This window comes from Moschus berezovskii, chromosome 13, assembly GCF_049115385.1.
Source record: "Moschus berezovskii isolate FMDL1 chromosome 13, NW_MosBer_1.0, whole genome shotgun sequence".
Taxonomy (NCBI): domain Eukaryota; kingdom Metazoa; phylum Chordata; class Mammalia; order Artiodactyla; family Moschidae; genus Moschus; species Moschus berezovskii.
Window position 1 is genome coordinate 8,057,638 of NC_142472.1, and position 287,461 is coordinate 8,345,098.

At 43.3% G+C, this 287,461-nt stretch overlaps 7 protein-coding genes, 1 long non-coding RNA gene and 1 pseudogene across 22 annotated transcripts; 4 read left to right on the forward strand and 5 right to left on the reverse strand.

The window, feature by feature from the left end:
- Positions 1-1,619: 1,619 nt before the first annotated feature.
- Positions 1,620-43,454, reverse strand: LOC129556494 (uncharacterized). The gene is made up of 4 exons (XR_008686018.2): positions 43,322-43,454; positions 42,802-42,912; positions 33,895-33,984; positions 1,620-2,889 (listed from the first exon to the last, which is right to left on the reverse strand). It is a non-coding gene; the product is annotated as an uncharacterized LOC129556494 (long non-coding RNA).
- A 31,467-nt stretch (positions 43,455-74,921) lies between these two features.
- Positions 74,922-94,017, reverse strand: LOC129556492 (protein-lysine methyltransferase METTL21E). Of its 3 annotated transcripts, none has more exons than XM_088842613.1 (5): positions 92,899-94,017; positions 91,830-91,901; positions 81,287-81,453; positions 80,015-80,132; positions 74,922-76,971 (listed from the first exon to the last, which is right to left on the reverse strand). In XM_088842613.1, exons 2-5 carry the CDS (start codon positions 91,897-91,899, stop codon positions 76,511-76,513), a joined length of 816 nt encoding a protein of 271 aa, XP_088698739.1. In that variant the 5' UTR covers positions 91,900-91,901; positions 92,899-94,017; the 3' UTR covers positions 74,922-76,510. The 3 variants fall into 3 exon arrangements, with proteins under 3 accessions (XP_088698739.1, XP_088698740.1, XP_088698741.1); XM_088842614.1 differs by lacking the exon at positions 92,899-94,017 and adding an exon at positions 92,301-92,672; XM_088842615.1 differs by lacking the exons at positions 91,830-91,901; positions 92,899-94,017 and adding exons at positions 82,597-82,802; positions 83,462-83,703.
- A 3,777-nt stretch (positions 94,018-97,794) lies between these two features.
- On the reverse strand, positions 97,795-127,568 carry ERCC5 (ERCC excision repair 5, endonuclease). 2 transcript variants are annotated; one of them, XM_055426650.2, is made up of 15 exons: positions 127,059-127,566; positions 119,631-119,806; positions 118,611-118,726; positions 118,130-118,216; positions 117,026-117,086; positions 113,268-113,411; positions 110,734-110,941; positions 109,289-110,407; positions 107,009-107,256; positions 106,536-106,655; positions 106,155-106,368; positions 103,958-104,102; positions 101,280-101,480; positions 100,121-100,205; positions 97,795-98,476 (listed from the first exon to the last, which is right to left on the reverse strand). In XM_055426650.2, exons 1-15 carry the CDS (start codon positions 127,144-127,146, stop codon positions 97,886-97,888), a joined length of 3,603 nt encoding a protein of 1,200 aa, XP_055282625.2. In that variant the 5' UTR covers positions 127,147-127,566; the 3' UTR covers positions 97,795-97,885. The 2 variants fall into 2 exon arrangements, with proteins under 2 accessions (XP_055282625.2, XP_055282626.2); XM_055426651.2 differs by having other exon boundaries at positions 98,340-98,476; positions 100,121-100,195; positions 127,059-127,568.
- Positions 127,569-132,046: 4,478 nt separating this feature from the next.
- On the reverse strand, positions 132,047-167,279 carry BIVM (basic, immunoglobulin-like variable motif containing). Of its 7 annotated transcripts, XR_016038853.1 has the most exons (11): positions 166,880-167,278; positions 157,252-157,850; positions 153,268-153,394; positions 149,856-149,951; positions 149,258-149,362; positions 148,945-149,039; positions 140,218-140,350; positions 139,513-139,599; positions 138,221-138,317; positions 133,723-134,081; positions 132,047-132,470 (listed from the first exon to the last, which is right to left on the reverse strand). XR_016038853.1 is itself a non-coding variant. In XM_088842618.1 (10 exons), the coding sequence occupies exons 2-10, from the start codon at positions 157,727-157,729 to the stop codon at positions 133,788-133,790; spliced, it is 1,509 nt and encodes a 502-aa protein (XP_088698744.1). In that variant the 5' UTR covers positions 157,730-157,850; positions 166,880-167,279; the 3' UTR covers positions 132,681-133,787. The 7 variants fall into 7 exon arrangements, 6 of the variants coding, with proteins under 6 accessions (XP_088698744.1, XP_088698743.1, XP_088698745.1 ...); XM_088842618.1 differs by lacking the exon at positions 132,047-132,470 and having other exon boundaries at positions 132,681-134,081; positions 139,513-139,596; positions 166,880-167,279; XM_088842617.1 differs by lacking the exon at positions 132,047-132,470 and having other exon boundaries at positions 132,681-134,081.
- On the reverse strand, positions 134,973-137,751 carry LOC129556493 (insulin-induced gene 2 protein pseudogene; annotated as a pseudogene).
- Positions 167,280-167,429: 150 nt separating the features above from the next.
- On the forward strand, positions 167,430-181,263 carry POGLUT2 (protein O-glucosyltransferase 2). Of its 2 annotated transcripts, none has more exons than XM_055426654.2 (10): positions 167,430-167,942; positions 169,756-169,961; positions 172,259-172,464; positions 172,635-172,712; positions 173,069-173,241; positions 173,363-173,600; positions 176,222-176,431; positions 177,108-177,197; positions 178,599-178,706; positions 181,036-181,263. In XM_055426654.2, exons 1-10 carry the CDS (start codon positions 167,761-167,763, stop codon positions 181,051-181,053), a joined length of 1,509 nt encoding a protein of 502 aa, XP_055282629.2. In that variant the 5' UTR covers positions 167,430-167,760; the 3' UTR covers positions 181,054-181,263. The 2 variants fall into 2 exon arrangements, with proteins under 2 accessions (XP_055282629.2, XP_055282630.2); XM_055426655.2 differs by lacking the exon at positions 167,430-167,942 and adding an exon at positions 167,998-168,215.
- Positions 181,264-182,885: 1,622 nt separating this feature from the next.
- TEX30 (testis expressed 30) lies at positions 182,886-190,527 on the forward strand. Of its 2 annotated transcripts, XM_055426648.2 has the most exons (6): positions 182,886-183,000; positions 185,986-186,059; positions 186,800-187,030; positions 187,803-187,854; positions 188,348-188,553; positions 189,325-190,526. In XM_055426648.2, the coding sequence occupies exons 2-6, from the start codon at positions 186,045-186,047 to the stop codon at positions 189,496-189,498; spliced, it is 678 nt and encodes a 225-aa protein (XP_055282623.1). In that variant the 5' UTR covers positions 182,886-183,000; positions 185,986-186,044; the 3' UTR covers positions 189,499-190,526. The 2 variants fall into 2 exon arrangements, with proteins under 2 accessions (XP_055282623.1, XP_055282624.1); XM_055426649.2 differs by lacking the exon at positions 185,986-186,059 and having other exon boundaries at positions 182,891-183,000; positions 189,325-190,527.
- Positions 190,528-195,957: 5,430 nt separating this feature from the next.
- Positions 195,958-231,964, forward strand: LRTM3 (leucine rich repeat transmembrane protein 3). The gene is made up of 4 exons (XM_088842624.1): positions 195,958-196,227; positions 196,396-196,435; positions 196,556-196,589; positions 206,135-231,964. The coding sequence occupies exons 1-4, from the start codon at positions 195,958-195,960 to the stop codon at positions 231,312-231,314; spliced, it is 25,524 nt and encodes an 8,507-aa protein (XP_088698750.1). The 3' UTR covers positions 231,315-231,964.
- Positions 231,965-274,988: 43,024 nt separating this feature from the next.
- Positions 274,989-286,027, forward strand: METTL21C (methyltransferase 21C, AARS1 lysine). Of its 4 annotated transcripts, XM_055426647.2 has the most exons (6): positions 275,052-275,066; positions 275,564-275,725; positions 277,358-277,569; positions 281,472-281,623; positions 283,787-283,904; positions 285,368-286,027. In XM_055426647.2, the coding sequence occupies exons 3-6, from the start codon at positions 277,458-277,460 to the stop codon at positions 285,760-285,762; spliced, it is 777 nt and encodes a 258-aa protein (XP_055282622.1). In that variant the 5' UTR covers positions 275,052-275,066; positions 275,564-275,725; positions 277,358-277,457; the 3' UTR covers positions 285,763-286,027. The 4 variants fall into 4 exon arrangements, with proteins under 4 accessions (XP_055282619.1, XP_055282620.1, XP_055282621.1 ...); XM_055426644.2 differs by lacking the exon at positions 275,564-275,725 and having other exon boundaries at positions 274,989-275,066; positions 277,279-277,569; XM_055426645.2 differs by lacking the exon at positions 275,564-275,725 and having other exon boundaries at positions 274,996-275,066; positions 277,361-277,569.
- The last annotated feature ends 1,434 nt before the right edge of the window (positions 286,028-287,461 follow it).

The window sequence follows — 287,461 nt, forward strand, 5'->3', positions numbered from 1 at the left end:
TCGCTCAGTTGTGCCTGACTCTTTGTGACCCCATGGACTATAGCACGCCAGGCTTCCCTGTCTATCACCAGCTCCCAGAGCTTGCTCAAATTCATGTCCATCGAGTCAGTGATGCCATCCAGTCATCTCATCCTCTGACGTCGCCTTCTCCTCCCGCCTTCAATCTTTCCCAGCATCAGGGTCTTTTCCAGTGAGTCAGTTCTTCACATCAGGTGGCCAAAGTATTAGAGTTTCAGCTTCAGCATCAGTCCTTCCAATGAATATTCAGGACTGATTTCCTTTAGGATGGACTGGACTGGATTAGCATTTAGAGGGAAAGGAAAATGACATCATAAATACACGGATACTCTTAAAATTATCTCATCTACCTTCTTCATTCAGATATTCCTCCGTCTCAGTGAGAGTAACCAGGAAGAAACCAACCTTCAGTCTGAACTTTTCAATCCAACTGAAACACACAACACACACACACACACACTCAGCATTGTGATGTTGCCTTTAAGTATTTGCCCAAATCATCCCCAAACAAGACTCAGCTCTTATTTGCCAACCAATGCGTCACTCATCCTTGACACCAAGGTGAAGACTCACTCGCTTACTTGATCTTACTGATCCCCACTTCATTCCACCTGGTTGGAGGCAGATCCTGGAGGTAAAATTACATTATTTCATGCTTATTACATTGATTTGCTCAGAAATAGCTGTCACTTGGATGGAATAGAGATGAACAGTGGCAGCACACACCGCCCAAACCCTGGTCTGCTTGAGAACATGCTGGCTGCCGGCCTGTGGCTTCATTGCGCTCGGTCACGGAGGCTTAGACAGCACCTTCATCTGGGGGCACTCACAACACCCCCACCCCTCTGCTTGAAGGACTCTATGCTAGGCACTGTCAAGTCACAGAGAAGATCCCTTGACCTCGTTTTTCTCATCTGTTTCTAATTTCTACTCTTTTCCTGTAAACTCCTGAAAGCCTTCTTAAATCCTTCTCCCACCACGGGGGAAACACCCGAATAACCAAAGACGGTTCTTGCCTGCACAGATCTTAAAATGTAGCTCTGCCATAGAAGTGCGGCACAGAATAGGATGCAACACACACCATGAAACAGAACAAAGTGCTATTAAGGTTCGAAAGAAGGAAGGAGTCATTTCCATGGAGCGGAGGAGGACGGATAGTAAGACGGAAGAATGGGCACCGGAGAGCAGATCCTGCTGAAACTGGTTATCTGCTGAGACTGGATAACGGCAGAGATACGGTGGTGGAGCGGCGGGCCGTCCAGGTGAGAACAGCACAGGTGGAGGAACAGGAGTGGCAAGTGCAGAGGAAGACTGGGATTAAGCAGCCATCCAGGTCGGCAGGACGACTACTGGGGGCTAAGACTCGTCCTCTCTAAAAACAGTGCAGTTTCTGCTTGCTTGTTTGTGGGGATTTTGGGGGGGCTGGGGGGGCGGCGTGGGTTGAAGACACTCACATTTATTTTTTTCTTATACGCTGCAGTTTTATCTAGGGCCAGCTCTGCGTATAGATCTAGCTATTATTTTAAGAATTTGTTTCTTTTTTCATTTATTTATTTTTAACTTTTTCTTTCACACTGGGGAATAGCCTATTAACAAACAATGTTGTGATAGTTTCAGGTGAAGAGCAAAGGGACTCAGCCATATATATACGTGGATCTGTTCTCCCCCAAACTCCCCTCCCATCCAGGCTGCCACATAACACGGAGCAGAGTTCCCTGTGCTGTACAGTAGGTCCTTGTTGGTTATCCATTCCAAATAGATCAGAGTGTACATGTCCATCCCAAACTCCCCAACTATAAGAGGGTAGAGCTTTGATATGCCTGTTATATCTGGTGGGTTCAAATTAAGAAAGGAAGGTATGTGTGTTCCTAGTACGTCTGTGTGAGTGTACTTATATTGTTATTTAAAAGGTATTAGATGCTCAGGTCTTTAGAGTCAAAGCTATGGTTTTTCCATTAGTCAGGTGCAGATGTGAGAGTTGGACCATAAAGAAGGCTGAGAGACAAAGAACTGATGCTTTCAAACTGCGGTGCTGGAGAAGACTCTTGAGAGATCCAACCAGTCAATCCTAAAGGAAATCAACCCGGAATATTCATAGGAAGGACTGAAGCTGAAGCTGAAGCTCCAGTACTTTGGCCACGTGATGCGAAGAGCCAGTTCATTAGAAAAGACCCTGATGCTGGAAAGACTGAAGGCAGGAGGAGAAGGGGACGACAGAGGATGAGATGCTTGGATGGCATCACCAGCTCAATGGACATGACTTTGAGGAAGCTGGGGAGATGGCGACTGTCAGGGAAGCCCGGTGCGCTGCAGTCCACGGGGTCGCAGAGTCGGACACGACTGAGCAAGTGAACAAAATGACATTGACAGGAGGCAGGGACTGAAGCACGTGCTACTGTGTGCGTGCACAACGGCTGCTGTCTGCTCAGAGAGAAATCAGGCAGCGGCTCCACAGACACCTGCTCTCCATCAAAGAGTCAAATTCCACGTCAGTCTGGGGACGGAACAGATCCTGTAGAACTTCATGTTCAAGTTTGGTAGCTCTGATCTGGGATCACACCTCCTCGCTCAAATCAGGCTACGTTCACAGACCAAACACTGGTGGGAAGGGGAGAACCAGAGAAGCAATTACTGCGGCGAAGTCGGTGAAGCGGACGTACCGCGGCGTCTTCTGGATTTGATGACGGGGTCTTGGTGACAGGTTCCCCCACTCCAAAGTCTCAATCAGTTTGATTGACACCCCAGAACTGTTCATCTGGCTCCTCTCCAGGGAGGGAGATGAGGATCGAGTGCAATACTGTAGTGCAAAGAGTGGTTTCAGACACATCATCGTCATTTTCAGTGATGGAGCGAGAAGAAAAAGCGAGAATTCTAAGGAGCAGAGAAAGGTTCAAGGTTAATTTGATTGGCAAGGTATGAAATGCCACTTACCTCAGGCCATTTCAAATTGCCCCTCATTCTCTCCACAGTAAATGAAAAGACTCTTTCCAAAGACGGGACATCGACTGATAATGACTGCTATTACATATTCATACACCACTTGACATTCGCTGGCTTACTTGGCAGGAATTCTTACAAAGCTCTCTACACAGATGCTGTGTTAGAAAGGTAAGGTCGGGATGGAGCGTCGCGCAGTCACTTTTTAGTGGACAGAGCAGCAGAGACGAGACAGGACGTGGGGACAGAGACCACACCTGTGCTGCCCACACTGCCTGCTCTTTCAGCACATTCTGGGAGTTTCCAAAGACCATAGGGTATATGTTATCTAAGGGCTATTTGCCTAATCCACAGTTTTAACAACAAGGAACACAACGCTGGGAGGAAAATGGAAAGAAAAATCATTTGCATCTTAAAAAAATAACATGAGACAATTCTCTTTCTATGTAGGGATGATTTCCTCATCCTAGAGAAACTGAGGAAGAAATTGGTTTTTAAGGATTTAGAAGAAGATCAGGGAAAATCATGAGTTTTCACATACAGTCGGGTTCCTGGGAGGTGATGCAACCAGCTTCTGGAGCATAGCCTCAGAGACATTAGCGTTGGGCCAATCCAACACCCGTTTGCTGTCTGCTATGTTTCAGGCACAGTGCTGGCAAGTTTCACCCCCATTTAAGCCAGTTTACATCACACAACAAAGATACGGCCGCAGAGTTCCTATTAATAAATGCAGCCCAGAGAGAGCTGGAAAGAATATAGATGGTTCAGTGCACACCGTCCCACCTTAGAAAGAAATGGGATGCACCGAGATAACTGATGCAGGGTAGTTAATTTCGCACTTTTAAACGCTGGTCTCTCTGTCTGTCCCTCTGTGCATCCCTCCCCCTCTGTCTTCTCCCTCTCCTCGGTTATTTAGTGACAAGGCCAATTGCTGAATTGCTTTTCATGATTAACTCTTCTTTCAAGGTCAGTGACTGCCCTTCACATGATGACAGCACTCAAGGATTCAGATAAACCTTGAAATGTTGACCTACCCTAAGTTCAGTGTAATTAAAAGGTGTGCCTATGCCTGAGCCAACTGTTTGAAACACATTTTCTAGAAACCTCATAATGTCTCCGTGCTTACCCTGAACATCTGTTCGTGAATTGCCTTCACAGGCCTGTAGTTCAGGACAATTTTCATAAAGCTCTAAAAATCTGCATGAAATTAATGACAGCAAATAAGCTTGAGCTGATTTTTTAAAATTAACTCCAAATAACAATTTCTGATTTAAAATTAGCAGGGAGAAGACGATCTATCTATATACTGCTGGAGAATGTAAGGTAGATTCAAATACTTCAGGAGTAAACTAACTAACCATCCCATTGGCAGAGCCTGTGTTTTGACGAGCACAGGCATTTCTTGAGATATTGTTCCTGAGAGTTATTCTGACCATGACTGTTTACAAGCCGATCGATTTTTTTCTTTATTACTAATGGCATTGGTGCTCCCAAAGAAACAATATAGAGAGAAGAGAGACAGCAAGCGACATTCCCACTGAAACTATTCTAGAATAGTCTTGCCTTCCCACCTCTAAATATCATTGCAGGACACTGGAAGGCATTTTGAATGCTTTTATGTCCAGCAGCGCACCCAAGGGCGTTGCTTAAAGAACAAGAGGCAAAATTCTTACTCCAGGAAAACAGTTGACTCACTCAAGTTCAACAATAAATCAGCTAGAAATGGTTAATCTTGAAGAAGGAAATATGCTAAGATACGAGAGTGTATCTCAGTAAACTAAATTCACTTTGCAAAAAAAAAAAAAAACTAGGGGTTTGTGATTTAAAATATAGAAATGTCTAAAATAATTCAGGTCACCCAGAGTGGGAAGACAGTGGACAAATGTTCTGAGACAAAACCTTGGCCAGGTAGTGACCATGGTGGTCCGTTCTCCATCCAACAGACCCCGGGGCAAGGAGGAAGCTGAACAACACTGAACAAATCACTGTAATCTCTCCATCACTCAGGCTCGACTGCAACAATAATGTTATCTTTCTGGATATTCTCCAGACTTTAAAACACTATTATTCGTCTTAAAATGAAGACCAGAATACCTACCTGCTAGGGTTGTGGGGATTACATGAATATAAAGCTTAGCATCATCCTTGCCTTGCAATCAACTCTCTACAAATTAATGCTGTTATAATTACGGCCATGTGTATTATCTTCAGAATTTAGACATGTGCTCAGTCATGTCTGACTCTTTGCAGCTCCATGGATTGCAGCTCGCCAGGCTCTTCTGTCCATGGGGTTTCCCAGGCAAGAATACTGGAGTGGGTTGCCATTCCCTTCTCCAACTTAGCCATGAATTGACTTTATGGGGGGAAAAATATGACATCCATCCTATTTTGTTTTGTTTTTTTCCATTCATCCAAAGAGTATATACGGAGTTCCTTCTGTGTTCTAGGCAGCGGGCAACACACAGGGGCTGAAATCCCAGGAGATCAGAGTCAGGCAGGTGTATAACTGGCTGCAGCTCATGGAGTTGAGATTGCAGACCAGACTTGTTCAGTCGCTAAGTCATGCCCAACTCTCTGTGACCCCGTGGATTGCAGCATGCCAGGCTTTCCTGTCCTTCACTATCCTGCTGCTGCTGTTGCTGCTAAGTCACTTCAATCGGATCTGACTCTGTGCGACCCCATAGACAGCAGCCCACCAGGCTCCCTCGTCCCTGGGATTCTCCAGGCACTATCCTAGGCAGTGCCAATTTACGCCTTCTGAGATCTTGACTGCCCAACTTCTAGACAAACCTGGGTTACTGTGGCTGAAAGTAAAGAAATAAAACTTTTATTTTAGCAAACCTAAGTAAGGTCTCTTTCATAAGTATCCAGGTGTACTCCAAGTAAAGATGAGCCAAACAGGAATGTAAAAGGCCCATTTGAGAGTACCCATAAGCATCTGAAAGTCAGGAAAATAAAAACATAAATTCACTTAATGGAAAGAGAGTCTCAGGCAACACTAAGCCATTAGGACCAATGGTTATTCTCTTGCCAAGGATCTCAAAAGATGAGAACAGCATCTCTGAGGTGTGTCCTGTGTTTAATCACATAGACCCTCACCCACACACCCCCTTTCACACTCCTTCAACTCTGGGCTGTCCTGAAAAGCACATTTGGCTCCAATACACACATATCAGCAGCCTTGCCAAGGCATTCAAGTACATGCGGATGCTCTCAATGATAAGCAAGGGCTTGTGTTAGCTCTAGATAACACACTAAGCTTTAAAGCAAAAAGACAGAGAACTCATGTCTAGCTTTGGGGTCTTCAATACTGACGGTGTTGTTCCCTACCTTCAAAGCGTTCAGTTTACTGTCACTCCCTGAAACAGCCCAATTTTATTCACACTAACAATTTGCTGTGTGCAATGCCAATGTCTCCTTATAATTATTCATCACATTTTGGGATAACTTTTGCTGCTTTAAAACGACACTAGCCTTCCCAACCTCTAATTTTTACATTTTGAACATTGGTACAGATTTTAAATCTATTGACCACCCACAGCTAAGCACAGAATTGCATTAAAAATCTTGCACTTAAAAAAAAAAAAAATCTTGCACTTTCCTTTTACATCAATTTACAACAATTCCTCATTTTAATTATCATTTGAACATATCCCATACCTTTTTACATTTCATCCTTCATCTACATTTTTTTTGCTAATTTTCCATTTAGATTCTGCTTTTTAGGCACTCAAAAAAGAAAATCCATCTTTGCACACCAAAGTAGGAGCTACTTATGAAATGGAAATGTACCCAATAATGTGGATGAAGAGTGAAATTTAATAGTAAATTGTAGGACTTTGTAAGGGCTTCCCAGATGGTTCAGTGGTAAAGAATCCACCTGCCAAGCAGGAGATACAAGTTCAATACTTGAGTCAGAAAGATCTGCTAGAGAAGGAAATGGCAACCTGCTCCAGTATTCTTGCCTGGAGAATCCCATGGACATTGGAGCCTCATGGGCTACAGTCCACAGGGTCTCAAAGAGTCAGACATGGTTTATGACTAAACAGCAGCAGCAGCAGGAATTTGTGCCAGGCAGAAAGCAAAGCACTTTATATGTATCATCTCATTTAATCTTCAGGACAATCTTATAAGGTGCTGGTATCATCACACCCATATTACAGATGAAAAACTGAGGCTGGAAGACATTAAGCCATTTGACAAAACGTCACACAGCTAAAAGACAAAACTCCGAACCCCCATCTGCCTAACTCCAGGAACGAGATTCAAGCATTACACCATGTGCAGGACATTTTATATGCTTTCTTATGCATGTGCTTTTTGTGCAAAATAATTTTCAGCGTTGAAGCAGCCAAAGGAAATCCACACGCAATGGAATAAAGGCTTCGGCCCTTTTAAGCCTCTTTAAACCCTTCTTTTTCCTTTCTAATATACCCCGTGCCACTGTATTCAGTCACACTGAGCACGACATAAAAGAGGTAAGAACACAAATGACACAGAAATAACCTGGGCAGCCGTAGCAAGACCCCCCAGGCAAAACAGGACAACAAGAAAACAAAGTCTAAAGGCCTCGCCTTGTGGCGGCGACTGCCGGCCCAGCTTCCTGGCTTCGCCGCAATCAGCCACACACCGCACGACAAAAGTCTCCATCTCTGAGATGTGATTAGAGGCCTCGTAGAACAATCCGTGTAAGGTCGTATTTGCATAAGTCAAGTGTTCCACAGTCTGTACGGCGTCTTTACCTAATGCTGGATTCAATCACTGGTGTGGACCACAATCAACCCACCAGATGGCCCGAAATGCCAGCCAGCTTCCACTTAGACAAGAGTGGCAGGGATATGCAAGGAGTGAGGCAGGGGACTGAACTTCCAGAAGCTCTGGCTTCCTGCCCCAGAGCTGCTGTAGGAGGGAGCGGGGAAGGCCAGTTAGAGGGCCGACAGGTCTTCAGTCCTTCTCTTTACCATACCAGCATGACTTCTCTTCTATCTGGCAAGTATGCTGGAGTTTCATGCATGATTTGATTCAAAAGAGTATCTGATGTTTAGGTTGGAATATCACGAATTCAAGGCAGCTCTTACCCTATGCTTCCACGTGGATGGGACTGGCCCAAGATTTAGTATCTTGTGGCTCAGTGGTAAAGAACTCACCTGCTAATACAGGAGACCCAATGCAGGATCGATCCCTGGGTCGGGAAGATGGAGAAGCAAATAGCAACTCACTCCAGTATTCTTAGCTGGGAAATCCCATGGACAGAAGAGCCTGGTGGGCTACAGTTCACAGGGTCACAAAGAGTTGGACACCACTTAGTGACTAAACAGTAACAAGCAACCAATGAGTCAAGGCTGGAAAGTGTCAAACTGGAACCCCAGTGTTTCAGTTCCTGGTCTAGTGCTTAACTCAACACAGCATGAACCTTATCCATTACTTCTGCTTCTTTCTACTCCTACTCTGGGACATCCATCTTATTTTTTTCCAATTTTGGTAAATGCATGTGAGAGATCATTCCTTGATGGTCTCTCATCATCTCTCTGTCACAGGATATTCCTTCATCCAACCTTTAAAAGGTGGGTAGATCTAGGAGTCATATGAGGCCCCTGGTCTTTGGAGAAGAGGTACATCTGATGAGCTGTGCGTGCATGAGTGCATGCATGCTGTTGTTCAATCACTAAGTTGTGTCTGACTCTTGGTAGACCCATGGACTGCAGCACGCCAGGCTTCCCTGTCCTTCACCATCTCCTGAAGCTTGCTCAAACTCATGTCCACTGAGTCAGTGATACTATCCAACCATCTCATCCTCTGTCGTCCCCTTCTCCGCCTGCCCTCAATCTTCTCTAGAATCAGGATCTTTTCCAGTGAGTCAGCTCTTCCCATCAGATGACCAAAGTTTTGGAGCTTCAGCTACAACATCAGTCCTTCCAGTGGAATGTTCAGGGTTGATTTCCTTTAGGCTTGATGGGTTTGATCTCCGTGCTGTCCAAGAAACTCTCAAGAGTCTTCTCCAGCACCACAGTTAGAAAGCATCAATTCTTCAGTGCTCAGCCTTCTTCATGGTCCAACTCTCACATCCATACATGACTACTGGAAAAACCATAGCTTTGACTAAATGGACCTTTATCAGCAAAATAACATATCTGCTTTTTGATATGGTATCTAGATTTGTCATAGCTCTCCTTCCAAAGAGTAAGCATCTTTTAATCTCATGGCTGCAATCACTGTCTGCAGTGATTTTGGAGCCCAAGAAAATAAAATCTGTCACTGTCATTTCTGACTCTGTGATTCCATGGACCATAGCCTTCCAGGCTCCTCTGTCCATGGGATTCTCCAGAACACTGGCATGGGTTGCCATTCCCTGCTCCAGGGGACCTTCCTGACCCAGGAATTGAACCTGGGTCTCCTGCACTGCAGGCAGATTCTCTACTGTCTGAGCCACCAGGGAAACCCAGGTCAGCCATACATATACATATAGCCCCTCTTTTTTGGATTTCCTCCCCATTCAGGTCAGCACAGAGCACTGGGTAGAGTTCCCTGAGCTAGACATACATATGCTATCGATATACATGTTAGTTATATTGTGCTGTCTATCTACCTATAGATATATATATATGCTTTTAAGTTAGATGTTCTGGATGTAAAACAGACAACTAATGGGAACCTACTGTAGAGTTTAAGATTATTGATTTTAAGTTTCATTACCAGCATTCTCCTGGTAACCAACAGCTTAAGAAGTGAAACTGACAGCAAAGCAGACGGGACAGAGACACTGAACGCTGTGACAATTCCACGTCCTCAGCTGAGGGGGTGGGCGGAGGCACCTCCCCAACCCCAAGGGCACAGACGCATCAAAATGAGTCAGCGTGGTGTCCATGCTCATCTAACATCTCTGAGTCATCACAGGGAGGTAGACTTGTGCTCTGTCTCCTCTGGGAACCAAGGCAACACACGGATACACCACCCTAAGATTCCCATCAATGCCTTCAAGACGTGTCCAACTACCCTCTTAAAGGCCACAACCCAGGAATATCCCTCACAGACTAGAGTGACACGTGGAGATGAAGACCTAGAACATCTGACCTGAGTGAAACCACAAGTTGGTGACAAAACCAAAGCCAGAATCCAGGCTCTGTTGTCTGAGTGGGATGTGAGAGGGGATGACAGAGCCTGAGAACTCCAGATCCGGAACCAGATTTTCATCACAAGCTTCGGGTCTTGCAGGTGAAACTGTTGAGCTCGAGAGAGAGAAATGACTTGCTCCAGGTCACAATTCGGGGACGCACAGCATGGTGTCAAGAACACAGGTCTCATGGATTCTAGTATTCTATAGTCTTTCCATCAAGATCCGCTCTTAGCCTGATAGAACTTACATCCCACTGGCTAAACACTGTCATTCAGTCTCTATTTTGTGATAGGTGTACTATCTGCAGTAGCTACTGCTCTTCTGGCCTTCATCAAAGTCACTAGAATAAGGAAATTGGCTGGATGGACTCACTTTCAACCCCTGTAGTGGATTTTTTAAGCCACTCTTGCTGTATATGTTTCAACTTGAGAGATTTAGTGAGGAGAAATGACGTCCTGCCCCCATTGGAGACAACAAGAAGAAAGAAAATAGACAGACAGCACACAGACATCCTCTTTGTCAAGTTTCCAAACGGGGATTAAAAACCTACTATGTGTGCAGAGTCTGCTCCGTTCTTACACGTAAGTGGCTCAGAGTCTCCAAAAGGGTGACCTCGAGTCTCCTAACAGTGCCTGTGAAATTTAATCATTGGGAGGTTCACACCAAACCTCCGTTATGACTCCTTTAAATGAAATAGATCACAGTTAATAAAGAGCCTGCAAATTAAAGTAACCCAGCAGTCTTAACTAGCAATTAAAATGACTTTTTTTTTTCCCTATCCAAGGTGAAACCATATGCTGGAGCAGATTTTTGTCACGTCCAAGAGAAATGAGAAGTTCGGCTCAGTGGGGAATAATTCCAATTCACATTGAAAGATCAGCCTCAGTATCAAAATCTCGTTCTCTCAATGTCAAGGTCCTGCCACAGATTACCTGAAGACACCTGAGCTCAAAGGCCTTCCTGGGAGGACACAGGGCAAGGGGTGGGTCCACCTCATTCCTACCCACATCCTCAGGAAGTTGCACGCAGCACCTGAATGCCCACAGAAGTCTAAACTGACTCTCCTCTTCCTTAAATGTATTTATGGGATCTTCACATACTACAGCAGAAGTAGCCAGGGAATGGGAACAGACTGGGAGAGGAGTGTTGTTGTTGCTGCTGTTGTTGTGGTTTATTCCCAAGTCATGTCTGACTCTTTGTGACCCTATGGACTGTAGCCCGGCAGGCTCCTCTGTCCATGGGATTTCCCAGGCAAGAATACTAGAGTGAGTTGCCATTTCCTTCTCTAGAGAATCTTCCCAACCCAGGGATCAAACCTGAGTCTCCTGTTCAGTTCAGTTCAGTCGCTCAGTCGTGTCCGACTCTTTGCGACCCCATGAATCACAGCACGCCAGGCCTCCCTGTCCATCACCAACTCCCGGAGTTCACTCAAACTCATGTCCATCGAGTCGGTGATGCCATCCAACCATCTCATTCTCTGTCATCCCCTTCTCCTCCCGCCCCCAATCCTTCCCAGCATCAGAGTCTTTTCCAGTGAGTCAACTCATCGCATGAGGAGGCCAAAGTATTGGAGTTTAAGCTTTAGCATCAGTCCTTCCAATGAACACCCAGGTTTGATCTCCTTTAGAATGGACTGGTTGGATCTCCTCGCAGTCCAAGGGACTCTCAAGAGTCTTCTCCAGCACCACAGTTCAAAAGCATCAGTTCTTCGGCAATCAGCTTTCTTCACAGTCCAACTCTCACATCCATACATGACCATGGGAAAAACCATAGCCTTGACTAGATGGACCTTTGTTGGCAAAGTAATGTCTCTGCTTTTTAATATACTATCTAGGTTGGTTATAACTTTCCCTCCAAGGAGTAAGCGTCTTTTAATTTCATGGCTGCAATCAGCATCTGCAGTGATCTTGGAGCCCAAAAACATAAAGTCTGACACTGTTTCCACTGTTTCCCCATCTATTTTCCATGAAGTGATGGGACCAGATGCCATGATCTTTGTTTTCTGAATGTTGAGCTTCAAGCCAACCTTTTCACTCTCCTCTTTCACTTTCATCAAGAGGCTTTTGAGTTCCTCTTCACTTTCTGCCATAAGGGTGGTGTCATCTGCATATCTGAGGTTACTGATATTTCTCCCGGCAATCTTGATTCCAGCTTGTGCTTCTTCCAGCCCAGCGTTCCTCATGATGTACTCTGCATATAAGTTAAATAAGCAAGGTGACAATATACAACCTTGACGTACTCCTTTTCCTGTTTGGAACCAGTCTGTTGTTCCATGTCCAGTTCTAACTGTTGCTTCCTGACCTGCATACAGGTTTCTCAAGAGGCAGGTCAGGTGGTCTGGTATTCCCATCTCTTTCAGAATTTTTCACAGTTTATTGTGATCGACACAGTCAAAGGCTTTGGCATAGTCAATGAAGTAGAAATAGATGTTTTTCTGGAACTCTCTTGCTTTCTCCATGATCCAGCAGATGTTGGCAATTTGATCTCTGGTGCCTCTGCCTTTTCTAAAACCTACTTGAACATCTGGGAGTTCACGGTTCACATATTGCTGAAGCCTGGCTTGGAGAATTTTGAGCATGACTTTACTGGTGTGTGAGATGAGTGCAATTGTGCAGTAGTTTGAGCATTATTTGGCATTGCCTTTCTTTGGGATTGGAATGAAGACTGACCTCCTGTACTGGCAGGCTAATTCTTTACCACTGAGCAAGCAGGAAAGCCCAAGAAAAATGTTCATGGCAATATTTAATCCAGAATGAAACCCATCTCAGTTGGCCAGCAGATCCCTAAGGACACATTGAAAGGAATTCCAGGCTCTGGGAAATGCCCATCATCATCTAAGGAAAAGGAAAGCAGTAGTCCAGGAAGCAGGATGTAACTGACACACAATGTTGATACAATAGCCATCAATAATGTTCAAGTTCAGCTGTTTGGAACACCTCTTCCCAAGGACCTGACTTGCCTCCATGTCTTCACTTGCCATGATGGGAAAGGAAGTGGAGACGGTGGAGGTGGCATGCCAGGTAGAACGATAGGACCTTGATGCCTGGCATCAGAAGAGAGAAGGAAAAGACAAGTATAAAGAAAGGAACAAGTATACATAAACAGACAGTAGACAGATGGATGGTTGGATGGGTAGATGAACAGACAGATAGATTTGTATTTTTAGATGGCATCAGAGACTCAGTGGACACGAGTCTGAGCAAACTCTGGGAGGTGGTGAAAGACACAGAAACCCGGCCTGCTGCAGCCCATGGGTTCAGAAAGAGCCAGACACAACTGAGCAAGTGAACAAGAACAGTGAATCAATGAATGATCTGCAGAGAAGAAAAGCAGGGACATGAGTGTCAGATATCTACTTGGCTCTGGCCACTAAGCTTCCAACTTCCTAGGCATCAGCTCATGTAATCTATCAGTGACCGCATTGCTATTCTGCCTACTTTACACAGAAAGAAACCATAGACACGATTAACAATATCAGAGTCGGGATTAAAACCTAGTTCTGGGTAGCCACAAAACCCTTAGGTTTTCCACTGTCCACCCTGCTTCTCATTCAAGGTCATGCTAAAGTTTGGAAGACATTACGTCAGAAGATGGAATGCAGGCCATACAGATTTGCTCCATGAGTGCATAATTATAAACCACACCCTCACACTACTCAACCATTTAACACATGCATCCTGCTCAACACAAACATAAAGAAAGCACAAACCCAAACCCTCCAGGACTTGCCAACGAGCAGACGAGAAGCACAGTTCCATTCAATCATGTCTTTCACCGCCTCTGTCCTTCACACTCCACGGTCCCCACAGCCCCACCTCCCAGACATTGTTTTACTCTAGCAATTCCCACCTTCTAATGTACAAACAAACTGCCTAGGATTTTGTTCAAATGCAAATTCTGATTCAGAAGATCCGAAATCTGAGAGTCAGCCATTCTAACAAGTAGTGTTAGAACCTGAGTGATAACGCTTCCGGTCTGAGGATCACGCTTTAGGTAACTAACCTTTGCTCTATACTCCATGCAGAAATCAACATGCTAACCATAAAAGAATATTTAGCATCATTTCCTGGACATTAAGAGCATTTAATACATGCAACAATAAGAAATGTGATGTGGACGTGGGGATTTGGGTTCTACATATTAATATATTTAAAGGCAGAGCATCTGTAAGTCACGGAGTCCCCCAAGCCCTTCCCAAATTACCCAGATGCAGTTTTCTATGACTAAAACCAAGAGTTGCACAGTAAAGAATAATAGAATAATGCCATCTTGATGCTATTTAAATATATATTTACTTCTTATTCATGATCTTTCACCCATTTTTCTCTGAGAAATTATTCAGGTCACTTTTTAAATGGGTTTCAATGTTTCCAGGGCTGCAGCTCATTATAAAATTGCTCACAGCAGACAGAATCTTTGCTTCAGCACATCACTGGAGCTGGCAGACACAGAAATCGGTATGCAGATATTGTACCATAAACATTAATTTAATATTATGCACAAGGTTGATTGATTAATAAATATATAAGCCAGGAAGCTAGTTGAACTCTTAATTCACTTTTTTTTTTATTTCACAGAGAGGGAAAAATTAATCTAGAAGTGTTGATTGATTGAGAGCTTCAGTCTCGTCTAGACAGCAATGGAAAATGACTATGAACCTGGGACTCTGCAAACTGCATCATTTGCAAAATAAACCCAATCAACAAATTTCATCACACAGTGATGGATGGTCAGCAAGAAAAGGCTGTAGAGATCATGCAGGAGAAGAATGTGTAATTGTCCAAGGAAGCAGCTCACCATGCAGAGTGGAGAAACCAGGAAGAACTAGCAAATATTTCCAACTCAGGGGTGGATACAAATGAAAATTAAAAAAAAAAAAAATACACTTGAAACTTTAAAAGTTAATGAGCATCAGAGCACTCTGGCAGACTAGCAAATTAGAATTAGTACATTGCATTCTTAAGAACGTACAGAACATAAACATATTGTGCAGTTGTGGTCCCAGTGCATGATGTGAAGAACTGACCGACACTAGTGCCCTGATTAAAAGGTCACATTTAGAACCAAAAATTCGTCCAGATTTAAATAGTGCTGAATTTTGTTCTAAAAACAAGGGAAGCATCGTCATTGTTCTCTGCTTTGAAGAGTAGCAATTAAGCTGAGCAGGGCAATTACTTTTAAATTAAACCTACATCTCCTTCTTGTGATTCTGTTTTTCCCTTCCAGCTCATATTTACACAATGACAATCAAGGTCAAGTTCCAAGCCCTAAGCCTCAGAAAGCTGACATCAGAATCATCAACAATTGTTTGCATTCAGTGTGTCCAGGGAAGGAAATGAAAGGAAGCAAAGAAGGTAACATTTGAGGATTACGATAATAAGAACTGTGAAATATTCCACCAGAGGTTCCGACCAAAGTTCTCACATCAACACTTTGTTTTATTAACTCCACTTTACAAAGGGGAAAACGAAAGATTAGGGATGTTAGGGAGATTGAAACAGCTGTTAAGTGGCAGAATCCCATTTATGTTGGGTTTTGTGCATGTTTTAGAGAGTAATCTTTCCACAACCTGCAAGAATGACTGCAGAACTTATTAAAGCACATTGTCAGACTCCCCTACTCTGAGTCTGATTCAGTGAGTGTGTTCATTTCCTACAGCTGCTGTAACAAATTACCACAAACTGGGCAGCTTCAGAACACAATGTTGTTATCTCACAGTTCTGTGGGTCAGACATTCAGATACAGCACAACTCTAGTGTATCCTCTGCTTAGAGTCTCACTGGGCTGAAATCAAAGGTGTTGACAGGGCTGCCTTCCCTCCTAGAGCCTCTGGGGAAGAATCTGCTTCTGCTCTCATTCAGCTTGTTGACCAAACTTAGCTCCTTGTGGTTGGAGGACTGATGTCCCCTTGAACTTGCTGGCTCTCATCAAAGGCCAAGCTTGACCTGTAGGGGCTTCCTGCACTCCTATCATGCTTTCCGAGTAGCCCCTTCCAGCAAGGCCAGAATCTTTGAATCTCTTTAAGTTTCTCTTCTGCTGCATCTCTCTGACTCCAACCAGAGAAAGTTCTCAGTTTTAAGGACTCATCATAATTAGACTGGCCCCTTGATAATCCAGCAAGATCTCCCGATCTTAAAGGTCCAGAAACCTTAATTACATCTGCAAATTTCCCTTTGTATGTAGTATAGTCACAGGATCCATGGATAAGAGAGCATGTATCTTTTTTCAGAAGTGGGTGCATTCTACCCACTTTTATCAATCTGGGGCCCCAGAATTTCTGATCTAACAGGTTTCTAGGTGATGCTGCTGGTCAAGGGACCACACTTTGTGAACTCCTGCTCTAGCTTTTACTCCAAGTGTGGCCCATGGTGTCAGCATCACCTAGAAGCTTGTTTGGAGAAGGCAATGGCAACCCACTCCAGTACTCTTGCCTGGAAAATCCTGTGGGTGGAGGAGCCTGGTCGGCCTGGTAGGCTGCAGTCCATGGGGTCGCTAGGAGTCAGACACGACTGAGTGCCTTCACTTTTACTTTTCACTTTCATGCATCGGAGAAGGAAATGGCAACCCACTCCAGTGTTCTTGCCTGGAGAATCCCAGGGATGGCAGGGCCTGGTGGGCTGCTGTCTCTGAGGTCACACAGAGTCGGACACGATTGAAGCGACTTAGCAGCAGCAGCAGCAGAAGCTTATTAGAAATGCAGAATCTCAGGCTTCATCCCAGACTTAGTAAATAAGAACCTGTGGTTTAACAACATCCCCATGGAATTTCTATGCTCATAAAAGTTTGAGAAGCATTGCTCCAGGGCAATAAAAAATGGGATAAAGGGATAAAGTGTGTGGGCTTGCTGTCACTTCAGTCGTGTCCAATTCTGTGCAACCCCACGGACTGTAGCCTGCCAGGCTCCTCTGTCCAGGGGATTCTCTGGGTAAGAATACTGGAGTGGGTTGCCATGTCCTTCTCCAGGGGATCTTCCCAACCCAGGGATCAAACTCGTGTCTCTTATGCTTCCAGCCTTGGCAGGTGGGTTCTTTACCACTAGCACCACCTGGGAAGCCCAAAGGAACAACGTGTATGCTTTAATTTATTCTCAAAACCTTTTGGAAAGTTACTGCTCCTCCTTTGTCGGGGTATTGCCTCCCCTTTTTTTCTCTTGGCAGGAATGGAGGGAGGTATCTTACCTATAAATCTGTACCTGTAAAGGATTCCTGTTCTGTCTCTCTCTCCAGTTTTATTTGCCCACCCCTACTCCTCATTTTCTTTCAAAAGGAAGGAAATCTCCCCATGACTCAACCAAAGAAATGTTTAACAACCTGAACAGAAGCGGGTTGGATCTGATGATTCACTGGGCAGCCTTGCCCAGGACACCCCTCCTTTGGTCAAATCCGAGGTCTGATGGGAACAGATTTCAAATGGTGCTCAGATGGATTCCAGGAGGAAATACGGTACTCACCATCACCCATGACCAGAGATAGGGTGAGTGCAACAAAATCTGCTTTTACTTTGACATTAATAGGATTTCCTCAGTCCTGGAAAGAGATTCAGCAGAATCTAAGGGCCCCAGAGGAGAAGAAAATGTCATTAACCCTTTTATTGAGGATGTTATTGGTTTTCTGTGAGTTCCCATTAGAGGAAACTGGCTGTAGTTAGAATCTATGGAAGAAGACTGAAAAGTGATGCAGACAGACAGCCTGCAGCCAAACACACAGCTCGCTACTCTCTCCAGCTCAGCAATGCCTGAATGCAGTTATTGAAACCTAATCATTAGACAGCCAGAGAAAAGTGGAATATGTTTCAAGATGTACACATTAACTGAGCATTAATTATCCCAAATTCTCTTGCTTTCTTTTAATTTAAGGCAAGATAAAGAGAACACATCAAAAATGGAAAGATGTTTGGTAGTGAAAATAAGAATATATGAGTACAATGAAGTTCTATTAAGCATGCTCTACTGGTGAAAGACAAACTGATAAACTAATCCTCTCTCTCCCCCCAACCTCTTTCTCTCTCTCTCTCTCTCTCACACACACACACACACTCATTATGCTGTTTCTTTTTTAGTGCACTAAGTTCCAGGCAATAAAGACCCATATTGTCAGCTAAAATCAACCGGTTATTCCAGAATCTACACGAAGAATCAAATAAACCAACTCCCATTCCCAGCACATTCTCCTGATTCTTGGGCTTCTCTCTTACTTGCATAAGGAGACCATGAGAGCATTTGCAGTACTAAACCCAATCCTCTAAAACATTTCCAAATTATCTGTGGGTACTCAATAATACAAGTGTGCATCGGCAAAGGATGTTAGCCACTCAGAAATGTTTAATGAGGCACCTGACAATGTATGCAGATGACACCAGCAAGGAGTCAATAGGCAATGACCAGTTAAGGCCAGATACGAGACAAAAGCCAAAGAGATGATAAGCACTCCAGAAGTCTTGAAGGGAAAAACAATTCCTGCCTCTCCGATCAATGCCATTCACCCACCTCCATTTCTGGAAACTATTTACCTTGAGAAGCATTTACAAAGAGAAAAAAAATTTCTTGAAATCTGCAAAGTGCTTACTTTTGAAAATCACCTAGCAAAATAGCTTGGCTTTCAATCCATCACCGATGAACCAGTGCTCTCTTAGATCCGTGTTTATTGGGAGTGGAGGGAGAAATAAGAGAGAGCCTAGATCAAACCTGGGACCACTCTGGGGTCACTGGGGGACACAAGACAATCCTTCATTGGATGCTTGACCTGATGGGCAATAGTCTGGTCGAATCTCCTCCAAACTCTTCATCTTTTCATATACATAAATTTATGATATATATATAAATTTACTATATATATATATACATACAATTATTATCCATTGAAAGTATATATAATAACCTGGGTGCTCCCCCCCAATATACTGTTTTTGTCTCTATTCTTTCTCACGTGCTATTTCATCTCCCCTTCCCGTTTCTGTGACCCGAAACCACCTAAACATCTTTTAAGATCCTGTTCAGATGTTGCAAGCCCTGCGTATCTACCGTTGGAGGCTGCAGCTGTCCCTGACATGTGGTTGACGGCCACCACTGTCCCAGCACGCTCGCTGCTTGGCCACCAGCACTCCACTTGCTCTGGTGCTTCTCCATCTTCACAGCTATCAATTGCTGAGTCCTACCACCTTCACAAAGCTGCTGCAGCCCCAGTATTGTTCCCTGGGAAATCCCATGGATAGAGGAGTCTGGTGGGCTGCAGTCCCTGGGGTCACTAAGCAACTGAACAACATTAAAGGAACACTTCCCCCGAGTGACTAAAATCGTTTGAAACCTTCTGTTCCTTCTTCCAGGGTAGTTGGGCCAATAAACTTGAAAACCCATCCAGGAAACATTTAAAGGACACCCACCTGTATCTCACAGACTTTGCCAATGTCTGCTCTGTCCCTGGTACCCAGCTGGATGCAGTGAATGTGGCGGGAAGGACACTGCCTCCCCAGACACGTGCGCTGCTCTCCAGAGCAGCTCAAGAAACGCTGTGTGCGACTTCCCTGGTGTCCAGTGGTTCAGAATCTGCCTTCCAATGCAGGGGGTACAGGTTTGTGCCCTGGGAGAGGAACTAAAACCCCACATGCCACTGGGCACCTAAACCCTCAGGCTGCAACTAGAGAAAGCCCTCATGCCGCAATGAAGACCCAGTGCAGGCAAGATTTTAAAAATATATAAAAAAAGAAAAAAGAAGTACTATGGTGACAGAGCAGAAAGGTGGTTACAGGAATTCAAGGAACAGCACACAACTGGAGACACAGATTTTAGTGCCAGAAGGTTACATTGCTGGAGTCGTTCTCATTTTCATACATCTTTTGCATAAAGGTACTGACCGCCTTTTCTTTCAAGAATGGTTTGTACAGCGCACAGCCTGGGAAGATAGAAACAGTGTCTCCTTCCAGAGCATGGGGAAGAAATGTTTATTGTGCAGTACAATAAAAATCTCATCGCCCTCCTGGGCAAAAATCAGGCAAGTTTCCTTGCAGCCCATTGTTAAGAAAAGATTGAGGTTTCCTAAGCTTGGGGTTCCTCTGCTGTGAAGAAAACCCAGTCCAGGAGCAGCATCCAGGACACTCTCTGCCACCCACATGACTTTGGGGACAAAAGAAGCTGACACACACATGAGACACGAGGTGCTTGCTCTGCAGAGAATAGTAAAGTCCTTCATCTCTCACCCAGCAGGGCTGTGTCTTCTCCAAGCACCCTTGATACAGTGCTGGGCTGCAATGTTAGCTTGAAAGGATAAAGCCTAGGAATCTTCACGGTTCTTGACATTTAGATGAGGTCAGAGAATTATTTGGTGGGTCCTGACAACCACTTGAGCCAAGACAGGCTGGCTTTGTATAAGTCAGCCACGGGACATCCAAGAAGACAAGGAGAGGAACACACACAAAGCCAGAAAGCATGACCACACGATGCATTTAGAAAACCTCAGTTTAGAACAGGTTGGCCCGATTATCATCAAGAATTTTACACACAGTCATGAAACTAAATCAATGGACTCAGTTTCACCTTAGGGTTCATTTCGAGTTAAAATTTTTATTTATAATAATATTAGCCATAGTCTTAGTTAACGCAGTTCTTCCCAAACTGAGGTTGAAAGAAACACTGTTCTGTACAGTGTTAACAGGTGTTCCAAGAAAAATCGACTTTCCTTGCACAGTTAAGTTAGTTTGTTAACTGCAGATGAAGTTCAATAGGTTTTTCCCCCCCCCACTGAAGTCTCCTCAGTACTTTAACATGGTTATGCATATTTTTTAATAACAATTAGCACTCTGCCTAGCCCAAGTTAATCTGATCAGATATCCTTTGTTTAGGGAACCCTGATCAACATTTCCTGGAATCATTGATCTGTTCCTGCTGATGTGAGTAATGTCTGTCTAAATCCATTTAAAAATCACTATAGGGTTGGGACGGTCCCCTGGAGGAGGAAATGGCAACCCACTCCAGTATTCTTGCCTGGAGAATCCCATGGACAAAGGAACCTGGTGAGCTACAGTCCATGGGGTTGCAAAGAGCTGGATATGACTTAGTGACTGAGCAAGCACTGCAGCCTTATAAGTAAACACAAAATAATTATAATTGATAAAATTAATCTTTGGCTGAATTTGCTTTTTAAATGTATCCATAGGGCTAGGAGTCTGTGGTCCTAAACCTTCATGACCTAAAAAAAGTAAAATTTCGTAAACACTCATCTGCCTCTCTTCTCTGCTCCAGTGATCTACAAATTAACAAATCATTCCATTCGCCGCACAGAAACATTTAAGCATTTGGGCCATGCAGCCTCATCTCTGGTTGAATAGCCTGTTCCAAGGGCAATTCACGTGGTATTAAATATATTTTGTTGCTGTTGTTGTTTAGTCACTACGTCGTGTCTGACTCTTTGTGACCCTGCGGTCCATAGCCCACAAGTCTCCCCTGTCCATGGGATTCTCCAGGAAAGAATATCAAGCGGGTTATCATTTCCTTCTCCAGGGGATCTTCGCCACCCAGAGATCAAATCCAGGCCTCCTGCATTGACAGGCAGATTCTTTACCATCTGAGCCACATGGGAAGGCCAGTATGTGTTACTATATCACAATCAAACACAGCACGTCTGTGATCTACCCTGTACAATTCAGGTGTTATACATTCTTTGTCAAAGAATGCACTTAGGTCATTGAAAATAGAGCATGGTATCCTTATATTATTTTAATGTGAAAAATATATAATGTATATAAGGTACTGTATTACATGTGTGCATATGTATCACATTTTGAAAATACCTATGCAAGTTCTTTCAACTCTAAAACTAAAAGAATTAGAGAGTGAAGTAAGTCAGAAAGAGAAATATATATTCACACATGTGTGTGGAATCTAGAAAAATGGTACAGATGAACGTACTCCAGGGCAGGAATAAAGATTCAGACTTAGAGAACAGACCTACGGACACAGTGGGGGAAAGAGGGTGGGATGAGTTGAGAGAGAAGCATTGACATATATACTCTTCCATGTGTACAGCAGATAGCTAGTGGGAAAATGCTCTGCAGCACAGGCGGTTCTGCTTGGGGCTCTGGGATGACCTAGAGGGGAGAGATGGGGCGGGGGGGAGAGAGGTCCAGGAGGGAGGGGATGTGTGTGTACATATGTGGATTCACTCCGTAGTGTAGCAGAAACGAACACAACATTGCAAAGCAATTATACTTCAATTTTTAAAAAAAGATTACGGAAACCACATACGACAAAGTTGATAGCCCTCTGATTGTTAGACATTTTATAGCTGAAATAATGGTTTAATCATTGCTCCAAGCACATATTACAATACAAATGTAAACATACTTTCCTTAAAGTTGTAGGGAAAATTGGTATTTCCCACATTGAAAAGCTCTCTTGACCAAAAGTATTTTGTCATAATCTGCTTCAGTCTATTAAAGGGCAAAGATTCAATTAGATGGTTTTCTGCTGTCTGTAAATCTATCCTGAATCCCTCACCCCTAGCACAGAGCCATCATATACAAGACATCAATCACTATTTATTGAATCAATAAGCAAACTTTTCACCTGGAAATTGATATAACTATACCATACAATTTTAAGTACATTTGCTATCTGCGAACTTCTCTACCACCAATCCATTTAATTCAAATGGGTATAAAAGGCGAAAGAAGAGAGTGAAAATGCTGACTTAAAACTCAACATTTAATAAACTAACATCATGGCATCCAGTCCCATCACTTCATGGCAAATAGATGGGGGGAAAGTGGCAGATTTTATTTCCTTGGGCTCCAAAATCACTGTAGGTGGTAACCGCAACCATGAAATCAAAAGACACTTGCTCCTTGGAAGAAAAGCTATGACAAACCTAGACAGCATATTAAAAATCAGAGACAACACTTCCCACAAAGGTGTGTAAAGTCAAAGCTACGGTTTTTCCAGTAGTCAGGTATGGATGTGAAAGTTGGACTATAAAGAAAGCTGAGTGCCGAACGATTGATACTTTCAAACTGTGGTGTTGGAGAAGACTCTTGAGAGTCCTTTGGACTGCAAGGAAATCAAACCAGTCAAACCTAAAGGAAATCAACTCTGAATATACATTGGAAGGACAGAGGTTGAAGCTGAAACTCCAGTATTTTGGTCACCTGATGCAAAGAGCTAACTCACTGGAAAAAAACCCTGATGCTGGGAAAGATTGAGGGCAGGAGGAGAAGGGGATGACAGAGGATGAGATGGTTGGATGGCATCACTCACTCAGTGGACATGAGTTTGAGCAAATTCTGAGAGATAGTGAAGGACAGGAAAGCCTGGCGTGCTGCAGTCCACGGGGTCACGAAGAGTTGGACACAACTAAGCAACTGAACAACAAATGAAAGTTCACTTAAAAAAAAAGAAAAGAAATGTAAAAGAAGTGTTTAAATGGTTTATATGTTTAAATGAAGGAATGGTTAAATTACTAAAATCCTAAGGATTATATTTAAAAAATTAGAGTTAAAACCATGTAGTAAACGTAGACAGTATTTTGGTTATATAGATGCTTCACTTAAATTGAAAAGCAAACACATTTGTCACCAAAGTTTTTCTTTGTAAATTATTTGACAGAGTTTTACAATATTCATTTGAGATCTTTAGCCTTCTTAAAACAAGTAGCATTTATTTTATAAATCCTCCGGATTTTAGCAGAGCAGTATTTTTGTTATTTTAAACAAAAGTCATGCAGAGGAGTCAGAAATTCATGTTGAAATCAATAAAAGATTTGAAACCACAACTTAAATATTCCTGTGTCTGAGTTAGACTGGGCTCAGTGTGATGTCTCTTGGGCCCGTGAAATTTGTTTGTCTGTGTTTGTTAGACTTGGTGAAGCCAGGATAATCCTCAGCTTCAAAGCTGCTTTACCAATCTCGTGCATGAGGACTCACTACCACACACATCCCTTGGTTATTTGTACTTATTAGACCCACATGAAGACCTTTCCTACAGAAAGCTGAAAAGCTGAAAGGATCCCCAACCCCTGTGAATTTATCACCTATGTGAGAAGACAGTCATACACAGAACTAACTGTCCTATAGAATGGAGTTCACTTACTCATCCATTCATAGAGTCCTTACTGATTTCTGCAATGTTTATTGAACACATTATGGCGCAGGTTCTGTGGAAGATGCTACAGGGACAAGGACTCACAAAATACCGTAGTCCACTGGCAGGCTTATGGTACATTACATTTACTCACTTCCATGACCTCTACCCTGGCCCGAGTCCAGGCCCTGTGGCTCCTCAACAACCCAAAAAGGCTATTGTCTACCATTTTCCCAGAATCTCCAGCCAATAGACAGTGCTTCAGTCTTCCTAATGCACAAACTTAAGTAACTCCCCTCTTCAAAGGAGACCTTTGGCTCAGACAGTAAAGCATCTGCCTGCAATGCAGGAGACCCGAGTTCAATCCCTGGGTCAGGAAGAACCCCTGAAGAAGGAAATGGCAATCTACTCCAGTACTTTTGCCTGGAAAATCCCACTTCCACCCTATAACCTGTAGGAGTAAACTATAAATTCCTTAACTGGCAATAATTTGGGGACCTCAACATCTTGGCCCCAATCTATCTTTCCAGTCTTAAAAAACTAATATACCAAGGAATGATTTAAATGATCCCAGTTCTTTTGCATATAGTATTCCATATATATCGCCCTAGCCTTTTCATAAACACTACCTCAACAACAATGGAGATTATCTGAGCAATGTTGTGTGTCCCCCTAAAACATTTCATTTCTCCCCTTGGCTCACCAGAGACTTGGTTTCTAAGCTCCAGACATCTAGGTGGAGCCATGTGACTAGTTCCAGTCAATAGAATGTGAACAGATTTGGATTTTTTAATAGGCCCGTTTTCCCAAGAGATCTCTCACATGCTCTTCCTCTCTCTTCCATTCTGTGGCAAACTTGGGGGGTCACATGTTAAGAACAATGGCATTCCAGGAAGGAATTCCTGAAAGTCATGTTCCCCCCAACACTGCTTCACCACCTCCCCCCAAAACCAAATGGACTGGGATGTTAGGAGACCTTTGATCTTCATTGCATTAAGTGACTGAGATTTCCATTTATTCTGGTAATGCAGGAAGAAATTAATTTGATATCCTTTTAGAAATGAGAAGACTAAGATTCTGAATGATAAGTGACATCCACATTCTTATGGTTAGGGATTTCCCTGGTAGTCCAGTGGCTAAGACTCCATACTTCCACTGCAGGGGGCTGGGGTTCAGTCCCTGGTCGGGAAACTAAGATCTCACATGCCAAATAGTGAGGTCAAAAAAAAAAAATAAATCTGGAAAGATTTTTTTGAAGTTTGTATTGACTTAAGTTCATTTTTATAAGCTTGTATTAATTATTTTAAACTATCCCATTCCCCGAGACATAACATACAAAATATAATAATTCTTTTTAAAGTGCTACCTTAGTAGTTGTATTTTAAAGACAGCAGAATCACTAGGGGGTGGGATGTGGTAGGAGGGAGGTTCAAGAGGCAGAGACATATGTATACCTATGGCTGATTTATGTGGATGTATGGCAGAAACCAACGCAATATTGTAAAGCAACTATCCTCCAATTAAAAATAAGTGTGTGTATATATATGAATACATATACATATATATGACAACAGAATCAAAAAAGACATCATAGGCAGCACAGACTTTACATCACCTTGCACATAAGTCACTCAATAATCATGTTGAATGAATAAAGGTGGCGGTTTAACCGTTTAATCTGTCATGAGTAGATGCATGGATTTACAGTGAGTGTCAGCGAAAGTCACTTCTGATACTAACACAGATGAGTAAGGTCTGTAAAGGATCTTCTGGACATGGCGTCCACTTTGATCTCCTCTTTAACTACAGGACGTTAGTTCTGGTTTTTAAAGTGTACTTTGAAACCCTCTGATCCTCTCTAATGAGCCACTTGATTATATAAGCTCTGCTTCATGTTTCAGAAATGAACCCGCAGTGTCTATATTTCTCAGAGATGAACTTAGAGTATTTGAAGAGTGGAGCAGACTAATAACAAGCTGTTATTCTTGTTTTATGTTTGTTACCACAAACCAATTCACTTCAGCAGTTTTTACCTACTAAAAAAAAAATTACACAAATTAGAACGTGTCTTAAAAAATGAATCGCTTCTAAATAAACCTTAGATGCAATTAGAATGACGATACTTATTATGAAGGGCCGAGTCTCCTTTCATTTGGCACTAGTGACAAAGGTTAAAAATGTCCTCCTATAAAATACCGCATAATTAAACAAAGCAATTTTGTAATTACCCACTACAGAACTGGATGAATTCCAAGTTTCATAATTATTTCAACCTATAGATGACCCACTTGTACAGAAAAAAAAAGTCCAAAGGACTTTCTCTTCAGTGCAGTTTATTTCCTTCCCATTTCTCTCAATTTGTTCAGCTATTCCTCAAAAAAAAAAAAATTTCAAATAACAAAAAACAAATAGTTGTCCACTCCTTGAATGTCCCTCCTCCAGTAATGATGCATAGTTACGGGTATAGAATGTCAGGCTTTCTGTTTTAGAATTGCTAAAACTCCACACCAGAAATGAGACATACAAGTGGTACCTGGTCTACCCCACCATCATCGGGTGCGAGAGTAATGCCTAAGGAGAAGTTGTGGGAACTCACTATAGTAATCTGATAGAGACAAAACTCTGTGGAAGTCAAATTCCTGTTTCCCAATAGGATCAAATTACACAAAAGACAGTCAAATTCCCACCATACCAGCTTCCTCGTGCTAAACTTCTGGAAGTTTCCATCTAAACCACACACTATCCCCTCAACTTCTCACCATGCCCAGGAGACAGGCTCTTTCCCCAAACTTCAGGTTAATGTCCAGCTAGCTAAGGGTCCAGCCCCACTTCCCTATCAATGGAGGACATTGCCTGTGGGTAATTCTGTAGAAGGAATCCATTATGCACAATCCAACATACTCTGAGATGATCAAAAAAAAAATTTTTTTTTTAGAAACCTTCAGAATTTCCAGGTCACTGGATGAATTTTAAAATACCAGAGATGACCTAGTCCTTTCATCAAATATCCATGATACACCTTAGGCATTTTGCAAGTACCAATTCTAATACCTTGGCCAAATTTCACCTTTAAGAAGGTATCCTGGTTAATTATTCAGTCATTTTACTTTGAAAGTAGTATTCTTGCTTTAGGCTCAGACCACTTTCCCCTAGCACAATGAACAAATGTCCCCGGATGCCCGGAGACTGGGTAGAGTTTCTCTAAGTGAAAAAAATATTTAAAAATGATGAAGTTGCAATCAGATCTCACTATTAGAGCATGACTAACTTTTCCAGAAGGTCACATTTGCCTTCTGAAAAAGTGAAAACCAGAGTACGTTTACCAATGATTCACAGAGTCCAAGTTCAGTGTCCTCTGGGGACTCACCTCCTAGTCTGAGCATTCAGAACCAGGGAGAACAAGGGTCATTACAAGAATCCGTGGTCCAGGCTAAATGGCTTGGCTTTGCCTTTCAGGCTCTTCTCTTTCTGAGTTTTAATGTAAAAATAGAAGACTAAGTTACCTGACCTCTAGGCAAATGAAACACCCTGAATAAACTTCCACTGAAAATCACTTAGAGCAATTTTATATTTATATGCTGTCCTTACGAGAGCATACATTTATGTATCCCTTATTATGCCAGACACCTTTCTAGGTGTTTTATAAAAAAAATATCATTTTCAATCCTTATGATAAGCCTTTTTTTTTTTTTTTGCATGAAACAACAGGTTCTGAGAATATAAGTGACTTGGTCAAGGTCACCCAATACGGAAGCTGAACATCTGTCTCCCCAGCCCGTGGTCTTTCTACAAAAGTTACTCTGCATGTACAGGTATCGATTCTCCATCAACTCTGCCAACTCCTGTGCTGTTCCCCTTTTTCAACACTCATTTCTCCCTTAAACACCTTATCTGGAGCCTAAAAACCCTCTACCAAAACTTTTTTCTTCATCTAGTAGTGCATTTCTCACTCCATGTCAACTTCCCACTATTCTTAGAATTCTCTCTGCCTTGGTTTCCTCCGTTAATCCATGTGGCTTCTGAGGTGTCCCAACCAAACAGACTAATCATCCTTCCTTCCCTCCTCAACCATGCTGATATCAACTCCTTCTTCATTCCACCCTGTTGGAACATCCACTTTGCCTGCCACCAAGAACACAAAAATGCATAATATAATCTCATTCCCCTAAGGCATCTCAAAGTCTACTTGGGAGACAGACAAGGAAAGAAACCATTCGAAGGCAATGGAACAGGTGCTATAAGACAGATCATGCTTAGAAAACTACAGGAACACATTTATTGAATACCTGCTGTTATCTCCTTGCATCTGGTCTTATTATCGTCAGATCATCTGAACTTTAAAGATGAGGAAGCTGAGGCTTGGAGAGTTAAGATAATTTGCCCGAAGTCCAACATCTTGGAAGTGAGAAAGTAGAATGACCAGTTCAAGACTGTCTGATAACGAACTCACCCTCTTTCCCGTCCACAAGCACTAATGCAGTTCTACTCTACACTCGAACGCAAGCTCTTTTCTTCAGATGGTTTCCAGTTCGGCCCCTTCCTCTTGTCCACAAGCACCCAGTTCCAACAGGGCCCTCATCGTGCCCTTTACTGCAATGTCCTGCCATGCTCTTTGCCTCGGGAGGACACCTCTCACTCTGGAGAGTCTACAGCACAGAGAAGGAAAACCTGTGTTTGCTGGGGTGCCAGTTAGGCTTGCTGCAAACTACCCCACAACTCTATGGGTTGAAACAATAATGTTCTACTGTCTCTCATGCTTCTGAGGGTTGCCTGGGCTCAGCTGGAAGTTTCTTGCTCAGAGTCTCTCATGCAATTGCAGTCAGGTGCTGGCTGGGACGGGAATCATTAGAAGGCCTCCCCTCACTCACATTTCTGGTGTCTGGACTCAGACGGCTGGAACAAGTGGGAATTGGTCCGACCTGTCCATGGGTTCGCTCTGGCCACCTCTCAGCATGGTAGACTCGGAGAAGTGTCGGGCTTCTCACGTGACAACTGGCTGCCCCCAAAACATATATCCTAAGAGGCTGGGGAGAAAGCTTTAGACTTCTTTTGATCTAGCCATGGGCTTCCCAGGCAACACTAGTGGCAAAGAACACACCTAGCAAGGCAGGTAGACTTAAGAGACGCAGTTTGATTCCTGGGTCAGAGAGATTCTCTGGAGGAGGGGGCATGGCAACCCACTCCAGTATTCTTGCCTGGGAAATCCAATGGACAGAGGAGCCTAGCAGGCTGTAGTCCACAGGGTTGCAAAAAATAGGACACAACTGAAGCAACTTAGTGAAATCTAACCTTGTAAATTCTAGAATGTTATGTCTGCTCACCTGAGATAAGTCTAAGTCAAAAGCATCAGTCCAGATTCCAAGAGAGGCAAATTAGACTCTACTTTTCAATGAAAGAAGTGGCAAAAAAAATTGATGACTTGATCTGGGTTCAGATCCCAGCTTTGCCACTTACTAGCCGGGTGGCCTTAAGCCAGTGGATTAACCTCTCTGAAACAGTGTTCTTATTTTTTAATATTGTAAATAGTAATTGTCTCATTGGGTTGCTGTGAGAATCAAATGAAATCCAGTGTGTAAAGTGCCAAGTACCAGGCAGGTAGGTGTTCTGTAAATGTTAATCTCTCTGGCTTGGTGGGAGCAGTGTGTATGGGCTCCACAATTGGACATCAAATCTCCATCCCAAAACCAACCCACTTCCTTCCTTTTATTCAAGGCACAAACATCTCCCAGCTTCCTAACAAGACTTCAGAGTCAGTCTCTCCCTTTTGGTCCCATTTTCTAAGCCCCGGTGTTTCTAATTCATCATTTTATCTCAAATCCACTACGTCGACTCAACCCCAGGGTCTCGTTCAGTCCTCAGCATCTCTCATCCACACACCTTTCTAATTCTCCCTGCCCCCCGCCTCTCTCCCATTTCGACCTGTCCTCCAAGGTCACCGGAGTTAGGTATTTGATGACCCAACCCTGTTTACAAGTCTCCCACTCCTTTCAGATAGAATGCACAACTCCTAGCACTCATAGAAGATTCTTTTACCCTCTGACCTCTGACCCCAAGCCACGCGTCCACTTCCCTTCCCACCTCTCCCTCTGAGACCCCTTACACTGAAGTCACACCGGTGTGCCACCGCGCTTGACACACACATTCTGGATTCACGTGACTTTGTGCCTTTGCAGGTCCTTGGGGCTCCGACGGGAATGCTCACGCAGAAGACGCCTCTTCTCACATCAGAGATTCCCCCTGAAAGCACCACCCGCATGACGATACTGATTTCCGCAGGGAGAATCTCACCCGTGGGGACCACCTGCCCGCCCACCAACATCCCCCACGCCTACCGCAATGCCTTTCCGCGATGGGGACCCCGTTCGTGGGTGCCCCCTGCTTCCTCCCCGCCACTCCTCACAGCCCCCTCTGGCCAGCCTCCAGCTCCCACCCCTCAGAACCTGGTTTCTGAGGTGACTGTGGCCCTGGCCATTTGGCTGAGGGTCAGTCAGGATGGTCTGCAGTCGGATTAGAAGAGAGTTGGCACCTTGAACTTAACCAGAGGCAGAAATACGGGAGGCAGCCCAACTGGAGACTCTCTCTCCTCTTCGTAGAACGTATTTCCTTGTGGCACTGTTGTGTTGGGTTGAATAGAGACGAGCAGCAGCCCTCAAGGGGATGAGGGAAACCATTTGCTTTTCCTCACAACTGTATCATCCCAGTGCTTCCTCTTCAGCTAATCAGTGACACAACCAACAGAGCACAGCAGTGGCCCCTGCCCGGCCCCAGACCTAGAGGCTGGAGTCCCAGCAGCCTGGCTAGTGTGTCCACATCTCTTTCTAGCCCTCAGAGTCAATGGAACACTCCCCCAAAGCAGAGATAGCATCAGATCACAGGTCCAAGAAGGGAGTCATGAATTGCTCAGAAACCAAAACTATAAAAGAGGAAATTATAAGATAAAGTGCCCCAAATAAGTCGCACAGAAACTCAAGCTTGTTCACACAAATTAGTGTTAAAAAACAAGCTTAAAAATTGACCCCCTGACTACTGAGTACCAAGTCAATATCAAAGGCTGCATTCACAGACTGTTTTCCAAAGTTCTTTTTAAAGAACTCTACGTTTTATTATAGTAAAGCCCTTTGTTTTTGTACAAGTTGTTTAATAATTTGAATTATAAAATATGTGAGTCAAAGAGGGAGGGGATATGTGTACATGAACTGAACTGAACTGACAGCTGATTCACTTCTTTGTACAGCAGAAACTAACACACTGTAAAGCAACTACACCTCAATAAGCAGAGCACATCATCCGAAATGCTGGGCTGGATGAGTCACAAGCTGGAATCAAGATTGCAGGAAGAAATATCAACAACCCCAGATATGCAGATGATACTACTCCAATGGCAGGAAGCAAAGAGGAACTAAAGAGCCTCTTGATGAGGGTGAAAGAGGAGAATAAAACCACTGGCTTAAAACTCAACATTCAAAAAAAGAAGATCATGGCATCCAGTCCCATCACTTCATGGCAAATAGATGGAGAAACAATGGAAACAGTGATAAGACTTTATTTTGGGGGCTCCAAAATCACTGCAGATGGTGACTGCAGCCACAAAATTAAAAGACACTTACTCCTTGGAAGAAAAGCTATGACAAACCTAGACAGCATATTCAAAAGCAGAGACATCACTTTGTCGACAAAGATGTGTGTAGTCAAAGCCATGGTGTTTCCAGTGGTCATGTATGGATGTGAAAGTTGGACCATAAAGAAAGATGAGCACTAAAGAATTGATGCTTTTGAACTGTGATGCTGGAGAAGAACCTTAAGAGTCCCTTGGACAGCAAGGAGATCCAACCAGTCCATCCTAAAGAAAATCAACAGTGAACATTCACTGGAAGGACCGATGCTGAAGCTGAAGCTCCAATACTTTGACCACCTGATGGGAAGAGCTGACTCACTGGAAAAGCCCCTGATGCTGGGGAAGATTGAAGGCGGGAGGAGAAGGGGACGACAGAGGATGAGATGGTTGGAGAGCATCACTGACTTGATGGACATGCGTTTGAGCAAACTCTGTGAAAGACAGGGAGGCCTGGTGTGCCGCAGTTCTTTGGGTGGGAAAGAGTCAGACACAACTTAGTGAATGAACAACAAGAGCAAAGAAGAAAAAAATAAAGCATATGAGTCTTTTCCTCTAGTTCTAGTTGTTTGTTTGTTTTCTATGTATATTATCTCTTCTCCTAAAGTTTTCTTATTCTTCAAAACTAATAAGGCCAGCGATGGTGGGTGGAGGGGCAGAGTTTGGCACAAAATTTCTACAGACCAGTGCTTACACATGGGGCCCAAATCTACTGCATGTCAGCAAAATTCCTCCCTTGTTGACAAGCACAAAATTTTTTCCACTGGGACTTAAACCTGTTCCCCACGATCCTGATAACGCCTGATGTGGTTCTATACCCAAAGCAGAAATTCAGTGAATAGTAAACCCTAGCATTGTTTTGGGGCCTCCCTGGTGGCTCAGAGGGCTTCCCTGATAGCTCAGTTGGTAAAGAATCAGCCTGCAATGCAACAGACCCTGGTTTGATTCCAGGGTTGGGAAGATACGCTGGAGAAGGGATAGGCTACCCACTCCAGTATGCTTGGGCTTCCCTTGTGGCTCAGCAGGTAAAGAAACCACCTGCAATGTGGGAGACCCGGGTTCGATCCCTGGGTTGGGAAGATCCACTGGAGAAGGGAAAGGCTACGCACTCCAGTATTCTGGCCTGGAGAATTCCATGGACTGTATAGACCATGGGGACACAAAGAGTTGGACACGATTGAGAACTGATGGCTCAGAACATAAAGAATCTGCCTGCAAAGCAGGAGACCAGGGTTCAATTCCTGGGTCTGGAAGATGCCCTTGAGAAAGGAATGGCTACTCGCTCCAGCATTCTTGCCTGGGAAATTCCATGGACAGAGGAGCCTGCCCGGCTTTTAGGCTACAGTTTTCTTAAAGTTTTTTAAATCAAATTTTATAAGCATGCCAATGTCAAAAGCAACTAATATTAAGAACCAAAATCACAAATACCAGGTTTTTTTTATTTCAACATGTTCTACATTTGCTCTTTAGAGAACAGTAATGTAAAGTTTCCCTTTTTTTGTTGTCATTCTCCAACAACAACAACAACAAAAAAAAACTTGATATTTGCATCAGAGTTAGCAGCTGATAACAGAGAGATTATGAAAATTCTGGCTAAAATTAAAATGCCAAAACTGGATCTTCTGAATAATGAGAAACTGATTGCCTCTATTACCGAAGAGGAAATAAAAACAGCAATAGAGAAATTTGCAAGTAGCAAGCCTCCCGTGGTGATGAGTACCAATTGGAAGAGGATAAAGCGTTTTAGGGAGAATCAAAAAATCTGTTATGCAGGATTTATAAGCACTGTCTACTTATGAGACTCATGAAAGCCCCAATGCAAGAGCCTTTGTTCTTGTAATCTGTCAAAAGTACCAACATTGCTCCTGTTTGCTTAATTAATTGCGCTGGAAAAAAAAAGCCCTCCAGGTAGAAACTGTATGAAATAATTCAGCTTGAGATGGGTGGTGGTTTCTTGCATGGTTGCACATACTGTACAATCAAACTTTCTAATTTGCAAGTGCCAGCAAAGAGATCAGACCTCACTTCTATAGCAGCTTATGAATTTGCACAGAAGCCCTTATCATGTAGAAGAGAGGTATTTACAAAGGCTTTTAAACAAATTTCATTTTCAAGAACTTTAGTAAATGAAATATAAAACCTGAATACCTTTGTGACTCCATCAGTTCCCAGTAAGAGTGCTTCTTTCTCTCTGGGAAGAAACATGTGGAACCTAGATGTCTTTTCACTTCATTTCATCTGTTGACAAAAGAAGTTCATGTTCAATTCAACAGTGAAGTGATTCAAGGTAAAAGTTAAAAGTCAACCATCCTTGGTAGCTGTGTACTTCATTTCACAGTAATGTGTTCATTCCACTTTTCAAATTACCTTTAAAACCTGGTCTCATCAAAACCACCAGAATCTGCCAGTAAACACTTTAAAAAAAAGAAAGAAAAAGTCAAAGACAAAAAGTAACTTTGCTTAACAGCACTTAACAAGCAGTAAAGACTAAAATCCAAATCTGTTCAGCTAAAGGCAACTTTTTTTGACAGACAGCATTTAAGTAATCCTTAAAACTTTCGGGACTGATCATTTATTTATTCCCTTTGTGTTTCCTCAGATGACAGCCCCACATCCTCTGTTGAGTGAAGGAAAGAGGTATTTTCGTTCTATTTCAGTTGCTTCTGAAATCATCCCATAAGACAACACAAGCACACTTCATCTTGCCCAGCCCCCATTCTCAGCACCTTTTGTTTCTGCTTGGCCTGAAAGGCCCTCAATGCAAGTCAATGACTCAGAGTGCAGATTGTACTTAAGGCAAGATTTTCCATACTGGGGGTTTATTTGACTCAAGATGTTTATTTCCTTTCTTTTTTGTACAATTATAAGGAAACTGTACTTCCCAATGAAGTAGGGTAACTATAGTATATGAGAGAGTGAGGAATTATACCCCGATGTTCATCGCAGCATTACTTACAGAGCCAAGACATCGAATCTCAGCGTCCGCTGACGGATGGATGGATAAAGAAAACGTAGCACACGTTGCATATTGTTGTTCAGAGGCTCAGTCAGGTCCAACTCTTTGAGACCCCGTGGACTGCAGCGCCAGGCTTCCCTGTCCTCCACCATCTCGCAGTGTGCTCAAACTCATGTCCATTGAGTCAGTGATGCCACCCAACCATCTCATCCTCTGTCGTCCCCTTCTCCTCTTGCCCTCAATCTTTCCTAACATCACGGTCTTTTCCAATGAATCAGCTCTTCATATCAGGTGGCCAAAGCATTAGAGCTTCAGCATCAGTCTTTCCAATGAATATTCAGAGTTGATTTCCTTTCGGATTGACTGGTTTGATCTCTTTGGAGTACAAGGGACTCTCAAGAGTCTTCTCCAGCACCCCAATTCAAAAAGCATCAATTCTTTGGCACTAAGCCTTCTCTGTCCAACTCTCACGTCTGTATATGACTACTGGAAAAACCAGAGCTCTGACTATACAGACCTGTGTCGACAAAGTGATGTCTCTGCTTTTTAATACACTGTCTAGATTTGTCATATATATATTAAAAAAGATGATTGTGCCATTTGTGACAGCTTGGATGTACGTGCATGTACCTTAAGGCCAATATGTTAAATTAAGTCAGTCAGATAGAGAAAGACAAGTGATTTCACTTATATGTGGAATCTAGAAACAAACAAGCCAAAGTTTATAGATATAGAAAACAGATGGGCAGTTGCCAAAGGCACGGAGTGGGGGTGAATGAAAAGGAAATCAAAAGGTACAAACTTCTAGTTAAAAAGTAAATAAACATGGTGACTACATTTAATAATATTGTGCTGTATATCTGAAAGTTGCTAAGAGAGTAAATCTTAAAAGTTCTCATCACAAGAAAAAAAAATGTGTAACTCCGTGTGGGGATGGATGCTAACTAGCCTCAATTGTGGTCATTTTGCAAAATATACATACATTGAATCATTATGTTGGACACCTGAAACTAATATAATGTTACACATCAATTATATCTCAATAAAAAAAAAGTCAGGAATTAGTAAACCTAGGTATACCTAAGGGAACTTACTGAAAGAATCTTTTAAAATCTTAACAACTTTATTACAATACATATTTGACTCATAAACTGATTTCTTTGACATTTTCTTATCCTCTGTTTGCATGTGAAATTAATATCTCTATTTTTCAAATATGAAAACCAGGCTAACTAAAGAATATTGTAGATTTTTTTATGATTATAAGAATATGTTGTTATTGCATTTTGCCAAAACTATTGCACATTACTGGAGAAGTCATAAGAAGAAGCAAATTGCTGAGGAAGCTATTAACAATTTAGCATTTCCAGCCCATATGGAAATACCAGTATTATGTATTCATGAGGATATGATAGGTATATTTAGTATGAAATTAATATTCTCTCAGTTGCATGGTTGGGGATTTTTTGTTTTGCTTTTGTTTTTAGCATTTTGACCAAATTCGCATAAGTATCAGTGTCTCTCAGATTTAGCACAGGTAGGTCTTTCTCATGACACATCTGTATTGAGGAGACTGCACTCCAGAACAACTTATTATGCTCATGACAGAGATTTCAACAGCTTGTCTGACCCATCTAATAAGGAGTATGCCAGGCTCTGAATGGTAAGGAGGCATTGCTCAAGGGGTGGGTGGTTCAGTTCACTTCAGTTCAGTCACTCACTCATGTCTAACTCTCCGCGACCCCATGGACTGCAGCACGCCAGGCCTCCCTGTCCATCACCAACTCCCAGAGTTCACTCAAATTCATTTCCATTGTGTTAGTAATGCCATCCATCCACCTCATCCTCTGTTGTCCCCTTCTCCCACCTTCAGTCTTTCCCAGCATCAGGGTCTTTTCAAATGAGTCAGCTCTTCACATCAGGTGGCCAAAGTATTGAAGTTTCAGCTTCAACATCAGCCCTTCCAATGAACAGTCAGAACTGATTTCCTTTAGGATGGACTGGTTGGATCTCCTTGCCGTCAAGGGATTCTCAAGAGTCTTCTCCAACACCACAGTTCAAAAGCATCAATTCTTCGGTGCTCAGCTTTCTTTATAGTCCAACTCTCACATCCATACATAACTCCTGGAAAAACATAGCTTTGACCACACGGACCTTTGTTGGTAAAGTAATGTCTCTGCTTTTTAATATGCTATCTAGGTTGGTCATAACTTTTCTTCCAAGGAGCAAGTGTCTTAATTTCATGGCTGCAGTCCCCATCTGCAGTGATTTTGGAGCCCCCCAAAAAATGAAGTCTGTCACTGTTTCCATTGTTTCCCCATCTATTTGCCATGAAGTGATGGGACCAGATGCCGTGATCTTAGTTTTCTGAATGTTGTGGTTTAAGCCAACTTCACTCTCCTCTTTCACTTTCATCAAGAGGCTCTTTAGTTCTTCTTCACTTTCTGCTATAAGGGTGGTGTTATCTGCATATCTGAGGTTATTGACATTTCTCCCAGCAATCTTGATTCCAGATTGTGCTTCATCCAGCCCAGCGTTCCTTATGATGTACTCTGCATCTAAGTTAAATAAGCAGGGTGACAATTCACAGCCTTGACGCACTCCTTTTCCTATTTGGAACCAGTCTATTATTCCATGTCCAATTCTAACTGTTGCTTCCTGACCTGCATACAAATTTCTCAAGAGGCAGGTCAGGTGGTCTGGGATTCCCATCTCTTTCAGAATTTTCCACAGTTTATTGTGATCCACACAATCAAAGGCTTTGGCTTAGCCAATAAAGCAGAAATAGATGTTTTTCTGGAACTCTCTTGCTTTTTCCATGATCCAGCGGATGTTGGCAATTTGATCTTTGGTTCCTCTGTCTTTTCTAAATCCAGCTTGAACATCTGGAAGTTCACGGTTCATGTATTGTTGAAGCCTGGCTTCGAGAATTTTAAGCATTACTTTACTAGCATGTGAGATGAGCACAATTGTGCAGTAGTTTGAGTATTGTTGGCATTGCCTTTCTTTGGGATTGGAATGAAGACTGACCTTTTCCAGTCCTGTGGCCACTGCTGAGTTTCCCAAATATGCTGGCATATTGAGTGCAGCACTTTCACAGCATCCTCTTTCAGGATTTGAAATAGCTCAACTGGAATTCCATCACCTCCACTAGCTGTGTTCGTAGTGATGCTTCCTAAGGCCCACTTGACTTCACATTCCAGGATGTCTGGCTGTAGGTGAGTGATCACACCATTGTGATTATATGGGTTGTGAAGATCTTTTTTGTACAGTTCTTCTGTGTATTCTTGCCACCTCTTTTTAATATCTTCTGTTTCTGCTAGGTCCATACCATTTCTGTCCTTTATTGAGCCCATCTTTGCATGAAAAGTTTCCTTGGTATCCCTAATTTTCTTGAAGAAATCTTACCCATTCTATTGCTTTCCTCTATTTCTTTGCACTAATCACTGAGGAAGGCTTTCTTATCTCTCCTTGCTATTCTTTGGAACTCTGCATTCAAATGGGTATATCTCTCCTTTTCTCCTTTGCTTTTTGCTTCTCTTCTTTTCACAGGTATTTGTAAGGTGAGTGGCTAGCTTTCTAAAATTTCCCTAGGGTTTCGTTAGGGGCTCCACACTTACCACCCAGAATTATCAGATTCCAGGGCCTATTGGGCCAGTTCCCAAACCTAAATTCAGTCTACAATAACTCAAAGCAAGCTAAAAGCAGACATAAGAGGGCCACGATGGAATGGGAAGTGCTGGTGTGTGGGTGTGCATACACAGCATCTATGCCAACATCCAGCAGATGGTGGAAAGGGTCAGAGGAGGAGCCAAGTGAGCTTCATCTTGAAAAGTGATTCAGAAGATGTCTTACGAACAAGCCATCCCATAACAGAGGGAAAAGTCATCCCATGAGAGGGGTATGGGGCTTCTCTGGTGGTTCAGATGGTAAAGATTCTGCCTGCAGTATGGGAGACTTGGGTTCCACTCCTGAGTTGGGAAGATCCCCTGGAGAAGGAAATGGCAACCCACTCAGTATTCTTGCCTGGGAAATCCCATGGATTCAGGAGCCTGGCAGGCTATGGGGTCACAAACAGTTGAACAAGACTGAACGACTAACACACACACACACGAGAGGAGTGAGCAGCACCTAAGGCACTGGGGTCTGAGGGACCCCCCCCTAAGTTCAGGAGCAGTGAGATGTTCCCTGTGGCCCGAGTGTACGGAGAAAGGGAAAGTGCGGTGTGATGTCACCTTCCCCCGGGGAAGCCGGTGATTCTCGATAAGCCTCCTCCAGGACTGGCTTAGAGACACCAGCCAGGGCACGTGACCATTTAGGATAAAGAAGGATGGCCTTGGAGGAGCAAAATGCTGTCAGGTCAGCAGACAGTGTGGTCCAGTTTCCAGAGCAGATTGCCTGGCTCTGCCCCTTTCCAGCTTTGTGACCATAGGCATATTACTTACTCATCTGTAAAATGGGCATAGTCACGGTATTTATCTCCATATCTTAGCGTCATTATGAGGGATTATGAGTTCATTATTTGTAACGCATCTTGCAGGCATCAGGCAAAGAGTGAGCCTTACTTAAGTGCTTGGTAAATAAAATAGTGCTTGCAGCAATTGAAACATCAAGGTTTGCTGTTGTTTGTTTGTTTTTAACCAGGAGTACTTGCTCTGGATTTCAGGCTTGATAGAGCCACTAATTTTTAATGCAAAAGGGTACTTAAACCATCGCAGAGGCCTCTTATGTCTAGAACCCTAACCCAATAAGTTGCTCAAGGAGGAATTCCAGTCTTGCCCCATGTATTAGTCAAACTGTTGCTGTTCAGTCACTAAGCCATGTCAGACTCTGTGACCCCATGGACTGCCGCACACCAGTTTTCCCTTCCTTCACTATCTCCCTGAGTTTGCGCAAACCCATGTCCACTGATTCAGTGATGCCATCCAACTGTTGAACTGAGCCTTGTGCAAGAAATTATGGGGTCTGTCTTAAAGGTGGTAAATACTAAACTCCCCAACAGAAATTGAATGTGAGTCTCTTGGTTTGCATTAGGAGACAGGTGAGAAAAAACACAGCAGATGGAAGAGTCCCAAGCAGAGCCCAGAGACAAGCTTTTTCCCCTCAGAGCTCTCTGATTATTCTTTTCTTCTCTGAAAAGCAATCATTCCTTTTTATAGTTTCTTCAGGAAGAAATACAAGGTTATTAAGAACATTTTTTAATTCACATAGCCCAGATATTTGGGGGTAGCTGTATCATGTTACTGAGTTATGTGGCCAGATTATATATAAAATGAATTGCTGTGTATATATACAAGCAAATGAAAAATGAACCACTGTGTTCCTTTTAATTGCAGCTACGATCTCCTAAATGGAGCATTAAAACTTTTTATAGAAACCTCTGGGTGGCACTTTGTCTTCAACTTACTTCCCTGGTGGCTCAGACGGTAAAGAATCCGCCTGCAGTGCAGGAGACCTGGGTTCGATCCCTGGGTTGGGAAGAGCCCCTGGAGGAGGGCATGGTAACCCACTCCAGTATTCTCGCCTGGAGAATCCCATAGATGGAGGAGCCTGGTGGGCTACAGTCCATAGGGTCACAAAGAGTCGGACACGACTGAGCACAGACAGCACACACCTGTGTGGCGTGAGAGTCGACAAGCCTCATCCAGACAAACAGAAATGAGGGGCAGTTAGTTCGCTAAATTCTTATAGATTGATATTGCAAACTACTGTCCTCCCCTTCAAAACAATGAAAAAGACAATAAGCTAATTTCTTCATAATAAAAGAAAGGCATATATACACGTATGTGACCCAAAAAAGTGCTGTCTTTGAAATTCAATCATCCTCATGAACAGTGTGTTAGGACCAGCATCTATTAAAGATTAATTATTGCAGTTAACCATTTTAAAATAAAAATCTCTTCCCAATGTTTACAACTTAGAGATTTAAAATATTTCTTTAAAATACAAATTAATTTGAATGTTTCAGCCTAACTGCCCCCTATCTTGCTCAGTCTGACTGTGACCCCATGGACTGTAGCCCACCAGGCTCCTCTGTCCACGGGATTCCCCAGGAAAGGATACTGGAGTCGGTTGCCATGCCCTCCTCCAGGGATCTACCAGACCCAGGGATCGAACTCATATCGAACTGTGTCTCCTGCATTGGCAGGTGGATTCTTTACCACTGAGTCACCTGGGAAGCCTCACCACACCATCATACATCCCTAAATAAAACTTTACTTGTAAAAATGAGTGAGAAAAATCTGGAAAAAAGATCATTTATATGTAACTGGGCCTGGATGGAAACTATGATGGAGCTTTTTATGTGATTTCTGGGAAAAAAACAAATGCATCCAAAGATGCTCCATTTAATAAAGTAATAAAGTCTCTTAAAAAAAAAAGAGGAAGAAAGTGAAGTCAGGAAAATAAAAAGAAGAATGTCTTCTAAAAGAGACTAACAAAAGACTTCTGATGTCACAAATTATATTACCTTTCAATATAATTGTGCTCCCTAGTGGGGACTTCTAAAAGGCTTCGCTTAAATTTTTTAGAAGTTTGTTTCATGTAAGCATCCACCACATATGCCAAACGATCCATTAAGGACACTCCATTATAGCTTAAAGAGTTTTGAGTTAACACACAGGGTATCGTGGCCTAAGATGCAAAGAAAATACACAGCTCTATTTCCATCTGATGTAGCTCTGTGGGAAGATATTAGCCACAGAACATTGGCTGCATTTAGGCAAGCATTTAGACAAGGCCCTGGGACCATTTTTGAAGCTCTGACCTCACTAGACCAAAGTCTGTCTGTCTTAAGATTTTAGTCAAGTCTCATTATTTACACATGAGATGTGCATATACAGAGGGTGTATTGCAAACAGGCCTGGAGATCTAAACTATATCCTGTGTTTTCTCGAGGACTTTCTGCCACCAAGCCAACCCATTCTCCTGGCCCACACCTCCCAAGACCCTCTGTTTTCTCGGGCCTTCCTCAAGCTGGCAACATCAGAGGTTAGAGCACAGACTGTTTGGACTTCTCTCTGAGTTATCCTGTGCTCATATGCGCCATCTCGCTGACAGTTAAGTGTCCTGAAAACACCTTTTGAGCCCAGATTACATAAGGCCTGAATGCGTGTTTAGAGTGAAAACTGATATCTGCAAATCACTGAGAACGTCCTAGACTCTGGACACCAAGCCTGTCCTGAGAATGTCCCGCCACATGAGCCCCTGGAGTCCGTTCAGAGTCAGTGGTGCAAAAATATCCCCACTGGGTCTTCAACAAGCACCACATTGAGATCCAAGAGGGCAGAGCAAAAGGCACAAAGGGAAGTTAGCTTCTTTCCAGAAAGCACAGCTCTCCCCACCTCATCCTTGCTATTTTGCTTTCTTTCCACTCACTCTTTCTTGCCATAAATCACCAAACTCAGTTAGGAAAGGAGGAAAGAAAGCCAAGCACCCACCTGATCTGAAAACTCAGGATTGAGACGTGAAGGCTGAAAGGAACAGGTAGGACGTGAAGCCTTGTCTTCAGGATTTTGTGTAAAAGTCGGGGGAGGGTTAGAGCTAGTGGGAAGCTGCTGAAGAACGCAGGGAACTCAGCCCAGTGATCTGTGACAACCCATGGGATGGGGGTGGGGGGGTAGATATTCTAGAAGAAGGGGATTTATGTACACTTATGAGTTTGAGTGGACTCCGGGAGTTGGTGATGGCCAGGGAGGCCTGGGGTGAGGCAATTTATGGGGTCGTAAAGAGTCGGACACGACTGAGCGACCGAACTGAACTGAACTGATTCATGTTGATGTGTGGTAGAAACCATCACAACAGTGTAAAGTGATGACCGTCCGATGAAAAATAAATTTAAAAAGACACGATGAGAATAAAAATGCTTGCAATATAACAACATGAGATTTACTTGTAGAATAAGATGTAATAATCTTATACTCCATCCTTAGGGTATTCTGCAAAGCTGAGAGATGCATATAAATATAATGACAAATTAAAAATTGATTTATAAATTTTAAAAAGGAAGAATGGAAGTGAGAAAAAGAAGTGGAAGAAGGGAAGGAAGGTGTTCTAAGTGGGTGACAGCAGAATAAACAAAGCCCAAAGACAGGACTCACCACGGAGAATTGAAAGAACAGTGAGCACACCCGCTCCACCAGGTGGAAGGTCTGTGCTGAGGATCATTAGGGCAGTGGGGTCCCAGGTAGCAAAGGTTCTCGAATGTCAGCCTGGGGGAGTAGAAATTTAACACACAGAAAAGAGAAGTCATTAGAGGCTTTTGAGCTCATGAAACCGCCTTCCAGGAAGGCTTATCTCACAAGTGCAGAAGAGATTTGGGGGGACAGGGTTGATTGAGGAAAACTAGGAAATATGAATCACTCACATGCCCTCAGCCAAACCTCTGCCTTTAGCTCCATGTGGTGGCTCAGCCTCAGAGGGAGAGAGCCAAGCAGAGGAGAAATGAAGAACTTTCCTCCTCCATCTCCCCTTCTCTCCACTCCCCAGGGCTAATCCCATCCCATCCCCTGGAACAAGCACCCCTGGGAGCCTCCCACGTCCAGCTCTGAGCTCCTCCTCCCAGATTCACTTGCTGGACAGCTTCCCAGGTGGCACTAGTGGTAAAAAGAACCCACCTACCAATGCTGGAGACTAAAGAGATGCAGGTTCAATCCCTGGGTTGGGCAGAGCCCCGGAGGAGGGCATGGCAACCCACTCCAGTATCCTTGCCTGGAGAATCCCCATGGGCAGAGCTTGGCGGGCTACAGTCCATGCGGTCGCAAAGAGTCGGACATGACTGAGCGATTTAGCACACAGCACTCACAGAGAAAAGCGTCTCCTTTTAAGGGAACTGGGTTCTGCTTAGCTGGTAAGGACCCTTTAAGACTAGTAAGACTCCACCTGGGGTAGGACCAACTGAAATAGACCTGAATTGCCCCACATAAAAGGCCTCAGTCTACAGAGGCTCCTGATCAAAGCCACTCATCTTCCTGAGTATTCTTCAGGCTGTACTCAGTCCTACTGAGGTTTTCTCCCACCTGCTTGTCAAGTCTTTGGTACAGAATGCTGCCTAATGCCGGTCAGATTGCCAGTCTCATTCCAAGGAGAGCTCCCTTTACTCTCTTCCCAGTGAGACCTGTTGTGACCTCAGCTTGCTTGACCTTAACTAATCTCCCTGCGGGTGTCCAGTGACCGTGACCGACCTGACCCCATTTCCCGTAGGAACGCAGTCACCTAAGGAAGCTGCAGCCGTCCGGTCACAGGTGGGACGATCTGACACACTGAGAGTCGTGCAAGGGAAAAGGAAGCGTCAGTCACAGCATCTCAGATTCCTCCTGTGACATCACAGTGAAAGGGCTGCAGTCAAGTCATTCGAGAAGGTATCGGGCGGGCCAAAAGTTCATTTAGGTTTGCTGTACGATGCTACAGAAAAATCCGAATGACCTTTTTTGGCCAACCCAATACAATGTACAGGCCATTTCCACGGGGACTTGTGAAAGTCAGAATCATGTCAATGAATTCAATAGGAAACTGCCTTTGTGGCGCTGGTATTATGTATAAGGCCTAGAGATGCATAGTGGATACGTACATGGGCAAAAAAAGGGACTTTCTGTCTTTCTTCTTTCAAAGAGATAGAAATTTGGATCATTGTGGAAAAACTCAGAATGCTGGCTCTCCAGGATTCTTCATCATTAAATTCAGGTTAATTCAGCCTGGGGCTCTATGACAACCTGGAGGGGTGGGATAGGGTGGGAGGGGGGAGGGAGGTTCAAGAGGGAGGGGATATATGTATACCTGTGGCTGACTCATGCTGGTGTATGGCAGAAACCAGCACAATATTGTAAAGCACGATTATCCTTCAATTAACAGTAAGTAATTTTTTTAAAAAAATTCAGGCTGACTCAACTTTTCCCATAATACAAATTTGGAATTCTTTTATAAAATATTTACATCCTCAACAAAGATGAGAGAAGGCAAAGAACAGAAAAAATAGAATTGTCCATGGAAGATAAAGGAAGACAACATAGGTTCTGAGGGGCTTTGTTCTGTTCAGCCACTTACATAAAATACTACCACATAAAAATAAGATTTCTGTAAGTAAACCCAACCCAAAGTCCTCAAAATGAAGATGGGCCTGACAGCGATACCCAGGATGTATGATGGAAGGTCTGAGTTTGTTCTTTCATTAAAGTTATACCTTTAATAACGGGAACTTATTAAAGTTTAAGGAGAGATCATTGAGATCAGTCTTGAGGATGAGAACGCATTAGGCAAGTGGAGTAAGAGAAGAGAACATTTCCAATAGAGAGAAGAGAAAAAATTAAGGCCGAGAAGCTGAAAGGGGCAGGAAGCCACTTGCAAGTGCTCTTAGCCTCCTGCCTGTGTTCTTTCCAGTGGAGGCAAATGACCTTTTTGTTTGTTTTTTAATGGTGGTAAAAGTCATGTACTATAAAACATGCTATTTTAACCATATTTAACTGTGCGGTTTAGTGGCACTAAGTACATTCACACCGATGTGCGGTTCTCACCATCATCCATCTCCCTAAGTTTTTACCTTTCTAAACTGAAACTGTGCTCCCAATAAACACTGAGTCCCCATTCTCCCTCCCCACCCCCGCCCCCCGTGTCTGGCATCTACCACTGTACTTTCTGACTCTCTGAGTTTAACTATTCTAGGGAACTCATATAAGTGGAATCAAACAGTATTTGTCTGCACCTAACGTATACTGGAATGCATTTATGACCTGGCCTTCCCAGGTGGCTCAGAGGTTAAAGTGTCTGCCTCCAATACGGGAGACCCGGGTTCGATCCCTGGGTCGGGAAGATCCCCTGGAGAAGGAAATGGCAACCCACTCCAGTGTTCTTGCCTGGAAATCCCGTGGACAGAGGAGCCTGGCGAGTTACCATCCATAGGGACACACAGGGTCGTACATACTGGAGCCACTCAGCACACTATATGTCCCACGGTTTCACCTGTGCTATACAGTAGACGCTCGTTAGTTATCTACTGAGGTACATGACTCTTAAAAATATAAAGAAATGAAGAACTGTGAGGAACTTTATCATCGCTTTCATCCTTTGCAGACCTGAATTTGTGCAATCTGTGTTTCATTCTAGAGATATCAAAATAGTACAGGATGTATGTGAAATAAGCCAAACAGAGAAAGACAAATACTGTATATCACTTATATGTGAAATCTAAAAAGGTAATACAAATGATCCTACAGGCAAAACGGAAACAAACTCAGATACAGAAACCAAACTAGTGGTTACCAGAAGGGAGGGGGAGGGGGAGGCGCTAACGAGGGTATGAGACTAACAGGTACAAACTATCACGTATAACATAGATCGTCACCAAGGGTAGACTGCGCAGCACAGGGAGTTATAGCCGTTATGTTGTAACACCTGCTAATGGAGTATGATCTGTAAAATACCAAATCACTATGCTGTACACCTGAAGCTAACATAATATTAGAAGTCAGTTATACTTTAATAAAAAAATATTGGGCATATTGAAGGCATTTTCCCTTTGGTAGACCATAGAAAAACTTAGCAATGTATTTGCTCCTGAATGAGAAGAAAAAAAAACATTGAAAAATTTTCCCTTCTTCTGCTGTTTCACCAAGTCATAAACTACTTCTTAACTGACAGCACGGTCTCTACAGAGAAAAGTGGAGAGGGACAGAGGAAGAGTGGAAATGTGAAAGAGAAATCTTACAATTTCTGGGAACATTTTTTCTGTTACTATCCTCTTCCCTTTGAACAGTGGTTCTTAATATTGCTAGGTTCTGGACCCTGAATTGTAAAACCAACAGGAGGATACAATCATGTTACTTGATTTTCAGTTTCTGCATCTGCAAAATGGGTACAGTAATAAATCCTACCCTATCTACCGGCGGGTGTGGCTGTGAAAGTCACCATAGAGAACATATGTGGAAGAATTTATAAGCCCTCCAGTGGCTATTATTATTATGTCTGATCCAAGATATAGACCACCTTTAAGGAATCGATAGGCCCTTCTATAGCCCGCTTGAAAGGAAAGGCTATTATCTACTGAAGTGCTCTAACGAATTGATGGTAAATAGTGTATACTAAAATTAGCTGCTTCAACATCAGTCCCCTAAATATTACCTGATTGAGCAAGTAGCATTTCCACTAACAAATATTTATGAAACACTGGATCAATAGCAATGTTATTATTGAACCCATATATATGGGGCAGAAGATGCTCCAGAATACTTACTCAAAGGAAACACGAACAGAAAGCTGAAGGTCAGTTTCCCACTGGAAATGCACTTTACACTCAGGAGATCCCGTGGAACTCACCACCCTCCCCTCTGCCCAGACTGCCGCCTCTCTCCTTTCCATCTCACCATTCAGAGCATCGCTTTCCACCTGAGCTTTCAGCACTTCCCACCTGCTTTCCCCCCTTTCCAACCATATCTTCAGTTAAGCAGCAAATCCCAGCACTTCAACCACCAGTTCAGCCCTTTCAATCCATCAGAACGGTTTCTGTCTAGACCGACTTCATCTCTTAAAGAAATGACAGCCGAAATCCTTCTAAATGTGAGTTCTTTATATTGGGAGAAGGTAAATTTGATCAAGCGTTTTAGCTGTGGTGCTCAAATCCACTCTAACCTAACCGGTTTTCATTTCGAACAATCTAACAGGAGTGTGTTACAAATTTCCCACAATGGTGGTGGATGTGTCAATTTTGCCTTGTAATTTTGTCAGTTTTTGCTTTTTAAATAGCAAATGCATTATGGGGTGACTTACAATTTTAGAGCAGTTATATTTTTATATTTCCTCCCTTTAATCAACCTTAATGTAGCCATTATGAATATACAGTGGAAGTGAGAAATAGATTTAAGGGACTAGATCTGATAGAGTGCCTAATGAACTATGGATGGAGGTTCATGACACTGTACAGGAGATAGGAATCAAGACCATCCCCAAGAAAAAGAAATGAAAAAAAGCAAAATGGCTGTCTGAGGAGGCTTTACAAATAGCTGTGAAAAGAAGAGAAGCGAAAAGCAAAGGAGAAAAGGAAAGATATACCCATTTGAATGCAAAGTTCCAAAGAATAGCAAGGAGAGACAAGAAAGCCCTCCTCAGTGATCAATGCAAAGAAATAGAGGAAAACAATAGAATGGGAAAGACTAGAGATCTCATCAAGAAAATTAGAGATACCAAGGGAATATTTCATGCAAAGATGGGCTCAATAAAGGACAGAAATGGTATGGACCTAACAGAAGCAGAAAATATTAAGAAGAGGTGGCAAGAATACACAGAAGAACTGTACAAAAGATCTTCATGATCTAGATAATCACGATGGTGTGATTACTCACCTAGAGTCAGACATCCTGGAATGTGAAGTCAAGTGGACCTTAGAAAGCATCACTATGAACAAAGCTAGTGGAGGTGATGGAATTCCAGTTGAGCTATTTCAAATCCTGAAAGAGGATGCTGTGAAAGTGCTGCACTCAATATGCCAGCAAATTTGGGAAACTCAGCAGTGGCCACAGGACTGGAAAAGGTCAGTCTTCATTCCAATCCCTAAGAAAGGCAATGCCAAAGAATGCTCAAACTACCGCACAATTGCGCTCATCTCACACGCTAGTAAAGTAATGCTCAAAATTCTCCAAGCCAGGCTTCAACAGTACATGAACCATGAACTTCCAGATGTTCAAGCTGGTTTTAGAAAAGGCAGAGGAACCATAGATCAAATTGCAAACATCCACTGGATCATCGAAAAAGCAAGAGAGTTCCAGAAAAGCATCTATTTCTGCTTTATTGACTATGCCAAAGGCTTTGACTATGTGGATCACAGTAAACTGGAAAATTCTGAAAGAGATGGGAATATCAAACCACCTGACCTGCCTCTTGAGAAATCTGTATGCAGGTCAGGAAGCAACAGTTAGAATTGGACATGGAATAATAGACTGGTTCCAAATAGGAAAAGGAGATCCAACCAGTTCATCCTAAAGGAGATCAGTCCTGAGTGTTCATTGTGAGGACTGATGTTGAAGCTGAAACTCCAATGTTTTGGCCACCTGATGCGAAGAGCTGACTCATTTGAAAAGACCCTGATGCTGGGAAAGATTGAGGGTAGGAGGAGAAGGGGATGACAGAGGATGAGATGGTTGGATGGTGTCACTGACTCGATGGACATAGGTTTGGATGGATTCTAGGAGTTGGTGATGGACAGGGAGGCCTGGCGTGCTGTGGTTCATGGGGTTCCAAAGAATCAGACACGACTGAGCGACTGAACTGAACTGAATGTAGCCATCCATCCCTCAGTATCCAGGATCCTCAAGGGATTTGTTCATAGGCCACCTGGTGAATACCAAAACCTGTGGATGCACAAGTCTCACATAAAAATAGCATTATATTTGCATATAACCTACGCACCTACTCCTGTATCTTTGAAATCATCTCTAGATTACTTACAAAACCTCATACAAGACAAATGCTATGTAAATGGTTGTCAGCATGCAGCATATTCAAGTTTTACTTTTTGAAATTTTTGGAATTATTTTCTGGATATTTTCAACCAGAGGTTGGTTGAACCTGCAGATGAAGAACCCACACATACAACTGCAATCTTCTTTAGCCTTAACGATGTTTTTTGACTTAAGGCCCCTGCTGCTGGTGATTAATACAGTTAAACTCACTTTCTTTTGGTTAATATTTAGCTGGTTAATCTCTCTCTCTACCCTTTAATCTCCAGCGTCATAGCCTTATATTTTAGATATGTCCCTGGTAAATACAGGGACATACATACAGCTGGCTTGGTGTTTTTATATCTGCTTCTTGGTTGTAAAAAATTTTTAATCTATTTCAATAATCTCTGCGTAACAAATGAGAATTGTAATGTAATTACATTCATTGTGCTTATTTCTGCCATCTTACTGTATGCCTTCTTTTCATCTTTTTTCTACAGTTTTTCCTCCTTGCCTGCTTTCTATTGGTTTCATCAAGTTTTATTTATCCCTTTGCTCTCCTCTGTTCATTTGGAAGTTACAAGTTCTATTTCTATTCTCTTAGTGTTCAGTGTTTTGGTATTTTGACAAGACTGTCCCCATTTCTTAGTACACAAAAACTAGGGCAGCTCAGTTGGGATGATGGGGATGGTACCAGACAAAGTATGAGGGCAGAAGTGAGGCCCTCCCCACCCAAGCCTGGCCATACTCGTCCTGTCTGACACTCCACTGGCCTCCCCTCTGTGTGTTCAGAAGCCACATGCTAAAGGCAGGGTGTCCCCAAATGAAGGAGATCTGGATTGCCGAGCCATCACTTCAAAGACAGTCACCCTGAAATTTCAGGGTTTCTTCATTACCTTAGCATAGTCAAAGGCATAGTTAAGGTTCAAAGATAATCAGTGTATCGCACCTGAGATCTTCTTAGATCCCCTTCCCCATCCTGTACGATGATGCCGCAATTGTGCTCATCCTACTTTTACCACCCTTCAGATTCAGTGCCATCACTGTTACTTTATTCAGTTCACGCTTATTTGCATTTACCCACATGCTTGTCATTCTTTCTTACATCTCATTCCTTTCTTCGGGGTTCAGTTTTCTTTTGCTGGAAGTAAATCTAGTTCAGTTCAGTTCAGTTGCTCAGTCGTGTCCGACTCTTTGTGACCCCATGACCCGCAGCACGCCAGGCCTCCCTGTCCATCACCAACTCCCATAGTCCACCCAAACCCATGTCCATTGAATCGATGATGTCATCCAACCGTCTCATCCTCTGTCGTCCCCTTCTCCTCTGCCCTCAATCTTTCCCAGCATCCGGGTCTTTTCAAATGAGTCAGCTCTTCCCATCAGGTGGCCAAAGAAACCTATATCAATGTTTTTAATCCGTTTTGTTGGTAATCAGTCTTTCGTTTTGTCTAACTGTCTTGATTTTGCCCTGCCTCTTGAGATATAGTTTAACTGCATATAGAATTTTACTATTGCTGTCCCTTGGCACTTTGAAAATATCGTGCCACTACATTCTCGCATCTATTCTTGCCAATGACAAGTCTTCTGTCGGTTTAGCAGTTATTCTTTTGTAGGTGAGCTATATCTTTTTCGTTGGTTGCTTTTAAGATCTGTTTGCCTTTGGTGTTTTGAAATTTAATCAGGATATATCTAGGTGTGGATTTATTCAGATCAGGATACACTGAATTTTCTAATGTGAAGACATAAGTCTTTAATCTGTTATTTCAAAGTTTCAGTCACTAACTCTTCCAATATTTCTCTTTCCATTCTTTCTTTTCTCTCACTCTGGAATTTCTACTAGAAATGTGTTGGACCTTTGAAATCTGTTCTCTTCTCTAAATTTCTCCTACTATATTTCTATTTCCTAATCTTTCTGTGCTACATTCTTGATAATTTTCTTAGATTGATCTTCTAGTTCATTAATTCTCTCTTCATCTCTTCACTAACTCTCTTTAGCTCAATCTGGACCCTATTTGCCTAACCCACTGGGATTTTTATTTCATTGAGCATGCTTTTTTATTTTTAGAAATTGCATTTTGTTCTTTGTCAAATACATCTGGACCAGTTTGGGAGTCTTGTTCTATTTTAATAGCTTATTTTGTGCGTTTACTCATGTTGTAGTCACTGTCGGATACTTCTATCAATTGATTTGCTTGGACCTAAGCCCATTGTTTGCCTTCTCTGCTGACTCCTTCAGGAGGAACTATTTTCTTCTAGGCTTGCTTCCCAGTTGCATAGATGAATAGGCATATTATCTTGGGTAAACTACCAAACTAAATTCAGCTTCTTAGCCTGTAAAATGGAATTATGGATTAAAGCATCTAACTGTATTGTTGCAAGTGTTAAACGAGATTATATGTACACACCCTTAGCATAGAGACTCAGCTCCAGACACACAGCTTCTGTTACTAGTGACTGGCTGTTGATTCTCTCTAATACTTAACCAGAGCACATGCCACTTTTTGTTTCTCAGTGAATATTTGATGAAAAAACAAAAGTGTATATTAAAACACTGAAAGTTAAATCATTTATGTAAATATAGCAAATTTTACTTTAAGGAATTATCCAAATACTAGTATTCCTTGGGCTGTACATGCCTAACTTGTAAGTACCTCAAACATCCATTAATTCATTCCCTATAAAAGAACAGCCACTGGGCTAGTGATGTCATAAATGACAATGAATGATATCAAGTAGCTGTTTTAATGGGGGCTGCACTCCAGCGGGGAGGATCTGGCTATAGATAGAGCATTTATTAGACATATGACAGATAGACAGACTAAAGACATTTAGGAAGGACGGGAGGTAGGGAGAAGCGGAAGAAGAAAGGAAATAGATCCTGATCAAGGCTTATTCAGAGAATTAACCCAAAGTAATGCATGGGGAAGTGGTTGGGTGAACACTTTAGATCTGAAGGGACTTATTCTATAGTGACACTGAACTGAAGTCTGGAGGACACAAGAGAACCAACCATTTGAAGACATGAATGAAAGCACCCGGGCAAATGGGACAATGAGTGCAATGGCTCTCAGGGAGCAGGTTGTGCTCTTTCAAAAATCACAGAGGCCCGTGTGTCTAGAGTGCAGCCTGATAAGAGGACGAGGGTCTGAGACAAGGCCAGAGAAGCAGTTGCTGTGTTATTCTTTAATTGCTACGTCGTGTCCCCACCAGGCTCCCTCCCCTGTCCATGGGATTTTCCAGGCAAGAATACTGGAGTGGGTCGCCCTTCCTTCTCCAGGGGACCTTCCTGGACCAGGGATCAAACCCACATCTCCTGCATTGGCAGGTGGGTTCTTCACCACTGAGCCACCTGAAGTGGGGTAGACAGGGGCCATGCTGTGCAGGGCCTTGAAAACCAGGGGAAAGAGTCTTGAGCTTATTCCACCAGTGCTGGGAAGCCACTGGAGAGTTTTGAGCAACAAAATGTCATCATCGGAGTTCCATTTCCAAAATACCACCCTGACTGATCAGTGTTTGTGATGGAGAACCTTTTGAGGAGATGCAGTTGAAAAGAGAGCCAGGCTTCTGGCATTCTTTCTGCCTGATCCCCAATCCACCCTCAAATGCTGTTGCTGCCACCACCACCAGCGTCCACACACAAAGCTCTGGTCTCAGACAGCCATCTGGCGGCCTGCATGGGAAATGCTTGATCCTGGAGCCTCTGAAAAGACCCACATCTTGCCAGAAAATCCCCCAAGATCTTCTAACTTCTCCAATCAAACTCTTTCCAGTCTTACACTGAAAGGCATCTGTTATTCAATTTAGCTATTTTCTCCCTTTTCCTAACAAATATAAGAGCAATAGGATCTTTTATTATTTTTCACTGTAAGTAAAACAAAGTCTGGACTAGACTCTAATGTTATAATCTTATGAGGCTATAATTTTATTAGTGAAATTTAGTATTAATCACAATAGGTTTCATGGGGGAAAATGAGCATAAAATTATTCCTCTCCTTATACACCACTTACAAACACTTCTAGAACATAACTAAGGGGTAAATAATATAATTTATGATGTTGCTTTACTGAAAAGGTTGACAGTCAATCTCCTGTATGTATTTTTAGTTCAGAATGTGATCCTAAATGTGTAATCATAACATCTGGAACAGCTGGTGGGCCCTGAAAGAAGCTCATGATTTTTTTTTTCTTTGCTTAAGATAGTAGCAATTTGAAAGATGAAGCTTTGTTTCAAAGAGAAAAGCTATTTATAACTGGCAGTTGGCAATTGTTAGAGCTAGTTTGGGCTGGAATATACATATATGAAACCAACTGCCTTTTTCAGTGGTGTAATGGTCAAATCAGAAAACTCTCAATTTTCTCTTGGCTAATACAAAGCAGCTCTACACTAATTTATACTGATTTTTACACTAATTTAAAAACATGACAGCCGGGCCACCAGTCTCCTATGAGGGGACTTTTTCACTTGCAGTAATGCGGCTAATTGCAATAATATAAGGAGACCTGCTTCTTCCCTACACTGATATTTTCTTGTCCATCAAATGGGACGATCTCAAAAGCCATGCTTACTCACTCAACTTCATGCAGGAAACTCTGAAACATTAGAGCAAGTCTGTTAAAAATGTATTTTCCTGGACATAAAGACCTCCTGCTGTTTTGCAAGGCAGAGCTGAAGCAGTGAATTTCTCACCCCAGACATTATTAGATTGACTTTTACTTTGGGGATTCTTTTGGGTCCTCTCACATCAAAGCAAGATCTGGAAAAGAAGTAGTAAACTTCCTCTTTGTGGAAAAAATTAATTAAAACAGATTTTCAGTATCTGTTAGCGGAGGATAAAGAGACAGGCCTGTTGAAAAGCACGGGGCTTTGGGTAATGATCTTCTTTTGCGCGGCCCAGCCTTCCTGCTATCTTATCCCAAAGCACCTCCTCTCGTGGGCATCCTCTCCATGAAACGAGTTAGGGGTCTCAGCCCCCTTCTGGGCCGAGACTTGTCGCAGAATCTTCCACCAGCATCGGCGGCAATCAGCACTAACTGGTACCCTGCGCAGCTCTGGGTCAGTGGTGGAGTGTGGAGGCAGAGTGAGCCACCCTCTGGCCTCCGGAAGTGAACGTATGGGAGCTGCTGCGCAGCTGCTCTGTCCCAGCTGCCTTGCGGGGCCTGCGAGGTGGCTGAAGGAGGAATTTATTCTCTGGGGCTGTCAAACAAGAGTATTGGGGAAGGTCAGGTCACGGAGCAGGCCAAACAAAGCTGCTGAGTTATGACCACTAAAGAGCCATCAATAGGTCTCCCCGCCTTCACCCCAAATTACCTCAGCCCTTCCCATCTCTCTCTCCTCCTTGAAGTTTCTTCCTATAATATTATAAATCCAGTCAAGGCAAGTGCCCCGTCAGCAGTTTTCTCTTCTCGCCCCGGAGCCCTCACTGTTTATACTTGCTGCCGTACAACCAGATCGGCTGCGAAGAAAGGTGCTCATTTGTCTTAGCTTTGCTGCCCTATATATTCATCCTCCTGCTTCAGCAGGCGTGGTGGGGGGATGGTGTAAAAGTCAGGACAAGACCTGTGCAATATACACCAAGGTACGTAAATGGATAGCCAATGGAAATTTGCTGTATGTCTCAGGGAATGCAGACTGGGGCTCTGTAATAACCTAGAGGGGTGGGAAAGGGTGGGAGGGAGACTCAAGAGGGAGGGGACCTATGCACCCCGATGGTTAATTCATGTTGTCGTATGACAAATCAAACCAATATTATGAAACAATCATCAGTCAATTAAAAATAAATAAGCATGATTATTTTTTTTAAAAAGACCTGTGCAAAACTTCCCCTTTGTGTAATGTTCATGCTACTCAGTGCCCTTGTGCTTAATCACCCTGATATCTCCTCCATAGCTACTCGAAGTTAGCGGTTTGAGAAATCCTTGAGAGAATTGTCAGGGAATAATTAATAATGCTTTGCTCGGCCACAAGTAGCCACCAGATGACTTGGCATCACTCACAAGACAGCAGAAGGCGAAGGAACGTTGGCACCCTGCCACCTCACAAAACTCGCTCCTCCCTCTCACTTAGCTCAGATGCCAGCACTTTGCTGAAGGCTGGGCAGACAGGAAGAGAAAAGGGAACAGGCACTTGATTAGCAAAATCACAACAAATAAACAAGAGGACCAGTGTGTAAGTCACTGCCCTTCCATCTTCCCAAAAAGAACAATACGACTGCAACTCACACACAACAATTCCCTTTCCACCTTTGGGTGCACAGAGAATACTTCTCATCTGAGGTTTTAAGCATTTGCTTGGAGACAAGAACCAAGAAGAAATGGTTGACCTAGAAATAATTCAGCCTTGCAGGGACTGGCTGAGCCCAGACGTCAGCCAAAGCCAAGAGGGACCTTTCAGGACCATTTATAACCAGATCAATATGTCAACTGGCCCTGCCCTCAACTCACTCCAGCTTTTGTTGGAATTGAAAGATTAGCCCAGAAAAGAAACTGCCAGAAGAAACACGCAGGAGACAAATTTGTTCTGCTTGCTCTTCATTTGCCTTCCTCGAAGGAATCCAAAATGAAGTTAGTGATGGATCTGGCCGAGACAACTTTTGTTCTCATTGACTGACAAAATGCCTGACGATAGAAAATGTTCCACTGTATCTGTGGTCTGAAAGAATGGGTAAATATGGGGATGGCCATTTTAAAGGCTAGTAAAGGAACACACTTTGTAGCAAAAAAAAAAAAAAATGAACTCATTCCTTCAGCCAAACTGATGTTCTTGGCCAAAGTTCAGAATTAAAGTGCCTGGAGAAAAATGAAAAATCAGCAACACTAGCTAGAGGGTGACATTATTTCATTTATTCAATCAACAAACACTTATCAGCACTGAGGGTGTGTCAGCCCCTCCACTAGGCACTTGAGCACAAAGATATAAAAAGCACAGACTCTGCCGTGGTTAGAGTTCAGTTTAGTTGAGAGGGTACAAAGAAAATGAAAGTGAAACTTGCTCGGTCGTGTCAGACTCTTTTCGACCCCATGGACTATAAAGTCCATGGAATTATCCAGGCCAGAATATTGGGAGTGTGTAGCCTTTCCCTTTTCCAGGGGTTCTTCCCAACCCAGGGATCGAACCCAGGCTTCCCGCATTGTAGGTGGATTCTGTATGAGCTGAGCCACAAGGGAAGCCCAAGAGTACTGGAGTGGGTAGCCTATCCCTTCTCCAGCGGATCTCCCCAACCCAGGAATGGAACCGGGGTCTCCTGCACTGCAGGGGGATTCTTTACCAACTGAGTTATGAGGGCAGCCCTGAGAGGGTATAAACAATAATGAAAACCCGATGAGGCAAGGGCGGGACGAATTGGGAGAGCAGGGCTGACATATATACACTACCAAGCGCAAAATAGACAGCTAGAGGGAAGCTGTTGCATAACAGAGGGAGCCAGCCCTGCGCTCTGCGATGACCTCGAGGGCTGGGGCGGGGACTGGGCTGGAGGGAGGCTCAGGAGGAAGGGGCCATATGCAGTTTATGGCTGATTCACATTTGTGTGCGGCAGAGACCAACGCAACATTGTAAAGCAACTAGTCCGCAATTTAAAATAAATGTTTTAAAAAAGCGGTGTGGAATTGCTCTCCGAGGCTACATCATCGGGAGGATCCTGGGAAAGGCGGCTACCGGCCCTGGGGAGGTAACAGAGGAAGGACACTGAAAGCTGAGCGTTTGGAGAGTGAGCAGGAAAAGAGAAGGAAAAGGGATGGTTTCCAGGCTGAGAAGACAGGCCGGAGAGAAGGAAGGGGCCCCTGGGGAAGAGGACGCAGTTGTGGCAGATTCATAAGGAAATGAGCAGAGTAGAGAAGAGGCAGAAAATGTGGAAAGAGAGGAAGAAAAGTGAGAGACTAAGAAAGCGTGTGGAGTGGGGTGTGGGGTAACCAGGGCCTGCTGCTACCGAGGAACGAGCTTGGACTTTAGTCTGCGGGCCACAAGGTACCGCGAAGAGCGAAGTAGGGGAGTTTCCTGCTCAGATGGGCTGGAGGACAATCCCCTAATTCCACCAGCTGAGTCAGTGTTCCCTTGTTCTCGTTCACTTCCTGGGTGTCCTTCTAAAGCTTTGAAGAGTCAGTGTTCACAGACAGATTCTGTTTTTTAAAAACAGCACGGTATGGGAAATAGATCGGAGTAGAAGAAAAAGTCAGAAAGACTGTTTATGGCTATTTTAAGGGCAATATTTAGGAGGTAAAATTGACAAGGGCTTCCCAGGTGGCTCAGCGGTAAAGAACCTGCCTGCCATGTAGGAGACACAGGTTCCATCCCCGGGTCGGGAAGATCCCCTGGAGGAGGGAATGGCAAAGTAGTCCCTTCATTCTTGTATCCTGGTTTGGAGAATTCCACGGACAGAGGAGCCTGGCGGGCTACAGTGCATGGGTCGCAAAAGAGTCAGACAGGACTGAGCGACAACAACAAAATCGATAGGCCTTGATGACTAAATGATCCAAGAATTAAGAGAGAAAATGGACTTGAAGATGACTCGGAGCCTTCTTGCGTGGCACCGGAATGGTTAAAGAAATGCTTATCCAAAGAAGACCAGAACCTCTATTTTTCACTTCAAAAAAGAGGCACTATGCTTTCAACACAGACTCAGAATTTTCATCGCTGTTGAACTATTACACGCTTAAAGGCATAGGCCAAGGGCAGGTTTCTTACCTCTGCCAGAAAATAGCAAGAAAGACTTTAATCCCAACAAGCCTTCCAGAGATCAAGGAAAGTATTATCTTAAACTATTGCAGTTCAGCGAAGGTAGAGCTTTTGTTTTCTGTTGCCTACGGTGCATGAGAAAGCAAAGGCGACATTTGGAATTAAGGATGAAAATGCATTTCAATGATCAAGCTGCAAATTCATTCATTCCTAACTTCCGGATTTTAAATGCAATCTCAATTTTACCTCCCCTGAGAAGAGCCCCTGCATTGGTTTTCCTTATTAACACTGGAGTTCAAAAACCTGCTCGAGGTTCAGAAACAAGAGCAGTGCTAGAAAAGTGAGCCACATTTAGTATGAATATGAGACAGACAGAGGCAGTGGCTTGTCTGGGCTGGGGTGGCCCCTCCCGCAGCCTCGGAGACCTTTCTCTCCTCCCCCGCCCCCGCCCCCGCCCCGGCCTTCAGGGACCCAGATCTGTGCATTATTCATTTTGCCTTTGGCGCCTAGAGCTCACGCTCTCAAATATGTGGACAGATGGATGGACACAGCTATGCAAATAGTCTCATCCCGGTTGCAAAATGTACGTGGAAATCACATTTTCCCCAGCTTCCCCTCAGGCATTTTAAATACTCAAAACCAGGTAAATTTTTCCATTTCCACTGAAGTTAGCAACCACTCCACTCTGCAAGTTTCACTCAACTCCAAAAGGAGTAGGTATTAGCACTTGTTTTTAAGTTATAAGCCACTTAATAGAGTTTTGCACAATAAGTTATTTCATTTGGTTTTTAATCTGTATCAAAACAACACCATAAAATTGTTACTACTTCCTAGATGGTTCTAGCCAAGGTTTTATTTTTTTTCTTCTTACTCTTTCTTTTCTCTTACAAACCCAGGAAATCAAGGCTGAAATGTGTATTAACAATGTTTATGTTACAAATGTAAACACAAGGAGGTCAGAAAATCATTTAATAGGGGTCTCAAAGTCATTATAATTCATCCAAGCTACTCTAGAGTGGGTAGTTATTCCCTTCTCCAAGGGATCTTTCCAATCCAGGGATCCAACCCAGATCTCCTGCATTGCAGGCAGATTCTTTACTGTCTGAGCCACCAGGGAAGCCCTTTTAACAATGTTTCTGCTACAAATGTAAACATAAGGAGGTCTGAAATGGTTTAATAAGGGTCTCAAAGTCACTGTAATTCACCCAAGCTGTCCTCATGTGAGATTTCACCTGTTTTCTAGCTGTGCGGTTTGCTGGGGAAAGGATGAGCGTGGGCCGACCTTCATGTTTACTTGTCCTGATTCACATGTGTGACCCAAACAAATCGAATAACTGAATCGTTTTACTCGCACTCACAGGGATGCCTTCATCTTTCTCATTGTGTTTCTTGGTAACACCTATCTAGACAGCTAATCGAATTGACTTTTCATAATCTACTCTGACACCTCAAAGCCATGTTCTTTCTCCTCCTTGATTTACTATCTGAAATATACCAAAGATGACCTGAAGCATGAATGAATTTAAATCCCATACGAATTGTGCCAGCATCTATATTTTGCCTCTACATTCAAGAAGAGCTTTTCCTGACAACTTCTCTTTTTTTAATTTTTACTGGAGCTTAGCTGCTTTACAATGTTGTATTAGCTTCTACAGAACCACAAAGTGGATCAACTACACATATATATATGGACCCCATGGTTTTGGATTTCCCTCTCGTTTAGGTCACCACAGAGCATCGAGTAGAGCTCCCTGTGCTATACACTAGGTCCTCATTAGCTATCTGCTTTATGCATGGTATCAATAGTGCGCTGCGCTGAGTTTCTCAGTCCTGTCCAACTCTTTGTGACCCCATGGACTGTAGCCCACCAGGCTTCTCTGTCCATGGGATTTTTCAGGCAAGAATACTGCAGTGGGTTGCCATGGCTTCCTCCAGGGATCTTCCCAACCCAGGGATTGAACCCGAGTCTCCTGTGTCTCCTGCATTGGTAGGTGGATTCTCTACCTGCTGAGCCATTGGGGAAGCCCTATCAATAGTGTATACATGTCAATCCCAATACTGACTGGAGAAATCCGGGACGATGTGCCAAACCCAGCCCCCTGCAGAGCGCCCTCTAGCGAAAGTCTGTGGATGGACCTTTTGACTTGGTTCCGCCCAGACAGGATCTAAGGCAAACCATCCTCTCTTCCTGGAGAAGGACATGGCAACCCACTCCATTATTCTTGCCTGGAAAATCCCATGGACAGAGGAGCCTGGCGGGCTACAGTCCATGGGGTCACAAAGAGTTGGACACAACTGAGCACACACACCTCTCCTTTTCCTGCACAAAACATTTCAAGGATCTGACATCCAGTGCAACATTTCTTGACATCTAATCACAGTTGCCTGGTTGTATTGCTGGCACTCTATTAAAATTCCAAATCAGCTTATTAGTGTATGCATTTCTTCAGTGAATAAAAACAATCATTCTTATAGAACTCACTTTAAGTCAGTAACAAAGCTGGAAATCACCCAAATGATAAGACTCTAAAACCTGGAGAATTCATCTTTAAATTGCTATCAAAGGAAAGAGAACCCAAAAAATGTGGCGGTCATTCGTGGTAGCAACAGCCTCTCCTAATAAAAACCAAAATGCCACGGGTGCAGGTATTGACCAAGACAAAGGAGCAAAGCTATGTCTAGCAAAGGTTTTTCATCTCAATGGCCATGTCCATTTGACAACCGTTAGAACTGTGAGTACTCTTGCCTGGAAAATCCCATGGATGGGGGAGCCTGGTAGGCTGCAGTCCATGGGTTCGCTAAGAGTCAGACACGACTAAGCGACTTCACTTTCACTTTTCACTTTCATGTGTTGGAGAAGAAAGTAGCGGCCCACTCCAGTGTTCTTGCGTGGAGAATCCCAGGGACGGGGGAGCCTGGTGGGCTGCCGTCTATGGGGTCGCACAGAGTCAGACACGACTGAAGTGACTTAGCAGCAGCAGCAGAACTGTGAGAAAGTTAGGTAAATTGAAAGTTTCACTCTGTATGTGCCTATTGCCACGAAAGACTTGAAGGTTTGAAGTCATTTACTTGTTGGTTTGCTTGTTTTACTACTCAGCACAGCATGCAGGATGTTAGTTTCCCAGCCAGGGATTGAATCCATTCCCCCTGTATTGGAAGGCAGAGCCTTAACCACTGGATCGCCAAGGAATTCCCTTGAAATAGTTTGAAACAAGATAGTATGGTAAGGTGATCTATCAATAGAAATCATTTCTCTAGAAGGAATTAAATTTAGAAAATAAAAGATTTTCCCCAATGACATTGGAAGGGCATATGTGCTGCATGAAAGCTACATTGTCAATAGAAATATGGCCATGAGAGAACTCTGTAAAGCACTAGACACAGAGCACAGACCTCCCCAGGTGAGGGCTTCCATGACTCCCTGGGAGATGTAGTCACTTCTGAAATCCATCAGGAGAAGCACAGCCCCGTAGATTTCCAGTAGTCATATACGGATGTAAGAGTTGGACCATAAAGGAGGCTGAGCGCTGAAGAATTGAAGCTTTTGAACTGTGGTGTTGGAGAAGACTTGAGAGTTCCTTGGACAGCAAGGAGATCAAACCAGTCAGTCCTAAAGGCAATCAATCCTGAATATTCATCGGAAGGACTGATTTTGAAGCTGAAGCTCCAACACCTTGGCCACCTGATGCAAAGAGCCAACTCATTAGAAAAAAACCCTGATGCTGGGAAAGATCGAGGGCAGGAGGAGAAGGGGCTGACAGACGATGAGATGGTTGGATGGCATCACCGACTCCATGCACATGAGTTTGAGCAAACTCCGGGAGAGAGTGAAGGACAGGGAAGCCTGGCGTGCTGCAGTCCTTGGGGTCACAAAGAGTCAGACAGGACTTAGCAACTGAACAACAGATGATGGAAAAGCACCATATGCTTCATTATAACAATATCAGCTGCCCTGGACCAAAAGCCCTTCCACTTTTTCAAGACCAAGCAAACGTCTGGAGTTCTTGAACAATCCAAAGAGTGGAGCAATCCTAAGACTAATGCAATACTCTTCTGCTAACCCTAAAGACTGGAGAATACCAACATGTTCTTAATCTTCATTAAATTAAGAAGTATAATTGTGACACCAATATTGTGGCTCATGTCAGTTTCAATAGTAAAATATAAACAGACTTAGGAAATTCAACTCCATTTAATAGTGGACTAAAATGCCAGCTCTACTGGTCAACAGAGCTGTCTTTTGCTCAATGCTATTTTGAAATGATCAGGCTGTGTTGAATGGTAAGTAGGAATTCTTTTAACGGGGAACATTCCAAAGCAGGTTTATTGTTATGATTTAACTTGAGCTTTCTGAAGAAAACATTAGTAGTTTTAAGACAATATTGAATGTGGCTTTCAAACTCCCTAAATGAGTCCACGTACATACGAAAAATGTTTAATGTCAAATACGAAAATCATATTCCTTCTTAACCCTTCAGCTGGGAGCCAAGTTCAGGTAGGTGCTTACAATTTCCCAGCTCCTCCAAGTGGATGACTGCTCCCTCTTACCTATTACCCCACCCCAGCATGCATTTGAGTAATTTCATCAGTTAGCAAAAGGGAAGCCCTGGACTCTGAACTTGCAAAGCAAACAATTCTGAGTTGATAGAGGGTACAAATTTCCACAGGAAATCCCTCGCTCTCCCTGGGTGGACCCAGACACGCACAGCAGTGCATTTCACTAGTACATTTCCTGCAGGCCTGAAGTATAAAGTTGGATTCCTAGAAGCATAACATTTTGATTCCTTCCATATCTATGAAGTACAGCCACTACCTCCATCCCAATGTCAAAGTATCACGTTCAGAAAAAGCGTTCTCCATCTAGGTCAGACCACCTCTGCAGCACGGCCTCATTTTGAAGCCCACAGTTTAAGAGGAGACATTGAGTAACTGGAATATCTCCAAGGAACGCAATCAAGATTCCCAAAGTAATGTCAAATGACATACCATTGAAAAAGAATTGGAGGTGTCTGGCTTGAAAAGGACAGACTGTTTTATACTTCTCCTGTTGCAATGTTAGATGAGGAAAGGCTTGTTTTGAGTAGACAAGGTTTATTTTCTGTTGGATCTAAGAGGCAAGCAGATTTCAGTTCCATATAAGAAAGTACTTTTTCAAAATTAGAATTTACTGCATTGTCAGAAGATGACTTCATACTAAACAAGAGGTCAGACTCCTAATCTCAAAGGTAGCTTGAAATTCCAGGTTCCTGAGTGTCTATATGGTTGTTTAGTTCTTTAAAAAACAAATTTTTTTGCACGAGAATTCTGAATTATTTCTGCAGTCAACAGTTTCTTCTAAAGCAGCTGCATCAGACAAAAATACCAGCAGGTACAATTCCCATTACCTTACAGATGGGGTAGTAGGTAAAACCAAGAAAGCATGAACTTTTATGCTTGACTTAAGTTCAAATTGTACTCCACTATTTATAGACTTCTGTGACCCTAGGTCAGACCCTAGGCAAGTCTCTTAACCTCATCTAGCTCACTATTTAACCTCCTAATCTTTAATTTCATCTGTAAAATGAGATAATACTATTTAGCTATGAGACTATCATGAAATTAAACGAGATAACGAACATAGCATGCACGCTCCATTGCTAAGTCATGTCCAACTCTTTGTGACCCCATGGACTGTAGCCCACCAGGCTCCTCTGTCCATGGGATTTCCCAGGCAAGAATACTAGCGTGGGTTGCCATTTCCTTCTCCAGGGCATCTTCCCGACTCAGGGATCAAACCCGCATCTCCTGCAGCTGGATGCTTTACCACTGGAGCCACGTGGCTTCCGAGTGAATATAGGAAGCTGAGCAAAGTCCTGGACTCAAGAAACCCTTGAAGAGGAGGGACGCTGTGATTATTAGACAGCTCAGAGTCCTTCAGTTGCAGTCTCTGCTCTGTTTGAAGGTCTTCTGTACCATCCTAGACATCCACAAGCACAGGAAGGTGGGTGGGGAAACGGAAGGACAAAACGTCTTGTGCGCATCATCTGTACACAAATAAACACATCTGAATATACGTATCTCATGTTTAAAACCTGCAGGTTCACATGCAGTCATAAGAAAGAACACAGAGACACCGATGAAATCTTTACACACGACGTGCTTTTGTGTCGTGTTATTTTCTTATGATGTTAGACATCATTGTCAGCTTTTTCTCCCTCCGTCCCACGTATTGACACGTATTGACACAAAACGTGGAAATAACAAGCGCTGCTGAAAGCGCCGACTACCTGAGTGCGCGCCCTCCTTTGGAGCCCGTGAGCCCTTCTCTGGGCTTCCCTTTCCCAGCACATCCGGCCCCTGCTGAGTCTGCCTTTTCGCTGCGTTGGGAAAGCAGCGCCCACTCCAGTGTCCTCGCCTGGAGAACCCCATGGACAGAGGAGCCTGGCGGGCTACGGTCCATGGGCTCGCAGAGAGTCGGACACGACTGAGCGACTTAGCACACACGCGTGCTGTTCTAGGAGGCAGAGCTTCTTGGGCTCCTGGAAAACGGTGATTTTTGTGGCTCATTGAGCAAAGGACTTGGTAGGTGTTAAACATGATAATATTCCAATTTCTATTGATTAATCAATTAATACTCCAGTGCCGAGATGAGGAGGTATGTTTTTGTTCCTCCCAAAACAATTAATAAATGTGAACTGACTGAGCTCTGGGAAAAATGTATTCGAGGACATATCTAGAAGTTGGTTTCAATATAGTTGGAGGCTTTCAAGTGGAAAATTCTCTATTTAGCAATTACATGCAATGAGAAAACTCAGAATTCATCAGTGAGTCAGTCACTGGCAAGTCATGAGAGTGCAAGAGAAGGCACGAAAGGATGACTCGTCACAGATGCCAAACCAGTGGCGGTGCTTTAGTCACTAAGTCATGTCTGAGTCTTGCGACCCTTGGATTGTAGCCCACCAGGCTCTTCTATCCATGGGACTTCCTCCCAAATGACTAATTAACAGGATCTTGTGGGGAGATTTTTTAAAATATATATTCCTGCACCAAAATGCACCCCACCAACCCCTGAGGGTTCTAATTCATGGGTAAAGGTAGGACCAGGGAAACCCTATTTTCTCTAAAGGTTCGGTTCATCAGCCAGGCTTGAGAACCACCGCTCTGAGTCAGTGGGTTTCAACGTGATGCTTCTGCATTCATACTAGGAAACAGCAAACAAACACTTGCCTCCAACCCCACTTTCAGAATATTCTGATTACTACTATTTGTTCATTATTTTTTACAACAAGGCTGAGGAATTCCAGTTTTTCAAATTAATTCATAGATATCATCCAGTTAAAAGTATGACTATGCCAGTTTCCTGGGAGAATGTGGCTCTGATTCATCACAAGTGTGAAAAGAGAAAAAATGCTACACCCCAGTGCCAGAAAAATTCACCTGTGGCTAAAAAAAAAGTCACCAATGCCAACATCTTCAAGCTCAGGAGTCCCCAACGTCCGGGACCTAATGCCTGATGCTCCGAGGTGGAGTTGATGTCATAATAACAAAATAAAGCGCACAATAAATGCAACGCATTTGAATCGTCTGTAAACCGTTCCCCACACCCGCCCCTACCGCAGAGAGACTTACCTCCCACAGAACTGGTCTTTGGGGCCAAAAAGGTTGGGCAATACTGTCTAATTACTGGGTAGGTGATGAAGGCGGGTGACAAATGGGGTGCTTGCCCACTGAAGGGATGCTTCTACAGTGATGAAACCAAGGACTTCCCCACTCCAAGCCTGACGAAGTCCTTTGCACCACCACAGACCCTGCCCCAAACGCTGTCACTCTTGTGTGTGTCAGAATTTCCCCTCTAAAGATGGGACAAGACTTGGGAGTTAAATCTCTAGTACTAGGAGCATCCACACATATTTTAATTAAAAGCCCATTTGAATGTGGAGCAATAAAATTAAACAGTGTCACCGTCTGTTCTTTAATAGCTTACAAGCATTTTGTATTCACATTCCCCAAGCTAGAGTTTCAAGAAATATCCCTTTAGATTTGATTATGAAATAATCTCAGGACAGTTTTTCTCTGCCCCCCCCCCTTCACTTTATAGGCTATTTATAATTAGGCTTAACAAGGCAGACTCAAGATGAACATAAATAGCACATCAACATAAAAGAACATTAAACAAGCAAAGAGGTTAGATTGTATCATTTTTGTTGCTGTTCAGTCCCAAAGCCGAGTCAGATTCCTTGGGACCCCATGGACTGCAGCACACCAGGCTCCTCTGTCCTCCACCATCCTCCAGAATTTGCTCAAATTCAAGTCCGTTGAGTCAGTGATGCTATCTAACCATGTCATCCTCTGCTGTCCCCTTCTCCTCCCGCCTTCAGTCTTTCCCAGCATCAGGGTCTTTTCCAGTGAGTTGGCTCTTCACATCAGGTAACCAAAGTATTGGAGTTTCAGCTTCAGCATCAGTCCTTCCAATGAATATTCAGGACTGATTTCCTTTAGGATGGACTGGTTTGATCTCCTTGCAGTTTAAGAGACTCTCAAGAGTCTTCTCCAACACCACAGTTCCAAAGCATCAATTCTTCGGTGCTCCGCCTTCTTTATGTTCCAACTCTCACATCTGTACATGACTACTGGAAGAACCATAGCTTTGGCTATACAGACCTTTGTTGGCCAGTAATGTCTCTGTTTTGCTAATGAAGTTGCCTTCCCAACCACTTAGAAAGGATGGAGCCTACAGGGATGTAGGTTGGGATTTCAGGGACAGTCACATGGAGGACGCGTGTTCATTGGAGGAAGAGGGTGCACTATAAGATGTGGATGTCAGTCACAGAATAGGGACACGGTGGAGCAGTTAGAAGGCGGCATCTCCTTTATTTGCCCAAATGCCCTACTTTCAAGTGATTAACTCCCAAGGTTGAAGTGTCATGGATGACAACAGCGGTTCTCAAAGTGTGATCCCCGGGCCAAGGAACCTGCTAGAAATGCAAGTTCTCAGGCCACCCAAATCTACTGAATGGGCTGGGGACCCAGCTAGTTGTATTTAACAATCTCTGCAGGTGACTCTGAGCCAGGCTCAGCTGGAGAACCACTGTGTCACAACAGTGGCTTCCCAGGTGGCGCTGGTGGTAAAGAACCCACCTGTCAATGCAGGAGATATAAGAGACGTGGGTTCAATCTCTGGGTCGGGAAGATCCCCTGGAGGAGGGCATGGCAAACCACTCCAGTATTCTTGCTTGGAGAATCCCATGGAAGAGAATGGGCTACAGTCCGTGGGGTCAAAAAGAGTCAGACACAACTGAAGCCACTTAGCGTATCACGGTGTCACAAGAAAGTATGATCAATATTTACACTTTTACACTCCTATCCCCACTCACACACGTACACAAACACACACGCAGCTGTGGACACGTGTATAGTTTTCAAAGAACTGGAAAACAGCCCTTGTTTCCCTTTTCCTGGAGAGTTTCTTTCTGTGTGCAGGGCGCTGAGGCAGGGGTGGAATTTAAACAATTCCTAATGAAGGCAGCCGGCTCCACATATTTATCACATTACACTGTGCTGTATTTACCCCTTACCACTTTGGGTGCATTTGCATATAATCTTTCATAATTCAATTCACTCGTTTAAATCATTTCTTTTATTTTCACTTATTTATTCGGATGGGAAAAGTTCATTGTACAGATCACTGGGGCCCCCCAGTGGCAGCCTTTGGTACTGCCAGCCTCGGATTTAATACCTGCAGTTTTGCGGGAATGGTACCCACTCAAATCCTTAGCTTTTCACCTGGTTGGTAGAAGCAAAAGGTAGTATCAATTCACGCCTTGTATTTGAGGTGGATTTTATCGGCATTCGAGCTGAAATGTCCCCAGATGCTCTGGCTTCCCCTTCTTGCCCCTATGAGACTCCACACTCGGGCTCTTGCGGTCTTCAGCACCTGCCGGTCAGTGCACACACCAGCCAGGAATGGATGCAATAAACAGAGCAGAAGAGAGAAACTTGTCCTGAGATTCCTCTTCCTCCATAACCTTGAGGCTTTTCTCCCTAGAGTTTCTGCACCTACCATCCCGCCTTTGAAGTTGTCACTGCCCAGAGAAGCTAAGTCCTGCTGGAAGTTCAGATACAGCCTTCTCCCTCCTCTGTTTTCTGGAACATTCTGTGTTCAGCAGCACCGGGCAGGGTCCTCGGGGCGGAGCCCTCGGGGAGAGCCCCTGACAGTTGCCCTCCGCGGGCGTCACAGAAGCAGTGCCCCCACGCCCGCCCCATCCGCATCACCCTACGTCCCATCACCAGTCCAGGCCTCCAGCCAGATGTGGGGCTCGCTTCCTCGGCAGGGTCGCCCTCCCAGAAACCGCAGGGCCTGGCATCGGGTGAACCGCAGGCCGGTGGACAACGGAGGCCGTTTCCACTTAGCCAGGCACTTTGATGTCCATCCAGTCTCCGCAGAACGGCCCCTGTGCGCTCTGCTTGGGCTGCAGAAGCCACGCTGCCTGGGAAGACTGCGAAAGGTGCTTTCCGGGAACCTGTGTGCGCGCCTCACCCCCGGCTCCGCTGGTGCTGATGCAGTGAGGCTGGATCAGCGGTGACCCCCGCCCCCATTCCGCCCCACCACCCAACCCCAGTGACAGACCGTAAACACCGGCGTCACTGACAGATCGGGTGATGCTCTAAAGTTCAACCCCGCCCCCTTGGCCTTTCCTCGCCAGAGGAGTCATCCGAGGGCACCCATTGCCTTCCCTTCAGTCTGCCTGAGCTGTTTTTGTCAGAAAGAAAAATACCAATACAGTATATTAATGCATATACATGGAATTTAGAAAGATGGTAACCATGACCACATATGCAAGATAGCAAAAGGGACGCAGATATAAAGAACAGACTTTTGGACCCTGTGGGAGAAGGTGAGGGTGGGATGATTAGAGAGAATAGCATTGAAACATGTATATTACCATATGTGAAACAGATCACCAGTTCAAGTTCGATGTGTGAAACAGGGCACTCAAGGCTGGTGCACTGGGACGACCCTGAGGGATGGCATGGGGAGGCAGGTGGGAGGGGGTTCAGGATGGCGGACACATGTCCACCCGTGGCTGATTCATGTCACTGTATGGCAAAAACCACTACAATATTGTAAAGTAATTAGCTTCCAAGTAAAATAAATAAATAAAATTTTAAACAATTAAAAAAAGAATCACTAGTATATTAAAAAGCAGAGACATTACTTTGCTAACCAAGGTCCGTCTAGTCAAGGCTATGGTTTTTCCCGTGGTCATGTATGGATGTGAGAGTTGGACTGTGAAGAAAGCTGAGCGCTAAAGAATTGATGCTTTTGAACTGTGGTGCTGGAGAAGACTCTTGAGAGTCCCTTGGACTGCAAGGAGATCCAACCAGTCCATTCTAGAGAAGATCAATCCTGGGTGTTCACTGGAAGGACTGATGCTAAAGCTGTAACTCCAATACTTTGGCCACCTCATGCAATGAGCTGACTCACTGGAAAAGAGTCTGATGCTGGGAAGGATTGGGGGCAGGAGGAGAAGGGGACGACAGAGAATGAGATGGCTGGATGGCATCACCAACTCTGTGGACATGAGTTTGAGTGAACTCCGGGAGTTGGTGATGGACAGGGAGGCCTGGCGTGCTGTGATTCATGGGGTTGCAAAGAGTCGGACACGACTGAGCGACTGAACTGAACTGAACTGAACCCATGTTTAAACTAATTGATCTCACATTTGTATGATATTCCTTGTAAAGAAAAAGCTAAGCCTTTGCTGGGTTATATACACACATTTGTAAAATCACTCTTTGTGAGGTGCTGTGAAAAGGGGTTCACAATGCAGATACGTCTCGATGGTACCTCACTTACACTAATTTGATCAGGAGGCAAATAAAGACAATATTCAATAAGCTAGATTACTCCAAACTAGCTAGATTAAAATTCAAATTCAGGATCTGTGCCCATCTCAGAATGGAACATGAGCACAGGGCAGTGCCCCAAAAGAGCACAAACTTCGGTGCCTTAGAGACCAAGGTCCCCATCCCAACCAGACACAGGTGGGTACCCTCAGAGAGCCGGCTCACCGTCAGCGAGCCTCAGTTTTCTCCTGTGTAAAATGGGCTAATACCACCAGGGTATTTATTAGAGGTAATCAATGAGAGACTCTACCTAAAACATCTAAAACCAGAGCCCAAGGCATGAGGGTGCCATAAACAGAGTTGTTTCAGCACGGGTTACTCAAAGCTACAATTTTTCCAGCAAGTAATTCACAGGGGTCACTCTCAGCTGCCCAGAAAGCCCCCCTGCCTCCAACTCCTTTCCCAGCTGCAAGTTATTCCTCCAGAAAGCCCTCCCTGATGCCCTGGTGGTCGTTTGGCTCTCCTCCTATCAGCACACTGGACACTGCTCTGAAAGCGTGTCTGTTTCCCGCCATGCGTGGACTTCGTGGCATCCGCCCGTCTGCACTGAACTTGAAGCTTCCAGGAGGGCTGGCCGCCTACCTTGTTCACTATGTCTCCAACCCCTGCTCGGCATAGTATGGGATTTCCATAGATACTGAATAAGTGAATGATTAAGTGAGTGAGTGAATGACAGCCATTAGATGGCTACCTAGAGGAGAAAAAATGCCAGGGAAGTAAAAGTTCTGCATTCTTATAATTGCCTTTAAGCCTCCTTGAATTACCTTCAAAATATATGAAATCTGAGCTTCCAAAAGCTCTAGCATTTTCCTCCCCTCACTATAAGAATGTGCATATTTTTATTATTAACATATATTTATTAGAATAATTGTATAATTATTCCAATTATAATCATATTCATTATTCCCAATTCCTCTTTTGAATACATGAGTATAAAATGTGTTTATCATGTTTGACACCTTTCTAATTCCTATATTGACTATGTATTAGTCACAGAGACTCTAAGGAAGAAGGAAATCCTTGGTAGAAAAGTGTTAATAATTTACTAGTTGCAAACTGTACTTTTACCTCTGAACACCAGGTGGGTACAAAAGACATTGCTCGTGTTTTTTAATCTACGAATTTCTTACATTTTTATGGCCTGTTCTTTGGGCTTATTTATGATGGTTTGGGACAAAGAGACAACCTTTGCCATTATGATTTATACTCTTCCAACAAAGGAAACACAGAAAGAGATAAGAAATCCAAATTAAATCATAGCACTAGATAAGAAAATCCAAATTAAATCATGACACTAAAGAAAAAAAAAACATGAAGGTAAGGGGCTGAAATTTTAAAATCAAAACAAACAGGAGTACAGACAGACTGTGGACAAAGAAAATAGGAAAATTCCAAAAACCTACGCTACAAAATCTAGCACTTATCAAATAAAAGTTTTCAGATGCCTTGTGTCCTGTATTTGTGACATTATGAACTAATGTCTACCCACTAAAATATTTTTATATGCCTTATTTTAATCTTACTCAGCTTGTGTTTTTGTTTAGAAAGCCTAACAGTATATTTTGTTATGGTAAAATGTTAGCAATTAGCAGCAGATAGCCAATATTTTCCTTTTTTATCCCCCATTAATGCCATTTATCAAAAAATTGACCTGGACATCTGTTTTCACTTTTAGTGATGCTTTTAAAGCTCCTTGATGGTTTTGCACCAATTCTAAAACTTGATTGGATTTCAAGGAAAGACAACTGCCTTAGAAACAAAGAAATTGAGAGAACTGAGAAGAAAAACTCCTGCCTTTGAGCCCTCTCGGTATAAGCACTGTTGATGACAGAGGCCAAAGGTTAGTTCAATAGCACAGGCAGTCAGTGGGGTGAGCACAGCAATCTAGCCGTAACACAGCTATAAACAGGCTGAGTGAACACTCAAGTCCAGGCCAGAACTCTTAGTAAAAGGAGTTAATGTGACCACAGAACTAAGACACACGGTCCCATTAATACGACCACAAAATCATCAGAACACTGCCTTGGATTATGTGTGAAACTCGGAAGCAGAGCACAGACTGACATTGGACTTGCAGGTAAGTATTCTAGACTTAGTTTCACATCACAAATGCAAAAAAGCCAAAACCAAGATGAGGAAAGCATTTGCGAACTATTTCTGGCCCCCATAAAGAAGGCATAGAGAACTGAGTCCACTCACAAACATACTCGTAAATATTTATGACACTTTTACATTTCGCTTTGCCCATATCCCCTACATTTTGTGAAAGCTTTTACCTGCTGCCCTCCCAGTTTTGTTCAGTATTGCTTTATAATTTACTGGAAAAAATGTACATATTTGACAATTTTTTACTTTTTCCACATACACTAAGTTAAAACGGAGTTCAGAAAAGAGGCACAGTATGATTAATTTTCTTCCGCACTTTTCATTAAGCTTACTTATCTGATCTACTTCAATTTGACTTTAATTCTTTTATATCTAGAACCCAAGGTCCCCAGACTGTTTTCAAAATTACTACATGTAAATCTTTTCTTGTATCACAATCTTACCCAGTGGACATACTTTACTACCAAAGGCTATTCAGAAATTACTTATCTGCCTTGCTTAAAGCAAGTTGGACATTGTCTCTGTAGAGGCCAGACATTCACAGAGAACACCAAACCCCTGGAATCTGAGGATTTAAAGAGGGAGAAAAAGGAACATTCCGTTCTATTGTGTTTCCTCGTCTTTTCTTTCTGCTGTGGCTCCAGCTCTGTTAGGAAGTTATCCAATGCCACAAGTCTTTATCCGCAAAAGAGAACAAAATATTAATACAAAATGAAAACCAATGTTTTAAAAATCCTGGTGGACAAAAATTAGTACAAATGAAATAAGGTGGATCCGTAAATTCTAAGACATAGATTTGAGTACAATATTTAGTTTCCTAAAGTCACCTGGTACAGTCTGGGGACAAGAATTTTTCTGGTTGCATGCCAAATAACAGAAATTTTAAGCTGCAGAGTACTACCAGCAAGTTAGCATGTCTACTGTGAAGCAGTAATGATTCTCTGACAACCTCTATTAAAACCTTGATAGCATTTTCCTCCTGTTAGAAACCAGGAAAGTTACTGCAAGCATTAGGCTAAAGGTTTTAAGTAACGGAGTTTAACATGTAAAAAAGGAGAGAAAGAGAAAAACAGAACAAAGAGAAGTAAAGGCAAAATTCACAGCAAACTCCCTGGGATTAAAATTAACAAATCAATTCCTAGACAGAAAAAAAAAAAAATACACTGTAAGATAGAAAAAAATCTACTCAAATTACATCTTTTGGAATTCAATTATTATAAAACTGAATCTAGAAAAGTGTGGAGAAACAACAGCGAAAAGATAAAAGTAGACAACACACAGAACGGAGTGAAGCAAGAAGGGCAGGGTGCGTGGGTGGGTGTTAAAATCCGCAAGGGAGGCAACAAACAGAATAAAACAAGGGATACTGAGCACTGTGCTTGACAGACTGACACTTAGAGAAAAAGAACTGCTAGGAGCCATATGGTGGGTTAGGTTCTAACAGTCTTTGAAAGGACACTTTATCTATTCTATCTAAAAGTAGCTTAGCAGTGATATACAAATATTTTTTTGAACAGAAGAACCACTTTTTTCACCTGCTACCCCAAGATTCATGCTGTGGCACCTAAAACCTTCCTCGAAGCCTCTGAGACAGCTTCTAGGAAGCTTGGAACTCTGCTGACCAGTGCAAAGGCCACAGTGGCAGCAAATTCTTTCGGAGCCAACAGATCCTAATACAATCAGGAGGAAGGAGGGCAGAACCTAAAAACACCTAGGTCAGATGCAACTGTGTCTGATTTCGGCCCAGCTGCCTCAGGGCTGGGTCCTTATTTCACCCTGGGTTCACTGTCATTCCCCGCGTGAGCATCACAAACCACCTCCCAGCCCACAGCTCGAACATTCTGTCCACCAACCCGGACCAAAAACGCCAGAGCCAGCACTGGCTCCTATCCGGTGTGGGGAGAAGGCCGGCTGGCTTCAGCCTCCAGTGTGTGCTCAGTCGCTCAGTCGTGTCTGACTCTTTGTGACCCCATGGACTGTAGCCCACCAGGCTTCTCTGTCCATGGGATTCTCCAGGCAAGAATACTGGAGTGGGTTGCCATGCCCTCCTCCAGGGGATCTTCCCAACCCAGGGATCGAACCTGTGTCTCCCGCATTGCAGGATTCTCTCCAGACTCCACCAAAAATGACCCCTCTCGCCACCTCCAGGCACAGTCCCCGCTGTGAGCAGGCGGCCACGCTCTCACGCCGGGACCCTGCTGCCTCCCCGCCGGCACCTGTGTCCTGCTCACTGATCTAGAAACTCTAGCTTCCAGTGATCACTCACACAAGTGATCAGCCAGAGTGCTCCTGACACGGAGGGCTGACTGTTCCACTCTACTCCAAACCATCCCCCAATCCTCCACTTGCCCGGGGGAGAAGCCCAGCTTCCACAGTGGCCTTCCACAGGCGGTGGCCACCCTGACATGCTGCCCGACCTCTCACAGCGACTCATCACCTCGCAGCAGCACTGCTGGCAGAGGGCCTGGGCTGGCAGCGCCCTGGGTCCTCCAGCATCGCCTAACCCCACTGTCGCCTCCCCAGACCACAGCCTTCCAGGGCCACCCACATCCAGGGACAGTCACCAGGTCCAGAGGCCCAGGGGAGTGGGGGTGGGCGCCTGGGCCTGCACAGCAGCTTGACCTCTGCTACTACCCTGCTTCCTTCTGCTCCTTCCACACGTCTTCATCCTGTCCCGAAAAATGACCTGCCCCCTTTACACTACCTCCAGGCCTGCCTCCCAAGACCCCAGCCTGCCACAAAGGCCCCATGCGATCCAGCCCCGCCAGCCTCTCCGACCCCCAATCTTCCTAGTCTCCCCAGTTGACCCCGCTCCAAGCTCACTGGCCTTGGTTCGGTATTTCCTCCTGAGGACTGGTGAGCTCCTGCACGAAGGTCTTGGCGAAGCTGTTCCTTCCTCTCCTTCCAGCTCTGCTTAAGTATTACCTTAAACACGTGCATGCATTTGCTTACCTGTCTGAGTGTTGATTTCACTTGAAAGAAATGACTTCACTTACAAAAGAGTGTGAAAGTGACTTTTTTAAATACATGAAGGCCGAGTAATGGTAAACAAAACAAAATTCAGGGGTTCTGGACTCAACCCTGAGCCCCAGTGCCCAGCACCACCCCCCTGCAGCTGTGTGGCTTTGGGGCAGGGACCACACCCTAGGCCCACTTATGGTGGGGAGACTGATTTCACAGAGACTCTTTGAATGGCCCCTGAGAGTTGATTTCTTGTACATTAACAGGCTGTGAAAACCACAAAGGGCATGTAAATACTGGTTATTTTGAAGAGATGACCCCATGAACCTCACATACCAAAAAAACCGACTAGGGGTACACTTGCATCCTGGCTTAAGGTCACAGTCTTAGGAAGTTGGCTTTTTGGCTCTACTAGCCAATTTGATGGACATGAGTTTGAGTGAACTCCAGGAGTTGGTGATGGACAGGGAGGCCTGGCGTGCTGTGATTCATGGGGTTGCAAAGAGTCGGACATGACTGAGCGACTGAACTGAACTGAACCATGAATAGTCTGAGAACTTCCAGCGAAGTAGAAAGGGCTGGGCGATAGCAGTCCCAGGGCACAGAGCTAGCCCAGCAGACATCACCGCCAGCCCAGAGGGTTACGCCCACTAGTCTTGTTATGTGGTACAAAATCCTAACATTTTGTTCTTCTTGCACTGACTTTAATTACTTCAGACTTTATTCTAATCTCTAAGGACCTGGCAGGGGGTGGGGGGTGGGAGAAAAGCACATAGGATTTCAAATATCTAGGTCTCTGTATGTTCATCAGAAAAGCTTTAAATGTTAAAAACAGCCATATGTCTGGTTATTTGAGATTACAGACTGAAATCTTTTCATGTGTATCTTCAACTCAAACTTTTTATATTTATTTCTGTTCTTGTGATACAGAGTATCTGGACTTGGCTTAAAAATAAAACAATAACTCCCCCTAAAATCTCAGCTGTTTTTATGTGTTCTTCCATTCATTTTTCATTTACTGGAGTGAAATGTCCTTGCCCATAACCTCAAATCCACAAGCTTGATTGATTTCAGGGGCTGTGTTGGAGACCCACCCTGCCGAGCAGAGAAGACAGACCACCTGTAAGCTGGCACTAACGAAGCCACAGTAAACTCACACCGAACATCACATCCTCTGTCTGCCTTTTGCGATTTATTTGTGAGCTCACTAGAGTCCATTTCTTTATTTCTGAAGAGAGAACCATGTAAGCTTATGTTAGAGATACTATTATTAAAAACCATTATTCATTAAAAACCATTGTTCAACAGCTATACCTTAACAATGACTGCTAATAATTAAAGATGGTGCCATAGAAAGATAAGGAAAGCAGACCTTGTCCTAATCAATTAGCACACAATGGCTTTGCTGGTCTCTAGATTCACATCTACAGCTGGGAACATCCCTGCCTGGGGTGAGGCACACGCGTGTGTGTGTGTGTGTGTGTGTCTGTGTCTGAGTCTGTGTCTGTGTGTGTGTCTGTGTCTGTGTCTGTGTGTGTCTGTGTGTCTGTGTGTGTCTGTGTGTGTCTGTGTGTCTGTGTGTGTCTGTGTGTGTCTGTGTGTGTCTGTGTGTGTCTGTATCTGTGTGTGTCTGTCTGTATCTGTGTGTGTCTGTCTGTGTCTGTATGTGTGTGTCTGTGTCTGTGTGTGTCTGTGTGTGTGTGTGTCTGTGTGTTTCCCCTTGGGAAAGTCAGTGCTACATCAGATTACCTAGGGTCTTTGTTAAAGCAATAATCTACCAGAAATTGCCTTTGCTTTCCACATCCTCCTTTGAGGATAACATGCACTCTTCTGATTTTTCTTCATCGCTTTATACAACTTAATATTCAGGCTAGGGAAACTAGAAATCTCCTCCAGGTCAAACAACTGCTCAAATCTATCCACGAATTTATTTTCCTTCTCCAGCCTGAATTTCATGACCCAGAGGATGACGGTGCTTTCTTTGCACAGATGGTCGAAGGTAATGAGGAGTTCTTCGAGAAATGGATGAGCGTAGACGACGTCGGCCGCCAGGATGTAGTCAAAGTTGGTGGAAGCCCTGGGGAAGTTCTTGTCTAGAGCTACACCCCAGGAGAGCTCTTTAACCTGAGGCAGATGCTTAGCTTTCATTCTGGTGTTTCGGGAGATATTATACTGCAGGTTTCCAAGTAACTCGGGTAAATCTGTGGCAGTCACGTGTGCCCCTGGGAGACAAAGGACAGCAGGGAGAGAAACCTTCATGGGACGAGGTGAAGCCGTCGGTTTGTGAGCCACCGTGCGCTTTGCAATGCGGCACGAGGGCTAGCCCCCGTCAAAGACACGGTTCGCACGGGAGGGAAATCCCTTCAGAACGGATGCTGAGGCAGCCTCGCGCCTCCCCTCACACACAGTTAGCTTTTCCGGGTATTGATGCTTTTACATCTGTTGTTGCACTTCTCTGTTCTCCTGGGGTGGTTTTTTCTTTTTTTTTTTTGGTCAGTTTTGTTTTGTTATTCTTGCTGTTATTTTCTATTTATTTACTTAAAACATCAAAAGGAAGGGAAATTCAAAGGATTTTGGTATCCTCATTGGATTGGAACAATCTGATGTCACTGTTGAAAGATAAACAGGATCTTCCCTGAAAGAAACCTGAGCTCCAGTCATGTGAGCCCAAATGAGCGGACGTAACACTGAGCACCCCATCACTGACCAGGAAGTGCGTAAGTGTGGGAACTGGAGGCAGGAGAGACAGCCTCTCCGTGTCCCTACGCTGAGAGCATCATGACTCCCAGGCTCATGCCCACGGTTTCAGCTTGACCGCATTGTAAGCCTGACCCTTACAACCTGCATTTGTGGCTTCCCAGGTAGCTCAGCAGATACAGAAACCTCCTGCCAATGCAGGACACGTGGATCCGATTCCTGGGTCAGGAAGATCCCCTGGGGGAGGAGACAGCAGCCCACCCCAGTATTCTTGCCTGGGAAATCCTATGGACAGAGGGGCCCAGCAGGCTGCACTCCATGGGGTCACAAAGAGTCGGACACAACTGAGTAACGGAGCACACATGCACACACAGCCTGCACAGACGGCTCATACAGCCAAGGACCATTCACACAGGACAGAGCGCTCAGGTGGAAAACATACAAGGAGGCCCACAGTTAAAACTGAATGCTCGTGGCCATTTTCAGGAGAAAAGTGAACACCAAAAGTCAATAAAATGTGTCCCCTGACGGGAGCTCTGAGCAGTCGGAGAACCTGAAACCAATGTGTGAATAAGTCTAAAATTGTCTGAAACCTACATCATCAGACAAGGACAGACTCAGGTAAGGGACGAGAGAACAGATCTGGAGGGGAATCCAGTTCACCCCAGGCCAGTTTAGAATCCATTTCTCACCCATGATGGCATATTTCTCTAGATATTGACTCTATTTCTGGAAACTATTAAAATGGGAGGGAAATATACATTTCATTGGCAGAATCGCAGAAATAAAAATCTCTGCATTCTAGTGTGTGTGTGTGTGTGTGTGTGTGTGTGTGTGGTAGGGTGGGAGGTCTATCAATTTAAACACATTTTTTTAAGATCCCAAGATAAGGAATGACTCCTCTCTCCACTGACCTTCACCCATAGGAATATAAACTATCTGAAGGGGTCGACAAAGGATGAGATGGTTGATGGTGTCACCAACTCAATGGACATGAGTTTGAGTAAACTCCGGGAGTTGGTGATGGACAGGGAGGCCTCGCATGCTGCAGTCCATGGGGTCACAAAGAGTAGGACATGACTGAGTGACTGAACTAAGGCACTGGGGCTGACTGTGAAGAGCTTCGTGTCTAGAGGTAAACACCACCACTGACCAAACAAAGCTTCCATCTTTTGATGTTCGTGTCAAGTCATACAAGCAGACAAAAGGACTGATTCTTTTTAATTAAAGGACAACTTCCCAAAACACAAATTCTGCTCTTAGATGAGGAAGATTTCAGGTATAAATCCAATAGGACCTCTGACACTAGCCATACTAAGTGGAATGGTGACTTTCAAAGCAATGTCAAAACAGAGCAATTAAAAAATATATAAAATATTTGGGGAGTGTTTCAAGGGTCCTATACTTCTCCAGTGTTTTAGAAAGTTGTAAACTGCTAAATCTTGAACTCCTCTCAAGATTTTAGAGTGGCAGGTATGCGCTTCTGAAGATCAAGGAAATCAAGACAGATTTGGGCCGTGCACATCAGAGAAGGCAGATAAATTAAGGCTGTGAAATAGATAAAAACAACAAAAAAGATTGAAGCAGGCTCAGATACACGTAGAGACCATCACACATTTAGTTGGAAAAGAAGATGCTGGTGAGAGAACAAGCAATCGCAAAAGAAGAATGGAAATAACTGAGAAAATAAATTCAAGGACACGTGCCTAAACTTAGAAGCAGACAAGATTTCTAACACTCTTTCTCTATTCTAACAGGTGCTTTTTCATAAAAGAAAATAACTTCAGAATCCAAAAGGAATATACCCAGTACATGGGGATGTTGAAATGGGGCTGAAATTTAAATAAAGAAGAGAGAGTCCACAGCAGTCAGCTCTGCCTATGCCTCATATTTCACACATCCTCCAGCAGCCAGAATGCCAGGATATACATGCCGGCTAGAATGCACTTGTGACCTACACCCCAGGAGAAGAACTAATCCAGCTTCCCAGAAAACTCGGAAAGAAACCAGTTAGGTGACTTTAACATTGTTAGAGTTTCTTAATGAAGCCCATTGAAAGCATGAAGAGGTTGAAAACAGGCCCTGATTCATGTTGATGAAGAGCAGAAACCAACACAGTATTGTAAAGCAATTATTATTCAATTGAAAATAAATAAAATTTTTCAAAAGAAAACTAGAAATAAATAAAAATAGGAAAAAACTAAAAGATATTCCTTAATATCAAGAATAAGAAGGCAAACAAGCCCAATAAAAAGCGGGGGGGTGGGGGGCAATATATGTACAAAAAAAAATATGTACAAAGACTCAATTATGAGAAACTGGGACCAACTTTCTATCAGGAGGATAATTTCAAAATAAACTATCATTTATATTAAAAAAAAAAAAAAAACAGGCCCAGGTTATAGTAAAATGAAAGTGAAAGTTGCTCAGTCGTGTCCAACTCTTTGCGACCTCATGGACTATACAGTCCATGGAATTCTCCAGGCATAGTAAATGGATAGCAAAAGCAACTAATGATATCAGATCATTGGATTCTCTGATCCCATTTGATCTAAAGCAGCTACTTACCAAGTAAACTCGCCACAATGGAGACGAGCCCTGTTCCAGCTCCAATTTCAATCACATTTTTGTCGACCATGTTATACTGCTTTACATTAGTTTCCAGAAAATAGCACAGAACAAGGGCCTATGAAAATGCAAAAAAAGAAAAAACAGTGCTTAGTAAGTAATCACAGAAAGCAATATTAAGCTCTAGTAGACAAATACCCCACTAATGCTATAATATGTATACATGAGTACGTGTAAGACTGGGCTTCCCAGGTGGCACAGTGGTAAAGAACCTGCCTGCCAATGCAGGAGACATAGGAGATGTGGGTTCCATCCCTGGGTGGTGAAGATCCCCTGGAGGAGGAAATGGCAACTCACTCCAGCATCTTTGCCTGAGAAATCCCATGGACAGAGGAGCCTGGAGGGTTACAGTCCACGGGGTCGCAGACAGTCAGACAGGACTGAGCGCCTGAGCACGCATGCACATGTGAGGGTGTACACATCTCTACAGAAAAGTGTCCTCAGAAGTACATTCTCCAATAGGTTCAACATTTAGGACAGAAAAAGTCTTTGGGATTGTTGGGGAAAGAAGAGAACTAAGAATATAGAGTTCAGTTACTTAGGCTTGATTATCTTTAAAGGAAGCAACTTCTAATAGGGCTTCCCTGGTGGCTCAGAGGGTACAGCGTTGCCTGCAATTCAGGAGACTCGGGTTTGATCCCTGATTCAGGAAGATCCCCTGGAGAAGGAAATGGCAACCCACTCCAGTATCCTTGCCTGGAGAATCCCATAGATGGAGGAGCCTGGTAGGCTACAGTCCACAGGGTCGCAAAGAGTCGGACACGACTGAGCGACTTCACTTTCACTTTGTAATAATAAGAGTCATTTTAAAGAAATATATGTTCAAGATTGGGGCAGCAGTAGAAGGGGCTGCACCCTTCATAGGACAATTGATAAATGAGTGTGGCCTTCTAGAATATTCTGCATATTGAGACTGATACAGATTTCATTTTAATTGTTTAACTCAAATAAAGCCCAGCTAAATGGGAAATAAAAATGTGTACATTTCTAAACTTTCCTGACCTACAGTAACCAAAAACTGAATGTGTAAACAACAGTCTGTATTAACCCTACAAGTCAGAAATAGAATTGGTGGAAGCATTTTCCCAATTTCTTGATTTCTAAATTTTACTGTTGCTTGAGATCATGAAATAGAACTATGGAACCTCTCTTCTCCTTCCAAATGATATATAATAATAAGCAAAATTGGATGAAAAATAATTGAAATTATACCGATGGCCAAACAACAGCGCCGTAACAATCCATGGCTTCATTGATCCGGATCTCGTGACCAGCGAAATGAAACCCCTCCCAGGGGATGGTTGTTACAAACGCTGGAACAAAACATCTCCGCATGATCTCTGCAACCACTGTCCTGTCATCATCGTCTTCCCCACTCTCTGAAAGGAAAAGAAAAAGGCAGTGGCTGTGGTGGTGTCAGTAAAACCATGGCAAAGGAGAAGAATCTGCTGGAAATGCAGCATTTTCACTTATTCTAAGCTGCTTCTGACCAGTCATTGACTTTAGCTGCAACGTAACGTTAGTAAGGTAAACTATTTGAAAACAGCTCTTAACAGAAGCTGACATTCCATACATTGGGACAACATCTTTCTGATTTTTACTGAGGCTGAAATCAACTGCTAGTCATTTCTGCAATGCTATGTGAAATAAACAATAACTGATAGACTTTTTTTAAAAAAAAACATATCTTAAAGGCTAGCAACCAAAAAAATAAATAAATAAAGGCTGCCAATCTATTCATCCAGAACAAAGGAAAGATTGACGATAGAATCTAAGATTTCTACTACTCATATTGGCTTCATGGTACAATTCCAGTTATTTCAATGTAGCAGATCCTTTGTGGCCTTCCTTAATCAAGACAAAAGACATGTGATACCATCCATCAATTACACGTGTATTATATTATTATTCAGTTCAGTCGCTCAGTTGTGTCCGACTCTTTTTATATTATTGTTTGGGGGCAACTCATGACATCTTAACATTGACAATATCGGATAAGTTTCACTGGTAAGAATACAAAATGTTGCTTTCTGGAGAGCAACCTTATGGTATTTTATTAATTTATATATAAATATCCTACAAGCCAGCAATCCTGCTCCCTCTTCTAAATTTTTACACATGTCCTTAGGTGGATACGTGTGAAAATATTTGTCAAAGACCTACATCAAACACACTAGAAAGGTTGCCAGGAAGGAGGTGGAGAAGGAAAGGAAGAATGAAATGGGTAAAAAGGATGAAAGAAACAAGACACAGACAGATACACACACAACAGGGGCTCCTACTGAGACGAAGCCCATGTGCCATGACATGAAGCGTATGACTCACTCACACCTCTGCCCCGAGACCCAAAAACAAGTAAGTAAACAAACAGAAAAGAAAAACATTTCCTAGAAATTTGGAAGAAGTACAAAAATTTCTCATTCTGGTCTTCATAGAGGAAGACAAGTTTCTCTTGGGAAATTTATTTCCCAAATCTCAAAAGTTAAAACCTTCACACTTTCCAACCTTGCCATCATTCATACTTTCAAAACAGACATGACACTCCAAAGTCAAATGTCATCCAATCCTTGAACGTCAGAAGGAAAACACCGTGGCCACCTCCTGGTCTCAGCTTGCACCTCATCCAGGAAACTCAAGTTCCTTTGGGGATGAACAACATGCCCAGCTTGTTCAGCCTCTTTGAATATTTCCAATGAGGGTGAAGTTGTTCCTTCACAAGTGGCCCATTCTGCAATTAGAAAATTTGGTGATTCACAGTCTCCCTAACTCTAAACCAAAATCTGACACCAGCAATTTTTTCCTAAAAGTAAAAAAGCAATTTTCCTCAAGAACGAGCAAACTTTTATCATTAAAACAAGTCCCAAAATTTTAGGAAAGGGGAAACATGCAAAGCTTTAAAAAGAAAAAAAAATGAGGAGTTTGGCACCAGTCTTAAAAATTCTGGGCTTAAGGCCCCAGGAGATTTTGCAGTTTCTCCATGGCATTGAGGCAAAAACAGGGGTGAGAGGCTGTCTTGAGTTCTTGAGTCCTAAGAGAAGATGTACTGAGTTGGCCAAAAGGTTTTTCCATAGCGTCTTATTGAAAAACTCGAAGAAACTTTCTGAACCACCCAATAGTTGCCAAACTCTGTCCTGTGAGCTCCAGTAACATCATTCTGTAGCATTCTGGGAGCACAGTGGCAAGAAGGAGATGAAGTTTGCCCTTGTTGGAAGATTCCCTCAGGGGCCACAATCCAGCAGGGACTTGAGCCAAGATGATTTCCTGTCCTAAATTCTGTGATCCCTGAACAGACCCAGACAGAACCAAGCACTCTCTGAAGGACTCTAACCTCACCACGTTCCATGGCAGGGCCACCCCCACACCCCCTCCACCAGCACTCACACTGACCTTGGCAGAGATGCAGAGAAACCAAAACGGTGAAAAACGGAGAGCCTTAAGCAAGAGACACCTCTTCTAACATATTTCACTGTATTTCTCCTGAAACAACAGCATGCTCTCACATTCAGGAAGAGCTCCAGGAACCAAGTAATATTGGTTATAACGTTGCATTTGAACTTTAACTTTCATTTTGCTAGATTCACTTGCCTTGCTAAGATGGGAGGCTAGGGGGACAGCAGAGTGCTGCGGAAGTTCTTTAGGGGAAAGCTGAGAACTTTAATTGCTTCCTTGACCTTTAGTTGAATGTGCCCGCTTGGGCCTCCTTGCAAACTCCTTATAAATGCAGCACTTCTTGGACAAGTCACCTAAGGGATCGGGGCTTAATAGACGTTAGAGAACACGAAATCCCAGGAGCACCCCCTAAGATTCCAATCTTTGATATAAAAAGTTTGCCGGTGAGTATTTACCGCTACCACACTGACGTCTCTGACTTTTCTTTTAGAGCGTAGTTGACCAGATCAGTGCTGCTGTCCTGACAACTACAGTGCAGTGACAAATGCAAATAAATAGAGCTAGTTTTTTTTTTTTCCAAGAATGACCACATTTTTACTTCTATAAGGAACTGAGATTAAAAGTATATATGTAAATATATTATGTAATTTTTAAAATGACTGACACCCCCCAAATTAAAGGATCTTCCAAGAGATTGGAATTTCATTAAATTTCCAAAAAATTTCATTAAACAACAACCACTATTAATTGCATGTTGTGGTGGTGGTGGTGGTTGTTTAGTCGTTCAGTAGTGCCTGACCCTTTGTGACCCGTGAACTATATATAGCCCACCAGGCTCCTCTGTCGACGGGATTTCCCAGGCATAAATACTGGAATGGGTTGCCATTTCCTCTCCAGGGGAGCTTCCCAACTCAGGGATCGAACCTGAGACTCCTGGGTCTCCTGCATTGCAGGCAGATTCTTTACCCAGGGATTAATTGCACATACACCCTAAAAGAACACAGTTCTATCATTGCACATGGTCATATGAAATGACTTATGCACCTAGGATGATCACATGTCCTATAGCAAACACTGTCAGGCTGAAGAAAATTTAACTGACAGTGTTTTATGTTAGTATTCTCCTTTGAATTTAAAGACTATATGAATATCAGTCATTCCATAGGAAGGGACACTCACAAAAAATAATACATAACTGATAGCAGGAAATCAAAATATACTGAATTTGGGTACTTAAAATTATTTGTCCAGATGTAATACATAGTGTTTTAAAAGCAGATACACACACACAATTACATCCAGCTTAAAACTTCAGAGACTTCCCTGGTGGTCCAGGGGTTAAGATTGTGGGCTCCTAGTGCAGGAGTTCAATCCCTAGCCTGGGTTCAATCCCTGGTCAGGGAGCTAGATCCCACAAGCAGCAACTTGGACCTAGCCTAGCCAAATAAATTTAAAAAAAAAAAAAATCTTTACTGTATTTTAGCATTAACTTCTATTTAAAGATTTTGAGGTTAAAAAAAATTTTTTTTGGCCTCGCCTCAAGACTTGCAGGGTTTTAGTTTCCTGACCAGGGATTGAACCCAGCCTGTGGCAGTGAAATCACCAAGTCTTAAACACTGGACCACCAGGGAACTCCCAGGGCTAATAATTTTAAGAACAGTTTTGTTTTTTTTTTTTCAGTTATTTATTTAAATTAAAAGACAGGAGCTTCCCAAGTGGCGCTAGTGGTAAAGAACCCACCTGAAAATGCAAGAGACACAAGAGATACAGTTTCTATCTCTGGGTCGGGAAGATCCCCTGGAGAAGGAAATGGCAACCCACTCCAGTATTCTTGCCGGGAGAATTCCATGGACAGAGGAGCCTGGCGGGCTACAGTCCATAGGGTTGCAAAGAGTTGGGTAAGACTGAATCAGTTTAGCATGAACTAGCACGTACTCAGTGTTTTAGCAATGTCACCACCCGTTTCAAGGTTGATGACAAGGGCCATTGGGCAGGAATCTAACAGAACAACTGCATTTTTTTTTTTTTTTTTTAACTAGCATTGCCTTGTTGTAATAAAAGGGGGAAATCCATGCTCCACACATAATACGCAAAGAACAGGTCCCCAAAGAGTATGTTTGGCTATTTGTTGATTATGGGATTGAATCTTGAGAAGGTCAATGAATTAGTGGATATTCTTTGGTTTTTAGGAAAGATGTGAAGAGCATTTTTCTCCCAGAGTTAATAGCCTTATCATACAACGGAATTCTAATTTACACTTCCAAAGAACAATTTTCTACACATATTCCTTCCTTGTAATCTAGCATTCAGCCCCAGGACAAATAACTAAAACCAGGAAATGTTATGCAATATGTGGAATTTTGACTTTCCTACATGAAAAGCAGAAAACTTCTGATATCTATACCTGTGTGTGTTAGTTGCTGAGTCACATCCAACTCTTTGCAACTCCATGGACTGTAGCCCAGCAGGCTACTCTGTCCATGGGATTCTCCAGGCAAGAATAGTGGAGTGGGTTGCCATTTCCTTCTCCAGGGGATCTTCCCAACCCAGGAATCGAACCCAGGTCTCCTGAATTGCAGGCAGATTCCTTACCATCTGAGCCCCCAGGGAAGTCCAATACCTGTAGATAAAGATATCTACTATAATCTTAAAGTATTATTATTAATGAATTTAATATTTAAACAAATATTAAAACAAATTGTAAATAAAACATAATCAAGAAACCATTACAATTATGTTGCAATTTTAGGCTTATCTGTCTTAATGCTTTTGATACAATAAAGGCTTAACACCATTTTCCTACTATTAAATCTTTGCTGATCGTGAATAAAATCTACCAGATGCTCTTGTCCTCTGGAGAACTAAAGTGGTTTCAATTACAAAGTAAAAATTAGCAAGATTCTGTCATGTTACAATGATGATTTTCTTAAGAGGAAAATTCAACAGCAAATTGACTTTCAAGGCTGGATTGCAACAAGCCTTCAAACACGCAGGTTCTGTCTGTATTCTTCTCTTTTATACTTTTAAGGTCAATAACAGCAATAATAGATGGAAGGGTCAGATCACAGAAATACATGAAAAAAAAAATTCTTTAACAGCTATGACAAGTGAATTTAAGCTTCCATTTGAGGGCTGTCATGAAGACTTGTCAGCAAAATTTAAAGTAAAAATCCCTCAACTAAATGAAAGAGACTGTCATTCAATAGAATCTTCTATTCAAAGATGAATGTCATGAGCTCCTTAGAAATACCTAGAGAGTTTTTTTAAAGATGTTAAAGATATTTTCAGATTAGTGAATGGTCACAGGCAAACCTGAAAACTAGAATTCTGAAAGGCTCAGCAATGTCAAGTTCTCAGGCCCTTATGTTAAAGCTGATTCCCTTACGCTGTTTTCACAAATGCTTTTTTTGTCTGGATGCCTGCTTAGTTTCAAGAATATAAAGAGGCTGTAATTTTTTTTGCCAGAGTGTATTTTTTAATTGGAGGATAATTGCTTTACAATGCTGTGTTAGTTTCTGCTGTACAACAATGTGAATCAGTTTAAGTATATATGTGTGTGTGTGTAAACCTTTATATGTGTGTGTGTGTGTGTGTGGTGGGTGGGGGAGCTTCCCAGGTGACACTAGTGGTAAAGAACCCTCCTGCCAATGCAAGAGATGTAAGAGACATGGGTTCAGTCCCTGGGTCGGGAAGATCCCCTGGAGAAGAGAATGGCAACCCACTCCAGTATTCATGACTGGAGAATCCCATGGATAGAGGAGCCTGGCAGGCTACAGTTCATAGGGTCACAAAGAGTCGGACACAACTGAGCAACTTAGCAGGCACATGTGTATACACACATATATATCCCCTCCCTCTTGAGCGTCCCTCCAACCCTACCCCCATCCCACCCAGCTGGGTCATCACAGAGCACCGGGCTGAGCTCCCTGTGTTATACAAGAGGCTGTCACTTTCATTAAGTGGCTCAAATGATAGCTATCAATACATTTGTCAAAGAAAGAAAATTCACTTTTTACTGAGACTGCTCAGGTTGCAAGTGGGAGTGGGGGAAGAACCAAATTTAGTTGTACTCAGAGCCTGCTGCTGGAATAGTAACAATCTGGGATAAAAGAAATACTTCTAACGAGCAATGGGAAGCACCGCCGCTTGGCTGGATCAGGAGAAGTGGCCTCAGGAGGAGGTATCTGAGCTGCTGCAGAGGGAAGACGAGGGCTTCCAGGCTGGGAAGGGAGGACAGGAGGTCAGAGGAGGCAGACGCAGCCCCCACCTGGGCGTGAAGACAGGATCATGGGCGACCGGGAGGACCGCGAGCTGGTGTACAGGCTGGTGTCGAAAACGAGTCAGAAGAGGCAGGCAGGGATGACCCGAGGGCAGAGCTGACCTTTCTTCTACAGGGTAAGCAGGAGCCAATGACTATCATGAGGATGAGAACTGACCCCATCGAATTTGATATTTGAGAATTTCCTTCTGGCAGCAGCAGTGGAGGCTACCTTAGAAGCGAATTGGAAGCTGTAAACATCTAGACAAAAGACTCACGAGTCTGCAGTGAGGCAGCAAGTCTTGGATCTAGGAGCCAAGTGTGACTTTGTGGGGTCGCGAGGCAGGGGTAGACTCCTCCCTGGAGGGCAATAAGTGATATTCAACTTTGACATTCAACCCTGAGTTTTGAAGATATCTGAGGCAGATTTGGAACAACAACAGACTGGTTCCAAATAGGAAAAGGTGTACGTCAAGGTTGTATATTGTCACCTTGCTTATTTAACTTATATGCAGAGTACATCATGAGGAACGCTGGGCTGGAGGAAGCACTAGTTGGAATCAAGATTACCGGGAGAAATATCAGTAACCTCAGATATGCAGATGACACCACCCTTATGGCAGAAAGTGAAGAAGAACTAAAGAGCCTCTTGATGAAAGTGAAGGAGGAGAGTGAAAAAGTTGGCTTAAAGCTCAACATTCAGAAAACTAAGATCATGGCATCCGGTCCCATCATTTCATGGCAAATAGATGGGGAAACAGTGGCAGACTTTATTTTGGGGGGCTCCAAAATTACTGCAGATGGTGACTGCAGCCATGAAATTAAAAGACGCTTACTCCTTGGAAGGAAAGTTATGACCAACCTAGACAGCATATTAAAAAGCAGAGACATTACTTTGCCAACAAAGGTCCAACTAGTCAAGGCTATGGTTTTTCCAGTAGTCACGTATGGATGTGAGAGTTGGACTATAAAGAAAGCTGAGAGCCAAAGAATTGATGGTTTTGAACTGTGGAGTTGGACAAGACTCTTGAGAGTCCCTTGGACTGCAAGGAGATCCAACCAGTTCACCCTAAAGGAGATCAGTCCTGGGTGTTCATTGGAAGGACTGATGCTGAGGCTGAAACTCCAAATTTTTGGCCACCTGATGTGAAGAGCTGACAAAGATCGAAGGCAGGAGGAGAAGGGGACAACAGAGGATGGGATGGTTGGATGGCATCACTGACTCAGTGGACATGAGTTTGAGTGGACTGCGGGAGTTGGTGATGGACAGGGAGGCCTGGCGTGCTGCGGTTCATGGGACCACAAAGAGTCGGACACGACTGAGCGACTGAACTTGAGGCAGATTACCGTGTTTAAGGGTTATTATTCAATATGTGGGACACTATTAGTCTTATCTAGCAGATATTTATCCAGGTGACTTTTTAAACACATAAAATGTGTTGATAGATGATTCTCCCATTAGTAACTGTGTGTACTCTGGTACTCCAATCAGTATATTAACATTAACTCAGACCACAGTTTGGTATGTTTCCTAAACAGCAATAGAATTACTCAAAATTTCTTTTTCCTATATTAAGGCAGTATTGCTTATGATGAGAACTGTGCTCAGTCAACGTGTCCAACTCTTTGCCACCCCATGACTATAGCCCGCCAGGTTCCTCTGTCCGTGGGATTCTCCAGGCAAGAATACTGGAGTGGGTGGCCATTTCCTTCTCCAGAGGATCTTCCCAACCTGGGGATTGAACATGCATCTCCTGTGTCTCCTGCCTTGGCAGGTGGGATTCTTTACCACCAGCGCCACCTGGGATGGGAAGGCTCTTTGCAAACATCTCCCCCTGTAAATCTCGGGCATGTTTAGTCCCATCCTGGCATCCACCTCTTGAAGGGACCGAACCAACACAAGGCAGAACAGAGGACATCAGGTAGGCAGCTGGACGGGCAGGTTTGGGAGTCTCTGTGCACAGGCATCATGGAGGCTCAGGTTAGGACGAACCATGATCCAAGGCTGCACACCTTGAGAGCACCCTTTATAACACGTGGCTACTTGTGCTAACAGCTGGAGAGCAGCTGGTGACAAGGGTAGGCAACCTGAGATTTGGCACAGTTGACGTGGATGTGGTTTTAGACGGTTTAGATTACAATGCAGCATTAGAAACCGTTCATTGTTGTTCAGTCACTAAGTCATGTCTGACTCTTGCAACCCCATGGACTGCAATTCACCAGGCTCCTCTGTCCGTGGGATTTCCCAGGCAAGAATACTGGAGTTGGTTACCATTTCTTTCTCCGGGGGATTTTCCTGACCCAGGGATTGAACCCATGTCTCCTTAGAAACCAAAGACAGAGCAATTTTCAGCATTCACTATAGTCCTAACTAAGTGCTTCCTTGGATCTTCAGGCCAGTGTTGAGTTAGAAGCACTGGGCTATGGGCTTGCTCCATCCTTTCCAAGCACAAGATAACCAAGTATAAAAGAGCTAGATCGGGAAGAGTCAATAATACCCTTCAGTACTTGAGTGTTCTACTGGTTACTGAAAGTTTTTTCAACAAAATACCATGTGACTCTGCCCGATCGGCACACTCTTAATCCCCTCAGCACCATGCCTGTGAATGTATTTTGAAAGCTTCAGTCGGCTACGTGGATGATTATTATGGGCTGTGTTTGTTCACGTTATAAAATACTTTCATACTAGTTCTGTCTGCACCTTACCTTGAACTTCTTCCATATGTTGTGTAATTCGCCAAATTACCATATGCACAGTGGAAACCAAGCTTTGTTACTGATGGTAATGATAGTGATGAGATTTTATTCCTAAACTGCAGAGAAATCGCATCTTCATTCAAATCATCTAAATGGTTGGATTCTCTAAAGTGATTATGACTTTAAGTGTTTAGATTTGCAAAAATTACTACAGTTAAACCATGCACATTTAAGCCATGTAGGCTGCCAACACTGGGCATACACCCAGCACTCTTGGCCTAACGATGCTCACCCAGGCAGAGGCCACCTGGTACGCCTAAAAAGGGGAGGAAAAAAACAGGACTATAATCGTTAGAAAATATCCAAAGTGTGTAGATAAAACAGAGAGAGAAAGGAATCTAGATAATTAAGTTTGTACAACCGTTCTACAGAAATAGGGTAGTAATTCTTCTAGTCTATGTCAAGAGAACATGTCTGCACTTTTAAATTTTTATTTATATTTGACTGCACTGGGTCTCAGTTGCTGTATGCAGGGTCTTCAATTTTCATTGCAGCATGCAGGGTCTTTAGTTGCAGAGGGCAGGAGCTTCTAGCTGTGGCATGAGCAATCTTTAGTGGCAGCATGTGGGATCTAGTTCCCTGACCAGGGATCGAACCTGGGTCCCTGCCTTGATAGTGTGGAGTCCTAGCACTGGACCACCAGGGAAGTCCCTATCTGCACTTTTTATCTCAAGGCTATGGGAACAGTTATATTACATAGTCTATGAAAAATCATTCTTGATATTTAGGATGATATTAAAAAAAAAAAACAGGGGCTCAAATCCAAATAACTCCACTGGTAGTAGAATTTGACCTTAAATTCTCCTTACCACAAGAGGTCAAAAGAGGTCAAACTACACTATGTGTTTGCCTCTAATTAATACATCAGAGGGACCATAAACATAGGCTAGAAATATTTTATAGTCTAAAATCAACTTTCATGGAAGCAATTATAAAAACCATAAGACTATTTTTATCTCTCTTGCAATCTTCCTATCTGAAAAGAAATAACTAAGAAATCACAATCATGCATTTCACAATCATGTATTTAGTATGGAACATCTGGGGAAATTTTTTATTCCATTTTGCAGATTTAAAAAAAAACTATTAATATATAGCAAGTCTATATACTTGATTTATTACCTGTCAGAATTATCTCTAACATATCATCAGGTATAGCAGGAGACAATAAACATTGTTAGAGATAGTTACAGGTTAGCAAACACAAGCACAGATATATATGCAATTGATAAAAAGTCCTAGCTCTCTTTATGACATCAGTGAACACGGTAAAGGTTAGCATTTATATTGTTAGTTGTTTTGTCTTCCTAGAATTGGTCAAATTACATAAAGAAACATAAAATAATTTACCTTTTTTAACTTCTGGATCCATTAAGTGATTAGCTAATGGATGGTGATATATTGATGCTTTCTTGATCATTTCTTGAAAACCAGACAAACAATACATTAAGATATCAAATGGTAATAATTAATTCAAAATGTGCTTTAAGTGCTCTCATAGTTACCTAATAAAATTTAACATCAAATATAGTAGAAAAAACTCTATTAAAATATCTTATTAAGAAATCATGATTTTTAAAAAGAGCATTAAAATACAATCTATCTAGTACCAACTAAAATTCAGAGTCAGAAATTTTAGAAGTTCTTGGAAGAAGAAAACACATTCTTCACCAGAGCCACCTCAGCTATCACAAAGAAAGCCGTCATCTTCATACTAACTAGTCAGTGAGCAATCCTAAAACTTAAGAGGTAATTAAAACATTGGGAGAGAAACGGTTCCACTCCGTGTAGTGAACACCACAGCATTAATCCAAAACAAACCTCACTACATAGCAACAGATGCAAAGTTGCTGTCACCCGTGGTCATCAGCCTGTACCCAAGGTCAAATAGCCCAACCACCAAACGGTTTCTTTTTTGAGTAGCTTCTTCTTTAAAAAAAAAAAAAAATCCATACCATCTCAGTAAAGATATTTAAAAGGAAAGGAATTCAAGTACTATATGCCTCTCAAACAAAGCATATCTTGTGAATGAATGAGCTTAAGTAAGCTGTAGTTCCAACTTTGGAAAACAATAATTTGACGTTTTAAGCATCAGTTTTTGAATCCTTTAATAATCACTGTACTACCAGGAATTAACATTCACTCCTTTCCTACCAGGCTCCTAAAACACATGTCACAGTCACCACATCTTTCTTTAAAATATGCCTCAGTAAATTAGGAGACAGATTGTTTTTCTTGGTTTACAAAGGAGGAAAATCAAAGGTTATAATACGCCCCTGAGGTCACAGGGCTGAACAATAGCGAAAGAGGTCACCTGGTTTGTTCCCAATTTAGTTTCTCTTCCATTAAAGGGACACGGTCTTTACGACACCTGTCCGCCAGCAGGTCAACATTTATTAAACGTGAAGTCTGGACATACCTATGTACACGAGTTAGTTGAGTTTCTAGAAGGTTAAAAAGGATCATCCACAACTTTGTCTTTGCTGCTGAGACCCTCTGATGGTGACCAAAAGGCAAGCACCCAAGCTCTGCAGTTGACTACTGTACGTGCTGGCAGCGGGTCTAAGCCTGACAGCTGCATCTGCACAGCCTCTGAGATTCAGCAGTGAGGCTGGGACGCCCATAAATAAGGGGTCGGAGAAAGTAAGTAGGCACATTCCATGTGGGCGTCTCGTGCCCAGAGCGAGAGCCAGCAGGAAGGTTTCAACTCCTCCTGCAAATGAGTGAAGGCAATTCGGGCCAAGTGATAACTTCTCACTTGGATGCCAAGAGTTATTTAAGCGTCCCCAGCTCTGACGTCCTGTGAAACGGAGACTGCATGCTTTCTGTGTCACCTTGTCCGGGTGTGAAGGCCATTTTTAGCCTCAGACAACTGCCCCAGAAGTTTGGGAGAGCGTGTGCTGCAGCGCTGTGACCGCAGCGATTAGGTTACCGCAGTTCCTTCCTACTGGGAGTGAAGAGGCAGGCAGAGGGTATTCGCAGCCTGTACACCTGCTCACGTGCATGTAGGGCTGCATCTCAGAATATGTATTAACTCCCGCAACCGCTAGAAATAGCCTGAATAAGAAGTTATTAACAGGTAATGAAACCCAGCAATATTGTAAAGTTAAACTTAGGAGAGCGGGTACAGCCTCTAAGAAATACTTCACGTATTATGATGGATGGAGCACCCGATGGTGGAAAGGACAGGACTAGTGGTCTGGGAGCCTGATTTGAATCACTCCTGTCAATAATCGGCCTGTGATTTTAGGCACTGACTTAGAGTGTTTCTTGGCTTCCCCATCTGTAAAACAGAGATATAAAAGGCACATAATACCTATGAGATAAATATGGTAGATAAAAAAAAACATTCTGGAAACCGCAAAATCTTAAATGATGAAAACAATTATCCACAGGCAGTTAATCTTGGGCAGAGGACTTGCTCTCTTTTTTTTTGGATGTTTTTAAAACAAGAATGAAGAATTATTTGGTGAATAAAAACCACCTTTTCCCACAAGTTATTTTTTAGCTTATTTTTTAACTGAGGGGTAATTACTTCACAGAATTGTTTTCTGTCAAACCTCAACATGAATCAGCCACAGGTGTACATACGTCCCCTCCCTCTTGAACCTCCCTCCCATTTCCCACCCCATCCCACCCTAGGTTGATACAGAGTGCCTGTCTGAGTTCCCTGAGACATACAGCAAATTCCCGTTGGCTGTCTTACAGGTGGGAATGTGAGTTTCCATGTTCCTCTCTTGATACCTCGCACCCTCTCCTCCCCTCTCTCTGCGTCCCTAAGTCTGTTCTCTGTCTGTTTCTCCATTGCTGCCTTGCAAATAAACTCATCAGTATCATCTAGATTCCATACGTATGTGCTAGTACACAATATTTATCTTTCTCTTTCTGACGCACTTCACGCTGTATAATAGGCTCTAGGTTCACCCACCTCATTAGAACTGACTCAAATGTGTTCCTTTTCATGGCAGGGTAATACTCCATTCCCACAAGTTATTTAAAAGATCAAGGAACCTCAGTTTAGACAGGCAGAATGTCTAAATCATCTGAACAGACACGATGACAGTGATTATTTTGATTATATTGAACTGTTTCAGAGAAAAGAAGTAGAGACTTCTGCGTCCAGCTCTAAGTAGCTTATAGCAACACAGCACTGACTCTTCACTCAAGATTATTTGCTTAGGAAGATGTTTAGGGCAAGAGGCTACTTTTCCAAGCATAATGTGGCTAAAAACAACAAAATTCAAATGAAGAAGCATCCCACTTGGTACCTGTGGAAAACTACTTTCTAGGGATGGAGGAAAACTAGGAGATGGAGTCTGACCAACTGCAAACCAGCCCTGAATCCACTGAGTCCTGGTTCAAGTAAGGTGACCTTCCCTCTGCTTCCCACCAGAATACCTTCTGGAATCCTCTCCAGAGGAGGACTCACAACATCTACAAGTCTTTATACAAAATGTCCAGCATTCACTCAAAGTTTACTAGTCATACCAAGAAACAGACAACAAACCCACAGGTAACCTAGATACCAGAATTGTTTGACACAGACTTTAAAGTAACTGTGATTAAGATATTACAAAAATCAGGCAAAAAGAATTACACCAGAGAACTTAAATCTATAAAAATGAATCAAATAGAATAAATGAAATAAAAAGCTCTATAGTGGGTTTAACAGCAAATGTAGAGAAAGCTAAAGAAAAGTTAAAATATAAATTTACAGAAAAAGTATAGGATGGTCACCACGCTAAATAAGTTACAAGTATCCCAACTTGCTTTGAAAAATGATAAATTTGCTATGCTGCTGTTTGTCTTAAATGGGTAACCTTTTTTTATACTAAAGAGCACCCTGAATTCTGAATTAGAAGATTTGGGTTCAGGTCACAATATTTTCCTATTAGATAGGTGAATTTGGTAAAGTCAGTTATAATAACATCTTGAGACTTGTTTCTTCCCTTATAAAGGATCTACCTTGGTCACAGGGTTTAGAGGGAAAAAAGGATATAATCTCAAATTGTCCAGTAAATACTGTACTTATGGCATAAGATAATAATGGTGTTTGGTTTTTAGTGTCTTTTTTTTTTCCCCAGACTTCTATCTTTATTGGTATGGGGCTTCCCAAGGGCTCAGTAGTAAAGAACCTGCCTGCCAATACAGGAGACGCAGGAGACATGGGTTCAATCCCTGGGTCGGGAAGATCCCCTGGAGAAGGAAATGGCAACCCATTCCAGTATTCTTGCTGGGAGAATCCCATGGACAGAGGAGCCTGATGGGCTACAGTCCATGGGGTCACAAACAGTCAAGTGCAAACTAAGCATGCACACATCTTAATTAGCATATGGACTGAGTCAACAGGTGTTCTATGAACATATTTTAAGTCGTCTACTAACGGTTCTGAATACCCATTTTTCCTCCTTCTAGACACACAGCCCAGGTAAAGGTTACATTTCTGAGTATGTCGAGTATACACTGAAGAATATGGTCAGTTTAATTCAACAGGATGGGAACGGGAAGTGATTTTTCTAGTCACCTTTAACATAAGACATCCTGCTCACCCAGGACTATGGTTCTTTCCTCTTTGAGGAGGTTTAACTGCAGCTACAGCCATGACCGGCATAGACAGCTGAAGCAGTACAGTACCCAGGGGATGGCTGAACCTGGACCCTGCATGAGACGGGTTCTCACCTGCCTCACCAGCCTAGACTGGCCTGGCTGCTGAGGAAGAGGTGGTGTCTCAGCTTACTTGAAAGTACAGGTGTTTGTCGCTCAGTTGTGTCCAACTCTATTGAGACCCCATGGACCGTAGCCCAGCAGGCTCCTCAGTCCATGGGATTCTCCAGGCAAGAATACTGGAGTGGGTTGCCATTTCCTTCTTCAGGGAGTCTTCCCAACCCAGGGATCGAACCTGGGTCTCCTGCATTGCAGGCAGATTCTTTTACCATCTGAGCCACCAGGGAAACAGTGGTTCACACAGTATAGGAACATGTCTTGGTTATAGCAGCTTAGCCTTCACTCCAGCTACTGCAGTGCAGGACAAATATAAGTTATCAAGGCAACAAAATTACATTTTAGCAAAACTACTGCTATTCTACCTACAAACACATATGCAGAAAGCTCTCAATTTTAAGTAGCTTGGAGAAATGAGAGAATAACGTGAAAAAGTTAACGTCCCTCTTCCCAACCCTTCCCCCAAACTGTTCTATTTAAAATATCTCCAGAGAAAAGAAGCATTAAGGAAAGATTTTATTTTGGAATCTAGAAGAATGCTTCTGAAGAATTTATTTACAGGGCAGCAGTGGAGAAGCAGACATAGAGCACAGACTTATGGACGCAGGGAGGGGGAGGAGAGGGCGGGATGTCTGGAGAGAGTAACATGGAAGCTTACATTACTGTCTGTAAAAGAGATAGGCAATGGGAATTTGCTGTATGGCTCAGGAAACTCAAATAGGGGCTCCGTGTCAACCTAGAGGGGTGGGATGGGGAGGGAGCTGGGAGGGAGGTTCAAAAGGGAGGAGATATATGTATATGGCTCAGTCACGTTGAGGTTTGCCAGAAAACAACAAAATTCTGTAAAGCAATTATCCTTTAATTAAAAAAATCACACACAAAAGAAGAAAAGATTATATTCTGTCTATGTGGAAGTCAGTGTTGATTTTAGAAGAAAGCTTTTAGAGAAGGCTGAAGCAGAAGATGTATTTCAAATTAGGAAGAAAGAAATAATGAGCAAAAAAAGGCAGCAGCTACAGTCCAAGTATTTGAGAAGCTGCACTGGAATGTAAACATAAATGAATGCAAATATAAACATAAAAATACTTATATAAGAGGTTTCCCAGGTGGTGCTAGTGGTAAAGAACCCACCTCCTAATGCAAGAGACATAAGAGACGCAGGTTCCACCCCTGGGTTGGGAAGATCCCCTGGAGGAGGGCATGGCAACACACTCCAGTATTCTTGCCTAGAGAATCCCACGGATGTGGGGGCCTGGCGGGCTACAGTCCAGGGTGGCAAACAGTCACATGACTGAGGCAAATGCTTACATAAATGAAATGGATATAACAGTAAATATATTCTATCCTCATCTAGGTTGGAAAGTCAGAGGGAACATACACTGAGGGTAAGTACCAATCAACAGAAACCCCTTCTCCCTTCCTAATGCTGGAAAGCATCGACACTGCAGAAGACTAGAAACTCGAACAGATGAGGCCTGTAGATACAAAGAAATAGTCAATGAAGTGGAAAACGCTAGAAAAAGGTAACATATTAAAGAAAATAAGTAATTGTCCAGCTTAACGTCCATATTCTTAAAAGCCACACAACAAAAGATTGTGCAAATACTTTGAATTTTAATATTTCTCCACAACAAATTCATCACAAAACGTCAGGCTGTACCCAGTTACAGAGACTGCACGGGTCCTTAGGTTTTCCACTTCCTTCCTCTCGCGCTTCTCCGTCTCCCCTTCTTCTTGCCAAACACAGGCCTGGCAGTCACCAGCACGGGCTTCGCCCTCCCTCCATCGCTGTCGTCGCTGGAGCTGCTCGTGGTCCCGCCGTCCCCCCGTGAAGCAGGCGGTGCTGTGCTCTGTGCGTGTGACGCGCGGGCTCTGGACCCCCCGGGTGCTTTCGCCCTGTGCACGCCCATCGCAGGCAAGTACTCCGCATCCTCACTTGAAGAGGCCTCGGACGACTGCGAGAGGTAGGCCTCCCCCAAAAACCCACCACTTTCCTTCGCTCCTTTAGACCCCGAAAGCCTCTTTCTTTTCGGGCTGCATGGCTCCTGCCATCTATTTGCTGTGCCTCTCTTCTGGGTTCTTCCTTTCGCCTCATCAAGGAACTCAGACTCTTTCTCCATGGCAACAGAAGCTGCTTCTATTTCACTGGCTGCTTCTTCTCTTTCTTTTCTCAGCATACATGTCACAGCTCTGTTAAGTCTCTGACTCTTAATACCCTTAGCCTCCTGTCTCTCCTGTTGGGCTAATCTAAAGAAAGAATCAATTCGGAGCTGTGTCTAAAAAAATGAAATAATAATCGATCAGACAAGGAAGTAAACTTTACAAAGCAAATCAAAGAATTCCACCTTATTATTAGTGGCACTGGATGACTCTTTCAGAAAATACTAATACATCCTTTCTCAAAAGGGTAAGCCTATGGCTGATTCATATTGATGTATGGCAAAAACCCAACATAACATTGTAAAGCAATTATCCTCCAATTAAAAATAAATAATTTTTTTTAAAGGGAAGAGAATTCTAAAACAAAAAGTTCATCTCTCCCTAAGGAATGCTGGCAGTAAATTCTACTTTCAAGATCACACTTGAAAGTATCACTTCTGTCAACTAATCCTTCTGCCGACATATCAAGTAAGAAATCCCTTTGTCAGCATTCAAAGAGAGTTAAATATTTTTCAGGGACAAAATCGTCTTCTTTTATAGCAACACGATATCATGGAGTCTGTTTCTAAATTCTACTCTTTCCTTTTAAAAACACTGTCATCACGATACCTTTAGGAAGCAACTTCACAGTATTATATATTAGGAGTCGGAAGAAATAGTCTTGACTTTTGTTCTAAAACCCCACTTTCAGGAAGTCATTCCTTAAAAACAGCTGTTTGAGAAAAGTCATATGGCTGATGTCCGTCACAGCATTACATACGAAAACCTGAAAATTCAAGGTCCACTATGGGAAGTGAACCAAGTAAGTCAAATCTCTTTGATGAAACGATGTAATCTGGTCATTTAAAATGAAAGCTATGTAAAACACACACACAAAAAAATACTTACCCTAACCAGTGAATGGGGGGGATTATTTATATCAAATTGCAATTATGTCTGGTAACAAATATATGTAGGAAGGAGGGGGAAGATAAGAGAAAACAGACCTAAATGTTAACCTCTATGTTGGAGGAAGCAAACAACAAGTAATTTTGATTCATTTTTTTCACTAATTCGGAGAAATAAACTTATATTAACTACTATAATGAAAAGGGAGAACAGTATTACAACAAAATTTATCTGAAATTAAGTGGTAATCAGTTACTAAGCCAACTAGCATTCCTTGGTGGCCATACAAGGTATCCAGTACAAAAAGTCATCAAACAAACAACATGAAACTTTCTGGAAAGGTGGTCTACTTCAGCTTTGTGTTTTCTTTTTTTCAAGATTAACCCAACCTAACTGAAAAGGATCTACTCTGAACATGTATCTTGCAGGATTTGGTCTGAATCCTGCAGAATGATTTACCTGTATGTACATTTTGTGAGGTTGTCTCTGGGGTGAGAGGAGGTTCCTGTGTGGGCAGGAACACACTCATGGATAAAACGAGATGTTGTTACCTACCCAAGGGAACTGAGGGCCATACGGAGGCCTTGTTTTACAGTCGCTTAGTCATGTCTGACTCTTTGCGACCCCATGGACTGTAGCCTGCCAGGCTCCTCTGTCCATGGCATTCTCCAGGCAAGAATGCTGGAATGGGTAACCATTCTCCTCACCAGGGGATCTTCCTGACCTAGGGATCGAACCCAGGTCCCCTGCATTGCAGGCAGATTCCTTACTATCTGAGCCACCAGGGAAGCCCCACAAAGTAAAAGTAACAGGTCTTTAACAGCTGGCCATCACAGCCTTCCTAACTTTATTCTAAGAGCTGTCACAATTACCTGATGGACATTCAGTTGCTTTAATACAGGAAACAGAGATTCATCTGTCTTCGTCCTGTTCCAGCCAAAATACCGCTGACAAAATATGCAGGCAGTTAAGACTTACACTGTTTTTAGAGATATTTACAAGTGATAAGTAAAAAGGTCCACACAACCCACCCTTGACTCCACTTCCCGTATCTCCAAAGATTTTCATATTTATAAAGATTAAAATGGTAAAAGAAGATAACAAATTACTCCAACATAATGGCAGTATGTTCTTATAAATATCCTCTAAGATAAAAGATATCCAACACTCATTTTAGGACACCCAAGACTGTGAAAAAAAGGCTAATCTAGGATAAAAACAAATTTCTGATATCACATATATTTCTTTGAGAGAAAAAGATGTAGTGAGATTAATACTATTGCAAACTTTAAAATATCTATCCAAGTGATTATTTAAATAGGCAGAAAAGAACAGTAATAAAAAGAACAAACCTAATCATCTTTTCTATTCTTTCAGACTAAACACTTAAAATATGATTGCTTATCCTCCTTAAAACTAAAGAGATGATTCACAATAACTAGAACATGGAAGGGCCCAAGTGTCCATTGATAGATAACTGGATAAGCAGAATGTGATATTACATGTGATGGAGCAGAACCAGCCTTAAAAAGGAAGGGGAGTCTGCCGCACTCTACAATTAGATGAACCTTGAGGATATTATGCTAAGTGAGATAAGCCAGTCTCGAAGAGATCTACACAGTATGGTGCAACTCGCGTGACGAACATACATGCAGTGGTCAAAGTCACAAAGAGAGAAAGCAGATGGCGGCGGCCAGGGGCGGGAGGGTGACGGGTGGGCTCGTGTTTAATAGGTGCAGAGTTTTAGTTTCAGAAGATGAGAAGAAGAATATGGGGGTGAACGGTGATGACGGTTACACAATAATGAAAGTATGTCATCATCGCTGAACACTTAAGACGGTTAAAACGGTAACGTTTTATGTTATGTGCATTTTACCACAAAAAAAAATTACGGAGAGAAAGGAATGGAAAGGAGCATCTTAGCTAAAGCAACATTAACAAAAAAGTGATCCAAGTTCATGTTTCGTAGGTGTTAAACCAACACACACATTCGCCTTGATAGTCCCTGTGTCTGAGGAAGGGAAAGGATACTCTCTGATCTTGTCGAGGTCGGGTTTGCCCCACAGAAATGACCCCCTGGACTCGTCCACCACAGGCTTGAGGTAAGCGTCCGCCACAGCCGGGTTAGGGAAGCCAGGCGTGAGTTGCAACTTGCGCAACTTTTTTTTCACTTTGGTGTCATATGGATTTGGCCTTATCTTCTTATTCTCCTGGGCTTCGTGCCACCACTCTCTACAAGGCAAAGGAAACCAGTCTTCATGAAGCAGTGAGACCTTGTAGCTGATGCACCGCTGACAAAGAGCTAAACTTAAAGTTTAGTCACAACTCCTCTGTCTCTTTACCAAGTGGTAAAATGAAATAATCTGTGTGCATGCGTGCACTATAGTGGTCGTGTCTGACTCTGCAGTCCCATGATCTGAGCCCACCAGGCTCCTCTATCCATGGAATTTTCCAGGCAGGAATACTGGAGTGGGTCACCATTTCCTTTTCCAGGGGATCTTCCCAACCCAGGGTTCAAACCTGCCTCTCTTGCATCTCCATCCTTGGCAGGCAGATTCTTTACCAGCTGAGCCACCAGGAAAGCCCAAGTTGAAGTAATGTATCTGTATTATTTACTTCAAGTCAACTACAATACGGAACCCAAAAATATTTAACAAAATGTAAAAACACCATGAAGACTGTCAAATCTTTAAAATGCAGCATACAACTCTACGTCAAATATGATCCTGATGCTGGGAAAAATACATATATGTGGAGAAACAGAGAAAAAGTACATTGGAGTATTTACAATAATAAAAACACTAACAGCTATTCTTTTATCCTGTGCTAGGCAATGTCCTAAGTGAGGATACAGCTACTAATTTTCTTTATGTTTTATTCCTTATTCAATTTTTCCACTGTGAGTACAAATCACTGTGGTGGGTTAGAGCCCATGTTGGCCCCTCCGCCTAACAAGAAGCAGGGCTCCATGTTCCTCCCCTTGAGCCAGGCGGGCTCTGTGGCCACGGAAGTGACTCTGCCGGGCCTTCAGAGACTGCAGTCTCCACTTTCTGTCTCTTAGACTGTTTGCCTTGAGAGCTGCCGACATGCTGTGAGGGGGTTCAATGGAGAGGATCTAGGCCCCCGGTCCATACTGCTGGCTGACCTCTGCTGAAAGCTCCACTTGCCAGCTAGGGGCAGGTCATCTCCAGTGGCCCCCCAGCCCAGCTCAGGCGCCCCCGACACACCTGGAACCAGGCAAGACATCCCCATGCAGCCTGATCAAACCAAGGATTCATGAGCAAAACCTGTGACTACTGCTGCGTGAAGTCACTGAGACTTAAGGTAGTTTGTAACGCAGCCAACAGCCAGAAAATTTTATATAGTTAGGATAAATAAATAGCATGAAAGTTAAAAAACGTAAATATAACCCTTTCTAATATATCCATTCAATGGAACCTAAAAAACTCACAATCACTGCTTCAATACTGAGTCCTAGGAACTGACAGACTTGGTCTCCACCAGTCCGGCCCCTCACCAAGGCAGCAGCGCCCTCTAGTGCTAAGAAAGACCAACTGCAGTCTTTGTGCAGGATCAAAACGCAAAAAGGAAAAAGAACAAAAGATCTATCTTCTTTAGTTCTGTAATACTGTCCCAAGAGGGCAATGGGAGAATACCTCTATGTCTCCCCTACTGGCCTGACAATTTTCATCTTCGACACGGTAATCATGACTGCCACTAGGAAGAGCAGCAAAGCAAACTCCTCAAACCAAATGGATCACCCCTCCTTAACGCAAGCGGCCCAGGCACTTAACACAAACATGAAAGACGGCCATGATGACCTGCCCACCAGCTGAGCTCCACGGGGACAACAGGGAGCAGCAGTGACTGTGCTATAAAACTGAAGGGTTTGTGCCCTGACCAACCCGATGGAGTGGAATTGCTCTTCTGTGTTTTGGGACTATTTGGGAATCTGGACTCAGCACTTTCAGGTCTCATTTCCCTTCCTCCAAAATTTTCTGTGAAATCTCCCCCAATTTCAATGTTGGTAGCCAACTCCAAATGAAAGAAGAACAAACTGTGTAGGTCAAACCAAACACAGCTGGGCTGAATTCAGCCTGTAGACTCGGAGTAGCTCTGCTTTAGTGGGGAGTGATTGATCAGGGTCTGGGTAGAAGGGAAAGCAGAGAAGAAAGCAAGGCGACACTCTGTCGTTCTGCTCTTCACCCTTTCCATGCCCTCTTCTATCTGCCACTGACGAGCTAAGACATATATTCCCGCTCCCTGGTCTGGCCGATCTCCCTCGGCACACTCAGACACAGAAGTACCAGTACACGCACACTTCCCTTGGCCCCAGCGTGCGGCAGCTCCTAAGCACACAGTCTGTGACTCAGCTGTCTTCCTATTCCAGCCCAGCACACAGTCTGGTACATAATGGCTACTCAAAAAATATGTGAAGGAATGAAATGGTAACTTCCACACTCCCAGGAAATCCTACAGGACTGGCCGTATCCGTTAGCTCAGATAAAAAATATAATCTAAACAGAATTTTCTCTGATTTCCTCAAACTCGAGAAAAGGGAAAACAAACTTTAGAACCTCAACTGTTACCTCCTCCTACTTTCCCAATGAAGAATGATCTGTGACAGCTCATGATGTAACTAATAGTCCTGTTTAATTTGGGTGTTTATATATAAACACCTGAACTAAAGAAATGAAGAAAGGACTTACGAGAATTTTTGGAGTGGTTCCAGGCCGTGTCCAGGGAATTCGTTGAGAATTTCCATGGCGGTAACACAACCCACGGTTGGTATTCCTTCTGTATAATCACTTCCAAGCAAATAGGCCAAATTTATTAATTTGTTCCGGTCCAATCCTATAAGAGTAAAAATTATTACGTATTTTTACATATTTTGTTTTATAAACATTTATTACATAAGATTTATAACTATTTTCTTATAACGATAATATCAGTTCAGTTCAGTCGCTCAGTCGCGTCTGACTCTCCGCGACCCCATGAATCACAGCACGCCAGGCCTCCCTGTCCATCACCAACTCCCGGAGTACACTCAAACTCATGTCCACAGAGTCGGTGATGCCATCCAGCCATCTCATTCTCTGTCGTCCCCTTCTCCTCCCGCCCCCAACCTTTCCCAGCATCAGAGTCTTTTCCAGTGAGTCAACTCATCGCATGAGGTGGCCAAAGTATTGCAGTTTCAGCTTTAGCATCAGTCCCTCCAATGAACATCCAGGATTGATCTCCTTTAGAATGGACTGGTTGGATCTCCTTGCAGTATAAGGGACTCTCAAGAGTCTTCTCCAACACCACAGTTCAAAAGCATCGATTCTTCGGCGATCAGCGTTCTTCACAGTCCAACTCTCACATCCATACATGACCACGGGAAAAACCATAGCCTTGACTAGACGGACCTTGGCGTTAATATACGTGTGTATATTCTCATCCAATGTCCAAAGATATCTGTTTCATTATTTGAAATAGGATTCTTTTTCGTAGATGACATTGAGTTAGGATTTTTAAAGTTTCATCCATCCTCACAGTTTTCAATGCCCCATAACCTGTGACCCCCAAGTGCAGCTCTCTCCCCGAGACCTCTCCTCTGAACCACAGCCACACACAATCAAGTGTCCACCAGGATGTCACAGGGGCATCTCAGAAACAACACAGTCAGGTCCCGATCTTCACTGTCTTCACTTTACCGTTCCGCCTCCTCATTCAAGGCAAGTCCACTCTATATGCATGAATTCTGGGGAGACAAAATTCAGCCCGAAACCACCTCCATGCTTCTCCAGAACACGCCAGGCAGGCTTCTTTCTGCCTCAGGGCCTTTGCACATGCCAGCCCCTCTGTCTGACATGCTCACCCCAAGGTACCTGTAGCTCCTGCTTCCTCTCTCCTTTAGCTCCAGCCACAAAGGTATGATTAGTAAAGCCTTGTTTGACCACAAAGGACACACACTTCCTGTGACTGCAGGACACGCTCGTCTCTCTTTTGTGGCTTTATTTTTCTATTTGGCTCACACCGCTGTCAAATTATGATTTATGTGTTTTTTATCATCTGTGTCTCCTCCTGGACTGTTTTATTCGCTGCTGTTTCCCCACTTCCCAATGCCAAGAACAACTAGCATATAGGAATCACTCAGTGTGTACTTGCTGAAGGAATGGAAAGATGAGGGATCACTGCCAGAAATAATACAGGACCCTGAGGCTCATGATTCCGGCAGGAGTGACTTGCACCTGCCTTCCCTCTCTGCCACCTCCGGCTTACTCTGGAGAGTGCAGGTACTAATCGAGTGTAACCAAGTCTGATGACTGAACCTGCAGAAAACATGTAAACAGGACAAGGGCTTTAATTCTCCATTCTGAATCTAAAGTCCTATCCTGGACCCCCGGCCGTATGGTGGATAAGAACCTGCCTGCCAGTGCAGGGGGCATGGGTTTGACCCCGTCTGGGAAGACCTCACACGCTGCACATACAGCCTGTGCTCAGCAGTAAGAGAAGTGGCCGCAACGAGAAGCCCATGCGCCGCAGTGAACAGCAGCCCGCCCCCGCTCCCCGCCCCAAGACCCAGTGCAACTAAAATAAAGCAATAAGATCCTATTCTACAGAAGCAAAAGACCATCATACGAAAACATGTATATGAAAGTGTTAGCCACTCAGTCGTGTCCAACTCTTTGCAAGTCCATGGACTGTAGCCCTCCAGGTTCCTCTGTTCATGGCATATTCCAGGCAAGAACACTGGAGTGGGTTGCCATTTCCTTCTCCAGGGGATCTTTCCAGCCCAGGGATCGAATCGGGTCTCCCCCTACCATTTCGATCAATACACCAACTAGTCCCTTGGAAAGAAAGAATTCATACTATAAATTCCTAAGGTAAATGTCAAAAAGCAACGGTACTCTTAAGTCTTACCTAACTGGTTGTGAAAGTCCACATACTGGTAATATTCTACAAACTTGTTTTTATTGAAGAAGTTTTTGTAGACGTGCCGTGCTCCAAACAGCCAAATATCGCTGTCGTCGGTGATGGTTCCGGAAGTCTGGTCGGTCAGATCCAGGATGGCGCACTGAGCCTCTGCTTCCATGGGAGCCTCGATGTAGGGGATGCCGAACAGGCGGAGCAGTTCCTGAAGAGACAGACGCTCCATGAACCCTGCTGAGGAGCGGGACCTGGCCTCCCCCCAGAAGTGGGGGCCGTGCTGAAACGTGTCATTCCGTGCACATTCCCTCGGGGGGTCTGATTCAGCAGAGACATGGCAGGTGTTGTTTAAGGAGGCCCCAGCTGTACACCTACCTGGCTTTCCAAGAACATCTGCCCTGTCACAGTAGCGGCCACCCGCTCTTGCTGCTGTTTTTGAGCTTTCAGTGAATTCTGCTGGGTTAAGAGGTTGCTCTCCAGAGCTTCCAGCTCATCCTGTAAAATAATTTCATTTGTAGATAATCATACTAATAACCCAGTTAAGTTCACTGGTTATAAAAAGTCTGCATTTAGTCTGACTAAAGTTACCAATAAGCAGTTTCTCCTTAGGAAGCTTTCCACTTGGGTTTCTGAGCAAGTCTGTAAAACCTTTAGAGTTCCCTCACTACCTCACACGGCGAACGGACACTATCCCAGCAGGCAACCCAGCGAGAAAGGAGCCCTCAGGAGGCGCAAGAATATGCGTATGAGCAGCTAGTTAGGATCCAACCCGCAACTCCTGGGAAACTCAAATGCTACTTAACTTGGCTTCCTTAGCAATGAGTGAAAGCACGATGTCACGTTATTACCAGATCGATGTCCTGCCACTCATTGAGCGAACCGTCTGCATCTTTCTCAGTCTCTTCGTGTCGCTCAACAGCCATGGCCTCAGTCTCAGAAATCGCTCTCGGGAGGCCCTCGGAGCCACCGGTGGATTCTTCCTTCTCAGTTCCTGTCAGTTCCTCCTCACCTTGTCCAGAGGGAGGTCTGGAAACTTCCGGTGACTCGGCTTGAAGTTCATCACTGCTATTTATACTCTGCACTTCAATGAAACTTCCTGTACCAAAATAATGAGGTCATTTTTCTACAAGTGAGACATTAAAGTTATCCTGAAACAGAGAGTTTTCCAAAGAATCCTGAAAAGTGTTTTAAGGAAAGACTTAAAAGTAACAGAAAACACATAACCATAGTATATTCTTATTAAATAGATTTAGTAATAAGTGTCTGTAACTTCAAAATAAGCCTCTTTAACTAGATATACTGGCACTGTCTTTGAAATTAGGAACTGAGCTTTCAGTACTTACACATCTGCTTTATACAAAAATGTTCTCTAAGTTTAATATTGTTTTAAAATTTAAAAAGAACTATCAGGGTATGTAAACAATTATGGAGGTTGCTGAAAACGTTTTCATGCTGTTTCACTATGAACACAGCAGAGAAAAAAGCTGTGACTTAGAAAGCTGTGACTGGAGAAAGCTAGGAGAGACAGCTCTTTGTCTTCCGCGTCCCTTCCCTCCTCTTGATGTTTCTTCTTCTCTTTAAAAAGCATTTATGGATTAATTCCCTTCCTCCACTTTAGGGGGAGGAGGCTGGGTCTGAGGACACACTCAAGACAGAGGGCCTGGGGCTCTCAGGGCTGGGGGCTGGGGCCAAGGAAGACAGCCGTCCAAGGAGGCAGCCAGGGAGGCCAGGAGGTGGTTACAAACAGAGAATAAGCCAATGTGTAAATACACTGAACATAGTGGAAGGTTCTTCACTGTCAGCCCGGGAAATTACAAAGAAGTCAGAGCGTGGAGTAAGAGCTGTGACACTGGAGAGGAAGTACAGACACGAGTGTGAGTTCAAGGGTGTTTGCACGGCCCCATGAACAGGTGCTGGGGTTGGGATTCCAGCCCCATCTGATGGCCTCAGAGCTGGAGCTTCCTGGTCTACGCTGGAGCAGTTTCCACCCTCTGGTTACCTCTGCTGGGGAGAGGAACCAAGAAGGCGGAGTGTCTCCTGCTCAACCTCAGCTGGGAACAGTGTGGTCACTCAAGTTTTTGGTCATTCTGCACGTCTGCAGATGACTACAGAGACACCACTGTGAGGACAGATTCTGAGCCAAGAAATAAATTGTAGCGAGCAGGCAATTTCGCAAATATGAAGTCTGAAAAATGAGGTTTGACTGTACATAAATGTGTATAGATATATAATATACATGTGTACATATTAGAAAGCAGAGACATTACTTTGTCAACAAAGGTCCGTCTAGTCAAGGCTATGGTTTTTCCAGTGGTCATGTATGGATGTGAGAGTTGGACTGTGAAAAAAGCTGAGCACTGAAGAATTGATGCTTTGGAACTGTGGTGCTTTTAAACTGTGGTGTTGGAGAAGACTCTTGAGAGTCCCTTGGACTGCAAGGAGATCCAACCAGTCCATTCTAGAGGAGATCAGTCCTGGATGTTCATTGGAAGGACTGATGTTGAAGCTGAAACTCCAGTACTTTGGCCACCTGATGGGAAGAGCTGACTCATTTGAAAAGACCCTGATGCTGGGAAAGATTTAGGGCAGGAGGAGAAGGGGACGACAGAGGATGAGATGGTTGGATGGCATCACCAACTCAATGGACATGGGTTTGGGTGGACTCTGAGAGTTGGTAATGGACAGGGAGGCCTGGTGTGCTGTGGTTCATGGGGTCGCAGAGTCGGACACGACTGAGCGACTGAACTGAACATATGTATAGAGAGAGATACGGAAAAACCAATGTGGTAAAATGCCAGTGATGAGGTTCTAGGTGAGGGAAATATAAGGTTTTGAAGTATTTTTTTTAACATTTTAAACTTTCCAATTATTTCAAAACAAAAAACTAAAAAATTAAAGGGAAACTCATCTTTACCTTCTCCAATTAGGGCACTTCCTCCCTAGTTTAAATACAACAAAAAGAGTAGCCACCAGGAAAGGTCAAGACTGCATTATGAGCTATGTGTCCCTGGCAAAGCCACTTGACCTTTCTGGGTCTCTAGTTCATCAGCTGAACAGTGTGGACCTGGACCACGCTCAGGTGTGAAATCCCGCTTTTCTTTATCTCTTAAGAGAGAACAAGCACCTACCGTCAGAGTCGCTGTCTTCGGAGTCTATTTCTGTTGGTCCCATGGACTCTGGCACCGAAATCAAACCCTGGCCTGCAGATTCAACGGGCTCATGTTCTTGGATGGTTTTCAAGAAATTCTCATGCTCCGTGGCACTAACAGATGCCACATTTCCTAAGTCACTTAGCGTCTCTATAGCGACACTCAGGGTCTTGCGTGATTCTTGCAAACTGGCAGTGCCGACGATGTCAGGGGCAGGATTTTTTTCAGATTCTGTTTCATCATCGCTTGAGAGAACAGAGGTGTCATGTTTACTTTCGGGCGGAAGAGCCTGCTGTGGCTCGGACACTATGGTGTACGTCCCACTCCTTGACCCAGAACTTGGACTTGTCGGAGGTGTTGGTATCTGCTCTGGGCCCCCCCGGAGCCCAGGCGCATCCCCATGTAGCACCACAGTGCTTTCTAAAGGAACTGGATCTTTTCCATCCTTAGCTGGAGACTCAGCACTGGTCTGAAAGGGTTCCTTCACTGCGTGCATAGATGGCATCTGTTCTTCTGGAAGGCTAGACTTGCTGCCTTGGCAAGAGACAGTGCGCGGTAAAGGAGCAGAGCCTGCCCGCTCTTTCTCGTCACTGCCGTTGGCCACGTGCTCCTCTGTCAGGGCCACACTGGCAGTGCGAGGCACTGCCGTCAGCAGCTCTCTGTCTGCATCTCTCACTTCAGGCTCTTCCACAGCTTCCTCATCAGAACTGCTCACCAGCGGCCTTGGTTTTCTCCTGCCCGCCCCCTCTGTCTGCACACCGGCACGCACTTTCAGATCTTCATCGTCATCATCAAGAGCTCTCTGAATGGCCAAGAGGGTCAGTGGGGACACAGAACCCTCAGGGCCGGTAGCAGATGGGCTCTTCACATGGCGCGGCCTGCGATGCTCACCCTCCAGCTCGTCTTCTGAGCTACTGCCCAGCAGGGCAGCCTGCATGGCCAGCAAGGTTCTCGGGGAGGGAGGGGGGGTGTCAGGCTCTTTCTTTGGCTTCAGTTTTTCAGGCGGAGGTGACTTCGTGTCTAAAGCCCCACTGTGCTTTTCACTGCAAGAAGGAAGAGACTCTGAATCCACTTCTGTGGCTTTCTTAGCTTGAATACCTTGAGGAAAATTGAAACAGTGTCACTAGGTAGTTCTACAGGGTGACAGCATGCTTCCAGTTAGATGAGTAAGAATATACTTATTCTCATGATGAAGTTATAAATTCTCATTTAACCAGCAAGTAGGAATTAATTAATTTTAAAGTGGGTTGGTAGAGTACTAGTTAATACGTTAATGGTTGTACAGATCATCACATTAATAATAATTATAGTTAATAAATTAAGTAGGGCTTCATTCATGTTATCTGCAGGAGGGAGTTTATAGAATTCAGAGACGCGACATACTTTTGGGTTTTAACCATCAAGTAAGTGATGGTATGTGGTACCTTTTATCAAGATGTAGTGGGAAGTGTCTTCGGAGACCACTCTCCTGGACTCCACCTCCTTCAGAAAGCCTCCTTCATCTTCATACTGCCTTTGGATTTGCCCTGAATGTTGTTGATTCATTTCCTTCTCAACGTTTTCTATGTGTTGGTTTAGATAGTTTTTTTTAAGCAAGCCTTTTAGCTGGTACTGTGAAAAGTCATTGGACTCCTAAAAGAAAATAAATAAACGGAATGATTTCATATATTAAATACAGACAGTATTCCCGTATTTCCACCCTTTTCCCCAAAGGAGATAACTGATTGTTTCCATTGGTGGTATTTTTACACTAGAAAAGTAAAATGTGAATAGTAGGGGAAAGCCATAATTGCCTTGTTAAAGAGTAATCTTTCAAACAAAAAGAAATGGGCAAAAGAAAAGAAACCATGAATCCTGTTTATGATTCAATTATTTACTAAAAAAACATTTATCAAGCATGGGATGCACACCAGGGAGTCTGAAATATTGACTGTGGCTTAGCAGACAGTTTTTTAGAATGCAAGTGAAGTGCTGGTCCCTGGTCCACAAAAGACACACGATAAATCAGATAGTCAGTTATTAATAATACTTAACATTTACAGCACATCTCCTAAGTAAGGCATTCATCTAAGTATTTTTACATACATTATCCCATTTTATACTCAGCCACCAAGGAGACAGAAGTCATTACCTCCATTCGACAAATGAAGAAACTGAGACTTAAACAGTTTAAGCAACCTCTCTAGAACTGTGTGGTAGTTATATGGTAGATCAGGGTCAAAACCAGGTTGCTAAGCCTTATACTAAATTATTACCAAGATTATTATGGTTACTTATATTCTCCCAACATTACTATTATCAATATTGCATTTGCCTAATGTACAGACAATGCAAAGGTCCAACCTGTACGACTCAGAACTTCCCTCAGCTACCAGGATGACAGATCCAACGGGCTGTGCACCATTCTACCCTGACCGACCCAGCCCAGAGGCTCTGCGGTGGCAGAAAGAGAAGAAGTGGAGCAAGGCACTGGGACTGTCTTCTTTCTCTCCCATCTGTTCCACTGTTGTTTACATAATCCACATTCTATTTCCTCAGTGACAAGCCAAAGGTCCGTTCACACTCAAGAAATAAAATGCTTGCCTAAGGGCTTCAGAGGGCTTCCCTGGTGGCTCAGGAGTCAAAAATCCACCTGCCAACGCAGGAGAGACTGGTTCAATCCCTGGTCCAGAAAGATCCCACAGCCTGTGGAACAACTAGGCCCATGCCCCACAGCTGCTGAGCCCATGCCCTAGAGCCCAGGAGCCGCAACGACTGAGCCTGCTCAGCCGAGAGCTCATGCTCCCAGCACGAGAAGCCAGCACACTGCGAAGCCCACGCACCACAATGAAGAGAAGTTCTCCACGCCCCAAGCTAGAGAAATGCCCGTGCAAAGCAACAGAGACCCAGTGCAGTCAAAAATAAATAAACAAAAATTATTTTTTAAAATGCTTGGTTGATAAACTGAGCATGGATTCCCCCCTCGCCCAAGATGAAAATAAATTTACTTCTGTCCTTTGTACATCACTTCTGTACACCTTAGCATTTTCCTACGTTCATGTGCTTCATGGAAAAGCAGAAAGGAGTGATGGGAAAAGAAACAGCTCCTGCCTTTTTCATATTTTTCTTATCAATCTAAGAAACGTTCGAAAGTCTGTAGGAAAAAAAAACAAAGCCCTACATCCATTCATTAGCAATATTACAAAATTTATAGGTAAAGTTAATGGAGAACGATGTTAGAGAGAACAGGTTATAGCAGTAGGAAGGAAAACAAGACTCATTCACCAGCTAAACACAGCAATGATGGTGCAGTAAGACCAGGGAACACACTCAGCAGAACCCGATGCCACACCCTGTCCCACTTCCCGTTTCTACAGCTGCGAAGCCACCATCGGAGGCTCCAAGTTGAGGAATTTACCACTGAATTCCCTGTTACCACCGTCCAGAAAGAGGAAGAGGGAAGACGGAAGATCCGACTACACTTCTAGCCTTCAGGGGAACTGACACCTGGAATTTCAAGTCAGAACAAACTTCTCCACTGTGACCAGGTTCCATATTACTGCTAGTATTCTACGATGTATGTGATGGATTAAAACAACTTCATGAACTAACTTAAGGACTGAACTACTGAGCACCGACTATGTGAAAAACACTGAGCTAAGTGCTGGAAGTGCAGAAGTGTACGAGGCAGGCACATCTGGGTGCTGGGAATCTAAGCAGACGCCACAGGGAGCTGTGCGAACACAGAGCAGGAGACAAGACTTGGTCCTGGCAGAACGTCAAGAGGCCTTCTGTGAGTAAGGGTCGGTAAGTTCCAACCTATACAAAATGATGTTTCACAGGATCTCAGAGACATGCAAAGGCTGTTTACTGAAAACAACAGATCGTGTAAGTAATGTTTATCAATATTCTCTTATTTTAACAAAAATTTTGCTGACATTCTTAACTTTACACATTAACATGTTATGGTATATTTCACCTCTGGCATCGCTTCAAATAATGTTCTTCTCCGCTTAGTAAATTCCTTCATATCAGTCAAGATTTCATGCTTTACTTCAAGGGGCAGGCTGTTGAAATCTTCAGACTCAATGTCAATTGCATGAGGATTGTGAAAGAACTCTTCCTGTAAAGAGTGAAACGTGACATTTACATTTTATACACTTTAACTCTACATACCATGCCAGACTTTGTGTGTGTGTGCTTGTATACAGAGTTCTACATAATCTACAGTAGGCTACACACAGTTATACATATCTGCAACAGGCATTCAAGTGAATGGACAGGTGAGGGAATACATCCATTTACTCCTGTAACAATACGTGAACCAAGAACTTCCGGATGCTCAAGCTGGATTTAGAAAAGGCAGAGGAATCAGAGATCAAACTGCCGACAACTGTTGGATTATAGAAAAAGCAAGAGAATTCCAGATACATATTTACTTCTGCTTCATTAACGCTAAAGCCTTTTACTGTGTGGATAACAACGAACTGTGGAAAATTCTTAAAGAGATGAGAGTATCACACCACCATACTTGGCTCCTGAGAAACCTGTACACAGGTCAAGAAGCATCAGTTAGAACCCTACGTGGAACAACTCACTGGTTCAAAACTGGGAAAGGAGTATGTCAAGGCTGTATATTATCACCCTGTTTATTTAACTTATATGCAGAGTACATCATGAGAAACGTCAGGGTGGATGAAGCACAAGCTGGAATCAAGATTGCCGGAACAAATATCAATAACCTCAGATATGCAGATGACACTACCCTTATGGCAAAAAGCAAAGAGGAACTAAACAGCCTCTTGATGAAGCTGAAAGAGTGAAAAACCTGGCTTTAAACTCAACATTCAAAAAACAAAGATCATGGCAGCAGGTCCCATCACTTCATGGTAAATAGATGGAGAAACAATGGAAACAATGACAGCCTATTTTCTTGGGCTCCAAAACCACTGCAGATGGTGACTGCAGCCATGAAATTAAAAGAGGTTTGCTCCTTGGAAGAAAAGCTATGACTAACCTAGACAGAATATTAAAAAGTAGAGACATTACTTTGCCGACAAAGGTCCATCTAGTCAAAGCTATTGTTTTTCCAGTAGTCATGTATGGATCTGAGAGTTGGGCCATAAAGAAGGCTGAGCGCCAAGAATTGATGCTTTTAAACTGTGGTGCTGGAGAAGACTCTTGAGAGTCCCTTGGAATGCAAGGAGATCAAACCAGTCCATCCTAAAGGAAATCAATTCAAAATATCCACTGGAGGGATTGATGCTGAGGGTGAAGCTCCAATCCTTTGGCCACCTGATGCAAAGAACGGACTCACTGGAAAAGACCCTAATGCTGGGAAAGACTAAAGGCAAGAGAAGAAGGGGACACAGAGGATGACATGGTTGGATGGTGTCACCGACTCAATGGACATGAGTTTGAGCAAGTTCTGGGAGATGGTGAAGGACAGGGAAGTCTGGCGTGCTGCAGTCCATGGGGTCGCAAAGAGTCAGACATGACTTAGTGAATGAACAACAACATTCATTAATTCAAAAAGAAAAGAAATACTTACCAGGCATCTCTAATGTACCATGCACTGTTGTAGGTGTTACAGTGCTTTAGAGATCACGCCAGAGAAACGTCTGTTCTTAGGAGCAGAGGAAGACACATGATAAACAAATAAATGAACAAGACAATGATGAGAAAACAAAGCACGTGAATCTGATAGAGCTGATTAGGAGAATGGAAAGAGGAAAGACTCCACAAAACACAACGACCTGTATTCGCCTGATACTATCACAACAATGTTAATCGGCTCTACCCCAGTGCAAAATAAAAAGCAAAAAAAATAATGATGATGACCTGTGAGCAGAGACACCAGAAATCTGCTCAGGGAAGAGCATCCGAGGCTGAAGGGACAGCAAGTGCAAAGGCCCCGAGGCAGAGATAAGCCTTATGAATTCGAATAATACTTGTAATTGCTTTGGTTAGATACATTTTGTTTTGCTCTTAACCTAGTGGCTCAGTTGGTAAAGAATCTGCCTGCAATTCTTTACCTGGGTTTGATCCCTGGGTTGGGAAGTTTCCCTGGAGAAGGAAATGGCAACCCACTCTAGTATTCTTGCCTAGAGAATTCCATGGACAGAGGAGCCAGGAAGGCTACAGTCCATGGGGTTGCAAACAGTCGGACACAACTGTGCAACTTTCACTTTCTAAAACCAAAAGTGAAATTAACTGTGAGAAATTTCACAGACACGCAAAAGTATAAAACTTTTCTAAATGTTAACTTGGTTACTGAAAGTACTTTAAAACTCTTCACTAGTAAAGAAGATAAAATAATACAGTTTGCTTTCTTGTATGTATCTGTGCTGTGTGTTTGTAGACCAGCAAGCACTTAAAATAGACCAGTCATTTTACTCAGAGCTTCCAGTGTTCTCCTCAAGAATAATCTCATCACTCCTACAGGAAGGGCATCAAATATTTAAAAAAAAAAAAAAAGCACCATGGAGAAGCTAAGTTGCCTAAGATCTAAGATCTAAGATCTCACTCTCCAAGTGAGCAATGGAGCCCAGACATAACTGCAGGTCTCTCTGCCCACAGGGTCCCTGGTCTTCATCAAGTCTGTGCTCTCTTGCTGTGTTAATAAGGTAGGATCTTCATGAGCTGAAGAACCTTGCAATTTTAGCTCAAAAGTCTTCTAACAGACATACTAAAATATTATTATAAACAGACAAGGGAATCAAAGAATGTTACCTACTATTCTGAGAAACTTGCAGGAAATTTCAGAAACTTGTATCCACAGCACAAGCTCGATTTGTAAGCATGTTATTCATTATGTGATAGAACATGTCCAGAGGTTCTCTGACTCTCTTTTCTGGATGAATTCCCCTCCCATCCAGTAGGTGCTGACCTTACCCAGAGCCAGTGAACCGCACACCGTGCACGGGAGGCTGAGCATCCCCCAAGGCCGTCAGAAAGGGCAGCACAGGCCCAGCAGTCACTTCTTCCTGGGCTCCTGCCCTGGGAACCCAGCGCCTCTGTGCCCGAGCTCAGGACACACAGGCGGGAGTTCTGACGGACTGCCAGCATCAGCAGTGGGGCGCGCAGGTGAGGAGGCCTAGAGGGGCTCCAGTCCCAGCTCCAGCCTGACTGCACCTACACTGGAGACGCTCGAGGGAACTGCCCCCTGCGCTCACCAACCCCCAGGTCAGTGAAGACGATGATAATAAAAGACTGTTGTCACAGCACTAAGTTACACAGCAATAGATAACTACAGCCTGTGCACCTGCATACAGCTTCGTAAATGTATACATACCCATGTACCCTTGAAACATATACACATGTCCAAACACACACACACACAGATATGCAACCATACAGGGTGGGAGGGGCACTGACATACAGCAAAATGCTACTAGAAGTTATTCGTGGGTGATACGCTTTCCATTATTTTTATATAAGCATTAATTATTATATTATACAAGCATGAATTATTATATTTATTTACTGGTTAGTTAAAAAAGAAAGGTGGCTTATTTTGGATATCCAGATATGCATAATTCCATATATGTTTATGAGCACGGGTATATTTTATATACGCATGCACACATATATACACAACAAAAAAGGTAGTATCTGTCTTTCTTATCAAGAACATTCCTAAGTCCATACTACCTCATTAAAATCATTCATTTTCATGTTATTCACTTCAAATACTAATAATAGAATAAATCCTGCATTCAAAAATTATTTAAATACCTGTAATGCCTGTTTCTGACTCATCCTTTCTTGCCATTCTTTTTCATCCTCCTCTTCTGAACTGAAAGTCAAACACACATTTACAATACCTATGATTTAATGATGACTTATAAAAATATTTAAGTGCAAGGCACTGCTAGTTACAGAAGCTACAGTGGTGAATAAGGTGGCAAGAACTGCGCCATCTTTGGTCTCACCGTCTGGTAGGGACACCTATAAGGGAGCAATCGTAACAAGATCTAACATCTTCCATCAGCAGCGCAGAGCAGGTTGCCAAAGGGGCAATTAGGAGTCACCTCACCCCAGGAGCTTTCTGAATTCTCTCGCAATTACACTGCTTAGAGAAAAAAGAAGAAACTAGAAAGTGTTTTAAGCAAGGACACGACAGTATCAGATTTGAGTTTTACCAGGTTCTACACTACAAATCAGAAACTGGGCCTGACAGGAGTCCCTCCAAAAGGGTAAGATCAGAGATAGAGACAGACATGCGGAAGCCAGGCCAGTAACCTCTAGACACGGTGACGGCGGCACAGGGATTCAAAAGCTGTGTGGCCTCACGGGAGCCCTGGGAAAGGAATGGGGGTGGTCGGTGGCAGGGGGGACAAACTGGCCCCCCACCTCCACTTCAACCAGAGAAGCCGCTGAGGATTATCAGCCAGCAGGAAGAAGAGCGACCACAGAGGTCCCCGGAGAGCAGGACCATATGGGCACCACATCAGCCTGAGAACTGCAAAGCAGCCACTGGATTTAACAGGGAGGACATCGTGTGTGCGGACTTCAGTGATGGAGAGAGAAAACGCCAGGCTGAGAAACAGGTTGAGACGGTAGGTTCAGCAAAGAGTCCGAAAAACCAGAATCCACGTCTCCACAAACTCTCAATGAACAGTGCTGACACAGTCCTGAGGATGAAGAAAGGAAATCACCACAAACCACTGAAACACAAAGGGAGTCAACAGATGATGTAGCCTTTAAACACCAATCTAAAAGTGTCGAGACTGGGTATTGCAGATGCTTTAATCCAACACACCTTACCATTTAAGTAAAACATAAAAATTTAAATCTGTCTGAATGCAGCAATAACATCTAGATAGTTAAAACATTTACCTGTTTTTCTCTTTCTCTTGTAAAGGTGGCAAAGCGTAGATGTCATCTGCTCTCTGAACTTGAGTAAGACTGGGAAGGGCTTCCTCCCTGAAAAGTACACAAAGACTTCACCAGAAATGACAGAAAAGAGTATTTCGAGAGTCAGTAATATTCCCCATTGTAACACACAAACCCTGATGAGAAGGGGAAACCAAGGGGATGGGTTCTGCCCTTGCTGGCCTGCCTGCCTCCAGAAAGAGGGAACCTGGTCTTGGCATAAAGAAGACTCTTAGGAGAGTAAAACACACAAGCGATGCACCCTGGCAGCTTTTCCCTCTCACTGTCAAAGCTGATTCTCAAAGAACAGAGAACTTTCACAACTTCAATTCACTAGGTCAAATGGACATTCCATTGATTGCTCTCATTAGGGAAAGGGAATCACAGAATTCAGGACAAATATAAAAAATGTTCATCGTTGAAATGAATGTAATTCTCTGCTTGCCTTTTGCTTTTTAAGGCAGTTTTGATAACCTGTCGTTTCAAAAATGTTCTCAAAAGCTTCTCTGTAGTTGTTCTGGAGTCACTGGTGGCCAGGTCCTTTTTATGCCTTCTCTTAGCCTGTGAGAAGAAAGAATATAGGATTTTATTTCGAGGTATTAGTATATTAAAAACAATTCTGTGGCTTTTTTCCCCATGGAATTTGGTTTGTCTTCTGAGTTTTCAGATTATAGCTGTTTTAGTATTTTCTCCTAATTAGTGTACAAGTGAATAGTTTCAGGTTTTTGTTGTGTAAAGGACAGCCAGAGTTTCCAAGGAAGTATTACTTAGTGAATTATTATACAATGTATTTGGGAAACCATTACTTTCTTTTAAATGTCCTTTAATATGTCCTTTAAAATGTCCAAGAAGCCTAAACTTAATACTATATAATTAAGTAAATGCTTCCCTAAAGGGATTATTACATCAATTAACTAGTCTTTAAAATGCTATTTTTAGGTCAAAACCAATTTCTGGTATTAGTTTTTATAAAAACACACTACTTATATGTAACTCTGCCCTTCCATATCCAAAATGATGTCATAAGAAATTCTGAAATGTACAGAAATACTTTGCAAGACATTTCCAAACAGGGAAAAATGAAATAGTCTCTTAGTTGAATATAAGGCAGGAATATCAAAACATTCTTTTGCTTTTTGATATAGTTGCCATACAATATTGTATAAATTTAACTGCAGAACACTTAAGAAGACAATCTAAAGGGAAAATCCTTTACTATAACTACTGTTAACTTTAATAATTTTATTAAAAGTTAAATATTATTGCACCCATGTTATACAATGTTTTCAGAGGTAAACCTCTTTGAAAAGAAATTATCTGTTCATTATAAATTTTTAAAAGTTGAATTAATAAGTCTTGGTTTCCAAAATTCTAAGAAGAACATTTTAATTTTAGGTCACTTAAAATTTGACCTAAAATTCTAAGAATGCAGAAAGAAAAATAATTATACATATATAACTCTTACCAATGTCTGTTTCTTCAGGAGCGGAGCGTCCCCATCAAACACAAAAATAGGACGAATTCGGAAAAATAAGAGCTTGCAGAGTCGGTGGAACAAAGTGAGAAGATGGGCGTTCTCTACCGCGTTGCCGTGGCGATCGCGGGCTCCTTTAAGAGCCTGGTTTAACCAGATGCTAATATCTACAAGAATTGCTCATGGAAAACACTCTGCAAATCCTTCCCTCCCCTTACAAATTCCCAATGTCTGACGGCATCGAAACACTGAGACTCAACACTCATCCCAATTCACCTGAAACTGAAAAACGTTCGGCCCTACTGGAATCTCCCTAAAGTGAGTTCACTTTAGTTGGGCTCCTGTCATCACTGTTTACATCCTGAACTGTAAAATCTTACACAGGCACATGTCTCTTTTAAAAAGTCTAATTGAAAGGAACTTCTTTAAAAGAAACCGGTGATCTATATGAAATTTTAGTAAATTAACCAACTCTTTTGGAGAACGATTTAGCAATTCATAGCAAAACACTTTAAAATCTACATTCTCTTTTATGTAAGAATTCCACTTCCACACACTTATCCTCAAGAAGTCATCACAGACTTATAATCAGAGTGACTTATAAGGTGGTTTTGTTTATAATAATGAAAATATGAAGAATGGAAGTTTTCCAACTGGTCTTTTTTTAAAATTAGATTATGATACCATGATTTGCTGCAATCCAAGTGACCCTTAAAAATGGAAGCTAAGCAAATAAAGCACTCACAAAATATTATTAAAGGAAAAAATAAAACAGGTTACAAAAGTATGGAAAGTATAAATCTATTTTGTAACATATGCAGTATGTTAAATATACTCGAAGCTCAGACCTCAAAATACTGGGTTGACGCAAACGATGGTTCGGGGTTTTCCATAAGATGTTACAGAAAAACCAGAACAAACTTTTTTGTCAATACAATGTTAAAAGAGTAGCTATCTTCTGCTGTGATTACAACTGACCGTCTTCTTCTTGGAGTCATCTTCTAGTTTTAAACTTCACTAAAGAGTGCTTTTTAACAAATTGTTTTCTATTGGTTCCTGAGAGAGGGACACAGCCCTCTGCTGGGTTCTCTGGATCTCTGCCACTCCCCTGGCCCACTATCAGAGTGCTCACTTCCACGTTGTGGCTCTCAGGCCCTCTCCTTCCCTCCTGTCTGCAGCATCCATCCAGGCTACCTCCGCAACCACGCCCCCACTGTAGCCCCCGCAGCCCCCCACTCCACGCATGCACCTCTGCCCCAGAGCTTTCCTGACCCCAGAAGGATGACAAAGTTGATGTCTATACACTTGCTTCACAGTCCCTGCAGACTTGACACAAGCAAACACTGAGATCCGTAAAAAAATTAAAATTAAAAAAAAAAAAAATGAGCTCCATGTCTTCTCACCAGGCTGCTCACGCCCCCATTTCAGCAGACATCTCTCCGATTCGCTCAAGCCAGAACCCTGAGCGCCACTCCATACCTTCCCCTTACCCAGCACTGCCAGGTCCCATCAGTTCTACCTTTCTGTCTATCTTGAAAGTGTATGTTAGATTTCACCAACATACCTATAGTGAAAACCCCTGGGAAGCTTCCCAATACCTTTAGGATATCATCTGAGGCTGATTCAGGCCTGCGAAGCCCTCAATGAGCTGCCCTCTGCTCATTTCTCCTGCTCGTGTCAAGCCACTGGGCTTCTCTCAAAGCCTGGAAGTGACTGAGCTCCTTCCTTCCTGCAGGTCTTCTCCACGCTCCTTCCCAGCCTGAAAAAGCGCCTCCCTCTCTGAGTGAGAGGCCCTCCTCTCAGGCATCGGTTTAGGTGTCAGGCCCTCAGCCGAGATTAAGACGTCCAGTGATCCACTCCTGTGTAAAAACACCTTGCTGACTTCACAGCAGAAATGCTTATAAGCGCTCGGGGATACAGAACTAGATCAAACAAAGCATTTGCCCTAATGGAGTTTACAATCTAGTTGGGGAGCAGTCCAGACTGTGAGCTCCGTGATGTGTCTAAACCACACTGCCTGGCATGGCTCTCCCTCTCAGCGCACAGAGGAGGCAACAAAGATCTGCAATTGAATGAGCTGAACTGTTAAATATTTGCATGAATGACATTACCCAACTTACCACCATAAAAGACAAGGCCCATTAACAATTAGCTGAGTAAGGCTTTGACTGTGTGGATCACAATAAACTGTGGAACATTCTGAAAGACATGGGAATACCAGACCACCTGACTTGCCTCTTGAGAAACCTGTATGCAGGTCAGGAAGCAACAGTCAGAACTGGACATGGAACAACAGACTGGTTCCAAATAGGAAAAGGAGTTCATCAAGGTTGTATACTGTCACCCTGCTTATTTAACTTATATGCAGAGTACATCATGAGGAACACTGGGCTGGAAGAAGCACAAGCTGGAATCAAGATTGCCGGGAGAAATATCAATAACCTCAGATATGCAGATGACACCACCCTTACGGCAGAAAGTGAAGAGAAACTCAAAAGCCTCTTGATGAAAGTGAAAGAGGAGAGTGAAAAGTTTGGCTTGAAGCTCAACATTCAGAAAACTAAGATCATGGCATCTGGTCCCATCACTTCATGGGAAATAGATGGAAAAACAGTGGAAACAGTGTCAGACTTTATTTTTGGGGGCTTCAAAATCACTGCAGATGCTGATTGCAGCCATGAAATTAAAAGATGCTTACTCCTTGGAAGGAAAGTTATGACCAACCTAGATAGCATATTAAAAAGCAGAGACATTACTTTGCCAACCAAGGTCCATCTAGTCAAGGCTATGGTTTTTCCCGTGGTCATGTATGGATGTGAGAGTTGGACTATGAAGAAAGCTGAGTGCTGAAGAATTGATGCTTTTGAACTGTGGTGCTGAAGAAGACTCTTGAGAGTCCCTTGGACTACAAGGGGATCCAACCAGTCCATTCTAAAGGAGATCAATCCTGGGTGTTCATTGGAAGGACTGATGCTAAAGCTGAAACTCCAATACTTTGGCCACCTCATGCAACGAGCTGACTCAATGGAAAAGAGTCTGATGCTAGGAGGGATTGGGGGCGGGAGGAAAAGGGGACGACAGAGAATGAGATGGCTGGATGGCATCATCGACTCGATGGACATGAGTTTGAGTGAACTCCCGGAGTTGGTGATGGACAGGGAGGCCTGGCGTGCTGTGATTCATGGGGTCACAGAGTCGGACACGACTGAGTGACTGAACTGAACTGAAAATAACTAGTGGACAGCAAGCCAGATTAATTTCTGTATTTGTGGGCTACCAGTCATATCCAAGATCCTAATGATAGAAGAGTGGAAAATAAAGCCATGAACAAAACAGGCAGGGTCCAGACCCCTGAGAAAGTTGCAATTCTAATGGGAAAGACAGACAATAAAAATCAAGTATAGCTATAGAATACATTAGGTTCTTGCCAAGGAAAAAACTAAGAGCAGAGTAAATGGGCAAAAATGTGACTGGGAGTCAATGGCTCTTAGGTGGGGGGAAAAGTGAAAGTTAGTTGCTCAGTCGTATCTTTCTCTTTTCGACCCTATGGACTGCAGCCCACCAGGCTCCTCTGTCCATGGAATTCTCCAGGCAAGAATACTGGGGTGGGTTGCCATTTCCTTCCCCAGGGGGATCTTTGCAACCCAGGGATCAAATCCAGGTCTCCTGCCATTGCAAACAGATTCTTTACTGTCTGCGCCAACAGAGACTACATTAGATGGGGAAGGCCTGTCTATAAAGAAGTAACACAGATCTGAGCAAATGAACAGGAGGAATGGGAGAAGACAGTGAGGCTGGAGGTACAGCGAACACAAATGCCCTGAACCAGAAGTGCATTCTGTTCAAGGACAACGTGGCAGGTGCAAGAGGAGCAGGGAGAGGACGTGCTGTATCTGCAGTCACTGGAAGGATGTCACTGAAGGCTCACCCCAGCGGACAAGTGAGGAATGAACTCTCAATACACGGAAACCTGCTTTAAGCTAGTTACAATAGCCTGAGTGAAAGCAGAATGCAGTGCTGAGGACGAGAAGACGTCAGCTAAAGGGTCCATCCTGGAAGTAGGATTTGGTGTTGGCTTAGCTCTGTATTGTACTGGGTCAACATTTCTAAGTGGCTTGTTCCGGTTGCCACACCACTGTATTAGATGGAATACATTTCTGCTTAACTCACTTTTATGAAGTGTTAAGTCACTGAGTCATGCTGGACCCTTTGCTGCCTTATGGACTGTAGCCCACCAGGCTCCTCTGTCCATAGACTTCTCCGGGCAAGAATACTGGAGTGGGTAGCCATGCCCTTCTTCAGGGGATCTTCCCGACACAGGCACTGAACTTGAGTCTCCAGCACTGCTGGCAGATTCTTTGCATCTGAGACACCAGGGAATGAGAAAATCTAACTTCAGACTGGTAGCTCTCAACTCTGAAACTAGATATGAACCTTCTGAAACACAGGCTACTAAACATGCTGTGCTCAGTCGCTCAGTCACGTCTGACCCTGTGCCACCCCATGGACTGAAGACCGCCAGGCTCCTCTGTCCACAGGGATTTTCCAGGTAAGAAGACTGGAATGGTTGCCATGCCCTCCTCCAGGGGATCTTCCCAACCCAGGAATCAAACCTAGGTCCCCTACATTGAAGGTGGGGCCTACACAGAGTGTACTATTTTGTTAATAATAGAATTGTGTATTACACAAATGCTAAGGTCCATAAAAGTTTAATTGTTAATTCTTTATTATTTGACACAAACATTTATATTGTATAAATAAACAAGACACTCAGCTGGAAATGGTAAAAAGACCAAACAATTTATTTCAGGGATTCAAGAATAAATTATGAACCTAGTATGCCAAGGGTAATTTCTTCATTAACAAAACCAAAAAACCTGAATACATTTTACCAATTATTAATTCCTCACGTGGGCTTGAATGTAAACTGATATAAATTTTTGCTGACGTTTTAAGGGTTCCTGACACTGAATACTGCTTTCATTCCATGGAGAAAACCTTCAGGAAGCAATGGTTTAAGGAACCACTAGAGGGCAGCCGCAGCACACGCACTTATTAAAAAAGAAAAAAAACCCAAACCTTTGCCACAAGGTACCAGACATAAAACTTTTAAGGCACTATTCACTAAGGATGTGTTTTAAATTACCCACATTGCAAAAAATATATAATCATCATCACTGTCTTGCTTAAAAAAAAGTTATCACTGTTCCATTACATATGAGTAGTCTCCAACCAAAGTCAATGAATGGCTCCTCCTGCTGAATCCCCACCCTCTCTGACAGTGCATTTACCACAGCAATTACTGCAGGACTGTCTTCTCCACAGAGCATGGAGCTCCTAGGCTCATACGTCCCAACTTAGGGAACTGGTGGAAGGTACCACTAGCTTCTGGAACAGAACAGACACTCAGAAAAAGAAAAGAAAGATGAAAACAGAAAGATAATGAAAACTGCCTAACAAAAAGACTAAAATTTCAGAAATGGCTTTCATTTGCTTCCGTAATGAGGAAATAACATTTAATTCTAAAGACAAAACCGGCCAAACACGCACACAAACAAGTCCATCACAGAAGCTGGGAGGAAAATAATGCATGGTACATGGAGAAAGCAAGGGAGTTCCAGAAAAATCTATTTCTGCTTCATTGACTATGCCAAAGCCTTTGACTGTGTGGATCACAATAAACTGTGGAAAATTCTGAAAGAGATGGGCATCCCAGACCACCTGACCTGCCTCTTGAGAAACCTGTATGCAGGTCAGGAAGCAACAGTTAGAACTGGACATGGAACAAAAGACTGGTTCCAAATAGGAAAAGGAGTGCATCAAGGGTGTATATTGTCACCTTGCTTATTTAACTTATATGCAGAGTACATCATGAGAACGCTGGGCTGGAAGAAGCACAAGCTGGAATCAAGATGGCCGGGAGAAATATCAACAACCTCAGATATGCAGATGACACCACCCTTATGGCAGAAAGTGAAGAGGAACTCAAAAGCCTCTTGATGAAAGTGAAAGAGGAGAGTGAAAAGGTTGGTTTGAAGCTCAACATTCAGAAAACAAAGATCATGGCATCTGGTTCCATCACTTCATGGGAAATGGATGGGAAAACAGTGGAAACAGTGTCAGACTTTATTTTTGGGGGCTCCAAAATCACTGCAGATGCTGATTGCAGTAATGAAATTAAAAGACGCTTACTCCTTGGAAGGAAAGTTATGACCAACCTAGATAGTATATTAAAAAAGCAGAGACATTACTTTGCCAACCAAGGTCCGTCTAGTCAAGGCTATGGTTTTTCCCGTGGTCATGTATGGATGTGAGAGTTGTACTATGAAGAAAGCTGATAACCAAAGAATTGATGCTTTTGAACTGTGGTGCTGGAGGGGACTCTTGAGAGTCCCTTGGATTGCAAGGAGATCCAACCAGTCCATTCTAAAGGAGATCAATCCTGGGTGTTCATTGGAAGGGCTGATGCTAAAGCTGAAACTCCAATACTCTGGCCACCTCATGCGACAAGTTGACTCACTGGAAAAAGACTCTGATACTGGGAGGGATTGGGGTCGGGAGGAGAAGGGGACGACAGAGAACGAGATAGCTGGATGGCATCACCGACTCGATGGACATGAGTTTGAGTGAACTCTGGGAGTTGGTGATGGACAGGGAGGCCTGGCGTGCTGTGATTCATGGGGTCGCAAAGAGTCAGACACGACTGAGCGACTGACCTGACCATACGAATTTCCTATTCCAAAAACAAAAAAACCACTAAAAGTTACTTGAAAAAAAAAAAAAAAGGAAAGAAAGAAAATGTAAAAACATGTCCACACACGTTTTTCTTCCTCTCACAAATATAAACGGAGCAAGACTCAGGCCGGCTTGCAAAACCATTGGTAGGAAGTCGACTTCTTTTTCTCCGGGCTGACACCCCCAGCCGGAATACCACCTTCAGGATTTACAATATTAACAGTGCCAGACACTATTTCTAAATTCCTTTCATTTAAATATTCGCTTTTTTCCTCCCACCAACTCTGTGTGTAGAGACTGTTATCACCTCCACTTCCCAGATGAAAGAGCTGCAGAGAGGCGTAGGGCGCTGCGCCTAAGACCCCAATCCAGGGAGCTGTGACTGTAAAGCGGGAGGAAAGCAGACACTTAGAAAGGAAGCGTCCTGAGGAAGATCCTATAGCTCCTCCCCCCCCCGCGGCGTGAGACCCCCGTCCCGGGCTGTGACCCTCATCCCACCAACGCCGCTCTGCGCCCCGGGAAAACTGAGAGCAAAAAGCCCTGGCGTGTCAAGTTGATGTCTGACTGAAAACAACAAAATTATGTAAAGCAGTAATCCTTCAATTAAACAAATAAATTGGGGGGAGGGGGGAGAACCCTGGCGTCCACCGAGCGTCCCCAGCGCCGACGCCGCGTAAAGGATACCCACGGCCAGGATCTTCCCCTCCAGCGTCTCCGGGCTGACCTGCCGCCCGGAGCACTCCAGCAGCTTCCAGAGCCCCTGCACTCCCATGAGGGAGCTGCGTGCTGGGCGTCGCGGGCGGCTTTGCACTCCGAGTCTTCCCCGCCCGGCTGCGCCGCCGCCCCGGGCCCAGGAAGGGCACTCTCGGCTCCTACTCGGAAAGACGGGAAATCAAGAGCCCGCAGCTGTCCAGGGAAAACCGGCCCCGGCGAAACGGGCAGTTTCCAGAAACGGGCACGGCCTCGCGGAAGAAAAGCGGGACCAGAGAAAACTGGCGACGCTGAGGGGCACGTCCTCGTCTCCTCCAGCGCTCTGGCTCAAACGTCTGCACTCTTAACGGACGACCAGGCCGAGTGGCCGGCGCAGGCAAGATGTAACAGCCAGAAAAAGTTCCTCCGAAGACTCCAGACTTCTCAAGCGCAAGCGTACACGCACCGGAAATGGGGCTCCCCGATTACCGTCTACTGCGTCGCGCAGGCCGGAAGTCCTGGCTCCCCTCGATGACGTATATCCGCCGCGCCGATGCATTCCACAAGTGAGATGGTGGTTCGGCCCCTGTGTTTACGGCTTGTTGGCCGCCTTACCTCCTCCACGGAGGCATCTTATTTCTGTTAAACGTTGGAACCATACGCAAAGCGCTTTCTTTCAGAGGTTACGGGTTTGTACGTGCTTTTCTAGCGTCGGTTTCTTCCCAGTCTGCCTCCAGTTGTGAAAACTCTTGATGCTAAGTATTGTTTTTCGCGGGAGGAAATAACAGAAAGGCGGAAGCTTTCCATTCATTTCAGTCGCTCAGTCGTGTACGATTCTTTGCGACCCCATGAATCACAGCAGGCCAGGCTTCCCTGTCCATCACCAACTCCCGGGCTTTACTCAAACTCATGTCCATTGAGTTGGTGATGCCATCCAACCATCTCATCGTCTGTCATCCCCTTCTCCTCCCACCTTCAACCTTTCCCAGTATCAGGGTCTTTTCTAGTAAGTCAGTTCTTTGCGTCAGGTGGCCAAAGAATTGAAGTTTCTGCATCAGTCCTTCTAGTGAATATTGAGGACTGATTTCCTTTAGGATGGACTGGTTGGATCTCCTTGCAGTCCAAGGGACCCTCAAGAGTTTTCTCCAACACCATAGTTCAAAAGCATCAATTCTTCTGTGTTCAGCCTTCCTAATAGTCCAACTCTCACATCCATACATGACTACTGGAAAAACCATAGCCTTGACTAGTTGGACCTTTGTTGACAAAGTAATGTCTCTGGTTTTTAATATGCTGTCTAGGTTGGTCATAATATTTCTTCTAAGAGCAATCCTCTTTTAATTTCATGGCCGCAGTCGCCAGCTGCAGTGATTCTGGAGTCCCAAAAAATAAAGTCTCACTGTTTCCATTGTTTCCCTATCTATTTGCCATGAAGTGATGGGACCAGATGCCATGATCTTAGTTTTCTGAATGTGGAGTTTTAAGCCAACTTTTTCACTCTCCTCTTTTACTTTCATCAAGAGGCTCTTTAGTTCTACACTTTCTGCCAGGCGTGTTGTGTCATCTGTATATCTGAGGTTACTGATATTTCTCCCGGCAATCTTGATTCCGGCTTGTGCTTCATCCAGTCTGGCATTTCTCATGATGTACTGTGCATATAAGTTAAATAAGCAGGGTGACAATATACAGCCCTGATGTACTCTTTTCCCAATTTGGAACCAGTCTGTTGTTCCATGTCCAGGTATAACTGTTGCTTCTTCACGTACATACATATTTCTCAGGAGGCAGGTTAGGTAGTCTGGTATTCCCATCTCTTTAAGAACTTTCCACAGTTTGTTGTGATCCACAGTCAAAGGCCTTGGCAGAGTCAAAACAGAAGTACGTGGAAGTTTTGGTTGATGTTTTTTCATTAATAAGTAGGTAGTTATCTGAAAATTTGTAGTAACCAGATAGTAATATGCTTTAAAATCTTAGCCCTTGAAGTACATTTTTCTTCAGCATTTAAGAGTTAGGCTTGTAGGTCAGAAATACCAAGAAACTCATTGCCAGAGTAGCTCCTGGAAAGACGGTAGATTGGACCCTCAGGCTAGGGTTCAAACCCCCACCGAACCACTTATGGTGTTTAGCATTGCTCAGATCAGGTTTGTTCAAAACATCTTTCTTCATCTGTAATAGGTGGGCATAGAAGCAGTCTTGCAAACTGTTTCAAACAAGGATCATAGGTAATGTCTGTGAAGTACTTAACCACTAGTAGTCAATGAATGGTAGCCTTTTCGTACATATTGGTTCAGATTTGAACTGTTGAAATTAGATTAACATCAGTGAAAAGAAATGATTGGAAAATAAGTTTTTAGCAAAACTATTTTTTTGCCCAAACAGATGGTTCCCAGAAGCCAGCGTTCCTTGGCCTGTGTACTCAGTTGCTCGGCCACCTCAGGCCCTGTGACCCCGTGGACTGTCACCCACCAGGCTCCTCTGTCCGTGGGACTTCCCAGGCAACAGTACTGGAAAAGTGAAAGGAAAGCGAAGCCGCTCAGTCATGTCTGACTCTGTGACCCCACGGACTGCAGCCTCCCAGGCTCCTCCGTCCCTGGGACTTCCCAGGCAACAGTACTGGAGTGGGATGCCATTTCCTTCTCCAGGGGATCTTCCTGAACCAGGGATTGAACCCGGGTCTCCCACATTGCCAGCGGACACTTTGGGTTGCTATTTCCTGCCTTGGAATCTTCCTGACCCGGGGATCTAATGTGCATTTCCTGTGCCACATAGATTATTTACCCCTGCAACCTGGTTGCAACTAATTTTCTCTGAGGGCTAATCCTGATAAGGTACTTATTTGCATTTCCTCCAGATGTAAAATTATATGCGGAACTTTTGTTCCTAAATGTATTTCTCGGGAATTAATATAATTACCTATTATATAATTACCCATCAGAGTAGATTGTAAAGTTCCTGGAACCAACAACTGTTTTGTTGACTGTTGTATACCGCACTCTTTATATTTAGCAGGAATTCTACAAATATTGTCTAAATGACCACTTTCCCAGCCTCAAATCTAAATCTGCAAGGCATCTTGCACCCTATTGAATTTTCTCACAAGTCTGGCAAATGTTAGTTCAGATCTCATCAGAGCCATGTAATAATCCTGAGGTATGGGCTAAATTATGTCCTCCAAAGTTCAAATGTTGAAGCGCTAACCCCCAGTATCTCAGACCGATTGGAAATTGGGCCTTTTTAAAGTTAAAATGAAGCTATTAGGTTAAGTTAATCAGTCTGACTGGTGTCCTTAGAAGAGGAAATTTGGATATCCAGACACTAAGGCTCTTTGCACAGAGGAAAAACCAAGTGAGGACACAGAGAAACAGCAGCGACCTGCAAACCGAGAAGGTTCAGGAAACCAAACTTTGGATCTTGACGTCTAGCCTCTGGAGTTACGAGAAAATAAATGTCTGCTGTGTAAGCTACCAATCTGACATTTTGTTTTGGTAGCCCCAACAGACACATCTAGGATCCTGGACACATTTGTTCAATGTTGAGAATCTGAATAAAATGGAGATGGCACTTCTTTTTTGCGGTTTCTGAGATCAGAGACTTAACATGAAACACCTAGTAGGTGATGACACTCCCATTAGTTTGTTGAGTGAATGACTGAGGGGAAAACACGATGAGAAAACTGAAATACAAAATGTGATTGAATCGTAGAGCACCTCACCCAAAACCCTCTGGTGTCTGGGGAAGGCAAGTTGGGGGGTATTATAGCGGCTGCACCAGCTTGCCCTAATGATGGGGCATTGTAGCAGGAAAAAGAACACTCAGGATTTGATCTAAATGAAGTTACCTGAGAGCTAGGTAAAAACAAGTAGTCAATGTGAGCGTTTGAGTACTGTAAGTGCTTGTAAAACCTGAGCAACATTTCTTGGATATAAAATGTATTGTTGAAGGAACATCAACTGAGGAGTGTTCACCTGATTAATAAGGAATTGGTTCCTTTGGATGCTGTTTAAAGGGCTTCCAGGCCGCACTAGCGGTGAAGAAGCTGCTGCCAATGCAGAAGACATAAGAGATGTGGGTTCAGTCCCTGGGTTGGGAAGATCCCCTGGAGGAGGGCACAGCAACCCACTCCAGTATTCTCACCTGGAGAATCCCATGGACAGAGGCGCCTGGTGGGCTACAGTCCATAGGGTCACAGTCAGACATGACTGAAGTGACCTAGCAACAGCAGCAGCAAAGGGCTCCCTATCAAGATTCTGACAGGAGAATACACATTATATAGGCTAATAATAACAAGCACTGAAATAGCAATTCCTATCTAGAAAGCACTGTGCGAAACACTTTACACGTATTAACTTACTTATTCTTCAAAACAGTTTGTAAGATAAGTACTATTATCCCCATTTTATCCAACCAGGAATTATGCACAAGAAAAACAATCTTAACTTGCCCAAGATGATAACAGCTAGTTAGTAGCGAGCCAGTAATATGAAATTTCATTGCTTCTATGGAGACCCCTAAGAAAAACTGACCAAGAAATTATGACAGGAATGTTACTAATCTTCAAAGAGCATTGTGCAGTCACTTGCTCACAGATTCTGGAAAAGCAGTCCCTATAAAGCTCAGTGTGCTCCTCATAACTGCCAAACTTGTAAACCAAGTTATTAAGTGATCATGTATATTAAGTGTTTTATAAAAGTTGGTTATAGCCAATAAGCAATATGTATAAACTCATCCTCTTTTCCTAGATGTTACTGTGTTCTCTGTTTTATGTTGCATTCATCTCCATTCTTTACCAACCTCTTCTCTGAAATATCTGGCTGAGCTATATGAAATCAACAAGATTTGACCTCCAGAAATTACAGTTTCATTTGGTTCAAGCTAAAGAATTACATTTTTATTTCCTGTTATAAAGTCTTACAAAAATCTAAAATTCCAGACATATGCCTATAGTTTCACTGATTCTAAAAGTCAGAAGATGTTTCTTTTAATACTTAGGCAGAATTGACAATTTCTGTCATGTACCTGTCATATACTTCAAATTATAAGGCCACTCCATCCTTAAAAATTCAAAACATTCACATGATTAAAAGTAGAAAACAAAACTTTATTGATGAAAACTTCTTAAAATTTCCAGTATGAAGTAACAAAATCAACAACCTACAAATCTCTTTCAGTCCTTGGCCTTTCAAGCAAAATATTCTCTTCAGAAAAATGCCCATTTCATAATATCCCCATCTGTAGGCTAGGCGTATCTGAGTGGGTACATGGATATAAAATTCAAAAGAGAAGGAAATGAAAATATTTTCAAAATAAAAATCTGAACCCTTTCCTTGAGGTGTATTGCAATATGGTTACCAACATATTCAGCACCTTGTAATAATCAAGTTACTGATTGGAGTCCTGGAACAGCCCCTGGAATGAAAGAACAAGAGATCCTAGTTGTTCATGAGTCACAGGTTGGCAGCAGAAGAAAAACTGACAGCAACTGGACAGGAACTCAAATACATGAAATCCACACGTTCCGAATGATTACACACGCACTTCAAATAGCTAAGAGTCTATATGGTTTTACAAAAGGAAAGAGCTCAGAGCCTGGAATATGGATAGTTGCCCTCTGAGTGATGGGCAGTCCTAACACATCCTTAATGCTTTTTTTTTTTATCAACACATGACTCCATATGGGGGGACCAGTCAAATATCAGATCTCATCTCAAAGGTTACTTTGGATGTAGAAACTTCAGATGCCACTTGTTATTTTGTTGTTTTAGTTGCTAAGTCATGTCCAACTCTTTTCAACCCCATGGACTGTAGCCCGCCAGGCTCCTCTGTCCATGGGATTTCCCAGGCAAGAATACTGGAGTGGGTTGCCATTTCCATCTCCAGGGGATCTTCCTGACTCAGGGATCAAACCCATGACCCTTGCATTGGCAGGCGGGTTCTTTATCACTGGGCCATCAGGGAAACCTACTTGTTCATTTACTCTATCCCTAAACCAAGGTCTATTGCAGACTTAGAGAAGTCTTTCAAGACCTAAAGTTTCTTGTCAATATATAACAACAACATAGCAAGAAAGTCCAGAATGCCTGAGTTGATGCAGGAAGTTGCCCATCTGCACCAGCAGAAAGGATCAGTGCCTGGAGTCCTTTCTCTTTTGCCTCTTTACTGAGAATCCTGAGAAAGTTAATCAGGAAAAATACGAGGCAGGCAAGATACCGCTACAAGTAAAAATGAATTTCTAGACTCACTAAATTATTTGAAATGAGCTTTAACCACAAGAGAAAAACTAGAAGTCAACAGCCCCAATTTTTTTAAAGGGCAGAGAGTGAGTATGTTAAATTTTGAGCTGAGGAATAAAACTACAACAATATCTGGGGGTCAAGTCATGAGAAATCCCTTCATGCTTAAGTATTTCAAATCATGATGCTATTGAGTGAAATTGTGTCTGATTTGTTTATATGTAATTTTATCGGACTTTGCAAAACTGTCCAGAATGTTTATATACTCTTAATTTTAAAAGGACAAAAAAAAAATCTGTGCTTATCTGTTTATATGTCTGAAATCACCCATCCTATTCATATACAAGCTTATTTACTGGAGGAACTACAAGGGTATGTTTTGCCCCACAAGATCTGTTCCTATTTAACATAGACTTAAAATCTCGTACTGCCTTAACGCAGTCCTGCATCAACCAGCTGTGTGTGTGACACCCATCGTAGGGACCCAGCGTGGTCAGTCATTCCCCTCGTAATCCCTGTAACCATGGTAGCCACTGTTCCTTCTCTCATGGATACTGGACATCTTTTTCCACGTCGAGTCCTGATGGAAACCGGTACTGAAAGACCGGCCCAGGCGCCCGTGCTGCTTCTTGGAGATATTGTCCTCACTCTCAGATTTGGCAATTCCCTGGGCATGTGTTGGAGGTTGTGATTCCTGTCTAATGGTTCCAAACGGAAAGTTCCAAAGGCCAAATCTTTGCCAGCTAAGTCTCTGGAATGCTATGATGCAATGCAAATTTCCTCCAACCTGAAAAGAAAAAAAAATGTTGGGTTCAGAAAACAAGAGGAAACTAGTTATAATATGTGGGTTCCAGTGAACGCTCTTATTTTCCCTCCTTCGTGCAGGCGTGCTCAGTTGTGCTGTCTTTGCAACCCCATGGACTGTAGCCAAGCAGGTTCCTCTGTCCATGGGATTTTTCCCCCACTGTCATCTGCATCTAAATAGTATTTATCCTTTCCAACATCATCAGATCACACTACCCAGCATCCTTCCTGACCAGCTGCCTTTAGGAAAAAATAACAATGTCCACAGGAGCCAAGACCCCTTCCCCGCCCCCATATGCCTCCCTGCCTCTCACCCACCCTTGCACTCCCACACTGCCTAATCCAAACACTGAGATCGCTCCTCTTCCTCTCCCAGCTATGTGTTCTTCACGCGTTAGTAGGATTATAGCAAATGGCTGCCTGCTCAACCCACAGAACATACCATTCCCTGAGAACTGCCCCCAGCGGCCTTGTTGGTAAACAGGGCTCCGCCCCAAGGCCACAGTTAGTGCCCCGGGAGTCAGCACCTGACTCCAGCTGGGCCAGGACGACAGAACTGGGCTGGAGGCAGACCCATCTCAGTCTAGACTGTTCTTCTGAAAGGGAGACCTACGTTGAAAGACGACGATCTTCAGGAAGCAAACAGACAGCTGAGAACAAGACAGACTAGCTCCCTGCCCCTGATAACATTTCTGCCTGGCACTCGGCTGGACTTCTTGACTTTTTTTTATTTTAATTTTGAATTAGAAGATAATTACTTTACAATATTGTGGTGGTTTCTGCCATACCTCAACATGAATCGGCCACAGGTATACATAGGTCCCCTCCCTTTTGAACGTCCCTCCCTCCTCCCACCCACGTGCCACCCCTCTAGGTTGTCACAGAGCACCGGCTTTGGGTTCCCTGCATCATACAGCAAATTCCCACTAGCTATCCATTTTACATATGGTAGTGTATGTGTTTCAGTGCTATTCTTTCAAATCATCCCACCCTCTCCTTCCTCCACTGTGTCCAAAAGTCTTTTCTTTATGTCTGTGTCTCCTTTGCAGCCTTGCATGTGGAATCATCAGTACTATCTTTCTATATTCCATATATATGTGCTCAGTTCAGTTCAGTCGCTCAGTCGTGTCCGACTCTTTGCAACCCCATGAATCACAGCACGCCAGGCCTCCCTGTCCACCACCAACTCCCGGAGTTCACTCAAACTCATGTCCATTGAGTCAGTGATGCCATCCAGCCATCTCATCCTCTGTCATCCCCTTCTCCTCCCGCCCCCAATCCCTCCCAGCATCAGAGTCTTTTCCAGTGAGTCAACTCTTCGAATCAGGTGGCCAAAGATTTGGAGTTTCAGCTTTAGTATCAGTCCTTTCAATGAACACCCAGGATTGATCTCCTTTAGAATGGACTGGTTGGATCTCCTTGCAGTCCAAGGGACTCTCAAAAGTCTTCTCCAACACCACAGTTCAAAAGCATCGATTCTTTGGCAATCAGCTTTCTTCACAGTCCAACTCTCACATCCATACATGACCACGGGAAAAACCATAGCCTTGACTAGACGGACCTTGGTTAGCAAAGTAATGTCTCTGCTTTAATATGCTATCTAGGCTGGTCATAACTTTCCTTCCAAGGAATAAGCGTCTTTTAATTTGATGGCTGCAGTCAGCATCCGCAGTGATTTTGGAGCCCAAAAAAATAAAGTCTGATACTGTTTCCACTGTTTCCCCATCCATTTCCCATTAAGTGATGGGACCAGATGCCATGATCTTTGTTTTCTGAATGTTGAGCTTCAAGCCAACTTTTCACTCTCCTCTTTCACTTTCATCAAGAGGCTTTTGAGTTCCTCTTCACTTTCTGCCATAAGGGTGGTGTCATCTGCATATCTGAGGTTATTGATATTTCTCCCGGCAATCTTGATTCCAGCTTGTGCTTCTTCCAGCCCAGCGTTCCTCATGATGTACTCTGCATATAAGTTAAATAAGCAGGGTAACTATATACAACCTTGATGTACTCCTTTTCCTATTTGGAATCAGTCTGTTGTTCCATGTCCAGTTCTAACTGTTGCTTCCTGACCTGCATACAGGTTTCTCAGGAGGTAGGTCAGATGGTCTGGTATTCCCATGTCTTTCAGAATTTTCTGCAGCTTATTTTGATCGACACAGTCAAAGGCTTTGGCCTAGTCAATAAAGCAGAAATAGATGATTTTCTGGAACTCTCTTGCTTTTTCCATGATCCAGCAGATGTTGGCAATTTTATCTCTGGTTCCTCTGCCTTTTCTAAAACCAGCTTGAACATCTAGAAGTTCACAGTTCACGGATAGTATACACTATTTGTCTTTCTCTTTCTGACATACTTATTCTGTATAATAGGCTCTAGGTTCATCTCCTTCATTAGAACTGACTCAAATCCATTTCTTTTTATAGCTGAGTAATATTCCATTGTATATATGCACCATAACTTCTTTATCCCTTCATCTGTCAATGGACATCTAAGTTGCTTCCATTTCCCAGCTATTGTAAATTTCCTTTTATTTATTTTTCTAAAATAAAAAAATAGAAGATAAACTGCCTTCTTCATTCTTGATGAGATTTTTCTGCAATAAGTTTACATTCATACATTGCCAGTTGTCGACCAATGTTTCCCATTGTTATGCCTCCAGCAAAAAATATACATGGTAACCAAGAAAGAACATAGAGAAAATCTGGAGATGTATATTGATAAACACCATTATAGACTATCAGTTGAGTGACCAGAGTTGCCAAGAAAGAAATTCCTACTCCAAGGCCAAAACCACTTCTAGATCTATCAAAAGTCCACCACAATCCAATGGATAGTGCAGCCAGTGTGACAGACAACTGTATGTTGTTATCAAAATCCACTTTAGCGCTGGCGTGATTTATTCCAACAAAGATGGCTACGCACCGCATCACACTGGACCACTCTCTTTTAAACTTACGCGGTTCTCCTAGATGCCTGTCAATGCCGGGGTATAATAATCCAATCACAGCTGATGCTGTGCCACAGCACGGCGGTACCCACCATGCTGAAGAAAAGATGCTTGCAATCACATCAGGTGCAAAGAGTGTCACATTTCTCTGAATCTTAAGTAAATTTAACACTAATGCAAGAAATACTCCAATAAAAAACAGCACTACTCCTCGAATCATCAAGTTCACACTCCGGCTAGTGACAGATGAGATATATGGACCACGCTTTTTCAGCCCAGGTGACTCTGTCTCTCCTTCTGCCATTGTTTCATAAGTTCAGTAAGTCGGCCAAAAAAAAAGAGGAAGAAGAAATGGTTTCCCAGCCGAAAAAGCTAATTGTATGAACCAAAGCAGAGGGGTATTTCAACAGTACTGCTGCTGCTGCATCACTTCAGTCATGTCCGACTCTGTGTGACCCCATAGACGGCAGCCCACCAGGCTCTCCCGTCCCTGGGATTCTCCAGGCAAGAATACTGGAGTGGGTTGCCATTTCCTTCTCCAATGCATGAAAGTGAAAAGTGAAAGTAGAAGTCGCTCAGTCGTGTCTGACTAGTAGCGACCCCACGGACTGCGGCCTACCAGGCTCCTCTGTCCATGGGATTTTCCAGGCAAGAGTACTGGAGTGGGGTGCCATTGCCTTCTCCGCAACAGTACTGCATCTCATCCTAAAACAGGACCTACCAGAAATCCCCCACCTCCACCACCTTCTGGGACCGACCCCCGCCCCCCTCCGCCTCTACCTCCTCCCCTCCCACCGTTCAGTTCAGTTCAGTCGCTCAGTCGTGTCCGACTCTTTGCGACCCCGTGAATCACAGCACGCCAGGCCTCCCTGTCCATCACCAACTCCCGGAGTTCACTCAAACTCCTGTCCATCGAGTCGGTGATGCCATCCAGCCATCTCATTCTCTGTCGTCCCCATCTCCTCCCGCCCCCAATCCCTCCCAGCATCAGACTATTTTCTAGTGAGTCAACTCGTCGCATGAGGTTAATCTCCTTTTAAAGACACGTGTCCTCAGTTGTCGCGTTTCTGTCTAAACGGTCTGAACTGGGTTTGTTTTATTTACAGCCTAGAGTGCTGAGTAAAATCACTGCCTCTTGGCCAGTCGAGAAATACTTTCACACACAGTGGTATTCTTACCTTCTTTGTCTTTCGATACTGCAGTCCCCTCTCTAAGTGCCGGATATCTAGATATTCCGGATTTTGAGTGTTTAGATCAGTAACAATATCTGCCCATCTATTGTTAAGAAAGAACAAAGCACAATTTTCTTTAAGTTCAAAATACTTTTAAAAAGTAATGGAACTTTTCACATGAGCAGTTTGCTACAACAGTGCCATGGTAATAACTCTCCCATCACAGGATTATTTCATCTGTTAGATTTCCATAAAGCCTCCGTTTAATGACAGTTCTCTTTATCCAACTAATGCCAAGGTGAAAAATGGTTACTCTCCATATGAAGTAAACATATATATCAACCTGTTAAATGAAATCCTGCAGGCTAGTGTGGAAACACTCCATATTTTCTTTTTAACTGGAGTCAAGTACATTTTCAAAAGTGTTATAAGTACGCCTTTATTCACAAACAACATGATTGACGGTGTAGAAAATCCAAAACAATTACAAATTTCTCTGTATTGCAAATCTGTTACTAGAACTAACAATGGAATTTGATAAAGGTGTACGATTTAAGACCTATATAGAAAAATCCATTGCATTTTTGTACACTACCAGAAAATACTTGGGAAATAAAATGTTTTAAAAATCAGTTTACAGGAACAATATTCAATATTGTAATAACCTATAATGGGAAATAATTTGAAATATATATATAAAACCGAATCAATTTGCTGCTACTGCTACTGCTAAGTCACTTCAGTAGTGTCCGACTCTGTGTGACCCCATAGACGGAAGCCCAACAGGCTCCCCCGTCCCTGGGATTCTCCAGGCAAGAACACTGGAGTGGGTTGCCATTTCCTTCTCCAATGTGTGAAAGTGAAAAGTGAAAGTGAAGTCGCTCAGTCGTGTCTGACCCTTAGCGACCCCACGGACTGCAGCCTACCAGGCTCCTCCATCCATGCGATTTTCTAGGCAAGAGTACTGGAGTGGCTTGCCATTGCCACTGTACACCTAAAACTCACACAACATTGTAACTCAACTAAATCAATTTACATCAAAAAATATACACACTTAGGAAAAATTTTTAACAAAATATATATAAAACTCTATGCTGAGAAATACCAATGCCAAGAGAAATTAAAGCTCTAATTAAGTGGAGATACAGTCTGTGTTTATAAAGAGAAGACTCCACATTATTCAGATGTAACTGCTCCCCAAACTAAACTATGGATTCTATGGATTCTACTCTAATTAAAATTCCAACAGGCTTTCTAGCAGAAATTGAGAAAAAGTGGAGAGGGAGGAGTTAACATACTTTTTACAGTGAATAGCAGGATGTTTTCTACTTGATTCTCCAATTAAGATCCAATATTCTACTTCCTGTGGTGTGAGGGGACCCCTGCTAGATATAAAATACATTCACAGTAAGCTTCATAAAGTCATTCACTCCCTTGAAAACATTACTTTAATTATATACTGATAAAACATACACTGAGGTTTATGCAGAAATAGCATTCATTAGCACTAGAATAGAACTGGAGTTAAGGTTTGAACAAAACTCCAGAGGCCATTAAAGAGGAAGCATAAATTAGGGTAGGGCTTGATCCCTTGTTACAAATGTTGTTGTTTACTTGCTAAGTCGTGTCTGACTCTTTTGAGACCCCATGGACTGTAGCCCACCAGATTCCTCTGTCCATGGGATTCTCCAGGCAAGAATAATAGCGTGGGTTGCCACTTCCTTCTCCAGGGGATCTTCCCGACCCAGGGATGGAACCTGCCTCTCCTCCATTTTAGGTGGATTATTTACCACAGAGCCACCAGGGAATCCTGAGAAAAGCCTAATAAACCAAACACAATTCTGCAAAAGATTAAGCTACAGTGTTTAAAAGGATAGTCTTACTTGATGTAAGGAAAGCAAATCATCAAGTCTTCCAATGTCTAATAAACCAAATACTTCATAAATGCTTTCAACAATATATTTTCCTGGTGAAGTATGCACATAAAATATAAAAATGCTTACCTATATGCTTTATTCGCCTTAACAGGAGTTGCTTCAAAGCCAATTGGACAAAAATAATGATTTTGGCAATGATAGATATAAGCTAATGATTCATCTTTCAATCCATGAGTTAACTTCGACAAGGCCCCAGATGCTACAAAAAAGCAAAAACAAACTAACTGAGGGACCATAAAGCATGGTCTATGCTTCATACAAACAATTATACAATATATATTGTATATTACATATACAATTATATATATATAATATTTATATATACATACAAGTAATTATACAAACAGTTAAGGACTCAAAGGCAGAAAAGACATTACTTGGGACAAATGGACATTGCTGGGGAAAAAATGAATAACTATTATAGATTTTTTAAAAAATTAACGGATTTCAATTTTACCCTTTAGACTGAAATTCAGATAAACTGAATAGCAAACTAAATAACTGAAATATGTCCTTGATTACCAAAACCTTCAAATAACACACACGCTTGTCTATAAAAGTTAATACTTGGTATATATAGCAAGGGTCTCAACTTCTCTGATTGTCACTAGAAATTTCTAAGTAAGCATGTCCATGATAAGCATGTTTGTTTATAAACTATGTATATTGACTACTAATATAAAAGATACACAAAAATAGGAATTTTTAATTAGAGTAAAATGTAGACATTCTAATACATTCTTCCCAGACCACAGTGATCACTCTGCAAAGCTGTCATATGCAAATATCCCAATTTGGAAACCACTGAAGTATATGGACAATTGCAAACTCCAAACAAGTTCCAAAGATGAAAACTTTCTCCCATTAACACACATTACAATCCTTTCTACAAAAATCACCCAAATTAGAGGAACAGCTTTCACAAGCCAAGTGGTAAGAACATCTTTATAGAGACTGGCTGGTGAACCACTGCATCCTCTTATTATAACTGCCTCTCCTTGTATCTTTCCGATGGCTGCCGTGTATTAGTTACAAAGTAATTTCAAAAGTATTACATAAGAAATCAGTTTTTACCACCACTCAATACTTAAAGCCATTAATTGACTTTTCATTAGCTTGCATCTCCTGGAAGATAAATTATTCATGAGCAAATAGCCCATTAAGACAGGAAATCCTAAAAATGGTTGAAGTAGAAGATTTCCAAGTTATGGCTTTTCTGGCCACTGAAATAGCTGAAGCCCAAGAACAGCTGGTCAATGGCTATAACAGAGCCAAGAAAGTGGGAGCCCACCCCCAACCCCCAGAGATACACACAATTTGTGAGTTCCATGGAGACCATAACATTTCTGTCTTAAACTCTTTCTCCTACCAAGGTTTCAGCTAGGAGATTTTTACTCATAGATTCACCATAGATTTTTACTTCATTATGTGCATTCCTGCATGCAAGGCAATCTTTTCTACTACAATCTCTATTTCATAATGATAAGTTTTTCTGCTGTTTTGGGCTGAGTTCCCCAGACAAACTAAAATGTGACACCCAAGGACAGTTGGGTGAAGAATTCTAAGAACTAAAATTAAGAAGATGCTCAGTATTTCATTTCCATAGCTGAACTTGGTTGTAGATATATTCCAGAATAGTAAGCAAATGTAAATAGATTTGGACTCTTCATAAATCCAGTAAATACTAAAGATTCTTACACACATAACTGGTTTAGGAAGAACTCTTGAAATCTTTGTCAGATTGTGAAAATGCCAAATAAAAAGTTACCCCAGATAACTAAAACTTCCTGTGAAAGAACTTTATTGTAACATTTAATGAAAATCTTTATTTCACACTTTCCTCCTTAAGTCAAATATAATCCAAAACAGCTGATTTCCTTATTGTGATTATGAATAGGAGTCACATTAATGTCTGGAATATATTCAGGGCAAATGAGATAGGAATGAAAGGTTGTCCTCATTAATATTTATACTATTTCACCTGCCACAAATACTCTTTGACGGTGTCCTAGTTTTCTAGAGGATGAGGTGGGTTTTCTTCTATGAAGTAATGATTATGCTACTTGGATATGTCTTTTGTTATTATTTCAAAGTACATGACAACGTTCTGATGCACTTAGACTGTTGCTGTTGTTCAGTCACTAAGTCTTGTACGACTCTGTGTGACTCCATGGACTGTAGCCCCCCAAGCTCCTCTGGCCATGGGATTTTCCAGGCAAGAATACTGGAGTGGGTTGCCATTTCCTTCTCCAGGGCATCTTCCTGACCCAGGGATCAAACCCAGGTCTCCAGCATCACAAGCAGATTCTTTACCATCTGTGCTACCAGGGAAGTCCTGGATCAGGGCACTACCCTTGCTACTACTCAGCTCTGTTGCTGTAGCTGAAAGCAGCCACAGACAGAAACCACCATGGGCCATGTGTAAGCAAATGAATGTGTCTATGTGCCAATAAAACTGCTGACGTCTAATTCAGATCAGTAATTTTCAGATTTATTTTGACATGGAACTCCTTCTTCAAGGACAGTTTACATGCTAGGCCAGTTCATAAAAAGGATCAAAGCTGTTACTGTGGCCAAAAGGAGGGAGGGAATCTACAGGCTCACCCCTCTCCCCTCACCAGCCCTGAGGCACCGCCATAGAATTCCCAGGACTCAACTGAGCACAGAATGGAAAATCACTGAGCTTCCTATCAATGGAAGACCACACTCCTGATCAAGAAGCGGGCTAGCACCTCTTTAGAAAGGTAACAGAGTATGTGCGTGCTAAGTCACTTCATTTGTGTCTGACTCTTTGTGACCCCCACTGACTGTAGCCCGCCAGGCTCCTCTGTCCATGGGGTTCTCCAGGCAAGAATACTGGAATAGGCTGCCATGTCCTCCTCTAGGGATCTTCCTGACCCAGGGATCAAACCCATCTCTCTTACATCTCCTGCACTGGCAGGCTTTACCACCAGCACCACCTGGGAAGTCCAGAAAGGCCACAGCAGTAGTTCTCAAACCCGAGCAGGAAGGGCTTGTTAAATAACAGATTGCTGATACCTACCCCTTTGGTGACTGAACCAGTAGGTCTGGAGTGGGGACCAATAATTCGCATGTCTAACCCGGAGAAGGCAATGGCAAGCCACTCCAGTACTCTTGCCTGGAAAATCCCATGGATGGAGGAGCCTGGTAGGCTGCAGTCCGTGGGGTCGCTAAGGGTCGGACACGACTGCGAGACTTCACTTTCACTTTTCACTTTCACATATTGGAGAAGGAAATGGCAACCCACTCCAGTGTTCTTGCCTGGAGAATCCCAGGGACAGGGGAGCCTGGTGGGCTTCCATCTATGGGGTCACACAGAGTCGGACACGACTGAAGTGACTTAGCAGCAGCAGCAGCAACACATTACCAGGTGATGTTGATTCATCCAGGGTCACATCTCAAGAGCCACTGGTCTAAGGTTAACAGGGAATTTTTCTTGCACTCAATTCAGGAAGCAAATTAATGAACAGCTACCAACAATTGAGTTAGCCAAAAAGTTCATTCAGGCCTTTCAGTAAGCTGTATCATGATGTTTTCTGTAACAGGAAAGCCTGAATTGTTTGGCCAACCCAATATATCAGGAACCATACGAAAACAAAAGACAAGGAATGCACAGAACCTCAAGCTGCCCTCATAGAGAAGATAAAAGAGGTGACTTGGATATAGGGTGGAAAAAATGCCACACACAAAAAAGGGGTGTTATTCAAAGGAGAAAGAGCACCTTGGGTTTAAGGAATCAAGAAGCGGGTGGCATTCAGAACAGAACAAAATCAAGTGGCAGGATTCTGACAACCCAGACAGAGGAAGGAGCATGTGGAGAAAATCACACTACTGCATGGGAGGGAGATAGTCAGGGAAGAGCACATCGTCTGGTCCAGAATGGAGGGCACATAGAGAGGCCTCTCGCAGGGCACCCCCAGAATTTCAGGGTAAGGCCAGAAAAAGATCACCTTCTGAAATAAAACTCACCACAGTAAACACACCACTTGGTACATTACGGCAGTCATCCAAGACAGTGATGCTACATAAGAGAAGATGAACAAATGCGTTAGAGATGGAAACTACATGCAGACTGATGTGGAGTCTAAACCAGAGGATATCAAGAATCCGAAACTTCAGCGACACAGCAGCCACTACCAAATGCAGAGCCATGATGCGGATGGTGTAGAGAAAGCAGAACAAAACTACCAGAATGTGCCGGCCCGCTGGCCCATGAGGAGCAGTGTGTGCCCTGAGCAGCAGTCAAGAAAATGCTGCTGCCTTCGATACTGTATTTCTCACTCTCAGTTAGTATACTAGCATTCTGATATTCTGTGAGCCTGCTGAGTAAGAGTCTATTCTGTGAGAACAGAACTCTATTAGAGTACTCTGAAAGAACTTATCAAAATGTATTTTTATACCTTCAGAGATAAGAATTGGATTTTGTAATCTAGCAACACAGTATCATCCTGTAAGGTTCTTAGACCCTTGAATCTTCTAAATTCAACTGGTACATGCAGGACAGTGTTGAAAGACCAATCTGCTCTCACCTGGGATGGTGCTAAGGACTTGATGCTTTCAGCAAGTTACACAGAGTCCCCAGTAGGAAAGGATATATTAGCGCCACACACGGAAAAGATTTATTTGATCTTGTGTCTAATATGAACTGGAGAAAACCAGAAGATGAGGAAAACAGAACATAAATGCACAGTCCACTCAAGATGCACTAAGATACTGTAGTTAGCTGGTAGCAAGGGCCAGGGTGAGCATACGCACGAGTTATGTCGGGATAGGACAAAGGTATCTACTAGAAGAATAAAAACAAAATACATGAATGTTAGTGTAATCTTCAAGCTAGCTGATAAAAACAAATGAATCGAGATGTTCCTGGCACAAAAGCTGGTAACCAAGGGAACCGACAGTTTGACCTTTCACTCTAATTAGTAACAATAATAGGAAGTGAATAATAATAAGTGAACCAATAGTTTGACATTAATGTTGACAACTTCTGGCACAAAATTTTGTGAGTCATTATTAAATACAGCTCTTAAAAAATGCTTCAACCCATATTCACAGTCAAATCTGTTAATTTTTGTTAAAATCCCTGGATTTTGCTTTTATTCCATGAGTGAGGGCTTCCCAGGTGGTTCAGTAGGAAAGAATCTGCCTTCCAATTCAACAGACACAGGTTCAATCCCCAGGTCCAGAAGCTCCCCTGGAGAAGGAAATGGCAACCCACTCCAGTATTCTTGACTGAGAAATCCCACGGAGTGTGAAACCTGGTGGGCCACAGTCCATGGGGTTGGAAAGAGCTGGACACGACTGAGCATGCACAAGCTCAGTTCACATTTCCTGAAGGCCCACAGGAAATGAGTAAGTCAGCCAGAAAAGAGGGAGTTCCAAAATCTAAGAAGTGTAGTCACCTGGAAAATGTAAAGCCTATTGAAGAAAACTGGCCTGAGAGCCCTTAAAAATAACCTAAGCATGGGACTTCTCTGGTGGTTCAGTGGTTAGGACTCCGAGCTGGCACTGCAGGGAGTGTGGGCTCAATCTCTGGTTGGGGAACTGGGATCCCACATGCTGTGCCACAGTGCACCCCACAAAAAAAAAAACTAAACAAACAAAAGATACATTTCAAAGTATTTTTTTTTTTAATGCACACTAACAACTGGCCACAGTTTTCACTACTGAATATCCCAGAGACAAACGAGAAAAGCTTATCTCTGCAACTCTTTCTTCTACAATGAGATGGAACAGGAACGACTTTTGCTCAACACAAGCTGACACTCTTCACTCAGAATACAATCAGAAAAGCCAAAGGTTGCATGGGTAAGGTCAGAGGGCATCATATTTAGAATCAAAGGGCTACTGAAGGAAGTCCCTATGACTGAGGAGCTGGGCAGACACATTAAAAAGATGCAACATCATATAAGGCTGCACGTCCCAAATGCCGAACAGACAAAAATGACCAGTATTACAGAAATTAAGAGGAATCCGAGTGTCAGATGTAAGGCAGGGCTTGTTAAGGACCACTGAGGCTTGAAGAGGAAGATCAAGGGGGACGTGGATCAGTTATCCTTCAGGAAAACACACGTAGAAAAAGAGACAGTGAGGAGTCAAGTCTCGTAATAGGGAAAGTGAAAACAAGAACAAAACTAGGAAAATACAGTACTGAAATTTATTTGAAGAAATTATAGCAACAATTCCTGTCCTCCCATCAAAAAAAAAAAGAGGAGGGATGGAGAGAAGAGCCTATTCCTTGAAGGAAAAATGCTGATGTGTGTTGCAAAGTCTATCCTCTCTCAGTTTTTCATTGCCTGATCAATTACTTAGAGAGGCTGTATTGACAGCCACCTTGGAAACAGAAAAATGATTAACAACATGTAAGGCTCCCCTTTTCATGGAGAAAGGAAAGTGAAGTCGCTCAGTCGTGTCTGACTCTTTTGTGACCCCATGGACTGTAGCCTACCAGGCTCCTCTGTTCATAGAATTTTCCAGGCAAGAGTACTGGAGTGGGTTGCCATGTCCTCCTCCAGGGGATCTTCCTGACCCAGGGATAGAACCTGGGTCTCCCGCATGGCAGGCAGTCTGAGCCACCAGGGAGGCTCCATGGAGAAAGGCCCCCTGCAACTGCACAGAGCTCAGTCAATAAGAATAAAATTAACATTTATTGAGTCTTTACTCTGTCAAGCAAGGGGCTAAGTATATTACAAATATATCTCCTTTTATCTTCTTGACCCTGTGGGGTAAAAATGGAGACGAGGTCCACACCGGCTCAGGAAGATAACAGTCTACACTGGCTCCGGGAGTGAGAGTTAAGCACCTTGTTCAGATCACAGAACCAGTAGGTGCAGAAACCAATCTGTGGACTCCCAGTTCGCCTGACTCACAAGCAGCTTGATACACCTGTGAACGGCAACAGAAATAGACCCTCTATTTACGGTTACTCTGTGTTCAGTCCTTGATCTTGGTAAACCAGGCACTCTCTCTGCTGACAAAGCCTTTGCTTGAGCAGACTTCAGTTTGATTTTGGACGCACGCAGCAGTAAGCGGCAGCTTGCAGCAAGCAGCAGCGAGTGCTAGCTGGAAGCAGGGGCTTAGTTTCTCAGACCCGGACTCCTAACCACTGGGCCACAGGAGCCAGCAGTTAGGGCTAAGGTTCCTAGCCTTGCCTGCCTAGTCAGAAACAAATTCAGGCGAGGAGGCAGAAGATAAAGAGTAAAGTAAAAAGTCTATTGAAAGGAAAAGTACATGCGGAAAGGCACATGGGCGAACTCAGAGAGACAGTGGTGCCTTTGAGAAGTTTAAATCCTTTATAAAGGGGTGGTTTTCCGGATCTATGTCTTCCCTCAGGCCAGTCACCTTGCTTTGTCCCCCCTGGTTAATATGTCTTAGGACGCTCCCCTGGAATGTGCACGCACACCCTAGCTAAGATAGATCTCGAAGTGAAGGCTTCTGGGAGGAGCAAGACTCATTATGGCCTGGAATTATCTTCTGACTCCAAGGAGTCTTTCTGCGCATGGGTAGTGTCTCCCTTATCAGACAGGGTTTCTTCCTTTCTCTGTCCTGGCTATGATTACACCCTTGAGGTAAGAGACAGACTGGCTATTTACCCTGTTTCTTGCTGGGTGTAAATTCCTCAGCGGGAGCCCAGCTGTCTCAGATGTCAAGAAATGCAAAGAGGAGGCTGGCTGACCGTAAATTCCTCAACTTGGAGCCCACCTATAGCCTACCTCAAGTAAGGCATCACTGAGCCTTCTTCTCAGCTAGGCCTGGACCTTGGACTTCTGTGTCCATCCTGGCTGAATCCAGTTTTAGCAAAAATTCTGCCAAAGTCAGTTGAGAGAGAATCCCCCACCCAGATACCAGATCAAGGTCCTTATCCTTCACTCGTAAAGCCCAACCCTTAGACTGCCTGAGATAAGACCTGTTAGACCACTTCAGCAAGGACCCTTGATGTCTCTTCTTAATAACGTTCCATCCATGGAACCCTCACTTTGAGAGCTGGTTTGTTGTTTCAGGTTGAGCCGATGGCTCTCCCGTGACCCAGTTCCCCGTTACGACAGTCTTCAATAGTCTTCCTCACCCTTTTGACAAGTGTCAGAAGAACATTTTCTTTAACACCGTGTTGTAGATTTCCGATCGTAAAGTCAAAAGGTGCTTGTGAAATTTTAACAATGGAAATGTTCAAATAATGCAAATTATTTAACTAGCACATAACTAACACAATCCTTAGGATTGACTGCATTATTCTCTGTAACAACCAAGACGCTTTTATAACAGAACTGTGTCACTTTCACAGTTCATTGTCCTGTTGTTATATATTATTATGCCACTCTAACATCAAATATTCTAAAATCCTTGCATTCCCTTTCAGGAAGAGGAACTGCAAATTCCATGCTGCTTCCTGAAAGGATTTTAGTAGCAGCAAGCTCTCTCTCTCTCTCTCTCTCTCTCTCTCTCACACACACACACACACACACATACCCCATGGGCCCAAAAAACACACCGTGCTAAAGTAGTGTTTATGACACGCCATAAAGTTTTAAAAGTTCTACATTCAAAGAGGAAAAGAACTAAAAAATATTAAACTGTATATTGAAAAGTACCCTATATATTACTATCAATATTATCTATTATGATTTCCTCTTAGATAGAATGATAGACTGTATTTAGAGTTTACAGCATATCCCATGAATTAAAACCAATTTTTGAGATGAATCCTAAAGCATATACCTCTGTGTGTATGTGTGTGTGTATGGCTGTGTGTAAATCTTCTATGTATTTACTTACCTGTTTCTCCAGCTGTTTTATTCTTCCCATGAGGCTTATATAGAACGTATGAGCATCCTTTTACATGGAAGTGGTCATTAATTTGTCTAAACCACCTGAAAAATAACAAGAAGGCTCACTCATAGCAACAATTCCATAACAAAGAAAGTGCTATTCCAATTTCAGTAAAATTCGGGCAGAGCCCAAGTCTGGCATATCTATCAGAAGCTGGGTTCAAACAGTCAGATACATGGTTTACGATCAATGCACACCTACAGAATTATTATTTTGCAGAACTAGAAATAAGGTCTTCCTCTAAGCACAGGCTTCATACCTCATAAGTGTCGTATTTCCAGTGAAGGGGCCGAACCTAATATCTTCAAATGGAGGCTGAAAGCCCAAAATATGTAAAGCTTCTTCTTGGGTGATGGCTGGGAGACTACGAAAGAAATATGGCCTTTCATTTGACAATTTCCATCCTATGAAATGCAACCTGTCTCCACGTTACTATGTCTGTCTCATTTGTAAACAGTTTTACTAACATTTTACATTTTTATCTTATCAAAAACAATGCATGCATATATTTTTAGCTAAAAGGTTTCAGACAAAATATGGCAGTTTTCCCCCAATTCCTAAAAATATCTGTTCTTAAAAATCTTCCATTATAGGGACTTCCCTGGCAGTCCAGTGGTTAAGAACCCACCTGCAATGCAGGGGATGTGGGTTCGGTCCCTGGTCAGGGAACTAAGATCCCACATTCTGCAGGACAACTCAGTCTGTGCATCACAACTAAGGCCCGATGCAATCAATCAATAAATACATGTTTTTAAAAGAATATTTTTTTAATCCATATTTCAAAATCTTCCATTATAGCAAAAGTAACACCAAAGAACTCCTGAATTTGGAGTTTAGAGATCACTTATCAAACTTACTTTCCAGCTCCCATTGTGCTATATAAGAAATTCCAACAAGAAACTAATGAGGAGATGCCACAAGAAGTCTTATATTGTGGTCGGCTTATGCAGTACCTGAAAAAATAAAAGACTGTTTTATTCACTTGAATAAACACAAAATACCCATATAAAAAAAGAACACTCATGGCAACTGAGCAGAATGAAAACTTTGATCATTCAAACCAATGTTAAATATTTATTCATTTAAAGTATTTTCATATTTGTTAAACATATTATAAATGCATAACTGGCTCAAATGGTAAAGAACACACCGGGCAGTGCCAAAACCCACTCCAGTATTCTTGCCTGGAAAATCCCATGGACAGAGAGGCCTGAAGGGCTTTAGTCCGTAGGGTTGCATAGAGTGGGACACGACTGAACACGCATGCATTATAAATGCATAACAATAAATCAAGCTTTTTAAGAATGATGGCTACGTATGACTAGTTAAAGTGAATGTGACCCAAATGAATGGAAAAAAATTACAGATATACAAATTTAGATGCCAACTCCTAAAATTTCAATGCAAACTCCAAGTTGAGCTACATGTATGACTATTAGCAACTTCAGCTGTAGGAATTCTTTATATTGTCTGGATACTAATCCCCTATCAGATACATGATCTGCAAACGTTTTCCCCCACCTTGTAGGCTGCCTTTTCACTTTGTTGCGTGTTTCCTTTGGTGCACAGCAATGGTTAAGTTTGATGTAGTCCCATCTGTCTATTTTCGCTTTTGCTACCTGTGCTTTTCATGTCATACTCCAGAAATCACTGCCAAATCCAATGTCATGAAGATTTCCCCCTATGTTTTCTTCTAGGATCTTACAGCTTCAGGTCTTACATTTAGGTCTTTAATCAGTTTTGAGTTAATTTTTGTGTATGATGTGAAGTAAACATGGATATCACAGCACTCTTTTCCAAAGAGACTGTCCTTTCCCCATCTTGTGGTCTCGACACCCTGCAGAAGATTATTTGCCTATTTGCATGAATGCTTACTTCTAAGCTCAGTTCTGTTCCATTGGCCTATGTCTGCCTTTATGCCGGGACCACACCATCTTGGTTATTGTAGCTCTGTAATATGCTTTGAAATCAGGAAGTGCGTGGCCTGTGTTGCCCTCCTGTAAGCACCACCTTTCCTGTAAATCCCTAGAGGCAGTGTCCTCAGCTGGCATACAGGGGGTAAGATAATCAAGTAGCAATCAGCAGTGTTTTCTCCTGCAACCCTCCCTGCATTTCTGTAGTGCTGACCTGGATCTCCTGAAAGAACTCAGATTCTTACTCTCTCACTCCACGGCTCATACTCCTAGATTTAACCAGAGTCACCAAATGGTTCGGGGATGTCACCTGAAATGCAGAGCAACCTGCATTGTTCGAGGCCAGCGGTAGTCTATGAGATCACAGTATCTTCTCTCTGTCAATACAGAATGTACGGGATCTGATGAGTATGTATTAGAGCTGATGGTTTAGGGACGTTGCTATTTCTTTGTTTCAGGGAAGATCGAGGATTTCCTGTTTTTCACTTTGTTGTTATTATTTTCATGGGTTTGAGGGAAGAAGTGGAGTAAAAAGACCTTACTCTGTCATGGTTCAATCTCCCTCCTCCATCTTACACACTTCTTCACAAATCCTTGGGATCAAGCTCAGGGACTGTTAAGATTTTTCATACTTCTTCATCAGTCCAAACGTGTTTACTGGTCTTGTTCATGACCAGCTTAAAACTTTTACTGACATTCTGTGGGTCTTTCCATTCTATCTCTAACCTGGTAACATTCCCCAGGAAATACACTTGTCTTCCAGGTAATTTTTCCCCTTAGGTTATTTCTCACATCTATCTTTCCTCATCCAAGTCTTTATGCCCTTACATGTTACACTATTAAGAATAATTACTCATACTTGTGGTTATAACAAATCCTAAGTCAAAGGGATTCAGAACAAAATGCACAAAACCTCGCTCCAAAGAAACTAAAATTAATGTTTTTGTGTCACGTCTGCAATACAGTCTACCAGTTTATCTTTATAAAATATGCTTTTGTTAAGAAATCATCAGTGGATTATCTCTACCCCAGAAAAAAAGTTCTAAATCCTTAGCCTGACATCCGAGAAACAGACTGTGGAAGGTGTTATCAAGAAAGAACATGGACTCTGGAGCTCAATTCTCTTCGGTTTCAGCGCAAGATCTATTTGCCATGTGATGTTGGGTAAGTTTCTTAGCTGCTCTGAACCTCTCTCCAGACTGGTCTACTCTTCATTACCAACCTGGCAGACACTTTCCTACCATTCATTCACAGACCTGTAGACCCTGTACCCCCTCGGTTTCCTTTCTTAAGCCCCAGCTCCTCAGTGAAGCGCTGCAGTGATCGTTACCTGCTCTCAGGTGGGTTGTTTATTCCCACCCACCATCTGACCAAGCTCCTGAGATATTTTACATTTTCCTCTCTTCTCAACTAGAGTGGAGAATAAAGTCCTGTTTTCTGCCTCTCTGTACTCAGCCCACAGCCAAGCGGCCAGTATTTATAAAATAAGAGAAAGAAGTCTGATATTTCTAAAATGCACGCAAAAGAATTTTTAAAACCTCAAATCACAGATTAGTAGTACTTAAAAACTATCATGACTTAAACATCCTTTTCTTTAGAATAGGGACTCTATGTTAAGGCCACCAAATAGCCCCAGCTGTTAAGTGGAAGACTGAAGGAATGCCGGTTAGTAAAGGCAGATGAAATGAGAGAATTTTGAAAAATCACTGTTTTATAACAGGATTCAGGCAGGGGTCATCAGTGGGTTTGGTTAAAACCACTAGGTGAGAAGTTGATGGCTGTCTAGATATTAGTTCGATGCCACATTCAACAGTGTGAGGACCTGATGGCTGCAGAGGGAAGAAAGGAACCCGACAGTGTGGCTAAGGCTGTGGCCCCCTCATTCCAGGGATCACTCTTAGAACCTCTAATCCCGAATGAGCAGACTGCACATACTTTCTGATGGGATACAGTATGAAGGACACAAGGTCACCAAGACAGTATTCTTACCCTCAAATATTCAACCAGAATCTAATCACGTCTTTACACCTAACTTCCAGTTTACAAGGACCGCTGCGTGTGCGCTCAGTAGCTCAGTCGTGTCCGACTCTTTGGGACCCCATGAACTGGAGCCCTCCAGGCTCCTCTGTCCATGGTATTTTCCAGGGAAGAATACTGGAGTGGGTTACCATTTCCTTCTCCAGGGGATCTTCCTGATCCAGGGATTGAACTCTTATCTCCTGCATTGGCATGTGGATACTTTACCACTTTACCAGGGAAGCCCAAAAATGAGATACTAAGGAAATATTTGTTAACCTCATTAGGTATGACAGTGGTACTGTGGTTAGGTAAAAAAAGGTCAATTTTTAGTGATTACCATCGTCTGAGGTCTAATACTTTCCGTTGCTTAATATCTTCAAGAGGAGAATACTGAGGCCACTCCCTTTGATGTCTTCCTTTCTTATCTGAAGTTTTTTTCTTGGAAACTTGCTTCTTTCCATTGCCTGGAACACAAGAGTATAAAAATGAGGTAAGATGAAGTAAGTTCCCAAAACAATACAATTAATTATGTAACAAATATCAAAGTAGCTAGGTCTAAAAATGCTATTCACAAACGTATTGAAAACTACGTATCTTCAAGAATACCCTCTGCCTTAAAGAAAGGGATAGAGAGTAAAAATACATTTAAACAACCATGAATGTTATTTCCTATCAGGTTCTTATATTTTAATCCCTGAGCTAGTCACTTAGCTAGCAAAACAATCAATCACAAAACGCTTAGCCACATCTAGAAAATCGAATTAGCAATGGTAAAATATTTAACGAGACCAATTTGCAGAAGATAAATCCTTTCTATAAAACAATAAAACCACATTAACGTTACTCTGCTGAGAAAGTAAAAGCAGCAGATCCAATAATCTGATGATGTGATGTTTAAAAATAGCTCCAGGCCTACAGAGACCACAAAATGAATTAAGAATGATGCATACAAATACATTATTAAAATGCAACTTTAGCACCAGGAGCCAGAATGGAAAACAAAGGCTCCTTTCTGTGCAAGTAGGTATATATCTGTGCACAGACAGACACGCAGACACCACACACATTCTCCAAAAGACACAAAAGACAACACAGTGGTTATCTATAGGGGGAGGGAAAATTGAGAGCCTCACCAAAGGGAGACAAAAGTGAATTTTTATACTCTTTGATTTTTATACTTTTTTTTCCATTCAGCGGATCACCCAGTCAAAAAATAATATAAATTAAAATATTATTAATTAACATCCAAGCCTCATTTCACTAAAACACCATGAACATTTCGGATAGCTATGTGCACTTTATATCTTTATTTTTATTTTTTAATCTCACCACATGTGGGATCTTAGTTCCCCAACCAGGTACCCAACCCTCGCCCTCTGCATTGGAAGCGCAAAGTCTTAACCGCTGGATCACCAGGGAAGTCCCAGCTGGGTGCAGTTTAAAATCTCTCACACGTTTTACATTTTAAACCAAATCAATCTGCTATAAAAATTAAATAAAAGCTAATATTTCATTTTCATGAGTCAGTCATAAATTAGAAAATTCAAGATGCTCTACAATGAAGCCATTTGGCGCCCAAAACCAGCTGGAACCATAAAGACCTACTGTATAGCACAGGGAACTATACTCAATAATGTGTAATAACTTGTAAGGGGAAAGAATCTGAAAAATATATATGTATATGTATAACCCAACCACTGAGCTGCACATCTGAAGCATGACACTGTAAATCAACTACACTTTAATAAAAATATTTAAAAAAGACTGAGGTCATATGCCCTCTGTCCACAATGGGACTAAATTAGACATTGGTATCTTTGCGACCCCATGGACTGTAGCCTACTAGGCTCCTAAGTCCATGGGATTTTCCAGGCAAGGAAACTGGAGTAGGTTGCCATTTCCTTCTCCAGGGGATCTTCCCGACCCAGGGATCGAACCCGGGTCTCCCGCATTGTAGTCAGACGCTTTACCATCTGAGCCACCAGAAAAGCCTATTTAGAAGAACCCTAAATATATGGAAGTAACATAGCATACTTCTAAATAAGGTATTTATCAAAGAAGAAATAACCAGGGAAATTGGAAAATACTTCAAATTAAATGACAGTTAAAAATAAAGTGTATTAAAATCTATGGTCTTCAGCAAAAACAGCACTCGAAGTGAAAGTGTTAATTGCTCCATGGTGTATGACTCTTTGTGACCCCAGGGACTGTAGCCCACCAGGCTCCTCTGTCCATGGGATTCTCCAGGCAAGATACTGGAGTAATATGCAATTTCCTCCCCCAGAGGATCTTCCAGACCCAGTAATCGAACCTGGGTCTTCCGCATTGCAAGCGGATTCTTTTCCATCAGAGCCACCAGGGAAGCCCCAGAACAGGACTTAGTGAGCAATTTTAGAGCATTTAACACTTACACAGAAAAGTCTTGCATCAAGAGGACAGAACATAAAGAACAAAGTAAACCCAAAATGAGAGGAACAAACAGTAAAGAGCATAAACCAGTGAAACAAAAAACAGACAATTCAGAAAACTAGTAAAACTAAACGCTGGTTATTTGAAAAGACAAACAAAGCCAATACACCCACCACTAGGAAAAGAAAGAACACAAACTACCAGCATCGGGGATGAAAAAGGAGTTATCACTAAAGACCCCACAGGTGTTAGACGGATAAAAGGAACTGTTGGGAACAACGTTATGTCAACACCCTGACAATGTACATGAAATGCACAGACTAAACTGACAGAATCCATGGGAATTAAGACAACTCCACAACTGTTTTTAGAGAGTGTTATTACCCCTCTGAAAACCCCTCAGAAAACAGGATGAGAAAACACTTCCCAATGGCACTAGTGGCAAAGAATCTGCCTGCCAATGAAGGAGATATGAGATGTGGGTGTGATCCCTGGGTCAGGCAGATCCCCTGGAGGAGGGCATGGCAACCCACTCCAGGATTCTTGCCTGGAGAATCCCACGGACAGAGGAGCCTGGTGGACTACAAGTCCATAGGGTCACAAAGAGACAGACACAAACCAAAGCAACTTACCACACACACAGCACACACAAGACAGCTCTACAGTCGTATTTAGAGATTGTTACCAGCCCTCTGAAAACCCCTCAGAAAACAGGAAGAAAGAACACTTCCCAACGTCTTAGGAGACCTGAACAGATATTAACAACAACAACAAAAAATTATAGACCAATCACCCACAAATAGAGACACAAAGTGAAATTCCAAAGACTCCCCAAGAATTACAAATTTATAAAACATTCTGTGAAACAAGTTGATTTTTGTCAATGAACAAGCAGCTGGACAGAGGTTTTACAAAATGATCCGAAAAGCCAAAAAATAATACAAACGTGACTTCTGCCTCTTGAGCTGTGCAAGTGTATCCCCAGATCTATCCCCGCTATGCCTCTATTCCTTCACCTATAAAATAAAGACAACAGGACCTACCTCATGAAATTCCAGGCTTACTGTGAGTTCCAAAGAAAGACGTGAAGGGCATTAGTATGTACTCCAGAACCACCACACTGCGATAGTGAGGACTGCACACTGCACCCCCTTACACTGTGCAGTCCACAACCTACTCGGTGGTACCTGGAGACCCTGCTGAGTGCTCAAAACTTTGTAACAACAGAAAAGTCAGAATACAGTATACAGTTATACACTTACAGTTATACAGTAACAAAGAAAACTAGATGCTTAATTGGGAAATATGAATTCACATCCCTGCTAAACGAAATACTATGCTATTCGAGCCACCTCATTACCCATTTCTAAACTACTGAGTACTTTTCTGTAATACTTCCGTTGAACAGCACTCTTAGATTTGGCCCAAGCTCTCAAAACACAAGGGTTAAGTTTGAAATTTCCAATGGCAACACATTAATGAACTAAGTGTCTTACACCCAAGGTTATTTTTTTAAACTATAATGAAATACTGACTCGATGGACATGAGTTTGAGCAAGCTCTGGGAGTTGGTGACAGGGAAGCTTGGCATGCTGCAGCCGGTGGGGCTGCAAACAGCTGGACACGACTGAGCGACTGAACTGAAAATGAAAAACAACACAAGGAAAGTGTTAGTCACTCAATTGTGTCCATCTTTTTGCGACTCCACAGACTGCAGCCCACCAGGCTCCTCTGTCCATGGGGATTCTCCAGGCAAGAATACTAGAGTGGGTTGCCATTCCATTCTCCAGGGGATTTTCCCGAAATGGGTCTCCTGTATTGCAAGAAAATGTGCCTAATTGCAAATTTAAACAAGTAATATTGCTTGTTTTCTCCTTATTTTCACTTGGGAACATCTAGGCTCCTTCCTCACCTGATTTGTGTTTCAAATTCGTGGTCACGCCATCAAATTCAGATTTATCAATTTCCCACGCGAGAGGTAGCTTGCCCAGGCTATTGGATAAGTTCTCCAAGCTGTTTTCTTCGTTGTAGATGATGTCCGATGTACTGGCTGAGATGCCAATGTACCTGGAGGAATTATTTGCCGCAGATAAAGAGGTACTATCCGAGAGGCAAGAAGAACGGGCTGGATTTGGAGTTTTATAGATTGAGGTGGCCTGGTTGAGAAAGGCATAGTCTGAACAGATGGCGTAAATCTTCTCCCGGGTGTGGGTCACTGGACAGCTCCACGGATAATGACCATCTCCTCTGAGACCCAGGGGTTCTCCGGAGGCGCGGGTGCAGAAAGATTGAACGGCACCTTGCAGGCTCTCTTCGGGAGACCTTCTCTCGGATTTGTGCTCACCATTTCCAGAATCATCTGCCCCTTCTGCTTCTGCAACGTTAGGCATTGAAGGCAACTGTGAAAGTTCTGTTGTGAGGAAGAGTGCCACGCTTTCTATTTCTTGAGAAACAGCTGTGACAATTGTTTACAGCATTCTGCAAAAATGTGAGAGCTGCAAAAATGGGCTCCTAAGGAAAGAGGGAGGAGACAGAAAAATCAACAACCCACTAGACACTGCAAAACGCAAACACATATTCTAAGTGTTCCACAGGCCTTCATTCGATAAATATTTATTTCACAACTACCGTACACTTAAGTTGTGATCACTGACCATCTGTCTGGTTAAAAATTATTTTTAAAAGATGCTTTAGGATAATAAAGGATGAGATGGTTGGATAGTATCACTGATTCAGTGGACATGAACTTGGGCAAGCTCTAGGAGACAGTAAGGGACAAGGAGGCCTGGCAGGTTGCAGTCCATGGGGTCGCAAAGAGTCGGAGACGACTTAGCGACTAAACAACAAATAGCACAATAAAAAGACCAATGACTCCATTTAAAGAAGGGCAAAATATCTGCACAGTCATTTCTCCAAAGATGATGTAGCAATGATCAATAAGCACATAAAAAGATGTGCACCACTAGCCATCATGGAAATGCAGATCAAAACCACAATAAGACAATATACCACCTCATATTGATCCAGGCAGCTTGAATCAAAAAGACAGATAATCATAAGGATCGGAGGAAGTGGAGAAACTGGAACCCTCATACAATGCTGGTGGAAATGCAAAATGCTCCAGTATCTTTGGAAAACAGCTCCTTAAACGTTATACATGAAGTTAGCATATGATCCAGCAATTTCACCCCTCGGAACATATCTAAGAGAACTGGAGGCGTCTGTCCACAAAAATGTCCAGAGCAATACTACTCGTAATAGCTAAAAAAAATTAAAAGGATTCTCATCAAATGATGATTGGATAAGTAAGATGTAGTCTATGCATACATTGCTATTGGACAATAAGAAGAAACGAAATATTGACCCATGTTACAACATGGGTGAACCTTGAAAGCATTATGCTAAGTGAAAGAAGCCAGTTACAAAGGACCAGAGAGTATGTAACTCCTTTTACATGAAATGCTCAGATTGGGAAAAGCTACACCGGCAGAAATTAGATTAGGGATTATCTAAGGGCTTGTGGAACATTCTGAAAGAGATGGGAATCCCAGACCACCTGACCTGCCTCTTGAGAAACCTGTATGCAGGTCAGGAAGCAACAGTTAGAACTGGACATGGAACCACAGACTGGTTCCAAATAGGAAAAGGAGTACGTCAAGATTGTATATTGTCACCCTGCTTATTTAACTTCTATGCAGAGTACATCATGAGGAACGCTGGGCTGGAAGAAGCACAAGCTGGAATCAAGATTGCCGGGAGAAATATCAATAACCTCACATATGCAGATGACACCACCTTTATGGCAGAAAGTGAAGAGGAACTCAAAGGCCTCTTGATGAAAGTGAAAGAGGAGAGTGAAAAGGCTGGCTTGAAGCTCAACATTCAGAAAACAAAGATCATGGCATCTGGTCCCATCACTTCATGGGAAATAGATGGGGAAACAGTGGAAATAGCGTCAGACTTTATTTTTTGGGCTCCAAAATCACTGCAGATGTTCATTGCAGCCATGAAATTAAAAGACGCTTACTCCTTGGAAGGAAAGTTATGACCAACCTGGATGACATATTGAAAAGCAGAGACATTACTTTGCCAACCAAGGTCCGTCTAGTCAAGGCTATGGTTTTTCCCATGGTCATGTATGGATGTGAGAGTTGGACTGTGAAGAAAGCTGATCACCAAAGAATTGATGCTTTTGAACTGTGGTGTTGGAGAAGACTCTTGAGAGTCCCTTGGACTGCAAGGAGATCAATCCTGGGTGTTCACTGGAAGCACTGATGCTAAAGCTGAAACTCCAATACTTTGGCCACCTCATGCAAAGAGCTGACTCAATGGAAAAGAGTCTGATGCTAGGAGGGATTGGGGGCAGGAGGAGAAGGGGACGACAGAGAATGAGATGGCTGGATGGCATCACCGACTCTGTGGACATGAGTTTGAGTGAACTCCGGGAGTTGGTGATGGACAGGGAGGCCTGGCGTGCTGTGATTCATGGGGTCGCAAAGAGTCGGACACGACTGAGTGACTGAACTGAACTGAACTGAAGGGCTTGTGAGGTGAAAGGGGATTGGCAGTGATGGGGTTTCCTCTTGGAGGAATGAAAATACTCCCTGATTGTGATGATCAATGCACAACTTTGTGAATGTAGTTAGAACCACTGAATTGTACACTTTAAATAGGTGCACAAGGCTCCTCCTCATTAGAGAAGACACTCACACCCTCTTCTCTCTGGGTGTGTATCTCTGCCTTGTTTCTGTCTTAAATAAACAAACTGTTTCTCTGTGTGCTCTACCAAAATAAGTAATAAAGAAATAAATATAGATAGATATAAATAAGTGAATTGTGTGGTATATAAGCTTCCCTGGTGGCTCAGTGGTAAAGAATCCACCTGCAAGGCAGGAGCCGTAGAAGTTTGGGGTTGGATCCCTGGGTTAGGAAGATCCCCTGGAGGAGGGCATGGCAACCCACTCCAGTATTCTTGCCTGGAGAATCCCATGGACAGAGGAGCCTGGAGGGCTGCAGTCTATAGGGTCACAAAGAGTCAGACACACGCACACACGCATGGTGTATACATAGCTCAAAACTCTGCATGCATCACCTCGATGAGTTATAGCCCATAATAACTAACTTCTGATCAGTCTCAGGAAAAACCAAGTTTCAGGTATACACCTAGCCTTTGAGGAAGAAAGCAAAGCTTAATAACAACCGAGGGTTATCTGAGGAAGTTGAAGATTTAAACAAAAGGAAGACCTTGGTAAATCAAACCATTCCAGGTGGTTTGGGAGATCCCCCGAAGCAAGTGCCCAAGCAGAGTGAGCCCACCTACCAGGGGACCACTTTATAGAAAAAACCCACCCCGTGTGGCCAGTTGGAATTTGACCAGATATTGTCTCTAACTCCTTCGCTCACTTGATAAACTAGAAATGAGACTAGTTTTCCCAGGTTCCAGGAAAATGATTATATAAAACCCATCCTCAAATACTGAATAACAAAAGCTGATGATTAAGACACTGAAATCTGTAAAGCAACTATCCTTCAATTAAAAAATAAATTAAAAATAAACATTGGAAAGGACCTGATGCCGGGAAAAATTGAAAGCAGGAGGAGAAGGGGGCAAAGGAAGAGGAGATGGTCGGATGGCATCACCGACTCGGTGGGCATGAGTTTGAGCAAACTCTGGGAGATAGTGAAGGACAGGGAAGACTGGTGTGCTGCAGTTCATGGAGTCACAAAGAACCAGACAGGACTGAGCAACTGAACAACAAAAGTGACAAGAAATCATCGAAGATGGTTCCTACAGGAGCCCTGGAGTCTGTGAGGAGAAACCAGCACAGCTGCTGCGCGTCCATAGTGGAATTTACGGAAAAGAGCCCCACACATCCCGCGCGCTGTGCTTGGTCGCTCAGTCGTGTCCGACTCTGTGCGACCCCACGGACTGCAGCCCACGAGGCTCCTCTGTCCATGGGATTCTCCAGGCAAGAATACTGGAGTGGGTTGCCATGCCCTCCTCCAGGGGATCTTCCCAACCCAGGGATGGAACCCAGGTCTCCCGCATTGCAGGTGGATTCTTTACTGTCTGAGCCACCAGGTAAGCCCCCATATATCCTAGGGAAGATTTTCTTTTCTTTCTTTTGAAGGAATGCTTCCTCCCTAGCCATACCTTCGGACAGTGACTTTTTTAGTACTTTACGCAGAGTTCAGTTATTTGCAGGAGGAGGGCTGGTTTGGCGGGAGCTTCATCGCCAAAGACGGAACCTCCATGGGTTTTTTGCTTTTTGGTCAAGAAATCCTAGGAGTAGCAGATCTCTTGACAGGAAGCTTTGCCGGTTTTTCCTGCTTCCTCATCTCCTGATGTGATGGTAGAGGAAGATTCAAAAGGAAGCTCTGGGTAGGGCTTCCCTGGTGGCTCAGCGGTAAAGAAGCTGCGTGCAGGACACATGGGTTCGACCTCTGAACCGGAGAGATCCCACAGGCCGGGAAGCAACTATGTCCATGAACCACAGCTCCTGAGCCCGCGCTCTAGAGCCCACAAGCCACAGCTCCTGAAGCCCACGCTCCAGAGCCCGCGAGCCACAGCTCCTGAAGCCTGCATACCAAAAGCCCTTGCTCCGCAACAAGAGATGCCACCGCAAGAAGGCCACGCACCACAATTGGAAAACAGCCTCTCTCTCCACAACTAGAGAAAAGCTCACGCAGCAATGAAGACCCAGCACAGTCAAAAATAAAACAAATAAATAAAATTAATGAAAAAAAGAAAGAGAGAAGCAGCTCTGTGTATCTGAGGTTGTACAGTTCAGACTTGAAGCTACTCTCTTAGCAGATACCCTAGCAAAGCATTTTCTTTTTTAAAAAATTTTGTCGAAGTACAGTTGATCTACAAAGTTGTGTTAATTTCAGCTGTACAGAAAAGTGACTTAACTATGCTCACACACACACATATATATACACATATACGTATATATATACACACACACATCCTTTTTCACGTCCTTTTCCAGTAGGTTTATCACAAGATATTGAATATAGCTCCCTGCTAGCAAAGAATTTCCTACTTCTTTTCTGTTTTTCTCATGCCTTTCACTAAAGCCACAGTGGTGATTAGAGGGAGGTCTTATTTCTGGGTTGGGGTTGTGTGGGTGGGTTGCAGGAGGGTGGGACATGAAACAGAGCATGGGGCCGTGGTGAGGGGCAGTGAACAAAGGTTCGGGGGCTGGCCGGGTGGGTCAGGGTACGCAGAAATGTTCCAGTCCCTATCCTGTTATCTCTTCATCTCAGACTTAGCTTCTGCTTTGACAGAGCTTCCTTCCTAGGATTAAATGGAATTTTGCCTATGGGACCAGCTCTCTGTGCAGCAGGGTGGGGATGTCTGAACAAAGCTAACCTGGAACATATATAATAAAATATATATGTGTGCTGCAGTCCACGAGGTCACAAAGAGTCAGACACGACAGCGGCTGAACAGCAACAGAATAGGAGAATATTCTTATCAGAAACATCAGGATGAATGGGAATAAAGTCTAAAAGGGAGAGGATATATGTCTATGTATGTGTTTCCCGGGTGGTGCTAGCAGTAAAAAATCCACCTGCCAATGCAGTAGATACAAGAGCCTTGGTTTCGATCCCTGGGTCAAGAAGACCTCCTGGAGTAGGAAATGGCATCCCACTCCAGTATTCTTGCCTGTAAAATAAATTCCACAGGCAGAGGAGCCTGGGGGGGCTACAGTCCATGGGGTCACGAAGAGTTGGACACGGCTGAGCACATATGTTTATGTATGGGTGATTCACTTTGCTGTACATAGAAACCAACACAACATTGTAAAGCAATTATACTCTAATAAAAATTTATTTAAAAACAAGAAGCATAGAAAAAGGGAAATCACTGCATTTGTGTATAAAAGGTAGAGCTGAGCTTCCTGGAAGCTAAAGACCAGAAAGAAAGTAGCACTTGATTAATAAAAGTGTAACAATCTGGTTTGGTTTGTGTTTGGAGTGTGTTTGCTTTTAAATAATGGTCACTGACAAGAATGATCTTTTTAGTTACACTTCCACCAAAAAAAAAAAAAAAACACAAAAATCATCAATCAACAAAAGGACATGTTTTTCTATCGACTGTCAACCACAGCCAAGAGTAAAAACTTGGTAGTGGTATGAAAACTTTCTCACCTGAACCACTACTGATGGAAATTTCTCTTTGAGGGACTTCCCTGGTGGTCCAGTGGCTAAGACTCCACGCTACCAAGGCAGAAGACCCAGGTTTCAGGTTCAATCCCTGGTCAGGGAGCTAGATCCCACATGCCACAACTAAGACTCGTAAGAGCCAAAATAAATATCTTTTTTTTTAAAAAAGAAAGAAATGTTTCTTTAAAAAATTGTCATATTTATAAATTTTATCACCTAAATAAAACAAATTAGAGAAAAATGTTGCAAAATACCAAAAAATATCACACCGAAGAAGAAGATTATCCAAACCCCATGACCAAAACCCTGCTGCTGTTGATTTCCTCATTATTTACCTGTGCTTGCGTGCTTAGTCACTCAGTCGTGTCTGACTCTTTGGGACCCCGTGAACTTCAGCCCACCCAGCTTCTCTGTCTGACCGGTGTCTCTTCTCCCCATGAAAGCGACAACTCCATAAAGCCCAGGGCGCTGGTGTTATTGCATCCTCAGAGTTTCTTAGACACGAACTAAACACAAATTATTATTCTAGACTCATGATGGAGGTCAATTAATATATTAGGCTGTAATCACAGCCTCAGGAAATGCCTAGGCACAGAGGGGCAGGCTGTCCCTCCACTGAATGGCCTTCACCTCTCATGATATTATCACATCTTCTTTTGCCCTGATTTTTATAAACCATTTATTTCTGCTCCTGGGTCCCTGCCCATTCCCAGGCACTGACATTGCTACCCTGACCTGTGCACAGATAATGGAAAGTAAACCGTGTACACATATGTGATCACGTAACTCCCCTGCCGAAACCCCCCTGCTCTTAGAACAAGGAGCCAACCTGGCTCTCTCTCGTTTCCTCCACCGCACTCTCCTCTCCCCGTGGACCATGCTTCCTCTCTCTGAATGCTGTCTCCTCCCTCTTCTCCTTTATTTGATAATTCCCCTCATTCTCCCTGTGCTGTGTGCTAAGTTGCTTCAGTGGTATCCACCACTTTGTGACCCCATGGACTGTAGCCCTGCAGGCTCCTCTGTCTTTGGGTTCTTCAGGCAATACTGGAGTGGGCTGCCCTTTCCTACTCCAGGAGATCTTCCCAAGCCAAGGACCAAACCTGAGTCTCTTACATCCTCTGCATTAGCAGGTGGATTCTTCACCACTAGAGCCACCTGGGAAGGTCACACTTGGATGTCAGTCAAATGTCACTTTCTGCCGGATGCTTCCTTCCTTCAGTGAGACCAGGCGACCCTGTACAAACTCAGTACCTCTCCTTCACAGGACTTTTGTTGTTTAGTTGCTAAGTTGTGTCCAACTCTGCAAACCCATGGACTGTAGCCCACAAGGTTACTCTGTCTATGGGATTCTCCAGGCAAGAATACTGGAGTGGGTTGCCATTTCCTTCTGTAGGTGATCTTCCTGGCCCAGGGATAGAATAGGAGTCTCCTGCCTTGGCAGGCAGATTTGTACTCTGAGCCTTCACAGGTCTGACCAGGGTGCAATTCTACATCGTGTGTGTTTCTATGATGAATGTCTGTCTCCTGCAAATCTGGTTTTCCTGACTACTCTCTCCCCAGGGTGATTTGTAAAAGTCTCATCAACAGATATATATTTAAGCCCCTGCACCATCCTAGGCATTATTGTAAGCCCAGGATTAGGAGCCCAGATTCCAGGAGGGCTTACCAGGAGTGGCCTTGGCAATCAGGACCTGGAGTTCTAGGCAAGGGGACTCCTTCTCCTCCCAGATTCTCATCGTGAGAACTGAGGTTCCCTCATTCAGTAAAGGAGGCCATGTTCTATGATGATTTACTAGTAAGACTGATTGCAGGGACTAAGCTTCAGGACTTAATGATTTATTCATAAAATCCTATGAGAAGCAACAGAAGTACTCTTTAGCTCTGTGTAGAAGAAATCTCATCAAACGGCCAGCTTCAAATGCACCGCTGGAGGAAAGATTTTTGTCACAGGCAGGAACTGCTAAGTAAAACAAACATTTGGAAATACACTATTCATGGCCTCAGCTCCACTCTTTTCTGGTTGTATTTTAAATCCTTGTTTTTAAGCATCAGGTTTGCTTAGAGAACGAAGTATCTTTCAAAGTCTTTCAATAAAGGCTTCCACGTAGGACCACTAATGTCATCTATATATTCTGCCCAAGGCCGCTGAGACAGGAGAAGCGAAGGACTTCAGAAGGATGTAACGAATAGACGCCGGAGGGCCGGACGCGCTAAGCCCAGGGGACCCGATCTCCTTCTCCCCTCTCCACCGCCCGCCAGCCCCCTCCCCACGCCCTCCAGGCCCTTTCCTCGCTCAGACCTGAGGCCCTGCCCAGGCAGAGGCTACCGCCTCGGAAGGATGCTGGGGGAGTCTCCGCACTCCGGCCAGCCGCGAGCCCCGGCTCCCGGGCAGGCGATCGGAGGCCCCACTGCCTTTCTCTGCGAAGCTGGCGGCGGCGCCGGGCTCGGAGGCCCCCGGGATGAAGACTACAGTGGCGCAGGCCTGCCGCTTGCAGCCGCCGCCAGCGGAGGCGGAGGCGGCGCCAGCCCGTAGGAAATAGCGCGGGGCGACCCCCGCCGGCGGCGCCGGACATCCCCGTGCACCCCCCGGCGCCGCGCGCCCCCGGGCCCGGCAGCTGGGCCTCCGCGCCCTCCTCCCGCCCTTCACCCGCGCGCGGTCGGCCTCAGCCCGCGCTGGGGCCCGGGGGCACGGGGCGGGTTGGGGCGCAAGGCAGTCCCGTCCCCGGGCTGAGAGAAAGACCCCCGACTGGCGTTTCTGAATGCACAAGTTGAAATGATTACTAATGTTCACTGCCCCCGGAAGAAAACAGTACAGAAAACCCTCGCCTTGACCCCTGCCCGGGCCCCGGCTTTGGCTGGAGGGGCCACCGGCCCATCAGAGTTTGGGGGGCAGCCGACAAGGCAGAGAGAAGTGGGAAGGGGGCGAGGAGGAGGCTCCCGGTACGAGGTCGGAGCTGGCCGGGACCCCTCCGGCGACCGCGCGGGCCGTGCGGGCTGGGGGCCCGGCCACGGCGCTCTCCGGGCCCGGGCCCAGCCGAGCGTGGCGCGAAAGCTCGCGCCGCGCCGGCCAGGGGACCATCGGTGTCCCCGCCGCCCCTCCAAACCGGGCTTTGTTCCCGAGAAGACGCGTCCTTTCTCTCCCGGACGCTTCCCTCCACCATGCGGCCCAGGTCTTTGCCCACTTCTTTCCCGGAGATCTGGTCCCCACGCAGGGGCGTCCACTCGGATGACCACCGGGCCCCGCGGAGAGCAGGTGGGCGGCGGCAGGCCCGGCCCAGCGGCGCTCAGTTGCCCCCCGCCACGGGCCCAGGGCGCAAGGCGCACGGTCATCGGCTGCCACCTCGACCCCCGCCCACCGCCCTAGGTACCTCTGGCCTGTCCGGTGGAGTCTGGCCGCGGCGGTCGCGGCGGAGCCCGGCCCCGATCCGGGATCACAGCTTCCAGCGCGCGGCCCGCGAGGCGCCTCGGGTTACCCTGGGGCTGGAGTCTCGCGTCCCATCGGAGCGCGCGGGGACAGCGCCCAGACGGCCGTGCCGGGCGACCGGTCGTCCGATGTCATGGGCAACACCTTCCTTTCATCGTGTTTCACACCTGTCCTCTGCACGTGCGGAGGATATGGTGGCAGTTTTTGGTTTGAGGTTTTGTTTTTGTTTTTAATCTTAGCTGCTCCTCCAAGACGCGCGCTCCCCTTAATTGGGCATCTACTATTTATCTGTCCCCTGAAAGCGGCTACCGCAAAGTAAATAAAGGAGCGAGACAAGGTTAAAAAAAAAAAAAACCTGGCAGGATTTCCGCTAGCCCAGCCGCGAACTACACGTCCCAGGAAGCTCCTGTGCCCGGACGCGTGGCCACTGGGCCATCCACTCGGAGAAGGCCTTACTGAGCCCCGGCCGACGCGCGGGCCAATCCCCTCGCCCTGCACCTTGGGCTGGAACCTGAGACGGGCTCACCCCCAATGATGCTACAGTTACAGAAGCAACGCCGGTTTGTCATTGTCCCCAGGAAGAGGAGCGGCGTGCTTCTTGTCCGTTTCAGCAGAACTGCTGGCATCCTTCAGCTGGACAAGCCTGCACCCCGGTTGTGACCTTCTGGAGGAGTCCCCCGCGCGCGAACAGCACAGCCAGAGGCCCCCTCCGGGAACCTCGCCTGCTGTTGCGATCGGCCGACGCGCCCCCGCCCGAGCCACGGCTGGCTGCGTCCACCTCTTTCACTTCATTTATCCGTGGATCATTTTGAGTCCAGCTTGTAAATGTTTAGCATTTTGCTGCTTTACTGCTTCTTTCTGGGGACCGTTCCAGCACTGGCCGAGAGCGGCGGAGAGAGGCAACTGAGCCCCGAGAAGAGCGAAGTATGGGGTCCCGGACTCAAGGCAGCCGTGGTCCTTCCCGCGCGCTATTTCTACATTCAGGCGGTGGACACATCTGGCAAGAAGTAAGTCCGCAATGGCTCCATGACGGTTTCGGAAGGCAGTTCAAACTTTCTGCTTCTGTCCTCGCGTTCTGTCCTCCCAGAACTCGTTTCTCCACAGCAGTTTAAAATCCAGGACACTTGGGGGCTATTCACATTCTCGGAAGTTTATCCCCCCTCCTACTCAATTTTTCTCTGTAGCTTTAGAAATCATTTCGAATTAGCTCTTCTCCTCGCCCTTTTGAAGGGGAGTCCTACGTGAATGCCGAACAAGCAAACCCCTGTACTTTGCTTCAGGTATTCTAATTTTTTTCTATTTAAATTAATTTATTATTTATTTATTTTATGGAAGTATAGTTGATTTACAGTGTGTTCATTTCTGCTGTACAACAAAGTTCAGTTAGATCTATACATTCTTTTTTATTAGTTTTTATTGGAGTATAGTTGCTTTAGGAAGTTGTGTGTTTCTGCTAGTACAGCAAAGTGAATCAGCTATACATATACTTATATCCCCTCTTTTTTGGATTTCCTTCCCATTTAGGTCACCACAGAGCACTGAATAGATTGGGATTGACATAGATAGATTCAACCCCAATGCCAATATAAATAAAATAGATAACAAATGAAAACCTAGCCCAAGGAACTCTTTTCTAATAATTTTTGCATAAACTGTTATAAGGAATTTGAACTCAGTTGTTAGAAACTAATTGGTTTCACCTTTTTCTGGTGCTGCTGTGTTTTCAGGTAGACCTCTGCACCTAAGTGTGTTTTGAAACTCAAAATGAAAAATAAAACTCTATTCATAACCTCGTGGTTGAGGCAGAAAGTATCGAAATATGAGTCTGCTGGGTGTCTGTTACAGCTTTATTTCATCCCACTGCATTCAACTATTACACTTGTAAGTGAAGTCACTCAGTCCTGTCCGACTCTTTTCAACCCCGTGAACTGAGCCTGTCTACCAGGCTCCTCTGTCCATGGGATTTTCCAGGCAATAGTACTGGAGTGGGTTGCTATTTCCTTCTCCAGGAGAGCAGATCTTCCCAACCCAGGGATCAAACCCGGGTCTCCCGCATTGTAGACAGACACTTTACCATCTGAGCCACCAGGGAAGTCCATTACACTTGTACTTGAAACTTATTTGTAGAATTCACATACCTCTGACATGATTGTCTTTATATTGAAGTTGTCTGTGTGTATCTTGTTGGCAAAAAAAATCTTGGGAATAGGTTTTCCAAAGAAAAGGAAGCTTATAAATTTTGTCACTTGGTTATAAATAGTATGGTTGGGAAACTAAGTACCAACTTAATCTTAACACCGAGAGCATGCCCTCAAAAAAAAAAACAAAAACATTTTATATCACATCACTTAGATAATATGCTAACTATTAGCTTTTTCCATAGTTGAGTACGATTTATAATAGTGATTTTTTTTAAAGAATCATTGAGAGCCATGTTTCAGAAAACCGTTAACTTTAGAGGCATCATTTGATCACATATTTCCAGATGTGATCGGCATGAAATAAATAGTAGGTTAATAGGACTATTTTTATATATGAAATGCATAAGGATGTTCTATGTTTACAGAGATTAATAGTCTTAAAATATCTCCTTGTACTTTTCTAGTGAAACAGTTTTATTTTGACCATTGTCATCCTCTTCTTTTTTTTTGTTTCTGATCCATCCTATTCATTTTGGTGCTGAAAGCATAAGGAAAAAGAAACAAGCACTTATTAGGGGGACGATATAGAGAATAGTCAGGTTCACAGACTGGAGACCATAGTCTTTGTACGTTTGTTTCTTAAAATAATCTTTATGTTTCACTGTTCTTCCCATCACAGATTCACATCTTCTCCAGGTGAAAAAGTGTTCCAGATTAAAATCTCAGCCCCAGATGAGCAGTTCACTAGAGTCGGGGTCCAGGTTTTAGACCGAAAAGATGGGTCCTACATAGTAAGATACAGAATGTACGCCAGCTACAAAAACCTGAAGATAGATGTCAAATTCCAAGGTCAACATGTGGCCAAATCTCCATATATTCTAAAAGGTAATTTGGAACATAATTTCAAAACAACAGTGTTTGAATACAATATTACCTGTCATTCAATCAATAAAAGCAGATTATCCAGATATTTTTTCACTGGAATAAAAAAAATTTTGTTCTTGTTTTTCAGTTGCTAAATCAGGTCAGACTCTTAGTGACCCTATGGACTGAAGTTGAAAGCTAAGTTGAGAATCCTGGTAGAAGAAAGAAATGCAAGATTTGAATGGAAATTATAATTCACCAAAGAGGAAAGAACTTAATATGTTCTTTAATATTAACTTAATAGTATTAAGTTATAGTAATAGTATTAATATTACTAGAGAATTTGCTTCCAAAAGATGCAACATTTTAGCAAGAACAATCAAGCTATATATATATATATGGTCACAGATGGCACTTTCTTAGTTAGGGACATATGACTTAAGTAACTGATGAGTGTCACTGAAATTTGGTCAATCACTTCAAGAAGAAAGGGCTTGATAGAGACAGTGAAAGGTGACTGACTGTAGTTTTTTGGTTTTGTTTCAATGCTGTTTTTCCAGAGAAATTCTCTGATGTTTTCTTATATAGGATAAGAGTATAGCTTTCTCACCTAAAGCCATATCATTCCATCTCAGCAGACATATATCCTAAAATATTACAGAAGCAAAGAGTATACATACGCAAATCTTTCTTGACCCACTGCTTCAAGAAAGGCAAACGTTTTTCTAGAAAGTGTCTAGGTTTGACCATATGGTACCATATAACCTGCTAAACCTTAAAAAGATGTCCCATTGTCTCCTACTGCCTGGGTCAGGTGAGAATCTGAGAATTATAGAAATAAATGACAGTGAAATCTCAATTCAGATTTTATATTATGTTAGTATTATTTCTATATACATTAATTAATTCGTTATAGTATTAGTGATATGGGTGTTTTGAGGATTACTCTGCTTCTTTATATTTTCTTTAAAAAACTACTAAACATAGTTCAGTTCAGTTCAGTCGCTCAGTCGTGTCCGACTGTTTGCGACCCCATGAATCACAGCACGCCAGGCCTCCCTGTCGATCACCAACTCCCAGAGTTTACTCAAACTCATGTCCATCGAGTCGGTGATGCCATCCAGCCATCTCATCCTCTGTCTTCCCTTCTCCTCCTGCCCCCAATCCCTCCCAGCATCAGGGTCTTTTCCAGTGAGTCAACTCTTTGCATGAGGTGGCCAAAGTATTGGAGTTTCAGCTTTAGCATCAGTCCCTCCAATGAACACCCAGGATTGATCTCCTTTAGAATGGACTGGTTGGATCTCCTTGCAGTCCAAGGGACTCTCAAGAGTCTTCTCCAGCACCACAGTTCAAAAGCATCAATTCTTCAGCGCTCAGCTTTCTTCATAGTCCAACTCTCACATCCATACATGACCACTGGAAAAACCATAACCTTGACTAGACAGACCTTGGTTGGCAAAGTAATGTCTCTGCTTTTTAATATGAGTGCTTTATTTACTTGTATTGGTTTTTTTGGCTTTTTTTTATTTTTTGGCCTCACCTCAAGGCTTGCAGTGTCTTAGTTTCCCCACCAGGGATCGAACCTAGGCCCCAGCATCAGAAGCTCAGAGTCCTAACCACTGGACCTTTAGGGAATTCCCACTTGTATTGATCCTTAGGATGATTTACCCATTGAGAAAAGTATGTTAAACATTTTAAGAACTGGTTTGTATAACAGACCATTGAAATATTAATTTCTTATCACTTTTGTCTTTCATTAAAACAGGGATATGCCTCTGATATCCTTTTACCAATGTTTGGTTATTCTTAAGTACATAAAACCTAAAGAGTAATGCTTTGCGATACAACAGAAACTAACACAACATTGTAAAGCAACTATACTCCAATGAGAATTAATTAAAAAGAGAAGAATGGACTATGGGGACTCCCTGGCAGGCCAGTGGTTAAGACTTACATGGGTTCCATCCCTGGTTGGGGAACTAAGACCCCACATGTCATGCGGGGAAAAAAAAGTAATGGACGGATTATGGAAGCCACTTAGAGCAAAATGTAGTACCACTAGCTTTCTTTTGAAGCCATGCCGAGTGGACTTTACTGTGAAAAGATCTTAAGACCTAACCATAAAGAGCGGTCAGAACAGATGTACTTGCAATACCCCAGTGTAATAGAAAGGTTTCTTTTTGTAAAATAGGTTTTCCATCAAATTGCCCTCCCCATCCAACTAGGCAGGATCTGAAGTCATTTTACAAATATCTGTTACACATTTCACATGCTGAGTGAGACTGTGACTGTACCCTTTGCTCTGTGTGTGTAATCAGGGCCGGTTTACCATGAGAACTGTGACTGTCCCTTGGAAGACAGTGCAGTCTGGCTGCGGGAGATGAACTGCCCAGAAACCTTTGCTCAGATTCACAGAGATCTGGTGCATTTCCCTACTGTTGACCCGGAAAAGATTGCAACGGAAATCCCAAAAAGATTTGGACAAAGACAGAGCTTGTGTCATTATACCTTGAAGGATAACAAGGTGCAGTTGCTTGTTTGTCTTAGTGATTTATTTTTGTTTTGGCCATGTGGCTACAACTAGCTACATAGTTTTATTAAAAATCATTCTGCCCATCATTGTGATAAGCTTGATCTCAGTGAAGTCAAAGTGTACTTTTAGACTAACAGAATAAACATGGAATTGTCTTCCAGGTTTATATCAAGACTCACGGTGAACATGTGGGTTTTAGAATTTTCATGGATGCCATACTACTTTCTTTGACTAGAAAAGTAAGTATTTCTTTTCTCTTGTGTATAATGAATGATTTAAATCCAGGTTTTACATCATAGTCTTCCCAACTAGCACAGTGGTAAAGAATCTGCCTGCCAGTGCAGGAGACCTGGGTTTGATCTCTGGGTCGGGAAGATCCCCTGGAGAAGGAAATGGCAACCCACTCCAGTATTCTTGCTTGGGAAATTCCATGGACAGAGGAGCCTGGCAGGCTGCAGTCCATGGGGTCGGAAAGAGTCAGACGTGACTGAGTGACTGAACAAGAATAACAACGGCGGAGTTTGGACAGTGATAGTGAAATGGCTGATAGGAAAATCGATACCATCATTTTAACACTTTGGCTTCCTTGTCCTAGGTGAAGATGCCTGATGTGGAGTTTTTTGTTAATTTGGGAGACTGGCCTTTGGAAAAAAAGAAATCCAGTCCCCACATCCATCCAATCTTTTCCTGGTGTGGCTCCACGGACTCCAAGGATATTGTGATGCCCACCTACGACTTGACAGACTCAGTCCTGGAAACCATGGGCCGGTGAGAGACAGGTCGCAGACGACCCAGAGCCTTGGTTTTTTTTCCTTGATGAGTTTTTTCCCAGCACCCCTTGCGAGGCGATGGTTTGGGGGAAACATCTGTTGCACTGTCTGTCTTCCAGAGTCAGTCTGGATATGATGTCTGTGCAGGCCAACACGGGTCCTCCCTGGGAAAGCAAAAACTCCACCGCTGTCTGGAGAGGGCGAGACAGCCGGAAAGAGAGACTCGAGCTGGTTAAGCTGAGCAGGAAGCACCCGGAGCTCATAGACGCTGCTTTCACCAACTTCTTCTTCTTTAAACACGACGAAAGCCTGTATGGTCCCATCGTGAAACACATTTCATTTTTCGATTTCTTCAAGGTATGACATCATCCAGAGCCAATGCTTTGTGATTTTCCAAATATCTGCATTTGCATGCTAGGTCACTTCCGTCGTGTCAGACTCTTCGTGACCCTGTGGACTGTAACCCACGAGGCTCCTCTGTCCATGAGGATTCTCCAGGCAAGAATACTGGGGTGGGTTGCCATTTCCTTCTCCAGGGAATCTTCCCGACCCAGGGATCGAAGCCAAGTCTTTTAGCCTCCTGCATTGGCAGGCAGGCTCTTTACCACTAGGTTCTTTACCACTACCACTAGGCAGGAAGTCCCACCTGCTTCTGGGGGGTGGGAAATCAAGGTAAATTACAGGAGATGAGTGTGTGAGTGAGTGATAGTCGTCGCTCAGTTGTGTCCGACTCTTTGCAACCCCATGGACTGGAGCCCAGCAGGCTCCTCTGCTTATGGAATTCTCCAGGCAAGAATACTGCAGTGGGTTGCCGTTTCCTTCTCCAGCAGAAGATGAGAGGTGAGCACAAAATTTTAGGGCCATCCAGGCATGGGGCACCAGGGATTAACCAGCCCCCAGCAGGCAACCTGGATTGTACTCAGTACCTAGAAAAGTGAAAGTGTTAGTCGCTCAGTCCTGTCCAACTCTCTGTGATATGGACCGTAGCCTGCCAGGCTCCACTGTCCTTGGGATTCTCCAGGCAAGAATACTGGAATGGGTTGCCATTCCCTTCTTCAGGAGATCTTCCTGACCCAGGGATCAAATATGGGTCTCCCAGTGCAGGCAGATTCTTCACCGTCTAAGCCACCAGAGAAGCCCTGACTCAGTATCTAGACCTGACATGAAATATGCACCAAGGGAGCTTGGGATTTGTGTAATTTTTCCTTCAACTGACCTTCAAGAGAAGCATATTTTCACTCCAAATCCCTTTTTTTCTTAAAAAATACATGTGATTTTAGAAATATTTCTCCCCTGAGCCATAGAATCACAATAGACTAAAGAAGGAATATGAAGCAAGTGTCTCTTCCCTTCTGGTAGGGAAATGACTTGGAATCCATCCAGCTGTTCTGCTCAAAAACTCTGGGGATTCTATACTCTCTCTGCGTCTAGAATGTGGGCATGCATGCTAATGTTCCTGTTTTCCGAGGGTTGATCCTTTTTCTGACAACTCCCCCTTCTCAAGCAGTGAGGTATACCACCCTGATCTCTAGACCCCCGAGGGGTTTGGACGCCGCATGTGGTGAAGGGTAGTCAGCCATCTCCTGCAGGTGGGAAGGTCAGTGATTGGTGAGCTCTGTCTGTGCTGTTAACGGCCTGATTTTCTTTTGATGGAGTACCTGGTGGTAAGAAGACCTAAGGGATTCCCAGGTGGCGCTAGTGGTAAAGAACCCACCTGCCAATGCAGGAGACATAAGAGACGCAGGTTCAATCCCTGGTTCGGGAAGATCCCCTGGAGAAGGAAATGGCAACCCACTCCAGTATCCTTGCCTGGAGAATCCCCATGGACAGAGGAGCCTGGTGGGCTACATTCCATGGGGTCGCAAAGAGTCAGCCACGACTGAAGCGACTTAATGCACAGAGCAAAGATGGCCGTAAGCTGAATAATCCGTTTTTCTTCCATATGCACATCACAGAAATTTTGGAAAGAAATGGTTATGACCAAAGACAGCTGATACCAGCCACTCCTCCTCCGAGAGTGTCCTATCAGACCTTTGCTTTCTTTCTGTTGTACCTGTTGAACTTGTTACAGCTTAAAACTACTGACTGGGACATCCCTGGTAGTTCAGTGGTTAGAGTCTGCCTTGCAACGTAGAGGATGCAGTTTCCATCCCTGATCTGGGATCCCATATGCTGTGGAGCAACTAAGCCCGTGTGTCCCAACTAGACAGCCTGCGTGAAAATCACATGTGCCTCAACTAAGACTCAGTTAAATAAACAGATAAATATTTATTGACCTCTGCCATGCTCAAAATATTTTGATTCATAGATGTTCTTGCCCCAGAGCTTGTTAATTTCTTTAAGACCTGGGTGTGGCCACCTGATGTTTCAAAGGTATGGTTAATACAGCTTAAAATGTGCCATCAGTAGGTAGTATCTTGCCATGGATAAAGCAGTCACATGTATGCTAAGTCGCTTCAATCGTGTCCAACTCTTTGTGACCCTGTGGACTGTAGCCCACCAGGTTCCTCTGTCTATGGGGATTCTCCAGGCAAGGATACTGGAGCGGGTTACCATTTCCTCCTCCAGGAGATCTCCCCAACCCAGGGATCGAATCCACATCTCTTACATCTCCTGCATTAGCAGCTGGATTCTTTACCACTACTGCCACCTGGGAAGTAGTCATAATAAATCTAATTTCCTTAGCTTATAGGCTTTGGACAACAGTTTTATAATTTTATTGGCTGCTCCAGCATTAGACTTGGGGCCCCTTCTTGAAATTTGGAGGAACATCAAAATAGGCCCTACATCTAGGTCAGTGTGTTAGGTATACATGTAAATAATTAATAGCATTACTAAGTGGCAGGGGCCAAGGACAAAATCTAGCCAGTTTGTATCTGAGGATGGTGAGGTTTGATGTGTAGAAAGAGAAGGAGAATAAAGAAGAGTGGGGAAAAGGGAGTTTAATGGAGGTTCTTCTGCTGTCCTGCTGTTCGCAGCATAAATATCAGATCAACGTTGATGGCACCGTGGCAGCCTACCGCCTGCCGTATCTGCTGGTGGGTGACAGTGTGGTGCTGAAGCAAGACTCCATCTACTATGAACACTTTTATAACGAACTGCAGCCCTGGAAACACTACATTCCAGTTAAAAGCAACCTGAGTGATCTCCTAGAAAAACTTCAGTGGGCAAAAGATCACGATGAAGAGGTAAGGTCAGCCTCTTTGTACCCCCAGGTATCACGGGGTCACTTCCATGTCTTGTGCCTGGAAAGCATTCAAGATGCTTACATGGAGACCCTTTCCTGTAAATGGGAAGCCACCTCCCCATGCATAACACAGATCCCTTCAGGGTAAAGACAGGCACAGTGGCTTAGATTAACTGCCCACCCTGCACATGACACGAAAACCTAAACCTTGGCCGTCTCATTCAGTTAGATCTGAGTTCCAAGCACTGCCTCACCTCCACTAGCAACATGAAGGTAAAGATGGTCAGCCTGGCAGGGGAAAAACTAACTGTGCCACGGATTAAAATGAAGGATTGCATGAGAGTCGCTTCAAACTGTCTGCTAAAAGTTATTAAGGCAGTGCATTAAGCTTCATCTTGCATTGACTTTGCAAAGTCATTGCTACTTCATTTTGTCTCCCTTTTCTGTCCCAAAGAGGCCCATTCTAGACGGCCCTATGTGACTTCTTAAACCATCAAGTCTTAAAAATCTCACTTTGATTTGAACACACGTCCTCTATTAAATGTTCCCTTTACACACAAGACTTCAAAGATACTGTAGCCACTATTTTCCCACCAAAATGTACTTGGAAGGTCACTTAGCATGTCTGCATGGGGAAAAATATGTTTCATTAAAGGATATTATTCTTGCTCCCATAGGCAAAGAAGATAGCTAAAACAGGACAAGAATTTGCAAGAAATAATCTCATGGGCGATGACATATTCTGTTATTATTTTAAACTTTTCCAGGTCAGTATTTTCTAAGAAAATAGAAATATTTGTAATTGTTCATGTTAGTAGCAAGTAATATTTCACTTAATAATTTCTAAAAGTATTTTCATTAAGGAGATACATATATACCTCTGTAAGTGAAAGTCAGGGATAAATATTAAATTATAGTGAAAATGAAGGATGCTAAAGAATAGCTAATGCAGAATGCTACAACCTTAAGGGACAGGTGTTAATGTTAGAACTGTGTGGCATGTGGTTAGAAAATTGGCCTCTGAGCCTACAAAGTTATTGTGCATGGATTCTTATTTGTTCTCTACAAAACTGCTACTGTGTTACTGTTCCTTTTTCTATACAGTGCAAGGTATGTTTGGACCTGTTGTGCTGACCCCATATGGGCCATAACATTTCTTGCAATTTGCCTTTATGGACCTACCCATTTAGGGATTATAGTCAAAGCCTATCTGACAATTTGAAAGGTTCTTTTTTTCAAAAAATGCAGTCATAAGCATGTAATTTGCTAATAAATAGTTCTAGATCTAAGTTAGATTGTTTTAATCTCAGAGTTGCAGAATTCTCGATACTGAGCCCTGTGTCTCAGGCTCTGCTATAGAACAAAGTCGGTCATTGCTGATCCACTCCCGCTTTGTAACCTTTCCTAAAGAGTGATATGTAAACTAAAGAAAGAACTGGGAGGATTTGCTAATCTGAATTCCTAAAGGGCCACTGGTTATTAGAGTTCATTCATTCAACTCACATGTACTAGAGCATAAGCACCTCGCCCAGACCTTAGGACAAGGAAGCCCATGATGAGTGAAGACGTGACTGAGGCTGTACCAGCTGTGGTGGGTCAGGCAGAAATAGGCTGCCCTGATTTAGGGCAGATGGGAACACAGTCATTTTTCACTATGTGGCAGAAGATGAAAATAAATACCATATAAAAGTCAAATAAATGAAGAGTAGACTTAGGAGTGGACTGTTAGAAAGGGGACAGTCACCTCTCAGAAGCTCTGTTGTGGGGTTTTAAGGAGGGCTTTGCATTTCATAACTTGACACATGTGAATTAAATGGATCGAGTTCTAGCAAACTCCAGTGTATCTAATTTGGTAAGTGCACCTTATGTGGTTGTTCAGTCACTGAATCGTGTCTGACTCTTTGGGACCCCGTGAACGCAGCATGCCAGGCTTCCCTGTCCTTCACTGTCTCCCAGAGTTTGCTCAAACTCCCGTCCACTGAGTCAGTGGTACCATCTAACCATCTCATCCTCTGTCACCCCCTTTTCCTCCTGCCCTCAATCTTTCCCAGCATCAGGGTCTTTTGCAAGGAGTCAGCTTTTTGCATCAGATGGCCAGAGTATTGGAGCTTCTGCTTCAGCATCTTAAGTGCTAAATAAAACATGCTTTCGTATTGTTGCCTATACAGGAATATGCCAGTTTACAAGTGAGTACGCCCCAGATCCGAGAGGGCATGATGAGGGTAGAGCCAGAGACCGAGGATGACCTCTTTCCTTGCACGTGCCACAGGAAGAAGGTAACCGGAACTGCCCTCCCAGCCAATGTCACAGGAAGAACTAACCGCGATCCGAGTCCTCATTCTCACCTTTACTCATTCACTCAGGCAGCAACTACCCACATTCCTCCTGGAGCCTCTAAGCAACTCATTCTAGCAGAGGCAGAAAACACAGTTATCAACAAAAGGCAAAAAAGAAAAAAAAAGAACCAGGTGCTAAGATGCAGTGAAGCGAAGAGGCATAGGAGCTCCCAGCAAAGTGGAGGGAGGCCTTTTTTACTGTGAGAATTCAGAACATGTGGCATTTGAATAGATATTTGCAGTTTGCAAAGTATTTTCACATGTATCATCATCACATGAGGCTGTTGCCTCATCTCCCTTTGAGACAGTTTCTGCAAAGTTTATCATCCTAGTTTAGAGATGGAAAAATATATAACCATGATTATTCACGTTGACAGATTATTCATTTAAAAGTGATCTCTGTTAATACCACTACATTACTGGGCTTCCCTGGTGGCTCAGATGGTAAAGTGTCTGCCTGCAATGCGGGAGACCCAGGTTCGATCCCTGGGTCGGGAAGATCCCCTGGAGAAGGAAATGGCAACCCACTCCCGTACTCTTGCCTGAAAGATTCCATGGATGGAGGAGCCTGGTAGGCTACAGTCCATGCGGTCACAAAGACTCGGACATGACTGAGCTACTTCACTTTCTCACTTTCACTGATTTCATTTATAAAAGGGAGGCTTGCGTATGGACTTGGCAGGCTAAAGAGGACCTTAGCTGTCACCCAGTAAATGCCTTCATGTTATAGTTATCAAAACCAAACCCAGAGAGGAGTTTAGCTCAGAACCATCTCTCTGGATTATAGCAAAACAAGAACCAAAAATCAGTGTACCTTCTTCAAATTGTGTGCGTGTTTGTGTGTAAAGACATTGTGGCAGGGGAGGGTTGTTTCAATTATAGTTTTTTCATCTAAAGGAATGTATATTGTATAAAAATTATTATATAATGGCTTGACATTCTTTTAAACAACATCACCATGTCTGTGAATGGACAGACTCAAAATTGTTCATTGGAACTAGAGTTGAGAAGCAGATTTTGCAGTTAACCATTTCTGCCTCCCAAGGGGGTTTAAAAAAGAATAAGGTGACTGCCAGCTCTGGTGGTGTGATGGAGCCAGCTCACACAGGCTCATGCTTGCATGATCAGTTGCTTTAGTCGTGTCCAACTCTTTTGTGACCCTATGGCTCAGGTCCAATCCATGGGATTCTCCAGGCAAGAATACTGAAGTGCGTTGCCATGCCCTCCTCCAGGGCATCTTCCCAACCCAGGGTTCAAACCTGCATCTCTTGTGTCTCCTGCATTGCAGGTGGATTCTTTACCTCTGAGCCACCAGGCAAGTCACATACAAGCTCACTGATGGTTAAATATTTCAGAATTCTGCACGGCAGTTAACCTTTGGTAGCTTGGAATACACCTGGTTGCAGTATTTATACCATGAAAACAGCACCTGCTGAAATTAGTTTTATTTTGCTTCATTTGGTTTTGTTTTAGATTTGCCTCTAACTAGCCTTTAGAAGTGGTACAGCATCAGTGGTAACCCCTCTCAGTGCTGCAAGACCACAGAATCACTGAAAACCAGTTTCAAAACAGAAATGGCCAAAATTGGAAGGTGCTCCCACATGGAGTTTCATTTGGTATCAGAATGAGTCTGTTGACTCCAAATGAAACTGGGTGGCTGCCTTACTCCACTTCTCTTTTTTTTAACTTATTTTTATCTCTCAAGTGACTTTGAGGAGTGCCAAATGATTCCCCTGATTGGAAGAACTCATGACTAGAATGATAGCTTTATTGATTTTCCCAATCCCTGTAGTCTACTCTGGCCGTTCACTGGTACCATTCAGAACACAAGCCTTTACCATGATACAGACCCCTAGACATTCAGGTTCCCACCAATGAGACTTTACCCTTGGATGATTTCAAGAAATAGTCCTAAAATCCTCCAGCGATGACTCGGCTTTGTTTATCCCTTCTTTCATCTTTGTGTGCTTGTGTGCTCAGTCGCTAAATCGTGCCCAACTCTTTGTGACCCTATGGACTGTAGCCCACCAGGCTCCTCTGTCCATGGGATTTTCCAAGCAAGAATACTGGAGTGGGTTGCCATTTCCTCATCTAGGGCATCTTCCCCACCCAGGGATCAAACCTGCATTTTCTGCATCAGCAGGCAGATCTGAGCCACCAGGGAAACCTCTTTCGTCTTTAGGGGAAAGTAATTAATAGACTAAATGTAAGCCTTCTTACTCATGGAAAACTTCTTGATGGCTCTAAATATTTTGTTTCTTAATTGCAGACCAAAGATGAACTGTGATATGCAAAATACCTTTCCTTCAAATATTGGTGCTCTGAAGATTCTTCTTAACTGAAAAGAAGAATGTCTTCTAAATACTAATTCCATGGACAGTATAAAATCTGCTCTATGATTGTCTGGATTATGAAGATCTGTTTCTTCATATGCAGTATTTTCACAACAGTCATTGGAAGCACATTTTTAGAATTTTATAATAAAATCACTTTTATTTTAGAGGCCTGTGTTGTGCTCATCATTAACTGTGTTTGGACCATGGAGCAGTAAAAAAAAAAAATGGGTGTCTGAGTCCTAAACTCAGTCTGAAGCGTGTCAAAGGCCATCACCTACCTAGATACACAGTTTACATGACAAAGCAGTAAACTTCTGACTTGTTTACACTATTATGTTAGATAATCAGTCACTCACAGCCAGACTAAATACTGATTAATACACCTTCCAAGGTTTTTTGTAATCTGGCCTCTGCCTGTATCCATCACAAATGGATTTTATTTAACAAGTATTTAGTAAGCACCTCATATGTGCCAGGCATTGTATCAGGTTCTACAGATACAACAGTGAACAGTCACTGTCTCTTCTGAAAGAAGAGTGAAATAAACAAGTAAAAATAAACAAACAGGGCAATTATGGGTTGATTAAAAAACCCAGTTATTACAGAGAGAAAGTGGGCTTGGTAGTGGCTACTTTAGATTAGAGATCAAAGATGCTACTGACTTCTCACTGTTAAGCAAAATATTTGTTACGGTTAATGATAAACAACCACTACTAAAATATAAAATTTCCAATTATAAAAAGGAAGCACATTAAAATTTTATTAAATGTTTTTCAGGCATCTATTTATATATTCATGTTTTATGGTGATTTATTCTGTTCCATTAATCCGTGATGAACTACATTAATGCTATTCTCATTTTGAAACATTATGGAACCTCCATTATAAAAACTCTAATACATCCAATTATGTATTATTTTAATCCATGGATGGAATAATCATGCTAATATTTGGCTGAATCTGGCCCACCACTTGTTTTTGTACAGCCTGCAAGTTAAGGATGATTTTAAAACTTTTAAATGAAAAAAAGAAAAGAATAATAATGACATGTAAAATGTATCTGAAATTGAAGTTTTGGTGTCCATAGTTTTGTATTAGTTTCCTATTGCTGCTGTGACAAAGTCTTAATACCACAAATTCAGTGGTTTAAAACAAGAGAAATTCAATCTTAGGGTTCTGGATTTGAGAGTCAGGAATCAGTGTTTCTGGGACAATGGCGATGTATTTGGAGGGCTGGTTTCTTCCTGAGGCTCTGAGGGCAGAATGCCTTTCTGGCTCCCAGGGGTGCGTTTCTTGTCTTGTAGCCCCTTCATTTTCCCAGCCAGCAGCTCAGCATCTTCAGATCTCTGTTTGTCATCACACTGCCTCCTCTCTCCGAATGTGGCGGCACTGTTCCTTATAACAAGTCAAACAGTGGAAACCATCCAAATAGCCATGCAGCAGTGAATGGGTAAACAAAATGTGGTTTATCCGTAAAACTGACTACTCAGCAATGAGGAGAAACGCGTTATAAGGAACAAAGTGCTATCAGATACGGTACAATATGGATGGAATCTTTCTGATCACGCGGCGCGCGGGGTCTTAGTTTCAGGGCTGGAAGGGAATGGCTGGGACGCCGAAGGATCCTGAGAGAGGAAGTCGGGGGAGAGCCGGCGAGGGGCGGCGGCCCGGCAGCGCCCCCTGGGGCTGAGCAGCAGACACCGCCGCAGCGCCGGCGGCAGGGGCGGGAGAACTCTCGCTCCCGGCGTGCCCCGCGCGCCCGGGGGCGGGGTCTGCGCGCGCCTGCGCCGTAGCGGGACGCGCTGGCGGGCGCGGCGAGGCGGTCCCTTCGAGTGTGGTAGTTCGCTCCCTGAAGGGAGTGAGGGCGGTTAGGTGCTGCCGGCCCTTTCCCGTCCCTGGTAAGTGCGGCGGCCGTGGCGGCGGCGGCGGCGGCGGTCGGGGCTGCTGCTTGGGAACGGCTTCCGAGGGCATTCCGCGGTCCCGCCAGGGGTGTTTCGGGCTCGCGGCCGTCGCCCCTCAGGGGCTGCTGGGCGGCTCCGTGAGGCGTCGGCTGGGTCCCGCGGGCCGCGGCCGCTGCGGCTTCGGCCGGCCGCTCGGGAGGCGCCGAGAGGGGACGCTGCGGGCGGGGCGGGCCGGGCGCCGGCGGCCTCCGAGCGAGGAGGGTCGCCGCGCGCCGGCCACCGCGCGGCCCCGACGGGCGGAGTCGGACGGTCCTCGGGCGCCTTCGGGAAGCGCGGCCTCGAGTTTGCCCTGGCTCCGTGGCTGCCGACGCGGCCCGGACCCGCGGCCCCCGGAGGACTTGAAGCCTGACAGTTGCCGTTGCGTTTGCCGCGCGATTTCCGACGTTCCGCCCGGACGAGGCGGGTAACGCACGAACGTTTCTTTCCAACCGAAAGTTAAGGGGCGGTGGCATCCGATCATCCGGCTTCGGATGTGGTCTCCGTCGCATCCTGAGGACAGCAGTCACACAAGTCACTCTTGAAAACGCGCACAGGCGTGGGCACGCGGGGCCAGACGGTGAACCGCCGCAGCCTTTCCGAACTTGGTGGCCTTTGCTACCTTTAAAGACACCGAGGCGGAGCCAGGCTCCAACCCCGCCGCCCCTTCTGACCCGCTAAAGCCGAGGTTTATTAGCTAGAGCAGGTCGGAATTAGATCCTGGTGCCGGCTCACTGTTGCCCCTATAGTCCAGCACGTGTTTGCAGTGTTGGCAAGGACAGACTGTCCATCGTGCAAGAGAGTGGCGTTTGCCAGAAAAAAGAACCAGGAACACCCCACTTGTTGAATAGTAGAGCATTCTAGGTTAAGAGAGTGGGTTGAGGACGTGTATCTAATTTTACTCCCTGAAATCTCACTAAAAGTACAGTAAAGGGATTTTCAAAAAGACACAAACCCACAGAGCTGAAGAAAATGGGAAAGAAACAATAGCAGTAAAATACTGGGCTCCAGAAAGCAAGTGTCGTACAATTATATATATATATAAGAAACAAAGTCTTCAAAATGTGCAGAAACTGGCTCTCGGGACACTTCGGGAGCTGGCAATGAAAGGAATGGTGCTGGGGATGGATGTGGACGGCTCAAAGACCACTTAGGTGAAGTCTGTCTGAGAAGTAATTAGATAGCAAGCTCTCCTTCCCCGTTTCACACTGATAGGATACTGCTTCTCTCCCACCAGGAGACTGCAGGCTCTTCTCTTGAGAACATAAAACGGGATCTTTGAACCTGGGGACCCCAGGCATAATTATGAGGCTACATTTATGAAAACAGACAGTGAAGGCTGAAGCCCTTCATCATCCTCCTCCAGTTTAAATCTCAGAACTTTTTGCAGCGGGTCTAATAACTTTCAGGCTCTGTATGAGAATTCTACACACACATACACGTAAAGGGAAGGATCTGTACAATAAATTAGTCACAGTGATGGCTTCTGGGAAGGGAAAGGAACTTTGTGGCTGGGGGAAAAAATGTGAAGAGACATAACTTCACACATTTTTATTCTTTTAAAATAGTGTACCATGTGCATGTATTGCCTATTCAAAAGTGAAATGTATTTCTTAAATGCAAATGAATACACCCTTTGACACAGGAATTTATAGATATGTCTACACACGTGTAAAATAATGTTAAGTATAGTGCCACTCATTGCAATATTGCTTTAGCAAAAGATTGAAAGCAGTCTCTATTTTCATTTAATAGATGGTTGGTAAAATAAATTTTGTACAGCCCTCCTTTGGAATATTTTGTAGTCATAAAAAACAATGAAATAAGCTCATTGTATAAAAAAGAGTAATCACAAAGATATATGTTGGGGAGGGGGTTCAGAAAAAAATTTATCACTAGTTTTATTAAGAGATGTGTGTTTGTATATGTGTAAATAAAATATCTGAAAGATAAGCAGAATATTGATTGCCTTTGAAGAGGAAATCTGAATGGTAAGGCAAAAGTGGAATTAGGAAGAGACTTTTCACTGTATATTTTTGTACATTTTGAACATGTTATTCAGTGAATAAATTAGTAAATGTTAATAGGAAAAAAGTTAATGATCCTGATGTTTAGCATATCCTGAACAATAAAAGATCTCTTACTACGGGAAAAAATACTGCGTAACAACCCTGAAATCTTAGTGGCTCACACCATTTGATGGTTCTTCAGTGGTTTAGATATTGATTGGATTAGGCTGGACTCCAGACTTCAGTTTTGAGTTCAGATCTGCTCTGTGTATCTTTCATTGTGGTACCCGGGCTGAAAAAGCAAAAATATGTGGAGTGTACTTTTCTTGGGGCTGAAGGTGAAAGTTTAAGAGCTCTTCTGGAAAATTTGCCATGCTTCAGCTCAGAAGTGGCACACTGAAACATCTTCTTTTGGGTAAAGCAAGTCACATAGTCAAGCCCAAAGGCAATAGTGTGGAGATTTACATTCTGTCTACTGGGAGGTTTCTGCAGTCTCAGGATAAAGAATGTGGATGTATGCTTCCATTGCAGGGTAGAAGGAAGAGTTGGGACCAGTAAAGACGAAGGAAATGTGTTAATAGAAAGATGCTGTGGAATTAGGCTGAAGATAGTTGGTTGAGAATAAAAATGCTTAGGAAAAATACATATTTATATGTACCAAGATAGAGCATCCTACTTTGAGACGAGTTTTCTTACAGAATGCATATTATGGTATCACATTGACTTTATCATAGATAACATCTGCCAGCCCCACACCTGGACCTATAACCAATTCTGGATGACCATAGGAATGAAAATAAATAATGTACATGTGAAGATATCAGTTCTTAAAGTAGTTATAAATGTCTTTATTTTAGCTACTAAATGGTTCATTCATAGTTCTTGTATCATATCCATGTCTGCCAACCCACCTTTCACAATAGAATCTTCTTTTCAGGGAGATGTCCTTTGCTTCTCAGATGTAATGCACTTAAAGTTTGTTATTCAACAGTGAAAATGAGTCATACAGAGGTAATACATATTTTCATACATTCTGCATCTTCAGGGTTCATTTTTTTTGTAGTCATATGGCTCCAGAATAATTTTCTTATTTTCAGCTTGTACTGTGAGAGACAGTATAGCATTAGTGGTTAGGAGTGAGAACTTTGGAGCAGACTGCCTTAGCTAGTGGATATATCGGAGAAGGCAATGGCAAGCCACTCCAGTACTCTTGCCTAGAAAATCGCATGGACAGAAGAGCTTGGTGGGCTGCAGTCCATGGGGTCGCTACTAGTCGGACACGACTGAGCGACTTCACTTTCACTTTTCACTTTCATACATTGGAGAAGGAAATGGCAACCCACTCCAGTGTTCTTGCCTGGAGAATCCCAGGGACGGCGGAGCCTGGTCGGCTGCTATCTATGGGGTCACACAGAGTCGGACACGACTGAAGCGACTTAGCAGCAGCAGTGGATATATAACCATGGGCACATGATGTAACGTACTGTGCCTCAGTTTTCTCATCTCTAAAATGGAAATTGTAACAGTATTTAGCACAGAATTCTTAGAAAGGTTAAATGAGTTAATACATAAAGAGCAGTTATGATAGTACCTTAAACACAATAAGTACTTAAATATAAATTATTATAAATATTGCTTTTTATTTTGAGGCTGTGACTTGAATCATTTGTATTGCAGAACAAACCTATATAGTTATTCATTTGAATAGGCAGGGAAGTAATTTTTGATCCCTTTATTCTCTTGAATTCCAGGTAAAATTAAAAGTACCTTTTGGAAATAAATTGCTAGATGCTGTTTGTTTGGTACCTAACAAGAGCTTAACATATGGAGTCATTCTTACACATGGAGCATCAGGAGATATGAATCTCCCTCATCTGACGTCACTGGCATCCCACCTTGCCTCTCATGGGTTTTTTTGCCTGAGATTTACCTGTAAAGGCCTTAATATTGTACATAGAATTAAGGCATATAAATCAGTTTTGGTAAGAAAATTTGTTTATATTTATTTAAAACTATTTTTTAAACGCACAGTAAATTGACAGATTTTATTAGTCATTTGGTTTAATTTTAAAAACCCTAATGAATATTCTTAGAAACTCAGCAGTGTATGAACCCCGGGTAGTGGTCAGATTGCTCTTTTTTTGCCATCAGTTTCTATAGGGATGAGTGCTCACATCATAGATGTTTCTCCATGATACTGACAAGGCATCTACTTATGATGTAATTTTCTTCTTGGAATTATATAACTTAACCATATACAGTTCTAGACTGTTCACTTCATATGCTGTGTGTACAAACAGCATGATCTCCATATTGGAAACTAAAATCCCTGGATGAAACCTGAAATTTCTTTTAATCCAAATTACTTCAAGCGTGCTAAGTTTTTCAGAGCTTTAAATTAGATGTTAGTTGTATTATCAGATTTTGCCTTAGTTGGAAGCTTTTAACTGGCTCTTTTTTTCCCCTCCAATTTTTTTTCTTTAGAAATGTTTTAGCACTTGAATTTTTTCGACAGTGTTTTTGTTTTTCTCACATATTTGCGTGTATCACCCAATATATGACTTGATAGTGAAGGCATGACCGGAAGAGCAAAGAACTGCTTACCTCTTCCAAGTAGAATCCCTTAAAATTTTGTGGTTGTCTTTGTAAAAGTTTTTATACACTTTAGTGTATAAAATGAGAAATATGCGTTGGTTTTTCCAGTGGACTATTTCATAGGAGAAGAATTGATGGTTTTTTGTTTGATTTTTCTAGAATTACCTAAAGACCTCAGGAGAATACAAACTTGCAGGTGTTTTCCTTGGAGGTAAGTTGCAATACTTGTGAATACTTGTTTTAAAATCTAGTCATATTAATACAGGGATAGGTAATCAGGAATTAAAATTAATGACAGGAATAGAGTTAAGGATTTTTTGTTTTGTTTTGGTAAGTCACTTCCAGGTAATCAAAGTACTTTAATATGTAAATCGAATTTAAGCCATATACATACGTATTATAACCCAAAGAGGTCTCCTTTTATTATATTCCTGAATCATCCTCTGAACTGATCCCTTCCCAAGGTTTGTCTTTACCTCTTTAAGTATTCTTTCAATAAATAATCTTTTTTTTTTAGATTTAATTTAGGGTCAGTTTTTAGCTCTTGACAAGTCTGGGTATTGCAGCTTGTTAATTGCCACCTTCTGTTAAGTATTGATAAGCAATATGATGGATGCATAGTAAATTAAATCTGCCATTATCATCACTGCTACTTTATGTGAATGTCTGTATTTCAAACTGAACTTGATTTTAATCGATTTTAGGTCGTTCAATGGGCTCAAGAGCAGCTGCTTCTGTACTGTGTCATATTGAGCCTGATGATGCTGATGATTTTGTTCGAGGTCTCATTTGTATTTCCTATCCACTGCACCATCCAAAACAGCAGCATAAACTTAGAGATGAAGATCTCTTTCGTATAAAAGATCCTGTACTGTTTGTGTCAGGCTCAGCAGATGAAATGTGTGAAAAGGTGATGATGACTTGCTGTTTGTGTGAATGAAAGAGAATGAAAGAAACATCTTGGGAACAAGATGCTACCTGCAACATTCAGTCTCTTTAAAAAGATGCTGATTTTACTATGCTCCTTTTGTGTCTTTGGTGCCCTGTTACTGAGGGGAACCTAAAACTGAGCATACTGACAATATTCAACCCCTTGTAATTAGTTGAAAAATGGATTAACTATTACTTAGCAAATGAAGGATTAATATCTGAATCTTGTGAATTTGGGATTCCGTTCCGTTCCATCGCTTAGTCGTGTCCGACTCTTTGCAACCCCGTGGACTGTAGCCTACAAGGCTTCTCCGTCCATGGGATTCTCCAGGCAAGAATACTGGAGTGGGTTACCATTTCCTTCTCCAGGGGATCATATTTGTTTTATCATTTCAACATTTAAGCAGATTCTTCCAATTTGTTATAAAATTGACTCTTGAAGAAAAGTAACTTGTACATATTACTAAATTTTAGTGTCTTTCCCAGAATATATAATTTTCTTGGGAAAAATATTTTTTAGAAGAATTTTTTTGACTTGTCAAGAATGAATGCTTGATCTGTTCTGTGGTGTTGCTGTATGTAAGAAATCTGTATTGTCACTTCTTGCACGATCCATTGCCTCAGAAGTTATCTGTAGTCGGTTTTAGTATTTAGTGAATGGATGCGAAGTATAGGTGGGGTAGGAGAGAGTAAATCTTTATGAAACACCAATAGGGCATTAGTCTGGTATCATCTTGTTTTTTCCTTTTAGAACTTGTTGGAGAAAGTGGCACAGAAAATGCAAGCTCCTCATAAAATCCACTGGATTGAGAAGGCAAATCATTCCATGGCAGTGAAAGGACGGTCAACAAATGATGTTTTCAAAGAAATAAATACACAGATTTTGTTTTGGATCCAAGAAATCACTGAAATGGACAAGAAATAATTGTCTATAAGTTAAAGGCTATATTATTTTGAATACAAATACAGTTAATTTGTTAACTCAGCATTATGAGATATATTTCAGACTAATGTTCTTTCATGTTCCCCCATTTTTAAAACACATTTTAATTGTGAAATTAATGTTCTTTATAAAATGTTTCTTGAAATTACTGTTATAGTTGTATAAAGATGATGTACAAATATTGAAGGTGGTCTAAATATAATTTATTTTCTTTAATATAGTTAAGTTTTAAAAAATTAAATGTTGAATTTTGTTACAACAGAACTTTTGTCTTATTGCTGGGCAACTCAGAAAATGCTCTTAATTGTGCAGAGCAGTGTCGTCTTTATGAAGGAAAAACAATGCTTTAGTAAATTTAGTCAGTTTTATAGAATGTATACATCTAAGTCACCTAATATTTTATTAAATCTCAAGGGATAGATGAAGATACATTTTCAAATATGGGGACTCTGAACATTGTTTTTAGAATAAAGTAACAACTTTTATTGAATAAATGTTTACTGAAGGTCTGTTACAGGCCAAGCTTCATTAGGTTTACAACAATGAGTAAACATTTGGAGTTTAATGTAGTAGGGGAACTTGATGTCTAAAACTGTCTGGTTAAGGAGAGAAGGAAATGAGTAAATAGTAGCACTAGCATCTGTGTTGTATCTGGACAGAGTTATGGCTCTTAATCTTGCTTTGAGAAGTGCAGGTATCACTTGGACTAGACTTGAATGGTACTGAGTTAGCTAGGAAAAACTTAGTTTCTGTATTTCCTATAAAGAATGCAAAAAATGTGATGAGGCTAATGATATATAGTACAAGTTTGTAGTGAGCAGTGGTTTCTCTACAGTAGGAAATTAACTCCCTGAGTTCCCTGCTGACCTCTGGTTAGGCCCTTCCAACAGCCAGGGCAGCCTCGGAAGCTTTCAGAGTTTCAGGTCCCTTGTTTGTCCTGCCCTGATGAAGTCAGTGGATTTTAATTTTCTAAATAGTGCATAAAGAACAAAAATCTAGATAACTGTCTAATGTGTATATTAGATATAATGTGTATATTAGAATCAAATGTACTATTACAAAATCAAAATTTCCATGTCACTCAGTGTATAATACTTTTTGACTGAATTTCTTGAATGATTCCTTAATTTTTAAAATAGTGTATAATACTTTTAAAACAAGACTGATCAAAATATTCACATAAAAAATACTTAACCAGAGCTGACAAATATAATAATGATCTATTACATGTAAATCAATTGGCAAGTAATATTGTAAACCAGGAGTGAAACTATAAAAAGGAAAATACAAAGGAAAACTTACTAGAATGCAGACTACAGTATAAAAGTACAATGGAGAAATAGATTTGAAATGTTACTAACGAGGCTTTGTAGTCATAATATTCAAGTTGCACACTACACTGTAGCATAAGATGGAAAACCATTCAAAGATACTACTGCAAATATAAGGATGAGATAGACGTTCATTTAAAGTTGGTTTTTCCTGAGTTGGGCTTCCCAGGTAGCTCAGCAGTAAAGGATTCACCTGCCAATGGAGGAGATGCATGTTCAATCCCTGGGTTGGGAAGATCCCCTGGAGACGGAAATGGCAACCCACTCCAGTATTCTTGACTGGAAATCCCATGGACAGAGAAGCCTGGTGGACTATGGTCCATAGGGTTGCAATGAGTCAGACATGACAGCACAACTCCGCTTTCCCTGAGTTACCCATAAGAAACTACTCGTGATTGATGAAATAGCTTGTCATTGGAGAACCGTGTACCAGGCCATGAGTGGGGACCACGTAACTGCATTTTTGGTTGTCATGACTGGGCTGGAGTACTCCTGGCACCTCACAAGAAAGGGATTCTACTAACATCCTGCCATGCACAGGACAACCAACCACTACAAAGAAGTTCTGGTCCAAAATGTCAGGAATTCCTAGGTTGAGAACTTTGTCCTTGACAAACCAGCTTTGAGATTTATCTTTAAGTCCTTTCTCGTCACCTTAGCTTTTCTACACCATCCCCTTAATCCATTTGCTTTCCTTTTAGTTAACCAAATCCTATGTTTTCAGTATAAAAGTCTGATTCTACACCCATTTGGTTTACACTGCCTGGTTTACAAGCCAGGCCCTCATCAATTCACATCTGTATAATTACAGTAGCCTAATTCATTTTACTATTGTCTCCTTGTACCAGTAAACCATTTGACACCTTTAACTCAGAAACTGTTGGTGGATCTCCAAAGGTGATTGTTAAGGTTAAAGACCTTAGTTCAAGGCCCTCCACAATAGGCTCTACCAACATTTTAACCTTATTTTCTTTCCCCCATACTCTGAACCTATACATAGTACACCAGCTAAATTCACTGCAAAGTTTTTCTGCCTTCTCTTCCTGAAACTGTTTTTGTTAGCCTTTGTCTGCTACCAATCCTTCTCATCCTTTAAGGCCCTTAAATTCTCTTTACCACTTCACAGCTTTTCTTGAATTTCCCCAACCAAGTATTTCCTTGGAAGCCACATATCTTCTCTCAAGAAGTAATGCTGAAAATTCTACAAGCAAGGCTTCAACAGTACATGAACCATGAACTTCCCAGATGCTCAAACTGGATTTAGAAAAGTCAGAGGAACCAGAGATCAAATTGCCAACATCCACTGGATCATTGAAAAAGCAAGAGAGTTCCAGAAAAACATCTGCTTTATTGACTACGCCAAAGCCTTTGTGTGGATCACAACAAACTGTGGAAAATTTTTAAAGAGATGGAAATACCAGATCACCTGACCTGCCTCCTGAGAAGTCTGCATGCAGGGCAAGAAGCAACAATTAAAACCGAACATGGAACAACAGACTGGTTCCAAATAGGGAAAGCAGTATGTCAAGGCTGTATATTGTCACCCTGCTTATTTAGCTTATATGCAGAGTACATCAGGCAAAATGCCAGGCTGGATGAAGCACAAGCTGGAATCAAGATTGCTGGGAGATTATCAATAACCTCCGATACGCAGTTGACACCACCCTTACAGCAGAAAGCGAAGAAGAACTGAAGAGCCTCTCGATGAAAGTGAAAGAGGAGAGTGAAAAAGTTGGCTTAAAACTCAACATTCAGAAAACTAAGATCATGGCATTTGGTCCAATCACTTCATGGCAAATAGATGGGGAAACAATGGAAACAGTGACAGACTTTATTTTGGGGGCTCCAAAATCACTGCAGATGGTGACTGCAGCCATGAAATTAAAAGACACTTGCTCCTTGGAAGAAAAGATGTGACCAACCTAGACAGCATATTAAAAAGCAGAGACATTACTTTGCCAACAAAGTCTGTCTAGTCAAAGCTATGATTTTTCCAGTAGTCATGTATGGATGTGAGAATTGGACTATAAAGAAAGCTGAGTGCTGAAGAATTGATGCTTTTGAACTGTGGTGTTGGAGAAGACTCTTGAGAGACCGTTGGACTCCCAGGAGATCCAACCAGTCCATCCTAAAGGAAATCAGTCCTGAATACTCATTGGAAGGACTGATGTTGAAACTGAAACTCCACTACTTCAGCCACCTGATGTGAAGAACCAACTCATTGGAAAAGACCTGATTCTGGGAAAGATTGAAGGCAGGAGGAGAAGGGGACGACAGAGGATGAGATGGTTGGATGGTATCATTGACTCAATGGACATGGGTTTGGGTGGACTCTGAGAGTTGGTGATGGACAGGGAGGCCTGGTGTGCTGCGATTCATGGGGTCGCAAAGAGTCAGACACGACTGAGCAACTGAACTGAACTGAACAACAAAGCCCTGGAAGCAGAGACTCTTCTTTACCTTTATGCAAACTTAAGCATTAGTAGGAGTGGTGGATATTAGTGGTATACTAATTAACGGGTTCAGTGTCATCACTTAAAAGATCTTAGGAACGAACTAGAGAGTTTCTTAGTGTTAAAATGTTGAATCCCCTTTAAGGTTCAGTTCAGTTCAGTCGCTCAGTTGTGTCCGACTCTTTGTGACCCCATGAATCACAGCACGCCAGGCCTCCCTGTCCATCACCAACTCCCAGAGTTCACTCAAACTCATGTCCATCGAGTTGGTGATGCTCTCCAGCTGTCTCATTCTCTGTTGTCCCCTACTCCTTCTGTCCCAATCCCTCCCAGCATCAGAGTCTTTTCCAGTGAGTCAACTCTTTGCATCAGGTGGCCAAAGTATTGGAGTTTCAGCTTTAGCATCGGTCCTTCCAATGAACACCCAGGACCGAGCTCCTTTAGAATGGACTGGTTGGATCTCCTTGCAGTCCAAGGGACTCTCAAGTCTTCTCCAACTCCACAGTTCAAAAGCATCAATTCTTCGGCGATCAGCTTTCTTCACAGTGCAACTCTCACATCCCTACATGACCACAGGAAAAACCATAGCCTTGACTAGATGGACCTTGATTGGCAAAGCAATGTCTCTGCTTTTTAATATGCTGTCTAGGTTGGTCATAACTTTCCTTCCAAGGAGTACGCATCTTTTATTTCATGGCTGCAATCAGCATTCACAGTGATTTTGGAGCCCCAAAAAATAAAGTCTGACACTGTTTCCACTGTTTCCCCATCTATTTGCCATGAAGTGATGGGACCAGATGCCATGATCTTTGTTTTCTGAATGTTGAGCTTCAAGTCAACTTTTTCAATCTCCTCTTTCACTTTCATCAAGAGGCTTTTGAGTTCCTCTTCACTTTCTGCCATAAGGGTGGTGTCATCTGCATATGTGAGGTTATTGATATTTCTCCCAGCAATCTTGATTCCAGCTGTGCTTCTTCCAGCCCAGCGTTCCTCATGATGTACTCTGCATAGAAGTTAAATAAGCAGGGTGACAATATACAACCTTGACGTACTGCTTTCCCTATTTGGAACCAGTCTGTTGTTCCATGTCCAGTTCTAACTGTTGCTTCCTGACCTGCATACAGGTTTCTCAAGAGGCAGGTCAGGTGGTCTGGGATGCCCATCTCTTTCAGAATTTTCCACAGTTTATTGTGATCCACACAGTCAAAGGCTTTGGCATAGTCAATAAAGCAGAAATAGATGTTTTTCTGGAACTCTCTTGCTTTTTCCGTAGTAAACATTAAATGAATTTACTTTCTCTTGCCATTGGTCAAGAGTAGTTGAGTATTTCGTTAGCTTCATTAACTATGGAAAAACCCAGCAGAACAAAATCACCCTGTTTGTATATATGGAAGGGGAGTCAGAGAGGAGGGTGTATTTTACCCTAGAAATGCCTAGAGGGACTGTTTCTTCTAGAACTAAGGAATTCCTATACCATGCATCCCAGGGAGACAGCTTTGCAAAGACAAACCCCAAGATCACAGTTAAACCTAAATTAAGATCATAAACTCCTAGGATGTGTCATTGATCTCCTTCTCTCTAATACTCTAGGTTAGTAAGAGCTGAAGAAATCTTTCTTGAACTCAAAGTTATGCAACAGAGAAGGCCTGAACAATTAACTCTGGTGTAAAGAGCTATACTTCTTTCTTCAGTGCAAGTGAAGACAATGGAAGTATTAATTCAGTACATCTCCCAAGGGAAAGTGCTCTAAATCCAAGGTAGTGTTAATATTTTCACTAATAGTCCAGGTCGTTTTGTATACTTAATGACTCTTAAGACTTTGGCTCTGCCCCACCCTAATTCTGACATCAGCAATCATCACAGGTAGCTGTTCCTTGGTATCACCAGAAACAGAGTAGAGGAAATTCACCAGGAGACCATTCCGGAACCCAGCAAATCTAACTTTGGTTTTCAACATTGCATTAGATTATTGAAGAGGAACATTGCTGACAGACACCTCTAACAAAAAAGAAATATAAAATGAGGTGTTCTATTTTAAGGAAACATCAGGCTGGCCCCCAAGAGACAAGCTATTATCTGTCCTGCAGAGTGACAATGAGACATACCAAAAAAAATTATTTGGTATTTATCTGAAGTTCAAATTAAACTGTGGCATCTACTTTGTGTGTGTGTGTGTGTGTTTTAATGCTAAATCTTGTCACCCTACATTCATGTCTTCCCGATCACAAGGAAGTATAAAATACACTTCCTGGTTGTAAAAGAAAATGGTTTTGTCCAATTCAAATTTGTTCTACAGTTTTAAAAAGTACAGTGTAGTTATAACCCAACTGTGCTAAGGAATTATTTATAGAATTGGGGGGGGGGTGTTTCGTGTGAAATTAATGGAGGGTTATTTTTTTATTTTAATTTAAAAAACTACAGATAGCATCATACATGTCTCACCAGTGAACTTTCATTATTGCTCAAGTAAGTTGATATGAGCTCAGTTAAATACCCACTATGACACGTACCTCACTTAGACCCAGAGCAATCACCACTGTACTTAACAAGGCACTGGGCAGCACTGGACATTTTTTCCTGCAGAACATTGCATATGGTTATGAGATGGGCATACCACCTTGTTGTCTTTTGGGGCATCCAGAATCAAGGGCTTTGGAATGAAGAGATCCATCTATTTCATATACTACATAACAATGTCAAAGCGATTTTATCTCTTTAAAAAAGTGGTTCAGGGTGGATTGGGAAATGATACATTTTTGACATTATGGGAACTTCTAGAGTTCTGGACTTCTCAAAATAATTGGATGGCAATCTTCTTTATAATTTTACTGGGAATTATTTTTGAGATCCTACTCCTAAAGATTTGTATGTCCTTTCAGAAGAAGCCTGCACTTCCTTCAGAAAAGGATAAGTCAGATGTCCACAAGGTAAGAAAAAATGGTTGATTTCCTTTTCCAAGATTTCAAAATAACACAGAAGAATAACTTGTAAAATTATGTAATTTTGATATTTGAATTACTGGGGTCGCAAAGAGTCAGACACGACTGAGCAACTGAACTGAACTGAACATTTTATTGTCTTGTCTCCCTTGACAGAAAGAAGACAATGGAAGTTACCTGAAAAGCATGAAATTTGGTAAGTATCGTACAATTTTATCAGTTCAGTTCAATACAATTTCATATTTTAATATAAAACTTGTTCAGTCTGAACTTCTCCCATTGATACTCTTTTTTTTAAATTCCTATTTCTCTCTAGATAATTGGTCAGCTCTTTCATCCTCAGAAGCAAGGTAAATGATAATATTTTGAAATTAGATGAAACAGATTGGTTTTGTTCTATTCAAAATTACATCAGAATTACAAAAAAAATAAGTTTTCCCATTTGTATAGAGTCCAACAGCAGTTCAACATCATAATTCAGTCTAACTTTGATTTTTATTTTTTAAATTGATTTGTATTGGAGTATGGTTGCTTTACAAAGTTAGTTTCTACTGTACAGCAAAGTGAATGAGTTATATATATATATATTTATCCCCTCTTTGGATTTCCCTCCCCTTTAGGTCACCACTGTGCGCTGAGTAGATCCCCTGTGCTGTACACTAGGCTCTCTTTAGTTATCTGTTTTATACATAGCAGTGTATGGGGGTCAATCCCAATCTCCCAGGTCATCCAACCCCCTTTTCCCCCTCACTATCCATAGATTTGTTCTCTACATCTGAACTTCCATTCTGTGAATAAGTTCATGTGGATCATTTTTCTAGATTCCACATATAAGTGATATATGCAGTATTTGTGTTTCACTTTTTGACTGACTTCACTCTGCATGGCAGTCTCTAGGTCCATCTACATCTCTGCAAATGTCACAATTTCATTCCTTTTAATGACTGAGTAATATTCCATTGTATACATGTACCACATCTTCTTTATCCATTGCTGTGTTGATGGACATTTAGATTGTTTCCATGTCACAGCTATTGTACACAGTGCTGCAGCGAACACTGGGGTTCAGGTATCCTTTTGAATCATGGTATTCTCTGGGTATATGCCCAGGAGTGGGATGGGTGGGTCATATGGTAGTTCTGTTTTTTAACATTGATTTTTAAATGGTTGCTCTATTCCAAACTGTATTAATATCTTTTTATATATTGTTGAAATTATCCTTCTAGGTAGGTAGTATCATTACTGTTTTTTTTTTAATTTGTTTCAGATTATGTACCAATACATATATGTATATAATGTATATATTGGGGCTTCCTGGTGGCTCAGATGGTAATGCATCCACCTGTAATGTGGGAGACCCAGGTTTGATCCCTGGGTTGGGAATCTGGAGAAGGAAATGGCTACCCACTCCAGTATTCTTACCTGGAGAAATCCCATGGACAGAGGAAACTGGTGGGTTACAGTCCAGGGTTGCAAAGAGTTACACATGACTGAAGCGACTGAGCATGTATGTAGTTGCTTTATAATGTTGTGTCAGTTTCTGCTGTACAGCAGAGTGAATCAGTGAATCATACACATAAGTATGTCCCCTCTCCTTTGGATTTCCTTCCCATTTAGGTCGCCACAGAGCATCATTCCTGTTTATACAAATGAGGAAAATAAAGCTTAGAGGTTAAGTGGCTTGCTTCTTTCTCTGTCCTAACCTCTCTCTGCAGTACAAAGAAGTAATAATGACAAGTTCTGAAAATTCAACTGAAAAAATATTCATTTAGCACCTACTGTGAACCCAGGAGACCCTGAGCTAGGTTCTTCAAGAGTGACATGAAAGGAGTTTATACAATCAGAATTCATCCTGCATCCTGAGGATTCATGAGAGCTAGAGATTAAATACTGACATTGCTACTCTTGTTGCTATCAACATCTTAATTGTTTTCATCAAAATCCATTCAGTAATCATTAGATATCCCTATACAATGGACCTTGTATTTAACACTGGTATTCAAACAATAAGCCGTGGAGGAGGTAGTAACCACCCACTCCAGTATTCTTGCTGGGAAAACCCCATGGACAGAGGAGCCCGGCAGGCTATGTAGGTGCTAAATAAATATTTTTCAACTGAATTATCAGAACTGGTGATCATTACTTCTTCATTTGTATTAAAGAGAGGTCATGGTAGGTAAACAAGCCATTTAACCTTTAAGCTTTATTTTCCTCATTTGTCCATGGGGTCACAGAGAGTTGGTCATGAGTGAATGACTGAGCATGCATGCACAAATAATAAGATAGTATCTCTTCTCAAGAAGCTTATATTCTTGTGGAGGAGACATATTCATAAAGGATGATTTTGTTTGTTTGTTTCGTTTTTATTTAATTGGAGACTAATTACAATATTGTAGTGGTTTTTGCCATACATCGACATGAATCAGCCATGAGTGTACATCTGTTCCCCTTCCTGAACTGCCCTCCCACCTCCCTCCCCAACCCATCCCTCAGGGTCATCCCAGTGCACCAGCCCTGAGCACCCTGTCTCACGCATCAAACCTGGACTGGCGATCTGTTTCACATATGATAATATACAAGTTTCAATGTTATTCTCTCAAATCATCCCACCCTCGCCTTCTCCCACAGAGTCCAAAAGACTGTTCTATACATCTGTGTCTCTTTTGCTGTCTCGCATATAGGGTCATCATTACCATCTTTCTAAATTCCATATGTATGTGTTAGTATACTATATTGGTGTTTTTCTTTCTGGCTTACTTCACCCTGTATAATAGGCTCCAGTTTCATCCACCTCATTAGAACTGATTCAAATGTATTCTTTTTAACGGCTGAGTAACACTCCATTGTGTATATGTACCACAGCTTTCTTATCCATTTGTCTGTTGATGGACATCTAGGTTGCTTCTATGTCCTCGCTATTATAAACATTGCTGCGATGAACATTCGAATACATGGGTCTCTTTCAATTCTGGTTTCCTCGGTGTGTATGCCCAGGAGTGGGATTGCTGCATCATATGACAGTTCTATTTCTAGTTTTTTAAGGAATCTCCACACTCTTCTCCATAGTGGCTGTACTAGTTTGCATTCCCACCAACAGTGTAAAAAGGGTCCCTTTTCTCCACACCCTCTCCAGCATTTATTGTCTGTAGACTTTTGGATAGCAGCCATTCTGACCGGCGTGAGATGGTACCTCATTGTGGTTTTGATTTGCATTTCTCTGATAATGAGCATCTTTTCATGTGTTTGTTAGCCATTTGTATGTCTTCTTTGGAGAAATGTCTGTTTAGTTCTTTGGCCCATTTTTTGATTGGGTCGTTTATTTTTCTGGAATTGAGCTGCAGGAGCTGCTTGTATATTTTTGAGATTAATTCTTGTCAGTTGCTTTGTTTGCTATTATTTTCTCCCATTCTGAAGGCTGTCTTTTCACCTTGCTTGTAATTTCCTTCATTGACCGAAAGCTTTTAAGTTTAATTAGGCCCCATTTGTTTATTTTTGCTTTATTTCCATTACTCTGGGAGGTGGGTCATAGAGGATCCTGCTGTGACTTATGTCAGAGAGTGTTTTGCCTATGTTTTCCTCTATGAGTTTTATAGTTTCTGGTCTTACATTTAGATCTTTAATCCGTTTTGAGTTTATTTTTGTGTATGGTGTTAGAAAGTGATCTAGTTTCATTCTTTTACAAGTAGTTGACCAGTTTTCCCAGTGCCACTTGTTAAGGAGATTGTCCTTTCTCCATTGTATATTCTTGCCTCCTTTGTCAAAGATAAGGTGTCCATCCGTTCCGTTCAGTCGCTCAGTCATGTCCGACTCTTTGCGACCCCGTGGACTGTAGCCTACCAGGCTTCTCCGTCCATGGGATTCTCCAGGCAAGAATACTGGAGTGGGTTACCATTTCCTTCTCCAGGGGATCTTCCCGACCCAGGGATCGAACCCGGGTCTCCCGCATTGGAGGCAGACGCTTTAACCTCTGAGCCACCAGGGAAGCAAGGTGTCCATAGGTGTGTGTATTTATCTCTGGGCTTTCTATTTTGTTCCATTGATCTATATGTCTGTCTTTGTGCCAGTACCATACTGTCTTGATGACTGTGGCTTTGTAGTAGAGCCTGAAGTCAGGCAGGTTGATTCCTCCAGTTCCATTCTTCTTTCTCAAGATTGCTTTGGCTAATCGAGGTTTTTTGTATTTCCATACAAATTGTGAGATTATTTGTTCTAGTTCTGTGAAAAATACCATTGGTAGCTTGATAGGAATTGCATTGAATCTATAGATTGCTTTGGATAATATACTCATTTTCACTATATTGATTCTTCTGATCCATGAACATGGTATATTTCTCCATCTATTTGTGTCATCTTTGATTTCTTTTGTTAGTGTTTTATAGTTTTCTATATATAGGTCTTTTATTTCTTTAGGTAGATTTATTCCTAAGTATTTTATTCTTTTAGTTGCAATGGTGAATGGAATTGTTTCCTTAATTTCTCTTTCTGTTTTCTCATTGTTAGTGTATAGGAATGCAAGGGATTTCTGTGTGTTGATTTTATATACTGCAAATTTACTATATTCATTGATTAGCTGTAGTAATTTTCTGGTGGAGTTTTTAGGGTTTTCTATGTAGAGGATCATGTCATCTACAAATAGTGAGAGTTTTACTTCTTCTTTTCCAATCTGGATTCCTTTTATTTCTTTTTCTTCTCTGATTGCTGTGGCTAAAACTTCCAAAACTATGTTGAATAGTAATGGTGAGAGTGGGCACCCTTATCTTGTTCCTGACTTTAGAGGAAATGCTTTCAATTTTTCACCATTGAGGATAATGTTAGCTGTGAGTTTGTCATATATAGCTTTTATTATGTTGAGGTGTGTTCCTTCTATGTCTGCTTTCTGGAGGGTTTTTTTTTATCATAAATGGATGTTGAATTTTGTCAAAGACTTTCTCTGCATCTGTTGAGATAATCATATGGTTTTATCTTTCAATTTGTTAATGTGGTATATTACATTGATTGATTTGTGTATATTGAAGAATCCTTGCATCCCTGGCATAAAGCCCACTTGGTCATGATGTATGATCCTTTTAATGTGTTATTGGATTCTGTTTGCTAGGATTTTGTTAAATATTTTTGCATCTATGTTCATCAGTGATATTGGCCTGTAGTTTCTTTTTTTGTGACATCTTTGTCTGGTTTTGGTATTAGGGTGATGGTGGCCTCATAGAATGAGTTTGGCAGTTTACCTTCCTTTGCAATTTTCTGGAAGAGTTTTGAATAGGATAGGTGTTAGCTCTTCTCTAAATTTCTGGTAGAATTCATCTGTGAAGCCGTCTGGTCCTGGGCTTTTGTTTGCTGGAAGATTTCTGATTATAGTTTCAATTTCTGTGCTTGTGATGGATCTATTAAGATTTTCTATTTCTTCCTGGTTCAGTTTTGGAAAGTTGTACTTTTCTAAGAATTTGTCCATTTCTTCTAAGTTGTCCATTTTATTGGTATATAGTTGCTGATAGTAGTCTCTTATGATCCACTGTATTTCTGTGTTGTCTGTTGTGATTTCTCCATTTTCATTTCTAATTTTGTTGATTTGATTCTTCTCCCTTTGTTTCTTGATGAGTCTGGATAATGGTTTGTCTATTTTATTTATCTTCTCAAAGAACCAGCTTTTGGCTTTGTTGATTTTTGCTATGGTCTCTTTTGTTTCTTTTGCATTTATTTCTGCCCTAATTTTTGTGATTTCTTTCCTTCTACTAACCCTGGGGTTCTTCATTTCTTCCTTTTCTAGTTGCTTTAGGTGTAGAGTTAGGTTATTTATTTGATTTTTTGTCTCTTGAGGTAAGCTTGTATTGCTATGAACCTTCCCCTTAGCACTGCTTTTACTGAGTCCCATAGGTTTTGGGTTGTTGTGTTTTCATTTTCATTCATTTTTATGCATAAAAGGATGATTTCTTGCAGTATGGTAGCACGATGATTGGAAATCTAGAACATTTTAGGAGACACCTACACCAGCTTAGGGGGTATTAAGAATGGCTTCATGGAGAAGGTTAAAAGGAGCTAAACTTTAAAGGGTAAGTGGAAATTAGTCAGAAAAAGACACTGGTTGGGAGAACAAAGAAGGCCTTATAGGCCATGAACAGAGGCAAGGAAATAAGAAACAGCAGGGTATGTACAACAAATTATGATTCTTTCAGGGTTGCTGGAATGGCGAGGATGGGCCGGGGAGTCGTGGGAGATGAATGTGAAAAAACAGGCAGGAGCCAGATCATAAAGGACTTTCTTTCATTGCTGTTGTTCAGTCGCTCCGTCATGTCCAACTCTGCAACCCCATAGACTACAGCACACCAGGCTTCCCTGTCCTTCACCATCTCCTGGAGTTTGCTCAAACTCATGTCCATTGAGTCAATGATGGCATCCAACCATCTCATCCTCTGTCTTCCACTTCTCCTCCTGCCCTCAATCTTTACCAGCATCAGGGTCTTTTCCAGTGACTCAGCTGTTCTTATCAGGTGGCCAAAGTATTGAAGCTTCAGCATCCATTCTTCCAATGAATATTCAGGGTTGATTTTCTTTAGGATTGACTGGTTTCATCACCTTGCTGTCCAAGGGACTCTCAGGAGTCTTCTCCAACACCACAGTTTGTAAGCCTCAATTCTTTGGTGCTCAGCCTTCTTTCTGGTCCAACTCTTACATCTGTATATGACTACTGGAAAGACCATAGCCTTGACTGTACAAACTCTGTATGCCATGTGAAAAGCTTGGAGTTTATTCTGTAGGTAGTTAGGACCCACTGAAGGTGGTTGAGCGTAGGAGTGACAGTTTTGTGTTTCAGCTGAATCACTAATAGCTGTGTGGAGTACAAACCTGAAGATTACTTGACTTCAGTCTGATTTCTTTTAGTTGTCAGGTGTAAAGGGGCTTTATTCATGTAGTGTGGTGGTTCTATTTGTATTTATTTATAAATATTTATTTGTTCTGGGTGTGTTGGGTCTTAGTCATGGCACATGGGGGCCTCACTGTGGTGCACAGGTTTCTCCAGTTGTGGGACATGGGCTTACTGGCCCCACAGCATGTGGGATCTTAGTTCCCCAGCCAGGGATTGAACCCGTGTCCCCTGCACTGGAAAAGTGAAAGTGAAGTCGCTCAGTCGTGTCCGACTCTTTGCGACCCCATAGACTATAGCCTACCAGGCTCCTCCGTCCGTGGGATTCTCCAGGCAAGAGTACTGGAGTGGGTTGCCATTTCCTTCTCCGGGGATCTTCCCAACCCAGGGATCGAACCTGGGTCTCCCGCATTGGAGGCAGACGCTTTAACCTCTGAGCCACCAGGCAAGCGCCCTGCACTGGAAGGTGGGTGCTTAACCACTGGCCCACCAGGGGAGCCCCTCCCTCTGCCTTTCTTGATGTTGGTTTTACCTTGAGGTAAACAGACGGCCGCCAAGAGTTTCCAAATCAGACCAACAATGTCCAGAGGATGTAAGAGGCCAATTCTTTCTGTGTCTTTCTTGGGAACACGGCAACTTTTCCCAGAAGTTGTTAAATGTCTTTGTCTTATACCGGGATTAGTTCATGCTCACTCCTTATTTAATTACTTGGAAATGAGATTACTATGTTAGATTTAGCATAATCCCTTGAGGTAGAATGGATGTTGAAGAGTCCGCATCCATGATTATTACTCCAAGCCATAATTTTGCTTTAGTCATAAGGACAGATGGTGATACCAAAGGTGACATGATAGTAAAGATGATGGGCAGGTGTATCAGTCAGGGTTCTGCAGAGAAATAGAACCGATGCAAAAGAGAGAGAGAGATAAAAGGAGTTTTATAGGAATTGGCTTGCATGGTTATAGAGGCTGAGAAGTCCCCTGATCTACCAAATAAAAACTGGAGACCCAAAAAAGCAAGTGGTATGATTCAGCCCAAGGCAGAAGTCCTGGGGTGGCAGGGAGTTGTGCAGTGCTGGATGGTCTCAGAGCCCAAAAACCCAAGAATAAGGAGCTCCGATGTCTGAGGGCAGAAGATGGACATCCCAGATCAAGAAGAGACAGGGAGTTTGCTCTTCCATCTATTTGTTCTATTTGAGCCCTCTGTGGATTAGATGATGCCCAGCCAACTGGGGAGGGCATATCTTCTGTATCTTCAGGCTGCTGATTTGAATGTGAATCTCTTCCTGAAGTATCCTCACAGGCACTCAGAACTAGTGTTTTACCAGCTGTCTGGGCATTCCTCAGCCCAGGCAAGTTGACACACAAAATTGACTACTGCACTAGGTAAAAAAAATGTATATACAGCCTGTATATTAGACATTAATAGATTCTCCTGACAGTAGATAAAACGTGAAAAGTATTTAATGTATTTTAAACATTCACCTAATAATTTTGTGTTCTCTTTGAAAAAAAGGTAATCAATAGTTCAGTCTAAAATACTCCAAATTCTGTTAATAATTAGCAGAATCCAAATCAATGAGATTTTCCTGTGTAAGGAAACATTTAGAAAAAACTATTTGTGTGATGGGGGTATGTTTATGATCTTATTTATTAGTTTCATGGCTTTGTTCGTGATAATGGATTATTTAAAACTAGGGTCATTCTTCCAGTAAAGGACAAGATAATCTGTGTTTCCTGGAAAGATAGCCACCAGAATTTCTGACTTAGCTTATATGGGTTTCAGTTTATGATTTTAGGGTACCTTACCATGAAACAAATAGTCAGACATGACTTAGCTACTGAACAATAACAACTGTGAAACGAAACTTAAGGGGCATCAGAATCACCTGGAGAGCTTGCTAAATTTCAGATTTCCAGGCCCCACTCCTAGGGCATCTGAGTCAGGAAGTCTAGGGTGGGACCTGAGATTTTGCATTTCTGGTCATTTTGAATTTCTGATCATTTAGCATTTCTGATCAAAATGATGCTGATGTTGTTGGTCTGAACATTGTTAGACCAAGCCTAATCGTTTAAGGTAGAAAGGATACTGGAGGGTCCACTTCCATGATCATTTGCTGCTGCTCTTTAGTCACTAAGTCATGTCCAACTCTTTGCAACCCCATGGACTGTAGCCCACCAGGCTCCTCTGTTCATGGAATTCTCCAGGCAAGAATCCTGGGTTGCCATTTCCTTCTCCAGGGGCTCTTCCTGACCCAGGGATCGAACCCAAGTCTCTTGCATTTGCAGGCAGACTCTCTACCTCTGAGCCGCCTGGGAAGCCCTCTGTGACCATTGCTGTTGCTATTCAGTCACCAATTTGTGTCCAACCCTTTGTGACCCCATGGACTGCAGCACACCAGGCCTCCCTGTCCCTCACCATCTCCCAGAGTTTGCCCAAGTTCATGTCCATTGAATCGGGGATGCCATTCAACCATCTTCATCTTCTATTACCCTCTTCCATGATAATTATTTTAACCAAAATTATATTGAGAAGCATTACCCTAAAATGTAGGCTATTCTCTTGATCAAAAACAAACAGCTATTAAACAGTTAGGACTTATAGAAAGCTATAGTTTATGGCATTGGACATTGTTCTGTTGTACCTCTTAAATTTCCATAAGGATGTTTTCATTCTTGTCAAAACTGTCATACAGAGAACAGAAACTGATATTCCTTGTAAAAGGATATAATCTTAATCTGCAACTTTGTCAAAATAGACAATCAAAAGTAGACTTTTGGACAGATTTTTGTGGGAAAAAATCCCTCATTCTCCTAGATATGAAAATAACTTACTTCACTTTATCAGTGGATTGATTTGTTGAATGAATGCAACTAGGTAATGAATTATTTTGTAATGTAGATAATGCCTTCCCAACTTATCTCTACATTTAACTATGTTTTCATATACTATATTGGATTTCCTTACATTTCATAGAGAGGTCTTGTAGAAATAGGTCCTCAGTGACAGCTGACTCACTGTTTTCTTATATTTCAGAATTGATGACTTTTCAGAGAGAACAACTGCTTCACCAGTTACATCTGAAGGAAATGAAGAGTACTTTGAAGACCACCTTCCACCACCAGATGAACCGCCACGGGCAAGTAACAGTGAAAGTAGATTTCAAGTAAGTCGCTTTAGTGAGAGTCATATGATGTCTTCACATGGGACTAGCTCATCGTCTTTGTCGCTATTTCATTCAGAAGTACAGGAAATTTTGCTCAGCTGTAGCGGGTGTCCTAAAAATGAACATGAAACAATACAGTTTTCATCAAAGAAATTATTTTCCATAATGAAAAGTAACAAAAGTAAAAATAGGACATTTTCTTCTGACTTTAACTTTTCAAGAACTCCGAGAATCATTATAGAAAGTGAAGATCTAGATGTTGCACCATGCCCTCCTGCCCATCTGTTTCTTTCTAGAGACCAAGTCAGACTTCTGGAAGAAAATGTGAGAAATCAAAGCCCTTCAAAATCCAAAGCCACATTAGAGAATAAAACTACCTCTCTGTACTCAATCTCTCTAGAGCCCTTGATTCAGAATCAGCATTCTGCTACAACGGACATTTCTTCCCAAGCACAAGCTTCTTTTTCCAGACAAAAGGCTACTCAGAGTCAAGGATTTTCCAAAGTCCAATTTACTGGTCAAGCCCACCAATTTTTTAACAATCAGGCATCAGTCAACAGGCAGCCTGAGAGTGAGGCCAGATACTTTGCACTGCCTCAAGATTTGGTGAGGGAACCACTTTCTAGCAGCACCCAAGACTCCTTCCAGACCCCAGACATGGATAGGAACCAACATCTGGTCCAAGTTCCACAGTCTATTGAGACTGAAGAGTCAGTCAAGGGCCTAGGGTCTGATACAAAACACTCAGACGAGGCCCAGGATTCTGTATGGTCTGAGGATTCAAACAAGATTAAATATTGCATGCCAGGTCAAGACACTATTTTAAAGGATGCCAGACATCTAGTTTTACCTCCGAGCCCAAATTCAGTTGCTAAAGTGATGCCACAACTAGAGCATGTTAAGACTGAGGGCCAGAAACAAATTGCTTCCCCAACATTAAACCAGTCTCCTGCATACGGCTCACTGCCTCTCATGACCAGCCAGAAAAACAGAAGAAAAACATCACGCAGTAAAAGTGAACTTAGCCTCAAAGATCTGCCTCAGAAGTCAAAGAAAACACCGGCTTCACAGGTATTTCAGACCACAGCATGTCACACTTCAGAGTGCAGCCAGTTAAGATATGAGCATAAAACTAAGAAGAAAGAGTTTCATCAGAGAAAAGGTGTATCAGGTATAGCGTTGCATTTTACGTATGCTTTCAAGCTTGTCCCTCCTTATGTTAGGAAGTATTACAGGAAAAGACAAGTGAAATTCACTTCAGGTTTAACAGAATGTAGAGATTTTCTGCCAAAGCAAGATCAGTCACTATGTGCAGAGAAAGTTAATTACACAGGATCTGTTGAGGAAAAAGGGATCGCGGGGAGTACTCAAAATGAAGAGCAGCGTGGCAGAAACAATAAAGAGCTGGAAAACATTTCACACGAAATTCCATCTCAGCTCGAACAGTCTTTCTTGGTCAATACTTATCAACAGAAAGCACCTTGTCCTTCATTAACAGAAACAAACTGGATGACTAAAGAGTCTCTTGAAGATCCAAAGGAAATGGATATTGCAGAGTCTTGTGCCCCAAACAGCGAAACATCTGACCTGCCTGTTGCAAGGCAAGAGACACCTTTCGAAGAAGCCATATCAGAACCTTTGCAGAAACGTGTTTCCTCTCCCCAGACGGAGTCGGACAGAAACATGAACACGTGGGAGGACCTACGAGGTACAGAGGCTTCAAATCCTGCCCCTTCAAGCAGAGAGGAGTTACCAACGAGCCTGTCAGAAACGCAAAGGTGCTTCTCACAGGGGAATACAGACAGAAACGATCTTCTTGAAGTTCTGGAGTCTCCTGATGTCAACTTGTTCATTCCCCTAGGAGCTGAAAAGCATGAAAGCCGTGGACAACCAGCAGGTGTCGAAATTCAGGAGAGGCCAGAAGATGTAACGGAGAAGGAAAGGGAAGCATTAAGAGTTCACGTGACGGAAGAAGAGGACATAAATGGGAGTGAGGAACTCGAATGCAACACTAGAAGCAACTTTAACAACATGCAAGATGAAAGAATATCTGCTGCGTTTCACGAAGCCACTCACACTGCCCTTTCTTTACCACCTCGTAAGAAAATGCAGAGTGGATTAAAAACCAAGATGGACACGTCAGAAATAGGGCTTAGTTCTTCAGCAGTAAAGCCAGACGAATTACCAGATGACAGGAAAATACATTCCTTTGAGAAGAACTATCTAGTTAAAAAACCACAAGAGGACAACAGAGGGGAAGAACAGCAGGCTCCACAAGAAGCAGCTTTGCAGCTAACGCCAGGTTTCAGGTTCAGCCTACAACGACAGCAGAAGCCCACGTGTGCCAAACTGGAACCAGGACACAGTAGTTCAAAAGGTCGAACCACTCAGAATAAAGAGCTTGACGTTTACCCACAAACTCTCTCTACAGAGACAACTGGGGGGACTAAGCCACACCCCATGATGGATCCATTTCAAGTTGAGGTGAAGCAAAGCACAGACAGACCTACAGGCAGGGAAACTGCAGACCCAGTGCGTCCTCTCACCGTGTTCGAGAGCTTGCCAGTTTTAAATGAATCAACAGAATGTGGTGTCCCTTTGGGTGGAAGCCCTGAGAAGTCCCTGGATGCTCAGACTGCAGATGAAAAGCAGGACTTAGAAGGAGTTTTACCTGAAGTTGCCCTGGGGTCTTTCCATAGGCATATGCCTCCTTTATCAAATTTGAAAAAGAAGGAAATCAGAAAAAAAATACCAGGAACCACAAATGTACTCGGTTTCAAATGTATAATTATGAAAGTAAAGAAGCCACCAAAATGTCACAGAAGAAGATTAAGAAGCAATTTCAAAATCATGGTTAAACACATACTGCAAGATAAAACCATGGTAAATATGCTTCTGAATGTTACTGACCCTCGTCTGTCTATTTTGCCCCATGTTAGAATGCACATCAGATTAAATGTAGGGAATCACAGTCATACCGAGCTAAAACAAGAGACTTCAGAAGCTGAAAGAGAAGAAGACTATTCAGATATCATTAATAAAGGAAGTGACTCTGGAAACACACTAGAAGCAGCTTGGTTGCAGGAGGAAGTGAGTGGGGACCCGGAAGCTTCACCAGAAGCAGTCCTAGAGGATCACTGGAACCTCAGATTGGATGAAGATCCAGAGGAAGAGCTCAAATCCATGAAAGAAATGCAACAACCAATCACATTAGCAGAAATCATGGCAGAGTCTATTCACGTGGCCACAACAGGTCCAGTTCATGTTGAGACTATGGAGAAACACCTGACAGCACCCACAGATTTAAGATGCACTGCAGATAATTCTGAGATGTCTCTTCCCACATCAGAAAACTCACTGATTGGAGACCCTTTAAACCAAACAAGAGAAAGTGATGTACCAGATGATGGAAGTGATACCAGTGAAACAGGTTACTGTTTTGCAGCAGTGAAAGCGGAACGACCCGAAGATTTACCAGCAGTTTTCCCAAAGACTTTTAATTGCCACATGCCTGTCCTATCTCTTTCTAAAGTGAAGAAAACTAGAGTAAGATTTTCACACATAGAACATAGAGTGAACTCCAAGTCTGTACCTATGAAGGCATTGAAGCCATCCATTTCACAAATGTGTGATATCACAGGTCATCAAAGAAAGAAACTGGAATCTGCCTTTAAGGCCAAGTTTGAAAAGATCGGCCAAGCTAATGGACTGGAATATGAATTTCTGAACACCCTGTACTCTCCTGTGCATAGCAGGTTACAAGGAGAGACAGAGAGCTTCTGCCATGTTCAAGCAAAGCTCCGGGGTCTAGCCGCTGAAGAGAGACCACTTTATGTTGATTTTTTTGATGAGAGTAACGCACTCTGTGACAGAGAAGAAAAAGTACAAGATGCAGAGGAAAAGGAGCAAAAGACTTTGCTAATCATGGCTCCACAGCATACCCAGCACCTCTGGGTCAATGGATGTCAAGGAAAGGAGACTCACCTTGCCGAACCAGATGCAGGCCTGCACCGTTTAACACAGGAGCAAGATACACCACACCAAACATGCTTTAAACAAGCTGCTTTGCAGACTGATGTCCCGATGGATCCTCGAGAAGCTAAGGAACTCCTAAAGACCAACAAACCAGAAGATGACCTAACAGCCCCTGCAGGTCTGGAGGTTCTACCTCCCGAGGCAGGGAACTCATCACCTGTGAAACTTTTGAACATTCCAACAGAGTGTGGCATAGCCTCTGGTGGAAACCTTACAAGGGAACTAGGTTCTTATTCTGTGGATAAAAATTCAGAGTTACCAGAAAGTTTGCAAGTGACCTTCTTACAGTCTTCTGATTCTCTTGACACCTTCGTTTGTAAATCTCAAAGAAAGAAAAACACACTAAAATTAGCAAGAAAGCAAACAACAGTGAGTCATAGATACAGAGCTGTGAGAAAACAAAACCTATGCACTCTGCGTACGCTCCCTGGCAGGCAGAGAAAGGCATTGCAATGCAATTTTAAAATGAAGAATTTACAGCAAAATAAAAACACAGGAGATGTGTGTTCACCTGTCATTCTCTCCAGGGTGCCTGTTTTGCCGAACACCAAAATGAGCATCAGATTAAATGTGGAGACGGATACACAAAGGATAACAAGACTTGATCATACACAAATGCCAGAGAAATCACCCAATGAAAGAAAAGTATGTTGCCCAGCTTCTATCGATGTGAGTAGTTTATCTAACAGTGTAAAAGACAGGAAGGAGGAGAGGGCAGGGGAACAAGATTTACCAATTCCAGAGAGTGGCCAAGGCTTCATATTCAGTACATATCAGGAGCAGGATCATGACCTTATCAAATCAGATGAGGGGCAGAAACGAACAGGAAGTATAAATATCCAGGTACAACCACAAACACATTTTACAGACAGTATTTGGAGCTCTGTTTCATGCCCAACATTGGATCCATGCCAACTGAGAAAGCTAGAGAGCAATGCCAAGTTTTTTCCTCCAACATCAGGAGAAGCAAAGTTTGATGAAAAAATATTTTCTGCAAGAGAAGGTGGTGTTCCATCTGAGGCAAACCATCAGAAGGAAAAAGCTGGTGGTACTGAAAAGGAAGAGAAAGTGACTTTAGATTTCTGCATGGCTGCTTTATCTCTATCCAAAAGCAAGAGAAACTTCAAACAATATTCAGACATGAAAATCTTGATGAATCCCAAATGTGGAATTTTAAAAGCAAAGAAACCACCCATTTCACACATGTTCAATATCAAGGGTGGTGCTAGACAAAATCGTAGGAAAGAATTGGGATATAACTTGACCACCAAAATGGGACAGGTGGGTCAGGGTACAAAAATGGCAGATGGCAGGGACTCCCTCCTGAACATCATCCCTGCCATTAATAGGTGTAGTGACCGAGAAGGGGAAAAAGACATGTTAGAAGAAAAAAGACTCAGTTCTGAACAAGTAAAGCAAAATATACCCCCACATGAAGGGAATGTGACCCCAGATGACCCCGAAGAAGGTGATCTTCAAGATGAAGAAAGTGAACAGGAGATGTTACTAAAAGTAATTCCACAGCACAGCCAACATTTCAAACTCTGTTCAGACCAGACGAAGGAGCTTGAGCTTCACAAACCAGGAAACAAAGGATGTGGGAAAACTCTGCTTTTTACCAAACAGGACATCCCCCAGTGCACACAGCCTGCAGTTCCAGTGCAGGCAACACAGCCAAAGAGAAGCCAGCAGACACAAAACGGCACAGTGTGGTCAGCGAGTTCAAACCTTCCTCTTCTAAAGTCGAACGAATCACTAACCGGTCAAGTTGTAATTGATACAATGAAATGTGGCATCCCAAGTGATGAGAGCCACACGGGAGAACTGGATGATCATGGTAAAGAGGAGAAGTCAGAGTTTAAAAAAGATCTACAAGCACCTGTCCCTGAGTCGTTAGCTACTGCCACACCTGATCCCCCTGAACCTAAACAGGGGAGAAAGACATTTACATGTAGAGCCTTAAAAAGTAAAATGAGTCCCAAGTGTGTTGTTATGAAGGCAAGAAAGGCACCAATGTCGCAGATATTTAACATCCCTGGGAATGGATGTCTGAAAACCCTCCCTTCGAAAACCCTGCGATCACAGATCATTGAGTTTTTGATTGAGATAAAATACTCTGGGGCGCTAGAAGGTGTTACTGCAGAGAGAAAGGAAGGAGGAGCCCAAGAATTGCTGGCAACAAAGCTGGAGTTCTGGGATGCAGCCACACTTGCTTTACCTGTGTCGAAAAGAGAGAGAAACCACTCAGCACTTAGAGACAAGATAAATAAAATGAGTTCCAAATGTATCACTTTGAAGGCAAAGAAGACACCGATTTCCAAGACATTTAATGTCACAAAACGTGGTGTGCCAAGCCGTGGTAGGCAATTTGAAGGCAAGTTCAAAACTGTAAGGATACAAGGTCAGCCACTGGCAGCCACCACGCTGAAGGCCACTTCCTCTTCCGTGTCGGTTTCACTGGACACGAAGGTGCAAAACAGAACGAAAGTCGAGACAAACATGCTGGGAAAGACTAGGTTCCATCCTGAGCTACAACAGCAAGGACACTGGCCACATGGAGGGGGAGCCTGGTGTCCCTATTCTAGGGCCAAGAGGGAAAACGCCAGGAAGGAACTCAAAGGCCGCGGTGGAGAAGCAGCGCCTCGGAATTTCCAGCACCTCACTTCCCATGCTCATCATAGGAAGGAGCCTTGCTTTGTGAAATCAGATCTCAAACAAAAGTATTCAGCAAGGGGAAAAATCCCGGAATCACTAACCATAGTGGAGGAGCTGCAACAACACACGTTTTTCACACAAAGTGTCTTGCGTGCTGTGTCTTCCTCTATTTTGAGTTCACTTCCATCTGAGACGGCACCAGAAAGGTCAGAAACACAGAGGTCAAGGATTTTATCTCCAGCGACAGAGAAAGCACTCGGTGAATCTTTACCTGTTAAAGCACCAAGTGATGTTCTGTCTGAAACAGACCCAACAAAGGAACCTGCTAGTTCTAGTCCAGAGGGAAAGAAAGAATCACAAACGGATTTACAAGGGAGAGCCCTACAGTCTTTCGGTATCTCCAGGCCAGATTCATCTGAAATTAAAGGGTTGAGAAATGTGTCATTGATCCCTGCGTCTCGAACTGGGGAAGCCCAGATGGCATCAGTTTTGAAGATAACTAATACCACTAGTCCCAGTGCCCCCAGCCGTGGAAAGGAACTGGTCTACACCTCTGATAACATGGCCAAAGAGTTATCTCAGAGTATGTCAAATATATTTATGAATACTTCTTTTTCACCTGCACCTGTTTCGTCTGCCACCAAAACACGTAAAAAACTGAAAGCCAAGAAAGACCCAGTCAACGCCAGTATTATACAGCTAAAACCAGAGGACAGGAAAAGACTGTGTAAAAGACGGAGTGCCTTGGGCACCACATCTGAGTCAAGATGGCGAAATGAAAGAAAGGGCAAGGATGTTGCACTCAAAACAGGTCTACAATTCCTGAGTAGGACAGAAGGTAGAAAAGATGAAAATATGCTGCTTACAGAGCAAGACGTGCAGCAACAAACACTAGCTTCAGAAAACATATTGGAGTCTACCAGCTCTCTGATAATTCCATTTCGAACTGAAGAGGTGAAGAAGAACATCCCACCATATACAAACATACTGCACAGAAAAAGTGAAAAGATTTCACGTGTAAAAAGAGGGAAAGCGATGTTCGATGGTCTGTTAATTGATGAGGCAGGGTGTAGGACTCCGTCTGCTGGGAATCCCACAAGGAGGCTGGATGCTTCCAGTCCAGCTTCCCTACAACCTGAAGAAGAGAAAGACATAAAAATTCAAAAAGTAACAAAATACACAGCTGATCAAAATATCCCAATTCCCAAGTCAGGGATCTCAGCACTTGGAGATTCATGTACTTCTGTTTTGTCTGAATCTAGAAAGCAGAAAAAAGCACTAAAATTTCCGGAAAGGAAAGATCTTATGGGTCCCAGATATATAACCACGAAGGCAAAGAGGCCTCTTTTTTCACAGGTGCCTAATATCACTGAGCATGGTCATCAGTACTGTAAAAAGAAACAGGAATGTTATTTAAAGTCTGTGATAAAAGACAGGCAACATCATAAAAGTATAGCTGATGCATTTTCATCTCTCACACCTGTTTCAAGGGATAATAAGATAGGTATTGAAATTGATAGCACATCCACAACAGATCAACCAAGAGTACAAACACACAACCACACCTGCCCAGAGCTGGAGAGATCACCAAGTGTTGGGCAAGCACAGGAGGCCAATTTGACTGATACACAAAGCAGATCCAGCAACACAGGGGGAGTGAGTGTGCCACATGAGAAGGAAGAGGAAGATGTCCCAGAAATATCAGCAGAATCAGCTCCACACGAGAGCCAACATCGCCGTTTCACTTCTCATCGTGTGAAAAATTTTGGCCCTTGCAAATCAAAACCTAAACTGGATAGTTCAGAAGGCAGAAGTCCTTGGAATCTGTCTTGTGCAGCACAAAACATGAGGCAAGAAGAACTTATAGTTAGAAAAGCTATTTTAAAGCCTGTCTCTAAAAGCGTGATGACTGTAATTCGAGTTCAAACACTGAAGAAAGGTCTTCATACTCAAGAGGAAATCCAACACATGGCAGATCTGAAGACCCCATTTCCAGAAGCTAGGAAATCAGAGACTGGTTCCTTACACTGTGATGGTGTCTGGGATGGAAATCCTAGGAGGAAACGAGATAGTCCGACTTTTAAGAAAAAGGCAGGGAGTCAGACTGACTTAGTAGGAACAGTCTTAAAGCCTTTAGATTTCTCCAGCCTTGATTCATCCGAACCCGAGAGCCAAAGTCATGCAGTAGAGGCTGTAGGCAAGAAAAGCACAATGAGTCCCAAGCAGGTAACTCTGGAGTCAGGGAAGCTACCAGTTTTACAGGAGCTTAATAGCACGAGGTGTCTTACCAGAAGCCATAGAGAGAAAAACCACAAACTTAAGACCAAGGCAAGAGAGAAGCAACGGAATGAAGGTGCGAGAAAGACATTACTCCGTGCCAGCAAGGGAGCTAAGAGTCTACCACCCACGTTAGTGACTGAAAAACTCCCATTCGATACAGCAGCGAGGGACAGTCTGGATAACCACGGAACACTTCACAAAAATCTAGGCGACTTTGTTACAGAGAAAAAGGCAGAGCTGGACAAAAACTTAGCCACAGTTCTCCTGGGGCCTTTCGATTTATCCATGCCTGTTTTATCTGACTCGGAAAACCAGATAAACAGAGTGCAAGAGAAAATCATACCGAAACGCAAATGTTCAGTGATGAAAAAAAAGGAGCCGCTCATTTCACAGCTATTTAAAATCAGTAGGCAATCTGCCACAAAACAGAGGATGAAACTTAGATCCAACATAGAAACCAAAATGAAAGAGATGCACTCAGGTAAAAATGCGACTGATATGTATACAAATGCCACTTACTTCGAAGTGGATACCTCCAACATTAGAAGGCAAAGCGGGTTCCAAACAGAGGCAGACAGGATGTCAGCGTTTAGTCCTGTACAGCCAACACATCCGCAGTTGCCAGTCGAAGACAGAGTGGTTTTACAGTCACTCAGTGCCACAGGTCCTGCTGCTTTAAGCATTAACAAAGAACAGGAGGTAGACACACAGAGAGAGGAAGCTGTGTTAAACACAGACCTAAAATCTACAGATGCTTCTCCATCTAGTCCACCACATATAAAAATGGAGCAGTCACCTAGCACCTCGGGTAACTCTGAAGAATCTTCTGAAAACAGAGGTGCCCTAAAGAAAGCAGAGGTGATGGAGGGAAAAGAGTGTGAACAACGGGTCTTATTTGGAACACCTTCGCAATATACCCAGTCATTTGAGGTTCTGCAAAAGAAACCGCAAGAACCGTGTGTCTCAGGAAACATCCAGAACTCTGCTTATGTGCATACACCTCCACACCCCCAAATCCTAAGCCATCAAGCTAATGCCAAAGTCGCGGGTGTAGAAAACACTGTGCATACGGAACAGGAAAAATCAAAGGCAAAGAAACCATTTGTTTCCCTGATGTATAACACAGCAGGGTATGGAAGCCGAAGCCACAAAAAGGAAACAAGATGTAAGATCAAGAAGCAGAAGCCAGGGTTCCAGCAAGATAAAACTGAGGTAGAATTCTCTCTGAAAGCTATTTGTGACCCTGGGTCTATGCCACCTCAAATTCAAGAGTTGATGGAAGCGGAAAGGGAGAAAGGCAAGCCACTGAGGCCGGGGAAATCGCTGAACACAAGACAAATAGCATTTTCACAGTCCCTTGCTAAGAGTGCCAAATCCAGAAATATGAAAACCCTGAGACAATGTATCAGAGAGCAAGAAGAAAATTGCCAAACTGCTTCAGCAGACATCTTCCCACAGTGTAGATACCGATTCATGATGAGACAGCAGCTGAAGAAGGGCGCCACCCATGTCAAATACACAGTAAATTTGAAAAGAGAAGCACATCCTGAAAAGCATTCACCAAAGAGAGAAAGCTGCTCCACTACGTTTGGCATCTCAAGAGTTAGATTACACACAAAACACCAACGCCTCATCGCCCTGCGAGTAGAGGAGGGAGAGAAAGACGAGGCCCAACCTCCAGTATCAGCTCCACAGAGGACGGAAGTATCTGAGAAAACAGATATTTCTTTAAGTTCAAAAGGACACAATACATGTCTTCCAGAGTCAGACGCTTCTCAGGAGAAGACCTGCAAGGAACAGGATCTGCTGAAAGAAGGAAGTAATTCAAGGACACTGGTGGAGCCTACTTTGTGCTCCAATACGGAAACCCCTCATTTGGAAAATACCATTCTAAATCAACTGGGAAGAGATGGCTTAAGAGAAACTGATACCTTACAAGGTTCAAAAGGACAGACGTTTCTTCATGCAAATGGAGAAGCCCAGCAATATACACCTGCAGTGGAGATCGGAGACGTGAAACCAGATCCCATTCCGGAACGTCTATTGGATTCAGCATCTTGCCCCAGTGGGGAACTTCTTCATGTGAGAGAGGCAGGAAACGCAACGTGGAAAGAAAGTGTTAGCATCCCTGTTGTTTCAGACGTCAATCTATGGGAAACCGAGATGCCAAGGTTAACGAACCTTCTATTAACATCAAATGAACAGAAAGTAAACTGTCCTGAAAAAGGGAGGACAGAGCAGCGAAACAGTTCTAACCAGAAGAAAGGAAATCTTCTGGAATTCATTTCCTCTCGCATATTGTATCAACTCCATATTGAAAGGCGAAAGAAAGAAATCTCAGCCAAAGGAATGAGTTCAGCAGTTTTGAGTCCAGTGGTCCAGAAAGCATCAAACACAGTAGCTATTCCAGTGGATCAACCTCCGTGCTCAGGAAGAAGAAAAGAACATCAACAGGAAAGTACACGCAAGGCTCTCCCAACATCTCTTTCTCACTCTATGATGGATATATTTCAGATTAAATTGCCAGGGGTAATGAAAGCAGCAAAGGAAGTCGACAGTCCAAGGCGCCACAATTCAAATACAGAAGGAATTGGCTTGCCTGTTGCAGGAACAGAAGAGCAACCAGAATGTGTGCAACGTATTTGGCCGAATCTTGCTTCTGATCCTTCAAGAGATATATCATTTCAAAGTAAGAGGCCGTATGAAAAGGCAGCATCGGAACAAGCAGTTAGCACTGTGGAGTATACTCCAAGTACAGAAGGACTTAATGCACATATTACAGGAAAAGGAGACCAGCAAGAGAAATGGACGTCGGAGACCCTTCAAAAGTCCTCCTCTCACTCCAAAGCCGGTCTCCACCAAACTAATATCTCAGTGCAAGAAGTAAAGTTTGATGACACAAGTAAGATGCATTCCGCATATTCAGCTCCACAGGCTAAGGAAGCATTAAAAGAAATTGATGTTATTGCTGGATATACGCAAAAAAGTGAAAAAGGACAAAACTTACCGAGCGTGGAACAAAAGCAGCAGCACCTACGGATTCCCTCTGAGAATTTTCCCTCCGAGCACACATCTTACCCTCAAAACAATCCCTGGCTCCTGCCGCATTCAGCGCCTCAGACAAAGGAAGCATTATCAGAAGTAGGTAATGTGTCGAGCAGGACAAAAGGATTAGACTTGATTTCTAAAGAACAACTAAATACTCACCATGAGTGTGGCCTGGAATGGACTGTACCTTCAGCTCCTCCAACGCAAATGATGAGACAGAATACAAGGCCACCTTTAGAATCACCCAGTGAAACTGCAAAATATCAGAATGTCTCGTTGCCGAAAGGAAAGAAATTATCAGATGGGGAGCAGGTAATTGGTTCAATAACAAATGTTAGCTCCCCCAAGCTAAGTGTTAGAAAGAAGGTGCACTTACGTAAAGCATGCCGAAAAAAAGTACAAAAAGAGGTGTGTCTACCTGGATTGTTTTCACATTCTCTTTCTATCCATATGCCTCCTTTGCCTGAAAATAAAAGACAGAAGAATGGCCTAAAACAAGGAGTTGAGAAAGACATGGTACACACCCAAAGGACTGTGGAGAAATTGATATTTTCAAACATATTTAATACCACTGACTTTGGTGGCCCAGGCAACAGACCAGAACTACCGAGGAAGATAAAAGAGAAAATGGTAAATTTGAAACATAGAAAGGTTAAACCTGATTTGATTGTGACAGGTGTATATGAGTCCATCCCTTCTCTCCAACTGAATATAAAGATAGCTGATGAGATTATCTCAGATAATGTAAAACAAATTAAACAATTTGTATCGCCGAGAAAGGAGAAGATTAGAATAAAAGGAGTCAATGTGAAAGAAACAGTGGATCCCAACGTTACCTTGAAGTCACGGAAACCATTGCAATCACACATGCTCAGTGAAAAGGAATTGCCAGAGCAGTTGAACGTTATCAAACAAGAGAGCAAGGGGCAGATAGGCAAAGGTATATCAGGTGTGAAACTGACAAACTTGTTTGCTTCTGTACCATCTCTGTCACCTCTTGATTTGAATTCAAGAACAAAAGAAGGAAGAGATACGTCAAGAATACCACAGAACTGCCTTCCACCACTAAAGCTCCAGGCAGCATCAAATGTCAGGAAAGCGTCATTTGCAGAGTCAATTAATAGAGAGAGTTTAAGCAACATAATAGAATCAAAACATTTCCCACAGCAAAAGAGGGAAGATGGAGACAATATAGTGTATGAGAAAGATAAAAGGGACTGCAAAAGGGCCACTTTTAAAAGAAAGAAAAAACTTTTTAAACACACGCCGCATGCAAACGAACCACAGTGGAACAAGGAAGACGAAAGCGATGGAAATGTAGTTCTGAACAAGCCGCATGCCTCCATTCCATCTTCCTCTCCCCTGGAGCAGAGTCCCAGAGTCAAAGAAGCGGCATCACAAACAGCATCGTGGTTCCGCCCTCCATCACTGACCCCCCAGGAACTGTCAGATGCAGTGATAACATGTAAGGAGCCAGCTGATGATATTTTAAGCGATATAGCAAGATCAAAATATATGTCACAGAAAAACGAAGACAAAGTGGACACGGCTTTGAAAGAGGTAAGGCATCCCCAAAGAACGCCTCTGGAGGCGAACCAGTCTCCCGTTGCCCAGGAATTGCAGTTGAACATCAAAGAAAAAGAGGAAAAGATACAGCAAGATAAAGGTAAACAAGCTGGGATTCAGAGACAGTCTTGTGTTTGCATCTCTGCTCCACCTTACTCTGAAGTGGACACAAGAAGGGAAGGAGAAGCAGCCATGCTAAGAAAAACAAGATCCTGTTTTCTACAACCCAAACTCCAGGAGTCATCCGATATGGGAAACATAGCACATGAGAAGTCTGTTTCTGGGGATGTCTCAAACAGGGTAAAAAAAGTTAAAGGACAGACAATACCGGAAGAAGAGGAGAGAGTTAACATGGAAAAAGTCCTGCTTTTGAAGAAAAAGAATTCCCCACTTTCACAGGAAATCCAGTTGGACGTCGAAGAGCAAAAGAAAAAGATACAAAGAATTCAAGGTGAACCAAGTGTGATTTTGATCTGTTCTTCCAGACCTGCCACTTCTTTTAACTTGAATACAAGAATAATAGAAGCAGATGACAGAGCTAAAGTAACAAGATACTCTTGTTCAGAACTACCCCACCAGAGATCATCAGATGGAGTGAAAAAAGCAAATCGAGAGTCACCTGAGAGAGGTATCATAAGTGATGTACAAGCAGCAAATGAGTTTATACCCCAGAAAGCAGAGGATCAAGGAGAAACAGCCAACATGAGTTATATGAGGTACTCCAAAGAGACAAGTGCCAAGGCAAAGGAGTTCCCACTTCCACACGTTCCCAGTAACCCTGGGAGCCACAGCCCCCAAACTAGAGATGAACCAGCAAACAGAAGAGAAAACCTGGGACATGCGCAGGAAAGAAAAAGTGAACTAGATCAGGTTCTGACGGGAGTTTGTCTACCTCAGTTTACATTAAACAAAGGCGAGAAAGAGAAGCAAGGAGCTCTCAAATCCTGTCTTCCACCGTTATGGCACAGGAAGTCATCAGATGCACAAGACAAATATACAGTGTCAAAATATACAGTGTCACCTCTGAGTGAGATCTCAAGCGATTCAAAAAGAACAAAATACATGACGCAGGAAGAAAACGATAAAGCAAATAATTTTGTGAGAGACCCAATGCATCCCCAGTACTTAGCTCTGAAGGAAAGGAAATCCCCGCTTTTCCATATGCTCGAAGCAAAGAAACTGCAAGTGAACATTAAGGAGCAAGTGAAAAGGGAGCAGAAGGGGAGAAGGGACACGGTTGTGATTCTGAGCAAAATCTGCCCTTTTGTCACTTCTTCAACTCATCTTAAATCTGACACAATAAAAGAAGACAAAGGTGATCCGGGAGTCCTAAGGCATTCTGTGCCACATCTCAAGATCCAAGCCTCACGGCCTTCAGTACAGAAAGTGCCTCCAAACTCAACTGATAGAAAGAAAGAAAAACACTATCCAGCAAAAGAAAGGGACAGAGCACACACAACAGTAGTGAGAGGCTCAGTGCACACCAGTGGCTCAGATTTCAAGGCAAAGACATCATCCCCTCCTCATGTGTTTGGTGTCATTGAGCTCAGTGCTCCATTTGGGGGAAAGGAAGCGTGGCCAAGCACGCAGGAGAGAGCAGAACAGGGGCAGCGGAGAACAGGAGACCCTGGTGTGACTCCAACAAAAACCCCTCCTACCTTGCCTTCTCCATCAGACCCTAGACTGGATGCGGGAATCAAAGAAGACAAACGCTTGCCTGCAGTCACAGGATTCTCTCCACCATTTCAGCTCCTTGAGTCATCAGGTGCAGGGAAAGTCAGATATGCAGACTTCAGTCAAGGTATTAGCTCATGTAGTATAACAGTAAGAGCGAACGGACGTGTGTCATATAAAGAGACAGAGATCAGAGTAAAAAGAAAAGACGAGAAAGGTAGAACACACCCCAAAGTCACAGCTGTGGAAGCCCGAACATCCCCGCTTACACATTTACTCAGTAGAAACAGACTGCCTTTGACTATCAAAGAGCAAGGGAAGGAAATGCAGGATGGCAACGGTGAGCCGGCAGTGGTTCTGAGGGAAACTCGTGCCTCCTTACCTTCTCCGTCTTACCTGAGACAGGACACGAGCAGGAATGAAAAGAAAGATACAGAAAGAATAACGCAATCCTGTTTTCCACCACTGAAGATTTTTGATCCACTCAATCTAAACACAAAAGCAGATGCTAAGTCATTTGGTGGTTATTTGTTAAAAGACAAAGCTAGACTCAAAACAGATAATGAAGACAGAGTGCTTGCAATATCTGTGCATCGGAAGGCAGAAGAATTACCACTTTCGCATACATGTGATACCAGAGAATCACAGTGCAAAGTTAAAAAGCAAAAGAAAACGGTACAGAGAGAGGACAGCGAACTAGCTACAAGACTGAAAAACATCTGTACTTCTTTACTGACTCTACCGTATCTTAAATCTGATACACCAGAAGGACAGAAGTACATGATAAGAATCACAAAACTGCCTCCCCCACAAGCAGAGTCCAAGGAACCATCACAATATGCTGCCACCAATGAGGGGGAACTTTCAAAAGAAGTAAAAACGTTAAAAGAACACACGCTGCAGAAAGAAGAGGAGAGAAAGGAACCCGTGGATCTGAATAGTAGAGTGGACCCCCATAACATGGATTCGAAAGCAAAGGAATCACGTGTTGTACTTACACACAATCTAACTGACCTTCAGGGAAAAACTAAAGGGAACGTTTGGGAAGATAAACAGGAGCCAGGTGATGCCATGCAAAATGAGACCTGTGCTTCCCTATCTTCTTCTCTTCACCTTGATGAAAACACCAGCGTAAGAGAAGAGGGCATGTCAGTGCTACCGAGATCCTCTTTTTCCCCAGTAAACTTCCAGAAATCATCAAGTTCTGAGGGAGTGATACATGTAGAGTCAACGGCAAGTGATACTGTCATCAGTCCCCCCAAAGGAAAATATTTGCCCCCAAACAAGAAAGAGGGTGGAGTAGAAAGAAGAAACTTTGTGTCTTCTTTGCAAAAGGAGACAAGACAAAAGAAACTTTGTATCTCCTTTGGAAAGGAGATGCAGGAAAGTAAAGATGAACCAGGTATGGTTCTGACAAAATCTTCTACTTCATCCCCATCTCTCTCTGCCCTCAAATTGGATAAAGAAGTACAAGTAGATGATGAAACGCTAGCACGTACAAGGTCTGTTTTGCGGAGAATATCATATGGCGGGGAATTATATACAGACACAATTAGTGGTGATACCACAGAAGATGCTCAAAACCTGACCAAATCTTATACTTCATCACCATTTCTCCCTGCCCGCAAGTTGGATAAAGAAGTACAAGTCAATGATGAAATGCTAGCATGTATAAAATATGCCCTGGGTAGAATGTCGTATGCAAGAGAAGTAGCACATACAGAGACCATTAGTGGTAATACTACAAAAGATATTCAAAACCTGACCAAATATTCTACTTTATCCCCATCTCTTCCTGCCCCCAAATTGGATAAAGAAGTTCAAGTCAATGATGAAATGCTAGCACTTAGAAGGTCTGTTTTGGGGAGAATAACATATGCAGGGGAAACAGTACACAGAGATTCAATTAGTGGTGATACCATGAAAGATGATCAAAACCTGACCAAAATTTCTGCTTCATCACCATTTCTTCCCACCCTCAAATTGGATAAAGAAGTACAAGTTGATGACGAAATGCTAGCACATAGAAGGTCTGTCTTGGGAAGACGATCATATGCAGGGGAAATGGGACATACAGATTCAATTAGTGGTGATATCACAAAAAATGATCAAAACTTGACCAAATTTTCTGCTTCATCACCGTCTCTTCCCGCCCACAAATTGGATAAAGAAGTACAAGTTGATGACAAAATGCTAGCACATGGAAGGTCTGTCTTGGGAAGACTATCATATGCAGGGAAAATAGCACATACAGATTCAATTAGCGGTGATATCACAAAAAATGATCAAAACTTGACCAAATTTTCTGCTTCATCACCGTCTCTTTCCACCCACAAATTGGATAAAGAAGTTCAAGTTGATGACAAAATGCTAGCACGTAGAAGGTCTGTCTTGGGAAGACTATCATATGCAGGGGAAATAGCACATACAGATTCAATTAGTGATGATATCACAAAAGATGGTCAAAACCTGACCAAATTTTCTGCTTCGTCACCATCTCTTTCTGCCTTTAAATTGGATAAAGAAGTTCAAGTCAATGACGAAATGCTAGCACGTAGAAGGTCTGTTTTGGGAAGAATGCCATATGTAGGAGAGATAGTACATACAGAGACAATGAGTGGTAATACCATGAACAAATTTTCTGCTTCATCACCATCTCTTCCTGCCTTCAAACTGGATAAAGAAGTACAAGTTGATGATGAAATACTAGCACGTAGAAGGTCTGCCTTGGGGAGAATTTCATATGCAGGGGAAATAGTACACAGGGGTTCAATTCATGGTGATACCACAAAAGATGGTCAAAACCTGACCAAATTTCCTGCTTCATCACCATATCTCTCTGCCCTCAAGCTGGATAAAGAAGTCCAAGTCAATGACGAAATGCTAGCACTTAGACAGCCTGTTTTGGGGAGAATAGCATATGCAGAGGAAACAGCACGTACATACTCAATTAGTGATGATATCACAAAAGATGGTCAAAACCTGACCAAATTTTCTATTTCACAACCGTCTATCCCTGCCCTCAAGTTGGATAAAGAAGTACAAGTTGATGATGAAATGCTAGCACATGGAAGGTCTGTTTTGGGGAGAATATCAAAGGCAGGGCAAATGGTACATATATATTCAATTAGTGGTGATTCCAGGAAAGATGTTCAAAATGAGAAACCTATTCCCGAGAAAGAAGAGAGGGACAGAGAAAAATCAGTAGATGGGAGAGGCGTGACGCACACCAAATATATGATTTTGAAGTCCAAGAAATCACCTTCTTCATATACGCTCCACAGATCAGAACTGTATCTGAACCTTGGAGGGACAGAGCAAAAGAAACAGGAAACTCAATGTAAACCACCTGGTAAGGCGGTAAGAAATATTTATTTTGCCACACCTCCAACTAAGCCGAAATTGGACAAAGGAACACAAGTAGATGAAGGAAAGCCTGGAATTAAAAAACCCTCTCTACTTCCACGAATGATTTCAGCATTATCAGATGCAAAGAAGAGAACAGATACAAAGGGAATTAGTGGTGATGTAATGAAAAGAAAACAATGTATGTCAGAGAAAGAAAAAAAGCTTGATGTGAAACATGTAGATATGAGGCTCTGGACCCATCACAAAAAATCAGCGATTTCACCAATTCCAGATGTCCTTAGTACAAAGAAATTTGTGTTGAATGTTATTAAAGAGCCAGGGGGAAAAGTACACAAAGATAAAGATGAACCAAGTATGGTCCTGACAAGGACTTTTCTTTCTATCCCTTCTGCACCTCTTTATTTAGATTTAGGGAGCAAAACAGACAAAGACACACCAGGAATCACAGGATCCTCTGGTCCACAGCAAAATCTTCAGGAAACATCAGATACCCAGAAAACAACAGTTAGAGAATCAGCTGCTGGTGAGAGGGAAATTGTTAAAAATGCAGAACACTCGGTGCCAGAAGACACCATGCAACAGTGGACATCAAACTTTGTGATCAGTGTACAGCAAAGGAGGGAACCTCTACAAGTCAAATCCGAAGGAGATGTGAGTCGGTTGCTTTCAAATTCACAGCAGGAGGACTTTTATGTCACAGGGTATGGTACTATAAAAAGTGGGAAAAGGCTAGAATGTTTCTTTGCAGGGTCAGAGGCTCAGCAAGAAAAATACAAACCAGAAACTTTGGCTACAATTCTTTGCTTCCCCATGATGGAGCTCACTAAAATTGAAAGTCTGAAGAAAGAAACAGAAATAATGAATAACTTAAACCATAAAATAAATCCTCACGTTCTAGTTTCACTGCCAAGGAAACTATCCAGAGAAATATATGCCACACTTGGCTCCCCTGTCAGTTCAGAAGGATTTTCTGCTTCAAAGCAAGATAACCACCAACAACAAGAAGCTTTATTACAAGCATCTCCAGCATCTACAGATCTATGTAAACTTGATAAGCCAGAAGAAGATAGACGAAACAATGGAAAAACAAGTGAAATGTCCCCTCCCAAAGTGTTAGCACCACAGATAAAGGAACCCCTTGAGGAAATGAATATCACAGAGTCAGATGCACTCCAAAATGCAGATCAAGAAATTGTCATGAAAAAGCAAGTGGTGCTGCAGTCCGGGAGTGGACAAAAGACCAGAGTGGATTCTAGTCTTTCTCTAAAAATTCCACTTCAACATGTAAAGCAAAGGACATCATTGGAAATAGATGTGCACAAGCAAACTACAGTGTGTCCTGGAATACAAATGCTACCAGGAATACAGATGGGTATGGCAGAGTTTGATTCCCAAGGAGGGAAAAAGGAGCAGACATTGCTTGTTCCAGATAAAGAGGCACACAATCTGGAATCGCTTCAGAAGTCTGTTTCCTCCTTGACTTTTCCACTTCAATCTGGAGATGTGGGCGGGGGCAATGAAACTGACACTGGCTCTACTGGAAATCTGGAGCAAAAAAAGTTAGAAATGAAAGAAGGGATATTAAAAATAGATACAAACATAGCTGTCCATCTAGAAGAGGACAAAATAGAAATGCACAAACACACCATTGTTAATCTGGAGGAGGAGACAATAAAAATGGACACAAGCAATACAGTAAACCTGAGCACTGCATCTCTAAAGGCAGAGGAACCTCAAATGAAGACTCAGGTAATCACTCCTATGGCAAACGGATGCCCAATCAAGCAAAAACATGGAAAGGAACGAGAAGTGTCCAGTGCAAAACTTAACATTCAACGACAAAAAATGCTTCCAAAACATGCTCTGGGTTCATTTTATGCCTATATTCCTCTTTCTCCCAAATTAGGAGGTCAGAAAGGCAGATTAACAACAGCAGACTTGAAAAGAGAATTGGACCCCAAATATTTAAATATGAAAATCCGAAAGCATCCAATTCTACAGATTCTAGGCAACACGGGACGAGGTACTCCAAGCAATCGAAAAAAATTAGAGTATAACTTTAACAAATCAAAGAATATAGCTTTGAGAAGAGGAGATGCCTCAGAAATATTTATCAGAAGTCTTTCTATTTCCACAGTGAGTCCATCTCAGACTAAAGAACCAGTAAAATCTCAGACAAACCGAGAAAGTGCAAAGAAAACCCGTATTTCAGAATTTCAGAAGAAATCACTAAATACTAGTGAAACTATGAAGAGGGACAGTTTAAGCATTGTGAAAGAAGGAAGCCAGAATTTAACAAACAGAATTCCACAGGATTCCCAGCCCTTCATGATGGGCAAACAACAAATGCACAAACTTCCTAACATCAAATCAGAAGCAAACCTCAGCAGTGAAATAAGTAAAAATTTAGCTTCACAAACAAACGAAAGGGTTGTTCCAGACCAGGGTATCTCAAGGATCATAAAAGAACCTGACGTGCTTACGATCAAACAAGAAAAGGCACCAAAACCCACTGAAACACCCACAGAGTGTCTAGTCATGTCTAAAGATCCAAAGGAAAATGTGGAAAGGATCATAAAAGAACCTGACATGCTTATGATCCAGCAAGAAAAGGCATCCAAACTCACTGAAACCCCTACAGGGTGTCTAATCATGTCTGAAGATCCAAAGGAAAATGTGGAAAAGATTGTAAAAGAACCTGACATGCTTATGATCCAGCAAGAAAAGGCATCCAAACTCACTGAAACTCCTACAGGGTGTCTAATCATTTCTGAAGATCCAAAGGAAAATGTGGAAAAGATCATAAAAGAACCTGATTTGCTTATGGTTGAACAAGAAAAGGTACCAAAACCCACTGAAACTGCTACAGGGTGTCTAACCATGTCTGAAGATCCAAAGGAAAATGTGGAAAAGATTGTAAAAGAAACTGACTTGATTATGGTTGAACAAGAAAAGGCACCAAAATCCATTAAAAAACCTAGAGAGTATCTAGTCATGTCTGAAGATCCAAAGGAAAGTGTGGAATGGATCATAAAAGAACCTGACTCGCTTATGGTTGAACAAGAAAAGGCACCAAAACCCACTGAAACCCCTACAGGGTGTCTAATCATGTCTAAAGATCCAAAGGAAAATGTGGAAAAGATTGTTAAAGAACCTGACATGCTTACGATCCAGCAAGAAGAGGCACCAAAACTGACTGAAACTCCTACAGGGTGTCTCATCATGTCTGAAGATCCAAAGGAAAATGTGGAAAAGATCGTAAAAGAGCCTGACTTCCTTAAGGTTGGACAAGAAAAAGCACCAAAACCCATTAAAACACCTAGAGAGTGTGTAATCATGTCTGAAGATCCAAAGGAAAATGTGGAAAAGATTGTAAAAGAACCTGACTTCCTTAAGGTTGGACAAGAGAAGTCACCAAAACCCATTAAAACATCTACAGAGTGTCTAGTCATGTCTGAAGATCCAAAGGAAAATGTGGAAAGGATCGTAAAAGAACCTGACTTGCTTATGGTTGAACAAGAAAAGGCACCAAAACCCACTGAAACTCCTATAGAATGTCTAATCATGTCTGAAGATCCAAAGGAAAATGTGGAAAAAATTGTAAAAGAACCTGACATGCTTATGATCCAGCAAGAAAAGGCACCAAACCCCTCTGAAACTCCTACAGCATGTCTAATCCTGTCTAAAGGTCCAAAGGAAAATGTTGCGAAGATCATAAAAGAACCTGACTTGATTATGATAGAGCAAGGAAAGGCACCAAAACCCACTGAAACACCTACAGGGTGTCTAAACATGTCTACAAATCCAAAGGAAAATGTGGAAACTCACATGAAAAGTACCCTAAATATGAACAGTTCTCCTCCAAGGGTAGAAGAACCGCAAGATGAGATTCAACTATTTGATACCATGGGGTGTGCCTCACCACTCAATCACAGGGATCAGAGTGACCCCGTACAGGACACAGCCATACAAAAGGTCCAGCAACAAGAAGCTTCTCTAGGAACTGTGCCTATTCAACCCCAAGTTAAAGGTAATGAAAGAAAAACAGTGGGATATAGTCCAAGTGCAGGAATTATGATTCCTCTTTGTGAAGCAATTAAAAATGTACTTGAATCCCAGATAAAAAACATGATTCAAAACAAGTTTTTTGCTAAAAACCTTGAAAAAATAAAAGACAATAAACCTGATGATTGCAAGTCACATTTCACAAGGGGTCCAAGTACAATATCCATGACAATACATCCTGAATTGCAGCCAAAACCTATTTTAGAAAATTTTACTTGCAAAGAAAAAATCAAGCTCACAAATCATTTAGAGTCAAAAGCACCTGAAATAAGACTGAATTTAATACCAGAGGTGGTAAAACAATCCTTCCAAAGGTTCAGCTTTTATCAGAAATTGTCTATTTCAAAACATAACAGTTGGAAGCTCTATCCAAGACCTAAACAAATGTTCTTTTTGCCTCTGGAAGGGATTGACACTATAGAATTTAACCTAAAACACAAATACGAAAAAGACTCACCTCCTGTCAGTTGTATGAAGTCACTGATTGTTAATGTTTCAAGAGGCAGTGAAGAGGCAGTGAACATTACAAAGTTAAAAGGGATGAAAGCGCTAGAAAGTGGAGCACCTTCATTGACTTCTGCTACAGAGAAAATATTGCCTCATATTCTCCAGAACTGCTCAGTAGGAGAGGAAAATAAACTCCTCATACACTTTTCTAAGAAAACACTGGAGATTCAAATGAAAGCCTTTCCCAGAATTGTACGGGACTCTTACACAATGGGCAATGCTCAGGATGGAAGGAAACCTTTATCTAAATGTGTTCATTCTGCAGTCAAAGTACCAAAACGAAAAAACAGAGTTTTGTTACTTTTTGAGGAAAATTCTCTTCGTCAAATAGATCTTGATTTACAATACAAATACCTTCGTTTTCTCCTGGGTTCTCCAGTTGCAAGGATGTTCCCTAAGCCAATTGCATTTCCCAAACACAGTCTTAAATTACAGACAGTTGCAATATGTAAAAAAGTAGACAGCAGTGGGGAAAGCGGTGGTCATTCCATTGATACACAACCATTAGAACATATCCCTTTCAAAAAACAAAGTTTCCATGAAAACTCATCATTAGTCAGAAATTTCTTGGCACCTACCCAGGCATGTGCCCCTGACCCTGATCAACACAGCACAGTGCAGAAAGATACCATGGCTCTTTCTACGTTAAAATCTCATGTGACTCCAGAAAAAGATAAACAATGTCATGTATGGTTTCAAGAAACAAATACATATGAATCTACTGACTCAAAGATTCAGAAAAAGGCTCAGGATGCAGATGGTTCCCATTCAATTCAGAATTTTGAAGATTTTACTGACAGTCAGACAGATGTCGAGAATTCAGATAACTTGGAGGAATGCTCAGCTCACGATGTACATGAGAGTGAAGACTGTATCTTTTTAGATGCCACCCCTTATTTAAGGCAGGAAGCAAAGAGTATTCTATTTGAATTACAGAAAGGCATACCTGTGGAAAATCTCTACAAGAAGAAGAAAGTCAAAATGGGTTTGAAACCACGTTACAGTGAAGACTTGGGTTCCCATCATATTAGAGGTCATCAGCAACATTTCTCAATTGGGACACCCCATTCTTATGAATCCCATAAAAGCAAGACATATAAGTCATCGTCCAGTATTACACCACCTTCTTACGAATCCCACAGAAGCAGGAAACATAGATCATACTCCAAAATGACACCATCATCTCATGAATACCACAAAAGCAGGAAACGTGGATGGTCCTCCAAAACGCAGCATCCTGACCTGTGTTGTCACAGCTCCTTAAATACCGTCGAGGTTCCATCTGTATCATCTTCTGTTTCTTTCAATGGGGAGATGCTTTCACAGACTACAGTAAGCGGGAAAAAATATTCTTTAGTTCCCTTAACAGAATCCAATATTAAATTACATCTTGCAAAAAGCCAAGGCAAACCTCACAGGCATTCAGAAAGCAGAGAAAGAAGGAAGGCCAAATTGGACTTCTTTAGAAAGAACAACGTGCCTTGGGAATGTGATGACAGTTATACAAAGAGTAAAGAGAAACACACAAGAAGGAAGAATGTGAGGGATTATGAATCGGAAAGACTGGATTATTTCCCAAGTAAATGCAAATCATCAGCAAAACCTTATCAAGAGGATATCAGCTTCCATTCTGAAAAAAAACAAAACCAGCCATTTTTTTATGCCTGTATACCAGCAGACTCACTGGAGATTATACCCCAAACAATTCGCTGGACTATTCCCCCCAAAACTTTAGGGAAGAGAAACTTCAGAGTTCCCCTGGTGGCCAAGATTTCAACTTCTTACAGTATATGGAGCTCATCCAAAAAGTTGTTGGGATCGCTGTTAGAGTCCTTCAGCTTACTTCATTAAAAATGATATTACCATTTCAAGATTCCTCTCGAGAGGACAGCTGGTCGCTAAGATGATATTCTTTGCAAAATAAAATCGTATTCAGTCAAATGGCTTCCTGGTGAAGTGTCTTCTAAACTGACACCCTACAGTAGATTTGTACTGCTCTGGGAGGGTGCGTTGGGAAAGCGAATGACTTTGGGTTTGGTCTAGCCATGCAGGAGAGCTCCCTTTAGGTTGTGCCACCTCCTTATAAGCCCCCAGAGGAGAAGCCCCAGGTGCCAAAGCCCCCTTCCCACCCCACCCCACCCGGTGACTGCAGGGAGAGTTGGAGGAACTGTAGCCCATAGATGAGATGGAGGGAGAACAGCGTGAAAGGCAGGGGGACGTGGATCCTAAAGGGAGCCCGTTTCAGGCAGCAGTGAGGGTTGAACAATGTCACGTGTCACAAGACACAGGAGTAAAATACTTTGCTGAGGACCCAGGTTCCTCTGATGACTTTGTCGTCGTTCCCAGTGGCGGGCAGAACCCACCGCATCTCCATGACCTGCTCACCACCTGCCATAGCTGGGGCATCAACACGCTTGAGGACCTCAGACCCCACCCCCAGGCTCTTAGAGGAGGCCCAGAAAAGCCGAGTCTGCCCAGGGGCTGCTGGGAAAACCCAGATATGTGAGGCTGAGGGTGGGCGGGTGGGGGGATTTTTAGCACCAAGGGAATTTTTTTGAATGTACTTTGTGCTGGCTTATTTCTAGTATGTTAATAAAATATTGGTCTCACTTGGGGAAAAAAATCTTTTTTTGCCTTAAAAATTCCATAATGTTGATCATTTTATTTTACTCTTATCACCATTATATTCATGCTAGGGATAACAATGCTCCTCCCTCTATTATAAATGCTACTTGAAAAAAAAATAAATGCTACTTGATCTCTTTAAAACACATTATTTGCTGTGTGTGGAATATTTGGGCATGCTTGATAGAAAATTATAAAACATTTCATTTTTTTTTTTTACCAAGGAAAGTATCTGATTTTGTACACAGAACTTTTTTAGTAATAAAAACAGTGAAATTATTTCACTTCTTGATATTTAACAATAACAAGACACTAACTCCCCAAGACACGTACCTACAGCCACAGACTAGATTCTGTCATCAGTATACTGGTCTTGGCATCTTATATGAGTCATGTCTGTTGGGTTTGACAATCAAGTCGAATATTTTCTTAGTTTTGATTGTAGAGAATTTTGAACATATGCACAAAAAGGACAACAGGATAATGGACTTCTGTGTGCCCCTCACGCAGCCCTAAAATTTTAACCTCTAGTCATAACCTGCCTCCTCTACTTCTCCATTAGTGTTTCGAAGCAAGTCACAGATATATAATTTTTATCATTTTATAAATCTCTACTAGAGAGATTATTTTAAAAAACCATCTCCTATCTAAGAAGCAACAGAAATTCAGTTCAGTTCAGTCGCTCAGTCACGTCCGACTCTCCGCGACCCCATGAATCACAGCACGCCAGGCCTCCCTGTCCATCACCAACTCCCGGAGTTCACTCAAACTCATATCCACAGAGTCGGTGATGCCATCCAGCCATCTCATACTCTGCCGTCCCCGTCTCCTCCTACCCCCAATCCCTCCTAGCATCAGAGTCTATCGGGGTCCAGCCTCGATATGGCCCAGGGTATCCTCGGGATGAACGGCGTCGGCGTCAGAGAGAGAGAGAGAGAAAGAGAGAGAGACAGGGGCTGATGATTCCTTGGTTTACGCTGGAAACCAATAAAACTCCAGCACGGGGCTTGCTCTGTTTACGTAGGCCGCAGGCGCCCTCTCGAATCACTGGAGGTACCCCACCAGGGCAGGCAGACTCGAGTAGGTCTTAGAAGCCCAGGCAGATAAGTAAACTCAGAGGGCCCAGCGCTCCAAGGATCTCAACCAGAAAAAGGAGAATAGAGAAAAGGATGGAAAAAGAGAAAGAATGACACGGGGAGACCAAGCTTCAGTGAGCAAGGTCCAAAACTTTATTTTCCAGTGTTGCTTTTATACCCTAAGTTGTGCGCATAAGAAACAGAGAAAGGGAGGTATAGAGTCACGCCAAAATCACGTGGGGTCAGCAGTCTTGACCCTTATCAGGATCAGGGCTTATTTTTGTGTGTCTTGTGATAAAAGTTTTAGGTGGTTTACATCCTCTTCTGGCCAGGGGGCCTGCTAACAGTTTATGGCCCTCTCTCCTAACAATAGGTTAGTTAGCAAGTAAAAGGCTTGTATTCTTTTAAGGTGACTTTCCTAGATTCAGGTGCTAGACACATAACAAAGTTACATTCCTATAAGGCACCGGTGTAGTGAGCTGCAAGAAAGGAATTTATTAACTTAAGATCTGATGTGGTTAAATCAAAGGCTACTACTTATATTCTCTATATGTGATTAATATATTTCCAAGGATACAATAGATAGAGGAAACTGCAGCAAGCATTGATTCAACAATGAAATCTTTTTTAGTACTACTCTAATGATTTTAACTTCTTCAACAGATTCCTGTATTTTAGAATATTAGGCTTTCTGTCCTTGCATGGCTGGGAGGCTATAAACAGTCACACTCATAGTTGTAAGAGCCCGGACAAACTTGTCATGCAAGTTAGAAAGCTATCAGAGGGGCTTGGATTGGAACACTCCTATTAAGCCGAGGAGAACTTTTAAACTACAGCTCTGAATTAATGTTTTCAGAGAAAGGTGGTTGGGGGGAAGCCCCCGTAAGTATTAGAGGACTTGGTAAGAGGCGTAAGATAGTAAAGCAGTCAGACTCCAGTTTTCTTTGGGGTAGATGCTCAGGTAAGTCCAGGGGGGTTCCTCGAGCCCTGATTAGCCTTTGCCCGTCAGGTCTCTTCCCTAGTTGACCTTTGCCATGAGTAGGATTTCCCTCGCTGGCTCCCGGCAAGAGTCTTTTCCAGTGAGTCAACTCGTCGCATGAGGTGGCCAAAGTATTGCAGTTTCAGCTTTAGCATCAGTCCTTCCAATGAACACCCAGGATTGATCTCATCAAATATGTAGTCAGATGATTTCCAACTCTCATGAATGTCATTTTCTAATGGTTCCCATTCCATTGTTGTTTTTTTTTTCTGACAATTTTTTCAAATCGAAGAAACCAGGTTGTTTGTTGTGTAGAGTTTCCCATAACTTGCATTCTGCTGATAGTGTCCCCATTTCAGACTGAAATTATTTAACTTTGAATTCCTACTTGTTCCTTAAAAGGTCTTTAAATAGATTACATAGCATGCAGCATTTAGAGTAAACTGGGTGTTCATTGGAAGGACTGATGCTAAAGCTGAAACTCCAATACTTTGGCCATCTCATGCGACGAGTTGACTCACTGGAAAAGACTCTGATGCTGGGAAAGGTTGGGGGCGGGAGGAGAAGGGGACGACGGAGAATGAGATGGCTGGATGGCATCACCGACTCTGTGGACATGAGTTTGAGTGTACTCCGGGAGTTGGTGATGGACAGGGAGGCCTGGCGTGCTGTGATTCATGGGGTGGCAGAGAGTCGGACACGACTGAGCAACTGAACTGAACTGTGTTTCAGAAGACTGTCTCGGGGTGGGAGCTGGGAGGGACGTTCAAGAGATGGGGGACGCACTTAGACCTGTGTGGCTGATTCACACTGATGTGAGGCAGGGACCAGCGCAATGTTGTAGAGTGAGCATCCTGCAATTAAAAATAAATAAAATTTTAAAAAAGAAGATTGCGTGTCACTTGTTGGCAGTGCAAACTAGAGCTGTTACTGCTATGTGCCTATTATATATTTATCTTCTATATAGAGCGGTTCTATAGTTACATGTTCTATAGGGCTGTTATGGGGCTTCCCAGATGGTGCTGGTGGTAAAGAACCTGCCTGCCAATGCAGGAGACATAAGAGATGTGGGTTCAATCCCTGGGTCAGGAAGATCCCTGGAGGAAGGCATGGCAACCCACTCCATTATTCTTGCCTGGAGAATTGCATGGACAGGGGAGCCTAGAGGGCTGCAGTCCATAGGGTCACAAAGAGTCAGACACAACTGAAGCAACTTCACACACACACACACACATACACAGGGCTGTTACACAGTTACATGTCAGATGCATGCTAAGTTGCTTCAGTCATGTCCTATTTTTTGCAACCCTATGGACTATAGCTCAGCAGTCTGCAGATGGTGACTGCAGCCATGACATTAAAAGACACTTGCTCCTTGGAAGAAAAACTACAACAAACCTAGACAGCATATTAAAAAGCAGAGACATTACTTTGCCAACAAAGGTCCATATAGTCAAAGCTATGGTTTTTCCAGTAGTCATGTATGGGTATGAGAGTTGGATCATGGAGAAGGCTGCTGCTGCTGCTGCTGCTAAGTCACTTTAGTTGTATCTGACTCTGTGCAACCCCATAGATGACAGCCCACCAGGCTCCGCTGTCCCTGGGATTCTCCAGGCAAGAACACTGGAGTGGGTTGCCATTTCCTTCTCCAATGCATGAAAGTGAAAAGTGAAAGTGAAGTCGCTCAGTTGTGTCCGACTCTTCGTGACCCCATGGACTGCAGCTGAGGGCCTAAGAATTGATGCTTTTGAACTGTGGTGTTGGAGGAGTCTTGAGAGTCCCTTGAACTGCAAGGAGATCAAACCAGTCAATCCTAAAGGAAATCAACCTTGAATATTCATTGGAATGACTGATGCTAAAGCTGAAACTCCAGTACTTGGGCCACCTGGGGCAAAGAGCCGGCTCACTTGAAAAGACCCTGATGCTGAGAAAGATTGAAGGTGGGAGGAGAAGGGGATGACAGAGGATGAGATGGTTGGATGGCATCACCGAATCAATGGACATGAGTTTGAGCAAGCTCCAGGAGATGGTGATGGACAAGGAAGCCTGATGTGCTGCAGTCCATGGGGTCGCAAAGAGTTGGACACGACTCTTTGAGCAACTGAACATCGGTCAAGAATTACCCATGTGGAGGGGGTATTGGCAATATGATGAACACCCAAGCCAAGTCTTCTGGTGACCCGAATGGCCTGCCTTCTTTTAGAAACAAGTCTCTGGGGGAGCCGAGGCACGTGTTTCCTCTTGGCTTTAAAGACCCAAGTTATAACAGATGGTGACAGTAGAGCCCATGTGACATGAAAACTGGGGATAGAGAGACTTAGGTTTGAGTTTTAAGGTAATGAGGGAACTTGGGGGAGGACAAGGCGGAGATGGTATTTGTCATAAGCAAGATGAAGACTGAGGTCTGAGGATTTCCTAGTGCTATACACACAACTACACCCCATGCAGGGTGTGATTCATTACTTGGAAGAAATAGAGAAAGCAGGAGGAATTCATCCTTGAGTCAGAGGTTCCCAAACTCTCTCAGTGCCTTCAGTGCTTCTGATTTTTTTCATTGCACCCTTCAGGCAAAATAAATAAGCCAACAATTCTGCACATTACAACAACTTATTGACCAGAGATGTATTAATATGTCTTTTGTTACCCAAACATTACTGACTGGAGTGTTTCAATATTCATTTACAGAACAAAATTGCTGGCCACAGGCATTAGTTTCTGCAAAACCTCACAATCAATAATGTGTTAAGTAGTATATGTTCAAACAACTTAATTATGATTTATATCTTAGCAACTTAGGAGCTGCTTGGAAAAACTATATAAATTCAAAGAAAAAAATGTTTTTATTTCATTCTTACATAACCACACTTATTAGTGGGATGTGTGTGCCTGCCTGTTGGGCATGCACAACGTTTTGAACTTTAGGAATCAGACTGGGCACTCCACCTTAATTGTGGTACAGTACTTGCTTTTCTTTCTGCAACAGCTAGAAACCTCAGCTTCCCAAAGAAATTAACGTAATAGGAATGTGAAGTGAAGTCTCTCAGTCGTGTCCGACTCTTTGAGAATGCATGGACTGTAGCCTACCAGGCTTCTCAGTCCACGGGATTTTCCAGGCAAGAGTACTGGAGTGGGTTGCCATATTTCGTCTCCAGAGGATCTGCCCGACTCAGGGATCGAACCCGGGCCTCCCACATCGTAGGCAGACGCTTTACCCTTAATAATCGTGAACGACCTCGAGCTAGCAGTTCACGCCGTGTCCGGCAGATGTCGCTCTATTCCCCTCACAAGTTAAACCGACTCCCCGTGGCCACAGGGCACACGTTCGGAACTGCAGAGAAACTCTAACAAAAGGAGGAGACGAAATAAAGCCCGGTGAAGTGACTGCCGTCTGCACCCAAAGGATCAGGAAAGGGGAAGCTGAGCAGGACACTCTGCTTTTGACAGTACCCGCCCTATTCCAGACACAGGCAAGAGGCGGACGGCTCTCCCCGGGGGGAACCGACGGGACAGTCACTCCCGGATGGAAACTGCAGGACGAGAGCCAGAGCGGGACCCACCCAGACTACGCAGTTCTCCTTCTCAAAGTCAGGAGACCGCCCTGACCGCACGTGCTCAGAGAAGGCTTCGTGGAGGCCGAAGGGACTTAGGTCAAGGGATGTTCCACCCAGACGCCTTTCGGGTAAAATCCATCTTGTTAGATGTGTGTGCGCATATGGGGGGATCCTGAGCTATGCAAATATGGACTGGGAACCAGGCAAATCAAAATGATTGGCCAAAGGAAACCCAGGAGAAATGCCCCATTAAAGTAATTCAAACGACTAGTCAAGGCTATGGTTTTTTCAGTAGTCATGTATGGATGTGAGAGTTGAACTATAAAGAAAGCTGAGCGCCGAAGAATTGATGCTCTTGAACTGTGGTGCTGGAGAAGACTCTTGAGAGTCCCTTGGACTGCAAGGAGGTCCAACCAGTCAATCCTAAAGGAGATCAGTCCTGAATATTCATTGGAAAGACTGATGCTAAAGCTGAAACTCCAATCCTTTGGCCACCTGATGCGAAGAGCTGACTCATTTGAAAAGACCCTGATGATGGGAAAGACTGGAGGAGAAGGGACGACAGAGGATGGGATGGGTGGATGGCATCACCGACTCGATGGACATGAGTTTGAGTAAATTTTGGGAGTTGGTGATGGACAGGGAGGCCTGGTTAGGGGTCGCAAAGAATCAGATACAACTGAGAGACTGAACTGAACTGAAACCACTAGGAGGGCAAGACTCCACAGCTCTCTCTCTGACTCCGCCCGTGTCTCGATCCACACGGACTGTACTCTCTCTTTCCTCTTAATTAATACTTGTTTCACTGCTTTCCATCTTTGGGGGAATTCTTTCCTGCAAAGCCAAAGGGCCAGGGCCCTTGTCACTGACCGCTGGACTAGTGGCTAGGATCTGGTGCTTTCTCCACAGCGACCCAGCCTCAGCCTCTGGCTGGGAACCCAAGCTCTGCTCCAAGCCGCTGCAGGCCAAGGCCACCTGAGATCAATACCACAAGTAAATCACACCCTTTCCTCTCTCCCCTGGGTCCCATGCCGGTGTGGACTATGCCCTGTCCTCTAGTAAAGAGTGGACACACCTCCCCCTCCCGACCAGCCCAGGGATAAAGTGTCCACAGACTGAGGCTGGTGCCCAGACTTTCACCAAATGGGAAACTATTAATACCAGCCAAGGTAGAAGATTTAAAGAGGAACTAGAAAAAAAGTCAAGAATATGTGAAAACATTACTCATCCCCCAAGAACCAGGAGCATGTCATCTCACTTCAGTGAGAAAAGACAAGAATCTGTGAAAGATTTTAAAGTAGCCATCATAAAAATGCTTCAGTGAACAATTAGAAGCACTCTTGAAATAAATGAAAAAATGAAGACAGAAAAGAAATAGACGATAAAAAAAATCAATTGAAAAATATTTTGCTGGAAAAATTCAATTAAAAAGCTCACTGAATGGGCTCAGTAGCAAAAAATGCAAATGACCAAAGAAAGAACAGTGAGCAATTCCCAAACAGGATATACCCAAAGAAATTCACGCCAAGATACACCATCGTAAAACTTTTGAGAACTAAAAACAAAAGAAAAATATTGAAAGCACTCTCTGCTATCCAAACCTTCCAATGAATCCCTATCTTATTCAAAGAAAGAAAAGTCCATACAACAATCTCCAAGGCCCTGCATGATCTGGCTCTCTACATCCTTCCAAGTTCATCTTATATTTCTCTTCCTTTGACTACAGTCTAGCCACACTGGCCTCCTTTCTGTCCCTTGAATGTTCCAAATATGCATTTACCTAGGGCCCTTGCTCTATTTATTCCCTTTCTCAGAAATCTCCTTCCTCAAATATTTGTTGAATTAACTGAATGACTAGAGTGATAAAATGAGAATATCCACATGACACACATTCTAAAAGCCTTCCATTCTTTCACTAAAATTTTCTATACTGGTTTCTCCAGAGCACAACAATGGAAAACCGTGTGGAGCTTCCTCAGAAACTTAAAAATAGGAATACCATACAATCCAGCATTTTCACTTCTAGGTATTTATCCAAAGAAAATGAAAACACTCATTTGAAACTATGTCTTTTGCAGTATTGTTCAGGATAGCCAAGACAGGGGAACAATCTAAATGTCCATTGATGGATAAATGGTAAAGAAATGTGAGATATTTATACATATATATATATATATATATGTATGTATATTTCAGTCTTTAAAAAAAGGAATGAAATCTTGCCATTTGCGACAACATGGATAGAACTTGAGGGTGTTGTACTCAGTGAAATAAAAAGTGAAAGGAAACTCGCTCAGTTGTGTCCGATTTTTAGCGACCCCCATTGACTGTGGCCTGCCGGGCTCCTCCGTCCATGGGATTTCCCAGGCAAGAGTACTGGAGGGGGTTGCCATTTCCTTCTCCAGGAGATCTTCCTGACCCAGGGATTGAACCCGGGTCTGCTGCATTGCAGGCAGATTCTTTACCGTCTGAGCCACCAGGAAAGACCAAGTGAAATAAGTCATATGGAAAAAGACACAAGCATATGATCTTACTTATAGGTGGAATCTAAAACCAAGCAAACAAACAAAACCCAGTCTTGGAGGCTGTCTGAAATAGGAGGTGGGGTGTGGATGAAATGCACTAAAGGGATCAAGAAAACTCCAAAAGGAGGAGGGGGGAGTTGGGGGAAAGCAATTCTGTTACTTGTAGCAAACAGTGATAACTTGGGGACTTCCCTGGTAGTCCACTGGCTAAGACTTTGAGCTCCCAATGCAGGGGGCCTGGGTTTGGTCCCTGGTCAGGGAACTGGATCCCACATGCTGCAACTAAGAGTTTGCATACTGCAACTAAAGATCCTGTGTGCCGCAGTGAAGACCCAGCACAGCCAGATCGATCAATCAAGTGCCTTTTTAAAAAGCGATAGCTTGATACAAGTTAAAGTTCCATTTCTTCTAAAATTCACAGTCCCCTTAAGGGAGAACATATTGACCACCAAATTTGGATATTTTCACTGATTTCATTTTAAAACACAAATTTCAAATATTTTGTTAGTTTAAAAAAAAAACTGTCAAGGGACTCTTTCTGATTTTTTTGCACAACATATAAACCATCCCATGGCTTTCGCAGCAACTCAGATATTCCCTCTAAATACCCAGAAAAGCACAATATTACGTCTTCGCCAGCTGATTAGTAGATTTAGAACACGCATTTCATCATAGGATTACAAGAATTATTACAAAATAAGCCATATCACTTCTCCTTGCTGACAAAAATAGACTGGAACTCTGGAAAGGAACGTGTGCCCTTCATCCAAGAATCTCAACTGATTGTGAGTGGCTGCACAGTAAATTTACCAGGACTCAGCACTGCTCTGTGTTCATCCTAAGTTAACATGTCATCAGTTCTTCAAAACTCAGCTATTGCTGCCATATCATTTTCCAAAGGGAGTAAATACATCTCAACGTACATTCTAAACACCATATAATACCATCCTGAGGTCCTGACATACAACGCAGAGCCTTGTGACCAGACCACAAATGACCATGTCTCTAGGGAACTCCTGTTCCCATGGATATGGGAGAAAGTTCATCAGCCAACACCAATCAAGCACCTGGCACGCTTGATATACATTATGTCATTTACTCTTCACGTGGACCCTAGCATTAACTGCTCCCATTTTATAGATGAGGAAACTGAGGTTCAAAATTTCGACAACTTGGCCAAAACAGAAAAAGTGAACGTGTTACTCAGTTGTGTCCAACTCTTTGGGACCCCATGGACTATAGCCTGCCAGGTTCTTCTGTCCATGGGATTCTGCCGGCAAGAATACTGGAGCGGGTAGCCATTCCCTTCTCCAGGGGATCTTCCTGACCCAGGGAATGAACTGGGGTCTCTTGCATTGCAGGCAGATTCTTTACCATCTGAGTCACCGGGAAAGCCAAAGTCATCAATCAATGGGCAGCATCTGAGTTCTACCCCCAGTCTAATTCCAAAGCTTGAGCTCTAATTTGTTGAATCTCTGATTCATTAGAGAACAGGATACACAATTCACATTAGCTTTAAAGATCAGGTATGAGATTCCACAGGCAGCTGCTTGAGGCTGTTTCCAGACAGACACAGAAGGGAGGAACCCTGGGAGCTTCAGTCTCCTCTGAGTCCCTCTTTGAACTTCCTCACGGTCTTGTTTTTCCAAAGCCACTGTTCCTTCCTAGCTGGCCAGTTGAAGCAAATGGGAAGGTGGAAAGGCACAGAACTGCCAGCCAGGGACCTTGGGGTCAGACCCAACTCTGTGACTATCTGCCGAACCTCCCTGGGTTTTTCTATCGTAAAATCAGAGCGCCGTACTAGGTTAGTGGTTTACCTTATGTGAGCCTGAATAAAAGCTACTTGACATTTTGAGCTGGCAGAACCTCAGCTGTCTCCTCCTAGCCTAAGATACCATGACCGATGTGAATTCTCACCAAGCCCTTCTTGACAGCTCACACCAGCCCACCGCGATCTCTTTCTTCTCTGAATTCATGGCTCACTATCTACCATAGACAATGCTGCCCTGACATTTACAGGGCCCAGGGCAAGAATGCAAGGCCCACATACCTTTTGTCTAAATATGTAAAAGTTATCCATCAAACTAACAAGCTGTGATACAAAACATGTTCTAACCCTCGAGGTAACAAATAAATCTTCATAAAGCCTGGGCTTAAATTTAGAATTCCCAGACTTCATGGGGATCTGCTTGGGAGACTGGTGGGGGCACTCTTGACTCATGGCCCCTCCACCCCTCCTGTCCCCACTCAGCTCTGTTCTCACAAGGAAGGACAACATCACACCTGCGAGTGTGGACACCGCACAACGCAAGCTCCATCAGCCGTCCCCAACACACACAGATACACACCGAGCCATCCTTGCCCACTGTTGGGTCCTGCCACGTGTGTTCATTCCCTGGAGAACAGACTTGGAAAAAAAACACATCCAGACCCTGAGGGTTGGCTCAGGAGCATGGGGAGGGGTATTCTGGAGTCCAGGGAATCCCCAGCACATGCAGAAGGTGGATGGGTACCTCCCCTGCCACACACAGCGGGCACCCCTTCCCTGCAAGGTGGACTCTGGGTGGAAGAAAGCCAGGCCCTCTGAGACCTGGGTGCAGAGCAGGGGACTCTCCTGCTGGAGACTTGGAGGCTTACTGGAGTTATTGATGGAGATGCCACCGATAACTTTGGGACATTGCTTTCATGCTTTCTTAATCTCCCCTTATCTTCCCCTTGTCAGATAAGATCTTTAGACAGTTTTGCTTCCTGTCGGTCCCAGCCTTTCTCTAACTACCAGGTTTAGGTAAGAGAATTGGATCTTTTACTTCCAGACTACTGACAGGGTCTCCTTTAAAGAAAGCCTCTTCTCTTGCAAGGTTCCTTACTTAACACTGGTACAGAATTCTAGAAATGGTAAAGACTCTGCCTGCAATGCTGGAGACCTAGGTTCAATCCCTAGGTCAGGAAGATCCCTGGAGAAGGGAATGGCAATCCACTCCAGTATTCTTGCCTGGAGAATTCCATGGACAGAGGAGCCTGGTGGGCTATGGTCCATGGGGTCTTAGAGAGTTGGACATGACTGAGTGACTAACAAGTTCACACTCACTTTCAGGAACCCAGTGTATCATCAGCCATTCGGATTTTCATAGTCTAAAAGTATTTCCTCTCCACTTCATCTTGGAGTTGATTTTCTAATTTACTTGTTTATTGTAAACAGATTTCTCTAGTATATTCATCACAGTCTTTGAAACGATGTATGTCCACGTAGGGCTTCCCCAGTGGCTCAGTGGTAAAGAATCCGCCTGCAATGCAGGAGACACAGGAGACACGGGTTCGATCCCTGGGTCGGGAAGATCCCCTGGAGAAGGAAAAGAGTCTGACATGACTGAGCGACTGAGCACATGTCCACGTAGGTGTTTCTGTGGCTCCCTGGATGTGTGGCTCTTCGGCCAGATATTGGATCCTTGGAGTCCAGCCTTTTCTAGCAGCAGTTCATAAATACTATCTAACTGTCTCCCAGCCTCAAGTGATAACAAAAGAGACAGTCAGCACTGCTCCGGATCTCTTTCTGTGGTAAGTTTCTTACACTTTCGCTTTTCTGATCTGTAAGGAGGGAGTCCAACAGAGGGTGAGGGGGAAATGGGCAAGGTCCTTGTACATCTGAATCCTGGCAAGTCCCCAGGAAAAATATGGAAGTCCGGTAGCCCAGCAGCTATTTTGCTCAAAAGTAGCTAAGGAAGGAAGAGAGGCACAGGGGTATTTAGGTTGCCATCTTCCCAGAAAACCCACTACATTTCCAGCACTGTTTGTTTGTTTGTTTGTTTTTTGCCTTGACGCACAGCAGGGGATCTTAGTTCCCCTACCAGGGATTGAACCCGTGACCCCTGCCTTGGAAAAGTCCTAACCACTGGACTGCCAAGGAAGTTCTACAGCACTTGTTAAAGCACCTGTTAAATCTTGAAGGATTCTGACAGATCACCACCACCACCACCCCCGCCACGGTGCCGTTCCCTACTCATACACCATAAACAATACTACTGTAGTGTTCTTTTCGACCACAACTTCACAGTTGTCAGATAACTGTCAATCTTTGAAATTTTTCCCATCTAATGAGTATGAAATGGTATCTCACTTTTGTTGTTTAGATAGCTTTATCGAGATAGCGTTGAACACAATAAGCCACATATTCTTATATTGTACCGTTTTCGAAGTTTGACACAATTTGATACCCATGAAACCATCACCACAAACAAAATAACATATCCAACAATCCTCCAAAATTTCCCTGTGCTTTTAAAACAATCTCTCCATCCTGCCTTTCCTCACCCACTGCACACCTGTTTTGCAGGAAACCACTGACCTGCTTTCTGACAAGATAGATTAATTTGCATCTTGTAGAATTATATGTAAATGAATTAATTATTTTGAGATTCATCTGTGATGTTGCATGCATCCATCGCTCATTCCATCTTACTGCTGAGTAACTGCTCTGCCGAATGAATATGCCGTGATCTATTTATTCACCTATCATTAAACGTGAGCATAATGCTTGGGGCTTCCCAGGTGGTGTGGATGGTAAACAATCCACCTGCCGATGCAGGAGATGCAAGGGACCCAGTTTCAATTCCTGGGTCAGGAAGATCCCCTGGAGGAGGAAATGGCAACCCACTCCAGGATTCTTGCCTGGATAATCGAATGGACAGAGGAGCCTGGGGGGGCTACAGTCTGTGGGGTCACAAAGAGTCAGACACAGCATAGAACAGTATCTAGTTTTGCTGCTGCTGCTGCTGCTAAGTCGCTTCAGTCATGTCCAACTCTGTGCAACCCCATAGATGGCAGCCCACCAGGCTCCCCCGTCCCTGGGATTCTCCAGGCAAGAACACTGGAGTGGGTTGCCATTTCCTTCTCCAATGTATACCTAGTTTTGGGCTACTCCAAATAAAATTGCTATGGACATGAATGTAGAAATCTTTGTATAAATGTATTCTTTCATTCCACCTATGTAAACTCCTAAGCTGGATTTGATGTCCGACCTACATCTGACATTTTAGTAAACTATCGAGCCACCAGGGCTTGCCCTGGGTTCCCCCTCCCTTCTCTATTGCCTTGATACAGATGTGGAAACTGAGGCTCGAAGTTTCAGTGTGTGTTTGTCAGTCTGTCAGTCGTCTTTGACTCTTTGCAATCCTGTGGACTGCAGCCCACCAGGCTCCTCTGTCCATGGGATCCTCCAGGCAAGAATACTGGAGCGGGTTGCCATTCCCTCCTCCAGGGGATCTTCCTGACCCAGGGATGGAACCTGGGATTCCTGCATTGCAAATGGATTCTTTACCATCTGAGCCACCAGGGGTGTCCATCAAAGTTTCAGTAACGTGGCCAAAGTCACCAATTATTGGACACATCTGAATTCTATCCCCAGTCTAATTCCAAAACCTCACTAGAGAATGGGATACACAAGTCACATTATTTTTAAAGACTGGGTATGAGATTTCAAAGGCAGCTACTTTAAATGGCAACCCACTCCAGTACTCTTGCCTGGAAAATTCCATGGATGGAGGAGTCTGGTAGGCTACAGTCCATGCGGTCACAGAGAGTCAGACACGACTGAGCGACTTCACTTTCTTTCTTTCTTTCTTTCTTTCCACACACAGAGGGAAGGCACTCTGGGAGCTTCAGTCACCTCTCGGCCCCTGTGAAATACCGCACACTCCTGTTTTTCCAAAGCTGCTGTTCCCTCCCAGATGGTCAGCTGGAGCAAACGGGAAAGCAGAAAGGCACAAAATTGCCAACCAGGGACCACGGAGTTAGACCCAGCTCTGTCACTATCTGCCGAACCTCCCTGGGTTTTTTCTATCATAAAATAAGAGCACTGTACTGAGTTAATGGTTCCCCTGCTGCTGCTGCTGCTGCTGCTGCTGCTAAGTTGCTTCAGTCGTGTCCGACTCTGTGCGACCCCATAGACGGCAGCCCGCCAGGCTGGGATTCTCCAGGCAAGAACACTGGAGTGGGTTGCCATTTCCTTCTCCAACGCATGAAAGTGAAAAGTGAAAGTGAAGTCCCTCAGCCGTGCCCGACTCTTAGCAACCCCATGGACTGCAGCCCACCAGGCTCCTCCATCCCTGGGATTTTCCAGGCAAGAGTACTGGAGTGGGGTGCCATTGCCTTCTCCGAATGGTCCCCCTATGTGAGCCTAAAGAAAAGATAGCTTTTTAGCTGGCATAGTCTCAGCTGTCTCCTCTTAGCCTAAAATACCATGGCAGTGAGTTCTCACCAACCTTTCTCAACAGCCTACACCAGCCCACCGTGATCCCTCTCTCCTCTGAATTCATGGCCCCTTGTCTGCATTGACAAGGCTGCCCTGATGTTGACCGGGTCCGAGTTAATCACAGGACTCGCTGTTCTTGTTTTCCGTTTCTCTGGGATTGCTTCTTCTGTGGCCTGATGGTCAGTGTGCCGGGAACCACTGTTTCCTGCAGGTCGCCCAGGTTTCCGTTGTTTCAGGCAGATGGGTAAATTCAATCCCCATTACTCCATCTTGACCAAGGGCAGAAAAGTACCTTTTCCAGAGCCATAAATTCGTATTTTTGTCTCTCTTTTGCACTTGATCTTAGCCAAAAAGGCCGAGAAGTGACATTTTTGTCACTCTTTTAAAAAACTAATAAATACGTTTAAGGCTACAAGTTTTTTCCATACCCTCAGATTTTTGATGCTTAGTTCCTTTTCCGCTCATTTGAATGGTTTCTAATTTCTGCTTTGTTTTGTTACTTAATCTATTGTCTAAAACAGGGGTCCCCAACCTCCAGGATCTAATGCCTGATGATCTGAGGTGGACCTGATGTAGTAATAGAAAAAAATCATCCGCAAACCAGCCCCTACTCGGTCCGTGGAAAAACTGTCTTCCACAAATCAGTCCCTGGTGCCAAAAAGGTTGGGGACCACTAGACTAAAAGACTGGAGAGGGTTGCCATTTCCTCGCTTAGGGGATCTTCCTGACCCAGGGATTGAACTGGAGTCCTTTATGTCTCCTGCATTAGCAGGCAGGTTCTTTACCACTAGCACCACCTGGGAAGTCCATTACAAAACATGCCTCAAATTTCAGAGAACAGTGCAATGAATCTCTGTGTACCATTTCCGCAGATTCAGTAGTTATCAAGATTTTTCCATATTTATTTCATCTATGCATATGTTTTCTTTTTACTGCTGTTATTTTCAAGAGAATCCTAAACAATATGTCATTTCCCTCTAGCATATTTTAGTCCCTACAATATATAAACATTTTCTTCTTTAACCACAGTGTAATTATCACACCTGATAAAATTAACAGTAATTATTCAGAAAGGTTTTATGATCAAGTTCTGATTATATCAAATTATTTATACACATTGTTTATTTAAAATAGGATCGAGGGACTTCCTTCCTCTCATAGTTGAGACTCCATGCTTCCAGAGCCTCCATTGCAGGGGCCACTGGATCGATTCCGGGTCAGGGAACTAAGATCCCACATGCCAAGCATGGAAAGGCCAAAAAAGAAAAAAAAAGTTTTTTCAAAGGATTGAATCAGGGTCCATTCCTACATTTTGTGGTTGTGATTTTTAAGGCTCTTTTGATCAAACTGACTCCCCTCTCTTCCTCCTTTTCCCCTGACATTGGCTTGTTCAATAAGCCAGTCTAGTTGTCCTGTAGAATGTCCCACATTCTGGTTTTATTTGACTTCTTTTCTATCCCCGTATGTCTTCTACTTCACTGCAGAGACGTGATTAGGTTCAGGTTTGACTTCTTTTTGGCAAGTATGTGTTACAGTTGGTGCTGTGTGCTTCATATCGCATTACATCTGGAGGCAGCTAATGTCGGGTTTCTATTTTCAGAGATGCTAAGGTTGATCAAAGGATTTGGGTGGTGACAGCCTGATCACTCCATTAGAGCTCCCCACCAATCATGGGTCAAATGACATCCTTTGCTGACTGTTGTCCGACTCAGCTATTAGGGGTGACAAAGTGTTACTTTCCTGTAATTTCTTATGTATGTATTAGCTGGAAAGTGAAAGTGTTAGTTGCTCAGTCCTGTCTGACTCTTTGCAACCCCATGGACTGTAGCCTGCCAGGCTCCTCTGTCCATGGGATTCTTCAGGCAAAAATACTGGAGTGGGCAGTCATTCCCTTCTCCAGGGGATCTTCCCAACCCAGGGATTGAACCCGGGTCACCTGCATTGCAGGCAGATTCTTTGCTATCTGAGCCACCAAGGAAATTGGAATTCTAGGATTAGCTAGACTTCCTCTGTAAATAAGAACTGTCGTTCTTCAATTAGGGCCATTTGACTATCCGAAGGGTGAGGTAGGTGTGTAATTCTTTCCTTCTCATTGCCAATTTTCAGAGTAAGAAACTGGTGCCCTCAGACAAAATCCAGATTTCAAAAACTACATGCACCCCTATGTTCACAGCAACGCTTTTCACAATACCCAGACAAGGATGCCACCTCAATGGCCACTGACAGGTAAATGGATAAAGCAGATATGGTGTACATATATATGCGTGTGTGTGCATGCACACACACACACAATGGAATATTACTCAGCCATGAAACAGGAATGAAAAATGCCATTTGTAGCAACATAGATGCGGCTAGAGGGTATCACGCTGAGTGAAGTAAGTCAGACACAGGTAAATATCATATAATATCACTTATTCGTGAAATACAAAATATGACACAAATGAACTTATCTACAAAACAGAAACAGACTCAGACAGAGAACAGACTTCTGGTTGCCAAGGGGCACAGGTGGGTTGGGAGGTTGGGCTGAGCAGATGCAAACTATTATATACAGAAGGGAAGAGCAACAAGCTCCTCCTGCACAGCACAGGGATCTCTAGTCAATATCCTGTGATAGACCAGGATGGAAAATATGGAAAAGAATACATATGTGTAACCGAGGCATTTTGCTGTACAGCAGAAATTAACACAACATGATAAACCAGCTATACTTCTATTTAACCAAAAGCAAGAAATGAAATGGGTGCCCTGGTACTTCCAATGATATGCAAGTGAGCTGGGTGTCTCATTTTCTCTCTTCCATATATCCATTCAACTGGTTGAATTAATTGAATGAATACACATTTCTTATTAATTCCCTAATTGTGCCCCTCTGTGAGTTGAGGGCCCCCTAGAGCCAACAGCTTCAGGGATGAGGTGGAGGTGGGGGGTAAAAATTCCCCCAAAGAGCCAATGACCACTTTATCTCAGAAAGCTATGATGCTGCTGGAGTGAGTCCTTCTCAAGCAACCCTTGTTGGGCTCTCCCCACCCGTAGCCACTGAGTTCCAGTTTACTGCCTTCAGATGGGAATATCAGCCTTGAGAGTCACCCGGTTTCCATGAGAGCCCAAGAGCCCAGGAGCTTCTCTTCACAAGCAGGGGTTGGCGGGGGTCACATCAAGGAGTGACAAGTTCAAAACCCCTGGGGGTGCACCCAAGTAGAGGCTCCTCTCTTTGCCCAAGACTCCATTGCCAATAATCATCAGTCACAGAGACTTATATTAATAGCTCAGACCAGTCCGAAGGCCTGGGAACTAGTCCCAAGGGAACTAGTGCTCCTCTGCGTGGTCAGAATCATTCTCTCTGACACTCATGGGACTGAAAGGGCAAGGGCCTAACATCGTCCGGATATAAAAGCGTCTATGCCAGCAAGTCATTAACTCCATACCTTATTAGAGAAACATAAACTCAATATCCTTGCTGAAAGGGACCTTTGCGGGTATCTGTTTCTGCTTGGGTCAGGTCAGAGAAAAGAAACCACACATTAATTTAACAGGGCATGTCGAACGCAGAGAATTAATAGCTGTAACAGGAGATTGGGATAACAAGGCATTGGCTATGAAGAAGAGAGCAAAAAGACTGTAGAAACAGCAAGTACAGGGAGCAGCTGCTACCCTTAGGGCTGGGACGGGACCCCCTTTTCCCCACTTACCTCAATCGATGGGGCTGAAACCCACATCTTGTTGAGAGGGCAGGGCCCCGGCAAGCCTGGTGGGAGAGAAGTTGCCGTGGTGGTTGGTGCTGGTCATATTCCTTGGAAGGCTGCCCTAGAGGGTGCCAGGGAAAGGTGTTCCCTGGGAAGGACTGAGCTACAAAACTTCAAGGATGTTGGGGGAGAGGGGGGTTCACTGCTTCCCCTGGTGATGCTGACTGCAGGGTCCCTCGCACAGAGCAGCAGAGGAGCTTTGAGCTCAGCAGAAGCTGGGAGCTGGGGAGGCCACGTGAGCGGAAGGAGCCAAACCTGGGAGGTCCTCTGGGTGGAGCCAGCACACCTGGACCAGCAGGCAGACCCTGTCCGCCTGCGCCCTCTACTGGCAAAGGGTAGCATTGTTCCCACCGGCAAAGGAAATGTATTTAAGGAACCCACAGCTATTTTCACAGAGCAGGCAAAAAAGGGTGAATTTCCCTGGTGGCTAGGATGGTGAAGCATCTGCCTGTAATGTGGGAGACCTGGGTTTGATCCCTGAGTTGGGAAGATCCCCTGGAGAAGGGGAATGGCAACCCACTCTAGTATTCTTGCCTGGAAAATTCCATGGACACAGCAGCCTAGTAGGCTACGATCCAAGGGGTTGTAGAGTCAGACATGACTGAGCAAATTCACAGGTTCATTGGATGGAGCTGAAAGGCAGGAAGCCTGTGATTGGCACAGTTCACCTATTGAAAGGAAAGGTTCCTTGTATCAATATTATGAAAAAATTCCAGAAGCAAATGCTTCCCAGGTAGTACTAGTGGTAAAGGACTCACCTGCCCATGCAGGAGATACAAGAGATACGTGTTCCATCCCTGGGTCAGGAAGATCCCCTGGAGGAGGGCATGGAACCCACTCCAGTGTTCTTGCCTGGAGAATCCCACGGACAGGGGAGCCTGGCAGGCTACAGTCCATAGGGTCGCAAAGAGTCGGACATGATTGAAGCGACTTAGCACGCATGGATGCCAGAAGCAAATACAATAAAAGGATATGTTAAAATTGTAAGTGGTGGGACTTTGGTATTTATTGTATCTGTTTTGTAACTTTCTAGATATTTTAAGCTTAGCAAAGAAAAGTCCTGTTGAGAAAAAGTGATTGATTTATTACTTCAGCTTAAGAACCCTTGAGCTGTACTGTGCTGCGCTGAGTTGCTTCAGTCGTGTTTGACTCTTTTCAACCTCATGGACTGTAACCCACCAGGCCCCTCTGTCCAAGGGACTCTCCAAGCATAATCCCTCTACATTTAAAGAAATTGACCTACATCACCTTTTTAAACACGTAGGATCCCGAATTCTGTTGAAGACACGAGAGATAATTGTTCTCATCATGTGTTCATTATGTCATTTGTGTCACTTGTGCTTAGTTGCTCAGTCACGTCCGACTCTTTGCCCCCCCATGGACTGTAGTCCACCAGGCTCCTCCGTCCATGGGGATTCTCCAGGCTAGAATACTGGAGTGGGTTGCCATGCCCTCCTCCAGGGGATCGAACCCAGGTCTCCCGCTTTGCAGGCAGATTCTTTATTGATTGAGCCACCGGGGAAGCCCATTATTTATTCCTACTTTAATTTATTCATTAAACCTTTAAGAGTATCTCTTCTATGATGATAATCATCCCAGCCCCCAGCCCTCAATTTCCTCACAGTTCAGGGGGCAAGAGACAAAATCTTGGCTAGTTAAAGTGGACCAAAATGGAAGAGAATGCAAGAGAGGTTTATACTCAAAAAGTTTTGGAAGTTCTCCTGGTACTGGGATGCCTGAGTTGTGCTGAAGGAAATAATAAGAATTATTCAGGAGAGACTATTTCAGAGAGAAAAGCAATTGTTTCAAAAAAGAAAGAATCTAGGGGGAAGGAACAAGATGGCAGAGGAATAGGACGGCGAGACCACTCTCTCCCCCACAAATTCATCAAAAGAACATTTGAACGCAGAGTAAAGTCCACAAAATAACTTCTGAATGCTGGCAGAGGACGTCAGGCACCCAGAAAAGCAGCCTATTGTCTTCGAAAGGAGATTTTTTTAAAACCCACAGATTACCCGCCAAACGGTAACTCCCAGCGGAGAAGCAGCGCAGACGCCTGCATACGCCATTAGCAAGTGGGGGCTGGGCAGGGAGGAGCCGGCTGAACTGCTTAGAGAGAGGACTGGGCTTGAATGCCGCGAGAACGATTTGAGAGAACTGGGGATGGCAAAGCAGACTGGGATAGCTTCCCCACGAAAAGGCGGAAAGCTCTAACCTAAGACTCAGCCAGCCCCACTCACAGAATAAAGGACTGAGCAGAGCGAGCCGGCTGCGGTCGGCCCATCCCCCATCCCCCGCCGAGACAGGCAGGGGTGCAGCCAGAGCCGGAGCGGGCAACTGCGGCCCCAGAAAGGCATCTGATACAAACTGCAGGCAGGCTTGTTGCTAATCAGGACTTCTTGGGCTCGGGCCGGTTGATATCCCACTGAGAAGTTGCGCCAGTTGTACACCCAGAAAACTGAGTGGCGGGGACTGGGGAGGCGATAAGTCGCAGAGACCGCGCTCGCCAAACACCTGGTCCCCTGAGCTGCTCGGACCGGGGAAGGCACAAAACGCAAGCCCAACCAAGTCTGCACCTTTGTGGAGTATCTGAGAACCTGAACTTGACCCGCTCAGACCTGGGAAGTGCATACAACCCGGCGCTGGCCTCGGACAGTTCCCGGCAGAGCAACCTAGAGCCTGTGCAGTGTAGAATGGGACAACACACGTACTGTGAGCGGGGGCAAAGCCAGTGTGGCTGAGACACTGCGAGCATTCTCCACAGACGCCAGAGATATTCGTCTGCAGCGTTCCTCCCTTCCCAGAACAGGACTGAACAACTGAGCCTTAAAAAGTGTCCACCCACCCCCTAGTATCAGGGCGGAAATTAGACACTGAAGAGACCAGCAAACAGAAGCTAAAACAGAGGGAACCACCTTGGAAATGACAGATAGAGACGTCTAGAGGCTACTCCAAGAATAAGACCAAAAACCAGAGGCAAGAGGCTTAAGCCCGAATCCTGAGAACACCAGAGAACTCCTGACTCCAGGGAACATTAATCGATAGGAGCTCATCAAATGTCTCCATACGTACACTAAAACCAAGTACCACCCAAGGGTCAACAAGTTCCAGAGCAAGACATACCACACAAATTCTCCAGTAACACAGGAAACTAGCCCTGAGCTTCAATATACAGGCTGCCCAAAGTCACTCCAAACCCACTGACATCTCATAACTCATTACTGGACACTTCATTGCACTCCAGAGAGAACAAATCCAGCTCCACCCACCAGAACACCAACACAAGCTTCCATAACCAGGGAACCTTGACAAGTCACCTGTCCAACCCCACAGAGAGGAAACTACATAATAAAGAGATCTCCACAAACGGCCAGAAGAGGGAAAGGCCACCCCAAGCAAAGCAATATAAGCAAGATGAAGAGGCAGAGAAATACCCAGCAAGTAAAGGAACAAGATAAATGCCCACCAACACAAACAAAAGAGGAAGATATAGGGAATCTACCTGATAAAGAATTTCGAATTTTGGTGGTGAAAATGATTCAAAATTTTGAAAGCAAAATGGAGTTACAGATAAACAACCTGGAGAAAAGGATTGAGAAGATGGAAGAAAGGTTTAATAAGGACTTAGAGGAAATAAAAAAGAGTCAATATACAATGAATAATGCAATAGATGAGATCAGAAACACTCTGGAGGGAACAAGCAGTAGAATAACAGAGGCAGAAGACAGGATAAGTGAGCTAGAAGATAGAATTGTAGAAATAAATGAAACAGAGAGGAAAAAAGAAAAATGAATTAAAAGAAATGAGAACAATATTAGAGACCTCTGGGACAATGTTAAACACTCCAACATTCGAGTCATAGGAATCCCAGAAGAAGAAGACATAAAGAAAGACCATGAAAGAATACTTGAGGAGATAATAGTTGAAAACTTCCCTAAAATAGGGAAAGAAATAATCACCCAAGTCCAAGAAACCCAGAGAGTCCCCAACAGGATAAACCCAAGGCGAAATACTCCAAGACACATATTAATCAAATTAACAAAGATCAAACACAAAGAACAAATATTAAAAGCAGCAAGGGAAAAACAGCAAATAACACACAAGGGGATTCCCATAAGGATAACAGCCGATCTTTCAACAGAAACTCTTCAGGCCAGGAGGGAATGGCAAGACATACTTAAAGTGATGAAAGAAAATAACCTACAGCCCAGACTACTGTACCCAGCAAGGATCTCATTCAAATATGAAGGAGAAATCAAAAGCTTTACAGACAAGCAAAAGCTGAGAGAATTCAGGATTACCAAACCAGCTCTCCAACAAATGCTAAAGGATCTTTTCTAGACAGGAAACACAGAAAGGGTGTATAAACTAGAACCCAAAGCAATAAAGAAAATGGCTATGGGATCATACTTATCAATAATTACCTTAAACATAAATGGGTTGAATCCCCCAACCAAAAGACAAAGGCAGGCTGAATGGATACAAAAACAAGACCCCCATATATGTTGTCTGCAAGAGACCCACCTCAAAACGAGGGACACATACAGACTGAAAGTGAAGGGCTGGAAAAAGATATTCCATGCAAATAGAGACCAAAAGAAAGCAGGAGTAGCAATACTCATATCAGATAAAATAGACTTTAAAACAAAGGCTGTGAAAAGAGACAAAGAAGGAAACTACATAATGATCAAAGGATCAATCCAAGATGAAGATATAACAATTATAAATATTTATGCACCCAACATAGGAGCACCACAATATGTAAGACAATTACTAACAAGTATGAAAGGGGAAATTAACAATAATGCAATAATAGTGGGAGATTTTAATACCCCACTTACATCTATGGATAGATCAACTAAACAGAAAATTAACAAGGAAACACAAACTTTAAATGATACAATAGACCAGTTAGACCTAATAGATATCTATAGGACATTTCACCCCAAAACAATGAATTTCACCTTTCTCTCAAGCACACACGGAACCTTTTCCAGGATAGATCACATCCTGGGCCATAAATCTAGCCTTGGTAAATTCAAAAAAGTTGAAATCATTCCAAGCATCTTTTCTGACCACAATGCAGTAAGATTAGATCTCAGTTACGGGAGAAAAACTATTAAAAATGCCAACATATGGAGGCTGAACAACACGCTGCTGAATAATGAACAAATCATAGAAGAAATCAAAAGAGAAATCAAAATATGCATAGAAATGAATGAAAATGAAAACACAACACCCCAAAACCTCTGGGACACTGTAAAAGCAGTGCTAAGGGGGAAGTTCATAGCAATACAGGCACATATCAAGAAACAAGAAAAAAGTCAACTAAATAACCTAACTCTACATCTAAAGCAACTAGAAAAGGAAGAAATGAAGAACCCCAGGGTCAGTAGAAGGAAAGAAATTGTAAAAATTAGGGCAGAGATAAATGCAAAAGAAACAAAAGAGACCATAGCAAAAATCAACAAAGCCAAAAGCTGGTTCTTTGAGAAGGTAAATAAAATTGACAAACCACTAGCCAGACTTATCAAGAAACAAAGGGAGAAGAACCAAATCAATAAAATTAGAAATGAAAATGGAGAGATCACAACAGACAACACAGAAATACAAAGGATTATTAGAGAATACTATCAGCAATTATATAGCAATAAAATGAATAACCTGGAAGAAATGGACAAATTCCTAGAAAAGTACAACTTTCAAAACTGAACCAGGAAGAAATAGAAAATCTGAACAGACCCATCACAAGCACGGAACTAGAGGCTGTAATCAGGAATCTTCCAGCAAACAAAAGCCCAGGTCCAGACGGCTTCACAGCTGAATTCTACCAAAAATTTAGAGAAGAGCTAACACCTATTCTACTCAAACTCTTCCAGAAAATTGCTGAGGAAGGGAAACTTCCAAACTCATTCTATGAGGCCACCATCACCCTAATCCCAAAACCTGGTAAAGACCCCACAAAAAAAGAAAACTACAGGCCAATATCACTGATGAACATAGATGCAAAAATCCTTAACAAAATTCTAGCAATCAGAATCCAACAACATATTAAGAAGATCATACATCATGACCAAGTGGGCTTTATCCCAGGAATGCAAGGATTCTTCAATATCTGCAAATCAATCAACGTAATACACCACATTAACAAACTGAAAAATAAAAATCATATGATTATCTCAATAGATGCAGAGAAAGCCTTCGACAAAATTCAACATCCATTTATGATCAAAACCCTCCAGAAAGTGGGAATAGAAGGGACATATCTCAACATAATAAAAGCTATATATGACAAACCCACAGCAAACATTATCCTCAATGGTGAAAAACTGAAAGCATTTCCCCTAAAGTCAGGAACAAGACAAGGGTGCCCACTCTCACCACTACTATTCAACATACTTCTGGAAGTTTTGGCTACAGCAATCAGAGCAGAAAAAGACATAAAAGGAATACAAATTGGAAAAGAAGAAGTAAAACTTTCACTGTTCGCTGATGACATGATCCTCTACACAGAAAACCCTAGAGACTCTACCAGAAAACTACTAGAGCTAATCAATGATTACAGTAACGTTGCAGGATATAAAATCAACACACAGAAATCCCTTGCATTCCTATACACTAATAATGAGAAAATAGAAAGAGAAATTAAGGAAACTATTCCATTCACTGTTGCAACGAAAAGAATTAAATCCTTAGGAATATATCTACCTAAGGAAACAAAAAACTTGTACATAGAAAACTATAAAACACTACTGAAAGTAATCAAAGAGAACACTAATAAATGGAGAAATATACCATGTTCATGGATTGGAAGAATAAATATTGTAAAAATGAGTATACTACCCAAAGTAATTTATACATTCAATGCAATCCCTATCAAGCTACCAACGATATTTTTCACAGAACTAGAACAAATAATCTCACAATTTGTATGGAAATACAAAAAACCTCGAATAGCCAAAGCAATCTTGAGGAAGAAGAATGGAACTGGGGGAATCAACCTGCCAGACGTCAGGCTCTACTACAAAGCCACAGTCATCAAGATAGTATGGTACTGGCATAAAGACAGAAATATAGATCGATGGAACAAAATAGAAAGCCCAGAGATAAATTCACACACCTATGGACACCTTATCTTTGACAAAGGAGGCAGGAATATAAAATGGAGAAAAGACAGTCTCTTTAACAAGTGGTGCTGGGAAAACTGGTCAGCCACTTGTAAAAGAATGAAACTAGAACACTTCCTAACACCATACACAAAAATAAACTCAAAATGGATTAGAGAGCTAAATGTAAGACCAGAAACTATAAAACTCCTAGAGGAGAACGTAGGCAAAACACTCTCCGACATAAATCACAGCAGGATCCTCCATGACCCACCTCCCAGAATATTGGAAATAAAAGCAAAAATAAACAAATGGGACCTAATTAAAATCAAAAGCTTCTGCACAGCAAAGGAAACTATAAGTAAGGTGAAAAGACAGCCTTAAGAATGGGAGAAAATAATAACAAATGAAGCAACTGATAAAGGATTAATCTCCAAAATATACAAGCAGCTCCTGCAGCTCAATTCCAGAAAAATAAATAACCCAATCAAAAAATGGGCCAAAGAACTAAACAGACATTTCTCCAAAGAAGATATAAACATGGCTAACAAACACATGAAAAAATACTCAACATCCCTCATAATCAGAGAGATGCAAATCAAAACCACAATGAGATACCATTTCACACCAGTCAGAATGGCTGCTATCCAAAAGTCTACATGCAATAAATGCTGGAGAGGATGTGGAGAGAAAGGAACCCTCTTACACTGTTGGTGGGAATGCAAACTAGTACAGCCACTATGGAGAACAGTGTGGAGATTCCTCAAAAAACTGGAAATAGAACTGCCATATGAGCCAGCAATCGCACTCCTGGGCGTACACACCGAGGAAACCAGAATTGAAAGAGACACATGTACTCCAATGTTCATCGCAGCACTGTTTATAATAGCCAGGACATGGAAGCAACCTAGATGTCCATCTGCAGACGAATGGATAAGAAAGCTTTGGTACATATACACAATGGAGTATTATTCAGCCATTAAAAAGAATACATTTGAATCAGTTCTAATGAGGTGGATGAAACTGGAGCCTATTATACAGAGTGAAGTAAGCCAGAAAGAAAAACACCAATACAGTATACTAACGCATATATATGGAATTTAGAAAGATGCAAATGATAACCCTGTATACGAGACAGCAAAAGACACACAGATGTATAGAACAGTCTTTGGGACTCTGTGGGAGAGGGTGAGAGTGGGATGATTTGGGAGAATGGCATTGAAACACGTATGTTGTCATATGTGAAACGAATCACTAGTTCAGGGTCGATGCATGTTATAGGATGCTCGGGGCTGGCATGCGGGGATGACCCAGAGGGAGGATAAAGGGAGGAGGGAGGTGGGAGGAGGGTTCAGGAGGGGGAACTTATGTAAACCCGGGGCGAATTCATGTCAATATATAGCAAAACCAACCAATAATATTGTAAAATAATTTGCCTCCAATAAAAAATTAATTAAAAAGAAAGAATCTAGCTCAGTATTTCACCTATAAATTAATTAAACCAAGAAAGTGGAAAGATGTATAGTCTAAATAAGAAACATCCGTAAAAATATAAAAATGAGATTGATATATTCTAAATAAAATGAGTGATAAGTTGGAGGGAGTTGAAGCAATTATAAATGGTCTATGATCCTACAGCTCTTATTGTGCCAGAAGAGTTAAGATAAAGTGACAGAGAGGGAAGCTAAATTTGGGACACAATTTTCTGACCATCTGCAACGCCAGAGGTTTTTAAATGGTTGGGATAACTTAGCATGGGTTTCAGACTGGAATGAACACATTCTGGGACAGCTAACACATACATCTTTCATGAAATGTGAATTTTATCACATTCATCTTCTAAGTGAAAGAGCATTTGCATATTCTTTCCTGTCTATCTCAGGCTTCTCAAAGAGATACCACAAGATCAGATCGCTGTTTTCCACATATGTGTAATTGAGTATTTCCAATCGTATTGTCTATGTGTTGAGGCATCCTGCAACCCCTTTCCTTTGGGAGTAGTCACTGTGTTGTTCCAGTACCTAGAGTGATTCATACGTCTGGAATGAAAAGATGATCCCGGACCGGTTCCACTGGTAATGGCACCCTTACTGCTGTGCTGGGCAGGTGACCAAGACTGTAACCAAATCAGCTGATCTCTTGACACATGTGTAAAGCACTTAAGCTGTCCTGCAATTCGGGGTTTCAACTTGCACTGACTTGATGATTGAATTCTGATTTCTACTCAGGGTTTTCTATTAAACATTGTGAGAAGGGATTAGCAAAAGATCAACTTGTGAAATTTTTTTCTCGGAAAACTAAAATGGAACCCACCCTGTATTGTCATTTAAGTGTCTTAACTAAAATGTTGAATCTTGAGGCTTTTCATTGCCACTTTGGGCTTTTAATCAATCATTTTATTGTTTAGGGCCGTTGTAGGTTCACAGCGTAACTGAGAAGTACAAGAGTTACCATATATCCCCCACCATGTGCACAGCCTCCATCAACATTCCCACCGGGATGGCACCTTTGTGACAGATCTAGGAACCCACACCACAGCATCAGCCTCACCTATAGTTCACAGTTTACATTAACGTTCATTCATAGAGTTGTGCGTTCCATCAATTTTGACAAATATATGATGACGTGTACTCACCATGATAGCATCAAACAGAATAGTTTCATGCCCTAAATACCCTGTGTGCTTAATCCTTTTTCATTCCTACCTTTCCTTTCATTTCAGTTCAGTTGCTCAGTCATGTCTGACTCTTTGCGACCCCATGAATCACAGCACACCAGGCCTCCCTGTCCATCACTAACTCCTGGAGTTCACTCAGACTCATGTCCATCGAGTTGGTGATGCCATCCAGCCATCTCATTCTCTGTCATCCCCTTCTCCTCCTGCCCCCAATCCCTCCCAGCATCAGAGTCTTTTCCAGTGAGTCAACTCGTCGCATGAGGTGGCCAAAGTATTGGAGTTTCAGCTTTAGCATCAGTCCTTCCAATGAACACCCAGGACTGATCTCCTTTAGAATGGACTGGTCGGATCTCCTTGCAGTCTAAGGGACTCTCAAGAGTCTTCTCCAGCACCACAGTTCAAAAGCATCAATTCTTTGGCGATCAGCTTTCTTCACAGTCCAACTCTCGCATCCATACATGACCACTGGAAAAACCATAGCCTTGACTAGATGGACCTTTGTTGGCAAAGTAATGTCTCTGCTTTTTAATATACTATCTAGGTTGGTCATAACTTTCCTTCCAAGGAGTAAGCGTCTTTTAATTTCATGGCTGCAGTCAGCAAGTGCAGTGATTTTGGAGCCCAAAAAATAAAATCTGACACTGTTTCCCCATCTATTTGCCATGAAGTGATGGGACCAGATGCCATGATCTTAGTTTTCTGAATGTTGAGCCTTAAGCCAACTTTTTCACTCTCCTCTTTCACTTTCATCAAGAGACTTTTTAGTTCCTCTTCACTTTCCGCCATAAGAGTGGTGTCATCTGCATATGTGAGGTTATTGATAGTTCTCCTAGCAATCTTGATTCCAGCCTGTGCTTCCAGCCCAGCGTTCCTCATGTTGTACTCTGCATATTAAATAAGCAAGGTGACAATATACAGCCTTGACGTACTCCTTTTCCTATTTGGAACCAGTCTGTTGTTCCATGTCCAGTTCTAACTGTTGCTTCCTGACCTGCATACAGGTTTCTCAAGAGGCAGGTCAGGTGGTCTGGTATTCCCATCTCTTTCAGAATTTTCCACAGTTTATTGTGTGTGATCCACACAGTCAAGGGCTTTGGCATAGTCAATGAAGCAGAAATAGATGTTTTTCTGGAACTCTCTTGCTTTCTCCGTGATCCAGCGGATGTTGGCAATTTGATCTCTGATTCCTCTGCCTTTTCTAAAACCATTTGAACATCTGGAAGTTCACGGTTCACGTATTGCTGAAGCCTGGCTTGGAGAATTTTGAGCATGACTTTACTAGCGTGTGAGATGAGTGCAATTGTGCGGTAGTTTGAGTATTCTTTGGCATTGCCTTTCTTTGGGATTGGAATGAAAACTGACCTTTTCCAGTCCTGTGGCCACTGCTGAGTTTCCCAAATTTGCTGGCATATTGAGTGCAGCACTTTCACAGCATCATCTTTCAGGATTTGAAATAGCTCAACTGGAATTTCATCACCTCCACTAGCTTTGTTCGTAGTGATGCTTTCTAAGCCCCTGACAACCACTGATCTTTTTACTATAGTTTTGCCTTTCCCAGAATGCTACATAATTGGAATCATACAGTACATAGACTTTTTTCAAATTGGCTTCATTCACTTAGTAATATGCATTTCAGATTCCTCCATGTCTTTTTTTTTTTAACTCATTTCTTTTTAGCACTGAAGACTATTCCATTATCTGGATGGATCACAATTTCTTTATCCATTCATCTATTGCTTCCAAGTTGTGCAATTAAGAGTTTATAAGTAAAGCAACTATCGACATCCATGTGCAGTTTTTTTTGGTGTGTGTGTAGACATACATTTTCAACTCCTTTGGGTAAACCAAAGAGCAAGGCTGTTGGATTATATGGTAATAGTATGTTTAGTTTTCTAAGAAAGCACCAAACGGTCTTTCAAAGTGGCCGTAGCATTTGGCATCCTCAGCAACAGTGAGTGAGGGTTCGTGTGGCTTCACGTTTCCACCAGCACATGGTGTAGACGGTGTTCTGGAATCTGGTTATTCTATCAGGGGGACAGTGGTGTCTCATTGTTCTAATTAGCATTTCCCTGATGACGTACTATGTGGAGCTTCTTTTCATATGATTCTTAGCCATCTGTGTATCTTCTTTGGTGAAGCGTCTGCGAAGGGCTCTGGCCCATTTTTAAATCAGGTTGCTCATTTTCTTACTGCTGAATTTTAGAATTCTTTGTTCAGTTTAGACGGCAGTCCTTTGTCAGATAAGCCTTTTTTAGACACACCTTTTGCAATTCTTTTCTCTCCATCTGTGGCCTGTCTTGTTCTCTGGATATACATTTGCCCTTTGCAGAGTGGAAGTTTTCATTTGAATGAAGTCCAGCTTATCAATTATTTCTTTCATCGAGGAAGTTTATTTTTATTTGACCCATTGTTTTGCTTTTTACTCTGATAAATGTTGCTGTCCTATAAGCTTGCTGCTGCCCTTGGAGAAATGTTTAATGGAAACATTCCTCCTAGGCTACCATCCCCTGTTTTTGGTGCTATTTTTGTGGATCTCACAAAATTGCTATGAGCATCAAATTAGATGATGTGTATGAGCAGGTTTTGAAAACTGAAAAGCACGTGTACCCGTGTCAGGTAGTATTACTAGTCTCTTGGTAGTAAACACATTTGTTTTCCTTTGGCCAATGGATTGTATTTATGACACCAATTAAAAAGAAATCCTGTTCTTATTACCATTGACAATACCATTTGGAATCTAAGAAATGAGTCAGTAAAAACTTCCCAGGTGGCGCTAGTGGTAAAGAATCCACCTGCTAACCCAGGCGATAGATGTTAAGGATGGCAGTTCAATCCCTGGGTTGGGAAGATCCCCTGGAGGAAGAAATGGCCACCCCCTCCAGGATTCTTGCCTGGAGCATCCCTTGGGCAGAGGAGCCTGGGGGGCTACAGTCCATGGGGCTGCAAAGAGTCGGACATGACTGAGCACACACTCAAATGTCATCTTTCATTCCAGAGGTTGTCAGTGCTCACCCTCCTACCGAGAGAGTGGGTCTGTTCCAGGGCCTTCTGTCTCTGAAGGCACCAAGAATTCCTTTGTGATTTTGCAAGATTTTCCCAGTTTACTTTTATTTCCTGCTTCTGGATTTTTCTTTCCGTTTATTTTGATATAAGCAAATAAAAGTGTGGTACACTTTAACTAAATAAGTGAAGACAAGAAAAAGAAAATAGACAGAGAATATGTGAAGCTCCAAAAGTTTCAGTTTTCTTGCTGAAATTCGAGTCAACAGCTGTAGAAAGAGCAGTGTCATCATTGGCAAATGTCCTAGTGGTTTACCACAGCTCCTCTTATCTTTATGCCACTTAAATGGGAGTGTTCATCTGGAACTGGTTTTCCACTGACTATACGGAAAGATCTTGAAAAAGACAGTTTCCCAGAATATCTTCAAAAGGTTTATTCCTTGGTTCCTGATCATTTTTGTTATATTGTAAATGGCATATTTTAAAAATTATACTTTCTAAAATTTGGGGGTTAGCATATGACATGGATTTTGTACATGGTCTTGTACAAACTTAAACTCTTTCATTAGTTCTAACAGTTTGTTGATAGAATGTATCAGAACTGATACATTCTATCAACAAACTGTTAGAACTAATGAACAACAAACTGTTCAGTCCCTCAGTCGTGTCCGACTCTTTGCGACCCCATGAATCACAGCACTCCAGGCCTCCCTGTCCATCACCAACTCCCGGAGTTCACTCAAACTCATGTCCATCGAGTCGGTGATGCCATCCAGTCATCTCATCTTGTGTCGTCCCCTTCTCCTCCTGCCTTCAATCTTTCCCAGCATCAGGGTCTTTTCCAGTGAGTCAGTTCTTCGCATCAGGTGGCCAAAGTATTGGAGTTTCAGCTTCAGCATCAGTCCTTTCAATGAATATTCAGGACTGATTTCCTTTAGGATGGACTGGTTGGATCTCCTTGCAGTCCAAGGGACTCAAGAGTCTTCTCCAACACCACAGTTCAAAGGCATCAATCCTTCAGCACTCATCCTTCTTTATGGTTCAATTCTTACATCCATACATGACTACTGGAAAAACCATAGCTTTGACTAGATGGACCTTTGTCAGCAATGCCTCTGCTTTTTAATATGCTGTCTAGGTTGGTCATAGCTTTTCTTCCAAGGAGCAAGTGTCTTTTAATTTCATGGCTGCCGTCACCATCTGCAGTTATTTTAGAACCCCAAAAAACAAAGTCTGTCACTGTTTCCACTTCCCAATCTATTTTCCATGAAGTGATGGGATCGGATGCCATGATCTTAGTTTTCTGAATGCTGAGCTTTAGCATTTAACTGGCTGTAAATTTATATTTTCCATTTAACTGGCTATACTCCAATATAAAATAAAAAGTTTAAAAAAGTGAGATTTTATATCTGTCAAAAAAAAATGTTCAGAGTGCCTTGCTTGAAAGGGATCTATTATTTCACAAGAAACCCACTCTGAGAGCAGGAGACTTACAGGGGTGAAGTGTAAGAGTAGGACTCTCACGACTGGAGAAAAGCAGAAGAAGGAAGCGCCTCGCTCTCTGTTGTGTTGGGTTCCTGGAAACTCCCTCTCCTTCTAGGATAGAGCCCTCAGAGGCCGGGTTGTTCCAGGTCGGCTGGCCAGGAGGCTGGAAGGTCACCCCACACAGGGTGAGCTTGAGTTTGAGTGTTCTTGCTGAAGATCCAGGCAACAAGTGTGAGAAGAAAGATCTTCATTGGCAGACGTCCTAACGAGGTGGTTTGTGACAGCTCGTCTTACCTCTGTCCCACTGAAATGGGAGTTTTGTTGAAGGTCAGAGTCAGCACTTGGGGGAAATAAGGACAGGTTAAACTTCGGTCATGTGACTCAGAGTTTGGTGTAGGGTTGTCTTCAAGCTGGGGCCTCCATTTTGGTTTTTCTTTAACAATATCTTCATTTCCAATATTTTTACTGTCTCTCTCTGTCTATGTATGGGTGAGAGTGTGAGTGTGTGTGTGTGTGTGCGCGTGCATGAGATATGTGTCCTCTCTCTCTGTCAGATACGTCCCCTTAACAGTGCATTCATTTTCCCTCTGTCTGCATCTTGGCATTCAAGCCCACAGATGCCTGGAATTCAAGGACTTAAGCATAATTCTCCTACCAGTTAATAAAGAGGAAGGAGTAATATGAACACATTGGGAAAAAAGATTAAGCTTCTTAGTGCTTAATATGAAATACTGACACTGGAGAAGATAAATATAAAGCTTACAATTCGCTACAGAGAAAGGGCCTAGATCACAATCTTGTCAACAAGTAGTGTCAATTCAGAGAGTATTTACAGCCAGCCTATTCGTAAGAATAATTTAAGCGCCCCATAGTCTTACAAGTCACGTGTGAAAGAAGTAAATCGGACAACCTAAAAATTTACATTGGCTTCCCTTGTAGCTCAGTAGGTAAAGGATCTGCCTGCCATGCAGGAGACCCGAGTTCGATCCCTGGGTTGGGAAGATCCTCTGAGAAGGAAATGGCAACCCACTCCAGTATTCTTGCCTGGGAAGTCCTTTAGACAGAGGAGCCTGGTGGGCTACAGTCCATGGGGTCACAAGAGTCGGACAATGTAAGGTCAAAACGGCCCAATGATGTTAGATAAAAAGAACTCAGACACCCAATAGGTGGTATAACAAGCTTTAATGGGAAGCGCTCCCGGGCGGAGTTCCCGGACCCAAGCAAGTGAGGTCAAGGAAGTCCGTGCGTGAACAAAGAGCAACTTATATAGCTTCACAGCAAGGTTTGGAGTGGCGGTCTCTCATAGGTCAGTTAGCCGGGGGGCAAGACTGGGCTGGTTGCCCCGTCTGCTCTAGGTTATGCTGACACAGTGGAATAGTTCTTGCTGTTCCTGGGCAGAATGCTGTTTCTGGACAGGAGGGGGAGGTTAGGAGAGGGTTGATTTCTACCAGGAACCGCTATATCAAGGACACTCTAGCAATGGGGGAGGGAATGAGGGAACAGAGCACAACAGTCAGTCTTTTTCCACCAGTGGGAAAAAAGGAAGAGGGGAAGGGAAGAGGCCAAAATGGCCACTGAGGTCCGACCTTACAGACACAACTTAGCAACTAAACCACCACCAAAAATTCACATGGAATTACCAATAATGGGTTGTCAAGCTAAAGAAACTTTATCAATATATCTTAATTGAAATAAATTAAAAAGAACCTTGACAGAAGAAAAAAATTTTATTAATGTTTTATCTTCTCTAAGAAATATATGGTCATGTATGGATATGAGAGTTGGACTGTGAAGAGAGCTGATCGCCGAAGAATTGATGCTTTTGAACTGTGGTGTTGGAGAAGACTCTTGAGAGTCCCTTGGACTGCAAGGAGATCTAACCAGTCCATTCTAAAGGAGATCAATCCTGGGTGTTCATTGGAAGGACTGATGCTAAAGCTCCAATACTTTGGCCACCTCATGCAACGAGCTGACTCACTGGAGAAGACTCTGATGCTGGGAGGGATTGGGGGAAGGAGGAGATGGGGACAACAGAGAGTGAGATGGCTGGATGGCATCACTGACTCGATGGACAAGAGTTTGGGTGATCTCCGGGAGTTGGTGATGGACAGGGAGGCCTGGCGTGCTGTGATTCATGGGGTCGCAAAGAGTCAGACACGACTGAGTGACTGAACTGAACTGAACTGAAGAAATATATTGGTACCATATATATTGTAATATTGTCCAGAGAGTCAGACACGACTGAGTGACTGAACTGAACTGAACTGAAAATGATCAAAAAGTAGGCAGCCTAAATTTTAGAAAATATTTTTAAAGCATTGCAGGAAGTTAATTTTGTATTATACTAATACAAACATTTAATATATTCTTCAGTTCAGTTCAGTCCCTCAGCCGTGTCCGACTCTTTGCGACCCCATGAATCACAGCACTCCAGGCCTCCCTGTCCATCACCAACTCCCGGAGCTCACTCAGACCCATGTCCATGGAGTCGGTGATGCCATCCAGCCATCTCATTCTCTGGCGTCCCCGTCTCCTTCTGCCCCCAATCCCTCCCAGCATCAGACTCTTTTCCAGTGAGTCAACTTGTCGCATGAGGTGGCCAAAGTATTGGAGTTACACAGTTAATATTACAAAGTACACAATTGTTACGTTGTATAGTTGTAATTGTACACTATGTGCTACATAGTTGTTTTATTATATGTAGTAAATCATGATTATTAATACATTATTTTTTAAATATTCTATTTTTCATTAATTTTTTTTATTTAATGAAAGATTTTTAAAGTTCTATAGTGCCTTGCAGTTTTCAAAATCTTCACATGCATGGTTTGTATGATCCCATAATAACTCTTTCCCCTCTCTCTGTACGTCCCTCCCCTCTCCCCTCCCCACTGGGAACCACTAGTCTGTACTCTATATCTGTGAGCCTGCTTACTTTTTTTATTCACTAGTTTGCTGTACTTTTTAGGTTTTACATATATAATAATTATTATACTCTTTTGTTATATATTGTAATATATTATATAGTTATAATAATTATATTTGTCATATATAGTAAATCATGAATGTTAATATATTACTTTTCACCTTTTAAGATTTTGTTAATTTTGGTCCTTTCTTATTTTAAATAAACATTACTTTTGAACCTGATTTTGTATTCGTAATTAATTTTTTTTCCTTAAAGAGGATACTCCCCCCAGATTGCATAAACATCAGAGCCTGCCCCAAACCTGGATTCACCCTAGTCCCAGATCAACCATCCTGTCTTCCCAAGATCATAACTTCTGGCTTCCAAAAGCATCAAAACCCCCAAAGACTTTGGATTCCAGGCCTGCACCCAGGTCAAACACACCCCAGACGGTGGTGGCATGAATTCATTCACTTAGTACTGTGGCTTTGATTTCCCTCTTTGAATACGGCATCTAGAGGTTTTCTTTTCTTTCATTCTTGGATATGCATTTCTAAAGCATCTTTGAAAATACTTTACTGTTAGTCACTCACTCGGGTCCGACTCTTTGCGACCCCATGGACTGTAGCCCACCAGGCTCCTCTGTGCATGGAATTTCCCAGGCAAGAACACTGGAGTGGGTTGTCATGCCCTCCTCCAGGGGATCTTCCGACCCAGGGATCGAACCCGCGTCTCTTGTGTCTCCTGCATTAGCAGGCAGGTTCTTTACCATGAGCACCACCTGGGAAGCCCAAAGCTTACAGAAGCCTTGTAATTTTCATAGCCGGCTTGTATCCTTTGTCTCCCTTGACTCCTAAAAGGACCTACAGAGAAGTACTCAGGAGATGCTATCATCTCTAACAGAGGAAGGAAAGGGAGCCTGCGGGTGTGACTTCTCTGGGAACACACAGTTGGCGAGAGGGAGGGCCGGCTCCCATGGAACTGCCTCTCTCCTCCTTCAGGCCCCTCTCACGCCTCTCACCTGGATCGATACTGAAATCATTCAGTACATCTTCCCAAGCCCATGACTGCACGGCCCTCGATGAGCTCCCGTGCTTCTCAAATCGAGTCTGCCCGAGAATGAGGGGAAAGAATGAAAGGAACTATCCATGGCAGCTCATCCCAGAACAGTCCCACCAGGTAAACATTCTTTCCTAGTCGAAATCTGTTGGAAAAAAATGATCTTTCTGAACACGGACGGGTCAACTGCTGTTGCTAAAACCAGAGCATGATGAGTTACCGCTAAGCCCGTCTGAAAAGCACCGTTTCCAGCAGCTGATGGTGACACGGAAAGAGCAGATGGCATGGAGGCATCCGCTCCTGGCAGGGAGCTGGGAGCTTGTTGCAGTCACTTCTGCTCCCAGATCTGACAATAAACCTGGAACCCAGGGAACATCCCCACCCTTTCTCTCCAAGTTGACTTACTGTGAGGGTTATTAAATTTTTTTTAAGACCAACAGATTCATTTGGTTCCATCTATCCTGTTAAGTCACTTCAGTCATTTCCAACTCTGTGCAACCCCATAGACAGCAGCCCACCAGGCTCCCCGTCCCTGGGATTCTCCAGGCAAGAATATTAGAGTGGGTTGCCATTTCCTTCTCCATCCATTTATCCTAGGACTAAGATAAACATCAAAAAGTTATGCTTTACTAAATTTTAAATTAAGAGCGATGTTACTAGCAAACTGGGCTTCCCTGATGGCTCAGTGGTAAAGCATCTGCCTGTCAATGCAAGAGTCGCGGGTTTGATCCCTGGGTCAGGAAGATCCCCCGGAGAAGGAAATGGCAACCCACTCCAGTATTCATGCCTGGGAAATTCCATGGACAGTGGAGACTGGTGGGCTATAGTCTATGGGATTGCAAAAGTGATAGCACAAGTTAACGACTAAACAACAATTAGCAAGCTCACTCTTATTTCATAGACATTTCGATGTCAGAATTTCTTATGTAAACCTATTTCCCAAGTATGACATTCCTCCATGTGATGACTATCACAGGCTTATAGCTCAGCTCCAAAGCATTCTTGGCTAGTTCGATGACATGAACCTTGGAGATGATCAATTGTGATTTATACATGGTGATAGTTGAAGATTCTTCTAAAATAATGATGACATTTCTTTGAGGGGACATCTGTCTTTAAGAATTGGCTTGAGGAAAAAGTGAAAATAGAAACAAACAGCCAAGTACATCTCTTCTCCAGAATGCATGGAACTCCATCAAGACTACCATGGTTTCCTGTCAGAGCCATTTCATAAGGCAGATAATTTACAGGGAGCCAGCCCTTTCCATGTGATTGAGTGTGGACCCAAATGCTTAGGACCGGGCTTGTGCTATTTTTAAAATGCAAAGACTGGAACTTCACCCACTCTTTCCAAACATATTGGATTATTTCACTCATATTCTTTCTTCTCTCCTCACTGGTAATGTTTGTCATTATGTAAAGGGTATTTCAAATGAAACAGAAGTAAATGCTTCTATGTCCACATGGCTGACAAAATAAATGTTTTTTAAACTCTGACTTTAAAATTTCTAATGGTAGTCTCTCTTTAACAAGACAAGGCGCCCATCTTCTTTATGTTTCAGCCAAACCAAGACAAGAAGAATTCTACTGCAAGGCCCTGCTGGGCAGGTTTCCTGTGTCTGATTCTCCACAGTGCTGACTGGTCTAGATCTTTACATTTCCCCTTAGCAGCATCAGTGAACCCTTTCCCCAGAAGTCTGGCAGGTGAAGGAGTATGCTGCAGCCCTAAATTATTGGGTTGGTCAAAAAGTTTGTTCATATTTTTCCATAAGATGATGTGGAAAAATATGAACCAATTGGTTGGCCAACCCAGTATTTGATATGAGCATCATGGACTTTAAGGCACTGTATTTCCAAATAACTGATGGGTCAGAAATTCTGGAATCGCACTTCTCTGTAACTAAATATTATCTGCATAACACACTGAAAAGCCACACACTTTTTAAATGTTAGTGGTTACCAGGCTTTTGGAGAACATCTAGTTCTCCACCAAGACTCTCATCTCCCTAGAAGTGTGTTCCCAGTACTCCCTTATAGGTAAGCATAGTGTGTGTTAGTCTCTCAGTCATGTCTGACTCTTTGTGACCCTATGGACTGTCACCCACCAGGCTCCTCTGTCCATGGAATTCTCCAGGCCAGAATACTAGAGTGGGTTGCCATTCCCTTCCCCACGAGATCTTCCCGACTCAGGGGTTGAACCCAGGCCTCCCACATTGTAGGCAGTTTCTTTATTATCTGAGCCACCAGGGAAGCTGTAAGTAAGGATGATGGACACATATTTGTCTGATCAGCAACTCTTCCTTGGCAGAACTTTTGGGGAAGGTTATGTGTAAAGCAGTGAGTCTCTTGTTCATATTCTGGGTTGGGACCAGTGGCTCATGATAAGTGGTGATGAAACAGTTATTGCCTCTGGTCTCCTGGAAGTGCCTGCTTATTGAGAGGGAAGCATGGAACTAGTGAAAAAAAAATGGCATTGTCTAGAGGCTTCAACTTGAAGAACAGCTCCATTCTCTCCTGATGCAGTGGACAATGAAAAGTAAAGTGAAAGTCGCTCAGTCGTGTCTGACTCTTTGTGACCCCATGGACTGTACTGGAGTGGGTAGCCTTTCCCTTCTCCAGGGGATCTTCCTGACCTAGGGATTGAACCCAGGTTTCCCACATTGCAGGCGGATTCTTTACCAGCTGAGCCATGAGGGAAGCCCAAGAACACCAGAGTGGGTAGCCTATCCCTTCTTCAGGGGATCTTCCCAACCCAGGAATCAAACCGGGGTCGCCTGCAGGCAGATTCTTTACCAACTGAGCTATGAAGTTATCTTCCATTGTCGAGAAGATGGGTCCCCATTTTTAAACTGTGTTTATGAAAGTAAGAAAGTGGACATGCACAGGATGGCGGGGAGGAGAGCAGGGCCACACACAAAATTGCTTGTTTGGGGCTCAGCTTCCCTCTTGGAGTTGCCAGCCCTCCTCGTGATCCCGCCAAATGCTTCTCTCACCCGGACCAGCCCTGTCTAGGAGGCAGAACTTATGACCAAGTTAGACCAGTCAGAATCGTGTCCCCCAGGTCCTGAATCTGCAGTTGCACAGGTGGAAGGTGACTGTGGTTGAGGCCCCCATGACACTGTTCAAAGAGGAGGCCCTGAACGCCTGGTGCTACTGAGCCATCTAGGACGAGAGCTGCCCTGGGTCTGTTATTTCTGAAGCCTTGATGCTCAGCTTTTCCATTTGGTTCAGAGAATGACCCAGAGCCCTTCCAAGCAAACTTCTGCCCATGACTTGGACAACATACAATTTAATACAAGATGTGTTATTGATGACCTTCTAGGCCAGCAGACTCTGTGCCAGATTCTTTCCAGTGTATAAAATTTCACTTCTTACCGGAGCAGAGAACTGAGGCCATCTCACTATGCCTTGGACACATCTGAGCTCTGCAGCCTCGGTCTCTGCATCTCTGCTGACTTGTTGGTGTAAAGACGGCCCAGAAGCCCTCCAAATCTAGAGTAGAATGGTTCTGAGGTCTGTATTTTGCCTCATTTCCAAGCCTTTTCCCATGTGATTAAGTTTGTGTTGTCCCCTGTGGTAGATGCATGCGTGTGTGCCTGCTCAGTCATGTCCAACTCTTTGAGACCCCATGGACTGCAGCCCACCAGGCCCCTCGGTTCATGGGATTTCCCAAGCAAGAATATAGGAGTAGGTTGCCATTTCCTTCTCTAGGGGATCGTCCCAACCCAGGGACTGAACTCACACCTCTTGTGTTTCCTGCATTAGCAGGTGGATTCTTTACTGCTGAGCCACCTGGGAAGCCCCCCTGTGGTATATACCACTTCCAAACATCCTTCTCTGGATTAGTCTCCTTTCCTTGTCCCATCCCGCCACCGCCCCCCACCACTTTCAAATCCTTGTTTCTAGGTCTGGTCCTGGGAGAAACCAGAAAAAGTCAGGGGCTGCAACGCTGGGTCTCTGTGGGGCTGTAGCTTAGAATCCAGCGTGTATTAGCCACTCTGTAAGTGCGAACACACCCATTTTATGGATGAAGACACTGAGCACAAGGAGGCAGGGATGAGCCTCCTGGTAGACGGTATTTGCAGGATGGCAATTAGAATTTACTCTGCATGACAACTCCCACCCATCGCCTAGGCTAGGGTTCTCAACCTAGGCCCTGCTGACCTTTCGGGTGGGATGGGTCTTTGTGGGGGATGTCCTGAGTGACATAAAATGTCTGGCAGTATCCCCTCTCCTAGCTGTGACAAGTCAAAATTGCCAGATGGTCTCCAAGTTGCCAAACTTTTCTGGGAGGAAACGAGGGCTCCCCTTGGTCATGGACCACTGGCCGAGAGAGTTGGAAGACAGCCTCGGGATCCATGCTGATGCAGGAAGGCAGAGTGGCCCCATATACGCAGCTTTCTCGCTGAGCCTGCATAAACCTTTATCCAGGCTTCCCTGGTGGTTCAGGTGGTAAAAAATCTGCCCACAACTTGGGAGATGCAGGTTGGATCCCTGGGTCTGGAAGATCCCCTGGAGGAGGGAATAGCAGCCCACTCCAGTATTCTTGCCTGGAGAATCCCATGGACAGAGGAGTCTGGCAAGCAACAACCCATGGGGTCATAAAGAGCAGGACACGACTGAAGCAACTAACACACACACAAACTTTTATCCAATCTTGAATCTTCTGACTCTAAACCTGGCCCACTTTCCATCATGCTAGGTTCCCTGTGATCAGTTGTTTCGGGGCTCGGCTTGTTACAGAACTCTTTCCGATTGTGCCCAAATCTGCCTCCTGGAAACTTACTTCACCAGTGTGCCCCGTAGAGCCAGGCAGAAGGCTAATCCCTCTCAACCGGCTGGCACTTCAACTATGTGAAAACAACCCACTTGTCCCCTGCCCTATCGACGGACAGCTACGGCCTGCTGGGTGCTACAGACATGCTGGGAACTGTTCTCAGGCGGGGAGTTCAAACTCCTAGACTCTTTCTTAGACCAATGGCCAAGAATTCCCAGGAGCTGAGAGTTTGTGTTCTATAAAACCCCCAGGTAGTTCTGATGTACCCATCCACATTTCAGTGTTCAGGAACCTTGGACTAACTTACTCCAGCTCCGGGCAGTAGACTTCTGATTTGTTTCCAAAAGCAGCTACCAAAAAGATCGATTCTGAAAGCAGTATTAAAAAGCAACTCTTAAGATAATAGAATATTCCATAGGAGCTCAAAGAAACACATACTTCTATCTGGTTTCATTTTCAGTCAAACAGCTTTTATAAGGTTTATACAAAAAAAAAAAAAAAGCCTAGAAGTTGACATTAAAAAACGTTGGCCAGGCTTCCTTTCCCAGATATTGGAATTAAAGGGATCCAAAACTCTTATTTTTTCCTTTGTCCTTTTCTTCACTGTAAGGCATGCAGAATAAACGTGTGTGCATATACGCATACACACCCACATACTGTATAACTTGCGATCAGTTTTGAAGAGCTATCTGTGGAAGTGTAATGATGGCCCTCTTACCGCATTCTCTACCGGGGGTGATAATACCTGGTGGAAAGGAGTCGCCAAGTGCGGGACGAAGTCAGAGGACTGGACCATTTGGGGAACAAGAGAGCATTCGGACCGAAGGCCAGACTTGGAAAGACTGCAGGTCATGTCCTTCGCTATGGGAGGAGAGGAGACAGTCAGGGGAGCAGAGCATGTCTAGATGAAGACCCAAAGTGAAAAGAAATGGACTAGAGGAAAAAAGGTGACAGCAGAGGAGAGGCTTCCAAATTTGGGTGACAAGTAAATAAAAATAGGCTCCAATCTATTCAAACTAAATTGGGTAAGTGTGGTGCCTCATATACTTGAAGGTTTATTTAAATTCCCATTTGCCCAAGTTAGTTCACCAGCCCTACCTTCTACTCTAAGTGTTTCCAAGCTACCTAGATGAGCACGTGACCTTCCTCCTTCTTAAACTGCCCTTTATTTCAGTGAAATCAATGACAACAGCTTGCTTTTTTCTGGGAAGATTTTTCTGACTTCTCATTCACTCCTGTCCCACTAACTTTACTCCTTATACGACTGTAAGCCTTTCACTCAAGCCCCTTCTTATGGATAGACGTTCTCCAGTCCCCCTCTGGGCAGAGTCTTCTGTTATTTTTGGCTGCTGGAATCAGGGTCTAGGAGAGACTACGCCAGGTAGGCCCTTTCATTCCCCCACAGGAGCTGGGCTGATGAGCATCCAGTGTGCAGGTTTGTATGAAACCCCAGCTGTCCACCCTCCACTTTTTTACAAAGTGAAACGTTAAGTCTGCATTTCAGTCCACATCACAGCCACTGGATACCATAGAGAAAAAGGTCTATTCTGCTGCTGTGATTTTCTGCATCTTTTGAGAGTGATTCCTTTTCATGTTGAAAAAATTGTGTGTGTGTGTGTAAGATAGAAAATTGAGAAAGCCATAGAGAGAGGGAGAAAATTCTAGCAAAATAATATGTCTGGGTACTGGTGGGTAATGTTACCCTAAATAACTTGGACTTCCACTGGCTGGCTTTTGTTCATAAAATGCTAATCCACTCAGGTGCAGACCTCTATAAAACATTGGGGATGCAAGGCTGTACAGAAAGCTCAACTCTCTTCTTCTCTTCTGCTACATAAGGTAAAGATCTGTTTAAACTAACAGTCTGAAATGATTTTGAACAAGAAGTCCTTTTCAGAACTTCCCAATTCTTTATTAAATACTAACCTATGATATAGAGCCTATGCTGTATTGAGCTAATACTGAACACTAGGTAGACTGCTGTAGTTATTTTCAAGGTTGCTTTTTGGAGGAAAAGTTAATTTTTCACGTCAACTGCAATAATGGGGAAGGGAGTCATGTCATTCCACAAGGAAAATTATTACTTGTTATTGAACTGAAAACAGATCTCCTTTCCTTGCATGCACAATGAAGAAATGTCTTAAATTTGATGCTCGGGGTCCCACGGTGCTGGGAGGGTGTCTTGTAAAGAGCATTGTCTGGATTATTCTCTGACTTTGGAGATGAGAGTAGCAGCTAATACTGTATGTGTGAGAGGCTTTGCAGAGATTACCTTGATTAATTCCTACAACCATCATCTGAGATCAGAATCACCCTTATCTGCATTTTCAATAAAGACAGTACATGGCAGAGCCAGCATCCAAATGTGGGGTCCCTTCCCCGAGTGCTGAGACTCCTGTCCTGAAGATGCCCTAGGAACTCACCAACAACCAGTCAGCTATCTTTTAGGAGAACAATTAACTTCCTGGAGCTGGGGACAAGTTGAAAAGATGGAGCAAGTAAGTATCTGCAAGAGAAAAAAAGTTCTTGAGTCAGCCAGTTGGGGTAAATATTTGTTTGATTTTTTATTGTTGCTGTTCAGTCCCTCAGTCATGTCCAGTTCTTTTCTACCCCATGGACTGCAGCACGCCAGGCTTCCCTGTCCTTCACCATCTCCTGGAGCTTGCTCAAACTCATGTCCATGGAGTCAGTGATGCTATCCAACCATCTCATCCTCTGTCATCCCCTTCTCCTCCCGCAGCAGGATCTTTTCCAATGAATCAGTTCTTCGCATCAGGTGGTCAAAGTATTGGAGCTTCAGTTTCATCATCAGTCCTTCCAATGAATATTCAGGGTTGATTTCCTTTAGGATGGACTGGTTGGATCTCCTTGCAGTCCAAGGGACTCTCAAGAGTCTTCTCCAGCACCACGGTTCGAAAGTTTGATCCTAGAGCAAGTGAAAATGCTAAATTACATTCACAGCAGCCTCCATGGTTTGCAGTCCTGCTGCACATTGACGGCAGGGCACACAATCCTTCCAGGTGCAGAATAATTAGTAATGGTGTGGCCAGTGTGGCTGGCTGCTGTTCGAGGTTGGCTGAAAACAATATGATGGGGCAGCTGCGGAGTGTAAAAGCAGATAGGAAAATGATTTACATTTTGTTTTCTTTAAAAAAACAGAAGACTAGAAAACATCCCTGTGACAACTAAGCGTTATGAGTCACTTTAGGGAAAAAATCAGCCAGAAAACCCATGGCTGAAGGGAGACAACCAGGGCTGCGTCCTGCCTCATGGTCAAGAATGTGGCCCCTGCAGCTGGATCTCCTGGACCAGATTCTTGGCTCTGCCTCTGGCCGGCTGCGTGATCCTGGGCTGCTTTCGAGTCTCTCTGTGCCCGAATTTCTCTCATCTGAGAAGAGGTGTAATAATAGCACCTGCTTCCTAGGTTTGTTGTGAGGATGACACGAATGGATACGCTGAAAGCACGAGAACGGAGCTTGGCAGCAGCACGTGGAGTCCCGCAGGAATGCCGCTCGTTCTTATTTGGATGCTGAGCAGGGACCACCCCCCCCAGCTAGGTCATTGTTTTTTTTTCCTCCCTGAATTGGTAGGGTTTTCCTGAGCTGGTTTTCGCTTTTGCTCTCCTGTTTCTCACCAAGGCTCTAGGAGGTAGGCAGATATCATCATCTTTCCCTTTTTGCTGATGAGGAAATGGCATGGAGGGGATTAAGTGAGTCGCCAAGAGTCAGAATGGGGAGCCAACCAGCTTCCTGGCCCTCAGCCCCTAGAGCTTTCTACTATCTTGCGCTAAAGCCTCAGATGGAAAGGGAACAGTCTTGCCTTTGGGCCAAATGCATGATGTCATCAAGCCTCGATCCACAAGATCCCCTCAACCATATGTATGGCTGGGTCAGGCTTTCTTTGTCAACATTCAGTCCCCAAAGTTAGAGATACGCTCCAGACCGCAGCGAGGCAGCGCCTGTCTCCCTATCAGAGACTTTGTTTCTGCCTTTCTCCAGGAACAGGAAAGTTGGGGTAATGCTTCCTGGTTTCCTTCCACTTTGCTCTGCAGCACCAGGATGGCAGCCCGGGGTGGCTGCTTTCCTCATCCAAGGAACTAAGCTGAAAAGCAGGTGTTCTTTCCGGCTCAGCAGATGCTAAGGCGATAAGCTGCACCTTGTGGAGGCTCTGGGCAATTCAGACCCGGCGGAGCACTCGGACCTGGCCGGCTCTCTCCTCCCCAGCAGCCCCATGATGGATGTGTGTCTGAGCTCCGAGCAGCAGCCCCGGCCCCTGGACGAGGCCCCGAGCCCCCGGGACGACGAGACTCTGCACACGGACAGCACCAGCAGACACCGGGGAGGTAACCTCCTTCCTCACCTCTCCACCCTCGCACTTCTTTTCCTGGGGATGGCATTTTCCAGTGAACCTCAGGGGCCAGACGGTCCATTTCCTTTTAACTCTAGATCTTTTTCTGATCATGAAATGGTAGAAGGATGCATTTATGCCAGGAGAAGCGTGGCAGTAATGGTAATAATCCCTACGTCCACAACTTTGTCTTCTCCAAATTCTAGGAGAGTCAGATTTTTGTTAACAAGAACTTTTTAAAAAGAAATGAAATCTAGATTCCTTCCTGCTCTTGGCCAAAATGTATTCCTGGCAGCCGCGGTCTACAGTGAATTCTCGTAAAGCCATTTTCCCATTAGGACAACATAACCAGTCAGGCTTGCATTTCTGGACAGCGAATCAGTAGGAAATAAATAACAGACATAAAAAATGAAGTCATAAGAGCCAAGTTATAATATTCAAAACATGTACAGTTGTTGATCATGGGAAATTCTCTTCCAACTCTGCTAAACCAGGATGGTGTTTGTTTTTTTTTTATTAAGTTGTTTACATAAAAATGCGACTTTGCCTGTCTCCAAAAGCTGACCTCTCTAAAACTATCAGGTGAGCATTTGTGTGTGTGTTTGTGTGTGTGTGTTAGTCACTCAATTGTGTCCAACCCTTAGCAATCCCATGAACTATAGCCCACCAGGCTCCTCCATCCATGGAATTCTCCAGGCAAGAATCCTGGAGTGGGTTGCCATTCCCTTCTCCAGGGGATCTTCCTGACCCAGGGATCAAACCCGGGTCTCCTGCATTGCAAGCAGATTCTTTATGGTCTGAGCCACCAGGGAAGCTTCCACAGGTGAGCATAGGTACAATAAATGAAAGTCACGTGCAATCAACATAAATTTCTTTACCTTTGTAGCAAGGAAAGGGGTCTTATAGGAGGGATATTTTTATGCCCATGTTTCTTTACAATGTTGACCGAGAAAGGAAGACTATCAGTTTATTATTTGTCATCCTATGAAAGGATGAGGCATTTATAAATCAGCCCATCGACTTCTTACAGTCTTGAGAGAAAAGTTAGCTTCCATGTGGTGACCTGTGAGAAGAAGGAAAGAAGGACCGGTCTGGCCAGCGTGGAGGGGCTGGAAACTGGCAGGAAGTGCCCCAGGTACCTGATGGTCTGCTTGCTCCAGTGACCAGAGACTCAGATGGAAGGAGGGCAGCCCACGACTCCCTCCTCTTACCCGATGGCCTGGACCAACTCCTGCATTTGGGAATTTTTGCAAGCTGTTTTTTAAACATGGCCATTATTAAAATTTAAGTCATATAAACATACAACGAAATGGATTACATAAAAGGGAAAGTTATATGAAAAAACTTAGGTAATAAATGCTCATGTCTCATCACGAATTATCTTCCGATATCTTATGATGATCTGTGCTCTTGAGGCTGTTGGTGGATGTCGCATCCATGGTAGAAATGCCCATAATGCTCAGCAGCTGTGTCTCTTCCCAGGGGACAGCCATGTTGGGAGCATTGTCACCATGGTGACGGCCAAACCCTACACATCAGTGGTTCCTCACTGCACCCAGCCTGGTTGTTGGATGTCCCTGGGCACCACATGATGTGTTCCTCTGCCTTCTTGCTGCCTCTGAAACCAGAACTCAGAGTCAGCCACGCAGCCTATGGGAGAAGATGGGTCCTGTTTGCTGGGTGATAAATTTGAGGTTCATGTTGTTAGATGTCAGCAGCTTCCCTTACGAGAAGTTGGTGAGAATCACAGGACCCTGTCTCTCCCCAGGGTCTCTCCAGGGCACAGGACAGGAAAAGATGATGTCTCAGGACTGACGTGGCCACTGTGCCTCAGCAGGTTCTTGCAAGCTTCAAGGAAGTCCGGGTTTCTTGTCTTTGTGGTCAGGACAGAGAATTCTCCCTCCGGGGCTGGAATGGCCTAGATCAGAACCCACAGCTGAGAGCTGCAGGTGTCATTCTGTTAATTCACAGACCGGTCACTTGCCTCATGGAGAAGGCAGTGGCAGCCCACTCCAGCACTCTTGCCTGGAAACTCCCATGGACGGAGGAGCCTGGTGGGCTGCAGTCCATGGGGTCACTAAGAGTCGGACGCGACTGAGTGACTTCACTTTCACTTTCATGCATTGGAGAAGGAAACAGCAACCCACTCCAGTGTTCTTGCCTGGAGAATCCCAGGGACGGGGGAGCCTGGTGGGTTGCCGTCTATGGGGTTGCACAGAGTCGGACATGACTGAAGCGACTTAGCAGCAGCAGCAGCAGCAACAGCACTTGGCTCACACTACAATCAAAGACCATCTGAACACTTTTTTATAAAATGCAACACAAATGAATTTCTGGAAAAACAACATGAAAAAATGTACAAAGGCATACATACCCAGTACAAGCTTCAGTTTTTCATAATCAGATTCAACAGGCATGGTCAAGTTTTCGTAAATGTTTCTAAGTGTTTACTCCACATGTCTAGACTCCTCTGACTGGGACCCTCTTATAAGGGTTTGCAGAGAAAGCTGCAACAGGGAACTGCTCCAGTGCAGCCAGAATTCAGTGAAACGTGAACTCCGAGGGTGGACCCCTGATTTGGCTCCTTCAAAGGCCCCCTATCCCTCACCCTGCACTCAGCCTCGTCTTGCTTCCTAAACGTATATGTCCGACTAGAGCCCTACACAAGCTCCCTGACAGCTCCTTTCTGCTATTCCATCCCTGGTTACCTGTCCCCAGCCACAGCTCAGGCAACAAACGCTGGTCTCATGCACCATCCCCCACCCAAACTCCTGGCTACCCATGCCTCTCCCTGGGGACACCAGCAGCAACCCCGTCTTCTGCACATGACCCCTCTGTGTGCTTAGCATCCTCATTCTGACCTTTTTACTCGCTTTTATTTTTTTTTTAATTAAATGCTGAAACCCTCTGGGACACCTGTGACATTCTGGGCTTCCATGATATCATCCCTGATCAGGTGCTCTTTTCCGCTCATCTTATATGATATCTGAGCGCCGCTCGAGTGGGTCATGAGTGTAAAGGAGTATTTAAAGGGAGAGTAATTTAATAGTCGGGCTCATCTGACAGCCTCCCCCAGGGCTGTGGAGCTGGCTCGTCTTTGGGTGACCCGTACCTTTTGAGGAGCGCTTGCAGGAGGACTTAAGGAACACATTCCAGCCAGCATGTGGGATGTTACTTCACTTCAAGACCTAAAAATAGCCCAGTCCATGCCTGCCCAGGTCCTCCTGATTGCAGACGGCTCAGTCGTGCCACCCTGCCTGGTAGCATAGCTTCCTCCTCTCACCAAAACAGAGGGAGAGGCAGATCCACATCGCTCTCTGTCCGAAATCGAGGGAGGGGCCCAGGACATCCATTGGCGTCATGTCATCTGACAAAACCCCATTGGACGATTCCACCCCAGTCACCCCATGATATTCTGTCTGAGCTAGTTTGTGACCATTGTCACCGATAACATTACTCTCTCTGTTTCTAGATGATGGCTCAATCTCTTCCCATTAGACTAATTGTACTGATAATTAGTATATTTGCAGTGGACCCACAAATCATGGGGGCCTTCCCTTGTGGCTCAGCTGGTAAAGAATCCACCTGCAATGTGGGAGACGTGGGTTTGATCCCTGGGTTGGGAAGATCCCCTGGAGAAGGGAAAGGCTACCCACTCCCATATTCTTGGGCTTCCCTTGTGACTCAGTTGGTAAAAAATCTTCCTGCAATGCGAGAGACCTGAGTTCGATCCCTGGGTTGGGAAGATCCCCTGGAGAAGGGAAAGGCTACCCACTCCAGTATTCTGGCCTGGAGAATTACATGGACTGTGTAGTCCATGGGGTCGCAAAGAGTTGGACATGACTGAATGACTTTCACTTTCACAAATCATGAAACTTGTTATTTTTGGTCCCACAGATTCTAAAGAGATAGAAGCATCGCTTCAAAGCCTCCAGAAATTTGTTCCTACGAATTACGCCAGCTACACCCAGGAGTACTATCGGTTTGTGGGCAAGAAGATTGTCATTCAAGAATCCATCGAGAGTTACGGAGCGGTGGTGTGGCCTGGGGTGAGGGGGCCGTAACTTCGGGGTGTCAGGATTTCTGGGAATGGGAACTTTTGTACAACTGTGCTGCTTGGGCACCTTGCCAAGTGCTTTAACATTCTGTGCTTCTCAGATGGAGGGTCCCCGGATGGCCCCCTGAGGGTGTTGCTGGTGTGCTTAGAAGCTGCAAGAACACAGCGTCTCTCCTAGAAACCATTTCTGCCATGCTGTGTTTCTTGAAACACTCTTTTTTAACATTAACATGAACTTGAGCATTGGGAAGTAGGATGAAAAATTTGTATGAATTGTTAAGAAAGAAAATCAGAAGAAAAGTCTTTAGGGTTTAGATTTTGCAGTGGGCAAAATCTTTGGGGCCATGTCCAACAACCCTCGGGGGGTCCCTCGCCTTTCACGGTGTGGCTGAAAGTGAACGTGTTAGTCGTTCAGTCGTGTCGGACTCTTTGTGACCCCATGGACTGTAGCCCGCCAGGCTCCTCTGTCCATAGGATTTCCCAGGCAAGAACACTGGAGTGGGTTGCCATTTCCTTCTCCAGGGGATTTTCCCAACCCAGGAATCAAACTGTAGTCTCCTGCATTGCAGGTGGATCCTTTACCATCTGAGCCACCAGGGAAGCCCTGGGGAGGTGGAGGAGGGTTTGCTAAAAGATGTAGCTGCTGCTCTGGGAAGGCCCATCCCCGGGTGGCACCCACTGGGCCAGCTTCTCACAGGGCAAGCCCCACAGGAATGGCGCCTGCGCCACCACTCCGGAAGCCTTCAAATCACACATGAGTCTTGGTGGCACTGGTGACACTCTTCTGAATGTTGAAACCCCTACTCTGCATAACGATCCTTTCTCAAGATCCAAAGGACGCCTCTCCTCAAAACGTCCATTCCCCAGCCCGTGAGCTCTTGCCACGGGCTGGATGCTGGACCCACCACGCACCTGTGCCTCAGTTTCCATCCCCCGACTCCCGGCCGCCTCCCTGCCCAAGTCCCTTGAGAGGAGCTGAGGATGAACTGGACAGACCCACGGCCTTGGGTCTGCCACTCGCCCTTGGGCAGGCCACTGTGAGTACGGCCGGCGTGTCTCACATGATCCTGGCCACCCCCACCCCCACCACTCCAGCCTCGGCCACAAATAGAAAGTGAGTCACGATGAGCCCCGAGCATCTGTGGGAAGGCGAGGGCTAAGGGTGTGTGCACACTTAAGCTTTCACACTGGTTCTTCAGCTCAGGACTCACGTTCCCAACCTGGGTCACGCCCTCATGCTGACTCCCCCAGTCTCTGTGGCCCCCGGCATCACTAGCTGACCGCTCCCCCACCGCCCCCCCCGCCCCTGTTGGCGCACACAAAACACCTCCTGCATCCGCACACACCGAATTCCCTTTATCTCTTCACAGACAGGGCAGGAGGTGAGCAGAAGGGAGTGAAGACAGACGGAAAGGGACCTTTGGTTTTCTGTCTAAAAATGGATCTAAATGTATTCACCTTGGTTTTTTTTGGGGGGGTTGTTTTTGTTTTGAGTGTGCAAAGTATACACTTTCTTTGCTACCACCCAAAGCGCGGTCCATGGGCTGGCTGACTAGAAAGGCGGACTTGTTAAGGGTTGCAGTCCTGAGCCCCACCAGGCCTACTGACGTGGCAGGGAGTCTTTAAGCAGGCTCCCCAGTGATCCGAGTGTGCGCTAGAGTCAGGGAAGCGCTGTCCCACCAGTGTTTCTTAGATGAGCTACTTAAAAGAAAAATGACTGCCCCGCTGTCCATGTAGCAGGCAAGATCCAGGTGGCGGGGGGCAGCCTGCTTGCTGATGGGCTCAGGAGGGAGGTGTTGGAGAGTTTAGAGCCCAGAGGTCTTCCAGCAGGGGCCTGATGCAACTTTCTCAGAACAAGGGGCTACTGTCCTGCAGTTCCTCGACTCCTGCTTCTGGAAGAGCTCAGCTGCTCTTCCTCCTGGGGGTTGATCAAGAGTCTTCGGATACCGGCCCTTTAGCAAGTCAGCATCTCGAGTTCCTTTGAAGCAAGTTGCTACTTTCATATTCCACAGGTCAAAACACACCATGGCACGTGTGCTTTGATTCCTATGGACCCGTCAGTAAACTGGAACTGTGAACATGTCTTCATGTTCACTGGCGGTGGGGATTGGGGTCTCTGGTTTTCAGCGTCCAGTGACCCTGGAATGTTTTCCAGGCCATGGCGCTGTGCCAGTATTTGGAGGAACACACAGAGGAACTCAATCTCCGAGGCGCTAAGATCCTGGAAATCGGTGCTGGACCAGGCCTCGTCTCCATCGTGGCTAGTATTCTAGGTGTGTCTGTCTGTCTATTCTCAACTTTGTTTCAAAAGATGCTTACCAGGACAACAGTAATAATACGTGCTGACTGAATGGTGGGCTGTGGTTTAGGTGCTTGGCTGTGATTGCCCTCACTGAGTCCCCGCCAACGTCCGGGCCAGAATGACTCCTGTTATCCCCAAGATAAGATAATTGCATCTTAGAGACACCGTCATCCAACCCATTGCTTAGCATGTGAGAAAGCTGACACCCTGAAGGGGTGACTCTCGAGTTCTGGTTGTAAACAGCTATGTTATGCTGTGTCCTGCTTTTCACTGCAACTATCATAACTAAGGTTTCGAAAAAAAACAAACACCAAGTCAGTGAATCCAAGATGAAAACAGATTTATACCCCAAACACCAGCTGTGCGTCCTGGACTCTGTGTAAGAGGTGGGTGTGTCTGGTCTACTTCTGCCTATGTGATTACACATCTATCAAAATCAGTCTGGAAATATGGTGTTTTACTTTGTGAACACTGATCACTTTCTTTAAAATGCCTAAAAATTAATTTAATACATTTAATAGGGGGGAGGATCATACAAAATAGATCATCCCCTGTGGAAAGGTGCTCATACCCTCCAGACAAGAAAACCAAAATCTTCAGATAAACGCAGTTCTAGAAGGAAAACACCATGCATTATTACAGTAAAGTGAAAGTGTTAGTCACTCAGTCGCGACTCTCTGCGACACCACGGACTGTAGCCCGCCAGGCTCCTTTGTCCACGGGATTCTCCAGGCAAGAATGCTGGAGTGGGTAGCCATGCCCTCCTCCAGGGGATCTTCCCGACCCAGGGATCGAACCCAGGTCTCCTGCGTTGCAGGCAAATTCCTTACAGTCTGAGTCACCAGGGAAGTCCCAAACCTTGGTATGTTAATTATTCTGAAATCTCCCCAAGCTATAACACTGTTTTAGTTTTTTTTTTTAATTTAAAAAAATTTTTAATTTTGTTGGAGTATCATTAACAATGTTGTGAAACTTCCAGGTATACAGCAAAATGATTCAGTTATACATATACAGTATCTATCCTGCTTCAGATTCATTTCCCATTTAGATCATTGCATAGTATTGAGCAGAGTTCCCCTGTGCCATGGTTTCAGTTTCTTAAAAGATGGAAACATTATTCTATCTTAGTGGTTCTCAACCAAAGGCGGTGTCTGACCCATGGAGGACATTTGGCAATGTCAGGGGACATTTCTGAGCATCATACCTTGGGGGTTGGGTGGGGAGGTGCTGCTTGTACCTCGTGGATGGGGACCAGGGATGCTGCTAAACATCTTACAGGGCACAGCACAGGGTCTACCCCACGAGAAAGAATCCAGCCCGGATGTCCACAGGGTCAAGGTGGAAAACCCAGCTCCATTTTCCCCTGAGAGTACGTGTCCACTGGGCTGCCCAGGTGTTTCCAGGTACTTAAGACAAGTTTTCTTTCTCTCTTAGGGGCTCAAGTCACGGCAACAGATCTGCCTGATGTGCTGGGGAACCTACAATACAATCTCCTGAAGAACACGCTCAACTGTACCACGTACCTGCCGGAAGTGAAGGAGCTGGTGTGGGGGGAGGGCCTGGAGCAGAGCTTCCCCAAGTCTACGCTTTACTATGATTATGTGCTGGCCTCCGACGTGGTCTACCACCATTACTTCCTGGACAAGCTGCTTGCCACCATGGTGTACCTCTGTCAGCCAGGAACGGTGCTGCTTTGGGCCAACAAGTTCAGATTCAGCACCGACTATGAATTTTTAGATAAATTCAAGCAAGTTTTTGACACGACACTCTTGGCTGAATCTCAAGAGTCATCCATCAAACTCTTTAAAGGAATATTAAAATGGGACTGAATGAAACAAAATGCCTTTCAAAACTTTAGTGGGTCTGTTGAACAGTGTTAGAAATTTTATAAGATGGTGGAGGTAGTGCGTAGAATCAACGTGTCTACCTAGAATAAACCTAATTATTACAGCAACTCTCTAAAATAACCTATGTAGGATTATCTGGTTAATCTAAATATACACAGGAACAGCATGAAAACATGAAAGGAGCTTTGTTGGCTTCCTAGAGTTCTCAGTTAAGTGTTTAATAAATTTTACACGAACACCTTAACAAGTGGATGTCCCCTTGTTATTTCTGCTGGAGAGCATGGTCTTAAACTTATCAATATACTTTTGTCACATGCTTTTTGAAACTGAGCTCAGCAGTGTCCATGTATTTTATTTCAAAAACTACTTTATACAGATTTTAGCTGTAGCAAAAGGAGAGGGTACAGAGTAATAGAAAAGTTATAGGCTTAACTTAGCAACTTTGGAAAACTCAGCAGTGGCCACAGAACTGGAAAAGGTCAGTTTTCATTCCAATCCCAAAGAAAGGCAATGCCAAAAAATGTTCAAACTACTGCACAATTGCACTCATCTCACATGCTAGCAAAGTAATGCTCAAAGTTCTCCAAGCCAGGCTTCAACAGCATGTGAACCGTGAACTTCCAGATGTTCAAGCTGGATTTAGAAAAGGTAGAGGAACCCAGAGATCAAATTGCCAACATACATTGGATTATCGAAAAAGCAAGAGAGTTCCAGAAAAACATATACTTCTGTTTTATTAACTACACCAAAGCCTTTGAATGTGTGGATCACAACAAACTGGAAAATTCTTAAAAGAGATGAGAACACCAGACCACCTTACCTGCCTCTTGAGAAATCTGTATGCAGGTCAAGAAGCAAGAGTTAGAACTGGACGTAGAACAACAGACTGGTTCCAAACAGGGAAAGGAATACATCAAGGCTGTATATTGTCACCCTGCTTATCTAACTTATATGCAGAGTATATCATGTGAAATACCGGGCTGGATGAAGCACAGGCTGGAATCAAGATTGCTGGGAGAAATATCAATAACTTCAGATATGCGGATGATACCACCCTTATATAAGGCAGAAAGCCAAGAGGAACTAAAGAGCCTCTTGATGAAAGTGAGAGAGGAGAGTGAAAAGTTGGCTTAAAACTCAACATTCAGAAAACTAAGATCATAGCATCCGGTCCCATCACTTCATGGCATAGATGGGGAAACAACGGAAACAGTGACAGACTTTATTTTGGGGGGCTCCAAAATCACTGCAGATGGTGATTGCCAACCATGGAATTAAAAGATGCTTGCTCCTTGGAAGAAAAGCTATGACCAACTTAGACGGCATATTAAAAAGCAGAGACATTACTTTGCTGACAAAGGGCCATCTAGTCAAAGCTATTGTTTTTCCAGTAATCATGTATGGATATGAGAGTTGGACTATAAAGCTGAGCACTGAAGAATTGATGCTTTTGAACTGCAGTCTTGGAGAAGACTCTTGAGAGTCACTTGGACTGCAAAGAGATCCAACCAGTCCATCCTAAAGGAGATCAGTCCTGAATATTCATTGGAAGGACTGATGCTGAAGCTGAAACTCCAATACTTTGGCCACCTGATTTAAAGAACTGACTCACTGGCCAAGACCCTGATGCTGGGAAAGATTGAGGGCAGGAGGAGAAGGGGACGACAAAGGATGAGATGGT

Excerpts from the sequence above, each read along its gene's own strand:
- LOC129556492 (XM_088842613.1), bottom strand. The coding sequence starts at position 91,899 with ATGATCAAGAAAGCATCAATATATCACCATCCATTAGCTAATCACTTA. Across the intron at positions 80,133-81,286 it reads GCGCTGTTGTTTGGCCATCG|GCCCTTGTTCTGTGCTATTT; the intron begins GTATAATTTCAA and ends GCATTTTCATAG. Across the intron at positions 76,972-80,014 it reads CATTGTGGCGAGTTTACTTG|GGGCACACGTGACTGCCACA; the intron begins GTAAGTAGCTGC and ends TTTGTCTCCCAG.
- ERCC5 (XM_055426650.2), bottom strand. The coding sequence starts at position 127,146 with ATGGGAGTGCAGGGGCTCTGGAAGCTGCTGGAGTGCTCCGGGCGGCAG. Across the intron at positions 119,807-127,058 it reads GGGGAAGATCCTGGCCGTGG|ATATTAGCATCTGGTTAAAC; the intron begins GTATCCTTTACG and ends CAATTCTTGTAG. Across the intron at positions 110,408-110,733 it reads CCACTACATCTTGATAAAAG|GTATTCAAGCTAAGAAAGCC; the intron begins GTACCACATACC and ends ATTTTCCTCAAG.
- BIVM (XM_088842617.1), bottom strand. The coding sequence starts at position 157,729 with ATGCCTAACGTTGCAGAAGCAGAAGGGGCAGATGATTCTGGAAATGGT. Across the intron at positions 149,952-153,267 it reads GTATTAGACCTCAGACGATG|GTACTGCATAAGCCGACCAC; the intron begins GTAATCACTAAA and ends TTATTTTTTCAG. Across the intron at positions 134,082-138,220 it reads AGTATCGAAAGACAAAGAAG|GTTGGAGGAAATTTGCATTG; the intron begins GTAAGAATACCA and ends TTTTCTTTTCAG.
- POGLUT2 (XM_055426654.2), top strand. The coding sequence starts at position 167,761 with ATGTTTAGCATTTTGCTGCTTTACTGCTTCTTTCTGGGGACCGTTCCA. Across the intron at positions 167,943-169,755 it reads GTGGACACATCTGGCAAGAA|ATTCACATCTTCTCCAGGTG; the intron begins GTAAGTCCGCAA and ends TTCCCATCACAG. Across the intron at positions 173,601-176,221 it reads CATTTTTCGATTTCTTCAAG|CATAAATATCAGATCAACGT; the intron begins GTATGACATCAT and ends TGCTGTTCGCAG.
- TEX30 (XM_055426648.2), top strand. Across the intron at positions 187,031-187,802 it reads AGGCATATAAATCAGTTTTG|AATTACCTAAAGACCTCAGG; the intron begins GTAAGAAAATTT and ends TGATTTTTCTAG. Across the intron at positions 188,554-189,324 it reads CAGATGAAATGTGTGAAAAG|AACTTGTTGGAGAAAGTGGC; the intron begins GTGATGATGACT and ends TTTTCCTTTTAG.
- LRTM3 (XM_088842624.1), top strand. The coding sequence starts at position 195,958 with ATGAAGAGATCCATCTATTTCATATACTACATAACAATGTCAAAGCGA. Across the intron at positions 196,228-196,395 it reads ATAAGTCAGATGTCCACAAG|AAAGAAGACAATGGAAGTTA; the intron begins GTAAGAAAAAAT and ends CTCCCTTGACAG. Across the intron at positions 196,436-196,555 it reads CCTGAAAAGCATGAAATTTG|ATAATTGGTCAGCTCTTTCA; the intron begins GTAAGTATCGTA and ends ATTTCTCTCTAG.
- METTL21C (XM_055426644.2), top strand. The coding sequence starts at position 277,458 with ATGATGGATGTGTGTCTGAGCTCCGAGCAGCAGCCCCGGCCCCTGGAC. Across the intron at positions 277,570-281,471 it reads CACCAGCAGACACCGGGGAG|ATTCTAAAGAGATAGAAGCA; the intron begins GTAACCTCCTTC and ends TTGGTCCCACAG. Across the intron at positions 281,624-283,786 it reads GAGCGGTGGTGTGGCCTGGG|GCCATGGCGCTGTGCCAGTA; the intron begins GTGAGGGGGCCG and ends AATGTTTTCCAG.